The 258,713-nt window shown below is 43.3% G+C and overlaps 2 protein-coding genes, 1 non-coding gene and 2 pseudogenes across 3 annotated transcripts in view; 3 read left to right on the top strand and 2 right to left on the bottom strand.

Moving 5' to 3' along the window:
• The window catches only part of Bbs5 (Bardet-Biedl syndrome 5), a 23,860-nt gene extending 3,194 nt beyond the window's left edge, over positions 1–20,666 (bottom strand). The window contains exons 1-9 of the mRNA XM_036185563.1: positions 20,470–20,666; positions 18,700–18,782; positions 13,591–13,656; positions 12,024–12,073; positions 11,764–11,891; positions 10,086–10,221; positions 7,950–8,045; positions 4,485–4,547; positions 2,734–2,868 (exon numbers count right to left, since the gene is read on the bottom strand). Coding sequence (XP_036041456.1) covers positions 2,734–2,868; positions 4,485–4,547; positions 7,950–8,045; positions 10,086–10,221; positions 11,764–11,891; positions 12,024–12,073; positions 13,591–13,656; positions 18,700–18,782; positions 20,470–20,528 — 816 coding nt within the window. The 5' untranslated portion in view covers positions 20,529–20,666. The remainder of the gene's footprint in view (positions 1–2,733; positions 2,869–4,484; positions 4,548–7,949; positions 8,046–10,085; positions 10,222–11,763; positions 11,892–12,023; positions 12,074–13,590; positions 13,657–18,699; positions 18,783–20,469) is intronic.
• Positions 15,189–15,313, top strand: LOC118583290. Its single transcript, XR_004944876.1, has one exon.
• Positions 20,667–56,443: 35,777 nt separating the features above from the next.
• Positions 56,444–64,264, bottom strand: LOC118581757 (annotated as a pseudogene).
• Positions 64,265–70,249: 5,985 nt separating this feature from the next.
• On the top strand, positions 70,250–71,531 carry LOC118582649 (annotated as a pseudogene).
• A 14,059-nt stretch (positions 71,532–85,590) lies between these two features.
• On the top strand, positions 85,591–234,445 carry Lrp2 (LDL receptor related protein 2). The gene is made up of 79 exons (XM_036183041.1): positions 85,591–85,669; positions 116,188–116,295; positions 117,834–117,956; positions 119,983–120,099; positions 129,861–129,971; positions 130,309–130,422; positions 131,400–131,516; positions 132,775–132,924; positions 134,064–134,183; positions 138,938–139,066; positions 141,254–141,423; positions 142,403–142,626; positions 143,343–143,549; positions 144,456–144,658; positions 146,299–146,439; positions 148,639–148,842; positions 150,218–150,410; positions 152,048–152,173; positions 152,772–152,902; positions 156,177–156,314; positions 156,524–156,805; positions 157,982–158,224; positions 159,207–159,326; positions 159,412–159,528; positions 160,671–161,048; positions 162,080–162,328; positions 163,357–163,568; positions 164,261–164,445; positions 164,882–165,110; positions 165,742–165,919; positions 167,057–167,185; positions 169,154–169,320; positions 169,965–170,105; positions 172,829–172,938; positions 173,376–173,553; positions 175,608–175,821; positions 176,576–176,815; positions 178,366–178,554; positions 181,574–182,494; positions 182,627–182,792; positions 183,037–183,195; positions 184,008–184,297; positions 185,010–185,213; positions 185,844–186,086; positions 186,456–186,581; positions 187,699–187,821; positions 188,278–188,409; positions 189,975–190,176; positions 193,088–193,383; positions 194,595–195,111; positions 195,545–195,697; positions 196,137–196,307; positions 197,846–198,069; positions 199,397–199,574; positions 200,858–201,054; positions 201,918–202,163; positions 203,140–203,268; positions 204,311–204,427; positions 205,677–205,793; positions 206,518–206,634; positions 207,578–207,715; positions 209,519–209,641; positions 212,709–212,837; positions 215,803–215,934; positions 216,707–216,838; positions 218,562–218,705; positions 220,080–220,245; positions 221,560–221,688; positions 222,365–222,585; positions 223,199–223,375; positions 224,953–225,072; positions 226,858–226,948; positions 227,647–227,714; positions 227,827–227,944; positions 228,162–228,291; positions 228,931–229,032; positions 230,492–230,620; positions 232,839–232,910; positions 233,046–234,445. Exons 1-79 carry the CDS (start codon positions 85,591–85,593, stop codon positions 233,202–233,204), a joined length of 13,974 nt encoding a protein of 4,657 aa, XP_036038934.1. The 3' UTR covers positions 233,205–234,445.
• Positions 234,446–258,713: the final 24,268 nt, after the last annotated feature.

The following is a 258,713-nucleotide window of genomic DNA, read 5'->3' as shown; positions in this document are numbered from 1 at the left end:
AACAGCTGAGTCATCTCTCCAGCCCTGAGAAATTCTTTTTTTTTTCTTTTTTTCTTTCTTTCTTTCTTTCTCTCTCTCTCTCTCTCTCTCTCTCTCTCTCTCTCTCTCTCTCCCTCCCTCCCTCCCTCCCTCCCTTCTTTCTTTCTTTCAGAGAGTGGGTGACCATGGCTAGTTACAGGTGAGAGCTAGGATCAAAGGAGAGGAGAGAAGAAACGCAAGCTAGAGAGGACATGAAGTGGAGTGCTACCTACGTCTCCTGTGTGCCCTGCATTATGTACACGCAGCTGTGAGAAGGGCCTGTACACACAGCTGTGAGAAGGGCCTGTACACGCAGGTGTGAGAAGGGCCTGTACACGCAGGTGTGAGAAGGGCCTGTACACGCAGCTGTGAGAAGGGCCTGTACACGCAGCTGTGAGAAGGGCCTGTACACACAGCTGTGAGAAGGGCCTGTACACACAGCTGTGAGAAGGGCCTGTACACGCAGCTGTGAGAAGGGCCTGTACACACAGCTGTGAGAAGGGCCTGTACACGCAGCTGTGAGAAGGGCCTGTACACGCAGCTGTGAGAAGGGCCTGTACACGCAGCTGTGAGAAGGGCCTGTACACGCAGCTGTGAGAAGGGCCTGTACACGCAGCTGTGAGAAGGTGAAACTAGGTGCCTGGGATGGAAAGTCAGGCTGGCTGACTTCACACCACTCCTCACGCAGCAGCAGCAATCACAGTCTCAATGGAAAGGGAGCCATAGGTGTAGGGAAGACTGGGAGAATCAAATTAACAAGCATGATAATGGAGAAGATGGAGGAAAGCCCCAAGATTCTGAGCATGGCTACCTTTGGCAATACTAGAAAGGAGAAACACGCCAAGGCTTCTCTCATTTAGCAATGTCCTGTGGGAGGTCTGATCCATCTTACTGACTTGGATGATGGAATCATGACGATAACTCATGGACTAAGGAATTCAGTTCTGGGGGCTGGGGAGATGGCTCAGTGGTTGAGAACAATCGCTGCTCTTTTTGGGGCCCGAGTCTAGTCCTCACTTCATTTGGCTCACAACCACCTCTAACTCCAGCTCCAGGGGGTCCAACGCTCTCTTTTGGGCTCTGAAGGCACCCGCACACACAAGCATATACCCACACATGAATAACTCATCTGGATTGTCCTATGTAGGTCAGCTGCCCTGGAAGCTGCTAGGTGAACTGTGCCGGTCTCTGACAAACAGTTTCAGCCTCCTGAGTGCTGGGGTTAAAGGTATACACGCTACATATAATAAAATAATTTTTAAAAATTAAAAGAAATTCAATATCAGGCCAGCACTCACTCTCTATGGCTTGTAGCCAAGCCTGATGTCCTGAATTTGATCCCAGATTCCCCAGATCCTTTGTAGGAGAACCAACTCCCAAAAGTTGTTGTCTGACTTCTATACACATATATATACATGCACATACACAAATAATGCAAAATGTTCAAAGAATAAAAATTTATATTTCTGTTATTTGAGATGCTTATCTATGTGACAATATTCAAGAGTATTTGGAAATAAGATAAGTTGACAGTGTTAGGATCAGAAAAATAGATGTACAAGGCATCCAGAAACATCTAAGCTAAAGAATCTGGAGGGGCTGGAGCGATGGCCCAGCAGGTAGAGACATGTGTTGACAAGCATGACGAGCTGTCCCTCTACCCTCATGACAGGAGAGAACTGATGCCTGAAAGTTGTCCTCTGACCTCCACACATGTGCCATAGAACACATCCACGAAATAAATAAAAACCAAAGATGACGCCGCTGGAGTAGCCAACGGTGTTTCTGAGGAATATGCAGAGAAGGACGAGTAAAAGGCCAGAACGCCTCAGTGAAGTCAGAGGACATGAATCCCCACTACCCAGCCTGCTCCCTGGTTCTCTCTGGCTACATACCACAGTCCAAGCGCAGAAGGAGATGGAAGAGGTAGTGGTCGGGGTATGGTCCAGCAGTCTGAATACCAGAAGGGCACTAGACACCGACATTAGGGTATGCATTGGGGCCCCAGCAAGGGGGCAGAGAGCAAGGGAACCTGTGATGGAGTGGTCAGTGATGGGACTGAAATGGGGAGCCAGAGGTAGAGCTGGGGGCAAGGGGACCAGTGTAGACAGGATGCTAGCCACTGATCGGATGATGAGGGACAGACAGATCACCAGACCACAAGAAAACAGTATAGATGCTGAGTCTAAGGTAGGTAGGAGCTCGAAGACCAGTCTGGTCAAAAAACCCTAGCTCAAACCAAGTCAACGGCCAGACAGCAAACAAACAGAACCCATAACATTTCTCCAGCCTAGCATGTCAGAGGCACTGACCAGCAGCAATGGAGATGGGCCACACTGATGGGCAGATTCTGGATTTGCTGTGTGGAGGACAATGGGGACAGGATGGTGTCCATGAGGCTTTTGCTGTCCAAGCCAATGCGGCTGTGGGCGCTAGACCTAAAGCAGATAGCAGGACAAACTCAAATCTGTCTGCATCAGAGGAGCTGTGTACACGGATGCTTTCCTCAATAGGCCGCTCACCTAGGCCAAGAAAGCAATCAAACAGAAGACAGTAATAGTCACCAATTAGAGATGGCCAGTCTGAGGCCATGCTCATTGGACCCAGATCTACATGTATGTTTAAAGTTTGTACACAGTGAGTTTATGTTTGGATTTCATAGTTAGTATGAAAGCAATTCGGCAAACTCTAGACCCATGAGATCGAACAAATTACCTTTTCTTCCATTTCATAATTCACTCCAAATATCGGGCTGGCAGAATAGACTTTGTGAAGTGAGTTGATCTCCTTAACTGATTCCTGTAGTTTTTCCACAGGGTCTATTTTAAAGCCAAGAACATATCCTCCACTCTGTAAGAAAAAATAATGAAAACAAAAGCCAAGTCTGAGGAACAATTCCTACAGGATGGGGTGAATGCAGGCTAACTGTCCTTGTCCTGGAGGATCACAGCTAAGCTGCTCTAAAGAAATTAAACGCTTTGCTCTGAAAATTCCAAACACAAGAACGGAAGACTATATATAGTGAGCCTCCAGGGAGTCAGGGAAGAGTTGCCAGAGGCAGTAACACATGAGGTCTTCTGACTTCTCTCCCTGAACCACTGCCTCCCTCGTACTCCCTGGACATACTTCAGGTTGCACATAATTTCATCTTTAAACTCAATCTTATCTTCCTGGATGAAAAATATGCACAGTGGAGTGTGATGGTCAAAGGAACTAAGGTGTTTTTGTTTGTTTGGACTAGGTCTTGAGAAGGAATAGACGACTATCCATTAAAAAATGGTCCATTTGAAGTTATCGCCTTGAAGGATTTGCAAAGCATCTTGACTATGATTGACTGCAGGCTGGTAGAAAGAGTATGTTTTTACAGTAGCATACTATAAAAGATAAGAGCATATTTTGTGTTAAAAGCACATACTTTTGGGTTCAATTCTGGATCAACAACTAATATTGGACAATATTCTTTCCTTACTCTTTCTAAGCTCCATTTTTAAAAAAGCATGAAATGGTTATCCAGCGGTTGTATTGATCAGGATAAAGTACATCCCATTAGTACAGTTCCTGGGATGTAGTACTTAGTAAATGGCATAGGAAAGAGAGTGGGCATTAATTTTTAAATTTAGGAGTGATTTTCTAATTCCCTCCTTGTTTAGAAGGAAGAACAGTTGCTGAGTACACTGTGAGAGAACAGGGGGCTGGGGGGTACCTCTGATAATAACTCAACTAAAAAAACTGATTTGGAGGCATGGTTGCACACGCCTGTTATCTCAGCACTCAGGAGGCAGAGGCAAGCGGATCACAAGCTCAGGACCAGCCTAGTCTACATAGAGTTCAAGACCATAAGTAAAATACTTTGAAAGTCTCAAAGGGGCTTCTGTAAAAATACAACATAATGGGCACACATACTGCTCAGTCTGTGAGAATAGAAAGTCTCAGAGCATATGTGCTTCTCTACATATCCAAAGCAAGTATGAGTCAGATAAACCCGGGATGAAAATACAGTCCCATCCCTACCAGCTTCAAGATTCCGGGGAATGTGCCTAACCCCTCCAGGTCTCAGTATCCTGGACTGTAAGAGGGGAAAACAGCCATTTCATGGAGTTATTAGATTGAGATAAAGTATGAACTATGTTGACCTAGTACAGTGATTTCCCTCACAATTATATTAATATAATGATGATAATAATTTTATCTGTCTAATGAGCAAACTGACACAGGGTAATATGATGCCCACACCTACAATCCTAGCACTTGGGGAGGCTGAGGCAGGAGGCTCCTGAGTTTCTAGTCACAAACACATAGGAAGGATTTTTTCTATGGAGAAAGGTACTATAAGACTTCAAACACTTCATAGATCGTCATGTTATAGCCGATACTCTTGCAAGTCAACTGGTTACTATAAAATAACTAAAAACCTAGCCACGTAGTTAAAAAAAATATCAGGTTAATAAAAATATAAAATATCTTACCTGCTGAGAGCTTTCTATGACAAGAGCCAAACCAAATTTTGAATCTCTGATCTTTATTGAACGCTAAAGTGAAAAAGAAAAAACACAAAAGTTTATTATCCGATGGTAGAACTCTTCAATACACATTTTAATTATGTAATGTGCGGTAGGCCCGGCTTTTGAAGAAGACTTTCACACCTCAGGTGGACCTGGAACTAACCATGAAGCCCAGGCTGGCCTTGAACTCTGGGAAATCCTCCTGTCTTAGCCTCTTGAGTGTTAGGACTACAGGTGTGAGCCACCACCACATCCACTTTTGCCGAAGAACTACTCTTCATGGTCTAAAAGGGAGAAGTCCCTCTCTACCCTCTTCCTGCAGGAGTCAGTGAATGACAAGTCTCAGATGAAGACAGATGGCAGATGACAAAGCCGGACACAGAAGACAAATGTCGAGAGCCATCCCATTCAGCTATCCCTGACTCTTTTGTGATCAATGGCCTTCTGAAGATTTTATATAAAAGGTCGATGATTTTCAGTTTTGAGGAGCCAGTGTCTTTTGGGGCTCCTGAAACAAGATTATGTTATGTGCACCATTCTGTTTTCACATCTTGCCCTGGTTAGTTTTTTGTCAAATTGACAAAAGTTAGGGTCATCTGGGAGGAGATCACCTGAACTGAGAAAATGCCCCTACTAGATTGGCCTGCTGGCAAGCCTGTATGGCATTTCTGTAATTCATGATTGGTATGAGAGGGCCCTGTTCACCTGGGTGGTGCTACCTCAGGGCAGGTGGTCCCGGGTTCTACAAGAAATCAGGCTGAGCAAGCCATGAGGGTGCTAGCCAGTAAGCAGCATCCCCCATGGCCTTTGTATCAGCTCCAGGTTCCTGTCTTGAGTTCCTGTCCTTGCTTCCCCCAGTGATGGACTGTGCTGTAGAATCATAAGCGGAAACAAGCCCTTTCCTCCCAAAGCTGATTTTGGCCAGGGTGTTTATCACAGCAACAGAAACACTAACTCGGAATTTGTGTGAGCCCATGGGGTACTGTATGACAGATCTGACTATGTGTTTTGGGAGGATTGTGATGGTATTTGAACTTCGGGCTAGAAAAGCCAGTAAGTGCTCAAAGCCTAATGAGTCGTTTCCTGGGGATCAAGTGAAGTGTAGCCGAAATAAACCCTTTGCTCTCTACGTTGCTTTGGTCATAGTGTTTCATCACAGCAATAGAAAATTAAAACAAACATTGATCTCCACCTATCTAACTAGGTGACACAGGCTGGTCAGACAGGGCACTCATTCTCTCTCTCTCTCTCTCTCTCTCTCTCTCTCTCTCTCTCACACACACACACACACACACACACACACACACACTCACACACTCACACACTCACACACAGAGAGCTTAGACCTTTGGAGTAGAATAATGGCTGAAGCCAGAGCTGAAGTTGGAGTATGACTACCACAGTGACAAGCTGTGATGTATCATATTGCAAGCTGTTTGGGTCAGGCTGAATTCATTCCAGAGGCCACATTTGGCAACTCTATTCTTAAATAACAAAAAGTATTCTATTTGAAGAACAGAAAGCACAAGGTTGTTTACTACTCAGTAGGTATTTAGCATAACAGGGGTCAGGCTAGGTAAGCAATGGCCGCATAAATGAACACGGGGCATCAACAAATACTGTGCATGGTGGCATAATACTGTAACCCCAACACTTGGGTGGGGATAGCAGCAGGATTGCTGTGAATTTGAGGCGCAGCCTGGTCTACATGGTGAGTTCCATCATGGTGAGACCCTGCCTCAAAAAAATATCTCAAACTAAACAAAACCAAGCAATAAACAATATAAAACATCAATTTATCAAACACCCATGTAGACTATCATATCTTCCCAGCCTTGATGACAAATTATGTCTGCCTGGAGATGTAGCTCAGTGGTGGAGTCCTTGCCTGGTTTGTACAAAGCCCTGGTTTGATCTCCAGTACCACAAACAAAAGAAACTATCATATTTCTTTAGATTTCCTTCCTATCAAACTATGTATGATTATCCATTTAATGTGCTGCTTCCTCGGCCAGAATGAAGGCTCTGCAACAGCAGGGCTGTGCGCTGGTTCACCGTGTGGATTTGGTCATGGAGCACAAAGTGAACAAAGTGATACTCTTTTCGTTAGGGCTTCTACTGCTGTGATAAACACCACGACCAAAAGCAACCGTGGGAGGGAAGGGCTGATTTCAGCTTATGTGTCCTAACCACAGTCATCGTGAAGGGAAGTCGGGCAGGAGGTCAAGGCAGGACTGAAGCAAGGCCAAGGTGGCCTGCTGCTCACTGGCTTACTCCTTTTTTACTAATGTTCATTTACACGTATGATCATGTATCTGTGTGTAGGCCACGCAGGTGTCTCTAGAGGGTGGCAGATCCCCTGAAGCTGGAGTAACAGCAGGTTGTGAGCTATCTGGTATCGGGGCTAGGAATTGAACTGGGGTTCCCTGAAAGTGCAGCAATCACTAACTACTGAGCCACCTCTCCAGCCTCTTGGGGAGCTGTTTCTTTCTTTCAGTGTTGGGGACTGAACCCAGGGTTTTGAACATAGTAGCAAGATACTCTATCAGTGAGTTACATCCCTAGTCCTTCAGTCCTTTTTATCTGTTTTTGATACGTGGTCTTACTATGTCACCTTGGCTGGTCTGGAACTTGCTATGTAGGCTAGGCTGGCCTTGAACTTACAGAGATCCAAGAGCCTCTACCTCCCAGAGCTTGGAGATAAAAGAGAGAGAGAGAGACAGAGAGACAGAGGGGAGAGAAAGAGAGAGAGAGAAAGAACCCACCACACCTTGTGCATAGTTCTCTCTTAATAGCAAGTTGAGTGGCAGAATCCTTGCCTAGTATATGCAAGGATCTAGGTCAATTCCTAGTTCCACAAAAAAAAAAAAAAAAAAAAAAAAGACAAAAAAACAGCAAGTTGATAACTACTATTAATTTTTAAAAAATTATACAGTCTTGCTATGTAGCCAAGGCTGGCTGGACTAGAAATTGCTATGTATACTAGGCCTGAACTTGTGGAAATCCTCCTGTCTTTGTTGCTCTAGTATTTGATTTAAAAGTATCTACTATGCCTGATTTATAAATACACTGTCTTTTCTCTGTTAAAATAATAAAATCAACATTTTGAAGCTATGCTTTTATTTACTTATTTTTAAGTGTAATTTAAAAATTATATTTATTTACTTTATTTATTTATTTGTGAGGGACACATATGTAAGCCAAAGTGTGTATGTGCATGGAGGTCAGAGAACAACCTTTGGAGTTGGTTGACCTTCCACCATGTGGGTCATGGGGATTGAACTCAGGTTTGGTGGCCCCAAAAGTATGCTTTTAGTTAGTGGAATATAAAAAGGAAAAACCCCAGAACGCACATAAACCCAAACATCCAAATATGAACGATGTTACTGTTCTAAATTGAAAGGCGGTAACTAAAATGCATGAACTTACAATCTGCAGATATGGTATGCTGACATTAAAACTGTCATTCATGTTTGCATGCCACACAATTCTCACATTGGTAATAAAAAAAGTTCCTAAATTTCCCTGCAGGAGAAAGAGAGAGAGGTTAATCCATGATTGCTTGTTTTTATTCCCAATCTGTTTTATAAGACCCAGAATAATTCTGATTATCACAGCAATAGATTAATACAAAAATTTAGTATTATGGAGTACCAGTGACTCTGCTGTTTACAGGCTAGCACAATCAGTCTGCCCCCAGAGTCATTAAGCAACAGGACACTAATACAGTTAAAACATTAAAGTTAGCATATTTGTCTGAGGACAAAGTTCTTTTTAAATTTTTAAAAATTTAGTGTGTGTGTGTGTGTGTGTGTTTGTGTACATGCATACAGGTGCATATGAGTGGAATTCACAGGACAACTCTCTGGAGTGAGTTTCTCTGGCTACCTTATGGGATCTGGGAATCAAACTCAGGCTGTCAAGGCTACATACATGCAAGCATCTCTACCCACTGAGCCATTTCACTGACCCACAAATTCTACCTGGCATATTTTGTCAAACATAAAATGGGGGTTTGAATAAATAACCTTTTTGGAGGGGGCTGGGTTTTTTTTTTGTTTGTTCTTTTGTTTTGTTTTTTTATAAAAAACCTTAGCTGAGTGGTGGTGGCCCTTGCCTTTAATCCTAGCACTCAGAAGGCAGAGGCAGGTAGATCTCTGAGTTGGAGGCCAGCCTAGTCTACAAAGAGAGTTCCAGGGCAGCCAAGACTGTAACACAGAAAAACCCTGTCTCGAAAAACGAAACCAAAACAACCTATCTCAAAAAAAAAAAAAAAAAAAAACCCAAACCAACAAAAACAAAACAACAACCCCCCCCCCAAAAAAAAAACAAAAGCAAAACCAAAAAACCAAAAGCTACAGCCAGATATGGAAATTCACCCCATAATCTCAGGACTTGGGATGCTAAGGCAGGAAGACCAGGAGTTTAGGGCCAACCTGGGCTACACAGAGAGACCTTGTCTCAAGAGACAAAACTTGGGGCTGTAGAGATGGCTCAGTGGGTAAGAGCACAAGCTGCTCTTCCAGAGGACCTGGGTTCAATTCCAGTATCCACAAGGCAGCTCACAACCGTCTGTAACTCCAGTTCAGGCATCCAATAACCTCTACCTTCTGGCCTCAATGGGCAGCAGGCACACATGTGATATAAAGGTATAAACTTAGGCAAGATACCTATACACAGAAGATAAAATAAACAGCACCACCAACAAAAACAATGAAACATTTTTAGAAATTACATTTATTTATTTTGAGGCAGGCCCTTATTTTATAGCTCTGGCTGGCCTGGAACTCACTAGGTGGACAAGGTTGGTTTTAAACCCACAGAGAACTGCCGGCATCTGCCTCCTGAGTGCTGGAGGCAGGCTGTGGCCACCACGCCACACCCATTTTTAACTATGTCTGTGTGGATATGTACATGTGGGTGATAGCGTCCACGGAGACCAGAGGCATTAGATCTCCCTGGAGCTAGTGGCTGTGAGTTAGTGGGTTCTGAAGCCCAGTACTCAGCTGAAGAAGTTGAATTCTAGGGCAGACTGGATTCTATAATAAGGTCCTGTCTCAAGGCTAAGCCCACACACAGGATAAAAGGTCTCAGGGGAGCAGGGTACATGCTTGCTAACCCTGCACCCCAGAACGCAGAACTAGGAAGGTTCTCCACAAATTCTCGGCCAGCCTGCTCTACACAGTGAGTGCCAGGCCAGCCTGGGCTACATAAGCAAGACCCCGACTCGGGGGGTCAGGGGGGACTTCTGTCCTCTCCACAACATGGTTCGCCTCTACCAGTGTGGTATGAAGAACAGTGTGTCGTGATGCGTGGGCAAGTGTGGCTCTGTGTTTCTCACCTATGGAGAAAGTGGACTGAACTAGATGATCTCCGAGGCCCACTGCACTTGTTGGTTCTGTATAGAACAGAAGTTGATGTAAAGGGCACAAGGCCATGAAAATTAGAATATAACTTCATATCTAAAGCTGTAATTTATCCAGATCTCTAGTCTAGTTTTAACAATTACACAAACCCAATGATGAGTCGAAACAGTCCCAAAAGGCTCATTACTTTCCACGATACCTGGTCGCTGGATAAATTCCACACACCATTGATCTTATCATACACATGCTCTTGTGGTAATAACCTCAGTTGCTTGTTTTGAATGACTGCACTTCTCAGTTTAAAATCACGGTACATTTTAGAAGTTTCATATGCTCTATGGAAAAGAATAAAACAAAGACCAATCAATCCAAACAGAAACTGTGTGTCAGGCTATGTTTACTCACTCATCTACAAGCTACCTAACCGTTAATGCTCATGGACATCACTCAGTGGTGAACTCAAACACTCTTCAGCGTTGTGGTAGCACAAGCCTATAATCTCATCACCTGGGAGCCTGAGGCAGAACTGCTGACAGTTTGAGGCCATCCTGGACAACATAAGGAGTTATAGGCCAGCCTGGGCTATAGAGTGAGACCACTTCGAAAACCAAAACAAAACCCCAAAGAACAAAAGAAGCAGTTCTCAGTAAGGATGGGTAATCAATGCTAGCTTTCCGTCATGGCAGCAGAATGCTGACACATTTCCTGTGGTGTCCGTGCCTTCGTTTCCCACTGCTAGTCAACGTTAGCAGTGCTCTTTGACACAGGTCCAATTACTGTTTTCACTCCAGCCTGAAAACATTATGCTGGCATCGATCCACGCACAGAAAACTGTGTCAATGCTAAAGGGATCTAGGGCAGAGAAGGAGAGGGAGGAAAAAAAAACCCTGATTTTCCTTTCGCTAGGATTCAGTTATGTTGTTAAGCAGTAGGGTTTGCATTCTGTCTAAAATCTTAATTTCCTTTAGTTCGTTATCTTCAAGACATAACCGGAATGGAACTGCTTACACTATTCATTTAGGAAGGAAGATAGCTTTGTAGACCAGGCTGGCCTTGAACTCACAGAGATCCCGCTGCCTCTGCCTCCCGAGTGCTGGGATTAAAGGTGTGCGCCACCACTTCCCAGCAGAACACAGTATTTTTACATTATTAATAGAAAGCAGCTCCTATGCTCCCTTCATAAAGCATTTCAAGCTTTTCATTTTACTGTATTTAAAAAAATTAGATGTTGGCCTTGAACTTACTACATGTTCTGGTCTGTTCAAGCACTTCTTAAGTCAAATCAAGATCTATAGTTTAAGTGTCTGATCATGAAAACTGAAAGATATATATGTGCTGCTATAGTGCTGGGGATAGGACCCAAGACCTTGCGCATGTCAGGCAAGTGCTCAGCTATCAAGCTGTACCTCATATACCCTGAGACAAACACTTGTACACAGATGTTTGGAAAAGCACTATTAATATTCTGAATAATTATAAATGATTTAGGAAAAACATCTGAATGTCTATTTCTGCTATACAAATCTTTTAAACTCATTACTTGAAATTTTTTACCTTGGTAGCTAACTTAGAAGATTCTTTCCTGTAGTCTTCCATTTCTTTAGGGTGGTGATATGTAGCCCAGGGTGGCCCAGACTCCCTAATCTTCCTGCTTTACCCTCTAGAGTAGTGGGATTACAAAAGGGCACCACTACACTTGGCATCTTACATGCTTTACTAATTCTTTCAAGGTGCTTGGCTTATGATAAGGAAGTGTATTATTCTAAATGCCTGGGATATTTGCAGCGGAGATACTGTCATACATCTAACCTTTACCCTTTACACCATTACGCCACTACACCACTACTTGGCACATTCGACAGTCTGTGTTTCTGTACCTGTGCACTGCGATCACAGAAGTAAAAAGTCTGGGGCTCCCAGGAACCAGATTTGTGAAAATAAACTCAAACCGGGTGGTGTTACATTTTGTTAGTATATAAAGAGCTTCAGTTTGGCCTCGTAGTTTCTGTAAGGACAAATTGATTACAGAGTTCAGAGTTGCAGAGCAAGTTCCCGTTTAAGGTAGAAGCAAAGCCTTAACTTTAAATCTCCAATGTTTTCTCACTATACATCTCCTTCATTACTTTTTCAGACTTACGGAGTTAGCAGTTCTTGTTGTAATAGTCAATATGCAGTTGTAACCAATAGCTAAAATTTAAAAAAAGACAAAGAATGTAAGGAGTATGATATCGTAAAGTGAGAAACATAATATTGTAAAAAAAAATTAAAAACCTAGAACTTGAAAGTTTTGGAAACTAAACACGAGCATAAGTACAACTTTTAAAATGTTTATGAAGTAAGTACAGACTGAGGTTAGGGTGTAGCTCAGTGGGTAGAGTGCTCTCTCAGCACACAGGAAGCCTGGGCTTGATCCTCAGCACCGGATAAACAGAGTGAGGTGCTCCACACTTGTAAGTCCAGCACTCAGAAGGTGGAGGCAGCAAGATCAGAAGTTCAAGTCATTTTCAGTGACACAGCAGGTAAGAGGCCAACCTAGGATACATGGGACCCCATCTCAAAAAAATAAAGAAAGGATGAAGGAATAATAACAAGAACTTGAGGGTCAGCTGTGCTTTGAACAAGCAAAAACATTCCTAACATGGGAAAAGAAAATGTCTAAAAACCATACAACACCATTTACCAAACAACAAACACAAAAAAACTTACCACCATTACATCAAAAGAAAGTGAGGCTAAGCCGGGTGGTGGTGGCACACGCCTTTAATCCCAGCACTCGGGAGGCAGAGGCACGTGGATCTCTGTGAGTTCGAGGACAGCCTGGTCTCCAAAGTGAGTTCCAGGAAAGGTGCAAAGCTATACAGAGAAACCCTGTCTCGAAAAACCAAAAAAAAAAACAAAAAAAAAAAAAAAAAAAAAAAAAAAGAAAGTGAGGCTACATTTGCCACGAACAACAGCAACTGTGTGGCATGTTTTCAAAGACAAACAAAACCAGACAAGGAGCAGGGGTGTCCGAGCAGGAAAAGGCACCTGCTGCACCAGCCTAGAGACCTCAATTTGATCGCCAGAGGTCACAGAAATGGTGGAAGGCGAGAATTGGCACACAAAGCTGTCCCTTGGCACACGCAACCCCACCCCAGACACACATCATGCACATACACATTAAGAGCAAAAAATGTAAAGAGGTTGGATGGTGGTGGTGCACGCTTTAATCCCAGCACTCAGGATGCAGAGGCAAGTGGGTCTCTGTGAGTTAGAGGTAAGCCTGGTCTACAGAGTGAGTTCCAAGGACAGCCAGGGACTACACAGAGAAACCCTGTTCTGAAAAAAAAAAAAAAAATGTAAAGACAAAAACTATCCCCACGAAAGCACTAATCCCACATGGACAGACTGAAACACATGAACAGATCGTTTCTTTGGCACTAGGATAGAGTATGTATTTGTATTTGATTTTGGAATGTTTTCTTAAACAGTAATTTTATATTTCCACATACTTCATGGTATAAACTTAAAAGAAAATCGCTCCTGTGTTTTTACAGCACTGGGGATTGAACCTAGGGCCTTAAGCACGTTAAGTGCCTACCACTGAGCCTTGTCCACAGCACTTTAGACGTTTTGCTTGTTTTAAATTCAAAATCCACCATCCAACTTTCCTGAAAAAGGAATCCTCCCCACCCCTTAGCATCTTATCTAAGAGGAATACTTACAAAGATTGACTCTGGGTAACGCCAAGGAATGCCAGATGATTCTTAAGTTTGTTACTAAGAGTCTACCTGAAGGCAAAGCAAGTGAGAACAGATTAGCTGAAGGCCCTTTTCAAAGTGCAGGATGAGGTAGGAATGGAAGCTGTGGCTAATAGCTTGATGGTCCGATGGCCAGCACTTGTGGAAGCTGCATCCCCGTCATCCCTGTGCTCGGAATGAGCATGGTGCTGCATGCCTGTGATCCAAGTGCCTGGGGTGTGCAGTCACAGGAAGGACTAGATGATCCAAGTGCCTAGGGTGGGCAGTCACAAGGACTAGATGTTCAAACATGATACCAAGTTTGAGGCCAGTCTAGATGATTAAAAAAGAAAACAAACAAACAAACCAAAAAAAAAAAAAAAAAGAAGAAAGAAAAAAGAAAAAGAGTAGCCCCTTGGTCATGACCTGCCTACTATGTTCCTGTAATTTTTTTTTTTTTTTTTTGGGTCAGGTACATTGTCATAGAAATGAGAAAAGTCACTGAAACGTATGTGCCATGAGTGTCTTAGCAGTTCTTATTTGGTGTGCCTGTGCGCATGTGTTTGTGGATGCACAAAGTGCAGGAAACATGGGAGAGCATCAGCTGGCCTCCTCTACCGCTCTCCACCTTATTTCTTTTAGGCAGCAAGCCCCAGGGATCCTCCTGGCTCAGCCTGGCCCAGTGCTGGTGTTACAGGTGCACACAGAACCACTCTGGTCCTTTGAAGTGCACAGGTAGCACTCTCAAGTGCGGAGACATCTCTCCAGCCCAACACCTCTCACTTACAGGAACCATGTACTTATATGTCTAATCTGTTAGCGGCACAGGCAAGAAAGGTTGACTGCAGTCAAAGCAGAAGTTCCTCAGTGCTAGACCAAGAGGTTCAGAGTAAGAAAACTTAAAATTAGGGCAGATGAAACAATTTTAAGAAGAGTAGTGTGGTTGATGGTGAACGCCTTTAATTAATCCAGCACTGGAAAGGCAGAGGCTGAGGCCGAGGCAAGGCAGGTGGACCATTATGAGTTCCAGGCTACCAGCCATGGCTCCATAGTGAGACCCTGTCTCAAAAGGAGAGAGAAGGCCTGGCAAGGTGCTGCATGCCTTTAATCCCAGCACTTGGGAAGCAGGTAGATCTCTGAGTTTGAGGTTTGCCTGGTCTACAATAAGAGTTCCAGGGCAGCCAGGACTATTTAGAGAGACCTTTCTCAAAAATAAAAAAAAAACGAAAACAAAAGCAAAGAAAATAGAAGACATGGTGGTTTGAATAGGTATGGCCCCCACAGACTGTGTTTGAATGCTTGACCTATAGAGAGTGGCATTATTAGTAGGTATGGCTTTGTTGGAGGAGTGTGTCACTGTGGAGGTGGGCTTTGAGATCTCCTATGCTCAAGCTATGTTCAGTGTGGGACACAGTTCACTTCCTGTTGCCTGTGGATCAAGATGTAGAACTATCAGTTCCTTCTCCAGCACCATGTCTGCCTAGCATACTGCCATGTTTCCTGCCATGATGATAATGGACTAAACCTCTGAAACTGTGAGCCAGATGCATTTAAATGTTTTCCTTCTAGGAGTTGCCATGGTCACTGGAGGATCAAGACTGACTCTGATGAAGCAAGACTTTGCTGATACACTCCTCCTAGACAAAGGGGTGGAAAGAGCAGCCCTCATCGGAGAAACCCACAGGGCTGACTATACTACCAAAAATTTCCAGCACTCTCTTTGCTATTTTTTTTTAAATTAATTTAACATCTATTGAAGAGAAGTGGGTATGCTTACTCAACCCTGTAAAAAATAGAAAAGAAAAAAAAAAAAAAGAGGTTGTCATGGTCATGGCGACTCTTTATAGCAATAGAAACCCTCAGACAGAGGACATGATACAGTTTGGGTCATCATTTACTTATGTAATATTAGAAAAGCCAAGCAGCCTCAGTTACCGCCTATGAAAAAGGGGAAGGGTGTCCACTTTGAGTTAGTGCTACAAGTGAGATTACATATACAGATATAAAAAATAGCAGCTGGCAAATAATAAACATTAAAACAAACTGTTGAGAGAGTGAGGGAACTTGGGAGGGTTGGAGGGAGGACAGGGAATGGGAAATGATGAAATTATATGTTAATTAAAATATGTTAATAAGGGCTAGAGAGCCGGCTCAGTGGTTAAGAGCACTGACTGCTCTTCCAGAGGTCCTGAGTTCAATTCCCAGCAACCACATGGTGGCTCACAACCATCTGTAATGAGATCTGGTGCTCTCTTCTGGCCTGCAGTCATACATGCTGTATATATAATAATAAATAAATAAATAAATCTTTTAAAAAATACGTTAATAAAATGTTAATAGTGGTTGTATTTTTTCCTTTTTTCTTTGAAAGGGGGAACAATGATGATTGAATCCAGGACCTGAGACTTGACAAGTGCTCTACCAGAGAGCTGCAGCTCCAGCCTTCCTTCCCTCCTCCTCCTCTCCTCTCTGTCTACCCTGCTCCTTCAGATTCACGAGCTTTATTACACTAGGTTCCATAAGGCCACCCCTGTTTGGACAATGTCACTTTATCGCACAGGCTGTTCTCAAATTCACAGGTTCCACTGACGTTCCTGCCTCGGCCACCCAAGTGGCTGGGACTAGAGGTGTGTACTTCCATGCCTGGCTTAATATTTTAATGCTTTACAAATTAATTTTTATGACTTAAAATTATGGGGTGTTGATTTCCTTGAATCACTTCACTTAGGTAACAGTTTGTCTTTTATACTTTTCTATTAGCATATCCAGAAAAAAAGTTATGGAGTTCTAAGAGTTTGCCTTACAAAACTTCCAGCCAACGCTCTTCACCATTTTCCTGCTCATTGTTTATCTCCTACAAGTTACAAGAGTCTTGTGCTGCCTCTTTTCTCCTGAAGGACCCTCCCTGCAGCTCCATGTCCATTCTTCCTTGTTTCTTCTAAACTCCCAAATATGAAATCTCTGTGCCCCATTTCACTCTCCACGGCTTCAGTGCACAGCACTAATCTGATAATTTCATGACAGAGTACTTAGAAGTGGATTAAATGTGCTAATCTTCTGAGGTACCCACAGCTTTAAAACAGGGGTCCTGAATGGCATGGCCTTAAGTTGGTCATTTGGAAACTGCCCGAAAGGAGCAGATGTAGAGGGTTGGAAGGCATAACTCCCCATCCCCTCTCTACCTCCGTATAAACCACACACTCTGCTCATTCCTGTAAACCTTATTCAAACAAAGCTTCCTGAGTTCTACTAGGGTTCTGGTATCGTGAGGGGATTATTTGTAGCCAGGCTTCCCCACTCCCTTGTTTTGAGCCAAAGAAAAACCCTGGATGACTTCAAGCTTGTAATCTTCCTATGACCACTGCCTGAGTGATGGAGTTACAAGCATGTGCTGAGGATTAAACCCTGGGCTTCAGGCACACTAGGAAAGTATTCTACCAACGAGCTACATTCCCCAACCCCAGAAAACCTCTCTGCCCTCTGGCGAAGTTTGATTCCTGTTGGCTGTGATAAAACACTCTAACCAAAAGCAACCAGGAAGAGAAGGGATTATTTGGCTTATACTTCCAGGTCACAAGCCATCATTGAGGGAAGTGAGGGAAGGAACCTGGAGTGGAAACCATGAAGCACCACTGTCTGCTGGCTTCCTAATCCACAGGCTCACAGTTAGCTTAGCTTTCCTATATGGCCCAGGACCACTTGCCTAGGGATGGTGCTGTCCTCCTACATCAATTAATAGACAAACCCCCACAGACATGCCCACAGGCTAATCTGATCTAGGCACTTCCTCAGTTGAGGTTTCTCCCTTCAGACAACTCTAGGATGTGCCAAACTGACAAAGCTAACCAGATCACTCTCTATACACCAAAGTACCGATACAGGATTCTTCACTCAATGAATACTTGATGAATCAAAAAAAAAAAAAAAAGTTTCATTATCCACGGCCTCTATTTATTATGGAGGATGGACTGTCACAAAAGCCTTGTCAATCAGTATAGGAACAACCAAAGTTTTTCTTGACTTCCTCAAGGCAACTCACTTTTCACTAAGATTTAGCCTTACGACAGCAAAATTATTATTCTGTCCCACAAAGCACAAACCAAGACTCTTTGTTTGCTCTTAGGTGTTCCGACTTCACCCTCCCGTGGTCCAACTGACAGCAGGATCATTGAGAAATGTGAGCATGCCTTTAAGGACAGGCCCTAGAACTGGCAGGATGAGCTTGCAGCTAGTAGTAACAACAGCTTCCTCACAAAAAAAGTGGGGGGTGTTAGTAGGACAATTCAGAACCAAGTCCTGGAGAGCTCGTAGCCACCCAAAAGCTGCATTAAGCCTGTTCTGCAGTAAGGTTACCATCCCTTCCCCAGGACACACTGATCCCTTTATCTGAATGAGGTGGGTTCCTGGCCCCTGATTCTTCCTTAAGTTCTCCTCCAGAAACCCTGTTAGGATACACCAAGTTCCCTCCCCACCCGCCCTCTGAGGAATGCCGTTGAGCTTCGGGTCCTGTTGATTGTACAATGACTGCTGGCTCCAGGGACAGCTGCTCAAAGTTTTTAGCTTCAGGCAAATTGATTTGAGAAGGAAGTTAGAGTTCAGCTGTTTCTCAGTGACAGTAAAAAAACAAAAACAAAAACAATCCCACACGGTTTTCTGCTACTTGGCTGACTAATAGACTTCTCAATGTAGCACTAAATTTTCCCCTTGCACACGTCCACCTCTAGGGGTCATTCTGAGGGGACTGTGCAGTACTTCAGGATTAAGGTGAAGTGTGACGACAGATACCACAACCATAAATATTGAATGTTTACCATTCTGCATTCTTTTAGCAGGAGGAAGGTCCAAGGGTACGGATTATTCTATGGTGCTTACAAACAGAGCTCCTGGAGTTGTAACCATTACACTAGAAAATCTCAGGCCTTGAATCAAGACTCACTACCGATGGGCTAATGCCGAGAGAGAACCTGTGTTTCCTATCTGTAGGATTAATACCTACCGTTTTTCTATTACATTTACATGCGATGCTTTTTCTGTAGCTAGTGAGAATCAACATTTACAAATTAAACCACAGACACAAAACTCAAGTCTACTCACCTCTATCCCCATTATTTCCTTTTGTGTCTTCAATCGAATCTAAACAATCAATAAGGATTTCTCCTGGTCTTGTCTTCATCTGCCTAAAATACACATAAAACTGTGAGGGTTATAACTTTACCTCTATCTGCCGCCAATCTACTCAGGGAAGAGACAGGCACAGGGCACACAACAGTGTAAAGCACACAGCACTGTGCGCTCACGCAGTTGGAAATAACTTCCAGACCCTGGCGGTCAGTGAGCTCCGAGTTGACTAGGACCACTTGGGAGTCAGCTAGATCCAGAAGTAGAGTCTTGGATAATAAAAGGAAAAGAGCAGAGAGTGCATGATTGAGAAACAGGAACAAGAAAGGTAACAGAGGTGGCGGGGAAGAAAGGGGACCAGGAGTGAGAGAAATATAGTTGGGTGACTGAGGAGAAAAACTATCGAAGAATCTGGAACTCCACGATGACAGGCCTTATTCTGTGGGCAACAGACAACCACCAAGAGGCTTCAGAGTGGAGGAGGAAGGCCGGCAGGCCGTTATGGAAGGGATGGTTTGAAAAAGAGTTGTTGCCGGGCAGCAGTGGTGCACGCCTTTAATCCCAGCACTCCGGAGGCAGAGCCAGGCGGATCTTTGTGAGTTCGAGGCCAGCCTGGTCTCCAAAGCGAGTTCCAGGAAAGGTGCAAAGCTACACAGAGAAACCCTGTCTCGAAAAACCAAAAAAAAAAAAAAGAGTTGTCTGAGAAGTATCCTTAGGGGGCTAGTGACATGGCTCATCACGTGAAGGCAGCTGCCGCCAAGACTGATGACCTGAGTTTGAACCCTGGGACCCTAACAAAGAAGTCTGACTTCTGCATGTTAACTTCTGACCAAGCCTCCTGCATCGTGCACACAGAAAGCACTCTTACTGAGCTGTCTCCCCAGGCTCTTTTGCTCACTTGTGTTTACACAGCCGCTGGTGTGTGAATCTCCTGCACTAGAATGAGGGAGGGTCTATGATTCCCATTCCCTTGTTTTTCTTGTATCTATCAGCAAAGTAACCAGCATGTGTGTGATAACTGTCTGCTCAACTCAAAATGTTCATGAACACTGGAGTTTTGTTTGGGTTAAGATACCCCGCCCCCCAGAACTATAGAAAATCCATAAAAGGTGTGTAATGAGTTATTGTAGTTTGTAATTTTACAAATATCCCTTCCCTCGACTTCATAAAGGAACTAATACCCGGTTAGGCATCCAATTACCACAAAAACTGAGAAATGTGCCAATATTTCATTTTTCCATTTAAGGAGGTGCTGTTCACGATAAAGCACTATTAGAAAATTGCCGAGGAGCCACGTATTCATTGATCCAAGAACAACTTTGATGTTTTCCAACACTTACTATCGCAACGCCCCCGACCCTCGACGTCTGGGCAGGAAGGTTTTTAACCCTCTTCTCTTCAAAGCATACTCCCCACAAACAGGGCTTCTGCTTAACAAGCTCGGAAAGCTTCAGATGAAAGCTTAGTCCCGACACAGGGCTTGCGTGGACGGAAGTTTGGAGAATTCTCCCTCCCAGCACCCCCCTTTTACAGTCACGCTAAGCGTTCGGAGGCAATGTTATTCCGGATTTTGTTCTAGAGCCCTGCCTTCCGGAACCCCGGCCCTACGTCCCCTCCACCGCTGGAAGCGGAGGGTCGCAGCCTGGATGAGCTCACACTCCGGCTAGCGGCCGGCCAGGGCAAGGGCAAGGGCAAGGGCCGCAGCGGACCGCAATCGCGGGGACCCAGCGCGTCGCAGAGACTCACTGCGAGGACACGTCGAAGCGCACGTCGCGGTCTTCCCACAACACGTCCAGCACAGACATGGCGACCGAGGTAGCCCGCCGCCGCTGTCCCCTGGGGCGGTCCTGCGGCGTCTTGTGGGCTCCACGGCAACGCGCCGGCCTCGTCACGATCTCTACGGCGGGCGCCGAGGCCCAACCTTCCACCAGGTAGTGCACGCTCTTTCCCTTGCCCTTTTGCGTCACTGGATCGGTTTGAGGCGGGAGTCTGGGAGGGTCCTTGGCTTCTGAGCCGCCGCCTCTCTGGTCTCCGTGTACATTTTTGGCCATTTCAGCCCTCCCGATGTTTTTCTACACCATCCAGAAATCTTAACTTCACCGAATTACGTTCCTGGTTTGGTGAGGCTCTGGTCCTCCGGCCCACCTCGCAGACCCTGGAGGTTCTGACTCTCTCGGGCTGCATTCCAGCCCAAGGCTCAGAACCTGCTGAGGTCCTATTCTGGTCTGGACCGCTGCTTCCCCAGATGTGTGCACGCCAGCCCTTATTTCACAAGTCAGTTCTGGGGTCCCTCTATTGTGAGCCAACAAAAGACGAGCGCTTTAAACAATGTGCGTACAGAGTGAGCACGGGATAAACACTTATTCTTGTTTTTTGTTTTTGTTTTGGAGACAGGTTATCACTTTGTGGCCCAGGCTGGCCTGGAAATCGAACATCTTCAGCTTCCCTAATGCTGGGTTTACAAACATGCAACTTGCCCAGTTTATAAATACTTTAAAAAAAAAAGAATCAAAGGGGGCTGAAGAGATGACTCAGCGGTTAAGAGCACTCTTAACCTGCTCTTCCAGAGGACCTGGGTTCAATTCCCAGCGCCCACAAGGCAGCTCACAACTCCAGTTCCCAACACCAATACATATTAAAAAAAAAAAAAGAAATGAACCAAAGTGCTTTCTTTCAGCACGTGACAATTACAAATAAACAAACATTAAATAAATTGCTGATTCACAAAGAGTGGTCCGGGGTTTCCTTGGCATACTCAAGATCTTTTCATGGTTATAAATATATATATATATATAAAACAATGTGAAAACATCTGCCTTTTAAACACTAATTGTGTCATGGATGTGCACTCTAGCTGCTGCTTTGCTTTCTCCCAGTCAGTTTCACATTGTATGCCAGATTCATTGGCCTGAAACTTACTATGGAGACCAGAGTGGCTTTGAACTCACACCAGCCCTCCCACCTTAACTCCAGACTGCCGGGATTCGAGATGTGCGCCAGCTATTTGTTGCGTGTACTGTGGCATTTTGCTTTTAGAATATATTATGTCATTCAATTTTAGTCTATTCGGTGCTGAAGCAAGCACTATTATGTCGTTCAAACCATGTCAACATTGTTAATCCTTCTGCCTCAGCCTCCTAAGAGAGCGAGCAAGGATCCTGCGGTGTAGTGCAGGCAGTCCCTGGGGTCCTCCTGGAGTTACAGCCTTGCACTACCGAGCTGGCTGCAGCTGCCCATTACTAAGCTAGACAAGAAAACGTTTTGTTAGAGGGTCTGGTCACATGGCTCAGTGGTTAAGAGCATTAACTGCTTTCCCGGAGACACTAGGTTTGGTTCCCAGCACCCACATGGTGGCTCTCAACTGTCTGTAACTCCACTTCCAGGGGCCTTGACACTCACTCTCTGATGAATGCCACAGGCACCAGGCACACACGTGGTACACACACGTCAATGTAAGCAAAACACTCATATTCATAAAATAAAACAAACTTTTTTTTTTAAGTTTTGCAAGAACATAGATCAATGTTACTCTCGTGAATATTTTAGAAAATATAATTATTTAAAAAGTTATGTATGTTGTTGGGAGTCGTGGCACACACCTTTAATACCAGCATTTGGAAGGCAGAGACAGGCAGATCTTTGTGAGTTTGAAGCTAGTCTGGTCTACATAGTTCTAGGCCAGGCAGGGTTACTCAGTAAGATTCATTAAAAAAAAAAAAAAATTGTTTTTGCTCTGTTCAATAATGTGAGTCATTTTGATTGAAATATATTTTTTTTCTAGTTCTATTGAAGTATAAGTGGTATATAAAAAATTGAGCCGGGCCGTGGTGGCGCACGTCTTTAATCCCAGCACTCGGGAGGCAGAGGCAGGCGGATCTCTGTGAGTTCGAGGCCAGCCTGGTCTCCAAAGTGAGTTCCAGGAAAGGTCCAAAACTACACAGAGAAACCCTGTCTCAGAAAAAAAAAAAAATTGAAGATAATTAATGTATACAATTTGGTGAGTTGGAACATATGTATACACACATGTGTTATCATCACCACAATCAAGATAATAAACAAATCCATTATCTCCAAATGTTTCTTTGTTTCTCTGTGAGTTTTGTCCGTTTGATGGTAAGAATGCTGAGTATGAGCTATACCCTTAACAACAGCAAACTTTGGTCTTGCTGGCTTTGAGCTCAGGGCTTTATACATGCTAGGTCAGCATTCTACTCTTGGGCTCTACTCCTGATCCACGCCTTCAACAAAGTCTGAGGTGCACAATGCCCTATTGGTGGTGCATTGCACAGTGGCTCTCTGGAACACACTTAGACTGTAGAAGTCTTTGATGTGTGTCTTAGCTACAATGTATTCATTAACCTCTACGTGAAGATAACTAATAAACATCACAGACACCTGGATAATGCCTTAGTGCAAATTGTTTTAAAATATAGAAGGCTAGCGGATGCGGATTTAGCTCAGTGGTAGGGCGCTTGCCTAGCAAGCATAAGGCCCTGGGTTCGATTCTCAGCTCCAAATATATATATATATATTTCATATGTAAAAGTTCTGTGGGGTGTGTTCCTACATATCATGGGGGCAAGAATGAGGAATGGTGGTGTGTGTTTGTTTGTTTACTTGAAACTCACTGCCCTGCACTCCTGGGATGAAAAGTGAGTACCGCCACACTTAGCAAATGATGTCTTTTAATTTCACTAAAAAAGGAATGTACAGGCTGGAGAGATGGCTCAGGGATTAAGAGCACTGGCTGCTCTTCCAGAGGTCCTGAGTTCAATTCCCAGCAACCACCTGGTGGCTCCCAACCATCTGTAGTGAGATCTGGTGCCCTCTTCTGGCCTGCAGACATATGTGCATGTAGAACACTGTATACATAATAAATAAATAAATCTTAAAAAAAAAAAAAAAGAATGTGCTGGAGTTGGAGATGGCTCAGCAGTTAAGAGCACTGGCTGCTCTTCCAAAGGACCTGAATTCAATTCCCACACCCACATGGTGCCTCACAACCATCTGTAACTCCATTTCTAAGGAGATTTGACACCCTCTTCTGGTCTCCAGGAGCACCTGACACACATGTGGTAAACAGGCACACATCCAGGCAAAACACTCATACACAATAAATAATAATAATAATTTAAAAGTAAAAGGAATGGACTGCTGAACAAAACAAAAATTCTCAGCCTCTGACTAAAGTCATCAGCAACTGCTCCTGCAATACGTTGTTAAGAGGAGGGTGAGATTGAGTCCATGAACATGCTCCTGCCTGGGTGAACTGAACCAGTCTAGCCTACGGGTGGGTGATGGCTATAGGCAGGTCCCAGGTTTGTTGGGGACAATGAAGGATAAGGTAGAGAACTGAGGAAAGCTCTGGACTCCTCATCTCCCGCTGTCCTCTCTGGATGCCCACGTCCGGTGCTGCCCACTGATTGTGAGAGGATCCAAGCCTCTCCTCTACCTAACTGCAGAAGCTCCGTTGACTTCCAATTCGATCCAATTCGAAGCAAACCAATGAGTCTAATTCTATTTCTCCTACTTCATGTCTCTTCCCTAGCTTGCTTTTTATCTATTTATGAACCAAATTCTTGCTTTGTGAGGTTGTCATAGAATTCACTAGGTAGTCGATTCCGTATCTGCCCCAGGCTCCCAAACTTTGGGATTACCCGTGTGTGCATCACACCTAGCTTCTGTTTTAGCATTCATCCATTCTTTTTGAGATGGGTCTCTCCATGCAGCCTTGGCTGGCCTGGAGCTTAGTATGAGCCCAGGCTGTCCTGGAATTCAGAGAGATCTACCTGCCTCTGCCCTCCAAGCACTGCGAGTAAACCTCTTCCTTCGCCTACAAGAGGCAGACTTCCCTGTGTTTATCTCTTCCCTTGCCGCTGTCAAGCCAGATTACCCAGAATTCTAGCCTTCCACCTCCCTCTTCATCAGCAGCCATCTGATAAACCCACCACTCACAGTGCATGCCCCATGCTCTTCTTTTTCTGGATGCATCATCTCTCATCTAGACCCATCTAATTGTCAAGTTATATTCCTAAATGCATACTTATAATGGTATGCCAACCGCCCTTTAGAAAGTGGGCAGGCCGTTCTATGTTGACATTCACTGATAAAGTGATAGGCAGCAACCTGACTGAAACTTAGAACAGACATTTATTGTGGTTTCATTGTGATATGTAGGGAGTGGCCTTAGCCTAAACCAATCTTCCTTACTACTCCTGTGTATTTTCTGTCTCAAGAAAAAGGACAAGGAAAATGCCTGTAATTATTTGTGTTCCATTCTTAATCATTTTTATGGAACATTTTACATTCACATTTCAAGAAGAGATGCACTACTATGGTGCCCAGTTATTTTGATAGCTTTCGACTCAGTGCATAGCCACAGACTTCGAAGGATATTATTTTTGTCTTAGGATATGATTTGTGTACTCAGACTGAATCTTAGTGCTCAGTGGGCTGACAAAAGCACAGCACTCATGAACCATTGTGACTAGAATGAGTTTGATCGCAACTATGTTTCCATGCAAATCCAATACACAGAAACAAGCTGATGAAGCTAGAGCTATTTCCAGCACATTAACCATGCGAAATTTTATAACTGAGGAGGCTGCAGAAAGAAGAGAAAGTTGTTGTTTTCTCTAAAAATGGTCATCTACTGATGATAACTCAGCTGGTTAGGCTACAAAATCCATTTTTATAAACGGCGATAGCGTCTGTGCTGGTGAAAACCGAACACAGTGGGAAATTGCTGTCTAGAAGTATTTCAAGGATACTTACTTGTACTGTGCAGAGGGGGAGAGAAAACAAAGGTAAGGGTGAGCGGAACGGCCTTGAGAGATGTTGAAGTAGAAAGTCATGGGAATTCAACAGACCTCTGTTTTTTTGGTTGTTTGTATTTGAACTTGCTGTGTTGATTAATGGCATCGAGCTCTCTGGGACACAGACTGCGAGTCAGTGTTTTGTTTGTTTTTTTTGGCTTTTTGAGACAGGGTTTCTCTGTGTAACAGCCCTGGCTCTCCTGGAACTCACTCTGTAGACCAGGCTGGCCTCGAACTCACAGAGATCTGCCTGCCTCTGCCTCCCGAGGTGTGCTGCCATAGCCCAGCTGAGCCAGTGGTTTTTAAAGCTCCCCAGGCGATTCTAATGTGTAGCCAGAGTTGAGAACTTCTGGGATAAGAAGAGAGAGAGACGACGTCTGTGTATTTGGAGACGCAAGAGAGAGTCCAAGTGCTGGATCATAGCGGTAGGTGCTGCAAAGTGGGTATTGGGGTTGCAGACGAACTTCTGCTAGTGGGATCAACTCCACCCAGCACCCCCAAGGGCACAGGCAGCAGGGATCTGTTTATTCACTATCATTTCTTCAATTCCAGGGAGACAAGCAGGGAATTACACAAACAGAGAGGCAATATATTTTACTAAAAAAAAAACTTAAAAGTTGTTTGCCTTTTGTTTTGGAGAACAAATTTTCCTTTTCTCCCCTGGAGTGTTTCCTCCAAAAAACGTAGGCAGGCTTGTGGGACTGAACGGAAAGAATACTCTTAAAGGCATGGCTGACCCAAGCCTGGACGAAACAGTAAGAAGAATGGCAATCCTCAGACACTCATCAATCAGCCTGATTGCCTGGGAGCTTGGAAACACAGCAGGGAAACACCTGCCTGCTCGTTAGTTCTGCTCATCACTTCTTTGACCTAATTTCACTTCATTACTGTCTCTGCAGGGATGGACCAAAGCTTTGCAGGAAGGAATTGTTTCTAAGTCTCCTTCAAGGAAGCGGAGAGCTTGGTACGCTTGGCACAACCACACCCACACACCTCACACCCACACCCCTCCCCACACCTGCACTTTGCAGTGGACATGGCTCTGTCTGATCAGATAGCACCACCCATGTTCTTGCCATGCCAGACACTATTCTGTTTTCTTTTTTTTAAAGATTTAGTTATTTGTGTGTGTGTGTCCATCATATGTATGAACATGTGTGTGTGCACCCGTGCCCACATGGAGGCCAGAAGAAGGCACTGGACTCCTCAGACCTGGAATTACAGACATTTGTGTAATGTCCAACTTGTTATGTGTTATATGGGTGCTGAGATCCAAACACCAGTCCTCATGATTAGACAGAAAGCACTCTTGACCACTGAACCATCTCTCCAGCACCCCCTCAGGAACTAGTCTTCAAAGTATGTATTAACCGGACTTTGTGGTACATTCCTTGAATCCAGCAGAGGGAGGTGGGTCTCTGTGAGTTCAAGGCCAGCCTGGTCTGTAAAGTGAGTTCCAGGCCAGCCAGAGAAACAGTGATTCTTCCTCCCCCCAATATCCCCATAGATACGTATGTGAATTTATGTATACATGTGTGTATATCATTGTACAAATGATGGGTTTATTATGACAATGCCATACATGGACAGCATGAATTCTGCTCAGTCACCTTTGCATTCCCCTCTCTTATCCCTCTTCCCTCTGCTGTTGGTTCCCTTTCTTCCTCCAATAGCAGCTCCTCTACTTCTGTGGATCCCCACATACATATATATTATATTTGTGTGTTTGTATACCATATTATAAATGTGTGTGTAGTGGCTATGTGGGGGCATGCTTATGTGTGTGTAATTATAATAACTATATATGTATTTGTGGTCCACATTATAATATAAATGTGTATGTGTGTGTGTGTAGTGATTATAGTGGGCATGCTTATGTATGTGTAATTATAATAATTATATGTGTTTGTTTACCACATTATAGATGTGTGCTTGTGTGCGTGTGTGCGTGTGTGCGTGTGTGTGCGTGTGTGTGCGTGTGTGTGCGTGTGTGTGTGTGTGTGTGTGTGTGTGTGTGTGTGTGTGTAGTGACTATTTGTGGGCATGATTATGTGTAGAAGCCAGAGGTCAAACTTGGTGTTTTCCTTTACTGCTCTGCACCTTATTTTACACTTTATTTTATTTTGAGACAAGGACTCAGGTAACCAAACCTGGCCTCCAACTCACTATATAGACCAGGCTAACCTTGAACTCACAGAGATAGCCCCCTCCCACCTCTTTCTCTCAAGTGCTTGAATTAAAAGTATGTGTCTGCCCTCTACCTTATTTTTTGAGACTGGGTATCTCACTGAGTCAAAGCTCACCAATAGGCTACACTGTCTGCTCAGTGAGCTCTGGGCATCTTCCTGTGTCTGTTCTCTTTGTGTGCTAGATGTACACATCACCATGCTTGTAAAAGCCAAAGTTGGAACCACATCCAATGTTCACTAACTGAATAAATGCAGCTCACCTTCCCGCAACACTAAGCTTTGAACACAGACAATCTGGCTTCTCTGCTGTGCTTTCAGCCATTACCTGGCATTTCCACACTCATGGGAAACAACTGCTCTTGGCTGCGCGTTGAAAGCCACTGAGTCTCATCTTCTCATTCCAATTGCAAGGCTGCTGGGAAGCAAATGTCCAGCTCACTGGCTGGCACTGTTTCTCCTCTAGGCTGGCAATTAGCTTTACCTGTGCACCTGGAGAGCGAACACGTGTGTTTATTTAATGATTAATTAAGGTAGAGGCAGGAGCTTGTGGCTCATCTCTCTTGTCTCAAACAGACTCACTCCATAGTCTGGCAGAAGACACTTCAAAGGTAAAGATCATTGCTTTGGGTTGCTTTTGTCTTGAATGAGATGAACTTTAGGTTAGCTGTACCTTTACCAAGTTCAGACATTCCTGGTGAGGCGTTCGTGGTTGGCTGAGGTTGTGTTTATACCACTGTGGAAACTCTTTATGTGGAGCACAGACCTGTCCCCGAGCAGCGATGACAGCTATGCCGTTGGCCATGTGAAATAGCTCCTCTGATCAGATTTCCTTCCTAAGTCTCAGATAAGCAAATCTAGAGGCTGACAGGGTGGGGGTGGGTGGTAACCGAGACCCCCAAAGGGTGGGGGAGTGGGTTTCAGGATTGGTGTGAATGGAGTAATGAAAACTATGATGAAGTTAGATATGGTGATGAGTTATGACTCAGACCCTCCACACTACCCTGTACACTTTAAAGGGTGTGTTTTCAGGAAGACATAGAAATACTAATTAGTAGTAGATGCCCATGAAATAAATACAATCAAAACCTAATTTTTGAGTCATGGCTGCATCTCACCGCAGCTCTCTGTAAGCTATTGCTGATCTGGCTGAGTGATGGTGTCTAGAAAACCCACACCTGAAGCAGCTGGTCCAGCACTGACTGAGCCTCGTGGCCACAAGAAGGTGAAGCGCTCTGTGGTGGATGCTGTGAGATGCTGGTTGTGAATTTGACCTGCTTCACCTTGGTGCAAGAAAAGAAAAGAAAAGAAGAGAAAGGGAAATAAAATAAAATAAAATAAAATAAAATAAAAGAAAAGAAAAGAAAAGAAAAGAAGAAAAGCCAAATAACTGGATGCTCTGGATGTGTTGGATGCTATTGGGCATATGCGGCTGAGGTCGTGGGGCCTTGTGAGCTCAATAAAGAAACTACTACCCGGACTGGAGAGATGGCTCAGTGGTTAACAGCACCGACTGCTCTTCCAGAGGTTCTGAGTTCGATTCCCAGCAACCACATTGTGGCGCGCAACCACTTGCAATTAGATCTGGTGCCCTCTTCTGGCCTGCAAGGACACATGCAGGACCAGCCTGGTGAGATGCTCTTAGTGATGTCCTACCATTTGTGACGGAGCCCGCCCACCCCTTCTACAGCAGCATCAGTAAGTGGGGGAGGGAGGAAGCATTACAACTATAGCCCACAGCAACGGCCTTGCCCCCACGGCTGAACATCAGAAGGGGCTCCCAGAAGAGGTCATGAGGTCATGATGGAGCGGAACCAGCCAGCTGTTTCCCATTGTCTATGAAAGTGGACAAGAATTTCAAGCCATTGTCTATGGAAGTGGACAAGAATTTCAAGCCATCTGGGTGGTGGTGATGGTGGAGCATTTAATCTCAGCGCTCAGAAGGCAGAGGCAGGTGGCTGTGAGTTTGAGGCCAGCCTGGTCTACATAGTGACTTCCAAGCCATTCAGAGCTATACAGTGAGATCCTGTCTCAAAAATAGTAGCAGCAATAACAATCAGAATGTTGACCCATGCCGCTCCCAGAGGTGAGGGGGTGGTCCCTAAAACTACAGGAGCCGTGGCTGCGCAGGCCAAGGCCGAGAAAAGAGAACACGGAGGAGAGTGCCTCCTCCAGGACTCTTCCTGCTTGTTCTCGCTTCTGAACCTCTCTCTGACACTTGTCACATGGGCCGTCTGTGTAGGGTGTTAAATAGCAGGGTCTGCCGGACTCCCCCCGGAGCGAGGTCTGGATCTTGCAGCTTGTGTTCTAGTGGTTCTCATTTTTGTGCTAGCATTTCGTCTCTTTGGTCTACTATCATAGAATCCAGGAAGCCGGGTGGCGCACTCCTGTAACCCCAGCACTCAGGAGGCAGAGGCAGGTGGATCTCTGTGAGTTCCAGGCCAGCCTGGTCTGCAGAGCTAGTCCAGGACAGACTCCAAAGCTACAGGGAGAAACCCTGTCTCGAAAAAAAAAGAATCCAGTAAGAACAGCACCTCTGGGGTGCGGGTCCTTGATCCCCAGGAGTCCGGATGTAGCTCCTTCTAGTTTCCGCTCCCCCACCCCGACACAGTGTTTTGCTTACTAAGGACCTGCTTGGGAAGAGCCTGAGCTGAGGCAGTCAGTAAGCAGCCAGAGCCCCGCGCCTTTAAAATGTGTTCCTGGAGACTCTCGTATGTTCTTCTGCAATCAGGCCACCGAGGTAGTACTCATTCTAGATAGAGGAAGCTGAATGTAGCCTTCACTGTGAGTAAAAAATAAAAAATAAAAATAGGGGCTGGAGAGATGGCTCAGCGGTTAAGAGCACATGTTGGCTCACAACCATCTGTCATGAGATCTGGCGCCCTCTTCTGGCCTGCAAGGACACATGCAGGTAGAACACTGTATACATAATAAATAAATAAATCTTAAAAATAAATAAATAAATAAAAATAGAAACAAACAAAATTTCTTCCCTGACCAAAAAAGCAACAAACTCCAGAAGGTTGGGATCACTCTTGAATTAATATTATGTGTTAGATTTACTTAAAAAAAAAAGATGCACACACATACATGCATATACACACATGTATATATACATACATATACATATACACACATATATGCATATACACACATGTATATATACATACATATACACACATATATGCACATGCACACAATATATACATATACATATATACACAAATATGCATATACACACATGTATATATACATACATATACATATACACACATGCATATGCACATGTATATACATATGCACATGCATGTATGTATACTCACTTATATATGTATAATACTATATGAGACCCCGTCTAGGGTCTCTGGTGGCAGTTGGAAGAGTCCCATATGTGGTTGCCATAGAACAAGCTGTTCCTCACATCAATATGAGATAACTTGCTGTCTCCCACAGCCAGGGCCCTGCAGTGTGCTGCACACTGTATTTCTTCCACATTGGTTTGTTGAAGCAGAATGCCTCTCCATCAGGCCCAAGCATGTCTTCTACCATGTCTGCTTTCAGAATCATGTTCCAGTTTTTTGGGTTTTTTTGACTGTGCCATATGGGTCCAGCACCCATGTGGAGCATATGGATTTTTCTAGATCAGTATAAGAAAGGAAATGACATGAAAAAAGAAAAAGAAACTAGAGAGACAAATGACACAGTTTGCTTGCCAGGTCTAAATTTTTTGTTTCTATGTTTATGTCTTTATAAGTATATCCATGTGTGTGGGTGCCCTCAGAGGCCAGCTGGAGTTACAGGCAGTTATGAACTGCCCAGTATGGGGGCTGGGAATTGAACTCAGTCCTCCGGAAGAGCCGCAGAGCTCATAACTGCTGAGCCACCTCTCCACTCTGCTTGCCAGTTTTTTGGTTGTTGTTTTTGTTTTTTTGAGCTGGGGATCGAACCCAGGGCCTTGTGTTTGCTAGGCAAGCGCTCTACCACTGAGCTAAATCCCCAACCCGCCGGTTTTTAATCTACTAAACTGAGCAAGCTTGTTGCTTTTCCGCCTGCAGGTAGGAGGAAATGGCTGTTTCTGGAGACTCTGTTAGGGCCGGGGTGGGCCTGAGGGTTGGGTTCTTGCCCAGCACATAGAAGGGCCTGGGCTGGATTCACAGCACAAAAAGGAAAACCAGCAAAAAGTCAAAGCAAGATCTGATGATCTTGCTGTAGCCCCAGCACTTGGGAAGTGGAGGCAGGAGAACTGCTGTGAGTTTGAAGGTATCTTGAACTAGAGTGGGGCCAGCCTGAGCTACAGAGAGGCCAGCCTGAGCTACAGTGACATCCTATCTTTAAAAACAACAGCAGAATGAGGATGAGAAAAGTAGGGGGCTGGAGGGATGGCTCAGTGGTTAAGAGCACTGACTGCTTTTCCAGAGGACCTGTGCTTGAATCCCAGCACCCACATGGCGGCTTAACACCATCTGTAACTCCAGTTCCAGGGGACCTGATGCCTTCTTCTGGTCTTTGAGAGCACCACACAGTCACATGGTGCACATAGGTGTAGGCAAATCCTCATACACAGAAAATAAAGTTTAAAAAAAGAATGAGAATAATAATTCTTTCATGTTATGAGAGTCATACATAACCTCCCCCCAAAACAAAACAAAACAAAACAAAATGCCAAAACTATTTCCATGAATGTTTCTGGGTTTTTGCTTGCACCCAGGAGGAAGAATCACAGTCAGGTGGAGGATTCGAATGTGGCTGTGGGTACTCACCTTAGCAGTTAGATGGACATCACCCTCAGCAGCACTATAGACACAGGGTTATTGTGACATTTCCCACACGACACCAAGTTCTTGGGTCTGAGCAGGTTCTCTGTAGGATCCTCAATCAAGTGCCTCTTTTGTTTCCAGGCTTGGGTAGCACACACTCACATTTCCGAGCCACCGTTCCAGCCCCGTTTGCTGGTGTTTAGAGACAGGTGTCAGTGCACTGCCCAGGCTAGCCTTGAAGCCTCAGCTCAGTTGATCCTCTTTGCTCCAGCTTCCGAGTAGCACACGGGTTCCTGCGCCTTGGCTATGAATTCTGTCAATATTATGTTTATTTAAAAACCCACACAGCTCCTAGGATAAAATTGTAGTGTTCTTTGGCTGAGGAAAAGGCTTGTTGGGAAATGCACTTGCTGCCAAGGCTGGTGATCTAAGTTTGATATAGATACACACATGGTGGAAGGAGAGCCGACTGTTAAAAGTCATCCCCCGACCGCCACATGCCAGACAGAACAGCATGTACCTACTGTGTGGAAAAAAGGGGAGAGGGGCCTGCTGGGAAGATGGCTTGGTGGTGAAGAGCACTGGCTGCTCTTCCAGAGGACCAGGGTTTGGTACCAAGCACCCACATGCTGCCTAACAACTGTCTGTAACTTCAGTTTTAGAGAAACTGATTCCTTCTTCTGGCCTCTTCAAGTATTGCATGCACGCACATGGTACACAGTCATACATGCAGGCAAAATACCAATACATACAAAATAAAAATAAATTAAAAATAGATGAATTAATTAAAAAATTGAGGGAATACTCTTTCTGAGTATTCCGCCCGCCCGGCTGACTTGGTCTTTGTAAAGCGCTTTGAGTTGGTGAAATAGCTAAGTGGGTTAGAAGCACTTGCCTGAAAGCCTGACCATCTGAAGTTGGAAGGAACTTCCCAAAAGGTGCCAACTCCACAGAGCTGTGCTCTGACCTCATGCTGGGGCGCGTGCACACCACACACACACACACACACACACACACACACACACACTTATATTTGTATACATGAGATGTTTTCCAGCGTGTGTGTATGTGTAACACACGTGTGAAATTATGGATGACTGTGAACCATAGCGTGGGTGCTGGGAATCAAACCCAGCTCCTCTGCAATAGCAACAAGAGCTCTTAACCTCTGAGCCAGTGGCTCTCAACCTTCCTAATGCCGTGACCCTTTAATACAGTTCCTCATGCTGTGGTGACCTCCAACCATAAAATTATTTTTGTTGCTGCTTCACAACAGTAATTTTGTGGCTGTTAGGAATTAGATGTAAATAACGGATATTCAGGATGTCTGACATGTGACCCCCAAAGGGATCACGACCCGCAGGTTGAGAACCACCACTATAAACCGTCTCCCCCCCTCCCAAATACTAATTAAAAAAAATAGACACTGAAAGGGAAAGGGTGGGAGGGAGGTGTCCCGTTCAGTTTTCTCCAAAGGACAATAGTGACACTGTGTGGCCAGTTTTCAGAACAGCGGCTATGGGGCCGAGTGGGTGTTGATGATCTGCCTGAACGTAAAAATCACTGTTAACTACACCAACCACACATCTGATTGAATTCAGAGAGTTCATGGAGACCTGCCATGCCTGGGGACGATGCCATTTCTTCCATAGATTTTTTTTTACTGTATTGTTCTGTATTTTCCTCAGATGACTAGGGACTAAACCTGTTCTGCTGTGTTTATATTGTAAAACAACCCTGCAGTTGTATGCAAATGTATGTCAGTGTGTCATGGGGAAATTGGCCCTTCCATATTCATTCACCATTCATTCATTCATTCATTCATTCATTCATTCATTCATTCAGAGATGGGCTCTCACTCTAGCCCAGGCTGCCTTGGGATTCATTATGTAGGCCATTTTTAATTCTCCTGCCTCATCCTCCCAAGTACTAAGATTTCAGGCATGGGCCACCAGACCTACTGGACCTCAGCTTCCCATAGGTTCTGGGATCCCCTAGGTACTGCTTGTTGACAGCTCATTCTGACAATACCACAGGGGCAGACTTCGTACTAGCTTCAGTAAACCCCCCACCACCACACACACCTTGGTGGTTGCCGTTTCTTCTAGTAAAGCTTCTTCACCCATTAAAGTAATAACTTTAAAAGATGAAAGTAGCCTTGAAGCTAAGTGTGCTCACCTGTCATCCCAGCACTGAGAGGTGGAGACAGGAGGATCCCGAGTTCGAGTTCAAGGCTGTCTTTATAAAAGAGGAGAAAAGACAAAGAAAACAAGAGCAGGAAGAATGATGCCAGTGCACAGCAGGTGGAGGCAGGAGATTGGAATCAACATCATTCCCAGACACAATAGGTAGTCTGAAGCCAGCCTGGGCTATGTGAGACCGGTCTCTAAACAAACAAACAAACATAAAAGAAAAATAAGCACCTAGCCAGGGTGAAATATTCTATTCATGTGTTAGGAGTTTTAATAAATAAATAAATAAATTTTTAAAGATTTAGTTATTTATTATGTATACGCTGTTCTGCCTGTACGTATGCCTACAAGCCAGAAGAGGACACCAGATCTCATTACAAATGGTTGTGAGCCACCATGTGGTTGCTGGGAATTGAACTCAGGTCCTCTGGAAAGAACAGCTAGTGCTCTTAACCTCTGAACCATCTCTCCAGCCCATAAATTTATTGTTGTTGTGGATGTGCTCACGATGTATGTGTGATCAAGTGGTCACGGCATGTGGGTGGGAATCAGAGCACAGCTTTGTGGAGCTGGTTTTCTCCTCCTGCCTTTCTTCCGGGGATTGAACTAGGGTTGCTGGTTTGCTCAGCAATGGCCTTTACCCATGGAGCCATCTCACTGTACCTTCCACCCTTGTTGGACGGAAGTCATCGACCTGTCTCTGTATAATTGTAAACCTTTTCACTGCTCTGCATGTCTTCTCCCCGTGGCTGGGGAGAAATCATAAAGCAGCCCTGGGGGATTTGGGGAGTGCTCAGTATATAACATACATCACAAGGAGTTGCAGGGAGCTGAAGACACACATAGGGTAAGGGTCATTTGCAGCATTATTTATAACTCAGAATACAGGGGTCAAGTTGGAAGGGACCTTAGAGGTTAAGCAGACGGAAGTAATTCTGCCGACAATAATTCTGGCATGTGGTTATTTAACATCTACATACTACATTCTTAGTGATTCCCAGTGATGGGAAGATCCCTGGTTCTCTAGGCTTATCATTCCCAACTCAATGATTCCAAAGCTTTTCTTTGGTGAGTGGAGGTCTGTCTTCTTGCAGCGAGGGCTTTTCCTAGGTTGTTTCAGTAAATGACTGGGGAACTTTTCTTTCTTTCTTTCCTCTTTCTTTCTTTCTTTCTTTCTCTTCTCTCTCTCTCTCTCTCTCTCTCTCTCTCTTTTTGTTTTTCGAGACAGGCTTTCTCTGTGTAGTTTTGCGCCTTTCCTGGAACTCACTCTGTAGACCAGGCTGGCCTCGAACTCACAGAGATCTGCCTGCCTCTGCCACCCGAGTGCTGGGATTAAAGGCGTGCGCCACCACTGCCTGGCAAACTTTTCCAATGTAGTAGATGGATTACTGTGTGATTTCCTCTGCCCTGCGGGCTACGTCTGCCCTACTTTCTGGCACTCCCACCCCATTTCATCACCTTCTGGGACACTTCTCACTGCACCAGTGTCTGCAATGGAACAGATAGGATGGACAATGTCAAGGTTGTTTTTCTTGATCTAGAATCCCACAGCTGCAGATCACCTTGAAATTCAGATCATTCCTCCTCCACCAGCCGGATGCTGGGTCCAATGTCCTGCTGTGGTGGTGCTGTGGTGGAACCCAGGGCTTTATGCAAGCTGGGCAAACATTCTGCCAACTGAGTTATAGCCTTAGCCCTAGATACAGTCTCATTATTTCAGAGTGTGGAGGGTTAGAAACTGTGTGAATTTTAGATTCCTATTAATGCTCTTCAAGTCATTCCATAACTCTTTTTCCATGTATTCATCTTTTTTTTTTTTTTTTTTTTTTTTTTTTTGGTTTTTCGAGACAGGGTTTCTCTGTGTAGCTTTGCGCCTTTCCTAGAACTCGCTTTGAAGACCAGGCTGGCCTCGAACTCACAGAGACCCACCTGCTTCTGCCTCCCGAGTGCTGGAATTAAAGGCGTACACCACTACCGCCCGGCTCATGTATTCATCTTTTAAGAGATGACACACAGTAAATATGAATTTTTTTTTTTTAAATTGAGACAAGTCTCATGATGTAACTCAGGCTGAACTATATAGCTCATGTTAGCCTAGAACTTGCAATCCTTCAATCTTTTTTTCTCAGCTTCTAGAGCGCTGAACTACAGACATGTATCATCATAGCCAGTTAACTTTGACGTTTTTAGATGTACAATCATATGAATATTGAGACACATATGTAAGCTGGGTGGTGGTGGCACATGCCTTTGATCCCAGCACTCAAGAGGCAGAGGCAGGTGGGTCTCTGAGTTTGAGGCCAGCCTGGTCTACAGAGTGAGTTCCAGGACAGCCAGAGTGACAAGGGAAAATCCTGTCTTGAAAACCAGCCCCCCCTGCACCCCAAACATTGTTGTAAAAGACCTATTCCATTTACTCACTCATTAAGTTTTATTAAATGTCTAGTACATTTACATACAAGTGTGAGTAAAGCCGGGGACACTTCCGACACAGACCAGGGAAACAGGGTGGCTACCTGAGAAACCGGGGAAAGAAGACTCCTGTGAGCCCGGGGTCAGCCTGGGCTACACAACAAAACCATAATGTGCTTGGGCATTACCCTTCAACCACCAATCTGTTCCCTCCTAGCTTTAATATACCCACGATGTGCATCAACTGTATCACCGGACAAACGGGGTATGATCTGTCCTTGTGGCGCTGACTGTGCTCTTATAGTCCACATGTCTCTCTTTTGCCTACCAGGCTATCATGAAAGAGTTTGGCACGTAGTTTTCTAACCCTGAACACCAATGCCTTGTAATATACTAGTAGAGACAGGCTGGCAGAGAGCTGGTGAGGCTTGTTCTCAGTTAGCACCAGTTGCTCCCCCAAGGATTAACACTAATCAACTGTTGTGGCTGGAGAGATGGCTCAGTGGTTAAGAGTGCTGGCTGTTCTTTCAGAGGACCCAGGTTCAATTTCCAGCACCCTCACTGCAGCTCACAGCTGCCTGCCTATAACTCCAATTCCAGGATATCCAAAGCCCTCTTCTGGCCTCCAAGGCTACTAAATGCAAGCAGTGCCCAGACATAAACTCAGGCAAAACACTCGTATATGCAGAATGAAAATAAATAAACATTTAAAAAAAATTTTATTTTTATGTGCATTTGTGGTTTTGCCATAGGTGTCAGGGTCCCCTGAAACTGGAGTTACAGACAGGTGTGAGCTGCCACGTGGGTGCTGGGAATTGAACTCGGGTCCTCTGGAAGAAGAGTCAGCGTTCTTAACCCTGAGCCATCTCTCCAGCCCCACAAAATAAATAAATATTAAAGACAAATAAAACAAAACCCACAAAACTTATCAATTTTGTTTAAAACAGTTTATCGTTTTGAGATAGGATCTTTTTTATTTTTTGAGATTTATGTATACAGTGTTGTTCAGCCTGCTTGCCAGAAGAGGGCGCCAGATCTCATTATAGATGGCTGTGAGCCATCATGTGTTTGCTGGGAATTGAACTTAGGACTTCTGGAAGGGCAGGCTTCTTTACTGTTGTTGTAGTTGTTATTATTATTAAGAAAATTTTAAAATGCATTTTACATACCAATCAAGGATCCCTCTCTTCCCTCCTCCTGCCCCTCCAGCCCAGCCAGTGCTCTTAACTTCTGAGCCCCAGGATTTGTTGTTGTTGTTGTTATTTTTCTATTGCTGTGGCGAAATACCATGACCGAAGCAGCTTATAAAAGAAAGCATTTGATTGGGCTTACAGTTTCACAGCACTAGAGTCCATGGTGGTGGAGCAAAGGCATGGTGGCAGGGACAGCTGAGAACTCACATCTTGATTTGCGAGCAGACAGAGAGGACACTAAGGATGGCACAAGTCTTTTGAACCCTCAAATCCTGCCCGCCCCCATGACACACCTCCTCCAACAAGGCCACACCTCCTAATCCATCCCAAACAGTTCCACCAACTGAGGACTTAATAGTCAAAGGTTTGCGTCTGTCGGGGCTGTTCTTATTCAAACTGCCCTAGGGTCTTACAGTGTCCCCCCCTGGTGGCCTGAAACTCTCTATGTAGACCAGGCAGGCCTTCAACTTTTGAAAATCCTTCTGCCTCTGTTTCCCAAGCTCTGGGATCACAGGCATGACCCACCACGTCTGGCCTGGCCATACAGTGTTTTCAGAGCTTAATGTCCATTAGTTGGCAGAATCTAGAATCCAGTTTTTCCACTTTCAGAAACTCAAGCTATTTGTTTACCTTTTCATCTTTGCTCACTCCCGACTTAAACTCCCTCTAACCGGTTTCACCCGTTTGCAGATCCTCTGTCTTCTATTGTCCATGTCCTCTCGGATTTTAGACTCGAGCCGCCCCCCCCCCCAGCTGAGTTCTCCTTCACCCCTCTTAAGGAGCCTCTAGCACAGTGGTTCTCAACATTCCTAACCCTGCGGCGCTTTAATCCAGTTCCTCATGTGTGCTGACCTCCAACCATAAAATCATTTTGTTGCTACTTCATAACTAATTGTGCTGCTGTTATGAACCGTAATGCAAATATCTGATATTTGACCCCTGTGAAAGGGTTGTCCAACCCCCGAGGGGCTGTGACCCACAGGTTGAGAACCACTGCTCTAGAGGGGGGTGACAGCAATTGAGCTTAGGACACAGTGAGAAGTAGAGAAAGACAAGGTAAAGCTAAACAAAATAAAAGGAAGAGTAGAGGAAGAGGGTGAACCATTTGTGTGTGTGTGTGTGTGTGTGTGTGTGGCTGTGTGTATGTATATGGGGGAAGAGAGTGAGTCTGTGTATGTGTGTGTGTGTGTGTGTGTGTGTGTGTGTGTGTGTCAGTATATAGGGGGAAGACAGTGAATGTGTGTGTGTGTGTGTGTGTGTGTGTGTGTGTGTGTGAGAGAGAGAGAGAGAGAGAGAGAGAGAGAGAGAGAGAGAGAGAGAGAGAGAGAGAGGCTGCCCTTGAACTTCTGATCTCCCGCCTCTACCTCCCCAGGGCTGGATTACACATATAGGTCATTATGTCCAGCTGTGTAAGCAGCACATTCTTGGTTTGATCATCTTTATTCCTTTATTTCTTCCTTTTTTCCTTTCCTTCCTTCCTTCCTTCCTTTCTTTCTTTCTTCCTTCCTTTCTTTCTCTCTTTCCTTTTTGTTTTGTTTTATTTTGTTTTGTTTTTTTAGAGATGTATTTTAATCTTAATTTTATATGCGTGGGTGTTCTGTCTGCATGTAAGTGTTTACACCACATGTATACAGTGCTGACAGAGGCCAGGAGTCAGATCCTCTGTAACTGGAATTCCAGACAGCTGTTAGCCACTGTGTGGGTGATAGGAACTGCATCCAGGTTCTCTAGGAGCAGCCAGTGCTCTTGGCCTCGAAGCCATTGTTTTGTTCTATTGTGGATACTCTTGCTATGCAACCCTGGCTGGTCTGGATCTCACCATACCGACCAGGCTGACCTGAAGCTTGAATCCAATCCTGCTGCCCAGTCTCCTAAGTACTTCGATTGCAGCTGTCTCTGGGTTTCAAATCAATGAAAGTAGATGCATGTGCCGCTATCAGTAGAGATGATTTATTCTGGGATGGAAAAAAAAATCGAAGAGGAATTATATTTTTTTAAACTGTCCTTTCATGGACTCTTCTCAGCCCGGAACTCCTGCAAAGACTGAGTTTGCTGAGCGGGTAATCACAGTTATCGAAGCGCCTCCCTCTCTCTGAGTAACAGCATGATGATAATCTCTGTCTACACAATGAGAGCTGATTGATATCTTTTCCCTCAGGATTCCAGTGATAGCAACTTCAAAAGCTGCCAGTAAATCTTCTGGTCCAGCTACCCTCCCACGACAGATTTAACTATCACCTTACTCCAAAATAGTTTAAAACAACAAATAATAGCAATCGGAACAATACCCGCAGTAACCAAAGCCAGTCTCTTGCAAAATCCCGATTCCACGGCAAAGCTGTGCAAGCCGCGACTGTCCAAGTGACTGCCTTCGCCGGCCTCCCTTCTCCCATTTCACAATGCAGGACTTTCCCACTAAAATCAATCACTCCTTTGTCTCAGCTCGTGTTTTCCTAGGTACAGGAGTTAGAATAGTCCCGGACGGTTAATTAGCCATAAATCCATCTCTAAAACACAGAGCGCGTCAGCTGCTTTTGTGGAGCCCCGATGTCCGCTCTGCTTCAGCGCTTTTCTTATGAACTGACCGGTGGGAATGCACTGGCATGTTTACTGCTCACCTCTCACCCTGTATGCCGATCCCAAGCTGTCCACGGAGGGAGGGCTTTCAATGGATCAAAACCACAACCCGGGTATAAGAAAGGTCATGTTTACTGACAATGGAAACCCATGGTCATGTGTTGCCTCAGAACAGGCTGCTGAAGCTCACATCAAAGCCGAGGCCGGAACGCATGGCTCTGATCCTGTACTTTCCCACTGTCAGACACGGCACATGGATTTTGTTTTGTTTTGTTTTTAAATTCTCACCTCAGAATCATTATGAGTTTCTGGGAGGGAATGTAATGTAGAAATTCCTTATTAAAAAAGGGACGTCTTGAAGGTCTAGCTATAGTGGTGTGGTGCATGCCTTTAATACCAACACTTGGGAGGTGGAGGCAGGTGAAGGCAGGTGAGTTTGAGGCCAGCGTCATCTACATAGTGAGTTCCAGGACAATCAGAACAATAAAAAATATGTAGGAGTACCTGTCTTAAAAAAAAAAAAAAAAAGACATCTGAGGTGGTGTGTGAGTTCATGTGAATGCATGTGTGTATGGTGTGTGTGTGTGCATGTGCTCCATTGGTAGAGTGCTTGCCTAGCATGCAGGAAGCCTTGGAGTCCATTCCTAGCACTGCATTAGACCACATAAACTGGGTGCCATGGTTGATGTACGTCTGTAAGCTCAGGACTCCAGATATGAAGGCAGGAGGGTTAAGCAGAGTCATTTGCAGAGTGGATTTCAAGCCACTTTGAACTACTTCAGATTCTGTCAGTGAGTTAACAAATAGTGTTGGCTCTCATATGACAACTTCTGTCTTTCAGCAGGGGTATTTGCAGGTAAGTAACCTAAGAACGAACATGCTTCTCTTGCTTCCACACCCGTGGGCTTTCTGCTGTCTCCTCCAGCTTGCCATCTTGCTAGCCAGGGTGTTTGACTCCTCAGGAACCAAGTTGGGAGGAGAAAAGATTACTCACCCTTAGTGAAGTAGAATAGTAGTGAGCACTGGCCATGGGGTCCACTCCTATACATAGAATCAAAAGACAAGTCTGTTCTTAGTCAGGTGTGGTGGCACAACCCTTTAATCCAGCACTCAGGAGGCAGAGTCAGGTGGATTTCTGTGAGTTCAAGGCCAGCCTGGTCTACAGAGTGAGTTTCAGGATAGCCAGGATTGTATAGAGAAACCCTGCCTCAAAAAACAAAAACAAACAAATAAAATAAAATAAAATAAATAGGGTGGAGAGATGGCTCAGAGGTTAAGAGCACTGGCTGTTCTTCCAGGGATCCTGAGTTCAATTCTCAGCACCCACATAGAGACTCACAACCATCTGTAATGAGATCTGGTGCCCTCTTCTGGTGTGGAGGCATACATACAGACAGAACACTATACATAATAAATAAATCTTTGAAAAATAAAAAAATAAAATAAGCTGGGCGGTGGTGGCGCATGCCTTTAATCCCAGCACTTGGGAGGCAGAGCCAGGCAGATCTCTGTGAGTTTGAGGCCAGCCTGGTCTACAGAGCGAGATCTAGGACAGCCTCCAAAGCTACACAAAGAAACCCTGTCTCGAAAAACCAATAAATAAATAAATAAATAAAAGTAAAATAAAATAAAATGTCAACATCAGAAAATTTGTGTACCCGTGTCTCTGCCGTCTAAGACAGAGAGTAATTTGGTCACTTGATAACCACTACTGGGCTGCTTTTCGGTGAAAGGAAGAGGTAAACGTATTTGCAGCATTAAACAAAGCATAGTGAGGGCTGGAGAGATGACTCATCGGTTGAGAGCCCTCACTTCTCTTCTAGAGGGCCCAGGTTCAATTCCCAGCACCCACACAGATGCTCGCAATCACTGTAACTCGAGCTCCAAGGGATCGGATGCCCTCTCTGGCATCTAACAGCACTGCATGGATGTGGTACACGCCTATGCATGCAGGCAGACACTCATGCACACAAAATAAAAATAAAAACTTAAAAAAAAAAAAAAAGAAAGAAAAGAAGGAAGGAAGGAAGGAAGGAAGGAAGGAAGGAAGGAAGGAAGGAAGGAAGGAAGGAAGGAAGACGAAGGAAGGAAGGAAGGAAGCATGCTCAGGAGAAACAATGAACTGGGAAGAAAATCCTGATTTACAAGATGTGCTGCTTGCTGCCATCTCAGGAGACAACACTGAGCCAGATGTTCCTAGACAAGATAAGCAGGCGGCACAGCTTAGAAATACAAGTTCTGCATGAATCTGGGGCTGTGGGATATATCTCTGCTGGTTAATCTTTTTATCCCAAGTGCATGTTAGCTTTACAAACTCCCTGTGATGTCACCACGAGGGCGGGGAAGGAGCACCATGTCACCAGGAGTGCAGGGGAGGAGCACCATGTCACCAGGAGTGCAGGGGAGGAGCACCATGTCACCAGGAGTGCAGGGGAGGAGCACCATGTCACCAGGAGTGCAGGGGAGGAGCACCATGTCACCAGGAGTGCAGGGGAGGATTACCATGTCACCAGAAGTGCAGGGGAGGAGCACCATGTCACCAGATGTGCAGGGGAGGATCACCATGTCACCAGAAGTGCAGGGGAGGATCACCATGTCACCAGGAGAGCAGGGGAGGAGCACCATGTCACCAGGAGAGCAGGGGAGGAGCACTGTGTCACCAGGAGCACAGGAGAGGAGCACCATGTCACCAGGAGCTCAGGGGAGGAGTACTGTGTCACCAGCGATCATTTATAAAAACTAGAGGAACTCATGAACATCTGCAGAATATTCTGTGCTTCTTCTGGTGGTCTGTTAAAATAATACCCATGAAAGGAATTTTCAGGGGAGCCTCAGGGCACTTAAGGACAGTCACACAGAAGTTTGCTTCTGGTCTGCCTGAAGACTTGGAAACTTTACCTCTCAACATAGTTACTCTCCCAAGTTAACTTTCTCCCTGGGACCTGGATATATCTCCTCCCACAATCTCTTCTATTTTAGTTACTATTGACATGTAGCAAATCACTTCTGTTTTATTGTGTTTATGGATGTGTGAATTCCAGTATCCATAGTAAGACAGACTGGTCTCTGCTCCCTGCTCCTCACCCCCTACCCTCACCACCTCCAACATCTGGGGCCCCTGGTGGGAGACACAATAGCTGGATGTGATTTGGAGGCAGGAAGACTGCTGAATCCTCAGGAGGTGTCTTCCCTCTGAGCTCACAGGTGATGCTTGCTGCCAGTCAAGGCTTTAGCTGGGACCGGGGATCTAACCATGGCCTCTTCTGTGACTGAGGCTTCCTCTCAGCATAGGGACACACACGGTAGTTGCAGCCCCTTCCTGACTTGGCTTCAGAAGCCAACAGCATCACTCTGTCTCTTCCTATTGCTTACTGAACCAGAGGCCAGCTGAGATAAGAAGGGCAGTCCACCGTCCTCTCTCACTCTCTTCTCTCTCCTTTATGCCTTTCTTCTCTCTCTCTCTCCTTTCTCTGTTTTCTTTTCTCTTCCTCAGACAGGGTCTTCCCATGAAGTCTAGGCTAGCCTCAACTCACAACCCTACTGACACAGCCTCCCAGATTTTGTGACGGGCTTGTACCAGGACACTTCATAGACTCTCAGGGTCACATAACTCAGGTTAACATGGAATTTACTAAGTAATTCAGGCAGGCCTGGAACTCAGTCAGTCCTCCACCGCTAGAATACTGGAATTGCAGGTATGTGGTGAGTCTTATCTTGTAACGGAGGAAGGACATGGACACCCTGGAGGTAACTCTTATTTAGTAAACTCAACAAAGTATGCTGTGGTTGTTTTGAGCAGATCCTGCAAGGATAGACCAGGAATTTCAATCATGCTTCTAGTTAATAAGAACTTGTTGGGGGCACTGACAGTGGGGTGCAAGATAGGTAGAATGCTCCAGGGTTGTTAAGGTGGAGTGTGGAAGTTCAGGAGTTCAAGGCCATCCTGAGCTACATAAGAACTGTCTTAAAACAAAATACAAATACAAAATACAAAAAACAAATAGTGCCTGTGATAAGGGCACACACCTTTAATCTCAGAGCTTGAGAATCAGAGGCAGGCAGATCTCTGAATTTAAGGCCAGCTTGGTCTATATGGGGAGTTTGAGGCCAGCCAGGGTTACATAGTGAGATCCTGTATCAAAAATAATTAAGCAGCGGCTCATGAGATAGCTCAGCAGTTATCTTCCAGAGGTCCTGAGTTGCTGATTCCCAACAACCACATGGTGGCTCTCAACCATCTGTAATGCCCTCTTCTGGCATACAGGTGTACATGCAGACAGAACACTCACACTTTTTTCTTCATTTATTATCTTTTATTTTGTCGTTATCTCTTAGAGGCCTGTTCTTTTCTAATGAGACAGAAAGGAGGTGGGACCAAGGGGAGGGGTGGTGGGGAGGGCCTGAGATGATTAGAGGAGAAACTGTAACCAGGATATACTATAGGAGAAAACAACCTATTTTCAATAAAAATAAAAATAAAACAAAACAAAATTAAGTAGTTAAATTAAAGGCTACAGTACATAATTTAAAGACACTTTGAAAGATCTCCCAGTAGAGGCTACACAGACTTAAAAGCAATTGTTGAGGATTGTATCTTTAAATAGAAGTGAGCCTTGGGCTTTTTTATTGGGTGTGGGTGTGGGTATGTTTGTCATAGCACACGCATGGAGATCATAGGATATGTCTATGACATTGGTTTCTCCATCCACCCTTATAGGGCATCTGGGGCTTGAACTCGGGTCTCCAGATGTGTGCAGCAAGCACTGTTACCCACTGAGCCAACTCACTGGTCCCGGATCTCCTTTATCAGATTTATCAGAAATTTCCAGATACAAAATTGTGGAGAGGGCCGGGAGGTGGTGGTGCATGCCTTTAATCCCAGCACTTTGGAGGCAGAGGCAGGTGGATCTCTGTGAGTTCCAGGCCAGCCTGGTCTACAGAGCGAGTTTCAGGATAGGCTCCAAAGTTACACAGAGAAACCCTGTCTCGAAAAAACAAGCAAGCAAGCAAACAAACAAACAAAGCCCCACAAAAATGTGGTGAGATAGAGCCAAATCATCAAACATTAGGAGAAGAAATAAGGGAAAGAGGGATCTGGAGAAATGTTGAAGGAGGAGAAAGAGAAGGCCTAGATGGAAGGAACAGGTGCTGTGGAAACCAATATTCTATGAATGAGAAAATTAGAATCTCACTAGACATAAAACAAAGAACAATCAGACAGCAACCCACAGAGCCAGGGAGGCTACATAGCAGGGGGGACCCTAGAATGACTGTGGCTTATAGTAAGTTTTGGGTGGGTTGGGAATTTAGCTTAGTGGTAGAGCGCTTGCCTAGCAAGCACAAGGCCCTGGGTTTGATACTCAACTTAAAAAAAAAAATTGGGTTTACTCAATCACTGGGCAAGCCTCAGTATATATCAGTATACATTTCACTATTAGTATAAGAATGTGTACTGTATCAAGCTGATAATAGAAACATAAATAAATAAATAAAAATAAAAAAGAATGAAAAAAAAAAAAAGAAAGAAAATTAGAATCCCTGTCTCCAGCCAAGTGAAATGGCACAGGTACATACAACCTCACTCAGGAGGCTGAGGTAAGATGTGTGTGTCCTGAGCCTAGGAGCTGGACCCAGCCTTGGGCTACATACCAGACATACCAAGATTCAGATTCTCAAAACATAAACATGAAAACAATAAACAAAATCAGTGCATACGATCTAAACAAGTTAAATAGAAGGGTAAGGATTGCAGTCTTCCCAGAAAGGGGGGTGGAGAAGGAGTGGGGGAGGCTGGAATATAAGAAAATAGGGAGATTAATTCTGGTTATGGGACAAGGGATGGGTGAGTTCCAGGATGAGGAGAGAGAGTAAATGAAAGCAAAATTGATCATCTAAGAAAGAATTCAAGCTGGGGCTGTTGGCCCACGCCTGTGACCCTAGCTCCTTAGGAGGCTGAGGCAAGAGGTTCAAGATGGCCGTGACCCTGTCTGAGTTGATGGGAGGCAACCCTGTCCTCTTCAGTCTGAAGTTTTGAGTGGTTTCTAGCTAGCTGTTTCAGTACACCACTGCCCCTTAGTCTTGTCCTCTACCTTTGAAGATTCTCTTAGCAGTTTGGCTGTGGCCCCACAGTAGCCAGAGGCCTTTGCTCTCGTTCCTTGTGAATATAGTATAGTATAATCGGCTTCACAGCATCCTTTGCTTTCCAGGTGTGTTGAGCTACACTCCCAGCCTGCACAGTCTCATGATGATGGGAATCCCCATCTTACCTCCAAGACTATTCACAGTTGTTTTATAGGAAACACATTCACATTTAACTTTCAATCCAGTTGCTGAAGCCACTTTGCTAAGGCCTATGTTTCTCTCCTGGCATTGGTCTGTGTTTTGCTAGATTAACTTATTTTTTTAAAAGGTTGTGTTGGCCCTCCCAACCCCAGGTGCTGCAAGTTGAATCTAGGGCCTCACGGATGCTAGGTAATAGCTCTGCTACTGAACTATATTCTCAGCCCCCCCAAAAGACAAAAGAGACAAGCTCAAAATATCTCCTTTCCATTCCTTAGTGGTGAATCCCAGTTACCTATGCTAACAAAATACAGCAAGCATTCTCCAAGGCAGCTACCAATCTGCTAATTCATTAAGTTACTGTTCTGAGGGGTAATGGGATGCTGTGTAGGGCGACTGAGGCCAGCTCAAATAGGAAGTGTGCTGGAGCCTTGGGAGCAATGGCAATCCTGACACAGGAGAGACTGGGACTGGATGGAGAGAATTTGTGCAGCCAGGGAGGCCATGCCACAGCCACACAATGCCCAGATCTAAAGCATGCAACAGCAGAAGCTTGTTTCCAAGACTACCATGGGCTAGGAGGCTTAGTAGAAAAATGTGAAAACAGGAGATGGTGACAGATGCCAAGTCTACAGCCTGGTAGGCCCCTGCATGGGTAAAGGATCCACACCCTATGGAAGGTTAGGCAGGAACCAGGTGAAGAATCAGGAGGGCAGCTCGCTTTGGAAAGAGCCAGTGTTTTGGAGTCATTGACTTTCAGTTTCCATACCTGTAAAGCTGAACGACAGACTCTGGGGTAAGGAGTAGGAAAACATCCTAATAAGATGTCTAACACAGCAGTAGAGCCATTGTGAAGATTCTGTTCTTGGTGATGATGAGTTTGTACAAGGAACGGACCAGAGGCCCCAAACACCAAACAGCTGGGCCAGACTGGGTGCTTGTCCCCTCCCTCCATCCCTTCTATTTCTCTCCCCTCTCCGTGGTGTGTGTGTGTGTGTGTGTGTGTGTGTGTGTGTGTGTGTGTGTGTGGTGTGGTGTGGTGTGTGTGTGTGTATGTGTGTGTGTGTGTGTGTGTGTGTGTGGTATGTAGGCCAGGGGTTGACATAGGTCTTGTTCCTCAGTTGCTTCTCTACCTGATTTTGGGGACAGTCTCTCTTACTGAATCTGGATCTCACTGACTCAGCTAGCCTGGTTGGCTAGCAAGCCCCAGGGGGTCCTTCTTTCAGCTTCCCCAGCGCTGGGTCATTGGCATGTGTGGCCACACCTGACTTTTCATGTGGGTGCTGGGCATCTGACTCAGATCTTCATGCTTGCATGGCACATACTTTGCCAAGTAAGCCCCACTTCCTTTTGAGAAGGGTCCAGGGGCTGGGGATTTCGCTCAGTGGTAGAGAGCTTGCCTAACAAGCGCAAGGCCCTGGGTCCAGTCCTTCAGCTCCAGGGGGATAAAAAAAATGAGAAGGGTCCAGCTATGTAACCCAGGCTGGCCTGGAACATCCAGAGGTTCTGTCTAAGCTTCCAAAGTGTAAGGATACAGGAGTATGCCACCATACCCAGTTATCTATTTTTAAGACTATTCCTAACTCTGTTTCTGCTTTTGTTTTCTTTTTGTTTTTAGACTTATTTTTAGCTTGATCTGGGAGGGTTGGACAGGAGATGCTGTGACTGGCTACCTGGAATTCTTTTAAGCTGTCATTCCGCTCTGGTGCAGGCCAGGAGCCCTGGGGCTGCTGATAAGGAATAGTTCTGTGACCAGGCCTAGGGCCAGTCTCTGTAAGGGTCAGAGAAGATGGAAAATGTCAAGTTGTTGACACTACCTGGTGGCTAAGAAGAGAGGTCCTTTATCTCTTTTCTACAGGACTCACAGAACTTTTGGGGGCTGGGAGGATACTGACTTCTCAAGTGTGTATGCGCGCACGTGCGAGTGTATGCCCTGTTGTTGGGGGACATTGAGAATAATGATTGCTGAGTTCACTCCCAGCACCCACATGGAGACTCACAACTGTCTGTAGTTACAGTTCCAGGGGACCTGACACCCTCTTCTGGGAACCAGGCACACACATAAAATAAAAATAAAGAAAGCCCCCTGCCTCAGTCACTGTCTCACTAGGTAGCTCAGGCTGTCCTAGAACTCACTATGTAGACCAGGCTGGTCTCAAACTCACAGAGATCCATTTGCCTCTGCTTCCTGAATGCTGGAACTACACTTGGCTAAAAATAAATAAATCTTAAAACATTGAAAACAAAATCAAGAACAGATTTAGGTATATTCTAAAGAATGGGTAACTAACTGGGTGTGGTGGCTTGTGCCTGTAATTCCCCAAGTCCAGATGTAGTTAGAGTTAAGTGGATGGAGAATCTGAAGCTAGTCTTGGTTACACAGTGAGTTCTAGACCAGCCTGGGCTACTGAGTGAGATCCTGTCTCAAAAACTCAAAGGAAAAATAATCTAAAGACATATTACACAGAAAAGAAATTTCAATGAAAAAGACTAAACTTGGCCACTGGGTGTCAATCTTGATCCACAGTCTCGGTGCTTAGGGGCAACTTTCTGGCTTTCTTCTCCTTCTTCTTAAAAAAAAAAAACATATTTATTTATTTGTAGAAGATTGGGGGGGCTGTCTGTCAATCAGAAGGCAGTTTTGGGGAGTCAGTTCTTACCTTCTTTTTTTTTTCAATTTCATACACACATATAATATATGGTGATTATATTCCATCTTGTTTTTTAAAGATGAATATAATGAACATAATATTTGCAATAATAACTATTTTTAAGTTCGCAGTTCAGTGGCATGAATTATATTCAGGATATTAATTACACTCATGATATTGATTAATTACACTCATGATATTAATTACATTTGCAGTATTCATTCAATAACTATGTTTATGATATTCATTAATTACATCAATTGTATTAATTTATTACATTAATGATATTATGTCCTGAAACTACTGCCCATTTGTGGGGCTTTTCCATCACACAAAACAGCATTTTTTTACTTGGGAAACCATTGCTCTATATTCCTTTCTTCTCCATCTTGAGGTAACGTCTAATCTTTCTGTCTCTATGAATTTGTATATTCTATATATTTCATGTAATACAATTCTACAGTATTTGTAATTTGTTTTTGAATGTAAAAACATTTTATGTACAACTGCAGGAGAAATTATACACAGATAGCTTGAACATAAAAACAGGTTATAATTCAAGAGTCCAGGGTTATTTGAAACTGGAAAATATTTTCTCTGTAGAAAATAGTAAAAAATGATAACATTTCCCAATAAGCCCTTTTAAGCCAAATAAAAGCTGAATTGCACACATAAATAATGATTAGATTCTGGGATACAGAAGAAACCTATCTTCATCTGTTCATAGAGCTATGTTTTAAGTTGTGTATGTGAGATTCCTATTCATCTTCCCCTTCACTGTTTGATTTACGGCAGACATTTTTTGTAGCATGAATCTTTCTTTTTTTTTTCTCCCCCCTCCCCCCCTCCCCGCCCCTCCAGACAGGGTTTCCCTGTGTAGCTTTGGGCCTTTTCCTGGAACTCACTTGGTAGCCCAGGCTGGCCTCAAACTCACAGAGATCCACCTGCCTCTGCCTCCCGAGTGCATAGCATGAATCTTAAAAGATCTTATTCATAAAACAAACCTGGAGCTGGGTATTGGGGTGAATGCTGGAAGAGCAGAGAAACAGAACAAGCCACAGCTACCTCACTTCTCCAATTCCTCAGCTGATCCTGTTTCCTCAGACTGGAAGCCTCTGAGTCCTCATCCAAATGGCTGAACTGTTTCTCGAAAGCCTGAAAGCTTAACCAGACTAGTTCCTGGTCCTCACACCTTATATACCTTTCTGCCATGACTTCCTGGGATTAAAGGCATGAGTTGCCATGCCTGGCTGTTTCCAGTGTAGCTTTAAACTCACAGAGATCCGGATGGCTCTCTGCCTCCCAAGTGATAGGATTAAAGGCGTGTGTGCCATTTTCTGGCCTCTGTATCTAGCAGCTGTTCTCTGACCCCAGAGAAGATTATTAGGGTGCACAATATTTTGGGGAACACAATACCACCACATATTTTTCTATAGGCTAATCCATAACCTAAAAAATTTTAGCTCCCCTCCTGAAGTACAGCCAGTATATTGTTTCATCAGCTTGATACAGTACACATTTTTTTATTCTAATAGTGAAATATTTCACTAAACTTGCCCAGTGATTGGGCAACCTCAAAATTTATTATACTGGTTTTCTTCTTAATTGCTACGCTAGAGGGTTGGGGAGAGATTTTATTCATCATGAACAGGTCTTTCTTTCACCACTTTGAAAATTTTATTCATCAGGAATCTGAGGAGAAAGCCAGGTCTGGTGCTAGACTTCTGTAATCTTGGCACTAGGGAGTTAGAGACAAGAGATTATGAGTTCAAAGTCACCCCCAGCTGCATAATAAGTTTGAAGCAAGTGTGGATGATGTAAGATTGTAATAGAAAAATTAAAAAAGAAACCAAAGTATCAACAACAATAACAAAGCAGGGCTTGGAGTGTGTCTCAGTTGGTAGAGAATGAATGGAACCCTAGGTTCCATCCCCAGCACCAAATAATCAGGTAGAATACACCTGTAATCCTCTCATTTAGAAAGTGGAGACAGTAGGATCAGAATTCAAGGTCATTTCCCCCTACATCGTGAGTTCAAGGCTACCCTGCACTGCATGAAACTCTGTCTCAAAAATCAAATCAAGTAACTTCTCCCTAGGCAGAAGCCAGGCATAGTGGCTCAGGCCTGTAATCCCAGACTTCGGAGGCTGAGGCAAGAAGGTTGTTGTAAATTTGAGAGCAGCCTACAAGGTTTGTTTTGGGGTAGCCTATGTTAAAAAATGAGATCCTGTCTCAAAGAAAAAAAATCTCCCTGGCTGAAACTCTTTCAAGTGTGTAAGACACCACTGGGTCTCTTTCCATTTGTGTGGTCATCTAGCTATATAACATTTCAAAGTCCCATAGGCCAAATGTTAGCTTTGAGAGTTTAGCTCTTGGGGTACTATGGAGCCTTATAGTTTCTGATTACCCTTTCAACCTGGGAGAAAGACAAAACCATAACATGCTGTATGATGTAACACAGGGGACTTCATGGTCTCTTAGTTCCTCATCATTATTTCTTCTGAGCGTTCCCTTCTAGCTTGAGCAGAAACTCAGCATGCACCAGTGTTGATGTACAAATAGGCAGTCGCCAGCCTGACACTTTACCCATTATCCTCTCTTGTTTTGGCATGGAGTCTATGTTGCCAAGGCAGTTTTCAAAACTACTGGCTCAGGAAATTCTCCTGCCTCAGCTTCCACTGTAGTTGAGAATACAGGTTCGTTCCCACCGTCTCTCTTTTTTTTAGATACAAGGTCTTGCTATATAGCTTAGGTTAGTTTATAATCCACACAAGCTCTCAGGTCCTGAGTGATGGGATTACAGGGGTGTGCTACCTTGCCAGTGTCTGGTCCCCCTCTGTACACACACACACACACATACACACACACACACACACACACACACACACACACACACACACACACTGTAAACATGCCATTTTAAACTTTAAAATGTTTAGTAAAGTATTTTGCACATTAGGTATTTGCTGTCACACCATCATACTGTCTTGGACACTGCTTTTTGTCTGTTAACACAGATCTGCCTCCCTATGAATGGAGATCATTCCTTTCAAAAGAGAACAAGCAGTGCTTGGATATGGGATGTGCTCAGTTTTCAGGATTTTAGAAGTAGCATCAAAGGCAGGAGCTTGGTCAGACATGCCTGTGTAGTTGGAGACCTTCTCTCCAGCCCCTGCCAAGCCCTGTTAGACAGCCCACTTATAAAATAAATACACAGACATTTATATTATTTAAACTGCTTGGCCATTAGCTCAGGCCTACCATTGTCTAGCTCTTACTCTTATATTTAGCCCATTTCTATTAATCTATACTTTGCGACATGGCTCATGGTTTACCAGTACCTTGCATCTCGCTTCTCATGGTGGTGGCTTGCAATCTTTCTGCCTCCCCTTCCTGTTCCCAGAATTCTCTTCTCTGCTTCTCCTACCCATACTTCCTGCCTGGCTACTGGCCAATCAGCATTTTATTTACACAGAGTGATATCCACAGCATGCCCGTCCAGATTAGAGGATATGGAAGTCCATGGAGTTGGGTGCCCTCACCTTTGGCACTCTGTGAGTCTTAAATGCTCCTCTTCCTCCTCTTTCCACACCACCCCCATCCCAAATCTGGACATACTTCTGACTTCTATTTATCTAAAATGTGCTGATAATCTCCTTGGAAGCTGGTGGTCTACTCACGCCAAGCCACAGCTATATCGTGGCTCCTATGACACACTGTAGACTTGTTACAGGTCCAGAAGGAAACATCCCACAAAATTAGATAAGGCTGGATGTCCCAGGCAAATCTGAAAAATATTCTTCTCTGATTAAAATAATGCCATTTTGGTTTCATTCGTTTCTGAGTACTTAACCAGAAAGAACATATTTTCATTTCTTTTTTCAATTTAGTAAAGACTCAAAAACATCTCTCCTCCCCCAGAGAAAGCTTAAATGAGAGTCTGTATATTCATTATGGGTTACCATGATCCCTAATGCCCCCTTCTGTGATGTTGATGTTGACTGACACGGAAACTATTCTAGACAAAATGTCAGTAATCTTTCCAAGGCCAATGTAATCACCATGTGCTGAGATGCAGCTTCAACAGGTGGCTGAGAATTCCTGATTTGTGAGTGATTGAATTGTTTCATTGGGTTTCTTTCTTCTTCTCTCGGTCTACCTTCAGAGCTCTTGGGTTATAGGCAGATGTGTTTTGAGATAAGATCTGGCTGTATAGCATTGCCTGGCATGTCAATACACAGCTCAGACTGGCCTTCAGCCCCCAGCAATCCTCCTTCCTCAGCCTCTGGAGGGATGGAATTGCAGCTGTGTGTTACTGTGTCTGGTTTTCTGTAGCCTGCCTTCCTTCCTTCCTTCCTTCCTTCCTTCCTTCCTTCCTTTTTATAAAGTATTTTTTTCTTTTCTTTTTTTTTGAGATAGGATTTCTTTGTGTAGTCCTGGATGCCTGGGACTCACTCTGTAGCCCAGGCTGGCCTAGAACTCACAGAGATCCACCTGCCTCTCCCTCCTGAGTGCTGTGATTAAAGGTGAGCACCACCACCCAGTAAAAATGTACTTTATGTGTATGAGTACCCGTATGTGTGTGCCATGCATCACATGCATGTGGTGCCCTCAGAAGTCAGAAGAGGGCATTGGATCCCCTGGAACTGGAGTTAGACAGTTGCAAGTCACTCTGTGGGTTCTGAGAATCAAACCTGGGTCCTCTGCAAGAGCAGCAAGAGCTCTTAACCACCGAGCCATCTCTCCAGCCCCCATTGCTGTTGCCTTTCAGCATCCTCTCCTTACCAAGCACTGTAGGGGCTCTATCTAGGTTTGGAATTAGTTTGGTTTTTGAGTAGTTGTACAATATTGATCTAGATACATGTGCATGTGTATGCCTGTAATCCCAGCACTTGAGAGAAGAGGCACGAGGATCCCTGCAAATTTGCAGCCAGCCTGGCTGGACAATGATTTCCAAGTTGACCACAGGCATGCATGCACACACACACACACACACACACACACACACACACACACACACACACCCTGTAGTATCAAAATCTCTTTGGAGTAGTTGCTGCACTAATTTTGGAGCTTTAGGAGATGTGGCCAGCAGTGCCTGTGAGGACAGTATTATACCTTTTACCCACTGGCATGTTTTGAGGTTTTCCTTGGTTTGTAGATGAAATCCTCCTTGGCCTCAGAAATTTCAATAACATCATGGCCAGGAGTGACCATGAGTCTGCCTGGTACATGGCTCTGTAGAACTTTCAGAGCATGCTTTCATTGCATTTAGATCAGGTCACTGTTGAACTTCCCCAGGCCTTGAGAATACTAGTAAGACGTCTGACAGGGTCCAGTAGAGAAGAGGAGGGATGGAGGTGGGGTGGCCTTGTCTCTCAGCCCTCCCTCACTAGCAATGCAGAAGAATGGGTCCTCTTTTGGGGTTGCTCTGGGATGCCCTGGACTCTGGTTTTGGCTAGGAACTTCTATGATGGCCACGATCAGACTGACTATTCAGAAGGCCACAGAGGAGGCTGGATGCCACCTTTTCTTCTGCGAAATAAAGACGAGAAGATGTTTCTGCAGGGCTTGGCATGACATTGGCCTGTAGTAAGTGTTCAACAAGCGGAGCCACAGATATTGCGAGAGAGAGTTGCTGCAATGCTTTCCTGATGAGTTGAATTTTATCGCTCCTTGTCCAGAAGAGGATCTGCTCTCTTCACTCTCATACGTGACATCCTGTACCTGGAGATTGACCCCATAAAATCAAAATGTCCTGGCAAGTGCAGGCATTTCTACAAAACAGAACATTGGGCTTCATGGCCTTTTACATATTAATGAGAACAGACCTACTTAGTAACAGATTTTGATTTGGTCACAATAGGGACACTGAGCACTTTGGGAAGAGAAAGAGGTCCCCACTGAGTAAAGCAAAACTTGTGAAGGATTGGGACAAACTTTCTTTACTTTTGGCCTTTCTGTGTAAGCACGCTGCCGTGTAAGGCAGGAATCAGTGAATGCCAGTATTTCCTCGGAATTCTTTCCTTTGGGTACTGAGGCAAGGGTTCTCCGGGTAGCCCTGGCTTTCCTGGAACTCACTCTGTAGTCCAGCCTATCTTTGGACTCAGAGATCTGCCTGTCTCTGCCTCCAGAGTGCTGGGATAAAAGGTTTTGGAATTCTAGTGACTCATACCTATTTAGTTTCCCATACCACTGCTAGTTCATTTTTCCTTGTTAGCCTTAGTATGTCTGGAAGGTCCCTCACTGTCTTGTTTCCTTGAGTGGCTAAGACCAGGGGGAAAGATTACCAGTTGGTCCGGAGGGGCATTTCTATAACCTTCCATTTACATACAGAACTGGACAGACAAGCAAACAAGCAAGCAGGCAAGAAAGAAAGAAAGAAAGAAAGAAAGAAAGAAAGAAAGAAAGAAAGAAAGAAAGAAAGAAATACAAGCTATTCAAAATTAGGTGCCTGAGGGGAACTTGGCCTCTTTCAACTCAAGGGGATTCAGAAGATCAAATTTGGTTTATGAAAGTCAGAATGCCAGAATGCCAGGGATGGAGCAGGGGAGATGTTTGGCAATTGGGGTGAAGGCCTTGCCTTCTGCCTGCTGGGGTATCACAGGAAAAGGGCAGCCTTCAGCACCTAAGAGCAGGTCTGGGGCTGCTAGATTCTCTAGGGAGGGGTCTGGAGGGGGCTCACAGGCTTGCCCTCCAGCGAGGTGATGGCACAGCCTACACATAGTTTTTCTGCCAGGAGGCAGTGGTCCTTGACCTCCCCTAGCAGTTTGTTCTTAATTCATGCCTGATGCCTGATAGCTTCTTGATGGCATCTTTGGAGGTGGCACAGGTCATTCTGCTTTTAAGGGGTGCACTCTCAGAGGCCCAGAAGATAAACATCAGAGCCTCCTCGCTCTCTTAGGTTGCATCATAGAGAGCGTAGAGATAGTTCTTGCCTGGCAGCGTCTTGACAAAGGTGGTCTATGGTCATCCACAGTTTGCCCTGTATCACCTCTTGGCATCCCCATGCTTTCCTCCAGGATGATGAACCTCTTCTTGTCCTCAGGCTGAAGAACCCTGCCTTCTTGTGTTCCTTCACTTCCTCTGGGAAATGAAGGACTTGCACTCTTTCAAGTCCCTTTACACCTTGATGACACCATCGGAGAAAGCCACACCTGAGGCCCTGTTTCTGCAAGGAAAGGGCGTCAAGGAGAGCCACAGAAGACCTGACCTGGTGCAGCCAGCGGTTGGGACCTGATTGTCATTAATTTCTTCCCTTGAGTCAGCTAGAATAAGTTGGACACAGTAAGGGGTCAGGAACCGGATAGCACTCCTACTAACTGAGCAAGCAATGCTTTGATAAGTGTCTGCCTTAGGGGCTGGGGCTGTAACTTAGTTCATAGAGTGGTTGAAGTCCTGAATTCCATCCCCATCATCGCCTACACTGGGCACGGTGCCTTACACTTGCAATCCTAGTGTTCAGGAGGTAGGGATAGGAAGCTCAGAGGTTCAAGGTCATGTTCAGTTCCTTAGCCACTGGGCTCCGTAAGACTGTAAGCCAGTGTCCTAAAAGGAAGAAAGAAGGCCAGGTGTGGTGCCTTTAATCCCACAGAGGCAGGTGGATCTCTGTGAATCTGAAACCAGTCTGGTCTTGCCAGCAAATTCTAGGCCATTCAGGGCTGCCTGCCTAGTAAGATCCCCCCCCCCCCTTTTTTTTACTGTATAGTCCACACAATTACAGTAAGCATGTGGTACTTGGTAGTGATCATAAGTGACTATTACTGGTTTGTGTAGTTTCTATGCTATGATGGTCCTCATTTTTAGAGAGTTCTCCTTCTACTGAAAAGAAACCAGATATATGAGCACCTGTACTTGTTATGATTGACTGAGCTGATGACTCAGCAGTTAAGAGCACTGGCTGCTCTTGCAGAGGCCCTGAGTTTGGTTCCTGGTACCCACATATGGCGGCTCATAACCAGATGTAACTCCAACTTCCAGGGGCCTGACACACTCATTGGCCTCCAAGGGCACCAGGCACACACATGGTGCATGTACACACATGAAAGCAAAACACTCATACCCATAAAATAGGAGCAAATCTTTGAAATGTTTGCTTATGTCTCTTGTCTGGGGCAATGGCTCACTCACATTTGCAATCCCAGCCGCAGGGAAGCTGAGGCAAAAGGGTTACCCGCAAACTCAAGGTCAGCTGGCCTAGAGAGAGACCCTGTGTCAAAAATAAAATGAATCCCAGCACTCTGGAGGCGGAGGCAGGAAGATCTCCGAGTTCAAGGCTGGTCTGGTCTACAGAGCAAATCTCAGGATTACACAGAGAAACCCTGAGTTGAACCCGCAGCCCCCCCCCCCCCAAAAAAAGAGCACGTATATTGCAGGGCTGAGGATGGAACTCAGGGGTGCAATGCTTCTTGTCTAGCATGCATGAATCTCTGGGTTCTGGTCCCCGGGCTGATGAAAAAGGCTGTGTGTATTTAAAGTCTGTTTTAGCCCTACTGAAGGAAGGCTGAAGGAGCAGTGTGGAGCGGTGGGGGGTGAGGGGTGGAGGGTGGGGGTGGCTCACAGTTTAATCCTGCACCTCTGTCCTTGCTCTCTGCTCCTAAGTCCAGGTTCTCTGAATTAGTGAATTTACTTAAGATGCAAAACAGATAAAAATGTAACCTTCTGGACTCCTTCGCTCAGAGCGTGAGGAAAAACAGGGCTCAGGGTTTCTGTTTCTTGCCATGGTCCGTCCCGGAGTAGATGCTCGCGCTGCTGTTTGGTCACTGTGTAACCTTTTATGTGCCCTTATCTGATCTCTCTTCCACCCCAGGCGGGGAAGGGGCCTTGAGAGGACTGCATAGGTGGGTGGAGGAGGGGCCGAGGTGCCAGAGACATGCTGAGCTCAGCGGAGCCGGTCCAGTCCTTCAGCCTGTTTCGCAGTGTGAACGGCATGTAGGTGCGAGGCAGGTCCAAGCATATTTTTCTTGAAGTGAGTGTTAGCACAGGAGGGAGTTGGAATTAATGGGTTTTTATCAAGAAATAGGAGGAGGAGGAGGCGGCAGCTACATGCTATCCATGTGAAACTGACCGCAGCTTACCACCTATTTCTCCTTTCTTTGATCTTCTGCCATGATCTCCACCTTTTCAAGTTTTGATTAAGCCTATGTATGACGTGGACAATATGGCATCCTGAGAGGCAGGTTTATAGATTTTATAAAATCTAAATTAGCTGTAGAAAATCTGGCTTATTTTGCATTGCAAGTAGCTGTAGGGCCAGAGAGACGGCTCAGTGGGTAAAGGGGCTTGCTGCCAACCCTGGTGCCTGGAGTGGGCCCCCAGGAAACAGTGTGGAATAAGAGAACCGACTCCCTCAAATTGTCCTCTGACACCCCCCCCCACACACACACACGCAGAGGGTGGGAGAGAGAGAGGCTTGGATGTGGGCATGGGCAGGCTCAGGGAGGCACACCCAAAGCATGGCCAATGGTGTCTTAACAAGGCTTTCAGTCAAGAGCCTCTACAGTCATCTGACTTGACGGCTCAGCAGGTCAAAGCGCTGCTGTCAGGCCTGACGACCTGAGTACCATCTCCAGAACCCCATGGTGGAAGGAGAGAACTGACTCCTGAAAGTTGTCTTCTGACCTCGACAGGGTTGCAGATGAAGCTGAGATGTTTTCACTGTCAAATTTTTGTCTCATTTTTGGGACTCCCAGAAAATACTGAAACAGGGGGAAGTGAGGTCCTTGAGTACGATGGGGGCTTTCTAGCTTAGACTGGTTTAACTCCAGAGTTACGGGGCCAGAAGCTCACACCCGCAAGAAACTTCCACTGAGCTGGTGGCTTGCAGTTCTTACCTGGTGAACTGGAAGAATGGATTTCTCAGACCACAGACAGGATGAGTTCTTTTGAAAATAATTTAGAACAGGTTTATAGGTGTGAGCTCAAAAGAAAGTGAGCAGAGCTCACTCCTGTATGGTGTAGGTCCCAGGGAGGCGGCACCATTCAGCTTCTGGTGTGTGGGCTTTTTATAGGATGCATGGCAGAAACCTGGCTGAGGCATGGGAGCTGAGCTGTGAGTTCAGTTGACCCACTCATGAGGTATGCATATGCCTTTCCATCCCAGGCATATGACCGACATACCTGTCGCATCCTCATGTATGGCTTCCATGGTCCTGTAAAGGAAAAGAAAGTATCAAAAAACCAGAGTGAGAGCTGGAGTCTGCACTAAGTTTGGAATTTCTGGCCTTGGTGATTTGGTGCATACGATCAATTTCTGCGCTTTGCTCCCTTGTCTAAGGTGTGTAAAGACTCTGAGGTCTCAGCTCTGTGCATCTCAAGACAGCCCAGCCACTTAGGAGCAACAGACAGCTACTTAGAGAAGAGGCATTTGGACTTAACTCTGTTTAGAGTTCAGGTTTTGGAGTCTTTGCAATCCATGTAGTTCAGCCCCTTTCAGTGATGTCCTTTGGCAGATCTGGCTTCCATGTAGGCCTTCCCCAGAATAACGGCCCCTGAAGCTGCCTCGCAGGGGTATGGTTCTCCTTTCACTTGAGAAGAAGTTACTGTAGTCAATTCAGCGAGAAGCTGACATCTCAAACATTTTTGTTCTTCCTTCTTACTAGTTTGCTCTTTCAGGGTACATAGCTGAAAACTGCATCTTTACAGATATGATGAGGCACCTACTATGATTTAAGGTGCAACACTTCAAAAAGTTATATAGAGCTGGGAGAGGAAAACTGACAGTTATATGGGGGGATTCTGTGGGAATTAGATGCCTCTAAGCAAACCAAGACAGTAGGCTGTTGAGGACTGACTGAGGCACAGAGGTAAATGACCATTCTGTTGAGCGACTTTAGGGGCTTCTTTTACAAATTGTGAATTTAGCAGCCCATCCCCTGGGTAGATTGCCAGCCTGCAGCCACATTCCAGCCCTATCTCCACTGCAGACATCTGAAAGGCAGAGCTAAAGAGAGAAGCTTGGAAAATAGGAATTTATTTCTTTTTGCTATAATTCCACCAGAGGACTTTTCATTTAAATTGTCATTCCTGGGAGTAAACAGAAAGCTACCTTGAATCCCAATAATACTTCCTTGGTTTGGTACAGATAAGAGAAATTTGCCTTAAAGCGACGAGTTGATTTTTAAAAGTTATTTTATTTTTGTAAAATCTCTGGGCCAGGCATGCCTTCAATCCCGACATTTGGGAAACAGAGGCAGGTGGACCTCTGGGAGTTTAAGGCCAGCCAAGGCTACACAGTGAGACTTTTTCTAAAAAACAAAAGAAAAGCATTTATTAGATTAAAGGACAACTTGTGGGTCACCTCTCTTTCTACCTTGTGGGTTGGAGGACTCAAACCCAGGTACCCAGGCTGGGTGGCATGTGCCTTTGTCAGCTGAGCCATTCCGTTGGCAGCAATGAGTTGGTTTTAATGTAGGTTAACTTTTGATGTTTGCTTTTTGTTTATTGACAGGGTTTATCTGTGTAAGCCCTGGCTGTCCTGGATCTTGCTCTGTAGCCCAGGCTGGCCTAGAACTCACAGAGATCCACCTGGCTCTGCCTCCTGAGTGCTGGGATTAAAGGCGTTTGCCACCACTCAGGGATGGTTTGTTCTTGTTTTAATGTTTGCTTTTTGTTCTGAGACAGTCTGGGTTCGAGGGCCAGGCTGGTTTCAAACTCATGCTCTTTCTGCCTTATTCTGTCAAAAATGCTGGGATTGTCTATTTTTAGGACCTGGTTGATATGTGTTGTTAAAGGAGAGATGTATCAGTTTCTACAGTGTTTGTAATGTCTTGGGAGCATTGAAGTCTGTCTTTTGTGCTATTTGAAATGATACTGATTAATAAATAGCTGACTCTTTTTCTACTGGGGACTTGTGGCCATTGTCCCTCTCTGGGGTGTTATCGAGAAGCTCATTTATCCAGACCTAAGCCAAATGATGTCTACCAGAAAAACAATAAGAATATTAAAAAAAAAAAAAAAAGCTAGGTGGTGGTAGCATATACCTTTAATCCCAGCACTTGGGAGGCAGAGCCAGACGGATCTCTGTGAGTTCAAGACCAGCCTGGTCTACAGAGGGAGATCCAGGAAATGTGCAAAGCTACACAGAGAAACCCTGTCTCGAAAAAGAAAAAAACAAAACAAAACCTTTTCTTCCAAAGTATCTATTATATACTTTAACTGCTCAATGTTATTTCACATAATGGTCCTCAAGACAAGTAAACTTGACATCAACGTTTGAAAATGAGGTTGTTTCTGTCCAAGATACAGATTTCTATCTTTTAACACACAACTGGGGAACTGGGGCATCAAACAGCTGGTTAAGTGCTTGTCTAGCAGGGAAGCCCTGGTCAGAAGCTCAGAACAGCATAGACCTGGTGTGGAGTGCACACCTGTAACCCCAATGCTCAGCATGTAGAAGCAGGAGGCTCAGGAGTTCAGGGGCACAGTTACATACTTTTAAAAAAAATTATTTAAGTACATTGATGTTTTGCCTGCATGTATGTCTGTGTGAGGGTATTGGACCCTCTGAACTAGAGTTACAGACAGTTGTGAGCTGCTGTGTGGATGCTGGGCATTGAACCTAGATCCTCTGGAAGGGCAGCCAGTGTCTCTTCTGAGCCATCTCTCCAGCTCTCAGTTACATCGTTTTAGGCTAGCCTGGACTCCATGAGAGTTGTCTCAAAAATGGGCGAACATCTCCCAAAGGAGCAAAGACAAAAATTATTAGAGAAACTGGTAACTTGGGGGTTACTGTTTCCTGGACAATAATGGGCTGAGCAGTAGCCACATTTTCAGAAGAGTAATGTTCTTTCTTAAATATGACCCATGGTAACTAATTCATGTTGCCAGCTGAGGCCTTAGGGTTGGAGAGTCCTGTCTGAGGATGAGATTTGGTTGAGCAAGACTGTGAATGCAGTCAAGATGTTTGGAGCTGTTGTCAGAGAGAGAGACTGACCCTCGAACTTCGTGGGGAGGAACCTAGACTTTGGATCCCCCAGGTCTGGCTGCAATCCTTGTTTTGTCACTTACCCTGTCTCGGAATGTAGGGGGCATTGCGTAAATGGCCTTGAGCTCCCTCCTCTTGGGCAATGAAGCTACTACGGGGTCCCTTAGAGAGGTGACGGTGAGTAGCAGAGTGATTGGCTTCAGAATGAAGTTCCTCTAATTAAGAAATCCCCCAGCTACTTTCTATTTGCGCCCCAGCTACTTTTAGTGAATTGTCCACGGGGCATTTACTGAAATTCTAGTATGTTAGCTATTACTATCAACTTGCTATAATCAACTGAGTAGCTCAAGATTATTCTCTCAGCCCCTAGCTTTGTGCATGTGAGACAAGCGCTTTACCAGTAAACTACGCTCCTAGCTCTTCAGAACTTCAAATCATTTCTTCTTCCATAAAATTCTTCCAAAAAAGGCACAGTGATGGCTTTCCAGCTGAATGAGGCTTCTTCCGGTACTTGGCTAGATTTCTGTCTCCACTGTATCCATGCTTAAAACAATAAGAAAATACTTTCAAAGCAAAAATGAGCCCAACTCAATCACGTGGAAAGATGAAGAATACCTTTTTATTAATGTATGGGCAAGAACAGAGTTAGTCAGTTTGTCTGCAATGGGAAAACCTATTTGATCTAGAAAACCTTCTCGTAGGTTTGCATTTTACGAGTGAAACTGATATGAAAGCCAACAGGAAGCATAGGATAATTGGCTGCAAATGCACCTGCCTTCAAATCCTTCCTTACACTGTCCTGTCCATACGGGTCTGTCCATACGGGTCTGTGACCTGTGACATTAGTACTATGTCTTCTTCACTGTCAGTTTCTCCATCTGGCCGCACAGCAGAACTACCTGGAAGGTTGTAAACTTCACTGTCGTCCCCTCAGTCGTCCCCCGCCCCCTCCCGTCCCGCCGCCCCCCCCTTCCAGAGATCCTGACTGAACTGGTCAGATGAGTTTCTGCTCCGTGATCTTTAATTTGGTGCTGAGAGCTGAATCCAGGCCCTTGTGCATGCTCCCCCATTGAGATATATCCCTAGACACTTCTTAAAAAAAAAGATTTACTTTATGTATATCATGGATTTGCTTACATGTGTCTACGTGTACTACATGCATGCCCTGCCCATGGAGCCCCCTCTTCAATGCCCTGGTTTCTGCAATTCTAGGTCAATCCTTTCCTTGGAAGAATGGGAGCCTTCACAGAATTTTTTTTTTTGGCTGTGCTAAGCTGTTCTGAGGTGTGCATGTCAGGGTGGTGGGGGAGGGAGGGAGGAGAGGTGTTGTTGCCTGACAAGACTGTTTTTGGTTCTAGTAGTGGGAAGGTCTTGCAGCACTGGTTGGAGATTGTTGCCTTTCTTTCCAAGGCTCTCCTGTGCAGCACTGCCCAGTTTGACAGTGGAGCCCTGCAGCCATGATTGTCCACGGAGCCTTAGAGCCCCGCCAACTTGCAGTGTGTACAAAGGCAGCAGCAGCAGGAGCTGAGCATTTTCTCTGCTAACTTCCTCCATGGTTTATCATCGAGTAAAACAGTTACCTTAATCGTCTCAGGGTCCAAGGGTTGAGGCTTTACTCCTTTCTAACAGATGGTTTTCTGGAAAGATTTCTAAGAAAACATCTTGGCAAAGGGGTAAAAAATTGACTCTTCAGTGACCATCAGGCTGGGAGGCTCACAACCTTTGGACTGCAGACACAGGTCACCTACTTTGCCTGTCATTTAGGGTTTCTGGGAGCCAGCACATTCTTATGAACTGAAGATACTAAAATTCAGACACAAAGTAGGCTAGAGGTGGGTAGAGAGGCATATCTTAGTAAAATCATAGATTATTTCTATGCATTTTATTTAATCCACCAATAGTGTGGCTATTGATCTGTCTGACTCAGATGTATCTTCATGAAAAATGGTGTAGCTCAGGCTGGCTTCCAGCTTGGTAATTCTTCTCAGCCTTCCAAGAGTTCAGATTGTAGGTGTGTGCCACCATGCCTTGCTGAAGTTTTGGTCATTTAGTAGTTGGGGTCCTGAGTATCAAACCAAGACCTTGCATATAATATGTGCCCGAGGGTTGGGGATTTAGCTCAGTGGTAGAGCACTTGCCTGGCAAGCACAAGGCCCTGGGTTCGATCCTCAGCTCAATAATAATAATAATAATAATATGTGCTTTATCTCTGAGTCATGCCCCAGCCTGAAACAGGTCCTCAGCCATTTTCGTAGTTTTCATTTTGAGATAGTCTAGCTGAGTTGTCCAGGCTGGCTTTAAACTTACTCTGTTACTGTGACAGGTCTTGAATTTGTGACTCTCCCAAGTAGCTGAGATTACAGGCTTGTGTCACCAAGCCTGGCTAGACTGTATAACTTTTAACATACTTCAGTATACAAGTTCATAGGATTCACCAAACTGTAGAAGATAGTGTTGGATGAGAACATGTTACTATTAAATTCTGTGTCTTTGATTACTTGTGATTTGTAGCTTATACCAAAGAAGGGCAGGAAGTGGGACATGCACGTTCTTTGATCTCAGTGATTCCTTTTGTGGTGGCGGTGGTGGTGATGGGGATCGAGCCCAGGGTCTTGGGTATACCTAGCTACAACCCTAGCTCTTCAATAATTCATTTTGCCCCCCAGTCAAGGTCTTGCTAAATCGCCCTGATTCGCCTGCCATGAGCTGTGTACCTAGGTTGGTGCAATCATTCCCTTGAACTGTGGTGTAGTGTGGTCTGTGTCCAACACCCTCTCTGGCTTACACTTCCTCTGTGCCCTCGACTCTCCCCTTGGTTCAGCATCTCTGCTGAATCACGGAATCATCACACATTAAAACTTTTGCTGCCCTGTCAAGGAACAGTCTGATGGTCCCCTTCTTCATCACCCTGGTTTGTTGTTGTTGTTGTCTCCTAACATCCAGAACCACAAAGTCTCTGACCTTAAACTTTTAATCCTCCTGCTTCAGCCCCCAGGGTGGTGGAATTGTAGGAATGTAATACCACACCCAGCTATCTCTTAAGTAGTTTTATCAATGAAATATTTTTGAGGTAGTTTATGACACTAGTCTCCAAAAAAAAAACTTCAAGATAAGAACCTGGGTCTAAATAATACATGACTAGGAGATTCTGAGTAGATAAAAGTGCTGTTACAGCTGGGTGTGGTCATGCATGCCTGCAATACCAGCACTGGGGAGACTGAGGCAGAAGGGTAAGGAATTCAAAGTCATCCTCTGCTACACAGAGAGCTGGGGCCTAAGTTACATGAGACCCTGTCTCAAAAAACAACCAAACCATCTCCGCTTCCTCAAAATACTTTGCTACATAGGCTATTAAGAACTAAATATACTACATAAATGACTATTATACCTCTCTCACCAGCCATATGAATTACTTAATATTCGGCTGACAGTGTTCTCTCAGATTTATCCCCCTAAAGGAAATTATGTATCTCCTCTGTGCTTCAATCAGTGGTGTGAATACAGTGAGTATAATATTTATCAGCCTATATTGCTTTAGCAGGCTATAATGCCCCCCCCCCCCACACACAAAAGGATGGAGAGGGCACCTGATATTCAATAGGCCTAGACAGGCTAATGCAGAGCCTAATGCCGTCAACCATCTGAAAAGACCTTCAGGATTTTTGTATTCTGTGAATCATTGTTTGTATTTCCTTTGAGCTTTTTTGTTGTTTTGATTTGATTTGGTTGTGAAAGCGGTTCTCATTGAACCTATGCTAGCTTTGAACATGTGGCAATCCACCTGTCTCACCCTCCTGGGTGTTGGGCTTATACAAGTGAGCCACCTTGTCCAGCTTTTTAAAAAAATATTAAAAAAAAAAACAACCGAGATTAATATAATTACCTCATTTCCTCTTTCCCTTTCCTCTCTCCAAACTTTCTCACATGCCCTTGTTCTCTTTCAAATTCATGGCCTCTTTTCTCATTGATTGTTATTACATGGGTATATAGATACAGATACATACATATCTAGGGATATATATCCCTAGATATGAGCTGCTCAGGCTGTAGAATGTTACTTGTTTGTCCATTCCCAGGGCTGCCCACTGGTGTTGGATAAGCAATTGGTGTGCTCTTCCTGGGGAAGACAATTTCTTCTCTCAGCATTCTTTAGCTTCCTATATTTCTTTGTGTGGGGTTGGGTTCTCATAGGCTTCCCCTCAGAGTGAGTCTACTGTTGTCCTTGTTCAGCCCGTGTTTACACAGTCACGCTGGGGAGACCTGATGAGTGTAGCGTCTGACATTCCTAAGAGACCGGGTCTCACAGCAGACTCCCGTATCCTCTGGCTCTTGCAGTCCTTCCTCCAATGCCCTCTTCCATAGTGTTCTGAGCCTTAGGAGCTGTTTTGTGGCTGTCTCCATTGGGACTGGGCTTCACAGCTGTGTTTTGACTGGCCTTGGTTTTCTTTACTGTGTTTTTTTTTTTTTTTTTTGACGAGTGATGAGGACTACACTTTTCCGCAGGTATAAGGTTTTTTTTTTTAATGTTTACATTATTATTATTATTATTATTATTATTATTATTATTATTAGCATGATGCACTCTGGTAGAGGTCAGAGGACAATTCTGTAGAGTTGGTTCTCTCCTTCCTTCTTCATGTTGGTTTTGAAGACTGAACACAGAGTATCAGGTTCTTGTGTCATGTGCCCTTTTGCCTGCTGAGCATCTTGCCAGCCCTTTCTGGGTTTTGGCCTTTTTTTTTTTTTTTTTTTTTAATTAATGATAATGCTTCTGTTGCTGAAGCTAGTACCAATCTGTTGTTATTAGTCAATGTGAGAATATCTGCAGCTGCTGTTTCAGTACTGGGTATTGAACCCAGGACCTTGTGCACAAAGCCTTCTACCGTTAGTCTACACCCCTAGCCTCGCTTTATACTATCCCTTTGGATTTTTTTGTTTTTGTTTTTGTTTTTTGTTTTGTTTTGAGACAAAGTTTCTCTATGTAACAGATCTGGCTGTCTTGGAACTCACTCTGTAGACCAGACAGTCCTTGAACTCACAGAGCTCCCTTGCCTCTGCCTCCCTAGTGCTGGGGTTAAAGGTGTGTGCCACCACCACCAGGCTTACTATCTCATTTCTAGCTAAACCCTAACTGCTTCAGGGAGCATTCCTTGAGAGTGGAGCCTGGCCTGCCTTTGATTTCATGCACCTTTTTCTCTCCAACAGACACACACACACACACACACACACACACACACACACACACACATACATACACGAACAAACCAGATCGGTTCACATTACATGTTTCTTTGATGAACGACTTTCTTAGGTATTATTACCAACAGAAAACTACTTAGTATGACCTTGTTTCCAAAAGAGAGACACAAAGGAAGGACAAGGGGAAGAACAGAAAAGAGGAGGAGGAGGAGGAGGAAGGGGCTGGTGAAATGGCTTAGTGAGTAAGGCCACCAAGACCTGAGTTTGATCCCTAGGACCCACGTGGTGGGGGGAGAGAACCTACCCTCACAGGTTGTCTTCTGATCTCCACATGCATGTTATGGTCCATGTTCTCCCCACCCCCCCCACAAATGAATAAATGTAATAAAAACTTAAAAAGAAAAAGAATCGTGAGTAGTGCTGGTGGTGAAAATCAAAATTAAGATGTATGGAAGAGCTATAAGGACACCTGCTACTTTGTATGCTTAAACATGCAAATAAGTGCTTGTTTTAACATTGAATTTGTAATGTCTTTGTTTTAACACCCTTCCTTCTCTGGTATTGGGGGCAGTTGTCTGGTTACTAACTGACAGAGCTGTATGAACAAGAAGAGGCACCAGAAAGCAGGTTTTCATGCTGGGGATGGAAGACAGAAGCACAGATGAAAACCAGCCCGCTCTCAGGCAGAGAGGGAAAGGCATGTAGGTGGGAAGTAAGCTTGTCTCTATCTCCTTACTCAAAGGGCCCTGCTGGAAGAAAATAATTTGCAGAGCAGCGTGGTGGTGGGCAGGCCTTTAGCCAGGTGAATCTCTGGCAGTTCGAGGCCAGCCTGGTCTACAGAGTGAGATCCAGGACAGGCACCAAAACTACACAGAGAAACCCTGTCTCCAAAAAACAAACAAACAACAATAACAACAAAAGAATTTGCAGGGCTTATTTCCCAAGCCTGTGTCCAAAAGCTCCCTCAACTTTCCGATCCGAAAAACTGTAAAGATGTTAACTATGGTTACATAAGCTAAAAAGAAGCATTAATTAATTAATTAATTCATTTATTTACTGGTGATAATAGAGATCAAGCCTGGTGCCTCATGCTTAAACGGCAAGCACTCTGCTAACTAAGCCTTATCGTCTTATCCTGAGTATTGAGTATAGTTGTGTAAGTAGGAAATTAGTTTTAACAAGGCATTTCTAAAGCTACTTAGTTAAAGTTTTCTCTCACTTTGTATTTGCCATGGTCAGGTGAGGTCCAGTGGCAGGAAGTGCCAGGTTCCTGTCTCTCTGCTACCCAGCTTCCCAAATACTTGGTTTGAGAGAGGGTCTCACAATGCAGTTCTGGATCTCTGGGTGTACTTGCTATGTAGCCTAAAGTGACCTCAAACTCATGGCAATCCTCCTGTCTCAGCCAACTCATGTTGGGGTTACGGTGTGCACCAGCATGCCTGGCTCTTCTGTATGGGATATTCTATTTTTACTATAATTAAAAAAAAAAAACAAAACACCAACTTTCGGGGCGGGGGGTGCTGGAGAGATGGCTGAATGGTTAAGGCTGCTCTTCCAGAGAACCCGGGTTCAATTCCCAGCATCCACATGGCAGCTCACAACTGTCTGTAACTTCATTTCCAGAGGATCTAACACTCTTACAGACATACATACAGGCCAAACACCAATGCACATAAAATAAATAAACTAATTAAAAAAAACTTTCCAGTTTACACTGACTTACTTTTGAAGAAGAGTTTTTTTTTTTTTTTGTTTGTTTGTTTTTTTTTTGTTTTTTTTTTTTGTTTGTTTTTTTGAGACAGGGTTTCTCTGTAGTTTTGGAGGCTGTCCTGGAACTCGCTTTGTAGACCAGGCTGGCCTCTAACTCACAGAGATCCACCTGCCTCTGCCTCCCGAGTGCTAGGATTACAGGCGTGCACCACCACCGCCCGGCAGAAGAGGTATTTTTAAGGGTTAAATATTAACTTGTAATGCTAACTTCAGGTTGACAGGATGTATAATTTCTAAAGCACATAAGCAAAATTTTATACCATTTATGATCTGCCATACAGATGTTGTCTTACAATATATTCAGACACAGTAGGACATTTAAAGACGTACATGTTACTAAAGATTTTCTATAACAACAGGGTACATTATAATCAAGAGATGGAGATTTTATGTTTTCAATGGAAAAATTAAGATTTTTGAAAAACTTCTGTCACTTGGATTCTGATTACCATATAATACTTAAATGCAGGGAACAGGGTTGCACGCACATCTCTCCTAAACGCTCTCCAGGGTGTTTGCAGAAACATCTGTTTGTTTCCTGCACAGCAACCCAGCTGCAAAAAACATACCATGTCTGTTCTCAAGATCCATGTCCAAGAGGTCTTTGACTCTCCTGGGAACCCCACTATTGAGGGTGACCTCTGCACCTCAAAAGGTCTCTTCCAAGCCGCCGTGCCCAGTGGTGCCTCCACAAGCATCTATGAGGCCCTGGAACTCCGTGACAATGACAAGACTGGCAACATGGGGAAGGGTGTCTCAAAGGCTGTTGAGCACATCAACCAAACTATCGAACCTGCTCTGGTTAGCAAGACACTGAGTGTGTGGAACAAGACAGGATCGACAAATCGATGATTGAGATGGATGTCACTGAAAATAAATCGAAATTTGGGGCAAACGCCATCCTGGGAGTGTCCCTGGCTGTCTGCAAAGCTGGTGCCGCAGAAAAGGGAGTGCCCCTTTACCGTCACCTCGCTGACTTGACTGACAACCCTGAAGTCATCCTGCAGGTCCAGCTTTCAATGTGATCAACGCCGGTTCTCATGCTGGCAACAAGCTGGCCATGCAGGAGTTCATGATCCTCCCTGTGGGGGCGTCCGGTTTCCGGGAAGTCATGCTCATCGGGGCATCACAACCTGAAGAATGTCATCAAGGAGAAATACCGGAAGGATACCACCTACGTGGGTGATGTGGGTGGGTTCGTGCCTAACATCCTGGAGAACAAAGAAGCCCTGGAGCTGCTGAAGAACGCAATTGGGAAGGCTGGCTGCACCAACTAGGTTGTCGTCGGCATGGATGTGGCTGCCTCTGAGTGCTTCAGGCCTGGCAAGTATGACCTGGACTTCAAATCTGATGATGCCAGCAGATACATCACGTCCGACCAGCTGCCTGACCTGGTCCTTCATCCAGGACTATCCAGCGGTGCCCATCAAAGACCCCTTTGACCAGGACGACTGGAAGGCCTGGAAGAAGTTCACAGCTAGACATCCAGGTGGTTGGGGATGATCTCCCAGTAACCAACCCTAAGAGGATTGCCAAGGCTGTGAGTGAGAAGGCCTGCAACTGCCTCCTGCTCAAAGTGAACCAGATCAGCTCTGTGACTGAGTCTCTGCAGGCGTGTAAGCTGGCCCAGTCCAATGGTTGGGGTGTCATGGTGTCCCGTTGCTCTGGGGAGACTGAGGATACTTTCATCGCTGACCTGGTGGTGGGACTCTGCACTGGGCAGATCAAGACTGGTGCCCCATACGGATTTGAGCGCCTGGCCAAGTTCAATCAGTTCCTTAGAATCGAGGAAAAGCTGGGCTGCAAGGCCAAGTTTGCCGGCAGGTGCTTCAGGAACCCCCTGGCCAAGTAAAGTGTGTGTGGAGATCCCTGGAACCACCGGCTGCTTTGACCCTGTCCCTGATGTCAACGAGGCGGCTCAGAGCTGGCCCAGGGCTTGTCTCCCCCATGCCACTGCTTCCTTAGACGTCCTTAGACAGCCACAGCTGACCACCTTGGGCCTGTTGGAAACCCCAGCTTTGTAATCATGTGATTGGTCCTAACCATTGTTTCTGTCACCTCACTTCCAAGCTAAGTGTCTAAAGCCCAGTGTAATCTTTAGGGTAGCCGCAGGTAAGATCCCTGCCCCAGCAGTTCTACATGCAAAATAAAAGCCTCAGTGATCCATAACAAACAAAACAAAACAAAACCAACCAACCAACTAAACAAACAAACAAAACTTAAATGCTTATTTTGGTGGTAATATTAACAAGTGAGATTAAAAAAATGATCCTATTATAAAATATATATATTTTAAAAGATTTATTTATTTATTTATTATATATACAGAAGAGGGCACCAGATCTCATTACAGATGGTTGTGAGCCACCATGTGGTTGCTGGGAATTGAACTCAGGACCTCTGGAAGAGCAGTTGGTGCTCTTAACCTCTGAGCCATCTCTCCAGCCCCTATAAAATATATTAACATTTAAAAGAACTGAGGGTGCTGGAGAGATGGCTCAGTGGTTAAGAGCACTGACTGCTCTTCCAGAGGAACCAGGTTCAATTCCCAGCACCTACATGGCAGTTCACAACTGTAACTCCAAGATCTGACACCCTCACACAGACATATATGTAGGCAAAACACCAGCGCACATAAAATAAAAATAAATAAATTATTTTTTAAAAAAGAACCGAGTAACATTGGGGTAAGAGAGCTCGCCTGCTTACTTAGTTTCTCATGGGACCTTGCATTCCCCTTACTGGAAAGCATCGAGTCCATGGGACCTTCTACCCCAGAGTATCTCCATGTCTGTAGACAAGGTGAGCTCAGCAAGCATGGATCTAGACATCAGCTTACACCAAGCTAATATCCTGGGAATAGCTCTCAACTAATCCAGGATGGGAGCTGGTGGGTAAGTTCTTGTGGATGGGTAAATCCTAAGGCATTCTCCATCTCCCTTAGAACGAGCGGCTGCCTTCCCCTTCCTTATCTCATGGGATCTTATCTCTCATGCCTGGGGAATTATTTCTGATATTAATTACATACCCCTGTCTTTTGATCACAGATCTGTTTTCAGAGAAAGTATAGGTTTAGATACTATGTAGCTGTTCTTATTGGGCTTAAATTCCAGGTCTGCAACTATCTAAATGTATAATCTTGGAGAAAAATCACCTAAACTCCCTGAGCTTAGTTTCCTTATCTGCAAAACAGGAGTAATCATGATACCTACTTCATAGTTTGATCTACTACTGAGCCTAGCATGTAGTAGTAGGCACTCCATAAATGGGAGCTATTACTGTGTTTACAGGTTCTTTTCTTTTCTTTTCTCCCTCCCTCCCTTCCTTCATTCCTTTCAAATGTCACCACACCTCACTTCCCAACTGATTTTTATATAAACAAGTCCAGCAATCCTTTCCATTCTGGAAGAGAAACTCATACTTTCACTAGGCAGGTGCTCACTAGGCTTAAGATCATAAAGTGTTTCCTTGGACAATGCATTACCAACAAGATTTATTGATTGATCACTATCTATCTGGGATTTTGCATAATGTCTCATAAAAGTTTTAGCTAAGGGTAGTGAGATGCCTCATTTGGTAGCGTAAGCCTAGAGGCTTGAGTTAGCTCTATGGAACCCATGTAAAGATGAAAGGAGAGAATCAATTCCACAATACACATGCCATGGCTTGTGCTCCCTGAATGGATCTCTAGCCACCCAACATGATTCACACACATGATCATGATAAATAACATTTCAAAAGAAAATATTTTAGCATATACCTGGTGCCATAATGCATGTTCAGCAAATGTTCAGATTCAAAATGAAGAACAAGAAGCTGTGAAGTTGGGCCTGGTGGTGCAGGTCTGTAACTCTAGCCACCCAGAAAGCCCAGGAAAGGGCATCACCAGTTTCAAGGCTTGTTGGGACTACAGAGAGAGTTCAGAGCAAACCTGTGTGACTCACCTAGACCCTATCTTGAAATAAAAAATGTAGGGCTGGTAGGGTGGATCAGCCGACAGACAGACAGACAGACAGACACACACACACACACAGACAGAGAGATAGAGACAGAGAGAGAGACAGAGAGAGAGACAGAGACAGAGAGACAGAGAGAGACAGAGACAGAGAGAGACAGAGACAGAGAGACAGAAAGAGAGAGAGAGACACAGAGAGAGACAGAGAGAGACAGAGAGAGAGACAGAGAGACAGAGACAGAGAGACAGAGACAGAGAGAGAGACAGAGAGAGAGACAGAAAGAGAGAGAAGATATTGAGGGTATAGCTAGGTGGGAGGCTGGTGTTTGGAGCTTTGGGGTCTTAGCACTGCAAAAAGAAAGAGCAAGACCTTGACTGATGTTATGTTAACTGAGGTAATACAGAAGATGTCTTGAAACATCTTTTTGTCTCCAGCCCTCAGACCATCTTGTAGTAATGGCAAGTAAGGAAGGATTCAAAACAGACTAAGTAACAACACAAAACAAACACAACAACCCCCAAGTCCCACAATGATAGAGTGTGTCAAAGAGACAAGAGTCAACTCAGCAAGTTCTCAATGGCCAAGCTGGAGTGTGTGTGTGTGCCCGTGTGTGTGTGTGTGTGTGTGTGTGTGTGTGTGTGTGTGTGTGTGTGTATACATGTGCATTTGTGTGCACATAGCTGGGAGGCTAGAAGGTGACCTGAGGTACCATTCATCTGGTGCTGACCACCTTGTTCTTTTGAGGTAAGGTTTTCACTGGCCTAGATCTGATTGGCCAGTTTTATGCCCCAGAAATCACCATCCCTATTACTAGGATTATAAGTGTGTACTACCATGACTGGCTTTTTTTTTTTTTTTTTTTTTTTGAGCTGGAACCCAGGGCCTAGTGCTTGCTAGGCAAGCGCTCTACCACAGAGCTAAATTCCCAATCCCCCATCACTGGCTTTTAAATATGGGCTTTGGGGACTCAGATCCTATCAAATGAGTCCTAAACCTGGAATATTTGGAGTATTAAAAAATGTAGTATTGGATCATAAACCATAATACAAACTAAACAGCCAAGATTCTATTTTAAAATAAAGAAATGCATGAATAAATAAACAAATAGGAGCAAACTAACAAATCTATCTTTTAAGGGTAGGGAGCAGCTTGGTAACACAGTATGCATGCAGACTTCCTTCTAAAGCGTGTTGAATGTATTGGGCACGGTGTCACATCCCTGTAATTCTAGCACTTGGCAAGTAAACAAAAAAATGGAGGATTGGGAGGGAGTTCAAGCTTTGGCTAAGTAGCAGGTTTGAGGCCAGCCTAAGTTAAGTAAAACTCTTTTTCAAAAAACAAAAACAATCCCCGTGTGGCGGCACATGCCTTTAATCCCAGCACTCCAAGGCAGAGGCAGGTGGACCTCTGAGTTGGAGGCCAACCTGGTCTACTACAGAGCGAGTTCCAGGACAGCCAGGGCTACACATGGGAACTCTATCTCAGAAAAAAGAAAGAAAGGAAGAAACAAAACAGAAACAAACAAACAAACAGAAGGTGTGGAGAATGTAAAGGGAGAGAAAGGAATAACTTGAGCAGAGAAGCCAGACGAACCCCTGCTTTGGTCAAGTGATCAAGGTTAGCAGCAACTTGACTGGTCATAGGTCATGCTGATGCAGTAGGTTCCTGATTCGACCACGGAGGGAAAAGAAAGGCATTTTACCTGGGGGCCTTGCCCTCCACAGGACCCTGGTGGAGTCTTGAGAAAAACAACAGCCTAATCCTACTTCAGGGACATTATACAAAATACCTGACCTGTACACCTCAAAACTGCCTGGTCATCAAAAACCAAGGAATGTCTGAGAAACTGTCAAAACAAGAGGGCCTGAGCAAACATGGCTAGATGTGATGGCCTCTTGGTGGAGTTTTGGAAAGGAAAAAGGAAACTAAGCAAAATTGCTCAAAGTCTGGACTGTAGTTAACAATACTTCATATTAATTTTGAAGAACGAAGCATATTCATATAAGGTGTTAATAGTGGGCTAAACTGGGTGTAGGGTACCAGGATGTTGTCTATATTTTGTTTTCAATGCATTGATTCTGTAGTTTAAAAGTTTAGTGAGGGCTGGAGAAATGGCTCAGAGGTTAAGAGAACAGGCTCTCTTCCAGAGGTCCTGAGTTCAAGTCCCAGCACCCACATGGTGGCTCACAACCATGTGTAATGAGATCTGATGCCCTATTCTAGCCTTCAGGCAGAACACTGCATACATAATAAATAAAATATTAAAAAAAAAAAAAAAGTTTAGTGAACCCACATCATGGTGCACATCTGTGATTCCGGCACCTGGAATGTGGAGAAGGAAGATGGGAAGTTCAGTCACCTCTGGGCTTAGAAGGAGTTCAAGGCCACCCTGGACTGTACATGACCCTGTCTAAGTAAAATAAAGACCTCGAGGAGCATAAAGTTTATGAGGTAAAGCAGGGAATCTATCCGAAGGACTTCCATTGCAAAGGGGAATCCCAGTGGTAGTGTTTGCTGTGACAGGCATAGAAGAGACTTTTCTAGAACCGGTGGAGTTTCCATGGCAAAGGAGGAAACATTTGAACCGGGGTTTGGCGGTGGAGGTGGGAATAGCAGCTAGCTGCCTGGAGGGGAGAAGAGAAAGAAGTGCTTTTCTTGTTTAGTTTTAGTCTAAACAGCACTAATGTGTGAAGGCAGATTTGTTGTCTCCGTCCTGAAAGGCTTTTTGGCCCATCCACCGCTGTTGTTGTTTATGCCCTTGTGCTGAGATTTTACAGGCCCCTGTCACCTCACTATCTAGGGAAGGCTGGAAGTAGACAGCAGCAAATCGGATTGGCACGGAGGAAGTGGTTTCTTCCTAGTTGAAGCCGGGCAGGTGTAACAACCTCTTCTGTTTTCTCTGGTGCGTTTAGGATCTGGAAAAGCACTTCATTGAGGGAGGGGGTGTGTGCAATCGGCGCTCTTCAAGCAGGTCAACCTCTCAAATTAAGTGGATTGAAGGGAAAGAAAGTTCTCATTTCTGGGTAGGCGATGCCCTGTAGCTCTGTTGACAATCTCCAGAGCCTCCTGCCAGCTTTGGGTAAGGTTGGTGAGTCCTTGACCATTTTGCCAACTCACTGTGTTGAAATCTACGGTTCCCATTTCACAGTGGGACCCAGCTCCTATCCATCCATAAAAGCCACTTGGATACCTGTTCCTTCCCTGCCGTTATCAACAAAGTAGCCATCTTGCATTACTCCAAGATTCTGCCTGTCTTGCTGATCTGGAACTCATGAGTTCATGGGACCGTCAGACTCTTTAGCTGTGGGGACGAGAAGTGCGTGCCACTAAGTCTGGCTTATCTGTTTCTTTTGTGTGGACTTTGATTTTTTTTTTTTTTTTTTCAGGTTTGTGTTTGCTTTGTTTCTGGAACTCACTGTCTAGCCCAAACTGATCCGTTAGCTACAACCTTACTGCCTTAACCACAGTAAGTGCGGGGGTTCAGGCAATTGACAGCACGGCTGGCGTGTCTTTGGGCTGCAGAAGTGCAGTCCTCTGCCCAGGGCTTTTTCTAGTTATTAGAAAGAAGAAGGCTCGGATGACTCAGCAATAGAGTGCTTGTGGAGTAGGGGAGAGGCCCCAGGTTCAAAGTCAGCACTGTTAAAAAAATAGAACAACCTGTAAGGAAAGGGCGTAGCAGAAAGGGTCTTCGAATGCAGGCTATGATTTTGACACTTTTCTTTTGCTACATTTTTGTGCATGTTTGCATGCGAGAGAGAGAGAGAGAGAGAGAGAGAGAGAGAGAGAGAGAGAGAGAGAGAGAGAGTGCAATTCTCCAAATGCCCAAGTAGACCATAGAAGAACTTCAGGTGTCCTGCTCATTTCCTGAGACAGGGTCTCTCACTGAACCCTGAGCAGTTACTCTCCCCTCCAGCCCCTTCAATGGGGCCATGACTGACCATCTTATGTGGGTGCTGGGGGTTCAACTCAGGTTCTCATGATGTATACCAAGTTCTCTTACCCACTTAGCTCCCCACCCTCTTGTGGTTTTGTTTTGTTTTTTCAAACAATTATGTGTATGAGTATTTTGCCTGAATGTATGTCTGTGCATCACAAACAGGCCAGGTATCCACTGAAGCCAGAAAAGGGACTCAGATCATCTGGAGCTGGAGGTATAGAAGGTTGTGAGCCTCCCTGTGGGTGCTGAAGATCAAATCCTGGTCCTCTGGGACAGCAGCCAGTGTTTTGACTGCTAAGCCATCTCTCCAGCCCCTGTGATTTTATTCTTGATAAAAACGTCTGAAACGCAGCTCAGTTGTTTTGTTATCAAAGACTTTGTTTGATTGTTTTGGAGTCTCACTATGCAGCCCAAGCTCACCCAAAACTCACAGCAATTCTCCTACTTTAGCCCCTGAGGTGCTGGGATTACAGGAATGCAAAATCACTTCCAACCCGTGGTCAAGTTTTAAAGAGCTGATCTTCTACTTCAGAGTTTCTTGGTTTTGCACCATTTAGGGACAGATAATTATTTACTGTGATGCACTGTCCCGTCTATTGTAAAATGTTTATCAGAAGCCTTGGCCTTGACCAACTAGATGACAGTAAAATCCCCGAGTTGTGACAACTGAAACTGTCTCCACCATTTGTCCCCAAAGACGGTGCAGAAAAAACTGCTGAGCTGTTGTGAATACTGAGAAGTTAACTGTGGGCTCTAAAGAGGCTGCTAAGGAGAAATGAGCTCTCTGAAACACAGATGATGCTCCTCTTGGTACTTAAGATCTCAAGATCCCTTCAGCCTAAGGTGGAGCCTGTAAATTCAGTCCAGTGTTTAGGGGGAAATGCCAGAAGCCAAATATGAAGTGTATTCCCTGCTTGATTTCATTCCAAATAGTAATTGAAGGACTGCTATGTATCAAGACTTATACTAGGTTCTGGGGACCTGATGCTGAAGAAAAGAGACCTGGGTTTTTTTTGTTTGTTTGTTTGTTTGTTTGTTTTTGTTTTCATTTTTGAGGACCTTGGCTGAATTCTGTTGCATGTCCCCATGGAAGGCTGCATTTGCATGTGACTATGGCTTTGAGGTAATGGTCCCTATTAATTTTCCTTCAAGGATCATGTATGGACGTGACCCTATGTAGGCTTGTTTTCTGTGTCTAGACAGTTTTTTACAGAGCTTGGAATACCCACAGTTTCTGAGATAAAAGAAAGATTGGGATGGTTGGAATCTTGTTGGCCTTCTGTCCCTCAAAATGCATGATCTAGTCTGATTTTTTTCACTGACTCTTACCGGAAGGTTGCCCCCCAGAGAGGAATTTAAAAGCTAGGACGTCGACCATTTGACCCTTCACTGTATTTCTTTCCGTCACTCTGCATTGTGAAATCTTCCTGAACAGGTGCTTGTGGTACTGGCTGGATCAGAATGTGTGTTCTTGCCTTAGCTCTGGAAACTCCCTATCATTAAATACTAAATTGTACTTTTGGGGACATTCTAATTTTATTTAACTTTTTTTTTTCCCCTGTCACTGAGATTTTTTAGTGTGCTGATTTTCTTAATCTTTGCCAAGACTTTTTTTTTTTTGTTATTTTTGTTTTGTCTTTGTTTTTTGTTTTTTGTTTTGTTTTGTTTTGTTTTTTTGAGGCACGGTTTTTCTGTGTAACTCTGACTGTCCTAGAACTCACTCTGTAGACCAGGCTGGCCTCCAACTCATCCAACTCAGAGATCCGCCCTCCTTTGCCTCCTGAGTGTTGGGATTAAAGGTGTGCACCAGGCTGCAGAGATGGCTAAGCAGTTAAGAGCACTGACTGTCCTCGAAGAGGACCCGGGTTCAATCCCCAGCACCCACATGGTTTAACTCATCTTTAACTCACAACCTGCTTTAACTCCAGTCCCAGGGTATTTAACACCCCCTTTCTGGCTTCTGCAGCACCAGGCATGTACATAGTGCACAGACATATAATACAGGAAGATGAGACACCCATAAATGTTAAATTAAATAAAAATAAATAAATAAATAAATAAATAAATAAATAAATAAATAAATAAAGGTGTGCACCACCATGCCCGGCTTTCCATATGACTTTATTCACAAATCAAGAGGACCCTGAAGTTATATTATACCTGAAGTCTTTGTTTTTGGTGTAGGAAATATGGCTACTGCACAGATTGTCCTTAAGGTCTTGCTGAGGGTTCATTGGCCCTGGCTACCCACTGGGAACAGGCAGCTAACTTATAACTTAGATCTGGTCCTGAATGTGCCAAGTCTAAAATTATTAGGAAAACAAAACCAACCAACGATCTAACCAAACAAACAAAAAAAACCCCCAAAAAAGTTCTAATAACAAAGTGCCATAAAATTTCTGGGCCTTGCCGGGCGGTGGCAGTGCACGCCTTTAGTCCCAGCACTCAGGAGGCAGAGGCAGGTGGATCTCTGAGAGTTCAAAGCCAGCCTGGTCTACAGAGCTAGTCCAGGATAGGCTCCAAAACTACAGAGAAACCCTGTCTCGAAAAACAAAACAAAACAAACAAACAAACAAAAAAAATTCTGGGCCTCAGTTGTAAAATATCTCTGATTTCTCCTCCTCCTCCTCCTCCTCCTCCTCCTCCTCCTCCTCCTCTTCCTCCTCCTCCTATTTTTTAAGGCAGGAGGTTGACATGCCATGCTGGCCTGGCACTTTCTATGTAGACAAGGCTGGGCTCAAACTCCCAGTCAGCCTTTCTCATCTGTCTCCCAAGAGCTGGGATCACAGGGCTATTACATCATATTTCATATTTGATCTCCTCTGAAATCTGGACTTTTTTCTTCTTGTAGTTTTCTGGTGTTAGGGATGGCGCCCAGGGCTCCGAAGTGTTCTGTTTACCAATGAGCCACGCTTCCATCCCTATTACTCCTTTTGATGCGTTTTTGTCTGGCTTTGTTTTGCAGGAGGCATGTTTCTCCTTAAGCTTCCCAACTTCTCATCTGTTGAAAGGGGACACCAGGTTAGAACAGGAGACCTGCCAGGAAGTTAGTCAACTTGAAAACCTTTGGTTCTGGGCAAGGTCTCTTAATTTTGCCTACATGGTTGGGAAAGCAGGTACTTTCAAATACATACATACATACATATATATGTATATGAAAAAAATTAAAATGTAATAATTTCTCCCTTCCCTTTCCTTCCTCCAACCCTTTTCAAATATCCCTCCCTGGATCCCTTTCAAATTCATGGCTTCTCTTTCTTTGCTTGTTCTCATTATATATATGTATAAATGCAAAAATACATAAATACGCCGAGCGGTGGTGGCGCATGCCTTTAATCCCAGCACTCGGGAGGCAGAGCTAGGTGGATCTCTGGGCTACTGAGTGAGTTTCAGGAAAGGCTCAAAGCTACACAGAGAAACCCTGTCCTGAAAAACCAAAAAAAACCAAACCAAAACAAAACAACAAACCAAACCCCCAAACCATAAATACAACCCGCTGAGTGAGTTTCTTTTGTGTTGCTCTTATATGTGTGATTTCTGGGCTGACAGTTTGGAATTGGATAACCAGTTAGGGGACCTCATCCCCAGGGATGGCTAATTCTCCTTTTTTTTTTTTTTTTTTTTTTTTTGAGACAGGGTTTCTCTGTGTAGCTTTAGTGCCTTTCCTGGAACTCACTCTGTAGACCAGGCTGGCCTGGAACTCACAGAGGTCCCCTTGCCTCTGCCTCCGGAGTGCTGGGATTACAGGCGTGCGCCACCACCACCCGGCTAATTCTCCCTCCTCCAGAAGTCTTTAGTTGCCCGTAGTCTATGGAGAAGGGCCTGTGCCATCGCCCCCTTCCATGACAGCGTATCTATTGGTGTCGTCACCCTTCAGTTCCTGCTTAGGCATGCATATTGTTGAGGTGTCATGGGTGTCCCCTCCCTGTCATTTCTAGAAGACAGGACTTCCCAGCAAGCTTCCTGGTCCTCTGAGGCTTACAGTCTTTCCACCTTCTCTCTCAGAGTCTGAATGGCTGGGCTGTTATGGGAGCTACATGGAGAGGACGGCATGGGCACACGAGGCTCTGTCTCAAAACCAAAATGAAGTAATTTAAAAAAAAAAAAGGGCTAGGTTGATGCATCAATAGAGAAAGGTTCCTACCACAAGCCTTGACAACCCAAATGTGGTCCCCAGAACCCACATGGTGGAAGGAGAGAACCCACTCCACAGATTGTCCTCTGACTTATACATGTGGCCTGTGACATGTGCGAGCATCCCTCCCCCGACAAATAAATGAACATATGTATGATATATGTTGTTAAAAAAAAAAAAAAAAAAGTGGTTCTTTCCTGGATGGAAAGCAGGTGAGGAGAGTAGAGCTGAGATCAAGGAACTAATTTTGAAGTTCTTGCTCTCTGATGCAGATGAGGTAGGTTGATGATGATTATGACAACATGAGGAAATGGGCTCTGCTGAGGAAGTGAGTGGAACTGGATTTTGCAGAATTCGTGATCTGTTGCATTTGGGTGTGAGAAGCAGGAGGATTCAAGAACGTCTTGGATTTCTGGCTTGACCTCGATGCTCCTTACTGAAGTCCTGGAGCTTACCACTCAGGCTAAATCCTGTGGCATTTTAACTGGAGCTGTCCAGTGGACAATCAGGAGGCATTTGGGGGTTGGATTATTATTTATTATTTATTTTTATTTTTTATTTTTATTTTTTTTCGAGACAGGGTTTCTTTGTGTAGCTTTGCACCTTTCCTGGATCTCGCTCTGTAGACCAGGCTGGCCTTGAACTCACAGAGATCCACCTGGCTCTGCCTCCCGAGTGCTGGGATTACAGGCGTGCACCACCATCGCCCAGTGGGGGTTGGATTATCATCGATGGAAGTTGGATTTTATCCAAGGGGACTGTACAATCTCATGACCATGGCAGGAAGCGTGAAACTGGTTCATGGTAGAAACATATTTGGAGATATTTCTAATAATTTCATATTGAGATAAGTAGGATAATACACATAACAATAAATGTATATAAAGGAAGCCAGTTGTCACAAATGTACCCGGTAAAGTTCACTTTTGAGAGCTTTCCCCCTAGGCTGGGCGGTGGTGGCGCACACCTGTAATCCCAGCACTCGGGAGGCAGAGGCAGGTGGATCTCTGTGAGTTCGAGGCCAGCCTGAGCTACAGAGTGAGATCGAGGAAACGCGCAAAGCTACACAGGGAAACCCTGTCTCGAAAAACCAAAAAAGAGAAAGGGGGGGGGGAGAGCTTCCGTGTGTCCCTTTCCAATGAATGCTCTGTAGAGCCCACATACATATATGGAGAGAGGAATGTGAAACAAATTATACTTTTGCATCAGATAGAAGTGATGCTGATGCTGGCTTAAATCACAACCAAATTACCCTGGGCCTTCCCTAAAAAACTGGTCCATAGGCTCAATTCTCCAAATCTAGCCACAAGCATCCTTAGGTTTAAATACCATAGATAAAACATGTGTGGTACAGACCTCTTTCCAGGGTCACAGATCTGGCATTGCATTGAGACCGTGTTTTTTCTTTTCCACTGGATGGGTCATGTAATCTTAGTCATTCCCCATCTCCACCGTTTTTTTATGCCCCCCCTCCCCGTTCTGCGTTATTCTGGGATTAACGCTGCGTGGTCCCCTACACAAACGCGGCTGCCCGGGCTGGTATGGTCAGCCGGAGCCCTGCTGTGCAGCCGCGTCTGGAATTCCGGTGAATTGGCATCACTAGAGCACAAAGGCGGCTACAATGAGGAAAACCCTTCAGTGCAGAAAGGAATGTTTGGATCCCTGGACCGCCACAGTGAAAGGACACACACACACACACACACACACACACACACACACACACACACACACACACACCACACCACACCACACCACGCGCCTCCCAGGCCGGGGCTGAGGTTCTCCGCAACCAGTTGAGGTGCAAAGTTGCGGGATGATCGGGATGCTCATGCAGCCTGGTCCTGGAAGGCTTCGAACCTGCATAAGTCCAGCGTGGTCCTTGTACCATCATTCTGAAACAGGCATAAATCATTCCTTGAGATCGGAGTGCAGCACCGTGTCCCCTCATCAAACCCCACCTTTTACGGGTCAATCCCGCACCCCCCCCCCCCCCCCTTGGAGTCCTCAACTCTTCCCTCCTCTCGTCCGCCGCGCAGCAGGAGACTTTGGTCAAAGTATCCAACTTTTTACATTTTTCCAATCCGGACATCACTATTTTCACAAGCCTGTTGGTTTTAAGTATTAGGTGTTTATTTCTTTTATTTATTTATTTATTTATTTATTTATTTATTTATTTATTTATTTATTTATGCATGCCTGAATTTGTCCTCCAAAAGTAACACTTAATGTGTCACCCATCCCCAGGCTTCGCCACTTTAAGCCACGCTGCCTGGATCATTGTGGTCAGCAGAGGTCCTGACTATGCATTGCAGAGAGAAGCAGGCGGTGACTGGCAGGCTGTCACTCCAGGGAGAGGAGGCGGAGGGAGGGACCCCACTTGGGCACCACGTGGATAGCCCCCCCCCCCCAATACGTCACAGCGCTTTGCCTGAAGGAAATGACTCCTTGGACCAGGGCTCTATGGACCAGTTGTAGCTGCCAGGACAGAAGATTCTGGGATGGCCTGAGGCTGGGGAACAGCTCATCCTCCTGTGGGGCTCCCAGCGGCTTCAATCTACTGCACCAGCTGGCTAGTCTCAGCGCCTCAGAGTCTCACACAGCTGGGGACCGTGGCCTGAAGGGCTCCTGCAAGGTCCACCCTCTTAAGAGTGTTGTGCCTCAGTTAACAGGATCAGTGTGGCCTCCAACTCCTGATGTTTTAATACTGGCATCACGCGAAGACAGCCCCTCCTCCTAAGTTTTGTTGAAGATGAACAGAACTGTAAGAGACCCTGTCTGTCTATAACACCTGTAGATGTGGAGCTCAGGAAGCTAGATAGATATCGCCTCCACAGCAATGACAGAATCTCCTCCAAACACAAGCAAACCCATGTGAGCAGCCTGCACCATGTCAGGGGAAGCAGAGCCCCAGGGGAGCTTACTAAATTCAGACTCTACACCCCATTCTGTGCCTTTGTCCAGCCTTTCTCTGGGGTCATATCTCTCTCTCTCTCTCTCTCTCTCTTTCTCTCTCTCTCTCTCTCTCTCTCACTCTCTCTCACTCTCTCTCTCTTCCTCCCTTGGAACTCGCTTTGTAGACCAGGCTGGCCTCGAACTCACAGAGATCAACCTGCCTCTGCCTCCGAGTGCTGGGATTAACGGCGTGTGCGGCCACACTCACAGCTTTCTTTTCTTCTCTCTTCCTTTTCCAATGGTTTTCTTCTGCTCTCCATCTTTTATTTATTTATTTACTTTTTTTTTAAAAAGTCGCTTCTCTTGACTTTCCCCCTTTTCCATTTCCTTTCTATCTCCATTCAAACTCTAGATAACATTTCTTCGTTGGCGGTCTAGCCTGCCTTCGTCCTCTGTGAGTGTGGCGAGGGCAGCGCTTGCCCGTATTTGAGTGAGTAGCAGTGATTGTCAGTGATTGAGTATGGCCGTGGAATGTGCGTGCGTGTGCGAGAGAGGGGTGTGCGCTCCCTAGCGTGTGAAGCAGTCACTGTATGTGCCCGGTGCGTGTGCTCCTGGAGGACAGCATGCTCAAGCGTGCGCGCGTGTGGAGTGTGCATGTGCTATCGCCCAAGTGTTCGAGTGCCCACTCCTCCCAGAGTCGCAAAGTGCAGGGGGCGGGCCGGGCGGCAGGGGGCCTGGCCCACTGGATTCCCGCATGCTAGTTCCGGGGCGGTCTGGTCTAAAGGGCTTTATGCACCGTCTGGAGGGTGGGGACTGGCGCGGGTAGAAAAGTGGATGCCTCTGGAATCCCGGCCGGCTTTCTGCCTCGAGCAGCCAGCAGAGTTGCTGAGCGAGACCTGCGAGCCTGAGCGGAGTTGCTGCTTGTGCGCGCTGCTGCGACGCGCGCCCACCTCCCGGGGAAGGAACGGCGAGGCCCGGGGCGGTCTGGAGGATGGAGCGCCCGGCCGCCGCGGCAGCTTGGATGCTGCTGCTGGCCATCGCTGCCTACCTGGCTCCAGTCAGTAGGCAAGGTAAGCGGCCACCTGCGGGAGCCACGCGCGCGCAGCGCCGTCCACGCTAGGCGCTGCAGAGGGGAGCGGGGCGAGGGTGGGCGGCGGCGGAGCTGCTCGGGCTGGGAGCGCTCGGGTGACCCCAGGAGTGAGGAGCGCAGCGCCGCTGCTCCGCTAGCTAGGGGACGGGGTCGCACCGGCTTCTGTGACAGCTCACCCCGCGGCGATTGCGCCTTTGTTCCCACGGGAATTAGTCCTGGCCCCTCAACGCTTTTCAGGCTGGAACCTGGAGAGAGAGGGAGAGAGAGGGTCTCCCGCGTGGGTCTGCGCTTTCTTCCAGCCGGGGCCGAGCGGTCCTCCCGGCAGCTGCCAGCGCAGTTTTCCACCTGCAGCGTCCGGCGGGCGCGGGAGATCCGATCCCATCGCGCACCCGGGGCGGCCGGCCAGAGTCTCCTTCTTTCCATCAGTGACGAAACGCCGTCCCGCGGTGACCCCCCATGAGACCGCATCTCATGATACCGATCATTTACGAACCCAGATAAGGCCGGGAGGAGGGATTGGCGGAGAAAGAGCGGACTGATACACTAGAGTACTTTCCTGAAGGCTTTCCCTTTCTACCCGGAGCGGGTGCTTTTGTGTTGATGAATGGAGCTGGTTTGCAGCGCCTGAGTTTTGGGGATGGAATGCGGAAAGTTTCTAATGCGGCTACAGACTTTTTCAAGTTGTCCCGAGAGTTAGATTTTTTTTTTTCCCTCTCCTGCGAAACAGAGCAGAGGGTAAGAGAGGGAAAGGGGGAAAGTATTTGGAGTTCAGAAAATAGAAAACTTTTAAGAGAAAATGAAAGACAAGCTAAAAGAAATGGAGAGGACTGGAGCTAAATGAGAAGGAAGGGGAGGGAGGGAGGGAGGGAGGGAGGGAGAGAGAGAGAGAGAGAGAGAGAGAGAGAGAGAGAGAGAGAGAGAGAGAACCCTCGAGTTCTCTCCCTGGCTTTCGTTGCTAGGTAGCAGCCTGGAGCTGCGTGTGACCGACCACCAGACAGACAGAGCGGACGCTGCTGCCACCGCAGGGACTAATCTGTCTGTGGGGATGGGCCAGTCCCCCTTTCCCCTCCCGCTTTTTCCCCGTCCGACAACTTAATTGCCCTACAATAAAAATGAAACCCCTATTGTTGCAGGATTAGTCAAAGCAATAAATTGATTTCCCTAGATCACATATTGGGGGTTGATGGGTGCGGACTGGGGAAGCCCCTGTTTACAGAGGAGAGCGGGGAGGGCTTGTGGATGGGCCGCGGCATGTATTCAAATGGTTAATCTGCTTTCTTTCCTCAATTCTTAGCATAAGCTCCTTAGAGGGAATCAAGTAATTATACAGCAACTCCGAGCAGCACCCATCTCAGACTTCCTGGGAAGTTTGGAAGCGCCAGCAAATGCACCAGGCTTGCAAAAATCTTTCTCAAAGGAGGGGTGGTGGCAGGAGAAGATGGCTAACAATTCTTTCTTTGAACATCTTTCTAGAGTATTGGAAACACAGAAGAGGGATTTACTGTTGTTGTGTGTGTGAGGTAGGGAGAGTTCACAGAGCCTACTTAGGGTTATATATCATGTGCTAAATACAGTTTAGTGCACTTTTTTGTCCCTGTCTGGAAAATTACTGTCCATGTATAAAATTATAAAAAAAGCTGGGAAGCATTCTGTAAGGTTTTTAAAAAGCAGATTTGGTAATGTAATGTTCACTAACTAATATGAGGTGTGTGTGTGTGTGTGTGTTTCTTGCCTCCCCCCCCCCCCCCAACTCAGCAAATAGACTAAGTTGGCTTGGAATCAGCTGCTTGCCTCTGCCTTCTGAGTGCTGGGATTAGGCAGGTAATGCCGGGAGTTCTTCAGGATTCTAAACCTGGAACCCAAGTCTCACCATTCTTAGTCTTGATATTTTGCTATTGTAATTCATTTCTTATGAGCCAGTGTCTCGGTGTGTAGCCCAGACTGGCGTGCAATCACTGCCAGCTGCCTGTGATCCTCCTGTCTCAGCTCCTTGAGTCAGGGCTAAAGAGTGCAGCTGCCATACCTGGCCGAGCACTCAGGTTTGTAAACTGTAAAGCTGATACAGTAAGAGAACTTCTCAGGATATTTATGACCATATGGAGGTAAATTATGTAAAATACTTAGCCCAGTGAATATAGACAATGAATATAAACTAGCAACTAACCTTATGTTTAGCAACACTTTCTCAAAGACACACACACAATTTTTTTTTACAGTCATTCATGTACATGTACAAGTGTACATGTCATAACACACATGTGAAGGGTGACGTGGATCTCGGGATCCAGCTCCAGTGGTCAGGCTTGGTGACAAGCACCTTTACCTGCTGATCAGTCTTACTAAACCGTTTCCACTCAGTTCTTTGAGGATTTCCTAGATCTTAGGATATATTTTTGGTTATGGATTAAACTTTTGTGATTCCACCTTGAGTGGGACCTGTAATAAGTAGGAGACATTGTTGGTCCGTCACCTGTCTCTGGAACTTTAACTCCTGTTGCTTTTATTTCAGGGTGGACTTTCACTTCCCTGCTTGAAATCTTTGTGGTTATAATAGGCTTCTGCCTCAACTCTCCAATCACCTTGATCTGATGGAAACATTTGTAGGTGGAGGGAACCTTAGGTATCTAAGTCTGTGTATTGTTTTATACTGATGGGTGGTTAACCCAGCAGCGGGAGGGAGGTCCTGAAAAGAATGGGTTTAAGTTCCTGGCCTAAGGGCATGCAATCTGTGATAGAGCCCAGATGGAGTCAGTTTCTCTTTGCTTATCTCCTTTTTTAGATGCCCCACCCTCTTTGGTTGAGACTTTAAGATTCCTTTCTGGGGATCCACACTGATCACATGAAGCAGAGAATGACAAGTAGATGACCTTGGCAGTCTTTAACACAACTGGATGTTCCCAAGAGGCCACAGCAGAATGTCAGGCCAAAGAGGAATCTATTATAGGTTAAGGTAGACTCAGGACTTCAGCCTCCGGCTTGGTCTAGAACTTCACATCGGTGCCCAGCATCTTCAGACCCATCTTGTAAACTCTTGTGCCATCAAGGCAGATTCCTGAGGATCTTTGTGTTTTGTTGTGTAGACAGCTACAAAACTTAGACCTAGACAAGGTAATTATTAGGTCCTGGGTTAATCACTGTCTCTAGACAAACATCTTTTTTCCCCGAGACAAGGTTAGAGTCTCTGTGTAGCTTTGGAGCCTGTCTTGGAACTCACTCTGTAGCCCAGGCTGGCCTCAAACTCAGAGATCCACCTGCCTCTGCCTCCTGAGTCCTGGGATTAAAGGGGTGCACCACCACTGCCCGTTGGACAAGCACTTTCAGAACACTGAAGTTTAAAAGTTTTAATACATTTTTTATTATTTTTAAAAATATTGATATCAAGAACCTAATAATTATCTTCCAGTACCATTGTTATATATTGGTTTTGGCTATTAATTCTTACCGGCTAGAACAGGGTAACAAGCAATCGCAGGTTCCTTAGGAAGTGTTCATTTCTTCATTCATTCTGGTTCTAGGGATCAAAGGTTGGGGCTTGGGCATGCTAGATATTGCTCTGCCTCTATGTACCCCCAACCCACAAATAATGGAATTCAAAACAAAGGGAGTCAGCTCTGGTGGGGTATCTTTTGTTACTTTTTGAGACAGGGTCTCACAACATAGCCTTAGCTGGCCTGGAGTACACACCTACCTCTGTGCTGGGATTAAAGGCAGGTGTTGGAGTATGTGTTTTAATTCTAGAATTAGGGAGGGAGAGGCCATAGGACCAGATGTTCATGTCTAGCTTCAGCTAAATAGGGAATTTCAAGTCAGCCTGGGCTACAAGACCTGTTCTCCAACTGTATGTACATTCTTACTCTCAAACAACCAACCAAACAAAACACACACACACACACACACACACACACACTCACTCACTCAGGGATTCTGAGTATTACTGTAGAACAATTAGAGATACACCAGTTGTGAAGCTCTACTCTAGAACGGAGAAAATGAGATTGAAGAAGCACTCGGTATAACTGGAATGATTTTTCCTCCCTCCCTCCCACCCTCCCTCCCTCCCTCCCTCCCTCCCTTCCTTCCTTCCTTCCTTCCGATTTATTTATTATGTATACAGTGTTCTGCCTGCATGTATGTCTGCAGGCCAGAAGAGGGCACCAGATCTCATTTTAGATGGTTGTGAGCCACCATGTGGTTGCTGGAAATTGAACTCAGGTCCTCTGGAAGAACAGCCAGTACTCTTAACCTCTGAGCCATCTCTCCAGCTCCCCTGGAATGGTTTTCATATTTATTAACTTTGTGATCTTGAAGAAATGAAAGGAATCACTACTACTTACTGTGATATGCTTTACAAGTCCAGAGTATGCTGGGTGGTGGTGGCGCACGCCTTTAGTCCCAGCACTTGGGAGGCAGAGGCAGGTGGATCTCTGTGAGTTCGAGGCCAGCCTGGTCTACAGAGATCCAGTAAAGGCACCAAAAACTACACAGAGAAACCCTGTCTCAAAAAAACAAAAACAAACAAATGAACAAACAAAAACTAAACAAAAAAAGACAAGTCCAGAGTATGTAGGTGAGCTGGTCAGGATTTCATAATTAAAATGGACTCCACTATGAGACTCTGAGATCGTCATTCTCTGGTTTCAGGTTATCCCTCCCATGACCTCTCTGGCTTAAAGAAGATTTGACATGCTTCAGTGTCAGTTTTGGGTCTCTATTTGAAAATGATTAGTAGTGGTTTGTTTTGAAATGCCAAGTTTGCTTTTGTGGCTCATGTTCTGTAGAGGTCAAGAAGAGAAGTGGGCAGTGCTTGGGATTTTGGATTAAGACTCTTGGTTTGAAACCTACTTCCTTTTTCTTATTACCCAAGAAATCCAGTGTAACTGCTTGAGGAGCCCGGGGTTGCTCTTTTTTTTTAAAAATTTTTATCTATCTATCTATCTATCTATCTATCTATCTATCTATCTATCTATCTATCCTATCTATCTATCTATCTATCTATCTATCTATCTATCTATCTATCTATTTTGTATACAGTGTTCTGTCTGCATGTATGCCTGCAGGCCAGAAGAAGGTACCAGATCTCATTATAGATGGTTGTGAGCCACCATGCGGTTGCTGGGAATTGAACTCAGGTCCTCTGGAAGAACAGCCAGTGCTCTTAACTGCTGAACCATTTCTCCAGCTCCCCTGCTCTTTTTGTCTGTAAAATGGGCTTCATATTTACTTCATAGAATGGTTGAACAGAGTAAATCAAGCAATATGTGGAAAATAGCTAGTAGACAGTACCTTCTGCCATTAATTTCCTCTGGATTTTGACTTTTGCAGCTAACTGGTAGGGCATTAGTGCAGTATGCCCAAATACTTGGATTTGATCCAGTATCAAAATACATTTTAACATTGTCAGGCAATAATGACTTTTACATATTAATCAGGATATTATTGATAATAGAAACCTATGATAAACTGACTTAAACCAAATAAATTTGTTGAAATCCCTAAGTGAAGAAGATACAGATACTTGTTTAATTTATAAGAGATTGCCTTTTATCTTGACAGACATTTGCAAACATTGACAATTCCATTTGGTTCAACCTGCTATAAAATACTCTGTCTTATCGGTTTTTTTGTTCTCTTCTGATCCTGGGATGACTCCATTTTCAGACATCCTCTTGGTGTAAAATGACTCACGGGCTTTGGAGCTCCGTCCTATCATGCCATATCCAGAGGGAAATTGTGGATAGCTTCATCGGCTGCATTTCAATGGCTTTTTTTTCAGAGCTGAGGACCGCACCCAGGGCCTTGCGCTTGCTAAGCAAGCGCTCTAGCACTGAGCTAAATCCCCAACCCTCAAAGGCTTTTCTGTTCTTCCTTCCTTCCTTCCTTCCTTCCTTCCTTTCTTTCTTTCTTTCTTTCTTTCTTTCTTTCTTTCTTTCTTTCTTTCTTTCTTTCTTTCTTTCTTTCTTTCTTTCTTTCTTTCTTTCTTTCTTTCTTTCTTCCTTTCTTTTTCTTAAAGATTTAATTTATTTATTAGTACACAGTGTTCTGTCTGCATGTATTCCTGCAGACCAGAAGAGGGCGCCAGATCTCATTACAGATGGCTATGAGCCACCATGTGGCTGCTGGGAATTGAACTCAGGACCTCTGGGAGAGCAGCCAGTGCTCTTAAACTGCTGAGCCATCTCTCCATCCCTCAAAGGCTTTTCTTAATTAATTGTAAGGTTATTGGACAAATAGATCACCTTACTCAGGGGAAGAAGTGTTGCCATCGGCTGTGTGTGCTCTTCTGTGGTCCCATACTTTGCAGACAAAGTGTGGATCTCAGAAGAAAATTGGGGTAACACTGTGAAGAGAATGGTGGGCACAGGCCGAACAGCAAATCTGATATAATACCTTAGTAGACAAATATGTATTTATCTTGTGTGCATTGGTGTTTTGCCTGCATGTATGTCTGTGTGAGGGTGTTGGATCCTGGAGTTACAGACAGTTGTGAGCTGCCATGTAGGTGCTGGGAATTGAACCAAGTCCTCTGGAAGAACAGTCAGTGCTCTTAACCACGGAGCCATCTCTCTAGCCCCAAGGCGTTATTTATTTATTTATTTATTTATTTATTTATTTAAAGTTTTTTCAAGACAGTTTCTCTGTGTAACAGCCCTGGCTGTCCTGGAACTCACTTTGTAGACCAGGCTGGCCTTGCTCACAGAGATCCATATGTCTCTGCTTCACAAGTGCTGGGATTAAAGGTGTATGCCACCACTGTCTAGCTAGCTGACAATATGCAGTTTTACCTCTGAAATCTCAATGTGTTCAGTCATTAGCCCTGAGATCATCATGCTGGACACCAGGGTTATAAGAAACAGTGAGAAGCCGGGCGGTGGTGGCACACGCCTTTAATCCCAGCACTTGGGAGGCAGAGGCAGGTGGACCTCTGTAAATTTGATGTCAGCCTGGGCATCTACAGATCTTGGGACCTCAGTCTATAAGCTTTCAAGCAGATGTACTGTCAGCCAGTAATTCCTCCTAAGTTTGAAAACAAGCCTTCATCACTTACTGCTGATGCACACTAAGTGTCAATGCACATACTTCTGAGGGTCTAAAGGATGCTGAAATCTGAAAAAGATAGAGAGCAACTTCAATTATGTTAGGCTAGAACTTCCTGAATCCTCATATAAAAATGATTGTCTTATAAGTATCAACCATTTGCTTGTGTATTGAGAGCAATTCCATGATTTTTTTTTTTTTTTTTTTTTTTTGAGACAAGGTTTCTCTCTGTTAGCTTTGGAGCCAGTCCTGGAGACTAGCTTTGTAGACCAGGCTGGCCTTGAACTCACAGAGATCCACCTGCCTCTGCCTCCTGAGTGCTGGGATTACAGGTGTGTACCATCACCGCCTGGCTATTCCATGATTTTTAACAAGGAGTAAAAGCTGAAATTTTACTGTCCTTCAATAGAGTTGACTTAAAAATTTTGAGACATGATCTTTCTATGTGGTGCTGGCCATCCTGAAACTGACCCTGTAGATTAGGCTAGCTTGCCTCTACCTCCTGGGTGCTGAGGTCAAGGGCATGCACCACCATGATCGACAGCTTAATTTTGTAAGGGTCTCATTTTAGCCCAGGCTATCCTTGAACTCCTGACTCTCCTGCATTTATCTGCCAACTGCTGGAATTGTAGATGTGTAGTACCATACTCAACTACTTTTTTGGTCTTTTTGAGACATGGCTTTATCCTGTAGTTCAGGCTGGCCTAGAACCGATTATGTAGCACACTCAGGGTGGCCTTGATCTCTTGGTACTCCTGTCTCGGTCTCCTGGGTACAGAAATCACAGGAGGGAACTACTAGGCCTGATACATTGAATTTAAGAGTGGGTATATTTTATCAAGAAGATGTCAATATTTGCTATATTTTAACCTTACTAAAGGGGAGAAGGAAAGTAGTGGCTGGCATGGACTTTCACATTCTTTTAATTCTCATGTGGGGAAGGGTGCAGAAACAAGAAATAGAAAACCCAACCCACACTGGATAAAACAGAGTACTTCCTGGCTCCTGCATGGGAAGAGTCCTGAGCTGGAGTGGAGATTGGGTGAGGTTCGGCATGGCTTCTGTGCCTTCCCTTGGTGTTTTCCTTCACTCCGTTCCTCTGCTGTCAGGCTTGTTTTCAGCCAGCTCAAATGGGGTTACATGTATTCTTGACCTGGGGGGTTTCTTCGCTCCCCCACTCTGTCCTTGCCCTTCTCTTTCTTCCTTCTTTCATGTTGGCTTTTGCTGTGTATCCCAGGATCATCTCGGAACGCGTGACCCTCGGTGCCGGCCTTCCAGATGTGAACCACCAAAGCTTGCCTTCAGTTATGCCCTTATTTTCCTTCTCACTTATGGAGACACCGTCTCATGTAGCCCAGGATGGCCTAGAACTCCTGATACCTACAAGTCTGGAGTAATAGGCCTGAGCAGCCACACTATGTTCTTAAAAGTATAACCACTTCACTTACTCCAATGACTTAGAATGCTAAATTTTCTTTTTTAATTTTTTTAATTATTTTTTTAGAATGCTATCTTTTCTAAGGACCCTGAGTAAATATCAGCCAGCTCTCCAAACCTGGCATATCAAATCACCTGAGGAGCTTTATAAAGCCTATATAGGCCAGAGCCTACAGCCACTGAACCAGGAACATGGGGATCTGTATTTTGAAGAGTTTCCAGGTAGTTCTGGACTCAGACAACCTAAGAACAGCTCTTATGGGGACTCTTCTCATTTCTCAGTTTTGTGAATGAGCTTGCCGGCAGTGCCAATCCCTTCCTATGGCAGTTTGCTATGCTCTGTGCAGCCAGGGGCTTACCTCCCACCCCAACAAGCCCACTGGCTTCTAGAGTAGCCTTCTGTTCTGTGGCTGCAATGGGAGCCTGTTTCCTTCCTGTCCTTAGAATGTGTTGATCCCTCCGCCTCTTCCCATCCTTGAGACCTCTCACTCATTCGCCCCTCAGCTCCTATTTCAGAATCCTCGCTAGAGTCACTTCCTCTTGACACACACTCTCAGCAGCCTGGCCTCCTTTATCCTGCTCTGTAGAGCCCCAATCCTGGTTCAAGCAAGTCCTCCACACCTGCTTCCCTGTGTCTAAACATGGCAGGAGAGTACCATAGCACAACATGAAACTAAAGCCATGAAATGAATCTCAACTTTCGAGAGTGTGTGTGTCAAATGAATGCATGAATGGATGTCTCATGAATCTAAGAGTGGGCATCCTCAAAAGCGATGTGTGGCGGCATGTGTCAGGAATCTTAGCTTCACTGGAGGTTCAGGCAGGAGGACTGCAAATTTGAAGTCAGCCTGGGCAATTTAAAAAGACCCTTTCTCACCGGGCAGTAGTGGCGCACGCCTTTAATCCCAGCACTCGGGAGGCAGAGGTAGGTGGATCTCTGTGAGTTCGAGGCCAACCTGGTCTATAAAGTGAGTTCCCAGGAAAAAGGTGCAAAGCTACACAGAGAAACCTTGTCTCGGGGGAAAAAATAAATAAATAAAAAGACCCTTTCTCAATCACTTTAATCAGATATGACTCATGCCTGTAATCCTAGCATTTGGGAGTCTGAGGCAGGAGGATTGCCTTGTGTTCCAGGCCGTTCTACACTATGATGAGATTCTGTTTTTAAAAAAGTCTCAAAGTAGGGCTTTGGATGTAGCGTAGTTGTTAGGGTATTTGTCTAGCATGCACCCATCTTTGTTCTCTCCCCAGCAGCACGTTAGCTGGATGTGGCAGTCACCATACCTGTATTCTAAGAACCTGTTAGGTAGCTGCGGAAAAGTCACACATTCAAGGTCATTCTTGATATCTTCTCTCTCTCTCTCTCTCTCTCTCTCTCTCTCTCTCTCTCTCCTCCTTGGGATTCTGTTTCAAAACAAGGAAATAAGTGAACAAACAAACCTCACAAAAACAGGACTTTTGAAAAAGTGCTCAGTGGCAGAGCACTCGCCTGCCTAACATGCACAAAAGACTTTGGATTCAACCTCCAGTACTGAAAAGAGGCGGTGGCATCCTACCCTGGTTTTGCCAGCTCTTAATATCTTAGGGTCTCTTGAGGCCCCTTTTAGATCCTGAGGGAGGAAAAGAAAAATTGTTGTCTTAATCAAAGCAAGTGGCTTAGCAACACTGTTTCTCTCCATCTGAACCCCCACATTCCCCACTCCACCCCACTGGTGACCCCCAGCGCATTTGAGTAGCGGCTTCTTCGTTCCTTTTTAAGCTTCCCTCCAGATCCATGGTTATCCTGTGAGAATTCCCCTGTACATACACAATGGGTCATTCTGCCATTTTTACTACACATTCGATACAGTAGCTTTTACAAAAAGATAAGCCAAAGTTTTTCCATGTTCTGTTAGTGGACTGTCATTCCGTATTTAAATAGAGCACAAAAGAAGGCTGCCTGGGACCGTGGTGCAGTGAAAACAGCAGCCAGGACAAAAGGCCCTCTCTGAGGAGGAGAGCGGTTTCCCAACTCTGGGAGGCAGCTGGCTGAGGTGGGAAGAACCTTGAGTGCCCGGTCAGAGCCTTGTTTCTGATGGATGATGGAAAAATAGGCCTGATGAAAAGGGCCCAGGCTGCTGATAAAGGCCAAGGCTACTTGTTCTGTGGTCACAGACTTTCTCGGCAGCATTGGAAATGATTCAGTTGGTAAAAGTGTTTGTCTTGTGAGCATGAGTTCAATGGCCTGCATCCACGGAAAAAGCTGGACTTGTTATTTCAGCGCAGGAGAAGCAGACAGAGCCACTTAGACCAGTGGGCAGCGAGTCCCAGGTCTTCTTTTCTTTCTTTCTTTCTTTTTTTTTTTTTAAAGGGTGAATGGGTCCCCAGGCTGACCTCTGGTCTCCACATACATAAAAGGTTGGAGGGCCAGAGAGATGGCTCAGCCACTAAAGGCAAGGCTCACAACTAAAGGGGAAAAAAAAGTTGGAGACAGGGAATGACTGAATCAAGTGCATATATAGGTAAAGAAGCTGGGAAAATGAGCTTCGCATTAATGACTGATTCTTTTTCTGAGACAGGCTTTTCTCAAATGACCAAATTTTTAGTTATTATTTTTTTATTTTTTGTTTTTTTCGAGACAGGGTTTCTCTGTGTAGTTTTGGTGCCTGTCCTGGATCTTGATCTGTAGATCAGGCTGGCCTCGAACTCACAGAGATCCACCTGGCTCTCCACCTGGCTTAATTAATTTTTTTTTTCAGAGCTGAGGACCGAACCCAGGGCTTTGCGCTTGCTAGGCTAGCCCTCTACCACTGAGCTAAATCCCCAACCCTGGCTTAATTAATTTTTAAGTGAAAGCTAAATTTTTTTTCAGATATAATTTTACCTGCTTTATTAATGGCACAATTTCTTCATTTGGTTTCCTAAGACAGGGTTTCTCTGTGTAGCCCTGAGATCCACGAACTCACAGAGATCCACCTGCCTCTGCCTCCCAAGTGCTGGGATTAAATGTGTGAGCCACCACCGCCCAGTTATAGCAGTTAACAGCATAGGATTTTATGTGTTAAGTACTAAGGCATGACAGGTGGGCTTGTCCAGTAGTTAAGTAGTGGAACTAAAATTTGAGCCCAGAAGGTTGATTTTCACGTGTTGTCACTGTGGGTAAGTGAGAGAATAGAAGTGGAAGGCAGTGCCTTTGTGCCTGGTCGTCGTGATCAGGTGACCTTATTTCAGAGACCGGCGTCTGAGCAGCTCAACCTTTGGTCCTGTTTGTTCTTGCTTCGGCCGTTCTCATGCCTGTTCCATGTGTTGATGGTGACTTTGCCATATTCAAGGGTGATGATGGGACCAGGAGCCATAAGACAGTCAGCTTTCCTTGACATATCTCCTTTATGTCAGACGTTTCTCCTCTGACCTGCCTCCTCCCATGCTGTGCAGTTTTTCTGTCTGAAGAGTTTCTTCTGGGTGCGTTTGTGTTACCCAGGAGAGCTGTTTTCTCCACCACTGTGTGCTTTTCAATTCTAATTGCTTTAACTGAGAGTTCTGTTTCCACTTCACGGTCAGGATGAAGTGGTGACCAAATATTGACGGGGAATCTTCAAGTTCTGTTATTTAAAGTTGTAGAAGAGGGGAATGAGCAAGTGAGGGAATGAGGCTGCTCTCTGGGGCAAGGGAGGTATGTCCTCTGGGGATGCGTGGAGGGTTTGGGACCCAAAGTGCTTCTTGCTGTCTGAAATCTGTTTTGTCATGTCTAGAGCCAGTTCTTCTGAGTGGGACTGTTTCCCTGGGGACTCAGAAGCAAACTCCCAAACTGGCGTGTTTTTAGAGAGATAAAGGATAAAAGAGAGGAGAAAGTGAGAGGGAGTTTTAAAAGGAAGCCAACTTGTGTTTGTGTGTGTGCGTGTGTGTTTCTGTGATTACTTGTTCTTAAGATGCCTGTTTGAATAGTGAAGCAGACTCTAAAATAGAACATTTTACTTTGTAGCATGGCCCACACTTAGCTCAACTGACTAAGATTGCTAGAAAAGGTTATAGCTAGATGTGGTGGTTGACCTCTGCTGTGAGTTTGAGGACAGTCAGGGCTACGTAGTGAGTTTCAGGTCTCCCTGGGTTTCAGTAAGATGTTTTCTTAAAAAGAAAGAAAGAAAGAGAGAGAGAGAGAGAGAGAGAGAGAGAGAGAGAGAGAAAGAAAGAAAAGGAAAGAAAGAAAGAAAAACAAACCTTTCATCTGTGAAACAACCATAATAATGACAAAGAAAAGCAATTGTTAAGATCCATCAACAGCGGTAAGTTTGAGAAGAGACTCTTGGGTTGGGATGTAGATGCAGTTATTTTTCTAGACCATAATGATGACTGTGAATAGAAAACTATTCGCCTGGCCAGGCAAGACTACTCACAGGGTAAAGGCAATTTGCAAGCTTGAGTACTTGAGTTTGATTTCTAGGGACCTACACACACAGTAGAAGGATTGTCCATGACTTCTACTATGTCATACTAGCACCACAGGCCTACCCCTACCCATACCCCACCCCCCCTCCCCACCACTCAATAAGTAAGTACAATAAAATGAAAAGAAACCTTTTTCTCTGCCTCCTGAGTGCTGGGATTACAGGCGTGTACCGCCGCCACCACCACTCGGCACCTTTTTCTTTTTATGTTACCATATAATAAAAAAAAATCTGCAAGTTAGTACACACTCTTCCCAAGTTGGTTGCTGTTTTTATTTTTGTTTTTTGGCCAGGCCTTTCTATGTATATGCAAGCTGGCCTTGAATTCTTCCTGTCTCAACCTCCTGAATATTGTATACTACTACTAAGCCAGGCTCCAAGTCAGTTGCTAAAAAGTTACCAGAATTCTGACTTTTTCTGGTATACTTTGACATGAAAATGTACTTCTCTCCTAATATTTGGTGCAGTGAAGTGTAGAAGGAATTTGCTAAGCAATCAGTAGAAGCCAAGGTCCTGGTGAAAAGCAAAATGGATGGCTTAAAAATTGAAGGTTTGATGCCTCGGACTGTGAATGATTAAACCCAGCAGTGCACACAGGAGAACACTGCACTGTGAGCTAGTAAGAAGAGCACACTGTGCTCCCCATTTCCCGGCACGGGGAAGCAATGAAGGGATGTAACAGTTGCAGAGGGGAACGTGGATAGCACATTCCTCTTGTAATCTACAATTAGTTCTCAGACATTTTGATGTGATTGAAGGAATAAGAACGAGAAGAGAGATGGCCCTTTATTAAAGCCCCAGTACTCTTTAGGGGGTTCCCTGAGTCACATGCGCATGGGTAGATCAAAGACAGTTGGCTTTCATTTAGAAGAAAAATGATAGACCTGCTAATGGAGAACTGGAGATAGATGGGGGACTACATGGGCTAATCTGATTGCTGCTGTAACATTGCTGGTTTTCTTCACCCACACCCACCATTTCTTGTGGCAGGGGTGAGAGATTGTTGTTCATTTGAGACAGGGTCTCACTAGGTAGCCATGGCTGGAACTCACTATGTTGACCAGGCTGGTCTTAGACTCACAGAGACCCCCCTGCCTCTGTGGTAGTTGTGTGTACCACCACACCCCACTAACCTTAGTTTTTATATATGCAAAAGTTAATACATTTTTATAGGTTTCAAAGCAATAGGCTTTGAATGCTTGTATTTATGAGTTGCTCTATCTTAAGCTAACATAGACCAAGTTGTTTGTGTGTACATTACTGTAATCTTTTGGGAATATGCTAGACAGACCCCTGCATGCTAAATATGTGCTCTGCCATTGAGCTACACTCCAACTCCAGTTCCTATAAATATTAATATATGTATATATATTAGTATAACAACCACCACAGTCAGGATTAGGACAGCTCCACCCGCCCCCATTCTTTGTGTTACCCCTTTATAGCCAGCCCCAGCAAATGAAGTATTTTTTAAGTCTTTTTTCTGGAAATTCACTTTCCTAGATGAAAGTCTCAACTGCCTTTCATTTGTTCATTTTTATTCAAGAAGTGTTCTCTGCTGGTTCTTGAAGTAATTCAAAATGACATGGTCGGTAAAGTCGCACGGCTGGATTTCCTTTATTATAATGGAAGGGTGCGGGGAGGGAAGCCATGGAAAGATAGAAGCCCTTTCAATGCAGCCCCATAAGAAAAAGATCTTGCTTGTTGTTTGATTGGAATCTGAAAAGAAAACATTCAAAATTCTCCCTTGAAGAGGAGAGAGGGGTAATTTTTATTTAAGGAATTACTCCATGACACCTGGGAAATGATTAGTTGGCGTTTGCAAAGAAAGAAGATTAAGTTAGTGTGGTTAATTAACTGTGGCAATCAGGTGACTTAAATCAATTAACTCCCTGTTAACAATTTCCATCAGTTTTGTAAATAAGTCACCAAGTCAGTAGATTGTACACTTACGATGAAAGACTCTTCTCTGAGTTATTATTGATAACGGATTAGAGATGGCCTCTTTCTTGGCTCATCCACTCTCCGCTTGCCTTACTTCAATAATGAGGATGCTCAAGCTGGTTTTAGTTTGAGCAGGACACACCAGGGTAACTTTTACTTTGTGGGTTCAAGGAAGAGTCAGGCTTGAGGGACCTTGCTCCTTCATCTTAGCACATTTCAACAGACTGATGGAAGAGGGACATAGGTCAGCTCCTCCAGGGTGGCACTTAGGAGACCCAGGCAGCAGATCAGGTTGTAAGACGCCTGTTGCCAGGGCGTTTAAAGTTCTTCCATTTCCTTTGTCAACTGCACGAGTGCTGTGACCTAATGAACAGGGTTGATACTTACTCACACTTACTTACCCCTTTCTCTCTCTCCTCCTGTCTGTCTCTGTGTGCTTGCCATAGCTTGGCATGAGTATGGAGGGCAGAGGACAGTCTGTGGGAGTTGGGTTCTCCTTTCACCATGTGAATTCCAAGGACTGAACTCAGGTCTTTCGGCTGAGTGCCAAGTGCCTTCACTCACTGAATCATCTTCATCTTACCAGCCCTAAGAGTTAAACTTTAGAGGGATGCCTTCAGTGATCTATTTAAAGGAAACACACACACACACACACACACACACACACACACACACACCCCACATGTGTATACATATGTACACACACCCCCCCCCCCCCCCCACACCACATGTGTATACATATGTACACACACACACACACATTTTAGACAGGGTCTTATGTAGCCCAAGTTAACCTCAAACTCACTACTATATAGCAAGAGAATGACCTTGAATTCCTGGTTCTGCTTCTAGCTCACAGGTGCTGGGATTGTGGGATTACAGGCATGGGCCACTATTCCTACCAGTGGCAATATATATAAGGTTTTGTTTGATTTTGTGAATACAGAGCCAAGAACATGCTAGACAAGTCGCCTGCCATTGAAGGGACACCCCCTGCCTGTTGGGCCACATTCATTTGTAAAATTTGATTGTGTTTTTAAAATATCATAGAAATAACACAACTAAATTCTTGTTTCAGCCTCCATAGTGATGTAACTATGGGGATATGCCACTGAGCCAGACATAAATGACAAACGTCCTACTCATCAATTAACTGTGAGCCAGAATATGACAAAAGTGTAACCTATGTCCTTGAGAACATTATTGCCTTTTCTGAAAGGCTTGAGCACGTGGGCAATTCACTCTTTAGGACAGATGATATGAATCGTTTAGGGCTCTGTCAGGAAGAAATATTTGAGTTGTAAATATACATTTGCAACAATTCTATGCTAAAATCACTTCCATTAAAAAAAAGAGAATTCCCATGGTTTCCTCATATCTACTGGTGGTAGATGCCTCAGGTTTGGGGACACAGCTCAGGCATTGGCAAGACAAGAGACAGGAGGATCCCTGAGGTGGGTTTCTGACCACTGTAAGTATGTCCTTACACAGACTGGCATCTGTACACATGTGTATGAACACACGTGGCCTGCCTTGTGGGAATGGGCAGAAGCCAGTGATTTAAGTTTAAAGCTCTTGTTACCAAGCCAGCCCCTCCCAGCCTGCTCAAAGATCCCTAATTTCAGGGTCTACTATGGACTGAGTTAACCTGGGGCCAAACTTTTTTTCATGTTGGGACATAGGCTGTGACTTGGATATTTAGCTCAGTTGCTTTCCAGAGGTGTTCCTGTGAGTCACATGACCTCTGAACCCCAGCTTCCTCAACTGTACAATGTGGAGTCTAATTCCTGCCTCTTGGGGGACATTTATAGGTCATTGTGAACATGCAAGGTACTAGCACTTGGAGAGTGTTCAGTGAACATTTGGTCCCCAGGGAACCTGGTGCCAAATTATTCACATTTGACCAGTTCCTGGTTGGGTCAATGCTGCCGAGGAGACTCCTCGCTGTGTGGGCTTTTGAAATGCAGAAACCACCTGTCAGATTCTCTATCCGTAGAAACTGCTGAAGGGGAAAAATGCAGCTTTCTAAGGGAAGGGAAACTACCAGACGAAGCAATGGCGGAAGACAAGGCCTTGTCACCTGCCTGTCTGCTCCCAAGAACAGTTTGGGCCTTCATATTCCAGATTTTTAAAGGGGAAAATTCAAGGCCAAATTATGAAAAGGTTCAAATTTCTCAGGAGACTGAGCATTTCCATCTCGTGTAGCCTGGACATGCACCCTGTCCATTTGGCTTCCTGTAGTTTATTGTGTCTCTCTAACCCTGAGACTGGTTGGAACAGGTCGAATCAGAGGGTGCCATGCCCCCCTGGTCAAGGATTTGCTGAGAGAGCACATGAGGATCATACTTGACTTTGTGCATCCAGGCAGCACACAGCCATCAACCAGCATTTGTTCCTTTATATAGAATTCACTCATTCAACCACCTATGCTGGCCCAAGCCTGTAGTCTCAGGATTTGGGAGGCTGAGGCAGGAGGATTGTGACTTTGTGACCAGCATGGGTTATATATTGAGAATCTGTCTCATAAGCAGAACAAAATCCAGTCCTTCCTTATTTAATGAAATTATGGGGAAGATCACTGAGAAGTTGTATAGGTGAGTGGTGGGTAGGTCTGGTTAATCATTCCCATTAGAATGATCACTGGTGTATTTATTACACAAACATTTACATGCTGTGTCAGGGACCGGTTGTCTATAGATGATGAGATGATGAGATGTGGAAATATATAAGCTATACTAGGGTTTGGGAGCACAGCAAAGGGGATCATGTAATCCAGTCTGCGAGGCAGCGAGGATGTCCCCCACATGTGAACTATTTGAACTGAGTCTAGAGGAGGGTGTCACAGGAGCTTGGAAAGCTGCACTGGAGGAGGTTTCCTCTGAGTAGAGGGGTGGGTTAGAAGAAATGTAAGTTGGGAAGTATAGTGGTCAGATTTTTTTTTTTTTTTGTATATATGTGTGCTGCTATGTGCACACACACATGTATATGTGCAAGTGGAGACCAATGTGGTTTCAGTGTCTTCCTCAACCTTATCTTTTAAAGCAGGGTCTCTTGTTGAACCATGAGTTTACTGATTGGACTGGACTGGCTGATCAGCAAGCTCCCAAGATCCTCTGTTTTCCCTTTCCCCTGCTCTGGAGTTTCAGGCTCCTGCCTCTGTGCTTGGCTGTGGGTTTTTTTTTTTTTTTTTTTTTTTTTTTTTAATGTACTTGCAGGGGATTCAGTGGCAAGTACTTTACCAACTTGGCCATCTCTCCATTCTATAAAGACTATATGAGACATTGTTTTTAAAAAAGTGTTCATTCTCTGGTTTTGAACTATCAAGACCTCCAGGTCAGCAGCAGCTATGGGGGTGATCCCATTAGCCGCTTGGATTTTTGTTGTGGTTGTTTGGAATTTTGAGACAGGGTCTCACTGGATAGCCCTGGCTGTCCTAGGACTTACTATGCAGACCAGGCTGGCCTCAAATTCATAGAGATCTACCTCCCTCTGCCTTCCGAGAGCTATAAAGGAGTGTGCCACCACTGCTCGGCTCTGGACAAGAGTTTTTATTCATCACTATCCTTTGAGGAAAACCAGACACTGATAATAACATCATTTTCAGAGAGATGTGGGGCTGGGGTCTGAGTCTGGGGTCTGTGATGTCAGGGATTTAACCCTGGGAAGTTCCCTGGCTTCTAAGTCTTCTCTCTGCCCCTTCCTTCCCTGCTGTAATTGTACAGGGCTTTCTCAGTACTGTTCAGCCATCTGGAGAGTCACACTCAGCCTCTTAGTTCTGTGTAAGCCAAGAGCTGGTGGCTTTTAGATATGAAAGAACTGAGTGGAAGGAGAATGGAAACTCACCCGTGAAGAAGTAATGATTCCGTATGTAGCAATAGTTGAACCAATAGGGAGGGAAACTCACTTACACATCCTGAATTAGTCCAGAGATGAGAACAAACATGGTTTGTTGTACAGACAGGTCCCTCCCTTATTCTGGAAGCCTGTGTTGTGTGCCTGCTGCCTGTGGATGTGTGCATGCATACTTAACTTCCATTTGGGTGGAATTGGTGAATCCTGTGTTTCCAGTGAATGGGACTGCTGGACTCCTAACCAGTGCAGCCAGGTTTTCAAATCAGGCTTTCAACAGGTGCTATTTGCCTTGGAAGTCATTGCTCGTGCACTATTCCCCATGACCTTTTCATTTAGTTAAGTTTAGTCTCAGATGTATCACACTCCTCTAGAGAAGTCCCTGGGTCCTACTGAAAAGCCTTTTGACTGTGTTTTAACTGCTCTGTGCTTTTACGGAAAAAGACACTTACCCTGATGAGATTTGGCTTCAATTCAGCAAAAGCTTTGATACAATATATGACATCATAAGATACCCTGTTTCTCTCCAGGCTGCTTCATTGAGAGGCAGAGAACATACTATTTATTTGGTCTTTGGAAAATGACCACAAGGGCACAATTACAGAGTGAGTTCCCCCATGAGTGAGCTTCCTATTTAAGCAAGTGCACATGCCCACAGAAAACATTCCTTTAAAATATTCTGTGAACAACAAGCTCATTTGTGGGGATATTTTGGAGGCTGAGAAGTCCTGGCAAGCTAAGGGAGAGAGAAGGGATTTTCAGATAGGGAGGTGGAGGTAGGATCCCTTAACTAGATAAGGCTCTAATTCTTGGACTATTAGATGCTTTTTTCCCCTTTCTAACTTACCCAGGAGACTTAGGAAGTGCTGAGTGAAAGGAGGCTTGGAGTATTAGCTTTTTCAGCAAGGACTGCCTTGCCCTAATTTCTTAGATTCTAGATGGATCTTGGCTCGTTGACTTGGGTCACTGGAGGAGAATGAATTGTTATAAAGATAGTGCATTTGCTGACAACTGTCCTTCCATCTCACAGAAACTATTATTAATTTAGGTTTGCTTGAACTGAGTTTAACATGTTTACATAAGAATAGTTGGGACTTTTAGTTTAACTTACTATAGAAATATATATATATATATATATATATATATATATATATATATATATATATATATATATATATATATATATTTGAGACAGGGTATCACTCTAGTTTGTGCTGCCCTGGCACTTAGTTCTTAGTAGAGAGCCCAGACAATTCTGCTGCCTCAGCTTTCCAAATTCTGGAATTACAGGCGTGAGTTATTATCACACCTTAAGGTCTCTGATTCTTTAGCAGTGATGGGATCACAGCGGTGGGTTCACGTCCGAGGAGGAGTTGGATGGCCATGCTTATTCTTGGTCAACTAGAAATAAAATAATGACTTGAATGATTAATTTTCTTTTCAATGTATTAAAGGCAGTGGTGAATATTTCTGTGGAAGAATATTTTTGCAATTGTTTTTCTATCACATAAGGTTGAGGACTCTGATAACGTAGCTGATACAGACCTTCAATGCTTTTTAGAAACTTTACGTTGTGTGTGTGTGTGTGTGTGCGCGCGCGCTGTTGCTAACACGACACCTGGGTTTGAATACCCACATAGTGGAAGGAGAGAACTGACTCCCACAAGCACGCTGTGCTGTAGGTGTGCCTCCCCCTCATAAAGAAACAAATGTACTAACAAAATTTAAAAGTTGTATTTATAATACCGGCAGTACATTCTTTAATTACTAGTGATACGTAAAACACATTATGTAAATATTATGAAATGTAATTCTATGTTTTTTTCCTCCTCTTCCTGTTTCTGACAGTCATCACAGGTAAGCTTAAGTTATTGAAGCAGCTATTAGTTTTGAGACAGCATAAATCCCCCTGTATAGGCAGGAACTGGAGTAGCGTTTTTAGCATGCATGAGTATCAGCTGGTGAAATACAATGCTGTGATTTTTGTGTCAACAAGCCTTTGAATTATGTGTGTCATCATGATCACATAACATGACTGTGGTGATATTTATAGTGCCTGGGAGTGATTTGGAGACCTATAAATGCTATTTGAGCCCAGCCATACCAAGCCAGGGCCAAATGACTCTGGGTTGCAGCAAATAAGCTGAAGTTTTTTTCCTCTTTAATTAAAATTGTATTTATTAACTTTGTGTGTATCTTAATAAACTGGTAGTAACATACTAAGTATAAAGAACACATACATAGAAATGTGTATATGAATACCTGATATGTATTTTCTGAAAATACATTCTGAATGAGAAGTAACTTAATCCCTGCCATGTAATTTGTGACTTGTATAAGGGCCCATAGCAATGACATGCTGGTGAAATATGGATTGAAGCCATAGCAAGGCTTGAATTGCTATTTTGTACCCACTTGAAGTCAAGGTACAAGATACCAGATGTAATTTAATCAAAGGCTAGCACTTGGGATGCCCAGTGTCATTGAATTCAGTGTCTAGGAATGATAGTCCTTCTTTCTGAACTCTTCCATTCTTTTAAAGTTTATTAACTATTGTGATAGCTAATAATTAAATAAGGTGAAGGCAGGAAGAAGAAATACAACAGTTGTGTGTGTGTGTGTGTGTGTGTGTGTTTGTGTGTCTGTGTGTAGGCACATGTGCCATGGTAGTCTGTCTCCTTTCTGCTGGCCACCAGCTTCCATCCAGTTCTCCTGTCTCCACTTTCCATCATGCCTTATCAATGCTGGCATTACAGATGTGTGCTGCTGCATCGGCTTTTTATGTGGGCTCTGGAGCCTGGCCTCATTATCTGGTGGGACACACTTTTCTATCCACTGAGCCAGCGTTCCAGTTCCAACAAGATACAAGCCTTTCTGCTTCTATTATTATTGCTATTGTCAGTAACATCAAGCCATTTTTTCTAATGTGGAGGTTTGCTAATTCTACCTGCCTGTTAGGATGATCAAAGTCCCACCTGCAGCTCTTAATACACCCGCCCATGTCACTTTCATTGAATCAGTACTTGGCACCCTGAACCAGACAGACTCTGGCTTGACGCTCTAAATGCTGTGGCTTCTCTGTTGCACCATTTAAAACTCTTCAGCAGGAAAGTGCCTGCCTGGAGATGTGTGGTTTTGCTTCTCATGAATAACTAATTTCTATTTTAATGTTTAGTTCATTCAACAGTTTTCTAATATTATTGATAAAGGAAGCTGATAGAAATCCTTTGACTGATATAGGTTAGAAAACAGCTTGAGTGTGTGTGTGTGTGTGTGTGTGTGTGTGTGTGTGTGTGTGTGTGTGTGTTTGTGTACGGGAGATTTATACTTCTTTTTCAGAGTATTTTAAATCATTAAGTGTTGAAGGGCATTTTACCCTTTTCGGAAGTAGCTTAATTCATTGGGTCCTTATTTATGAGGCTAGCAGACCATCTTAAATTTTCCTCTTTTAGATAGTACTCTTCTCAACATCCTATATGAGGGTTCTCCTCCTCTAGGGGAGAAGCCTACTGTTCCATGTATGGGGGAGTCCCTCTACAGACCCTTGCTACAACTTAGCAGTTTGGGAAAGCACTGTAGGAATTTCAGACTAGCAGAAAAATCACAGGACCCAGTTCCACTTCTTTGGTTCAGGCTGGGAGTGATGTTTTGGACCCATAATGGATTTCCAGCTTAGATATATTTTTACGAGTGTATCTGGTTGAGAGTAAGATGATAATGAGGAAATTATCTGGTTCTGATGCCTTCACCCTAAGGAGGTTATATGCTTATTATGGCTTTGGCTTTTACAGCAATGAATAAGTCTTTAGGGTTTTTGATGTCTGGCCTTTGCTTTCCTGTCCTGACCTCTCCCTCCCCTAGAATGGAGAAGCCCGTGGATGCTCTGGAACATTCCAGGGTGAAACAGGCCTCCCTGCAACTTAAGATTCTTTATCGCACACCCAGGGGAGTTCATTTCACGTTACTGGTACCAGCAGCTGCGGGGTGATATTTCCCAATCTCAGATCTTATTGATGGGTGAGAAGGAGTGCAATTGCTGTTTAAGAGATTTGATTATCTTTTGGAAGGGAAGAATTTATTCTAGGGGCTTTCTTAGATGATCTTTCACGTTAAGACATTTTGAACTTTGTGTCCAATCTGCTTAGAGATTCTGGGAGTTGGTGGCCACCGGAGGGTGGTACTGCCAGCTAGTGGTTTTATTGCTGAGACAGTGGGGTGGGTACTCTTGACATTGCCCAGGTCAGAGCTGGGGTGCCTTGACTTCTGCGTTGCTCATGACTGTTCTGAAAGATGAATAACTGTCCCATCTCAAATGTCAATAGCGTCCTTTCCAGAAGCCATGAGAAGCAGTGGCTTAATTCATAATACTCTGTGCTGATAGACATACTGATTGCAGGGCTGGAGTTGCTTAATGAAAAACCAGTGTACAAGAGACCCCCAAAGGGAGAGCAAGGCTGGTGACTGACTAGTGGTTAGATGGAAAAGGAAGAAAGTAGTTAAGTTATAAAAGATGGTTGTTTCGTTTCCTCATTTCCTCATTGCTCAGCATAAAAAGGCTATACCCCATTCTGGTGGCTTTTGGTCATGGAAAAGCCTGGGTATATTTATTACTAAGGCAAATATTAAAGTTGGAGTTGAACTGACCTTACGGCTGAATTCTGTAGGCTGGATGATCTCACACATTCACCTCAGAAAGGATAATGGGCAAACATCCATCTATGTCCTATATGCAGTAGGACCTGTTAACAACTGTCATGAAAACAGTTGTTTTAGATCTGGGCTAGGGCTTTTGGAGGGCTACAAGGTGAGACCTGTCTCTGCTAGCAGCCTCTTGGGGACTACCCAGCATCCTACTGTCTGGCCCCTGCTTTGCATGAGTGTCTGGGCAGTGAAGTCCTCGTGGCCATGTGTGGACACTCCTGGACCAGGTTACCATTCATTTGCTGTCATTATGTTTGCTGAGACAGCATCTCACTATGTAGCCAGGTTGGCCTCTTAATTGTTATGAGTATGCATCATTATTACATCCAACGTTTCTTTTTTTTTTTTTTTCCTGTTATACCATTCTGTTGCTGTAAGACTAAGTGAGCACTTACCCTTGTATTTCGGCCAGGCAAGGCAATCCAGTATGAGGAATAGGTTCCCAAGAAGCAGCCAAAGTGTTAGGGTCCACCCCTGCTCTCACTGCTGGGAGTACCACAAATAGACCAAGCTATGGAACTATAGAGGAACTGTAGAGGGCCTAGGGCAGTCCCATGCAAGCTCCCAGGTTGTCAGTTCAGATTTTGTGAGCCCCTATGAACCTAGGTTAGTTGATTCTGTGAGTTTTCTTGTGCTGTCCTTGACCCCTCTGGCTCATACAATCCTTCCTCCCTCTCTTCAGTGGGATTCCCCAAGCTCAGGCTGATGTTTGGCTGTGGGTCTCTGTATTAGTTTCTACCAGTTACTGAATGAAGGCTCTCTGACAATTGGGATAGTCCCCAATCTGATCACAGGGGATGGCAAGTTCAGGCTACGTATCCACTATTGCTGCTAGGAGTCTCTTAACTAGGGTCATCCTTGGAGATTCGTGGGAGCTGCCCTCACACCAGGTTTCTACCTGACCCCAAGACGCCCCCTTTCTAGTCCCCATCTCTTTCAGGACTCCCCGATTCACTCTCCTGGCTTTTTTCTTTATCTACCAACCACCCATAATGACCAGAATCTCTTGCTCTGCTTTACAAAGGGCGTCTGGTCACTCCAGCACCCAGTGACTTGTGCTGCTCTCCACGCCCATCCCACAGGTCACTTTTATTTTTGTGGGGAGGGGGGCACGATCTTATTAGCTCAGAGTGGGCTGAACTCTTGACCTTTCCACCTTTGCCTCTGATGTCGCCATCCCATCCAGCCGTTAGTTGTCATTTTTATTGTCTTTACGCATTGAGACCTAACTTATCTACTATTACAGTCTAATCCTGGAGTCAGCCTGCTTAGGTGTGAACCCACAAGCTGAGGAACAAAGCTATGCAATGGGACTGTTGACACTCACTCACAGGGTTGCTTTGCAATCAGCAAGCTCTCTCTGGAAACTATCTACAATAAATACTGCTGGCAAGTTCCAGTGAATGAACACAAATTCTCATTTGTGCTGTGGGGAAGGGGGTGATGAACACAGGTCTGGAATCACAGGTCGAGAGTCTGAATTGGACAAGCGTTTCTCTTTGTGGCTCTGGGGAACTTGGTTAGTGTCCTGGAGGCTTCTATTAAGTAAGACTATATCATTCATACAGTGGGTCCAATGGATACGTTTTATGTACCTAATGAATAGTAGTTGCTGTATAAGTACTGAATAGCATGTTCCCAATGATTTTGTGAGCTCTATGAAGAAGAATCTTGCCCTTATTTCTTCCATAAGCACTAAAATAATGTTTGCACATAGGAGTCAGGGATTTTATTTTTATGGCTTTTGTGATTTTGATATCACACTCTTTGGTTCTATTTTTAAATTTTGTAAAAAAGATTTATTTATTTTTATTTTATATGTATGAGCTTTTCCTGCATGGAAGTATGTGTATAATGTGCATATCGGGAGCCTGTGGAGGTCAGAGGAGGGCACTGGATCCTTGGAAATGGAGTTTAAGTTGTAAGTCACTGTGTGAGTTGTGGTTCTTTGTAGCAGCAGTCGGTGCCCTTAACTGCTGAGCCCCTTAACTCCAGCCCCTTAACATTTTTTATGTGTATATATGTTTTGCCTGTCTGTATGACTGTGCACCATGTATGTGCAGTGCCCACAGAGGAGGATTCCTGATTACCTAGAATTGGAGTTACATATGGCTGTGAGTCACCATGTGGGTGCTAGAAATTGAACCCAGGTCCTTTGGAAGGGCAGTCAGTGCTCTTAACTGCTGAACCATATCTCCAGCCCCCATTTCATTTTTTAAAAGCAGCATTATAATAATCTCATCTTTTTTCTAATTCTATGGTGTGTGTGTGTATGTGTGTGTGTGTGTGTGTGTGTGTGGTGTACAAGGACCATGGCACAAGTGGAGAAGTCAGAAGACAGCTTCTAGGAATCTGTTCTCTACCGTGAGTTCTGGGGATCGAACTTTGGTCAGACTCTATCAGCCATCTCATCACAGCTCCCCCTCCTTCTCCCTAGTTCTTTTAATCTTAACCCTTTCACGAATTCTCTTCTTAGAAAAGAGGCAAATGGTCGTCAATGGGACTTTGTCTGAAGTCAACACTGTGGAGTAATTTCTGTCCCAATCCTCTCCCCATCCCTTAGAGGGATGCTTAACCCGTGCTTTTCCTTCTGAACACTTGGTCCCCCAGGGAAGGGAGTTCCTGTGTCTGATTCCAAAATGTGTGCAACTAAATAAATCACAGTGACTATTCCTCCTTCACTAAACTCAAAAGAATTCCTTAATTCATCCATAGTTTTTTCTTCACATTTTCTGTACTTCATTTCAAGTTCCTTGACACTGATGGATGTGACTCTAATGTTTATAAAGGTTCGGTATAATTTCCACCTCTGACCTACATAAAAGGTCAGTTTCCTTTGGAGATTTAGGGTTATCTGTTTATAACTTAATGCTGTTTCAATGACAGCCAAGGTAACAAATCATACGGATGATCCTGCCCAGCCTAATGGTGACTGGTTGGTAATGCTCACTAATGAAAATGAAGCAAGATCACGCTCTCACTTTCTGGGAAGCATTTTAACTGCTTAGTTTTCATAACAGCCCACTGAATGGGACCTGGAATTCTCTTGTACCCTTAATCTAGTCTATAAACTATTAGGCTCAATATGTTAAGAGGACATTTGCAGACATCAAATATTTATGAATGAAGTCCACAAAACCAATGAATGCATTATCATGTGCAAGAGTAATTTTAATGTAGTCTAAAATATTAGAATCAGGACCTGGGCAGGTGGCTCAGCTTGTGTATTGCTTCTTGGCACCCGTGATGAGCAGCATACAACCAACCACGTAGCTTCCAGGGAGCCAGTGCCTCTGGCTTCCAGGCATCTGCGTGCATGTGAGCGCATGTGAGTGCATGCACACACACACACACACACACACACACACACACACACACACACACGCACTCACACATATACGCACACATACCCCATAGGATTAGAAAAAAGAATGAAGAGGTTATTATAATGATGCATTGCTTTCTCTTAAAAAAAAACCTTATTCCTAGGGAGAGATGGCCTAGCAGTTAAGAATACACATGAGGACTTTGGTTCATAAGGTGGGGCACAATTGCCTGTTACTCTAGCTCTGGAGAGCTGCATATTTGCAGATTCCTACATGCACATACTGTACATACACTCATATAAGCAAACACATACACAAATTATCTTAAAAAAATCTCAACCTCTACATAGCCTTTACTTCAAATTAGTCCATTTATTTTCTTTTCACTTTCTTTGGACTTTTACTAAGTGGCCCAGGCTAGCCTGACACTCACTGTATGATGCAGATTTCATGAGACATGGTTTTGCTTTTTCACCCAAGAGCGCCTCCTGCCTCAGCCTCCTGAGTGCTGGGATTGCTGGCATGTGCCCCCATAGCTGGATCTAAAAATTTAAGATGATATATTCCCATTCATTGTTTGCTCTGTTACTGATTTCCTGACGAGTGTGCCTTTGTTAGCCCATAGTGCTCAGAGTCCTGCTAGAGACTGTGAATGATATGACCTTATGATATGATGAATGACCTTCTCAATATAGTGGCTGTCACCTGCCCTGGAAAACAATTACTTACCTCCTCTGGACACTATCTGCTACTCCAGTTCTTCTTATCTGAAACATTTTCTTAGTTCAACACTTAGGCCTGGAAGCTTTGGATTCAACTACTTATGAAGAACACTTGTCTTTTCTTACACCAATACCTTTGGGCTCTAAAGTGGTGAAACCCATCTCTGTATTTGATTTAAATTTCCAGATTTCTTTTGAATTTACCCTTGTTTCTGAATGCTGCAATATTCCCAAACTCAATATTAGTTTCAAAGTAGAGCACACTTCCTTTCCTAACAATGTGTGAGTTCTGTGGAGTCTATACCACTTTGATTTATGAACTCAAAGATAGATAGCAAGTTTAGAAAATAAATGAAAAGTCCACATTCATTTTTTGAGTTTGGAATAATTCGATGTGTATAAAAGGGAACACAGAACAGTGATTAGCGGGGCAGTGATTAGCGGGGCTTGTTTACTAGTGTGGAAGCACCAGGTTCAAGGAGTTCCTTTACGTTATTTGCTGCTGAATGCTAAGCAAGCTACTGAAGCACTCTGGACTTCAATTTGCAACATGGTCTGTCTCAAGGTTGCTATAAGGATCAATAGGCACCTTTGCAGGACTTGTGAGTTAAGTCTGCTTCTTAGTACAATACTCGTAAAAAAAAACAACAAACATATGAACCAATTGAAATTGGTGGTACCTGCAATTGTAATCAAGACCTTTCCATGAACAATCTGTTTTTAAACAACACTGGCTTCTGAGAGACCACACAGCAATGATAAAGTGTCTGTTTGTTTTTTCTGGGGGAGATATTTTCAAACAATGGTCATTTGAGAGTTATAGCAGACATGAAGTTCCCACTGAAAAGATGAATTTGACAAATGAATTATCTTGGAAATGCTGATAAATGGAATAAATTGGTTTTTACTTTAGATAATGTAGCAATTGGAAGATAAACTGGAAATCATGGCCTATAGTTTAAAATGCAACATTTCCCATTGGTTTCAATTTTAAATTAAAAATTTTAAATAATTGGCTTTGAAGTTTCAAAAATAATTTTTGTGTCTATTTTGTAATATTTTATGGTATTGTACATTGGCATTTTAGCAAAATTAAACAAAAACAAACTTCAATTGACTTGACATTAAAAACTGACTTAAGTAATATCAATTGTGAAAATTATCAATTTTCAAAACAGGTAATATGCTACCCTAAGAATTGTCTTTCTGCAACAATAGAAAACTCTGACTAGATTGTCCTTTACGGTGGCTATGATTTTTCAATCAGGAGTGATTAGCTATTAAGAGACACAAACAAACGTATTAAGCTCATAAATGTATTGTGTTGGATTACTAACAATAGACCTGATTGATAAAAATGATTTAATATATGTTGTGTTAACAGCTGAACCTCCAAAGCCCCTAATCTCTCAGGGAAATATTGCTTTGTAGAACAAAATCCAATGAGAAGTTCTGGGATTCCAGAGTGAATTTGTACATTCCTTAGGGGCATTTTTGCAAGGGAGGTTGTTGTGTTTTAAAGGTAGTTGATAAGAGACCTCACCACCAACCCCAGGCCCGCACCACCAACCACCACCATGCATTAGTCTATAGAAGGTATTTGGGTGTACGTCCTCCTGTACCACTCGGTACCACCATCTAGCCTAGGGAAGTTTCTGACCATTTGCAGCATACATTATAAATCAGGGTGTCACTACCAGACAATCAGATTTGAACATTCCATGAACAAAGTAGCCTATATTCCCTAGGAATAGATCACTTAGCTCTGTTTATGTCTTGCTGTTGATACGCCTGCATTTACACAAGTCAGGATAACATCTTGTTTATTTATTCTAGGAGTAGTAATTGATCTGTATATTTAGCTAAGGTGGGGTTAATTATAGCCAGAAATCTGAATTTTCTGATTTAGCATGATTACTTAAATACAGAAGGAAAATACAATTATTTTTTTCCAACTTTGAAAAATACTCCTGTTCTTTGAGTTTGAAATAAATTTGAATTTTTTTCAAGTTGGGCTTGTGTTGGCTGCCCTCTTTGAAGAATATTTTCTATTTGGCATAAAATTCTTGGGGAGATCACTGGCCTGATGTTTGGGATAGCTTGCAGATTTCCAATGGTCAGATTAGTCCCTAAGGGCCATTGCAGGATATATTTGCTAAACAAAATGAGCTTAAGTCACACTGCCTTTCCAACGTCACTGCCACTTGGGGTGTGCTAATCTTTGGGGCTAACTTCAGTTGCAGAAAATTTGTTTTGTAGACTTGACACGGCACACATTAGTTTTTGAACAGAGCAGCCAAAGTTGGTCTGAATTTAAACTCCCTACATATAGTTTAATAGTTAAGAGGTATAAGGCAGGGGATTAAAACATTGCAGCGAAGCAAATAGTGGTAGAGCCATGCTAACCTTCTGGTTAGAGTTTGCTTCTGAGTCTTTGTTTCTTCCTAACCATTTCCACAGATTCCTAATATACCAAGACATAGATATAAGAAAGTACTACCTTGTTATTGGATAGGAGTGTTGTAGTTTATTATAAATAATGCCATGAAAATATTTCAAATCTCGATCAATATTTTGTCCTTTGATCAATTCCTTAGGAAAAGGAGATGTAGATGTGAAAGTCCCAAATTCCTCTCCCGAGTGCCGGGATTAAAGGCATGTGCTACCATGCCTGGCAGAGTAAATGCTTTTAAAGAGCAAGGTGCATGCTGTCGCTTCCTGGACAGGTCATGCCAAGGTGTACGCTAATCAACTGTGTATGAAAACATCCTTCTTGCAGATGTCCAAATGGATGTTATCAGTGTGAAATTGCTTTCCTAATTTTGCACATAGTTTGCATTCTTTTGCTACTAAATAGTTGAACATTTTTTCATTTCATCCCTAACTTGTATTTCTTTCATGAAGTACCTTATTTTTCTTTTATTGAAAAACATTTTTCTCCTGTTCTGATTAGTTTCTCTTTCCTCTACTCCTCCCAGTTCCTCCCCACCTCCCCTCATAGCACGAAGCATGTTAAGAGTTTCTGTTGTTATTAAAATGCCTCTTCCTTGCTTATTACAGAATGTGGCAGTGGGAATTTTCGCTGTGGCAATGGATACTGCATCCCTGCAGCCTGGAGGTGTGATGGGACCAGAGACTGTTTGGATGACACAGACGAAATTGGCTGTCGTAAGTGAGGAAGAAGAGCCAGACCTGGCTCGCTCTGTGTTGAGTGACATAAATAAGTGCTGTATGATGTCAGCTGTGACAGAGAGAAGGGTCATGCTTTGGTAGACCTAGGGCTGGGCTAAGGCTTGTGAACTGGTTGGTATTAGTGTTAGTAAATCTTGCTCCCTTTGGAGGGAGGGGCTCAGTTTACATCAGTTCCTTGCTGTGAGCCTGTGACCTTTACTGAGAAGGGGTTTGTACTTGGTTTTCTGATGCTTGAAAATTAAGGTTTGCTGGTTAGTCTCCTGGGAAATTTTGTAAATCAAAAGATGTATGTGAACTACTGTGGTTTATAATTCAGGGGGAGCTTTTTTTTTTTTTAAAGATTTATTTATTTATTATGTATACAGAAGAGGGTGCCAGATCTCATTACAAACGGTTGTGAGCCACCATCACACATTTCTTTATGTATGTATTCCTCAGCATTATTCTGAGTAGATTTCAGATCAAGAAATAACCTCAGAGTAGTTGAGTCACTTATCACAATCACAGCTCTCAAATCACTGCCCCCAAGTCCTTTGCTCTCCCAGACGATGAGTCACTGGCTGCAAAGTCTTCCTTTTTGACAGGCAGGAAAACAGGCGGCAACATGAGTGTTGTTCTGAATGGGCCACTCCACGGGCACAGCCGGGCAGTGATGCTTCAGTGATGCCTCTGAAAATGGGAGGAAGGAAGAGCAAGGGTTTGGGGCCTCTCACCCTTTCTTGCACAAACTGCCCATCTGGGAGCTTGTAAAACTGCAAATTTTCATTCCGTGTTGAGATAGAGCCTGCTCGTTTTGCATTCCCACTAGTCCCTGGGTGGTGCCGATGCTCTTATTTTCTGAGTCATCCCTTGAAGGGGCAGAATATGATTTTGTGAATCTTGATCATATATATGATCCTGTAATCCTACATCCTGATTCCTGGGCTCTTACTCTTTTTAATTAATGGGCAGAACGCGCAGTGAGTGGAGGATGTAAGCAAACATGGACAGTGGCACCCTATGACAACAGCAACAGTGCCTGTGACACTGACAGCTAGCATTACATGGCTCTTAGACACGTGTTATTGACTTTGTTTTTAGGATGCATACATTAAGACTCAGAACTCACAAATTCCTAAAACAAGTAAATGTGGAAATAATTACTTCACTCTGGGTTCCCTCTTCACATCTCACGCATCACATTTCACGTATTTTCCAATTATCATGTCACTTTACTATTGGATGTTAGAAATGTAACAAAAACACTAGTTAATTTTTTTTAAACATACATAGGATTTTGATGCTTTTGCCTTAGATCTGTGTGTATGTATGTTTGGTTTTATCCTCTGTATACATTGTTTGGGATCACCTGTTTGGATGCCATTGATGATGTGATGGTGAACTCGGGCAGGCTTCTCTAATGGTTACTGACTAATTACTCTCAACTGTGAGAGTTGACATAGGTTCTCTTCAAGCGCTGGTGCTCTATTATGGGGCAGAGGTCTGCCAGCATCTGCCCTCTTGTTTTGTTTCAGCTCCCCATTCCTGCAGATCCGGGTTATTCCTGTGTCCTACTGAGCAGACCTGCATCCCCCACTCCTGGGTGTGTGACCAGGACCAGGACTGTTCAGATGGCGCAGACGAACAACAGAATTGCCGTAAGTGTTGATACCGGGATTTTCCTCTGGTCCTTTGACACCTGAAGTCTAGCCTCTTAGAGACAGGTGGCTGGGTCTTAAACTATCTGGAAATACACTGGCAACCTCCTTCAGAGGCCTGGTCATACACAATGTAGCTTGTAGTTAGAGTTTTCCTGCCTGGCCCAGTCAGGACAAATCTCTCTTACCCGCCAGTCCCACAGTCGCTCAGACCCAACCAAGAAAGCACACAGAAACTTACATTGTTTAGAAACTGTATGGTCATGGCAGGCTGCTTGTTATCTACTTCTTTTATCTTAAATTAACCCATTTCTGTTAGTCTATATTTTGTCACATGGCTTGTGGCTTACCAGTGTCTTTACATGTTGCTTTTCATGGCGGCGGCTGGCAGTGTCTCCTCCAGCCTTCTACTTCCCAGAATTCTCTTCTCTCTTGTCCCGCCTATACTTCCTGCTTGGCCACTGGCCAATCAGAACTTTATTTACACAGAGCAATATCCACAGCAGTAGCTAACTACAGAATTAGACCACCCCCCCCCACTCCCCACCCCACCCCCCCCCCCCCCACCCCCCCCGCCCAAGGCTTGGGACTGGTTAGCTTCCCAGGCTTTAATTTGAAGTATAGACAAAATTAAAATAGTAACAGCGAGTGAGCCCCATCTCAGGATGGTCCTGCCACTCTTAGCTCTGTGGGCTGATAACTCAAGTCTATGCTTAGGTGCCAGATCTTTTGCCTGCCCTTTATGGAAATCGATGGCTGTGAGTAGCAGGAGAGCCGTGGTTGACAGGTGTAAAAAGAGATGGAGTCCCTCTGGATCCTGTGCTGGGGACATAGAAGAAGCTACTGGTTCTCCTTCACTGCTCATGCTCGGTCACCAGCCCCTGGCTGATTTGCCTCAGGACCTTTCTAAGGCTTAGTGCTACTTCCCCATTCACAGAATGCTTTTTATCTGAGTGCTGAGTATGTGAGGTGTAGCCTGACCTTGCTGCAAAGGCCCGCTTAGACTGGGGACCTGGATTTGAGGCCATTTGGGCTAAGTAATGAGTTCCAGACCAACCAGGGTGACAGAGTGAGATCCTGTCTACAAAATAACAAAACCTAAATATCCAATAAACTGTTTGCCAGCCATGATATAATTTTCAGTGGCCTCCCGGAAGAGACTGATGCTTTCGCTTCCATGTCCTTCCCATTCTGGTCCCTTGTCCCAGCCTTCTCAGGATGTGGCCTGGATGCTCATTGTTGGTCTTTTGTTCATCTGGGTCAGTTATTTATTTGCCCCCAGCGGTGTGTGTAAAGTGTCTCAATTTATTCTTCTATATGAGAGGAAGGTGTTATTGGCATCCCCCAGCCCCCTACTCCAACTTTCTCCCTCTCCCTGTAAAGTAGCCGAGGCTGGCCTGGAACTCTGACCCTCTTGCCTCTCTACCTTGCCTTCTCAAGTTCTGGAGGTGTAGGTACATGCCATCACTCCTTCCTGTGACACTAATGCCACAATTCCTGTGTGTCCATGAGCCACACCTGTCATTTTCTTTTTTTAAAAGATTTATTTATTTATTCATTAATTTAATGTGTGTGTGTTTGCCTGAATTTATGTGCACCATGTGCATGCAGGAGCCTGAGGAGGCCAGAAGAGGGTGATGGATCTTGTGGAACAGGAATCATCATCGGTGGTTGTGAGCTACCATGTGGATGCTGGGAACTGATCCCTGGGTCCTCCCCAAGAGCAACAAGTGCTCTTAACCACTGAATTATCATTCTGCCCCTGTATTTACCCGTCTTTGCTAATGCCCATATCTTATTTGCCCTCTGTCATATACCTTTTTTTTTGCACTCAACACGTGTTAACCAGCAGGATTGTCTGCACTTCATAGTGGAAGGCCTTTGCTTTTACATGTTGTCACCGTGAAGTGTGCATCCAATATATGTTCTCTGCTTGCTTTTCTCCTTAACTATTCTAATTCATGTTTGGCGATCATCAGTGGGCTAGCCTGTGTTTGGTAATAATGTTCTCTTTTCTTCTTCCCAGCTGGGTCCACATGCTCAAGTCAGCAGATGACATGCTCCAATGGTCAGTGTATTCCGAGCGAATACAGGTGTGACCACGTCAGCGACTGCTCGGACGGGTCTGATGAAAGAAACTGCCGTGAGTCCACCCCGGTCTCTGCACAGTGTTTAGTTTCGCCTTGGGCATTTTAATCAACTGGCTAGATTTGTTGATGGACAGAAATGCCTACAATACGCCTCTTGTTGCTGAAATCTCTTGGCAGATTCTTTTGTGGATTAGGGGTGATGGTCTGATAGCAAGTCTATTTTTAAGACATTCTGTTTGTCCTGCCTTACTCAGCATGTCAAGTTTTTGAAGTAAGAAACTTTAAAGATGAACAGAATTCCCAAAGCTCATTGGACTAATAGAGTACAAAATCCATTTTGGTAAAAAAAAAAAATCTATAGTTTTATTACATTGCTTTGGTTACGTTTCTAGGTAAAATTTCTTAATTTTTCTCCTTTTGGTTGACTATATTTTCCAGAGTAATCTGGAAAATAGTTATGTTTTAAAAACATATTTCTGTATAATGTTAGCTAGATTGGTTTGTAACTGTTTGCCACAAAGTAAGGCATATAAATCATAGTATTCTCTGTATAATGTATAAATAATAAGTCAAAATAGAAACTGCTGTATTGTATACTATAAAATAAGCAAAGGGGATCTGTTTCCCTTGAAATTTATATAAAACTGTCAGGTGCTGAGTGTGATCAGGAGTAGAGGCAAGCAGGCGGGCCACCAAGTCTACATAGCAAGTTCTAGGTTGGCCAGGGTTACACAGTGAGACCCTATATAAGGACACAGACATTTGGGCTGCGGATGTAACTTGGTTGGTTGAGTGTTTGCCTGGCATGCATCATGACTTGGAGTGGATCCCCAGTCTTGCAAACACCAGGTGCGGTGGTGCACCTCTGTAACCCTATCCTGGAGGCTTGAGGACCAGGAATGCCATTTCTGTTTCCTTTCACTTTGGACATTATGCAGATGATTGACTGGACACTGGTTATTTTAGAATTGGTAGGATGTGGGAGTGTGTGTTCACGAATCAAGGAGTTGCTGCTTTGTGAAGCAAACACTAGGTCCCTTACCACCACACAACGGTGGTAATGGTATATTATGGCACTCTGTGATTTCAGAGCATTATGAATTCCAGTATTAGTACAGTAGGTCAGGCATCATACTTTCTTGCAAATATAGGAACTAAAGCATCAAAGGGTAGACTGCCATGTTCAGAGTCTGGCCACTACCAGAAGGAGAATGGGCTATCTTTCACAAAGAGAACATCAGAAGCTTGTGCCACCAGACCACAGGCTGTGTCTTTCTTTACCCCTTATTTACAAATGTGTAAAAATGAAGCTTTATTCCAAATGCACTGCGGCTGAAGGAATGCTACTTTGAGAGAGTGAAAGGCAGACGAGGCAGTCTTTGGAGGGTGTCCATGTGAGTAAACTCCAGCCAAGGCCAATGTTGCTAGTACAACTTGCTTTGGATCTTTTGGGGAAAAACTGGGTGGGATACGAGCATGCAAGTAGCCACAGTGAGAAAGAGAAGAGGAAGGAACTGAGCTTTTAGATTAATTAATTAATTGTGTGTGTGTGTGTGTGTGTGTGTGTGTGTGTGTGTGTGTGTGTGTGTGTATACATCCACATGCACATGGGGAGGTTCTCCCCATGTGGGTTCTGGGGATTAAACTCAAGTCTTTGACCTGGTGGCCAGTGACTTTATTTACTGAGCCATCCCACCAGACCCAAAACACTCTTTGAAACACAGATGTTCTTTCAGTGCAAGGGCTTGGTGAGGTGAGGAGAGAGATTCATAGTCTAGATCCCTGCCTCTGGAATGAGACATGTCAGGCTCTCTTCAGTGCACATTGGCCTTAAGGAAATCTCCTTTACTTAAGGAGTTTTGCAATGACAAGGTCTCATTGCCTCTGCCTCCTGAGTACTGACCACTCTCTTGCTGCTCCAGCTGAAAATGACTCATAGGCAGAACAGATGCATGGACCTTCTAGAAGAGGATGTTGTATCAAAGCAACAATCCTCTGTATAGCGTGCTGTGTCAAGCTGTCTATGTTAATGGCTTAGTGATAATCATTGCTGAGATCCAGTTCATCAGTGATGCTTAGCTGTTTTAAACATCAACCTGGACATGCTTCCTGTGTGGTCAAGGTTTAAGCGAGGCTTAACCAGAAGCCAGGCACATTTTCTCTTGCTTCTGTAATTATTCTACCCAGAAGTCATTGCTCATGGACAAATGCAAAACAAGATTATGATTATGACTTATGTTTCCCTTTTCTCAGAAGATAAGGTTGTATCAGAAATGGGTCATGATCTATCAGATACTTAGAGATAACTCAGACAATAATGGATGTAGAAAAACTCCAGATAATTTATTTCCCTAATAGTTGAAGACCAAGAAGCTTGGCTCTATTATTTGTAGCTCTGCCAGTGAGACCAGACCTCTATGTTATGATCCCTACTCTTTCAAGTTTCTAAAGCCAAGACATTGCCCTCCAAGATAGAACACCTTGTGTCCATTCCAGGAATTCCTTTCCAGAACAAAGAATGATGTGCTGGAGTCTCCTTAGGGAGGTGGAGATGGGGGGAGGTAGAGAATGGGATGGGAGAAAGGCAGAAGGATTAAGGGCCCAATAAATGGCTCATCTATGACCTCAAAGTATGAGATAGGCATTAGTGATGCGTGTTTGTAATCCCAGAACTTGGGAGGCTGAGTGAGGCAGGTGGACTCCTGAATTTGAGGCCAGGCCTCCTGCGCCACCCCCTCACATAAATTGTCTACGACATAAGAGATGCTTAATGAATGCATCTGGCCTTTTTGCCTGCTGTATTTTCATGTACTGTTGGTTATTCTAAACCTTGAGGAATATTTCTACCTGTGTTAAAAGCTTTGAAATAGGTACAGTGCAGGCTCTCCTCCCTCCCCTCCAGTTATTTTATTACTCAATCTGGTCATCTGTGAAACGGTACCTGATATTAAACAGCTTGCCCATTTCTTCTTTTAAAGGAACAGAAAGATTGAAAACTGCAGTCCATTTACTTGTAATGGGATTAGCATCAAGCAAAACCACTCATGCAGAGTCTTAGATAAACATCAGAACAATGCCCCAATTATGGGTTATTCATTTAATATACCACAGTGACTTTCAGTCGCTCAAAAATAGTAGCCATTTTTCAGGGGAGTGAAAAAGATTATTTCATTTTATTGAGCACCAGATAGGAATGATTCTGGTACGAGTCAAACTATCGCTAATTATTGTGGGTTTGCAGCCCTCTCTTTGTGACTTAGGAATGTTGAAGAAAGGGTAAAATCCCCGTCACAATGGAGGCTTTCTTGCTGGTCAGCGGAGGTATTTGGTCGGCGGACAACCGCGACTGCTTTGTCCCTGATGGTTCATTTCTATTGACTTTCTTTTCAGAATTTAAATCCTTTTTCTTTATATGCCTAACTGCGGAAACTCCAACTGAGGCCGCAGTTGGTGGGGTCATGAAGACAGCTGAAGTTTCGCTGGACTGTGAGGGCTCTCAGGAAGAACACATTGCTCTGCAGCCTCTGTTCACAATCCGATGCCTGATGAGCCTTGTTCAAGTGACCCTGGCACACACATCCCAGTACAGCTGTACCTGCTTAGCAGTCTCACACCGAGCCAGGATTTTGGGTCTTGCAATTTGAGGAAAAAGAGGGGAAAAAATCTTTTAAATTTAGTTTCCATCAAACAAGAACTTTATAAATATCTCCTATCTTTATAACAATGTTAAGGTCACAGTTAGTTGTTGCCCAAATCCTCTATCTCTGTCACAACAAAGCCACACACACTTGTCCTTAAGGACTCCTGCCTTCCTTTTCTCTTTTTTTGAGATATGCTATCACTATATAGCCCTGCTGGCCTGCAAACGATCCAACTTCGGGAGGATTTTTGTCAATGTCTGCAGTCACCAACGTTTTGTTTATACACATAATGGTTCTTGAGTTATTATTTTGTAATATTCTGGATAGCATTTATGTTGTCTGTTATTCCAACCCTTTAAACAGAACGAGAATTCCACATGATCAGGAGTTTTATTACATAGCTCCATCTAAAGTGCCTTGATATTTGTGGTATAAAGTAACAGTGATTTTTTTTCTTATATTAATTTGGGTTTTTGAGACATGAGTTTTCTATGTAGCCCAACCTAGCCTGGAATGCGTTGTATAGATCTCTTTCAGAGTAATGGAGTTACAAGCATGTGCCACCATGGCCAGCTGTATTAGTACATTATAAATATATTCATTATACATGATAGTCTGACACCATTTAAAGGCTGTAAGAGTTTTGATTTAACTTGCCATTCTCTCTCTCTCTTCTCCCTCACCGCTCCCCCCCCCCCCACGCCTCAATAGGGTCTGCTATGTAGTCTAAGCTGTCCTCAAACTTGAGCTCAAGGCCCCTGCCCAAGTCTCCTGAGTGCAGGGTTACAGATGCATGTCACTGTATTTGTTTTTGTTTAAACTCAGACCTAAGAAGGTGGATTTCAGTATTTCAAGTGTGAAATAGGATGGTACAGGGTAGATGGAAGGGAAAAGAATAGAATACTGAGATGAAGGCAGTGCTCTGTGGACGCCTGGTCCGCGCACTGACTTGGCCTCCTGGCAGCTGGGCTAAACCACACTCTTGGATTAGGGCCACTTTTACGATTTGGCGGTGCAGCTGGCTACTGGGAATAATCATGAGGACGAGATAGGAATAGGACCAAGGCTCTGACAACACGTAGCTCCACTAGTCCTTCTATATTGGAACAGTGCCACCAAATGTGCTGTATGTTATAAATGTGTGCACAGGAATGTGTGTAACACAAGGATAGTTTTTGTACTCTGGCAGACTTTGCACTATTTGTTCTTATTAGAGTTTATGTGGCAAGTTTGTGTGTATGTTTGCATGTGGGAGGAGGGCTGAATGAAGCAGCTCTCTGGGCTGTTCTCAGGCACATTCTGAGTCTAATCTCAGGCCAGTGCACACAGATGCTAGGTTGGAATTGGGGACTTTACATATCAAATTGGCATCTTTGTAGAATACGCCAGGAGGTTAGACTGCGGAGTTGGCCTCAACTTTCCAGGCTTCCTAAAGCAGATGGGAAGTTAAGAGAAAGAATCTCACTGCCTTGAGTTACTTAGTTTTCTTTCTATCTTGTCCTTTCTCCCAGTCTCCCCTCTTCCTCCCCCATTTATCCTCCCTCCCTCCCTCATTCCCTCCCTCCCTCCCTCCCTTCCTTTTCCACAGGGTCTTTGTGTCTTGGCTGGCCTGGAATTCACTATGTGGATCAAGCTGGCCTCAACTCCCCCACCTGCCTCGCTTCCCAGATCCTGAGACTGAAAGTCTGTGCCTTCTTGTCTGTGTTCTTACAGTATTTGTAGGATAATGAAGACTATTATCTTAGAGCTGTGTCTTCTGGGGTGAATGATCCCAATCTTGGAGGTTCAGACACTCTACTGTATTCAGATGGCTTCTCTCTTGATTCTGGTTTGGTTTCGAGACAGTCTCTGTATAGTCCTAGCAGTCCCATACTTCACTAAGTAGATGGGCTGGCCCTCTAGATCTGGTGCCATCATGCATGGACCTTCTTGCTTATGTAACTATAACATGAAAGCTTCTTGCACAAAATCAAGCCATTTAAGGGGAGAACAATGTTGTATGCATGTTTTGTGGTACATGTCAGTCTGTGGGGAATGAGTCACTCCATTGGGACAGGAGAAAAGGAAGGAGCAGGGTGACATTTTTGTCTTCATTAACTGTCCCTCGTCAGTCTTTCCTGTCAACAAGGTCCAGAAAGAAGCCAGTGTTCTCAGGAGTTGTTTCCTGGCATTGTACTTTCTTGGCTTGACAATTTTGCAAGACACCATGGTCATTGGATGACTTAGCTCCATGGTGTATAAGATTAGGTGTAGGTTTGCCAAATATATAAGCTCTCAAATTATGGCTTCATGTTTATGGCTTAGCTTGAAACTCCTTATCATTTTTAACATTTGGACCTGGAAATTTGGACCTGTTTCCTACAGGTGGATATCCATAGGGGGGATTACACCTCAAGTTACCTACACACAGACCAGAAGGTGTACAGGCTTTGTGGTTGGGCGTTGTCCTCCTTTGTTTGATTCATTATCATCTTAGATGGAGACAAAATAGCTGTTTGTTCTTCATTCGGAGTGCTGAGTGCTGACCTCGGCCATCCTGATACCACCCTGATGACATCAAGCTGGCCCTGTTAGCTTCGGGGAAAGGGCCTTGTCAGTGGATACTGATTAAAATCTCCTTTAAGTTTTATGGTTGGAGAAAACAAGAGCCCTGCCCAGCACATTGATTCCAGATCCTTCCTAGCCATAACAATCACCTTAAATGTGGTAGCCACAGTCCAAACCCAAATAAATTTTCCCTCTGACAGGAGGCTTATCTGTCTTGAGGGCTGGCAGAGAGCTGGCTTTCGGCTTGATGCTGCACTCAGAAGGCTAGATAACATGTTGACTCCTGGAACTCTCTAGCACGTGGTGGTGGGGGGTTAAGGGGTGAGGGATTTCAGTGAGGCCCTCACCTGGTCATTGGCATCTCTGGGAGGCAGAATTAATAAACAGTGTGGTCAATTAAAGGCACTTTTGCAAAGCACAGCATCCCCATAATGAAAGGAAAACAGCACTTTAAGTATGAACTCAGTTTTGGGCTATAGTAAAATAAAGTTCTGGACAAATTGAAAGTTGTAGTTAGCCTGTTTTGTTTTTCATGTTTGATCTTATGAATTTAGTTTTCAGAAGTAGAAGGTTGCAGAGAGCAAGCAGATGGTGACATTTGACAACCTACTCCATTGCTTCCTTTGCATTCTCTTAGATAAGGGTCTAGCATGTTCTTCATCTTCTTTTTCCTTTTTTTTTTTTTTTTTTTTAAAGAACACTGTTTTTCAGAGCAATATGCTCAGTTACTGTGTACCAGACATGATCACATGCTGAGTTGTGGGCACTTTGACCTTTGGTCCACCAATGTATTTTTTTTTTTTTTTTTGTAACAACACTGAACCACCCTTCATTAGAGTTTATGGGTCCTTCAAACACTTGGGCCCTAGGGATGTCCCTTCCATAGCTGCAGAGTACTCATGGCTGCCACCAAGATACCTGTTGTGTGGGGAAACCTTTTTTTCCTCCAAAGGTTTCAGATTACATACCCTTTCTTTCCCAGAGTATCAAAAGCATCCCTGTGGCCGTCCATTCCCTGTGGCTGTCCATTTCCCTTATAAAGTGAGAAGGGCAAGTGAGCTCTTGACACCTAGGACACTTTCATGTTGCAGCAACTAAGGGCCGCTCTGGTAAAGACCCTTCTGTTGAAGTTATGTGATTAGTGACTTCGTGCAACTTGGAAAACTCAGATATGGAAGAACAGTTACTGGCCTAGCTCTGGAATCTGAAAGGATTTAGGATAATTCTCTTACTATAGAAAACTGGGAAAAGATTGTTTGAGGTTATTTTTAACATCAGGACAGGATGAATTTAGCTTAGCAAGGATTCTGTACACAGCTTTTGCTTGAAAAGACTTTGGGACCATGTTTGTAAAATCTCAAGTTGGCTTCTTCAGCATACATAGTTTTAGCTTCAAGGTAAGGATGTGCTATCTATCTCACTTTGAAACTTGCCTTTTCCTTGGTTAAAAATAAGTCTGAAAACAACTTGAGAATCACAAGGAAAATAATCCTCAATGAGAAAGATAATCAGACCCAGGAGGAGAACACACTTGTGTGAAGGACATACAGAACATTATATAAGATGTGGTGCCACACACCTGTAATCCCAACACTAGGGTAGCTGAAACGGGGATCCTGAGTTGAGGCCAGCCTGACCTACACATTGAATTCCAGGCTAGCTTGGGCTACATAGCAAGACCTTGTCACAAAATGAAAAAAAAGTAACAAAGCAAAGCAGACATTAAAAAATAAGTCATTTAACTAAGATGCCTACCTAGGATAGGAAACTCAGTGGCAATAGTGACCAGTTCTTTCTCTTTCCTCCTTATCTTCCCTGTCTTCCTCACTTTCCTCTTCTTCCTTCCTTCCTTCCTTCCTTCCTTCCTTCCTTTCTTCCTTTCTTTCTTTCTTTCTTTCTTTCTTTCTTTCTTTCTTTCTTTCTTTCCTTCTTTTTGTTTTTTGAGGCAGGGTCTCTCTGTGTAGCTTTGCACCTTTCCTGGAACTCACTTGGTAGCCTAGGCTGGCCTCTAACTCACAGAGATCCGCCTGGCTCTGCCTCCCGAGTGCTGAGATTAAAGGCATGTGCCATCACTGCCTGGCTCGCTCTTTCTTTCTTTCTTTCTTTCTTTCTTTCTTTCTTTCTTTCTTTCTTTCTTTCTTTCTTTCTTTCCTTCCTTCCTTCCTTCCTTCCTTCCTTCTTTCTTTCTTTCTTTCTTTCTTTCTTTCTTTCTTTCTCTCTCTCTCTTTCTTTCTTTCTTTCTTTCTTTCTTTCTTTCTTTCTTTCTTTCTTTCTTCCTTTTTTTAAAAGCAGAGTTTCACTCTGTTTCTAGCTGGCCTGGAACTTACTATGTAGTCCAGGCTTTCTTTCATTAAACTTAAAAAATTAATCCTCTTGCCTCGGTTTCCTGGAGTCACAGTTCTGAGCTACCATCCCAGGTAGTAGTGAATTTTTTTTTCTTTTTTAATACACTGAGGGTGTTTCAGTTCTTGACTCTAAAATAAGTAAGACAGGATCCATGAGCTCAAGAGTGTCATTATGTAAAGGACACACAGGACAGACAGACAGCCTGCCACTCCTGCAATGGACATTGATTTTCTGCTATGACTCAGAAATCTAGGTTAAGCATCTAGTTAATATTGATGTGACCGTGTAGATAGATTTATATGTATGCATATATATGTGTATATATGCCTGTGTTTATGTACGTATGTATGTATGTATGTGTTTGTCATGCATGCATGTGTGTGTATGTATATATGTATGTATTGTAGCAACTCTTCAGTCACATTTGTTTATTCTGCCAACTTCAAGGTTGAAGACATCTGTACTAAGGTAGTGACTTTCCCTTTGTTGTTACTGTCTGAATAACATAGTATGACAAGTATCCGCAGGCATTTTCACTATATGAAGAGTTACAAGCCACCTAAGATACATGAGATGTGCGGGGAGGATTGATGTAGATTGTGCACAAATCTGCACTATTTTATATGAGGGACTCAGGACTCTTTGGGTTTTGATACTCACAGTATGATCCTGGTGCCAGTCTCCATGGAGACCAAGGTATGACAATGACACATGCTTGAGGAGCAACCGTGCTTTTTAAAGCTGTTTGCTGGACGTTGTTTTCTTAGGACTGTCTACCCTGTGTGGCATTAGTCATATATATAGACAGAAAATGAGCAGGTTGAGTAAATAACCCCTGGCTATTTTCTCTGCTCTTGGCCAAGGTCTCCTGGTCTCTAGACTTGCTCTCTTTTTCCCCCTCCAGTGAGAGAAATGGCCCTTCATTTTCCAGAGCGTGTGTAGCATTACGTGGGTTTTCCTAGGATGTAATTTGTGTTATATAGGAAGGAGTTCCATTTTGAATCATTTTACAATTCTTCAGCTTTCATCTTAAAAGTACACACACATCTTTAGGGAGCTACCTCTTGGTTCCCACATGTTCCTGTGGTGAAGTTTGGGTGATTTCTTCATTTGTATGTCATTTGCTGTGTGTGGCTTTGTTTGGTTAGTGCACTTGTCCCTCCCCCGACTGTTCCCAGGAGGTCAGGGACCATCTCACATTCAGTACCTAGCATATTGCAGCCAACTGAAGGAAATGTTCATTAAAAGGATTCGTTATTTTTTTTTTTTTCTCACAACAGATTATCCAATATGTGATCAACTCACTTGTGCCAATGGAGCCTGTTATAACACGAGTCAGAAGTGTGATCAGAAAATTGATTGCAGAGACTCCTCAGACGAAGCTAACTGCAGTAAGTCACGTGCCTTAGAGGTGTGTGCGGTGGTCAGTTGACACTGGCTTATACTGACTTGAGAGGAACAAATACATATAATTCTTCCCAAGCCTGTGTTCACTGGATCCATATTAATTCATTGTTTGAAATCATCCACCAGTGGGAGTTTTTTCACCATGAATTTTGGCAGAAGCTACAAATCAGTCCCTTGATTTTCCCCATGGACTGGTTGTATCAGTGGCTGCTGCCTAATACGTTACTTTTAAAATATGAGGTAGAATCTTCCAATGAAATTAGAAGGTGACAGTTCAATTGAAATGATCTCTTTCTTTCTCTTTTTAACCTTGTGTCTCAGCTGCACTGTGTTCACACAAGGAATTTGAATGTGGCAGTGGAGAGTGCATCCTTCGTGCCTATGTCTGTGACCATGACAATGACTGTGAAGACAACAGCGATGAACACAATTGCAGTAAGGGCATTTCCTCAGGCTGGGTCATGTGATGAGGGGTACTTACTTCTTCCTCTCCCAGATACTAACAGACTGCATTTTTTCCCTCAAAGAAGTCTCTGATGGCAGATGAAGCCAAAAGATAATGGAAGTACTATTGCTGCAACCTCGTTAGTATTGCTTGACCTGGGTTCCTCCAGGGATCTCAGTAGAGGCAAAAGTTGCTGATAGCTTGCATTCTTTCTTACATTCTTTGAGACAGAGTGGCAAGTCACAACATGTCACAGGACTCTGACATTGATAGTAGACCTTGAGAGAAAAGGGAGCTTCCTCCTAACAATGGTTCTAGCTCCAATTTTGAAATTTCCACTGCATTAAAGTTAGAAGTCCAGGAAAGTTTCTATGTTGTGAATGACTTTCATTATCTCTGTATCTTTCTGACCCAGCAAATGTCTCTGGGTCTTAGATGTACTCTGAACTTCCTTTCTTGGAATATTGTAAGAAGACATGATGATAACCATTTTACCAGCTCCTACGAGTCACCAGCTTCCTGGGGTTGTCTACTTACTACAATAATCTCTCACCTGCTTTGATTGGCTGGTGCCCCATCTCCCTGTTTTTCTGGGAGTTAGGCATGATTTTCTTCTTGGAATCTGGGCATTCAAGAGAGTTAGGCACTGTGGGATGGGTGACTCCATCAGTGTAGATGACAGTTAATGCTTTTGGTAAAGGCAGTAAATGCTGAGTGTGGGCATGGCTAGCATCTTGGTCACTGCACAGCTCTGTTCTCTAGCACCTGAGTTCATTTCCTTGAGGCAAAGCTGCTATTATTTTTGCCTCTTTTTCTTTTTCCTCCCCCCCACCATGTTTGTCAAGCTAGTAAGGCTCAAACTGATGTAGAAACATCAGTTTCTGGGAGCTGAAGGTAGGGAGTGGATGAGCACTTTGATTTTTCCCCAGGGACTGTGCCTCTGTATTGCTCTGTTGCTCTCTTCCAGCCTATAACACCTGTGGAGGCCACCAGTTCACTTGCTCCAACGGCCAGTGCATCAATCAGAACTGGGTCTGTGATGGAGATGATGACTGCCAAGATTCTGGTGATGAAGACGGATGTGGTAAGGACTAGACATGAATCCCATCAAGAATCATAATCCTCTCCTTCCCATCTCTAAGGAAAAGTAGGCAGGACAGTTTCTTGTCCTTCTTTATGCCTTTTTTTTTCTTTAAGATTTATTTTATGTATATAAAGATTTATCTTATGTATGTGAAGCACCAGATCTCATTATAGATGGATCTGAGCCACCACGTGGTTGCTGGGAATTGAACTCAAGACCTCTAGAAGAGCAACCAGTGCTCTTAACCACTGAGCCATCTCTCCAGACCACTTTTGTTTTCCTTTCTTTTTTTTTTCTTTTTCTTTTATTGGTTTTTCGAGACAGGGTTTCTCTGTATAGCTTTGCGCCTTTCCTGGAACTCGCTTGGTACCCCAGGCTGGCCTCGAACTCACAGAGATCTGCCTGGCTCTGCCTCCCGAGTGCTGGGATTAAAGGCTTTGTTTTCCTTTCAAGACTTCTTGTCTTACTGATGCAAAAGTAATAAGCCAGGGAAGGAGGGAAAATGTAATTTGTTTTAGACTTTAGAGCCTTTGAAAATGCCTTAGGCCTGTGATAACATGTGAGCTTCTATTTTTGAGTCACTGAAAGATGGGCCGTGCTGGGAACATTGGAATGGAATTCAGGATGGGCAGGTGTAGGCAGCTTCCCATAAATTGTCATTTGAGAAGGAAATTGCCCCGGTGTTCAGTGTGCTGCTGTTACCAGCGGTTCCTCCCACAGTTCTCAGTTATCTATGTTTGTCCACACAGCAGGTTTCACTGCTTGCTATTCTGGAAGCATCTACTCATTCTATGTTTCTGTGTTCCAGAGGGTGGCCTTCCCATTTTTTTAGTATATGTGCTACCAAAGTGAGCACACCTTCCCATTTTTTATTTTTGTTTTTGTTTGTTTGAGACAGGGTTTCTCTGTGTAGCTTTGGTGCCTTTCCTGGAACTCACTCTGTAGACCAGGCTGGTCTTGAACTCACAGAGATCCACCTGCTCTGCCTCCCAAGTGCTGGGATTAAAGGTGTGCGACATCACCGCCTGGCACCTTCCCATGTTTGAGCTGTCATTTTCCTTTGGTGATCAATGTTTGTTGGCTGCCTCATTCAAAAGAAGTTATATGATCCTAGAGGATACCAGGACTCTACTGCAACAGAGAGCTTGTCTGGATTTTTGTGTTTCACCCAGCCCATGTCTTCTTTTTACCATGGGTCATCAGAAGTGGCACAATCCCTACCTAGGGTGGTCTATAACTCTCCTTTCTTCCTTTTCAGAAAGTGATCACCGTTATCATACCTGTTACCCAAGAGAGTGGGCATGCCTAGGGTCTGGGCGATGCATCTCAATGGATAAAATTTGTGATGGAGTTCCAGACTGCCCAGATGGAGAAGATGAAAATAACTCCACGATTGGAAGATACTGTAGTGAGTGTGGGAACTGTATACGGGATGTTTTCAGAGCAGATTCTCAAATGCCAACGATATCAGTTAACACCGGCACAACAAAATGGCTGCTCCAGGGACAAACATTTATTGTTTCTCATGGTGGTTCTTGCCTATACAAAGCCAGGCTTGGTTTGACAATGGTGCGAAGAGTAAGGCCTAGCATTCGAGCATGTTTAAATTTCTGCAAGTGTCATGCTTGGCTGAGTCCAGAATGGAATGAAAGTACACGACAACAGGGAAAATTGTTTCAATAACAACTATGATGATTCTAACGCATGGGAGATTTTTATTTCGTGGGATACTAGGGCTTAGTGTGATGCAAATGCCCTACCCACTGAACTCTGTCCTCTGTCCTGTTTCATATATTTGATATTTTTGCTTTATACCAATCTTATTGGATGTCCTAGAAAAAAGGAACTTCTGGTTCCTAGAGTGTGTGTGTTTGGTTCCCTTCCCTTGCTTCTTAGGATAGGTAATATTTTCCAGTGATAAAACCACACCCTTTTTATCTCCTTCCTCCAATTAGCCCATTTATTCTGAGAACATCTCACATCTCAGAGGGGAATACAATTTTGAACTTGATCTTATCATTTGGACACTAACTCAATTGATTTCACAGATGAGTACATGTAATTTTAATTCCAAGGACCCCACCATCCACTGCCCGCCAACAAACAACACTTCTTATATCTAAATGCCCCTTCATTTAATTTGCAAGATTTATTATGAAAGTTCAGAATAAACAAATGGTATGTGATCATCATTCAAAGTTTAGAAAACAGACAATAACAAAGAAAAAAATTAACCTCCTGAAACCCAACTATTTGAAGCCAGCCAAGTTATGACTACCAAAGCTTAGTAACCAATTTTTCATCAATGGGTACCATTAATCACTAGGAACCACTTAGGCCCACACATAACAGTTGTTATAACATTAAAAAAAAGGGGGTTTAAGGAACCCTAAGGAAGCATTTGCTAAATAATATTGCAGGAAGGTGGCTGGTTTTCTCGATCTACTGCAAACTGCTCATTTGGTGTTTCCATCTGGGAGTTATTAGGCCAACTTGGTCTTGTCATAGTCTGTCCACTTAAGAGCTTCTTTCCTTTTCTCTGTTTAGGTATGGGTAACTGCCCTTTTCTAAACTGTGAGTACCAATGCCACCAGACACCATTCGGGGGAGAATGTTTTTGTCCCCCAAGTCACATCATCAACGTCAATGACAGCCGTACCTGCACTGGTAAGTGGCAGCTAGGAGCTGCAAGTAGTTCATCAGAGTGTGCCAGAGGGACTACACACTCTGACACCAGGACAGTTTCAGCCCCAGGCTGTGGTGAAGTGACAAGCTGGAGAGGGGAGTTGACCAGTGACATGCCCCTGTTCACCCGCTGATTTGCTTGCTCCCTTGGGAAATATTTAGAGGCCCTGGCAGTGCTGGTGTCCTTCTTTGTTTTTAAGTTAGCATGAGTACCGTGGGGTTGTGATACAGCGTTGTCAGACAAAATTTCTTCCTGCTGACTCTCCTTCTACCCATCTCCCTGAGTGCTTACTGTACTCTTGCCCACCGTCTTAACATGTTTCCTACTTTGTCACGCTGTCTTGTGCCTACCCCTCCACAATACCTCTTTCTCTCCATCATGGTCTCCATTTTATAACCCTTCAACTCCGTTCCTATTCATGGATATAAACGTAAATGAGGGCGTAGAGCCATGTTGGTTTTGAAACACTGAAAATCAGCATAAGCAAACCTCTTGAGGGAAGGGACCAGGGCCAGGTGGTGGTGGGGCTTGCTGCTGAATTGAGTTAGTTCCTAGACCACATGGTGGAAGGAGAGACTCAGCCTCTGACCTCCGTACACTCATTGTGGCATGTACACATGTGGGTGAACACACACACACACACACACACACACACACACACACACACACACACACTTTGTTTTAGGAAAGTATTTCTTCTGAAAATCCTAAAATTTTATTCCAATTTCTTAAAAAACGCTGAATTTGGATAAATCTAATGAAGTTACAAGCAGTTTTTACTATCAACATTGGGCTAGAATCTAACTATTGAATATAATTGATCTTAGTAACTATCCGTAGTCAGATGGTCACTTGGCTACATTTGCAAATTCAACTTGGAAATGTTTTTTTTTTAATTAAATAATATGAGGACAGTCAGTGTGAAGGCAAAATTGTCTTGCTGGTCACTAACTTGGAGTTCTTGAAACGTTCTTAGTGTTAGTGAGAACTATGAGAGTTGGGTTTACATGCTGTCAAATGCTGAATTTTTGTATTCAGTAAAATAATCCGGGCTGGAGAGATGATGGCTCAGAGGTTAAGAGCACTGGCTGCTCTTCCAGAGGTCCTGAGTTCAATTCCCAGCAACCACATGGTGGCTCACAACCATCTGTAATGAGATCCGGCACCCTCTTCTGTATACATAATAAATAAATAAATCTTAAAAAATATTAAAAAAAATGAGGAAATTGTCTCTGTGGTATCTGAAGTAATGTAGCTGTTTATTATTTATTTATTTATCCTTTTGCTTCTGCCCACTGAGTTCTGAGATTATAGGCATGTGCTCCCATACACAGTCAATTTTAGGTTTTTAAATATCAGCACCGTGTCCCAAGGTATGCCTGTGGCCTAACTGTCCTTCTTTTTTTTTTTTTTTTTTGGTTTTTCGAGACAGGGTTTCTCTGTGTAGCTTTGCACCTTTCCTGGAACTCGCTTTGGAGCCCAGGCTGGCGTCGAACTCACAGATCTGCCTGCTTCCTCCTCCTGAGTGCTGGGATTAAAGGCGTGCGCCACCACCGCCCAGCCTAACTGTCCCTCTTAAGTGACTATATTTAGTCTTAAGTATTAAAATAAACTGAGTCTGACACCTCTTATCTTAGCACTTGGGAAACTGAGGCAGGATGATCATGAGTTAAAGGTCATCCTTGACCTTTATATAGTGAGTTTGAGGCCAGCCTGGGCTACATGAAACCCTGAGGTTCATGCCTGTCGCCCTGAGACTGAGGAAAAAACTAAATTATTAGAAACATCTATCCATGTTTCTAAGAATTTCAAGACATTTTGCAGATAAAATACTCTCTGAAACTGACATGTTTTCTTATGTTTATTCTTGTTGCACTGGGATGCAGTCAAGGATTAAACTGCACACAGGGTCACCCTCATCTGGCAGGTAGACGGCTCCATCAGCCCCGCCCCCTGCCACCCCACCCCCACCCCTGCATCCGTCTGAGTGGCACTCCATTTTCGTGGGGGCGGTGCTCATTTGTGGGGCGAGACTGCCCCTTTGGCAAGTGTCCCTTGGCAGCTCTGCTCCCTTGGCTGCCAGTATGCTGCTAATCCCATTTCCAGGCTTTTCCTTCTCCAGGCATTTCCCTTTTCTCTCAGTAGAAAAGGAATTCCAAGAGAAATACCAGAAGCCACATTCTCAGTATTACATCAGCTATCCTTTTTTCCCTTTCACAACTCCCAAAACAAGTGGCCGAGTTGGGGGTGGGGGAATGGAAGGGTGGGTGGGGAGTAGGGTGTGAGGGGGTGGGATGGGGGGTTGGGTGTCAGCTGTCTTGCTGTGGAAACTTGATAAGCCATGAAGTCTTTTCAGCAAGAGTGATTTGCTTTTACAGTGTGCCCCGTCCTGTGCTGCCCACAACCTGTTCTTGGGCTTTTTTTCTTCTCTCCCTTTTCCACAGAGCACATTTCCTATTTTTCCAACATGTAACTCTGAACTGAGGCTTGTATGCTAGAGCTCCTTAAATGTCAGAGGCTCAGGTCTCTTCTTTTTTTTTTTATTATGTTGAGAAGTGGAAAGCTGACATGGCAGGTTTTTTTTTTTTGAGTTGTTCAGTTTTACACATAGCCTGCTGATTGACGTGATGCAGAAGAACTTCCGTTGTTTTTAGGGTTTACCAAACACAATCAGTCTGAGGCACAATAGAAGCAGCATGGTCGAACAGTGAGGGACCAGTTTCAAATTCCAGTGGACATCCTTCAGTTCCCCCTGCCCCCACTCTTTTTCAGGGACAGTCTTACAGACAACCTCATTTAGAGATGAGCTCTAAAAGTCTACATTTGAGAGCCTTTGTGACTGGAAGGCCCCCTGCCACCTGCAGGGGCCTTTTCTGTGACCTTCCTGTCAAGGATTCAAGAATGCATGATTTACCCTTGTTCTAAGGCTGGCTAAACTCTTTCATATTCGTTTTAAAGATGACTGTTTTTCTCTTTGAACTATAGTTCACAAAATACAGGATGTTAAGAAACCAGATATACACTTGCTTAAGCCGGGGAGTTGAGATTTCAGGGGAATTGTTTTAGTTTGCTCTCTCAAGCATTTCAACTCAGTAAATCCTCTGCCTGGTTTTCGCTCTCTGCACGGCTGACTCATTACAGAGATTTCAGGTGTTGGGTGCCTTCTTCGACATTGAATGTGGTGATCAAGAATAAAATAGAGCAATCTCGACACGGAATCTGGTGTCTTTCCATCATTCATTGGCCTCTGGTAGTCTTGACCTGGCAGTGGAGTTTCTGTGGCATGCAGGAACAATTTACTGGCCTCATTGTTTCTGATTGACAGGACATGCTGTTTGTTGACAGAATGACATTGTGCTGCAGGGTCAGGGCATGGAGGTCATTCTGCATGCAGGGTTTCACACAGTCAGATGGAGGTATCTTTAGGCCTTCTAAGCCAAAAAGGTTTTTGAATTTTGTCAAAGCAGTGTTTGTTGGAAGGAGTGTGGGGTAAAGCCGAAGAAAGGAAGAGAAATGGATACATGTGAGGGGACGGGGCATAGCCTGGGGTTCAGGTCGTGTCCACATCTTTCCTAGTTTCATGAAAGTCCTCCATTCTGCTTTCATTTTCTTATCTGACTCAACTGATGACAGATGTTTAATTAGCCTTCATTTCCACAATAGGGATCTAAATAGTACAATCCTTTTTGTTGTGGTGGTTTCTTTTGAGTCATGGGCTTATCATGTATGCACTCTGGTCTTGACTGGCACTGGTGCATGGCAAAGGATAGACTATCCAGTTATTGGGAATGGTCGTAATCTTACACAACTATCCAAAGCAAGGGTGCTAGGAAGGGCATTTGTGCCTACATGTTCAGTTACAGTTCCCGTCTGTCTGGTTGGTACCCATACTCTTGCTGCCATCTGACTCCACATTCTCAGTTTTGCAATTAGATGGAGGGCCTGTGTGACTGCCTTGAAGACTGATGACCTGAGATTAAGCCTAATGTCCTCTGAAGATAATCTTAGTGTTGCTTATGACGTTGAGGTCAAAGCAAAGACATTTGGGTAAACAGAAATTCCCAAATACTTTATTTGCAGCCACAGACCAATTTTAATGAGGGGTCACCCTACACATTCAACAACAGTGCTGTGTCTTCACTCTTCTTGTCATTAGTAATCATATATAGCTATTGAGGACTTTAAATGTGGCAGACAAGACTGGGAAACTTATGTTCAGGTAACTAGGGGACAAATGGTTACTGTTTGAAAAGCGTAGGCTTTCAAGGGGAAGCATTTTTGCCAAAATGCATGAATCCTCTGAGCCAATATTAATTAATATTAACAGTGAAATATAGTAACATGAGTCTGTGGATACACCATCTGTAAGTAAGCCTTCCCATAGATAATGTTTTTGGTTTTTCTCTTGATAAAAATGTTGCCAGGTGGTGGCGGCGCACACCTTTAATCACAGCACTTGAGGGGCAGAGGCAGGCGGATCTCTGTGAGTTCCAGGAAAGGCACAAAGATACACAGAGAAACCCTATCTCGAAAAACAAAAAACAAAAAACAAAAACCCAAACCAAAAAACAAACAAACAAACAAAAAGAAAATGTCACTTTCCTGTTTTTTGTGTACTTCTCTGGACAAGGATGTAACGATATTCCTGGAGAAAGTATCCAATATTTCTTTCTGGGGACCCCCCAAAAAATACTGATGAACATAATTATGTACGTTTTTTTCCCCCCCATGGCAGATTTTGATGACTGCCAGATATGGGGAATTTGTGACCAGAAGTGTGAGAACCGACAAGGCCGACACCAGTGTCTCTGTGAAGAAGGGTACGTCTTGGAACGTGATCAGTACTGCAAAGCCAATGGTACCTGTGAGTATTTGACTCTCACATCTCTGACCAGTGATCTTCCTTAGCTGTTGACAGAAGAAATAACAGCATTTCTGTCCACAGAGTGGTGGTGGCCTTGTGGCCTGGAAGAAAAGATAAGCCTTAATTGTATATTATTATTATTATTATTATTATTATTATTATTATTTTACCTTTTTAGAGCTTTATTGGGAGAGAGGGGGAGAGAAGGGGAGAGAGAGGGGAGAGAGAGAAAAAGAGAGAGAGAGACAGAGAGAGAGGCAGAGAGAGGAGAAGGACCAGAGAAAGAGACCTGTATATTATTATTAAGGTCCATTTGTGTGACTATTCCTAATATTATTCTTTTTCTCCCCCTACCTCTTTTCAGTGTTAAGCATTGAATTTAAGGCCTCAACCATGCTCTCTATCTTTGAGTTTTAGCTTTTTTTTAGTTTGGTTTTGCTTTTTTTTTGAGACAAGGTGTCTCTGTAGCCCTGGCTGTTCTGGAACTCACATTGTAGACCAGACTGCTCTCTAACTACCTACTTCTGTCTCCAAGTGTTAGGATTAAGGTGTGTTCCCAGCTAAATTTCAGCCATTTAATGGCTTCTTTATTGGCCAAGGCCATTGTACCACCCAATTAATTTTATGTAGAATAAGAGTTATGGCTGCATTGACACCGGGTTTAATCTTTAACTTACCTATTACAAATTATCTGTAGAATTAACTTAGAAAGTTTCAAAACATACTAAATTTGGTTTATATTTTTTCTGAATGTTGAATTTTAATTATTGTGGAAATCAGTCTGTCATCAGGGATTTCTGGGTGTTGATTTTAATTCCTCACCCCTTCCTTCTTGACTTCCACTAAGGCACACCCCCAGCTCTCAGCCCCCTTTTTTGTCCCAGTTATCACTCACACTTGGCTTTTAAATGCCTCTGGTGCCTTCTGAAACTGTACTGCTCATGGATTCTGACAACTGCCTTTGTTCATTTTTGAATAGGTAGTGTGCACATGATCAGTCTGGAGTGAACTTAACAGTTGGGAGGAGGTGGGAGTTCAAGGTCATCCCCAGCTTTTTAGTGAGTCTACGACAGTTTGGACTACCTGGGATTCTGTCTCCAGACAGCAAAATAAAAATATGTTCATGTTAAAAATTTTTAAAATATATTTATATTTAATACATATATAAATATATCCTTCCATCCTTGATTCTTTCTTCCAATACATTTCTTTTCCCACGAATAATTCCTTTGCTTCATTGCAATTTTAGAAAATTTTAAAATGCAAAAACGAAAAGTACAATTATTGATATTTAATCCCATTTTGTTATTTACTAGTAAACTGTGCATACAGTTCTGCATTTTTGGTGATGTCACTATGTTCTGCATTAACTCTTTCTTGATTATTATTATTATTTTTGGTTGAAATTTATGAGCTAGTGTTGCACAGTGTAGCACACGCTGGCTTCTAACTCTGGGCAGTCTCCTGCCTCAGCAGCCTCCTGAGTACAATGATGGGAATAAACCCTCACTTCTTGCATTAACTACTTTTTATTAATGGTATATAATGCCATCTTGAATGACAGAAAGTTCTAGAAACATTATTTATTTTTTATGTTTGTGGGTGTTTTGCCTATGTGTGTCTGTGCAATAACAATTGCACATCTGGTACCCTAAGAATCTAGGAGAGGGAGACAGAAAACCTGGAACTGGAGTTACAGAAGGTTATGAGGTGCCATGTGGGTGTGGAAATCAGACCCAGGTCCTCTGGAACAGCAGTCTGTGCTTTTAACCACTGAGCCACCCCTCCAGCCTTGCATGTACCTTTTTAAACCAGCCAACCTTATGTTAAGCTACTACAAATAGGAGTCAGTGAATGATTTCTTTGTGTAATTTTGCATACTTGGGAGTATGTGGTGTAGACTTGGATCCACCAGAGCCATACATTCCCAAAGTCTTTCAAATGCATTCAGCATTAACCAGAGCATGAAAGTGCATATGACTATAAGGTGTCCAAATCATTAGGGGACTTGTATTCTTAGCTGCACTGGACCAGCAGCAAGGGCACTGCTCTAACTCACTTTGCCAAGCATCTTTGTGACCCAGGTCACTTCCTGCAACACTGGGAGGGTGATTACTGTCTACTTGTCTCAAGGGGAACATCAAAGCTGGTGTCAGTCGGTCCTTCACTGGTTTCACTCTCTTGTAGTCAGTGAGGCCTCCATTATCTTCTCCAATGGTCGGGATTTGCTCATTGGAGATCTTCATGGAAGAAACTTCCGGATTCTAGCAGAGTCTAAAAACCGTGGCGAGGCTATGGGTGTGGATTTTCACTATCAAAAGCACATGGTCTTTTGGACAGACCCCAAACAGGATAAGGTAAATAGAAAATTCAAGGGTGGAGCTGATTGGAGCCTGAAAGACAAAGTGCTGATAACTTTTTATTTTGGGGGTGTAGAGGTGTAAGGGGAGTGTAGGGGGAAAGAAAGGCCCTTGAGATATTTGTGTTAATCAGCACCTTTCCATGCTATACTATTACATGTGACCTGTGAGACAAAGACAGCTATTATTTGGATTAGAGTTGAGCAACTTTTAATTTTATTCATAAAGGAGTCCAAAAGCATAATTAAAAGAAATCATAGACCTTCCAATACTAGATAGATATTCTAGTAGTCATTTTTGAAACCTGATCATTTAAAATATAAACAGTGCTCTCACTTACTTGCACGATAAAAATCGGATTTTTCCCCTAACCTTCAACTTGTACATGGAACTGTACAGTTAAGTGTTGGGCAAAAAATATTGGCAGCTTTTTATATTTTGTTACATCATTTTATGTAGTAAGATTGATTTTTATTAGAATATTGAATGTAATACAGATTCAGATTCTTAAAACTTATATTTTAGAAACTCCTAAAGAGTCATGGAATTTTATTTGTTTATTCTTGTTATATTTCTTTTTAATATGAAACCAAGTATGCCTTTATAAGGTTCTAATTAAGAGATAACACACAACATTGAAAAATTTGACTATTAGCAATTCTAATTTGAATAAAAATAAAAAATCAAAACAGACTACTATCCCCCCTCCCCTCCCCCAAATCTACACCAAGGATGAAAAAAATGCAGGCTTTAAAAAACAAAACAAAATAAAAACCTCTATAGAATCCAAACATGTGTTGACCTTATGTATTTTGAACAAAATCCATTTTCTCCTGGTAACTGTAAAATATAACAGCCAGCTCTTTGTAAGGTTGAGGTAACTGATTTGTACAAAATACATATACTAAGTAAAATGTAGGAAAACAGGGTCCGTGCTCAAGCTTAGGAAGTATATTGATTATGGCTTTTCTTTCAGGTTTTTTCCATGGACATAAATGGCTTAAATACCCAAGAAATTCTTAATGTTTCTGTTGAGGCACCAGAGAATCTGGCTGTGGACTGGATTAATAATAAACTTTATCTGGTAGAGACAAAAGTCAACCGCATTGATGTGGTCAACTTGGATGGAAGTCAGCGTCTCACTCTCATAACTGAAAACTTGGGGCATCCTAGAGGAATTGCCCTAGACCCAACTGTGGGGTAAGTGATTTCAGATTCCTCATCCTAAACATCTAAGCTGAGTTCTTTTAGGTTTTGTATCCAGAACCCATGTTTAGGAGGTTCCTAGGCACAGAAGCTTTAGCAGAGTTATAAGTCCACATGAGGTTTTGTAATCCAAGCACACCTTCTAGTGTGCTGGAAACACCTGCTATGTAGTGTGAACTGTCTTCTTCCTGTTTAACCACATTTGTCTAGCTGTGGGCTCTGGTTCAATTTAATTATTACACTACAGCATTAGTATGCTCCTCCCATATTAAGGGGATGCCTCAATGTGAACCAGCTGACAGGGATTTTAAATGGGGAAGGCCGTTTTGGTTCACCCTTGATCAACTCCTCTATAGGTCTCATGCTGATCAGCAGTGTGAACCAACACAGCATACCAACTCGTGCCTACTTCCCTTCAGGTTTAAATGCAAAATGTTCTAGACCTCCATAGGCAAGGTTTTTTTTTTTTTTTTTAATTTTATGTACGTTGGTGTATTTTCTGCATGTATGTCTGTGTGCGGGTGTCAGATCTTGGAGTTATATATAGACAGTTAGTTGTCAGCTGCCATGTGGGTGCTGAGACTTGAACCTGGGTCCTCAGGAAGAGCAGTCAGTGTCATCTCTCCAGCTCCCCCAATAGGCGAGTTTTAGCCAGCTACAATAAACTTACAAGACGGACTCTTTCATCATCTTCTACTCTTCCTTTGTAGCTACTTATTTTTCTCAGATTGGGCAAGCCTTTCGGGGCAACCCAAGGTGGAAAGAGCCTTCATGGATGGCAGCAACCGGAAAGATCTGGTAAAAACAAAACTGGGGTGGCCTGCTGGGATCACTCTGGATCTGGTGTCCAAGCGAGTTTACTGGGTGGACTCTCGGTATGATTACATCGAAACTGTTACCTACGATGGAGTTCAAAGGTGAGGGTTTTTTGGCTTTATAAAATCTATCTAAAGGAGCAGAATTAAAATACCAGTTTGTGAGTTTGATTGATGTGTGTGTGTGTGTGTGTGTGTGTGTGTGTGTGTGTGTTTGTGCCTGCAGTGACCTGCTCTTTAAAAACAATTACATTGTTATCATCATAATTTCATTGTGTATTTTTTTCAAGAGCCTCATTGTATTGTTTTCAGGGCCTGGTAACATTTTTCTTTCAGACAGATAAGTTTTTCCTTCAGAACCACCCTCACGGACCTCACTTCTCTCCTATGTTTAATTGAATGATTTATGCCAATTGCATGCCTGCTGCAGTTAAGATCTGTGGACAGTTCCCCCAGCAGCTGAGAGAGGTTGCCAGGCCTCCGCCTCTGCGTTGCACAGTTTTGTCTCCTAGTTTCTGAGGAGTGGTCCGTGGTGCAGTGGGGAATTACTGTTGCGAGAGTGTGCACAAGATTCCTGATCCTGACTGCATCCATCCATGTATGGGTCTTAAAACACCGTTGCACATATTAGCTTTTCCATGTGAGGCAACCTTAAAAGTGTGAAGTGCAAGTGAGAAAGCAGAAGAACAAGCTTGAGGATTGGTTTCTGTCTTCTGCTTCCTCCTCATCCTCCTCTTTCTTCTTCCTCCTCCTCCTCTTCTTCCTCCTTTCCTTTGCTTTGGTGGTACTGGGACCTTGACCTGGTGGGAAGCCTCTACTCAGAGCTACAACCCCAGCCTGATATTTGTCTCAGTTGTTTTTGCTATGTGATGAGGAGGGATTTCAAAAGCATATGTCTTTCAACATGTTCTATATTATAACAAGAAGCAATTTAGGTTTTTAGGCAGTCAACTGAACAAATTACCCCTTGACAATGGTATGAAACAGGCATGTGTCCTTTGTAAACAGAAAGACGATAGCTCATGGAGGCTCCCTGGTCCCTCATCCCTTTGGAATAAGCTTGTTTGAGGAACATGTGTTCTTTACTGATTGGACAAAGCTGGCTGTGATGAAAGCAAACAAGTTCACGGAGACCAACCCCCAAGTGTACCACCAGTCTAACCTGAGGCCTTACGGAGTGGCAGTTTACCATGCCCTCAGGCAGCCCCATGGTAAGTCTCTGGACCATGGTCACCTTACTTGGTACAGGAAAGGGTTTCTTGTAGTCATGGAAACTAATGATGAGGCTTCTCATGAGATCCGGGTGCTGTTCATGTATGAAGATTGTCTAGAGTGCACATTTGAAGAAATCGATTAGTTCAGAGTTACAGTCACAGATGTAGAGGCTCCTGTAGTGTATTTCAGAGCCTGCCCAGATGCTAAGTGCTAGTGCAAATGAACTATGCCAACCACCTCTTTATCCTTTACTGAGAGAAACCTCTTGCCACTAAGAGGTCACGTGACTTAGTGTCAGCTTCATTTTCTTTCTTTCTTTTCTTTTTTTTTTTTTTTTTTTGAGACAGGGTTTCTCTAGCTTTGGAGCCCGTCCTGGACAAGCTCTGTAGACCAGGCTGGCCTTGAACTCACAGAAATCCACCTGCCTCTGCCTCCCTAGTGCTGGGATTACAGGTGTGCGCCACTGCCGCCACCGCCACCACCGCCACCACCACCTGGCCAGCTTCATTTTCTACTTTGCATTTTTTCTTTGGTTTGCATTAAGGCTGTCATGGACCAGATATGTTTGTCTGGTCAATAATTAAATATTCTGATTCAAAGCCTGGTGTGATTGCAAATGTCTTTAATCCTAGCAGAGGCAGGTAGCCATCTGAATTTGAATTATACTATAGAGCCATAGTAACAGAAACAGAATGGCACTGGTTTTGAAAATTTGTGAAGAAAAACTAAAAAGTAAGTTGGTCTTTAAAAAAGACAGAAAAACACTTACTAGAACAAATTACACACTAGATAAATGCATACTTGGTCTGAAAATGTTCTAGAAATCTCTGAGTGCAAAGCTTCTATAATCTGTTCAGCCATTCATATTGTTTTCATTATTTGGCTCTGAAAGATGTCTGGCTGTTATTTCCTCAAATCAACACAGTTGAAAGGAAAGGAGTTTGATAAGAATAAGTCAAAGGTTCAGAGGACAATTAAAAAGTTGATGAGGGTCTTGTCAGTGAAGAGAAATAAGCTAATACCCACATGATTGCTCACAAACAGGCTGCAATTCTAGTTCTAGGGGCCCTGATGCCCTCTTCTGGCATCCTTGGGCACTGCACACACATGGTGTACAGACACAAATGCAGGCAAACACTCATACATGAAATGTAAAATTTATAAAGCCTACAAAGTAGCTTAGTGTTGGGACCAGATCTGTTTTAGTCAAGTGCTCAATCATGGGCAACTTAACTTATCAGAACCTGTTAGGATAATATTTCTGTCTTAGGGTTACTGGTGGCACACTAGTTTACTTGTAAAATATGTACTCACTAAGTAACAGAGGAAGTTATATAGTAAGAATAAATTATTTGGATAGCGTTTACATTGGAGCTGTGGCACTTCATATACTGGAGGCTAGCACACTAACGTAATTACCTGAGAAAAAGAATCCATAGTTGATACACTGCAGGAGCCCTGTTTTTACCACTGCTAGTCTAAGAGTGGAGGGTTAGGGAGACCAGCCTGGAGGCACAGTAGCAAGTAGGAATAATGGCTCCAAAGCTGTAGCCAATGGAGGTTCCCCAAATGGTTGTGTAGGTCTTTGAGTTACTTTCTTTTTCTCAAAGTGTCTCAATCTGTGTGCTTCCCCCAGCCAGCAATCCATGTGGAAGTAACAATGGGGGCTGTGAGCAGGTCTGTGTTCTCAGTCACAGAACAGATAACGACGGCCTGGGCTACCGCTGCAAGTGTGAATTTGGCTTTGAACTGGACACTGATGAGCGCCACTGTGTTGGTAAGAAATCTGCCTTTACTGTCTTTCTATCTGGCAGCACATGGTTTGTGTGTGTACACCCTTCTGCCCAGCTAGCTCCTCCTGCAGACTCCTCTCTAAGAGGGGCACAGTGTTGTTCTCTGTGTATAGAACCATTCAAATCGAAGATTTGGTTTCTTCTTCAGGGATTTCTCCCTGAAACCCGCTGTCCCCCTTTATTACTACGAATTATTAGCTAAGGCCTTTAGATCCCATATAGCTGGGTTTGACTTATTTTCTAGTTCTACTTCTTTTCCTTTTTAGGCAATTTTCCTGTGTAGTTCAGGCTGGCCTGGCACTCATGGGCTTCCTGCCTTAGTTTCCCATGTGCTAGGATCTCTGGTTTGTAACACCATTTTGGGTTCTCTGTATTTATCCGCCCCCCCCCCCTCAGTGCTGGGGCTTGGAACCCCACAGTCTTGTGCCCCACCTATCACCTTGCCATTGCCACTTAGCCTTAATTTTGATTGGGTGGGAAGCTGCCCATTCCTGGGAATGACTTCTTGCTCATCTGGCCTTATTGCTTTATTCCAAAATGGCTCCTGTGTTTTTCATTCCCCTCTTTCTCCTGGCTCTCTTGGAGGGGCCTGCTCTTCTTGGGTTGTCTGCACATCAGTTCACGATGGTCATGGACCTCATTAATACTGTTGCACATTTCCCTTTTATGACTCTCTTTGATCTTCTTGATCTAGTCTCTAGATATTCCTGTTCCTAGTGTAGTCTGTTGTTATGGTGTAGGATATTTGTTAAATTTTTGTCTTTTTATTTTGGCTGTATCTCTATTATCTTTGAATTTTCTAGCGTACTTTCATGGTTTTCTTTGCTTTTAGTCATTATTCTCTGTTTTTTCATTTCTCTTGTTCCTTTATTTCTTAATAATCTACTTTACCTTATTGTTGTTACTCTCTCTCTTTCTCTCTCTCTTTCTCTCTCTCTTTCTTTCTTTCTTTCTTTCTTTCTTTCTTTCTTTCTTTCTTTCTTTCTTCTTTTTGGGTTTTTGAGACAGGGTCTTTGTATGTAGCCCTGGTTTCCTCTAACTTGCTATACAGAATGGGCTGACCCAAATGCAGAGATTTATTTGCCTCTACCTTTCTAGTGTAGTAGGATTCTTGATGTAGAATTGTGTTAAAAAAATTCCCACTTGTAATTTTTATATTAGAACTCAGGAAATTCCATTTTTTTTTAAAAAAAAATGAGACAGGGTTTCTCTGTACAGTTTTGGTGCCTGTCCTGGATCTTACTTTGTAGACCAGGCTGACCTCGAACTTACAGAGATCCGCCTGGCTCTGCCTCCCGAGTGCTGGGATTAAAGGCGTGTGTCACCACAGCTGGCAGTAAATTCCATTTTAAAAACTTCACTCTATGGACACTTTCTTTCAGTGCTTATACACATTATGTAACACTTCTATCACTGAGTTGTGTACATGCTCAGTCCTGGACACCATTCTTTACATCAACAGGCCCTAAGAATACATTGAAATGTCTTGGGAAGAAATAAATTTATGATGAGGAGCCTGGGGAGACAGCTCAGTGGGTGACAGCACTTGCTGTGGTAGAATGAGTGTCTGAGGTTGGGTCTGCAGCAGCAGCCATGTCAAAAGCCAGATATCATCACCTTGAGTGCCTGTAATCCCAGTACTAGGACAGTGCGAGAGGGTCAGGGACAGGGGAATCCTCGGGGTTTGCTGGCTGCCAGCCTACCTAAAAATGGTGAGCTCCAGGTTCAGTGAGAGACATGGTCTCTGGGAATAAAGATTAGAGCATCCTCCTCTGGCCTTTGATCTCTCAGGAGTGCACCCATCCCACCTCAAACACAAGAAAGGGTGACTGGGGTGTGAATATATATGATATTTGTGCATAAAAATGCAATAACAAAAAGCAAAGACTTTAATACTTGTGAGCATCACATTTGCTTATCTGTTTTCTTTCTTTCTTTTTGGTTTTTTGAGACAGAGTTTCTTTGTGTAGCTTTGGTGCCTGTCCTGGATTTCACTCTGTAGACTAGGCTGGCCTCAAACTCACAGAGATCCGCCTGCCTCTGCCTCCCAAGCACTGGGATTAAAGGCATATATCACCACCGCACAGCTGTTTATCTGTTTTCTTACAGGAACATAGTCACCGTCTCTGGAGCAGGACTGGGCTGCACAGCTGCTGACTTTGCTCTCTTTTCTCTTCCTCCAGCTGTTAGGAACTTCCTGCTCTTCTCATCAAAAATGGCAGTGCGAGGGATCCCATTCACCCTCTCCTCCCAGGAAGATGTCATGGTTCCGATCACTGGGAGTCTTTCCTCCTTTATTGGAATTGATTTTGATGCCCAGTCCAGCACCATCTTCTTCTCAGATACAGCAAAAGACATAATTTATAAACAAAAAATTGATGGCACAGGTGAGGAAGTGTGTGTGTGTGTGTGTGTGTGTGTGTGTGTGTGTGTGTGTGTGTTGACATATTTGATTTGTTTTTTTCCTAATACTACCAATTACTCATTTTTTTAATTGTGGTTTTTGCCCTTCTCTTTCCTACTCCTCTCCTTTGCTGTAGCCCATACTGGTTTGGAACTTGCAGGAATCCCCCTGCTTCAGCCTCCTGAGTTCTGGGTTAATAGGTATGAACTACCCTGACATTCTCCTATTTTCAAAGCAAGTTATAAATGCAGTTAGATTTATCTGTAAGTTTATTGGAGACAGGGTCTTACTCTGAAGCCCCAGATGGCCTTGATCCATGCTGTCTAACATAGGCTGACCTCGAATCACAGCCATCCTCTTCCCTCAACTTTGCAAGAGCTGGGATTATGGGCTCATGCCACCACCCAGGCTCAGACTGAGCTTGAAAGTCCTGGGAGTTCCAACCTGGTGGTCCTTTGACTTTGCATCTTTCGGTCTCTGTCACTAACTCACTAGCCCCTCACTAAGTTGCAGGAGTAAGTAGAATTCTCTCTCTCTCTGCTCCCATTGGGAACCACTAGTTTTCCGTGTACCATCAAGCTGTGTGCATAGGAGACTCCCATTTCTTTCTCCTTTCTCTTCATGTTCATTTCTCACCTCCCAATGAATACATCATCTATAGAACAGGCACAATAGTAATCCCCACTCCATACTGTACCCACAAGGATGAATGGGTCCGTGTGAAGGACCTGGCTCCTAGTGAGTACTCAAGTAACATACCACTCCTAGTTAGTGTTCTGATATATGGGCAAGAAACCAGGGCCTTTCATTTTTATCATCTGCAAAATGGAGAAATGCGATTGCTGATTCTCTATGAGTTGGAGAGAAGAAAGCCACACGGTTTTCACAGGGAAAGAAGTACAGAGAAAGAGAGGTCTTCTTTACATGTAAGCTGCTCCCCTGGTTCCTCTGCAGTCCTGGCCATCTGTGGCTGTGCAAAGCCTGCTGAGAGTCTTGGGAGGGTTGGGCAGCAGTGTCTGTGGGCTACCCCGACTGTACCTGGCAGTGTCAGCTCAGAGCCGTCTCTGAGTGGTAGTAGGTGAGTTCAGGTATCTCTTTCTCATGTGTTCTGGAAGGTTGAACAAGGGAGTAAATCCAGACTCAGTTCTGTTTATCACTACTGTATCTCCTCTTTGAGAGCCAACTGTGGGCAAGGGATAGATTCTAGGTTTATCTCAGTGTTGCTCAGCACTTGCAAATTTTTTTTCCTTTAAAGAATTCCACACATGCTTTTTAAAATATGCCCTTTCATCCAACATCTAAATGTGCAGCAGTTGGGAAGTTTGTTTTAAATAATATGATTGTATTTTTACTTCTAGGAAAAGAAGTTCTCGTAGCAAACAGGTTGGGAAATGTGGAATCTTTAAGTTTTGACTGGATTTCAAGGAATCTCTACTGGACAGATGGAGGGATAAAGAGTGTCAGTGTCATGAGGCTGGCTGATAAGTCCCGACGACAGATAATCAGCAATTTAAACAACCCGAGGTCCATTGTGGTGCATCCTACTGCTGGGTACGTGAGAGCTTGGAACTGCTGTATGCCTTTGACAGTGTGCTGCCCCTGGGATCATCCTGCACACTCACTTTCAACCTCATCCCTTTGGCAGAAGCTTAAGTGAACCCCCCTTCTATGTTTTACCTTTCTCGGAAGTATGGTTTCTCTAAAGTTACTGTAGGAAGGAAAATGCATGGAAAGATTATCAAGGAAAGATCCAAATCTTGCCCTGCTCTAATGTATTGATATGGTGGGGGTGCTAATCAATCATCTTATAGTTTTTGGTATAGGAACTTAAATATCCCTGTTTCATGTGCTGCCATTGGCACTGGGTCAGCCAGAAGGGAACAGAACAGTCTAGAGTGTTCTTTCTCCACTCTTTTCTTACTTGAGCATGTTCAATAGCTTATCCAGAGCAAGCATGAGATACTCAGTTACATTTGAATGGAGTGAATCACCAAAGCCAGCTTCCCTCACCTGGGGGACCATAAATATCTCATTTGATCACAGACCAACTTATGGAGGAGGCATGCCTAATTGGTTTCTGAGATGCTGACTCTGTGGCTCAGTGAGGTACAGTGGCCCGTGAAGGGCTCACACTGTTAAGCCAAATCCCTTGTCAAACTCTAGATCTGCTCAGACACAACAGCGAAGTCTGTGTCCACTTTATACAATGTCCATCCACAGAGCTGATTTTTCTAATGTATATAATCTAAATCTTTGGTTTTGAAAAACTGTTACGTTCTTTCCTTTTACTTTAAAATGATAAGAAGCCATCACATTGGCTTTGATTTCTAGGGATTGTATGAAAGAGATAAAGAAGCTGGATATATTGCCACATACCTTCAATTCCAGCACTAGGGAGGCAGAGACAGTCAGATCTCTTAGTTCGAGGCCAGCCTGGTCTACAGAGTGAGTTCTAGGACAGTCAGGACTACACAGAGAAACATTGTCTTGAAAAAAAAAAAAGGATGTTGTTTTGAGATTAACCTTGGAATTTTTTTTAAAATTTTTTAAAATTTATTTATTTATTTATTTATTTTTGTGAATTTATAATTCTCTATAGAAGAATGAACAGAGAATGATCTGGTGGGTTCTGGGTGTTAAATCCCAGAGAAAGAGAATATACGATCCGATTTCTTATTCATGCAGTCTTTACTATATAGCTTGAGGCAGGGTTACATATGAGGGATGGCGTGACTTTTGGTGGAATGGTGGTAGCAGAGGCAAGAGGATCGCAAATTGAATGCCAGGAAGGTTATATAGATAGTTTAAAAATTAAAAACAAAAACCTAACAAACTCTGTTTACTTCGTATTTTTGAGACAGGGTCTCACTATGTACCTTTCTTGAAACTATGTCGACCAGTCTGCCTTTCAAGTGTTGAGACTAAAGGTGTGTGCCACCATGCCTGGTACAAATCAACAAACTCTTGGGTGACAGAAGTTTTAGGCCCTAAAGTCTAGTCATTCTGTCGTAGATGCCCATTTTAATGTCATTTATAATTGTGATTGTGATTACATATTTACAACTTAAATGTAAACTTAGAATTAAATATGCCAAATCTGAGAGCATGTATGGAGAGTAAATCAGTTGTAACTCAGAGTCATCAGTTTGTTCCAATGTTGACCTCCTGGATTTCTTCCTACTTTTTAGGTTTCTATTCTTTAGTGAATGGCAACGTCCTGCTAAAATTGTGCGAGCATGGAGTGATGGATCTCACCTAATGCCTATAGTCAACACTAGTCTGGGGTGGCCCAATGGTTTGGCCATTGATTGGAGGTGAGTAGATACCACCTGAATTTCTATCACTGTGGAGCATGGAGGAGGCCTACTGGCTACATGGTGGCACCATAATAGGAAATGAGTACTGAATGCCTTCTGAGATTTTTTTCATCACTAACAGGTGATACGTAAGTGATGGATATTGAATAATACAAAATCCAAACACAATTGGCAAGATGCTGGTGGGATGAAAATCAAGAAACAGCAGAATGAGAGGGTCAAGATGGATGAAGTTCCAAACTGTATTAGAGAGAGCCGATGAAATGTAGCTAGTGTGTGTTTATTTCTTATAGAAACATCTTAAGGATAGGAACAAGTCAATGAATGAATATGCATGCTTTGGGGGTTCTCAAGAGTTGACCTATCTTGGAATAAGACAAATGAACTTATGAATAGAGATTATTAAAGTAGTTTATGGGAGTAAAAGGGCAGAAGTTTATTCAGATTTCAACTTTCAGATTTACTGTATTTGTGGGAAGCATACAACTTAGTTTTTTAATAGACATATTTGACTTTTGTATGAAACTGTCAATGTCCTCAGTGTTCAGGACACTGCTCATTTCTCGGTGTTAGATAACTTGTGTTTTTCCTTTAGTGCTTCAAGATTGTACTGGGTAGATGCCTTTTTCGATAAAATTGAGCACAGCACCTTTGATGGTTTAGATAGAAAACAACTGGGCCATATAGATCAGATGACGCACCCATTTGGACTCACCATTTTTAACGGTATGTTTTGAAGCCATAAAAGGCATGTGATGTTTTGTAGTTGGAACTTAAAGTTAGTCTATTAAATGTAGAAAAATGTTTGGTTTGTTTATGGAAATTTCCATTTTTAGAGTGTTCTGGACAAATCTTGATAATATCGACAATTTGTAGTTTATACTTGTATGATTCCTGAGTATGTACTTAGATAGTAGCACATGAGGAATCAGTAAATTATACCTATATCATTTTTGAGAATAAAATAGTAGCCACTGTAGAATTTCACAGTGCTCTGTCAAGAACCTCATCAGAATCCTTATGGAAGGATGATGATAGGTATTCATGACTGTACATTCATTCCTGTGTTGGCAGTATTTTGTCAGAAAGTTAGGTAATGCCCTCTTCATTTCACACACACAAAAATGAGAAGACACAACACTATTTCTCCCCAGTGCTATGGATTGAACCCAGGTCTCACACATGCCAGGAATATATTTTGCCACAAAACTATATCCCCATGCCAAAATATGACCCATGAAGAATATTTTCATTCATATTTCCATACGATTTTCACATTACTAGTAAAGATTTTTGAGAGACATGGAATTGTGGGAAACAATAGCCACCATGATTGTAGCCAAACACTGATCTCCTTCTCTCTACTACCTTCTTCAGTGGAGACATGCTTCTGTGACTTAGTTGCTGAGAATAAGATATCTGGTGAGCCAGGCTTGGTGGCACACACTTGCTTGGGAGGCTGAAGCAGGAGAATCACTTTGAGAGTGGTTTGGGCCACATGTTCAAAGCCATTGCTAGCCTACATAGCAAGACCATGAAAAATAAAACAGGTGGCTTGTTTATTCCTGCAACAGGGTTCTGTGTAGCTTGTGCATTGCACACACATGCTAGCCCAGACCTTATGGTGCTGTATTTCTGTTATCCCGAAGCTTGGAAGGCAAGTTCAAAACCAACATCAACTAAATAGTGAGAATGAGAAAAGACTTAAATCTATCCTGGCTATACATAACCAACCATAACTTGTCTAGTTTGAGGGGTGACATTTTGTATAGAGCTATCAAAAGCCCTGTGTAGAAATTAGTCGTGTTCCTGTTGAAACTTTCTTCTTAAACAACTAGAATGGGTAGTCATACTGGATACTCATTCCATCTTGCTGTCTATCTATGGGGTGTTTGGCATTTTAAATGTGCCCTGAGATTTTGGATGAGACAAATCAATTATAAACAGTCCCCTCCTTGTGTATTTACCCCACCTTTTAAATATCAGAAACATGCTATTTGCTAGTACATAGGAACATTTTAAAAAATGTTAATTTTTCTTGGCCATATGCTGGGATATTTGGATATCTTTTGGTATTACCAGTATGAAAAATTTAGTGCACACCCATGAGATCAATACTACATTCCCAAAATAATATTGGTTTCTAGCAATTTTGACTTGTGTTGTGAATTTCTTCTTTTTCCTTGAAGATAGGGTATTCCCATATAGCCTAGGCTCACTCAAACCCATGATCTTTCTTTCTCAGTCTCAGAAATATATGAATGTCACCATGTCTAGCCTCATTATGAACTTGGCATAGAATGTTCCTTTATTTCACAACACTATGGAAATCATTAATTTTTCAGTGAAAGACTAGCTAGACTTTTGTTTGTTTGTTTTTACTGTATACTGTACAGGACGTATCTATTTAAATACAATGAGATCCTTTTCTGAAAGTGGAACTGAAATTTGCAATAAATGTAGATAAGATTTACTGGCTTCCATGATATACTAGTATGGATCACAGATGGGGGAACTTGATTTCATAACATGGGTGACATTGTAAGCGTGTTATGTTTATTTGTATTTTCTAGTTAGTTATGGTCTTGCATTAAACAGAATTTACTGCTGATATTTAAATTTTTAGGATTGTATAGGGGTTTGCATAATTGCTGGTATTCTCAAACACACCGTTTTTTGGATGAAATCTGTACTTTTTAAAAACTACAGGAGATGATGTGCTCTGTTTCCTTTTCACAGTTAAATATTTTTACTCTGGATAAGAACTTAAGGCTTTAAGATTATTTTTCCTCTTTAAGGGATTTTTTTTTTTAACTTCTTTTAAGGGCTTCTCATCTTCTTAAAGTCATTTTTAGGGTTGATTTCTTCTGTGTCTTCTGCCTTGGTATGTTCAGGTCTTGTAGGTGTAGAATCACTAGGTTGTGATGTTGTCATATAGGTTTTCATGTTGTTGCCTGTGTTCTTGCACTGGCATCTACTCATCTCTTCCTCTGCTCGGTGCAGGCAGTGTCTGTGTCTGAAGGTGCCTCTCTTGTTCTAATTGTTAGTCTTGGTCCACTAGGATTTCTTTGTTAAATTGGTGCTGTTGGGCTCTGTTTCTCCAGGAGCAGCTTAGTCAAATCAGTGTTAGTGGGTTCTGTCTCAGGGAGCAGTTGTTCCCAGTTGGTGTAGGGTGTGCTTATGGTTTCAGTGGTTGTTAGGTTGTAGCGGTTAGTTTTTTGTTTTTTTGTTTTGGTGGGGGAGCAGGGAACGGTAGCTGTCTGGTCACTGGGAGCTTACTTACTCTCAGTTGGTGAGGTTTATATTTATGATTCTGATGATCTGGTTCGGTGGCTGGGCGGTACCTTCTGTGTTCTCAGGTCACGTTTTGCTCATTTGTCAACTAGTTCCTCAGCTGATCTTATTTCCTCAGACTTCAAACTGTAGGATTTCTGAATCCTCTCTCGGATGGATTTCACCTGAGCAGGGTAGTCTCAGCAACACCTCCAAGTTGTTGGGTTTCGCAGGATCAGCTGCTGGGCCCTGGGTTGGCCTCAGACAGAGTGTTCAGATCTGTTCTGGTCTCGTCCCATGGAGATGGCTCCTTCCCTGGGTGTTGGGATTAAAGGCGTCCCTGTTCCAACCTCTTGATTAAGAGCTTGTTTTCATTAACTCCTCAGCGGGTTAAATAGCTCAGTTTCTGGTCTTTATTATAGCTGCATCTCAGCTGCCTGCCTCTGCGGCCGCTGCTCTGCCTGCCTGCCTGCCTGCCTCTGCGGCCATTGCTCAACCTCAAGATTCTTTTTTATATTCTTTTTATCTATGGAAGTTTGAGCCTAATTACTACTAAATGCCAATATGTATTTGCCTCAACCTGACCCATGATATCAATAAAATACAGACTTTCAAAGAACAAATGGTTACAGATGGATGACATGTTCTGGGACCATTGCATTCTTGTAAGCCTATCACATTTCCGCAAACTGTGACTGAAAAGCTAATGGATGTTTTTCCTGCTCAGATCATGTGTTTATAACAGACTGGAGACTGGGTGCTATTATTCGAGTAAGGAAATCAGATGGTAGTGATATGACAGTTATTCGAAATGGGATCAACAGCGTAATGAACGTGAAAGCCTACGATGCTGACCTCCAGACTGGTGAGGGACTGCCAAGCGTTCTCTATACGAACTAGCTATCTTTTCCTTTCTCTTTAACTATTCCCCTCTGCCAAGAGTTTGGTTTCTTGGAAATCTACATCTTAAGCATTTTCTGTATTTAAATGGAATGCTGATTTCCAACTTATCTGTCTCCACCCCCTGATCTCCCTGCTCCCTGCCCAATGAATCTATTTGTTTTTCATTTTCAGGGTCTAACTACTGCAACCAGCCCACTCATCCCAACGGGGATTGCAGCCACTTGTGCTACCCAGCACCCAACTTCCAGAGGTTGTGTGGGTGCCCCTATGGAATGAAGCTTCGGAATGATCACATGACGTGTGAGGGCGATCCAGTCCACGAGCCGCCCACACAGCAGTGCGGCTCCTACTCTTTTGCCTGTGACAATGGAAAGTGTGTGCCCAGTGTCTTCCGATGTGATGGAGTGGATGACTGTCATGATAACAGTGACGAACATCAGTGTGGTGCATTTAGTAAGTATCTGCCTGCCAGAATTTCGGGAGAGGTGAATAGACCATTGGAGTGGTCATATAAGCAATAATAAAAGCATGGGCTATGTGCATGGGAAAATATGACCGGGGAATTTTTAGAATATAAGATTCATAACATGCACTGCAAAGACTATAGGAAGTTAAGCGTGATTCATAGGTAATGTTACAGGTGGATTAGATGATTGTGAACAGAATCCTTTTGGTATTAGTTCTGTGGACCAATGTAGTTAGTTCATTTTGATAAGTCAAATATGGAAGTCAAATCAGGGCTGAGGATAGGGCTCAGTCACAGTGACATTTCTTAGCATGAACAGGGCCCTGGGTTTGATCTCCCGCAATGGAGAGAATAGTATCACAGTATCATAGGTACTTGCAACTGTAGCCTCAGAAAACCTCATGTCCCGTGTGAAATGAATTGGCGAAGAATGGCTCTCCATCTCTACACTAGTCCATGATGTTTCAGTTCTAATTAGCATGGCACAAGTGTTGGGAGTCTTCACCCTGCCAGCCAGCTCCCAGACATGGAGATGCATTATTAATTATGAATTAATTAATAACGATTAATTATTATTAATTGGTTGATAGCTTAGGCTTGTTTTTAGCTAGCTCTTACAACTTAAATGAACCCAATTCTATTAATCTATGCCTTTACCCGAGGCTCATGGCATTGACCTCATATTCGTATCCTGTTTTCTGCTTCCTCTGCTTCTTCTCTTTGACTCCCTGCCATCCTTCCTAGTATCCTCTGTGCCTGGAAATCCTGCCTAGCTATACAAAAAGATTATTCTACAACACCCAAGTATACCATTGAAAAATGGGAAACATCTATTAAAATGAGGCCAGTAGTAGTAATGACCCTGGGCTTTCAGAGAGAAAGAAGAGTTCTTTGAAACGTTGTACATTTTCCTGAAATAGAAGGAAAGTAAATATGAGACTAGGATTGTACCAACTAGAGAAAGTCTAATTTAAGATAATTGTAACTACACCATAAATTTCTTTTAATGATTAAGAGAGGATATGCGTGCATATACATGATGTATGCATATATTATGCTTGGCACTTCACAAGCCTAAACCGCCCTCACATTTCTCCTTACTTTGTGTAACACCGTGTTGAAAGGTGAGAACGCTGTCATGACCCCTTTGCGGCTGTTTGTAGATAACTCATGCTCGTCTTGGGCTTTCACCTGTGTCCATGGTGGACAGTGCATCCCCATCCAGTGGCGCTGTGACAAACACAATGACTGCATAGACGGCAGTGATGAGCAAAATTGCCCCACAAGTACAATTTCTACATGCCCACCCACCTCCTTCACCTGTGACAATCACCTGTGTATCCCAAGAGATTGGGTCTGCGACACAGACAATGATTGTTCAGATGGATCCGATGAAAAGAACTGTGGTGAGTTTTGAGCTGCTCTCTCCAGGTTGGTCGGCCCTGAATGATTTGAATTCTTTCCTCTGAGACTCTTTTCTTGTCATCCTCTGTATTGGTAGTCTGAAAAATGTGGGATGCTTCTCCCGAAGGTACTGAGCCTTTCAAGGCATAGCATATATGTCCGACATCCAGATAGAAACTATAAGACAAAACAAAACAAACAAACATCCTTAGCTGGATGTGGTGGTGCACATCTGCAGTCTCTGCTGTGAGACTGCTTCCGTAAATAAAAGGAGAGAAAGAAGGATGACTCTCAGTGGATATCACATGCATGAGTGCACACAGATATGCACATGCACGCATACGTGTGTGCTCTTTAACACACACATATATGATCATGCATATATACATACCCACATCACACATACATATTTTTTAAAGTCTTTAGTGAAAAAATTCACACAATTTATACAGTACCTTATAAGCATCCAGACATCTGGCCAATTTTTTTTCCTTCATCTAATACAGAATAAAGACATAGGTCCCCCCCCCCCCCCAACCCCCTTTTTTTAAAATCTCACTGGAGTAGAGTTCTCTAGCTAAATTCTTAAATGATTTGCAGGACTAGGCAATTCATTTTCCTCTTGGAGGAGCTGGGCCTTTTTAAGTTTTGCATTCTAGGAAGCTGTGTCTTTCACTTTGTGGAGTGGATGGGGCAGCCTGCATGGCTGTTGCTGCTTGGCATGTGGTGGGCTGACCATGTTGCTCAGCCTTGGTAGAGTCATAGACTCAGGAGATACAGCACCAGGCTAGACACCCGGTGTGTCCATGATCAATGTCTTCTGTTTTCCAAGATTGCCTCTCTCTGTCCTTGAGTCTCCTCATTCCAAATCCTCATTTTGGTTCTCTTACTCTTACTGTGCTGACTTTGACATTGTGGCTGATCTGAGCACATAGAGCTGAGGTAAATTCTTGAGTGGAACTTGGCCTTGTGTTTGTACATTAGACGCTTCAGGGACGTGCCAACCCACACAGTTTCGGTGCCCTGATCACCGATGTATCAGCCCGTTGTACGTCTGTGATGGGGATAAGGACTGTGCTGATGGATCAGATGAGGCAGGTTGTGGTAAGTGGATGGCTTCACGTTTTCCTTACTGTGTGCTCCATTTATCTTGGCTCTGCTTTCAAACACTTTTCTCGTTCCTTTTTAGCTTTGAACTGTACAAGTTCTCAATTCAAATGCGCTGATGGGAGTGCTTGCATTAACAGCAGATATCGCTGTGATGGGGTTTATGATTGCAAGGACAACTCTGATGAGGCAGCCTGTCGTAAGTACCACATACACAGTGTATTTCAGACAAGCTGGATATTACGGTATAGTTGTTTTTTTTTCCAGACAAGTTGGGGGAAGACATAAAACACATGAGTGTTCATGAGATATTGACATGCAATACTATTACATGGGTAATATTACATGTAATGATTTGTAGTTATGTAGCCAATGTTATATAAATGAATACTTCAAATAGTTAATTCCTTAGGTATTTTTCATATCTTTCACATTCCAAGGACATCCACCAATGTGGTTTTTAAAAATTACATTTTGTATGTGTGTGTGCGTGCATATTTGCACTCACACATGAGGGTGCACAAGTATGCATATACATGCCACAATACATACATTTATATATATATGTGGAAGTCAGAGGATAACATGTTCTCGTTTTCCACTATATAAATCAGCCTTATCTGATAGAAGTTTCACTCAAATCTCAGTTGGGAAGCCAAATTATGGAATAGAAATGGTATGGGCCTATATGGGATTGATTCACTCATTTGGGAAAAGATTGTAATGGGTCCAATGTAATTAAAGCCAGGCAGATAGCCTTAGAAATGACATGTCAAACTTCTATGGAGGATTAGAAAGCAAATAAAGTCTTTCTAATCCCCATATATGAAGAAGAGTGTAGGCAAGTCTGATTAGGGACTTATTGATAACATGATTGTTTTTCTGCCCACTGTATGTGCGAAATGGATTTTATTTTTAAAAAAACTTCAAACCTTCTAGGACAGACAAGGCTACACAGAAAAACCCTGTCTCAAACAAAACAAAACAAAACAAAACAAAACTTCAAACATTTGCTCGGACAGTGGCATGTTAGACAATCCCAGGGAATCAGAAGGAAGGATGTAAACTTGTTGGTAGAAGGAAAAGAAGTCCAGGAAGTAGGTCTGACTTGTACTTTCATGCAAGAGTGTATCCTGTGCATAGTTTTATGCACTAATCTCCCTCACATAAATAGTTCTATACACCACAATGTACGGAAACATTTGATATCATTTTAGCCTTTAGTTTGGTTCTGTCTAAATCTACAGTTTGTCCAGAATAAGTTCCTCTGAATCTATATGACAAAAGGGATCACAAATTGCTATCCCAACTGCATCATGCATGTGCCTTTGTTCCTCGTAGCAACCAGGCCTCCTGGTATGTGCCACCCAGATGAGTTTCAGTGCCAAGGAGATGGTACCTGCATCCCCAACACCTGGGAGTGTGATAGACATTCAGATTGCATCGACGGATCTGATGAGCACAATGGCTGTGTTCCTAAGACCTGCTCGCCGTCTCAGTTCCTTTGTGACAATGGAAACTGCATCTACAAATCGTGGATCTGTGATGGGGACAATGACTGCAGGGACATGAGTGACGAGAAGGACTGCCCCACCCCGCCTTTTCACTGTCCCTTTTGGCAGTGGCAGTGCCCGGGCTCCAGCACTTGTGTTAGCCTGAGCGTCCTGTGTGATGGCAACTTTGATTGCCCGAATGGGACTGATGAGTCCCCGCTTTGCAGTAAGTTTCCTGACCACATTTTACTGTCATAAATTCATTCTGAGCAGAAGTCTGCTGTCACCCAGTACTGTCACAGTCCCCACGGGGATTTTAGTTCCTCACTGACTTCATATTCCTGTAGGAGTAAAGATAATTAAATTCCAATAAATCATGACTGCATAATACTTCTCCTTTGCACTTACGTCTGTGTTTTCCCTTCTTTTTATGTAATTGTTTAGAAAAATGAGACTAAATGAGGACAATAACATCGTCAGATTAACTGTAGCTCTCTTAGCAATGTGTTCATGAACTTTTCTAACTTGAAGATTTTCTCATATAACAACCAAAATCTGGGGAGTTGTGTTTGCTGTGATTAAAATGCTCTGATTGGCATGCGATCCTAATTACTGCCCCCTTCTAATTCCTCTGTAATTAACGCTCACTGTCAGATGACCTACAGCCAAGGTATGACTGTGAAATAGTTTAGACGCTCATGGTTCCACATGTTCATGTGTATGTTGAAGTTGTACTAATTACTGTGCCTTCCCCTTCTAGTGCATGTCTTGTGTTATGACTCTACCTATACGTTGTGGTGCTCATGGAAATAGAGGGTATTTTCATACTGAGGCATACGACCTGGCTTTGGGCAGGTTCAGCCATTGCTGCGTTGGCCCCAAGAGTAAGGAATGATGGTGTGTTAGCAAATCTGTGTCCTCTCCATTTGATCACTTCCAGCTTTTTCTGTGCAACATTTGAGACCTGTTGTTCCATTTCTAGCCAGGTCAGGGAATTCTGGAGGAAGCAAGTTAGATTTCTCTGTATCGATGCTCATTTCAGTCAGCTGTATTTAACCAAGGTTCTCTCGCAGCACGAAATACTGGAGGGTGGTTGTAGAGACCAGTTCCAATGGATAATGTATGCTCAGGCAACTCAGAGAAGAAACTAAGCAGATCATCTAAGAGAATGTGACTCTGAATTAACTCTCACTATAGTTGGCACGGGACAACATCACAGTGTGTCTGACTTTCCCCCTGTGACTCTCTTTATAATAGATCAAGACAGCTGCTCACATTTTAATGGTGGTTGCACTCACCAGTGCATCCAAGGGCCCTTTGGAGCCACGTGCATATGTCCATCAGGCTACCAGCTTGCCAATGACACGAAGACTTGTGAAGACATAAATGAATGCAATAGTCCAGGTTTTTGCAGCCAGCACTGTTTCAACATGAGAGGTTCCTTCCGGTGCACTTGTGATGCAGAATATACACTGGAAAGCGATGGACGGAGTTGCAAAGTCACAGGTAATCATTAAGCTTAAAAGTAAATTTAATAGCCTCTCTCAGAGTGTAAGCATTTGGAAAGGTTGATCTCCCGGTCTCCTGACGGCTTATTTAATGCCTTTTGACCTATATGAAAGTGAATGCACTAGATATTGGAATATTGATCCAGCTGCCTTCAAGTTGATTCAACACAGGAGGACTTAAAAATTCTTTTATTGTAGGCATATGTCTGCTATCCCAGCACTTGGGAGGTAGAATCACGTCAGTCTGGGCTTCATAGTGAATTCAAGGTGAACCTGAGCTACATGAGGCTCCTTCAAAAATTCCAATGCAAAAATGGGAACCTTTTCTTTCAAGAAGCCTGGATAAGAGTGGTGCAAGGAACAGATTCTTAGTATCATGAAGTTTCCATCCAAGATCCAATAAGTCTTTTCCTTTGAAAGCAGGCTAGGAAAACAGTCTTCCTCTTAAGGATATAGATACATCATTGTCATAGATCAGAACTCAGTCATTTGGTTACTGTGGCTTCAGTGGAGGCAGAGACCTATTGCTATTTGAGTAGCCTTAGGACAACCTAAATGTGGTGTGATGCATTACTAAAAAGACAAGGGGTGAAGAAATATTAGTCTACATACAGGTAGAACTCCCTGTTACAACTACATGAATCAAGCCTATGATCTGCTAAGGTAGATAGCCAAGTACAACAACAAACACAGCCCAAGAATGACTGTGAGTACAACTCACTCTAGACTGATACTCAGACGCCCACTGCAAAGCAAAGCAATTTCAGAAGACAACTGTTTTACATACTATTGAATATCAATGAACAATTAAGGTCCCCTGACCCAGCTTGGCTTCTGATGAGGTATCAGGGGTGTGTAGGATGGTGTGGCTGCAGGCAACTAAGAGGTTAAGAATGAAGTGATTAATTCTTGTGTCTTACTCCCCATTTCTCTAGTTTGGTATCAACCACTGGAATTCGAAGAGATTGTATTTAATTGTATTTTCCTTTCAGTTACTTGACAGTTGTTTTTCTTTTTCCTCCACAGCATCTGAAAATCTGGTGTTAGTTGTAGCAAGTCATGACAAAATCATTGTGGACAATATCACTGCCCACACGCACAACATGTATTCACTGGTCCAGGATGTCTCTTTCGTGGTCGCTCTTGATTTTGATTCAGTCACTGGTCGCATCTTTTGGTCTGACTTACAGCAAGGCAAAACCTGGAGTGTCTTTCAAAATGGAACGGACCAGAGAGCAGTAAGTGCCCTTCTGTAGCCCTTCTATGATACCTACTGTCGTTCCCCACCACGAGAAGGTCCTAGCCTCCCTCATCTTGGGCAGCACACCACGTTCAAGAGGTGTGGATATCCCTAACTTCAATGCTGTGGGTGTGCTCTCTGGTCTTTCTCTGATTCTGAATTCTGTGCCGCGTATGCAGATTTTTGTGAAAGAGTAAAAAGCAAGAGTAAAGAAGTCGCTTCACTGAGCTGTAATTGAGTTAAAACGTTTCAACCCTTCTCCCTCAGTTTGTTTAATTTTTTGGTTTGTGTCTGAATTTACATCATATGTGTGGTTGCTAGTAGAGTCTTCTGCAAGAGCAGCGTGTGCTCTCCATTACTGAACCATCTGAGTTTGTTTCTTGATTCCTGACAGTCACAATTTCTTTAGTGAACACCATGTGTGCACACATTGGTAGAGGTCTTAGCAAGGGCAGAAGCTTTTAAAATCAAGATGAAACCACCCACTAATACAAGTATCTTGCATTATTTAAGGCTATGAATGCCTTGTAATTAACCCTGAAAACACTACAGTTGGCTTACTGGTTAGCTACATTGGGAGACAAATTGTTTTAATCCCAACATGCTAGATTCCTTATTCTAGACTTTCATATAGTTTCTGTGTTTGTCTCCATTTATGCTAATATTTATCCTTTACTCTTTCGTCTGTAGGTACATGAAAGTGGTCTCTCTGTGACGGAAACAGTTGCAGTAGACTGGATAGGTCGCAATCTTTACTGGACAGACTATGCTCTCGAAACAATTGAAGTTTCTAAAATTGATGGAAGCCACAGGACAGTACTGATTAGCAAAAATGTCTCCAACCCTAGGGGACTTGCATTAGATCCCAGAATGGGGTAAGAAAGACAACTTAGTAGCCATGCAAGTAAGGCTTGCCGTAATGTCCCATAGATGGGCCACTTAGCTGTGATTTTGATACCACAAACTGGCTTTTCTGCTTGAAGTTCATGTTATTTTCTAGAGTTGTATGAGAAAGAGAGAGACATTGCCTTGATGGAAGAAAGAGGCAGGAAGAAATTCTATATTTTATGTAGATTCTGTGTTAGGGTGTTTTCTATAGGATGATGAGTTATTACATATCAGTGAAGTTTATAATGAATCTCTGAAGATAGAGAAAGCCATTCACTACTTAAAACTGTAGTGGGATAAACAGAAAAGGACTGTTTGTGAATTGGTGGCATCATGGCATTTCCATGTCATTATGTTTTGTTTTATGCACATTATAAAAATACCTAGAGGGCATGTGGTTGTAACCTTTTCTTTCTTTCACAGTAACCATCTAATGTTCTGGTCTGACTGGGGCCATCACCCTCGAATTGAGCGAGCCAGCATGGATGGCACCATGCGTACAGTCATTGTCCAGGAAAAGATCTACTGGCCCACTGGTTTAAGTATTGACTACCCCAACCGACTCATCTACTTCATGGATGCCTATCTTGACTACATTGAATTTTGTGATTATGATGGGCACAATCGAAGGCAGGTCATTGCTAGTGATTTGGTAAGTTTGCAATAACATTCAAATTTATACCACAGTAGAAATCATTATCAAGAGAATTGAGAACAAATATACACAATGAGAATAAACAAAGGAAAACCAGACCAGGGAGCAACGATAATGAGGTATAATCCACCTTCTGTTCCTAACAAGAAAATATTTTTATCTTATTCAGTTAGATTGTACCATGTACAGGAAAAGATTAATAGACAGTGTAACTTAAGTAAGTGTTCTGTGGATGCTACTCTTTTGCTTATATATCTTTAAAAATCAGGGTTTAGGAAGAATGAATTAACTGGATTTATATTTCTCTATGAAACCAGAGCGTGTTATGTGTTTAAACACTTTTTTTTTTAATTGAATGAATACTGTTTAAGTTTTACAAGTTGGCCAATGCAGAAAAAAAATATAGTTTACCAAAGAGCTGTCACCATGAGGGGCCTTCCAGCCATTGGGTAATAGATGCTGGGTAATATGTTCCTACAATGCAACAGAAATAGGCCTGAGACAATTTTAAAAATGAGCATATAGTGACATTGCTAGAGTAGACATTTGTATTCACTACTTCCTGGTATCTTGTTAAAATCTCCTGTCCATTTCTGAGTGAGGTCTCACAGTCTCGTTCTGCTTCTAGATTCTCCTCCACCCTCATGCTCTGACTCTGTTTGAAGACACTATGTACTGGACTGACCGTAGTACCCAGCGTGTTATGCAGGCCAGCAAGTGGCATGGGGGGAACCAGTCGGTTGTCATGTATAGTGTTCATCAGCCTCTTGGGATCATTGCCATCCATCCTTCAAGGCAACCGTCTTGTAAGTGAAGACTCCTAAACAGCCTGCCTGGTAATAGCATGGTTGTATCTTCTTCTGGACATGTTAAGTGCACGGGCAATACATTTTTTTCTTGGACTGCTGTAGTACTGCATGCTTTTCCTTGCCCTTGCACGGTTCTGGCTTTTAGTTAGCGTGGAAAAGTAGGTGACTATAACATATCCTCACCATGTCATTTTATTTAGCTATTAGCTACTACCTCTGTGGCCTTGTTAAGCTGCTAATTGTTGGGACTCATTATGATACCATCTCCTTAAAGGTGTTCTGCTATGGCCACCCCATGTCACCTTCATGCATGGGGTGTGGGTGGACAAGTGATATAAGATTTGGCCTTGGTGGTGATCTTTCTGTTGGTAGGGAGAACACTTAACCTTCCCATAATCCCTTTCTCCTCACATCTCTCCAGTGGTGTGTCACACTGAGTCTGACCCTGTTTCTTCTGTGGCTTACATTCCCCACGCTGGACTACATGATGGTCCAGCGGCACACCAGGCATGTTCTCAGCTTTGAATGAACTTTTGTGCTTCTTTGCTCTGTCTTGAACATCTGTCTTCTGTCTCTGTCAGAATCACTGCCTTGTGTCATTTAGGGTTTTCTGCTCCAATGCCACTTTCTAGGAGAAGTTGTTCTTAACTGCCCTACCTGAGATAACCCATCCCCAGTGTTCTCACATTCTGAAAATACCACCCACAGCGTGAATTAATATAGGTCTATTTCCTTTCTAGATTGTATACTTCAGTGCATTTGGGACCTTCCTGGCAGATGCTTAAGATGTTTTGTGAGGAAAAGACTAGATTCATTATGTAGCATGCCATATGTAGAAGAAGCAGGGTATAGAAGCATCCTGTGAGAACTAGTACTTGCAAAGATGTGGGAAAACTGATCTTGGACATTGCTGGGTAAACATTGAGGTCACAAGGTTTTTAGGTCTGGCAAGGAGACTTATATGTATATTATGGGTTCTCAGTGACTGGTTATACCTGGTTATGTAGACTGAGTTAACCTAGGACCTTGTGAAAGCCATCTTGTGCCTCTTAACAAAGGTAACTACAAGCACCCTGTGTACTGTAGCACAGGCAATTTTCCATTCGTGCATGCATTCTTTCCTTTCTCCCACAGCCCCAAATCCATGTGCCTTTGCTTCCTGCAGTCACCTGTGCCTGCTGTCTGCACAGGAGCCTAGACATTATTCTTGTGTTTGTCCGTCAGGATGGAGCCTCTCTGATGATTCTGTCAGCTGTGTGAGAGGTAAGTAAGTGTGCTCTGATGATCAAGCCTGTCAGAGTTGGTGCTAGGTTGTGGAAAACCACAACCCAGTTCTAGCTGTCCAGTAGGTATCCTGTGGGGTGACTCAGGTGAGCATCTTAGTTGTTATACAGGATGTGTCTATGGTGCTACTGTTACCTGTGCATGTGGCTGAACAACCTCATATATTCTTACGCCTGACTGTTCTGATAATGGAGTCCTCAAATTCTGTATTTAAAATAGAAATTTTTGATTTGTGTGTATAGCTTACATATTTTCAGGTCCACTGCTTCATTTCTTTATTCTCATGACAAATAGTTAATGGTGAGTCATCTGTTCTGGGTCTTATGACTGTAGTATTGTTACTATTATTATCTGATACCTCAGAAGTAAGTGCTGTCTCTGTGAGAAGTATTACAAGTGGCTATTTGAGCAATTTAATCTTAGTTATGTTAGTGGGTTGATTGAAGGGTATGTGGAGTATTATGTCAAGTGCTCTGAAGAATGCAAAGAGAAATGATTTCTTCAAGAATGTGTACATGCATATAATTCTCAAATCATCTTCAGAAATTTAAAAAGTTACTTTGAGTCTGTTCATTTCTCACTGTAAAGGAGTGAATATATTTTCAAACTGATGAAAATTGCTAGAGATATGCTGAAACTAGATGGTTAGTTATAATGGATTTCTTAATTAAAAGTCCAAATCTATAGGGGAACTAGGTTTTCAAATGGAAAATACATGACAGATTCAGGACATTTTTTTTTTTTTTTTTTTTTTAGTGTTTACAGGTTACAGTGTTTGCAGATGAGGTCCTCAGATTGAAGCCCCACCCAGTTATGTGATATTGTGCAGTGATACTTTCATGATGAAAGGTTTTAATTATTGGCAATACTTACAAAGGGATTGGTATTTTGCTACTTTTCCTCAAAGATTTAATTACATTACTAATCCTTGTTGACACTGTTTAATTTAGTGTGTCCTTGAGGCTTTCAGAGAAGATTAATCCAGGCATAGATATTTTAGATACAAGGCATTCCTTCACCAGACAAAGACTGTCTTCTGCTCATTGGGGTCTATCTGATGGTGACTCCATATAGTACCACGTGTCATTTCACAAATAATTCCACTTGTGTTTTTCCCCATGGGATGGCTTTGGAAGTGGTCTCTAGTATCCCCTATTGGTTTATGAAGTGTAGCCTGACTGCCACTAGATGCCCATTAAGAAAGTCACACATTCCCCTCCCCCCCACTATAATGACTTGGTAACATTTGCCTTCCATAGTGTTTGCAAAGCCTGAGTTGCGATGGCAGGTACCTCCCTCATACTGTACATGATACACAGATTGTTCAACACAAGCCTAGAAAACATGTTTAATGTGTGTGGAAGATGGGCTGGCGTTGGAACTCAGGTGGGGTGGTAGGGGTGATACTTGCCTGTGTGGGGTCCTGGGGTTCATCTGAATACTGCACAAATGAAAACCAAGTCAAGTGAACATCAGTAAATCAACTATAGCTATTGATTTGGGCAATTCTTTTATTCCAGGCTTTCAATCAAACTCTAGATACACAATAGTGAGAAAATCAAATACAATAGTAATTGTGCTACTTTGTGAATTAGAATCTAATAAGGAAGGCACATCTTAACTACATGATATCTGGTAGGCATGAGACAAGTTAATATACACCAAGTTGTCTTTGAACTCTCCACCTTCCCTGCGTATTGACCCACAGTCAGTTATTGTTAAGGTTGTCTATGGGTAGAGAGATAAGAACTTTCTGAGACAAATCCTGATAGTTTGTCAGTGTGAGTAAGGAGATGATGAGGACCATGTCCTGGGGTGTATCTAGGCGGTGTCATGTGTGGAGTTGGAGGGCCCTGTGGGTGGCCTACAGTTACTCAGGACACATCTGTTCTGTGTTGTAGTTGATGCTGCAATGCTTGTGTTTCCACCAAACTGCTGTTTTCACAGGTGATCATCCTTTCTTGATGTCTGTAAGAAACAACATAATTTTTGGAATCTCCCTTGACCCTGAGGTGAAGAGCAATGATGCTATGGTTCCCATAGCAGGGATACAGAATGGTTTTGATGTTGAATTTGATGACTCAGAGCAATTTATCTATTGGGTTGAGAACCCGGTAAGTTTTGGATACATCCAATGTATATGGTCATTATTTAAATAAAGTTCCCTCAGGGAATTCCAGAAAGGTGTTTGATGGAGTTCCTGGGGTCCTTGGGTCAGAATCCTTGCTTCTGGGGCAAATGTTTCTCCAGAATCTTTTGTTTGAGACTCTTTTCTTCCTTCCTTTCTTCCTTTCTTCCTTTCTTCCTTTCTTCCTTTCTTCCTTCCTTCCTTCCTTCCTTCCTTCCTTCCTTCCTTTCTTTCTTTCTTTCTTTCTTTCTTTCTTTCTTTCTTTCTTTCTTTCTTTTCTTCCTTTCTTCCTTTCCCCTCCTCGTCCTCCTCGTCCTCCTCCTCCTTCTTTTTTGTTCATGAAAGCATTCTGCCAGAATGGGGAAAGAGCCAGAGAAAGAAAGAAGGCCGAAGGGATCTCTGTGATTGTTGTCTGTTTCATTGACTTCTGAGCCAATTTTATGTGCTTTTAATTTTTTGTTTCTAAGACTGTATGGTGAGATTTTCTTTGCCTGAAAGGTCAGGTACTCAACAGTTGAGAGACATAGAGAAAACTGGCAGCTGGCAGCAGCTGTAGTCAGGAGAAGAGGACTTCTGTATAGGGCTGTGCCCTGCCTCAGCTCAGCTCACCTCCCTTGTCTTTCTTCCCAGGGTCAAATGCACAGAGTGAAGACTGATGGTAGCAACAGGACCGTGTTTGCTCCTTTATCTGGGCTGGGCTTCTCTTTTGGCCTGGCCTTTGACTGGATATCAAGAAACATTTATTATACTTCCACAAGTCGGTCCATTGAGGTAATGCTTCCATTGTACTGTAGCTACAAACATTGTTTTCAGGTTCATGTGGAATATATTCTCAGGCATGGTGGCTTAGTCCTTTAATTCTAGTACAGGGGAGGCTTGGGCAGGAGGATTTCCATGATTTCAAGGCCAGTTTGGGCTATGGAGTGAGATCTTGTTTCAAGACCCGGCTAAAAGAACAAAAACACCTACAAAATAAAACAGCAAATACTGCTACAAAATATACCAGCAAATCCAAGGGAAATAAAAACCACCTTATAAAAATAAATTAATAGAACATTCTATTACTCTATTCTGTTTCCTACAAATTATCAATTCCACTGTGTCCCCATAAAGGATATCAGTTAATTTGCAACATACTAAGAAAGCTAATTAAAATCATAGAAGAAATACTTTATCAGTTATCAGCCAAGTTTATTGCTACCTCTGTTCTCAGGTAAGAATCACACTCTGGCTCCAATTTTTCTAACAGTGAAAGACACAATAGAAACTTGATTCTAATTTCTCTCCTCTTTGAGATAAGTACTCTTTATATCTCAGTTCCCAGAAGACATTCAAGATGCAGGGTAGGCTTGAAATTACATGAAGTCTATGGCACCCATATCAGTTTCCTCCACTCTGGGAAAAGGACGAGGTGTATTAATTCATGCTAATTTTGAATGCCTTAGGGGAGAGAGAGAGGTAGTCAATAGATCTTATAGTTGACACATAGCTGGCTACTTGATTGCTCTTTGGTGCGAGTCATGTTGGGAGCTTGGCAGAGTTCACAGAGGAACAGTAGTTTGCTAGTGCACAATGATCTGAGGGCTAGTGATTCACAATGAGTGAGAAATTTGCAATATGCACAAATGCCAATCAAAGCAAATAGATGTGAGGGGATCCTGAAGGCCCAATGGTAGTCCAGAAATGGCTGGCTTTAATGTTAGGAATAATAATGTAGACCTTTCTAAAGCCCCTTTGACAGTGGTAGAAGGTACTTTTAATAATCCAAAGCTCATCAAAATGTGATGTGCTGCTGAGCATCCCAAGCCTAATCCCGAGGCCCTCAGAAGAAAGTGGTGACGAATGCCTTGGCTGACTGCTTTAACTAGTCCAAAGGTATTGAGGCGCTCTCCAGCAGCAACAGGTAAAACTAACAGCCTGTTGGGGAGCCCCTGAGTGTGCACATTTGTGTAACAATCAACATAGTCACTTGAGCTGCAGAAATTCTAGTTTGTAATTGAGCCTAAAGGTCAGTATGATATACAGTGGGGAGAATCCAATTTAGCATCCAATTCATCCTGGCCCGTTTCTACCTTACTTTAGTATTCATTCAACAGATATTGGTTAATGTTTTCTATGGATCCTTTTTGATCCTGGATATTCAAAGATGATGGAAGATTATTTTTTCCTTCTAAGTAGCTTACACAGAAACCAATAATTTCACTCTCGTGTGGTAAGAACAGCAAATATAAAGTGCTATGTGTATTAATGGGAGAGACAGTAGACAACTTGTTAGTGGTTATTTGAACTGAGCCTTGAAAGATGACCAATGCCTATTTCTAGAAAAATAATGAAGTATAAAAAGGCAGAAGGATTAAAAACCCTATAATAAAAAACCAAACAAAAATCAAAACTAAATACATATTATGAATTTTACCCTCCAATAATGAACTGCTTGTCCTTGGACAAACGACTTGGCCTTGCTAAACCTCATACTCATTAAGTAAAAATGTCTCATGGTGCTGAGTTACAAATTGTCACTGTATTCAAAATGGGAGATGAGTCATCCACTGGTTTGTATTGGTTAATCTTTTAGGAGATAGAAATGTAAAGTTCTTCCTGATGAATACAAAGAACGTAGGTATAGCGCTGGCTTAGCTGTAGTGTTCCTGAGTGCGTGATTCACACTTCATTCTATCTTGAAAATAGGAGGTGGTGTTGAAGAACTTGCTTTCCACTAGGGGTAGCTGTGTGCCTATTCCTTGAAAAGATGTGTAGCTTAAAAATGAAGCCTCTAGGTGGCTGTGTGAGAGAGTTTGAGGTAGACTAGAAGTCATGAAGGAACTTAATGTAACCCAAGGAGGCCCTAGGAGATTGTAATAGAAAAAGGTGACTTGAAATGAGAAAAATTATTGTAGTTCAAGTAGGAATTAGAAATTCCAGACTAGGCACAGAATGAGGAGAAAAGGTAGTGTGTGTGTGTGTGTGTGTGTGTGTGTGTGTGTGTGTGTGTGTAAACACAGACATAAATAATCTATTTGCATATAGTAGCAATTTATTTTATAGACAAACCTTCCATGTATAGCAACAGGTAGTGATTTATTCATCACCTGGGAAGTGTTTCATCTGTATATGTGTTAGTGCAGTGCACTGAATCAATGTCCTTGGGGGTCTTAAGATGTCAGATCTTTTGGAACTAGAATTACAGGCACTTGTGAGCCAAAATGTAGGTGCTGGGTACTTAGACCAGGGTTCTTTGGAAGAGCAGCCACTGATCTATCTCTCTAGCCCTGATTGTACTTTGTAAATTCTCATTTCTTCTGAGATTATTCCTCCCAGCCCCAGAGAGGGAAGAGGAAGTTGAAATGGAGGGAAACACAATTAAAGATTATGGGTGTCAAAGAAAAATAAAAGATTATAGGTGTCTCACACCGTCTTTGGCCATGCTTTAGTTTTGCATCAGTCTTTGTTTCCGGGAAAGAAGGTCAGTTCTGATACATGCTCTTGGACTGTAGGTGATAACACTCCAGGGAGAGACAAGGTATGGGAAAACACTGATCACCAACGATGGTACCTCTCTTGGCGTTGGTCTTCCAGTCAGCATAACTGTTGATCCTGTTCGTGGGTAAGTGATAGATACCAAGTGATACATATGTTTCTGTCCGCACTGTCCTTATTAATGCCCTGGTCTGATGAAGTGCCCTGTTGGCATTTCAAACTGTAGAATATGTGACCTTTGATCAACAAAGATCCCAGGGAGAATGGGCTTTTGAATTGTGTTGACTGTGAAGAATATACTTAATGCTCCATAGGCAGGAATTTTAGGTATTAAACATCATGCAAGCCTGCGCAATACATTCTGACTTAACAGACCTTGGAGGCTGAGTAGATGGAAAATTCTACCATCCTGTTTCTAGTACTATTTTAAGTCTTCAGTGCCATTCAAAATAGCGTGTAGAGCTCTAGAGACACTGGCGGAACACTGGTTAAATGCTCCTCAATGTTGTATTGCCCTTATCTAGTTTCTGTTTCATGAAACCCTCATGCTTTTCATGGCTGTAGAAAACTGTATTGGTCAGACCAGGGGACAAACAGTGGGGTGCCTGCCAAGATCGCAAGTGCTGACATGGATGGATCGTCTTTAAAGATTCTCTTCACTGGGAACCTGGAACACCTGGAGGTTGTCACCCTGGACATCCAGGAGCAGAAGCTCTACTGGGCGGTCACCAGCAGAGGCGTGGTATGAGCGGCTTTAAGTTTGTACTATCCGTTCACACTACTGTGTGATTTTGAATGTGCTGGCTTACTTGGCAACTTGGTCTAATATGGCCCTTTCTCTTGACAATGCTCTCCTTACTTTAGTTTTGTAGCCCACTTTTATTTTTATTTTTCACAGTATATGCAGCATTCTCTCCAGAATGATGGTTTTTACTTTTTTCCTATAAACCCTTGGTTTCATTAAGGATAAATAGTCAGCACTTGTTGTTCTTACTTGTCCTTCCAGACACATGGATTTAGTGTTGTCATGCTTTTCTTTGAAAAGACTCTAGGTTCTCCCATTGCAGAGTGGACACACACACACACACACACACACACACACACACACACACACATAGTAGAGAATAAGCAAGTATCTCAGTTCAGCAGCTAAAGACATGGTCAGTACATACATGAAATTTCCTGTACTCATAACTTAAAAGTGCACCATAACATTCCATTGACATTTGACCATTGCTGCTAGGCTTCTATAGCTGAGCTCGGCAAAGGAAGCACTCAGAAATAATAGTTGATAACTTAGATTGTGTGTAACAATTTTAGATAACAGATGTTGGCTACAATGCCATGCAGTAGGCCTTGCTCTTGATTCTTTTTCTGTTCATCAGATACTCCTAGCTTCATGTCCAGGATGACATTGTTGTTCACTATTATTACTATTAGATACTGCAGTTTTGAGTATCAAACCTAGGACACTTGCTTGCACATTCTTTGTCTACCACCAATATACAGCCTCTGCTTGCTCAATACTTACTCGAAATGATGATAAACTTAGAGTATTTAAAAGAAGTGGAGGGGCCAGTGAGACAGTTCAGTGAATAAAGGCACTTGCTGCCAAACCTGATGGCCTGAGTTTGATCCCTGAGACTCACATGGTAGAAAGGCAGCATCAGTTCCTGGAAGCCGTGCTCTGACTTACTACAGATGCTACACATACCCAACCCCCCCCCCCCCCAACACAATAAAAACATAAAAACGTAGCAACATGTGTGTAAACACCTTGCATGCTTGGGTGCACCTATGTTATGATTAGGATGTTCCTGTCACGTGGTGGGGCCTCTCCATACAAGTTAGTGCCGTCTACACAGGACTCACCAACTCCGTTCTGCACCAATTCTGTCCTTCCCTCTTAAAAAAAAAAATAGTGCTCTCTCCTTATTTAATCATCAAAGGTTCTCCCCATCCTTATTTTGCCTTATGTCTAGACTTCAATTTTTCTTTTGCCTTCACAATGAGTGAGCTGGCTATCATCCCATTAGTTAATTCTTTTTCATGTTGAAGGCACCCTGTCTTTAAAACTATAGTTACCAAATTTGATGCTTGCCTAGTTGAGAGTGCTGGCCTGGAGAGGAAGCTTCAGAGCTTGAGCTGAGCTTGGTCAGCTGCTCTGATCTAGTCACTGGCAGTCCAGAGGGTCATGATTTCTTTCTTCTAGGCTTTGGGAGTTTCTGTCATTTCTGGCATATAACCTTCTGGATTCCCTTGTCTGTGAGGTAGTGGGTAACCCAGACCTCATGGGCTCTATTAGCAGCTCCCAGCTGGGCTGATGGTACAAAAGAAAGCACAAAGACACAGGCTTTTGAACCCAGGTTAAACCAGTTATACCCCCATGCTTCCCAGAAGTGATCTACTTGATTCTTTCTCTATGGACAAAAGCCGTTTATCCACACCATAGCTCCATGCTTGGCTCCCATCCAATAGGGCTGGCCTGTAGTTCTGGGGGAGATGTCTCCTTATCCCGGTAGATGTTGCAGCCAATATCTGTCAAATACTGCATGGTGGTGCATGCTCAGACATTACTATGCATTCTTAAGCATGCTATGAGTGCTCTAACTATCCCTTAAAGATAAGGATGTTTGCCTGATTAGCATACTTGTGATGGACCAATTCCGTAACAGTTTTGAGAAATCTATAGAAAGGATCGAGTGCCACACAAAGACAAGAGACTATGAATGTGAACATGCTCTCTTATTTCATTCAGTATGAATCAGTGAAATAATGAGAATTCTAATCCTTTAGATCGAAAGAGGAAATGTGGATGGTACAGAGCGGATGATCCTAGTGCACCACCTGGCCCACCCGTGGGGTCTTGCAGTCCATGGCCCCTTCCTTTATTACTCTGATGAACAGTATGAGGTCATTGAAAGAGTCGACAAGTCCTCTGGGAACAACAAAGTAGTCTTGAGAGACAATGTTCAGAACTTGAGGGGTCTTCGGGTTTATCACCGACGCAGTGAGTACTTGTCATTCTTGGATGTGTGATGCACATGTACATGTTTGTACACTCACACCCTGTCCACATGTATGCTTGCTACATCACTCATACCCAGAAGCCCCTGGTGCACCCATGTATGTGAAACTACTTGGCATTTCAGTGTCAGTGGCTAATCTGTCATAGGCAAGCATCAGCCTCAGAGTAAATTTATTCCCCTTCTTTCCTCCAAAGTTTTAAGTCTGACTTGTATTTTGTAGCATTCATCAGCACATTACCTGCTTTTTATTGCCCATGTTTCTTTTGTCATAGAACCTCTATGAAGGGCACTTTTTTTTCTTTCTGTTTTTACTGCTTTATGCTTAAGATGAATTTTGGAACAGAATTTCTAGTCTTAACAGGAATACCCCAACCTACCAACAAATTAACTTTAACCTATATGTTATTTGTTTTTATTTCATGTGATTTAAAAATATCCTTGCCTCAGGTTGAAAGGGAAGGAGGGAAAAGCTAGTCTATTGGTTTGTGCCATCTTTAAATTAATCCTTGAAGGAAGTAAAGCAAGACACACTCTCCATTTTCTAACTGCTATGTATTGCTTCCTTCCAGTACTTTTGTATCTTTGAACAAATTCCTGTCTTTCAGTATTGATTTTAATCTGCTGATCTAGTTATTATTATGCATTTATTATTTTTATAATATTTGGTTGACTCATTAAAAAATGTGCTGGACTGCCAAGTACATAAGGTTACAGACTGATTTTGAATTCTTTTAGATGCTGCTGACTCTTCCAATGGCTGTAGCAACAACCCAAATGTTTGCCAGCAGATCTGCCTGCCCAAACCTGGTGGAATGTCCTCCTGTGCCTGCGCTAGTGGGTTTAAGCTCAATCCTGACCGTCACTCCTGTTCTCCATATAACTCTTTCATTGTTTTCTCCAAGTTGTCGGCAATTAGAGGCCTTAGCTTGGAGTTATCTGACCACTCAGAGGCCATGGTGCCAGTGGTTGGCCAAGGTATGGACACCCCTAATCAAGTTTGCTTCCAGCTGTTGCCAGCCCCAGTGTGGAGTATAAAGTTCAGTTCATCAGAATCTGCAGGAGGGCTGTCAAACTCAGAGTTGAGCCAAGTCCTATTCCAGGAGTTTGCTCACTTAGAATCCTGGGTTGTGGCTGGAGAATCTGTATATCTAATAGAACCTGATTTTGCCGGTTCATGAGAGCCTCAGGCTTAGAGAGGGCTATAAAGTACAGTATGGATTTTCATGAAGTATTGCAGAATGGGTGAAAGCAAAACTCCTCTATGTTCCTCCTAATGAGGTATAGGCTAATGGTACCCCATTATTTAACATAATGGTAAAGGAATCCACAAATTTATTAGGACATATTTGATGAAGTGGTGTCAAGGAACTCAGCACTAGTCCCCAATAATCATATTTTTGTGTATTTTTCTTTTATTCTTTTTTTGGAGGCTAAGTCTTACTATGTAGCCCTGGTTGACCTGAAACCCACTATATAGACCAGGCTAGCCTTAGACTCACAGAGATCCACCTGCTTCTACCTCCTGAATGCTGGGATTAAAGGCTTGTAAGCACCATGCCTGACTTATTTGTGAATATGTACACAAAAACTTGTCTCTTGGATAAGCCAAAAGTGTGGCAGTTTGTGAAAACATGAGTTTTCTAGAACCCTGTCTTCACACTCTCTGAGGGCTGGAATTACAGACTGTCCTTTATACCCACTTTGGCATTTCCATGGGACCTGGGGGTCCTTATACAAACATAGTTATTTTCCTGGCCCTAGTTTGCCAGGAAAAAAGTGTTAAATTTGGTAGTATATACATATATAATCAGTTATTTGACCCAGTTGACATGTTTAGAGCTCTTTCCAATGCTCTGTATATTTATTTGCATGATTCCATAGTGTTTGAGAGCTTCATGATATAAAAGATTTTCCAGCCATTTGTTCCTAGGAGGCAGAACTCCTATTTCGGGAAATGTTACTTAGGAAGTAAGATCCGGGTTCTACATATGAAGCTGGTAAATAGTCCGATCTCATATTGGTTGTTCGATTTCAGAGGAAGAGCAGACAGGTGTGGGTGGAGCTCTAGGAACAGTACAATCTGGGGGACTGTGCGTTCTAAGTAGGATAGGGAAGGTGCACCCATGGAATCTCAACAATTCGGCAGCCTTGGCAAGACAATGACAGCGGCAGCAGGCATGTCGGTGTGGACAGCGGAGAATCAATCTTGAGCAGGGATGACCACCTCCCACCCCGTAATTGATTATCCAATCGGTTGTCAGTGCCTAGGAGGAACACTCAGCAGGCTCAGCAGCTTGTAGTTTGCATGTATGCATACAAGGAATAACAAAGAAAAAGAGAAATACATGATAGTAGAATGAGATCTAGAAAGGGGTGCAGTAATGGGGAACAGGGTGTGATAGTAGGGGGTGAAATGTTATAATGAAACACATCAGTTTGTATAACTAACAAATGCTTATCAAAGGGTGGAGAGGGGATTTTAAAAGTGCCAGTTCAGTTGGCTGATAACACCTTAAATGTTCTAGGACGAAATGTTCTGCACGTGGATGTGGATGTTGCCTCCGGCTTTATCTACTGGTGTGATTTTAGCATCTCGGTGAGATCCTCTAACGGAATCCGTAGAATCAAACCCAATGGCTCTACTTTTAGTAACATCGTTACCTACGGCATAGGAGCAAATGGAATCCGGGGTATTGCTGTGGATTGGGTAGCAGGTATGTGGTCTGTAGTTTTCATCAATGTGTCTGAAATGTTTTTTTCAGATGCTGTATGAGATCATTGTGCACTCACTAAATGAAAGAGGAGGTGTTCTAGTTGGCAGATTAATTATGGGTGAATAATTTCATTTTCTTTTATTTTTATGCAATTAAGCAGGCAAATATTAAATTATGGGACAGTAGTTTTTGTCCTAAGGTTGACAGCAAATTTCTAGATTAGAATTATCTAAAATCAAGCAATTTTAGTTGCAGTTTCTTTTTTAATTTTTGTATTCTGTTTATTTTTGATATTATAATATGATTATATAATTTTCCCCTTCCCCTGCTACCTCCAAACTCTCTCATAAACCTCTCCTTCAAATTCATGGCCTCTTCTATCATTAATTGTAATTGTGTGCACGTTCTTGCTCCCATATTCTGTATTCTTTTAAAAATATTTTATTGGTTCTTTGTGGATTCTATGTCCCTGGTCCCATTCATATCCCTGGCTCTTTGTATCTGCCCTCTGCCCTTACAACCTTCCCCCAAATAAAATAAAATAAAATAAAATTTAAAAGAAAAATAAAAAACAAGCAAGCAAGGAAGCAAACAAACAAAAATCTTAATATGGAGCCGGGAGGTGGTGGTGCATGCCTTTAATCCCAGAACTTGGGATGCAGAGGCAGGTGGATCTCTGAGTTCGAGGCCAGCCTGGTGTACAAAGCAAGTTCCAGATCAGCCAAAGTTACATAGAGAAATCCTGTCTCGAAAAACCAAACCAACAAACAAAAAATCTGGTTGTGGAAGCTGTAGTGTGAGTCACACAGTACACCATTTAGTCCACACATCTTTACTTGCAAGTGTTAAATGGTCTGGTTCGAGGCCTCTGTCTTCTGCTGCACTGTTGATACTGGACCCTCACTGGAACTCCTCTTGGGTATCCTGCTGTTGCCCTGTGTCTTGGATATCCTACAGCTTGGGATCTGCAGGTCCGGCCCCTTCACATGCTGCAGTAGTTCATAGATGAGGTGGATGTTGGGGTGGACCAACTTACAGCTCTGAGTGGTACCTGGGTTGGTCAGTCTGCAAGCTCTTCCTCATCTTCACCACCAGGGTGAGCTCTCTAGCACTGCCCCAGTTAGCTCACCCAATACAACTCGCAACAATGAGCAGGACCAAGTCTCCTGCTCACCTGCATCCCCACCACCAGTGCCAACTCTACTGTTTTACCCAGGTGAGGTGCAGGGTCCATGCTTGAGTGCTGCATTGGTGAGGGGTGGGGTCAGCTTTCTTGTTTCACACCCTGAGGGCTGGATCACCTGTGTCTCCCCAGCCCCCATCCCTACCCCTGAAACATGATCAGTTCTACAGTGCTGCCCATTGAGGTGCAGGGTGGGATTTACTGAGTCCTGTAGCTGGTGAAGGGAGTTGCATATTTTTAATTGCTTCTTTGTTAGTGTGTTTCTCTTAGTAATTTATGTGCCCAACTCAGTATTACATTAACCTAGGATTATTACAAATTTGGGGAACTCATTTTTTAATAAAAATGGATACCATTATATATTATTGATCTGGATAAGTAGATATGGCTTAAATACAAACTTGCATTGTAATATAGTAGCTTAGTTAGGTATGCTTTTCTTTTTTTTTTTTTTTTTTTTTTTTTTACTGGATTCCTACTTTCTATCCCTGTAAAGTATATTGTTTCTTTTTTCTTTTTTTTAAGATTTATTTATTTATTATGTACATAGAAGAGAGCACCAGATCTCATTACAGATGATTGTGAGCCATCATGTGGGTGCTGGGAATTGAACTTAGGACCTCTGGAAGAGCAGTTGGTGCTCTTAACCACTGATCCATCTCTCCAGCCCCAGTATATTGTTTCTTATGGTAGGGCTGAATAGGGTCAGCACAGTATGGTCAGTGGGACAAATGTAGCCATTTTCTGCTTTTGTACAGTTTTACTCTGACAAGCTTATGTCCATTCATTTGGTGTTGTTAAATGCTGCTGTCATCGCACAGTGGCAGAGTTAAATGCTTGTGAGAGAAACCATATATTTTGGCTGGATGTGTTGGCATATCCCTGTAATCTTAGTACTTGGGAGAAAAGGCAGGAATATCAAGAGTTGAAGGCATCCCCAGTTACATCGTTACATAGAGCTCAATGCAAGGCTGAGATACAGGAAGCCCCATTTCAACAAACAACCAAACAACCAAACTGTATACCCTACAAAGTCTAAAATACTATCTGACACTATTTGACAACCCTGTATTTAAAGGAGATGAGTACCCAGCATCACCACCAGCATCCCATCTCAAGTAGAGATATAACTCAATAAAAAATATTATCAGTTACATATTTAACTTTGCACTAATTTCTCTTTATATATTTTGAGGCAGATTGGGAAACAATGTGTTCATAGTAAAAAATAGTCCAATAACCGATTTTACATGGAACCAGTAATTTAGGATCTAGAATGCTCTACTCATTATACTCCATTTTATAGTACTTCACGTGGAGTGGATTTTGGATTCGATGGCTTTTAGAAAGCCACTGGATAAAAATGTCTACACTGGTTAGGAAGACTTATTAAAGACTACACATTAATCTTGCCTGAAAAGAGATTGGAGAATATGGGTAGCCATCTGAGGTGCTTGTGGCTGTCCTCTGCTTCTTTTATTCCATGATAAAGTATATTTAGAGTCTTTGATATGAATGTTAAAGATTTATACTTTAAGTAGAAGAAGAAAAATTTTAGTAGGAAGTGAACTGTGGTGCTGTGATGCTGACTGTGAATAAGAAAGAAGGTGAAGGTTTTTGAGGAAATGGAAATGTTCTCTAAATTTTCAAGACTACTCTCTTTAATTCCCAAACATGAATGTTTATTTTTATAAGCTTACAACTGAGATTCATTGTCTTGGAAAAGATCACATATACTGTTCATGCCTCAACCTTACATTATTTTATTTGGAAACGATGTACCCCCTTTTTCTTCTTCTTGGTTTTCCATTCATCATCATACTCTATTTTCTGTAGGAAATCTTTATTTCACCAATGCCTTTGTCTATGAAACACTGATTGAAGTGCTACGGATCAATACTACCTATCGCCGTGTTCTCCTCAAAGTCTCAGTGGATATGCCGAGGCATATTGTTGTTGACCCCAAGAATAGATATCTCTTCTGGGCTGACTATGGGCAGAAACCCAAGATTGAACGCTCTTTTCTGGATTGTACCAATAGAACTGTACTTGTTTCTGAAGGCATTGTCACACCTCGGGGCTTGGCAATGGACCACAGCACTGGCTATATTTATTGGGTTGATGATTCCTTAGATATAATTGCCAGGATCCATCTTCATGGAGGAGAATCTCAAGTGGTTCGTTATGGCAGTCGCTACCCAACTCCTTATGGCATCACTGTTTTTGGAGAGTCTATCATATGGGTTGATAGAAATTTGAAAAAAATCTTCCAAGCTAGCAAGGAACCAGGGAATACAGATCCACCAGTAGTGATAAGAGACAATATCAACCTGCTACGAGATGTGACCATCTTTGATGAGCATGCCCAGCCCCTCTCACCAGCTGAGCTTAACAACAACCCTTGTTTGCAAAGTAATGGTGGTTGTTCCCACTTCTGCTTCGCTCTACCTGAACTGTCGACCCCCAAATGTGGATGTGCCTTTGGGACTTTGGAAAATGATGGCAAGACCTGTGCTACCTCAAGAACAGATTTCCTCATCTATGCCTTGAACAATTCCTTGAGAAGCTTACACTTTGACCCAGAAGATCATAGCCCACCTTTCCAAGAAATAAATGTGGGAAGAACTGCCATTGCTCTGGATTATGACCACAAATTTAATAGAATCTTCTACACAGAAAAGCTAAGCTCTGTCCGTGGCCAGATTTCCTATGTCAGCCTGTATACAGGGATCAGCACCCCAATTATCCTACTTTCAAGTAAGTGCACACCAGGTGTAATTTATCTTGGCAGATAGAAGGGGGTCAGCATACTGAATGTTCTCAATGTACTGTGAGATTCTAATATCTTCATGTGAGTATATATGTGTGTCTCTACTTATCTATATCCAGATATAGGGATAGCTGATGGGATTGCCTTTGACTGGATAAATAGAAGAATTTATTACAGTGACTATTCAAACCAGACGATCAATTCCATGGCCGAAGATGGATCTAAGCGTGCTGTGATAGCCCGTGTTTCCAAACCAAGAGCAATTGTAGTAGATCCTTGCCGAGGGTATGCCACCATCTTCTTGATTTATCTGTTTAATTGAGGGTGGAATGGGAACCAGACATCATTTTATGTGCATAGAGAATAATAATAATAATAATAATAATAATAATAATAATAATCTATGAACTTGCACTGAAAGGCGTGGAGTGCTTCTTTACTCACTTACCAATTGATGGTTATTGGCAATTAAAGAATGTCAAGTGGACTTCCTTGTTGTGAATTAATTTTGTCTCTGTTTGTTGACTAGGTACATGTATTGGACTGATTGGGGTATTAATGCCAAAATTGAAAGAGCCACATTGGCAGGAAACTTCCGGGTCCCCATTGTGAACACCAGCCTGGTTTGGCCCAATGGACTCACTTTGGACCTTGAGAGTGACCTTCTTTACTGGGCAGATGCTAGCTTGTAGGTGTCTCTGGATCATGTGGACATTGAAACATAGAGGGAATTACTTAATGTGATGAAAATCTGACAAACCAGAGAGATATTGCCTATTTTATGTTCTAGCTTTGTGACTGTGTCTACGAAAAATTTGTCTGTGTACTAAGTATACTAAGACATCACTAAATGTAACTACAATTATAATGGAATCATTCAATTTCTGACTATTGGCCTCAGATTTGAATAATGTGTCTGTTGGTTTGGGCCCTCTTTTCAAATCAGTCCTTTTTCTCTGGCATGCTTGTATTGTAATTTCACTTGTAATGTAGTTATAGGATGTCTCCAAGTAACCACATTGCAGCCATCCCGATGGAATTTAAGAGATGAAATGATTTTGCTCATTACAGTTGTTTATCTACATGTTATTCCCTTGCAGATTTTGGTCTTGTGATGAAATGTTCTGGTTCTTTTCCTTCATTATCTCATTTGAACCATAGCAGTGATATTTTGTGTCATTCTAAGTAAATTCCTCAAAGCCATCAAGATCAGTAAGGGAAAATAAGCCCTTTTATTTTATTGCTGCATTTCACAGCAGGCCCCAAGCATTATGGAAATCTTTTTGTGGACTGCTCCTGCTTCTAACGTTAGCCTGGCTCTTCCTAAATGATACATGTAGGCCAGAGGGTGAGAAGCAAATAGGACTTCCTATCACCAAGAATATGCATCATCTATGTCTGCCCTCCCTTGAGTAGTCATTGGAGACAGCATAAGTAAGTGCCAGGCCATTATGATTCTTTCTTCATTTTAGTAATTGCTTTTCTTTCTCTTTATTTCAGGCAGAAAATAGAGCGTAGTACTCTCACTGGCACTAACCGCGAAGCCATCGTGAGCACGACCTTTCATGCCTTTGGCTTGACTGTCTATGGCCAGTACATTTACTGGACAGACATGTACACCAATAAAATCTACCGTGCTAACAAATATGACGGGTCGGATCTGATTGCAATGACCACTCGTTTGCCTGTCCAGCCTAGGGGTATTTCCACAGTTACCAAAACCCAGCACCAGCAGTGCAGCAATCCTTGCGATCAGTTTAATGGAGGATGCAGCCATATCTGTGCACCAGGTAAAGGGTTGAGCAGGAACATGAGAACTAGCATAGAGTGACAATAATATCAACAACAATGACATGGGCATGTGGAAGCCTGCAAGGGTATGATTTCCTAGAAGAAAACAAATTGAAATTCTTAATTGAGTGTTATTTATCAGATGGACTGAGGGTTATATTGAGAAGGCTGTGTTGTGGGTTTCAGTTCTCTTGTTTTTTTTTTTTTTTTTTGAGACAAGGTTTCTCTGTGTAGCTTTGATGCCTCTCCTGGAACTCACTCTGTAGCCCAGGCTTGCCTTGAACTCACAGAGATCTGCCTGGCTCTGGCTGTTGAGTGCTGGAATTCAAGGTGTGTGTCACCACCGCCCAGCTGGATTGGTTTTGTAAGGCAGTTTAAGTGGAATCTTGTTGGAGGGAAAGAAGAGTATTCCTGACTTGAATGGGAATTCCATTAATGTATTTTTTTTCTGTTTAGGAGATATTGTTTATAATTTGATGTTTTAGGGTTAAATATGAGGACAGGTTCATGGGACAATGTACTTTCTGGTGTTGTGTCTTTGCAAACTATTCCCTGAGAATCATTGTGTTTAGATGGGTGGTAATTGTTTTTAATGGAAGAACAGCCCAGAAACGTTGACTAGTTGAAAGGTGTTTCATTTCTGAGATGTTGTAAATGCCATTCTGGAAAAGACTAAGAATGGTTCCTATGCTTTGCCTCCCTCTGCTCCAGGACCGAATGGAGCTGAGTGTCAGTGTCCACACGAAGGCAGCTGGTACCTAGCCAATGATAACAAGCACTGCATTGTGGACACAGGCAACCGGTGTGGCCAATCCCAGTTCACCTGCCTCAATGGGCACTGTATCACTGAGGAATGGAAATGTGATAATGACAATGACTGTGGAGATGGCAGCGATGAGCTGGAGTCTGTCTGTGGTAAGCTGCACTCAGTGTTTTCGTTAGGAGCTAAGATGTCATTGTGCAACTGTCTGGCACAAAACCCATTTGTGTGTGGGCGGGTTTTCTGTGAGAGGCAAAAAACGTTCACTCTGATAATACAGGCTGCCTTTCTGTTCAGTTACCTCTGTGTGTATATGAGTAAAAGTCATTAAAATCCTGGCATTAACATTTATGGCCTCTGTATGCACTGGAAATATTTCTTAGACTCAAAGTCTTTCTCTATATAAAACGGAGTGGTCACCAGGGATCTTGTAAGAGAGGAAGCTGTGGGGGCATGACAACATGGCACCATGGGCACCATCATTTCGTTACATTGTTCCTGACTGTCCACCCTTAGTTTTGATGCCAATGGAATAAGACACAGTGGACTTCCAAAGGGTTTGAAGTTACATAGCAGCATGCTTTTGCATGCCTTTCTGTGTTTGAGATGATAAACTCTATAAAAACGAGGTGCCTTTCATTTCTCACTTATTCATTGAAAATAGGTTGCATACAATATTTTGCATCCAGTCTGCCTTGTAGACATTCTGTCCCAGAAGGTAGACAATTTGCAACTCTAGAGGATATGGAAGGACAGCTTCTTTCCATGTCTTTTCTTCCTCCTAGCCTTTCACACGTGCCAATCAACCGCCTTCACGTGTGCCAATGGGCGATGTGTCCCATATCGCTATCGCTGTGATTACTACGATGATTGTGGAGACAACAGCGATGAGGCAGGGTGCCTGTTCAGGAGCTGCAACAGCACCACAGAGTTCGCATGCAGCAACGGGAGGTGCATACCTCTCTCCTCTGTCTGCAACGGCATCAACAACTGCCATGATAACGACACCTCAGATGAGAAAAACTGCCGTAAGTCTATCTTACTCGAGGAGATGAAAATTTTCCATATTGTTTTCTGCAAAAAAAAAAAAAAAAGCTAAGTATTTGCTATACTTAACTAAATGATTTAAGAACTACATCTACCTAATATTTTAATTGTTTACTTAAATGGATGGATCTGTATATATCTGCTAGACTCACCTCATGAACATGTCTGCCACCCCAGAGCCTAGCTGGGAGTCTATTTCCACCGCTCACATGAGCTGTGCCTTTCCGCTCACTTTGAACATGCCTTCCTGGGGTTTGAGCCCTTCCCTGCAGGGGTCTGGTAACATCGACATTGTTTATGATACATTTAGTAGGTCTGTTCCAAGTGTCTATCTGGTTGTCTTTTTAAAGCTCCCCGCACTTGCCCGTCTACACACACAAAATGCCAGACTACAAATATTTGTGTTCCCCGAGCTTTCCTGTGTGATGGAGACAATGACTGTGGAGATATGAGTGATGAAAACCCCATTTACTGTGGTGAGTATGGTAAAAACTGTCTCTCTGTGATTTCAGAGGAGTCACCAGACCTCTTAGAAATGTACTAGCTTTAATAGTAAAAATTGGTCTGCAAGTAGGCCGTTGCTTTAAGATATAAGTGGGAGGCTATGAGAAGTCTCATGCTTCAAGTATGTTTTTCTGGAAACCTGTTATAGTGTCCAAGGACTTTTATCTGTAAAACCCGTGGGCAGAATTGTATACTAAGTTATTTTCTGAACATTATGGTATGATCTTGAGTAACCTAATTTTATTAAAACAATTTCCTCTAAGCAGTGAAAGTCTTTGAGACTATTAGTATAAATATTAGTATAAATTAGCATATTTTAAGTATTTACCAATTCCTCTGATCCCATCCTGAGGAAACCACAGGCCAACATAAAACTCTGCCAGAGCAGTAATCAAGTACAAGAGCAGGAGCAGCAGCCCAAATAACCCAGAATTCAGCCTATAGCATCCCATAGGGATGGGCAGGTTGAAGTCACTGCTTTCCCAATAAGTGTTCACTGGCAAATCCATCAGCTATTATGGACCAGGCAGGGGGAACCTTGTATAGAAGAAGGAAAAGACTTCATTTGGGACAAATATTCATTCTTATGTTTGTATTCACATATTAGAAACTAACATGACCAATAGCTGTGTAAAGTTCAAAGGTAACAGCCTCTCTCTCACCCACCCTAATTTTTAAGTTACAATAAATAGGTAAGAATATTGTGTATTATGATTTAAGAGTTGTGGTGAGGGACAGAATTGGTATTAAAATTATTTTAATAGTTTTAATATAATTCACTTAATTAAAAAGTCAAGCAGGACACGGTGACACACAAACTTTAACTTGGGAGGTAGAGGTAAAAGGATCTCTGAGTTCGAGGCCAGCCTGGTCTACATAATGAGTTCCAGGACTAGAAGGCTGCACAAAGAAACCCTTTCTTGAAAAAGCCAAAATCAAACAAATAAATAATAAACTAAAAAGAAAAGACCCTTCCCCAAGCCCCAGCCTTCCTTTTCTGACAGCAATTAACCAGTTTAAAGATACAGGCAGATGGTCAGCAGATCGGAGCCTGCTTGTGTTCTAATCTTGTGCCTATCCATCCTCCAGCCTTGCAGACATGCCGCAGCACTGAGTTCCAGTGTGTATCATCTCAGCGCTGTATCCCGAGCTTTTGGTACTGCGATGGTGAAGCCGACTGTTCCGATAGCTCGGATGAACCTGACAGTTGTGGTAAGAGTCAGCAACCATTCGAAATATAGGATGTAGTTAGCAACCATGCGAAGTATAGGATGTCGTTAGAGCAACTGGGGCTCCTCTCACTCACCCTTCAAATCCTGGAGCCATTTGGCCAGGTGCTCACCCTCCCTGCTCCTACTCCCAGAAGGGATGCCAAAACCATTGAGTAGGTGTTCATCCAAGAGTGGCTGGTGCAGCGATTGTGATGTGCACCTCACTGGCAGCCTTACTCCACCTTATATTGCTGCACTATAAACCACGCTTGTGTTTTCCCACTACATTTGTAAAGCCATTCGTAAAATCAGTTCAAAGATCAGCTGTGACACTTCATGTATTCCTGATGTATATGTGAGTCAGCTTCTCATTGACATGTACCAGATCTGAACGCCCTTGATAGAGGCTACAAAGCAGACATCCCAGTCTTTCTATTGAGCATTTCTCTCTTTTCAGTTCGGATGGTGAACTCCTGCACAGCTAACCAGTTCCAGTGTGATAATGGCAGGTGCATCTCAAACACTTGGGTCTGTGATGATGATAATGACTGCGGGGACATGAGTGATGAGGACCAAAGGCATCACTGTGGTACGTGAAGGCAGGTTAATTCGCTTGTGGTTGGAGTGTCTGACATCATCACCTTTACAATGATGCAAAATGACTTGGTGCTCATTTTCACTCACATTTGGCTAATGGAAATTCTGACTACATCATCTCTAGAGTAGGTGAAGGGAACTCAGCTGATCACCCTAGAAGCTACAGGGTTGGAAGCTGTAGTATTCATCAGTTCCATTGTTGTTTTTAAGCAATATATTTTGGTCATATTCTTTCTCCTCTAGCCCCACCCCCCCACATTCTCCCAGTTCCAACCCACCCTTAACTGAGATACTATCTGCAATCAATACTCTGATGGAGTGTAAGTAGGCATATCAACACTCCATGGCGGGCTCCATGCCCATGAGTAGTTGGCCAACACAACAAACTCAATGGAATTTTTTGCTTTGTTGGCATTTTTTGTCTTGGTCTTCTGTCTCTTTTGGGTGTTTTGATTTTTTTAAAAAAATTTGTTTATTTCTTTTTTTTTTCTGTTTGAAAGAGAACACAAAGTTGTGGGTACGGACATGGGTAGGATCCAAGAGTGGCTTGGGGAGGGGAAAATGTGATCAAAATATATTATATGAAAAAATTATTTTTTGGTTTATTTTTATGACAGAGTTTCTCTGTGTAGCCTTGGCTGTCCTGGAACTCATTCTGTAGACCAGGCTAGCCTTGGACTCACAGTGATCCTCCTGCCCTTGCCTCTCATATGCTGAGATTAAAGGCATGTGCCACCACCACCCAGCCAAAAATTTATAAAAAACTAATTTAAATTTAAGGAAAGAATGGATATTATACCCATACTGTTGGTGCCACATTTCTTATTGCCAGCAAAACATCTAATTGCTGCCTGAGGAATTTCAGCATCGTGTCTTTCCTTTTGAGAAGAACAAGGACAGAGCTTCCTGAAGCTTGGCATTTGATAGTGAACTTGTAACCACAGCTCTACATTTCCCTCTGCCACTGATGACTTACTGGAATGATTTTCTCTTTTTCTTTTATGTCTTGTTTGTGGTGGGATTGGATAAGGCATTAATGATTCTGAATCAGTATGTCACCTCCTTGTGCCATACCATCTGACATCTCTGATCTTCCTTAACCCTGCTCTTCATTTGGGAGGTTTTGCTATATGTATTGAAAAGCTACAGCTTCAGAGGAGAAAGATCTGTCTTTGTGTATCCTTCTGGCTGTCTGACTTTGAGATATGCAGTTAGCCAGTTTCTCACCATCAAATTGGTACTCATATATTAATCTCGTTTTGTTCATGTATGATTACACAGTAGAATATGAATCATGTTGTCAAAATAAAAGATATTTGTTCAAATTTTTGAAATGGGTGTGAGTTTTTGAAGAAATATTATGGGAAAATATGTTTTTGTGTAAATCTTATTGAAAACTAAGTGGAGTTTTTCATGTTGATGCTTCTCTGGAAATGCAGACTCACATGACTTGTCTGTCCTCTTTATTCTTGTTTCTCTTCACCCATCAGTGTGTTAAAGATTAGAAGACAAGAGAATTTCTGATCTTTGAGAGAGTCTCATCTGCTTTGATTTCAGAGCTTAGAAATTGCTCCACTTCCCAGTTTGCCTGTAGAAACAACAGACCTCCACATAGGAGGTGCATTCCCCAATCCTGGGTTTGTGATGGTGATGCAGACTGTGTTGACGCCCTTGATGAGCTGCAGAACTGCACCAGAAGAACCTGCTCTGGAGGAGAATTCACTTGTGCAAATGGACGGTGTATCATGCAATCATTCAGGTGACCTGTGGTTCATACATTTCCCTATTAGGCAGAGTGTTCACAGGGCCTAGTGCCCATGACACTATCCTAGAAAATGTTTGAAATATTTTGAAATTCAGGCTTAAAAAATATTTTAATATGCAACATTAATATACCATATTGATATGGTTGTTTATGTATTTTATGGGTGATGTGACCCAAGAAGACCCTAGGGTTCATGAAAGCCATCTTATGGCCTTCCACCCACAGAGTGGCGGGAAAACGAATGGGTCAGGTTGACATGTGCCTCCTCTTGTGGCTTGGTTATAACAACATTCCCTCTCTTTGCTTTCTGTTGTGAGAAAAATAACAGCTCCAACAAGTGCAGCTTGGCTCAGGGCCAAGGTCAAGGCATCTATAATTGTAGAACATCAGGTGGGAAGGGCCAAAGCTTCTGAAAGTCTTTTTCCTTTTTAAGTTGGAAATACAGATTTTCATGCAGAACATTTAAAATTCTTAACACTGTGTATCTTAAACAGATTCAGCTCAGAGCTTACTGTTTTTTGGGGGAAATTCTGTCATTTCCTGTGGTGTGGTTTCTTACCACTTTATCCTAATGGGTCTCTTCACATGAATTTTGTTTTTATAGTGTGCAGCCTCTTCCTACCCTATGTAGTAGTAAATCTTTGACTATAGAGAGAAGTCCAGAAGGGACTAATAGAAGCCTCAATCAAAATAAAACAGCCTTGCAAGGAGTTTGCTAAAGGGAGAAAGTATGCAATGCTATATAACTTTCCGAGATGAATGTAGATAGTAGGCATCTGTGAGGTCGAGGCCAGCCTGGTCTACAGAGTGAGTTCCAGGATAGCTAGGGCTACACAGAGAAACTCTGTCTCAAAAAACCAAGGGCGGGGGGAACCCACATGAAAAATAAAAGAAATAAAAACCAATTTGGATATGTTGAGCTGAAAGAAGAGATATTGTGTCCACTAGGTAGTTTAAAAGCACAGGGGTTATTGAGAGCACTAGGAACCATCAGACTAGGGAAAAAGATGGAAAGCTCAGAGTTGCAGACGCAGGAGTAATTTGTGTCAGTGGCAGATGCTGAGTGAGGTATGTCCGGTATAAAGTGTGGCAAAGATTTACATAGTACGGCATCTTGAAGAGGAAAAATGGTTAAGTCACGTGCTATGAAGGTTGAAAATTACCAGCAGGGTCTTAGCATACTGAGCAGTGAATGACAGCAAGTAGGGACAGACAGAAAGTGTATTTGTGGCCCGAAGCCCAGACAGCATCACTCTACTGGGACAGTTTGGGTCCAGGTGCTTCTTTGGTAGTGAAGCTGCATTTATTTCATAAGCTTTGTTTACACTGAATTGGTAGGGCTGTGATATGTAAATTGTTAATTGGGTAGTGACCATGAGTCATCTTCCTATCTGGTTAAGGGTTAACTCTCCGGCCATTTCTATTCTAGTAAGTAGTCAGTACGATTGCTCTTAGATGTGACTATGTTCCGAAAACCCGGGGCTTTGTTTTGATCAGACTCTGGGTTGTCTCTTGCCTCCCTTCCTGAGCTCTGCCTTTGTCATCACTGTCATCCCCCTGCCTCCTTACCCTGGGTTACTCCTCTTCCCTTCTTTCTTTTCTGTTTTCTTTGCATTTCCTTATTTCTCTCCTTCTGAATCGCTTTTGCCATTGCTATAGCAGAATAAGAAAGAAACAAAGCAAACCAAGATAAAGTTCCCTGGAAACCCAAGATATTAGGCCCCCAGTTCTGTCTATCTGAGTGACTTCAGCAGGGAATGTACATCCTCCTGCTTGGCAGAGTGTGTCCCTCCATTTGGCACTGTGGGGCAGGGATAGTTTTCTTCTCGCCACACTGCAATGGTGTTTGGCCATACTGAGTTACAGCAGGAATCCTTACTGGAACAATGGAATGCAATTATGTCTGAAAATCTGGTGATTTGCTTCGATTCCACATCCCTCCTGAGTCAGAAGTAAACTAGATAAAGGAAAACATTGTTGTCTCAGATCATTTGGGAATTATTTTTGAATTTCTGGAATGTCAAGTGGGCTAAGCCGGTTTGCTTTGACCAAGGCTTTCTTCACAGATCTGTGCATACATTTTCAGTCTAATTGTATTGGCAGCACTCCAGGCTTGTGCATGGCAGTTCTAGTTAGCAGACATGGTCAGTACACAGTGGTAAAATTGAGTAGGTTCACCTTCGGTGCCTTCGTATCTCATGATACTCTGCCCCTAGCTCCTTACCCTCTTTCTATTGTTTAATGAATTATCAAATATTATCATTGTCCATATTTATCCTAAATTCTTTTATACATTTGACCAAGTGTTACCATGACCCCATTCAGTAAGCATGGCTTTTTATGGGTTCTTAGGATAATCTAAAAAATATAGACCAGTGTGGCTCATGCTATCTCAGGAAACTGAGTCATCCTTAGGAACATGGGAATGTTAGGTATCAGAATTAGGACTACAACATACACTCTTGCTTTTCCAACACTTTTTGCTAATTAATCTGCTGGCTTTCATCTCCTTCCCATTACCATAACTAACTCACATATCTTCACAGGTGCCAGTAGAATTATATGAAGGGTTCTGCCATTGCAAACATTACCCCTGTGGGAAGATAGATGTTCTTTAAAGACACATTATCCAACTACAATTTTATAGGACACAGACTTCATGCTAAGGACTTCTATACAACATGTCTATCTGGGATAGTCCCAGTGTCCACAAACTCCCCCATGAGCTACTAATGTATGAATCATGTTGATTTGCCCTATTTGTTATGAAGTCATTGGCATGAAAGGAAGTGGTATAGGGAGCTGGAGATTGGTGGGCTAGATGACTATTTTGTAGGTAGAGGGCTAAGGCATTGTGATCTTGTTAAAATGGTCAACATGGTCCTGCGTCTCATCCATAACACAGGTGTGACCGGCGTAATGACTGTGGGGACTACAGTGACGAGCACGGCTGTTCATACCCACCCTGCCGTGCAGATCAGTTCACCTGTCAGAATGGGCGATGCATCTCTAGGATGTTTGTCTGTGATGAAGACAATGACTGCGGAGATGGGTCGGATGAGCAGGAGCACCTATGCCACACCCCAGAACCCACATGCCCCCCTCATCAGTTCCACTGTGACAACGGACACTGCATCGAGATGGGGAAAGTCTGTAACCATGTGGATGACTGTTTGGACAACAGCGATGAAAAAGGCTGTGGTGAGTCCAGGATGGAGAGGGACTATGTAGATCCTCACGATCCTTTACAGTCTCTCAGGACTTTCCAATCTGTCTTCTATGCAGAACTTACAAAAAAGTTACTGTTGCTTCCATTCTAATAGGCAAAGGGTTTTCGGTATACCAATATCCAGGGTGTCCTTTGAGAAGGTTGCACACTAAGGCATCCAGACTCATAGCCAGCAGGATTCCTAGCAATCTAGTATACATTCTTCCTTTGACAAACAATAACCCAGCACATGGCTGGCAACTGAATTATGTAGGGTTATGTGCAAACCAGCAGTAGAAGCCGACTTGATTGGATCATGGGTTTTGCACCTGTCATTCATTAATAAGTATGTCTTCTTCTGGTGTAGAACAGGTAGGCTTGGCCAGCTGTATACCTATCTTTGAGCTTATCCCACCCCATAAGGCAAAGGTGTACACTGCACCGGTAGCTTGTGATTCATCAGGGTGTGAGCAGCACACCTGAAATGGAAGATGTTACAAGTGAGCACGCTGGGCCCTCTCTTGTTTTCAGTTCCTTCTCTTGCCCTTTTTTAAAGCTTACTCTGAGAACTGGGTACAGTGGCTTGGGACTAATGTCCCAGCTGCTTGCGAGACTGATACAAGATGATAACTTTAGCTTAGGAGCCCAAGAATATGTCAGTTTAAAAGTACTAGTTGTAGTAATTGTCAATCTGTGGTGAAGGGCTAAGCTGGGTAAAGTGTGCTGAATATCCTATAACTTTGTTTAGATGACAGACTAGAAAAATCTATGGCTTCTATTAATGCATACCATACTGTTAATACACATATAGACATGCATGTATGTGTATGATTTGAATATTTAGAAGTTTCAATTGTGTTGTAAACTTTGAAAAGAAAGTTTACTGTGTTGCACAGAAATTAACAGCCTTATTAGACTTGAAACATTTAACTTATTTTTTTCCTCAGCGTTATCCAAGTGAGTTTGATTATAGAAACCTAATCAGACATTCTGTAAATGATGGGCAAGAAAAGATTAAGCTAGGGAGGAAGTAGAAAAATTACTGACTTCTGAGTATGTGGTCTCTTTGAAAATCCCAGCATCCTTTCTTCTTTCATTATGATTTGCTAAGAATTGGCACTATCTAGTAGGAATACTGATTTTGAGTGTAACTGTGGGCCCAAGGCTGATAGTTTAGATTCTAGGAAGTGTCTTTTGTCTGCAGGCATTAATGAGTGCCTGGATTCTTCAATCAGTCGCTGTGACCACAACTGTACCGACACCATAACCAGTTTCTACTGCTCCTGTCTCCCTGGGTACAAGCTCATGTCTGACAAACGTACTTGTGTGGATATCGATGAATGTGAGGAGTCGCCCCAACTCTGTAGCCAGAAGTGTGAGAACGTAGTAGGCTCCTACATTTGTAAGTGCACTCCTGGCTACATCCGCGAGCCGGATGGGAAGACCTGTCGCCAGAATAGTAACATCGAGCCCTATCTCATCTTTAGCAACCGTTACTATCTGAGAAACTTAACTACAGATGGCACATCTTACTCTCTGATTTTGCAAGGACTGGGCAATGTTGTGGCCCTGGACTTTGATAGAGTAGAAAAGAGGCTGTACTGGATTGACGCAGAGAAACAAATCATTGAGCGGATGTTTTTGAATAAGACAAACAGGGAGACGATCATAAGCCACAGATTACAGCGTGCTGAAAGTCTGGCTGTGGATTGGGTCAGCAGGTAAGAAAAGAACTTTTGGTATGGGTTCCTACCTTCTTCTGAGGACAAGGTTTCTTTGCTCACCACTGCATATACCAGGCTCACTGTCTACATCAGGACACTGGGATTGTAGAAGTGTACTGCTCTGTCTATCTATGCTGTATGTGGCTTCTGAGGACTCAGATCCTACTTATCCAACAAGCCATCTCTCCAAACCATGCAATTTGTAAAAACGTTAAAAATCCTAATGTTTTTCAGGCCAATTGGTCTTTTCAACTGGAGTATGTAGAAACATTTAATAGCTTTTCCTGCTTCCCTGCAACCTCTTTTGTTTGGGAAAAGTGCCTGTAACAGCTGTATGTGTGAATGAATCTCAAGAGGCTTGGATAGGAAAATGGGCTGTATGCGTAAAAATAAAGTAGGTCTAATGGTAAGCCCTGTCTCTCCATTGCAGAAAACTGTATTGGTTGGATGCCATCCTGGATTGCCTGTTTGTCTCCGACCTTGAAGGTCGACACCGCAAAATGCTAGCCCAGCACTGTGTGGATGCCAACAATACCTTCTGCTTTGAAAATCCCAGGGGACTTGTCCTTCATCCTCAAAATGGGTATTGCCCCTCCGTCATTTTGTTCCTCCTCTCTATGTATTCATCCACCTGTTCCTGTAGCTACTTAACGACCAATGTCTCTCTGGGATCTGTTCTCTTTTTTTCCTGCTTGGTGAACGGGTCAGTGCAATGAGTAGTGTGGCTCATTCAGATGACATTCATCAGCTGCACTCTTTGTAATGACAGCATTTTTCATATTTTGAGTTGCATGCATGGAACATTGCGATAGATGTTTCTTCAGTGGACTCCCTATATCAAAGCCATGGAAATCCACAATTGTCCATTTTTGATGACCACCATCCTTATTGCTGTGGATACTTTTTGCCAGTTCTATTTCCTTTCAAAGAGACTCTGTGGGATGGAAACTTCATTTCTCTAAATAGAGTACAGCTATATCTTTTGGCTTCAGGGCCTGAGCCTTCTGTGTTTGCTTCCACAGGCATGTCTACTGGGCAGACTGGGGTTCTCGAGCATACATTGCGAGAACTGGCATGGATGGAGCTAATAAGTCTGTGATTATCTCTACCAAGATAGAATGGCCCAATGCCATCACCATTGATTACACCAACGATCTCTTGTATTGGGCAGATGCTCACCTGGGTTACATCGAGTATGTACCTTGAAAAATAATCAAACTGAGTAACTAATTATGAGCTCTCTTCTTTCTTGTAAGACATGGTCTCATGTATACCAGATTGGCCTCAAGCTTTCTTTGTAGCTAGGGATGACTTTGAACTTCTACTGATTGAGCTATATCCTTAGTCTGAGCTCACACTACCTACAGGCAAATGCACAGAGCTCTATAGAAATGAGCAGAAAGAGGATGATTAGTGTTTGTAGCTATTGCCTGTCTAGAAAGTGAGGATAGGATGACAAGAGGCTAGTGAGCTGCCTCAGCAATTCAGAGAGTGTCTTCGTACAGGACTGGGTTTACTTCTTCCTAGTGCCCATATGGAATGGCTCACCGTCCCCTGTAACTCCATCTCCAGGGGATTTGATGCCTCTGCCTCTGAAGGCATCTGCATACTGCATATACCTAAACTTCACACACACACACACACACACACACACACACACACACACACACACACACATCTAGGTAACAATAAGAGAATGATGCTCATCTTAGGAAATCAGGTAGGACCAGCACAAAAGATTATTAACCCATAATAACCACATCACAGCTAGGAACTGGTGATTTGTCAATAATTATGGTTATTCCAATTTTTGAGTCTAGCTTTTAAGTGTTTGTCATTTAAGTTTAGTTGTGGCTTTCATTAGAGATTCAGAGGGATAGAATTTTCTTTTTTATATCCAGGGCCTTGGGCTTGCTAGGCAAGCGCTCTACCACTGAGCTAAATCCCCAACCCCAAGAATTTAAAAAAAAATATATATATATATATTTTGGAGACAGTGTTTCTCTGTAGCTTTGGAGCCTGTTCTGGACTAGCTTTGTAGACCAGGTTGGCCTCAAACTCACAGAGATCCGCCTGCCTCTGCCTCCCGAGTGCTGGGATTACAGGTGTGCGCCACCACCGCCCGGCTAATATATAATTTTTTATTAAACAAAGATATTCTTTTCTTTTACATTCTAACTCCTGTTCCCCCTCCCTTCTCTTCTGCTCCCCCCACCTACCCTCATTCCACCTCTATCCCTCCTTATATAGAGAGTAAGGCCTCCCTTGGGTAGTCAACACAGGCTGCTATATCATGTTGGGGATAGACTTGGTCCCTCCCTCCTTCATCAAGGCTGAGAAAGGCATCACACCACAGGCGATGGTTTGTGTACCTGGGGTAAGCCCTGGTCCTATTGCCAGGGGATCCAGAAACATATCAAGCCACACAACTTTTGCCCCCATTTGGAGGGCCACATTTGGTCCCATGCAGGCTCCCCAGCTGTCAATCCAGAGTCCATGAGCTCCCATTAGCTTGGGTCAGCTATTTCTGTGATTTTTCCCATCATGATTCTCAATCCCCTTACTCTTATAATCCTTCCTCCCTCTCTTCAACTGAACTCCTGGATCTTGGCCAAATGCTTGGCTGTTTAGAGGGATAGAGTTTTCTTAATTGATGGGTTCACTCACTGATCTTGGAGGCCATTCAGAAGAGAGGGGTTACTTACTTACACCTTGTTCTTCTTGCCACCAGGTTCTCTGACTTGGAGGGCCACCATCGCCAAACAGTGTATGATGGAACCTTGCCTCACCCCTTTGCTATCACCATTTTTGAAGACACTGTTTATTGGACAGATTGGAATACAAGGACAGTTGAAAAGGGAAACAAATATGATGGGTCAGATAGAGCAGTGCTGGTGAACACAACACACAGACCCTTTGACATCCACGTTTACCATCCATACAGGCAGCCGATTGGTGAGTAGGTGATGGTAGACTTGGGTGCAGTTGCTTTATAAAACATGATTTGTAGGAAGCTCATTGATATTTGGTTGTTTTTTTGAGACAGGGTTTCTCTGTAGCTTTGGATCCTGTCCTGGAATTGACTCTGTAGAGATCTGCCTGTCTCTTCCTCCCAAGTGCTGGGATTAAAGATGTGCACACCACCATCCAGCTCATCGTTACTTGTTAATGTTTTCTTTGAAACACATTTTGAGAATTAAGAGAAGTTCATTCCCTACTCACAAATCAAATTTATAGTTTGTAGTGTTGGGATAGAACCTAGGGCCTTGTGCATCCTAGATAAGTATGCTACCATTGAGCTGTGCATCAAGCTCTTAGCTTTTTAGATTAGGTATGTAGCTCATGCTGGCCTTGAACTGACAGTTCACTTGACTATGCATCCTAAGTGAACTATAGGCATTCCCATAGTTAGTATTTTGGTGGGAGGACTGTTGTATTTTAAGGTGAGTTAAATAATTAACCAAGTTCATCCCTAAATACTTTGAAAAATGGGGACATTCAGTATGCAATTGTAATCCCTTTAATAGCTATCCTTAATAATGAAGGCAAGTTTAAAAGGAAATTGTAGTCATTATGAAATAGTGTCTGCATATGACAGCATGTTTTGTATCACACAAAATAACGGTGACTGGAAGGGCATGTGTTTTCCTTTGTGAACTTTTATTCTACTTCATGCAGTTAAAATTAATTAATACTTTAGAAATAATCCAGAAAAGATTTGGAGTATACTTTCAAGGGGACAGGTTGGCCTTTCTGGGTTCACTTTGTAGTGAGGTCTTGTTAAAAACATCTGACAAATTTAGGAGGGAAAATGAGAATCATCAGTATTCTTTGTCAGTATTCAGTATTTCTTTCTGAATGCTAATATTCTTCAGATGGTCTTAGTGGAAGTAAGTTAATCTTTGTTTACAAGCGATGACCAAGAAAGTTAAGATACTGCAAAGCCTATCCATGAGTGCTTCTGGTGTCCCAACTTCTGCTGTCTAAGTCGTTAGGATGAAGGGGGAATTGACAGTGTCTGCTGAGTGAGATTTCAACTCAGGGTTGAAACCTGGCACATGAAGGCAAGCTGTGCTCTTCTTTCCCTGTTACTCATTTCCCAGGACTTGGAGAAACATCAGAACTGCTATTGGTCTTAGTTAAACATTGGGAAAACGATAAAACTAATAGCTTTCTTTGAGTTAGGAAGTAATCAATTCCATGTGCAGCTTTGTGTGCAGCGAACTGGTATTTGACACTCAAAGCAAATGATCATGAGTGCATGCTCTCTTCCCTCTCACAGTGAACAATCCTTGTGGGACCAACAACGGTGGCTGTTCTCATCTGTGCCTCATCAAAGCAGGAGGGAAAGGCTTCACCTGCGAGTGTCCAGATGACTTCCAGATTGTGCAGCTGAGAGACCGAACACTTTGTATGCCCATGTGCTCCAGCACACAGTTCCTGTGTGGTAACAATGAAAAGTGAGGCGCCTTTCCCCCCTTGCACATTGCTTACCTCCCCTTGGACAAACATTGACCTTTGAGGTTATGGAGAGTTGGGTAGGGAGTTTTCTGATTTTTGAGATGAATTTTTGTTGTGTAGCTCATATTGGCTTAGATAGGGCTCGTTATGTAGCTCAGGCTGGCCTGAGACTCAAAGCAATCTATGTTAGGATATGGGACCCTTTGGATATATAAGTGGTCTAGCTGAATTCTATTTTTAATTTCAGAAACTTCCATCCTGGCCATATTAGATTACAGCCCCACCAGCAGTAAATTAAGGCTCTGAAAGTTTTCTCAGGTCCCGAGTTCCTCGGGTCCTACCCAGCTCCACAGTCCCTCAGCTGCTCATAAAATAATCAATCAGAGGCTTAATATTATTTACAAACTGTGTGGCCATGGCAGGCTTCTATCTAGCTCTTATATCTTAAATTAACCCCTTTCTATTAATCTGTGTTTTGCCACATGTTCTGTGGCTTTACCAGTCTGCTGGCATGTTGCTCCTTGGGCAGCAGGCTGACTCTGCCTTTCTCTTTCCTGTCTCTCTCCTTGGATTTCCCGTCTGCTTCTAAGCCGCCCTGCCATAGACCAAAGCAGTTTACTTATTAACCAATGGGAACAACATATGTTCACAGCATACAGAAAGACATCCCCAGCAGGGCTCTTCTCTCCCCAGTACTTACCAGTATTTTTTGTCTGGTTTCTTGATGATAGCCATGCATTTCCATTTCCCCCATGCAAATCCCAGGGATTTTGCTTATTAGCTATGTATTGTTTTCTCTTTTGGGAACTGTCTGTTCATTTCTTTAGTCCATTTGTTGATTGCCATTTTTGCTTTTTGGGTGTTGGCAGTTCATTGTAAATTTTGGGTATTCTGAATTAGAGCTGATAAAGAGTTTTTCCCATTCTGTGGACTATCTAAAGAGAAATTATCTCCATTTTTTCCCCTATTTGTTTAAGCTCAATTTGTGGTCCATGATGTGATCAATTTTGGAGAAGCCTCCATGTGACTTTAGCAAATATCTGTCACGACATAAGTACTCAACTATCCTCAGAGCCTCCCAGCTTTCCAAAATCTACTGAAATGTCTTCTTTCATATGGGTAGACAATCTCAATCACTTACTTCTAAAAGGATAGCTCAAAACTCCATCCCTTCCCCTCCCCCACTGCTTGGACCTCAGGGTCTAATTCATTTCTGCATGTGGATATTGCTCATGCCGATGGCCCCCGGTGCGTTTTGACAGGATTTGCTTTCTTTGTGCAGGTGCATCCCCATATGGTGGAAATGTGATGGACAGAAAGACTGCTTAGATGGTTCCGACGAACCAGATCTGTGCCCACACCGCTTCTGCCGTCTGGGACAGTTCCAGTGCCGAGATGGTAACTGCACAAGCCCCCAGGCCTTGTGCAATGCTCGCCAGGACTGTGCTGACGGCTCTGATGAAGACCACGCCCTCTGCGGTATGCAGGCTTCCTTTCGGCCCTCTTTGCCCATCTGTAGTTGATTCTGTAGAATCAACCCAAAATCTGGTTCAAAAATTTTGGAGAAAAGTTAGGGCCCATCCTGTGTGTGTATATATATATATATATTTTGGTTTTTCAAGACAGGGTTTCTCTGTAGCTTTGGAGCTTGTCCTGGACTCCTGTATCTATTTAAATAGAGGTTTTATTGTGAACTTTTAGGGTCAATAGTAGGCTGTCTGGATGGGTGGTTTTCCAGGATGTGCTAGCACAGAATTCTCCTTGAGCTGACATTGAGAAAGAAGTCAGGGGCACCTGTTCATCTTAAATGAGGGCTATATTTTATTTTTTATTAAAAAGGCACCTCAGCACATCAAGAATAGCAATATCCTGGGTAGTGGTGGTGGTGGCACACACTTTTAATCCCAGCAGAGGCAGGAGGATCTCTGTGAGTTTGAGACCAGCCTGGTCTACAGAGTGAGTTCAAGGTCAGCCAGGGCTACATAGAGAAACCCTGTCTCAAACAACAACAACAACAACAACAATAATAAATAAAAATAATAAACTTAGAAGACCATTAAAGGATAAAACAGAGTTGGGAGAATGTGTTTAGCACCTGGCTGGCCCCCTATTCTGTGTGAAGGAGAAAAAAAAAAGAAGATGTGTAAGAGCTAAGAATCTAACACGAGTCTATTAGTTATTCTAATGAGGACAGCTGTCCATATAGTGGTCCTTGTTAGCAATAAAGACACTGAATGTAAACTCAGTGAAAGGAAGTGAAGATAGAATTCTCTAGATTCCACCCAGTGTGAACTGGGCGTGCCCTTTCTTGACAGCTTCTCAACCAAATGCCTTGTTTGCAGAGCATCACCGGTGTGAAATCCATGAGTGGCAGTGTGCCAACAAGCGTTGCATCCCAGAGGCTTGGCAGTGTGACTCAGTGAATGACTGCCAGGACAACTCAGATGAAGACAGTTCGCACTGTGCCAGCAGGACCTGCAAACCCGGCCAGTTCAGGTGTAACAATGGCCGCTGTATCCCGCAGAGCTGGAAGTGTGATGTAGACAATGATTGTGGAGACTATTCAGACGAGCCTATCCATGAATGCAGTGAGTTCGCTGGGGTGGGCCATGCAAAACCAGAGCTAGGAGGCAAGCGGGTGGCCCCTCCGCCTCAGCCCAAGGGTACCGTACCTTTCTTGTCTTCCCTTGCAAACTCCATCACTGCTAGATAAAGCGTAGTTGAGTGGCTTTTATTTGTAACCAGACCCCGGCTATACCTCCCCAGCATGGCACTAAGTGTCATGTGGAACACGATAATAACAAGGTATATGGAGCCCTTTCTCCACACTGAGATCAGGAACCTGAGGCTTAGCCATTTTATAGGTAAATAAAGTGAGGCTTACAATGGTCACAAATACCACAGAACTAGCATTTCAGTTCAGGGATTTCACTTCAAACTAGATCCATGCTCTGTCTTAGTTATGGTTTCATTGCTGTGAAGAGACACCATAACCACTTATAAAGGAACTCTTATAAAGGAAAACATTGAATTGGGGCTGGCTTATAGTTCAGAATTTTAGTTCATTATCATCACTGAGGAAAGCCTGGCAGCACACAGGCAGACACGGTGTTGGGAAAGTAGCATAGAGTTCTATGTCTGGATCTGTAAGCAGCAGGAAGAGAGATCGATATTGGTCCTGGCTTGACTTCTGAACGGTCAAAGCCCACCCTCATGACATACTTCCCCCAACAAGTCCACACCTCCCCAGTTAATTGTGCCTCTTTTTATGGACCTGGATGCCATTTTCATTCACACCACCATATCCCCCTTCCACTCCAAACTACACCGCCAACACTAATGAATGGTACTGAGATAGCAGGAAAAGTCAGGGCTCCGTTGTTCCCCTCGGGTTGAACAGAGAACACCTAACCCAGACGCCGGTTGCCAGCGTCTGCTTTGTGGTCACATGGTAACTGTTGACGGACCCGGTCCTCTGTGTGACCGCAGTGAGGAGCCTTCTGGTGCTGTTTCCAGCAGGGCTGGTACTCCCATCCATCCTCATTCCTTGCTGTCTTCCTTCAGTGAGTGCTGCTTATAACTGTGACAACCACACGGAATTCAGCTGCAAAACCAACTACCGCTGCATCCCGCAGTGGGCAGTGTGCAACGGCGCGGATGACTGCCGGGACAACAGTGATGAGCAAGGCTGTGGTAGGAGGGGCTCCGGGGGTGGGAGGGGCGGTGGGCTGCCAGTGCCAAGTGCCGCTGGCTCTCAGACGGAGGGATTTCCCATGTTTAGAGTGATTGGGGGAACTGCACTCATGTCATCTTAAATGACATCTGGTCCCAAAGCATGCAATAAGTTAAAGAAGATATCATTAAGATGTTAGGAGCCCTTTTAATTTTCCCAGATGTAGAATTAGTATTCATACATGACAGGCTTAAATAGCTTGTCTGATCTCACAGACGGCAGAAGGTACAATATACCTCCAAAGAGAGGTTTCCAAATCTGGATGTATTATTTCATGACCATCATATTCTGAGTGTCTTTGTGATTTGTTTGTTTGTTTGTTTGTTTTTTGTTTTTTCGAGACAGGGTTTCTCTGTGTAGCTTTGCGGCTTTCCTGGAACTCACTTGGTAGCCCAGGCTGGCCTCAAACTCACAGAGATCCGCCTGCCTCTGCCTCCCCAGTGCTGGGATTAAAGGTGTGTGCCACTACTGCCCGGCTTTTTGTGATTTTTATAATCATCTATTGGGCAGCTGTAGTCACTCTGGCAGCATGGAAATAATTCATGGACAAAAGACCAAATAAATGAATAGAAATTGTCAAAATTATGAACATACTGTCTCACCAAAGTGTCTGAGTGTACATTGTTTGGAAGAGAAAAAATAATAATGTGTTATTTTAATACTACCAGATCTAAACCCACTGAAGGCAATGTAATAGAATGTTCCATTGACTCCATTTAAGCCCCTGACAATGTTTTAGCTTTTTGTTGCCAGTTATAAACTTGATACCATAAGGGCCAGTCACAGTGCCCCATGTCTCTCTTCTACATAGTGATACCCTGGCTTAACCACCCCCACTCCCCACCAAAGGTAATGAATTTATTTTCCAGATAAGGAACGGGTTAGGGTTAGCTCCCAGAGGCCATCCCTGTGTCTGGGAGCTTCACGAATATGGAGACAGACTGTATCATAAGGAAGCTGTGGCCTTGGCGGTACAGTCTTGAAAATGATTGTGCTTTGCAGAGGCGGTACCATGTAGTCCTGGGAATTTCCGATGTAGAAATCACCACTGCATCCCTCTCCGCTGGAAGTGTGATACCCATGACGACTGTGGAGATAATTCAGATGAGGAAAGCTGTGGTGAGTGCTCAGGATTCTGTGACTCTGTGAGCCACCAGGGCTGGCATGTCCGTTTGTAAGAATCACTACTTTGCATCCTCAGAGGGTGGGGTATCAAGTTCTTTGGGCAATGGAAGTACGTACCTTCCTTCTGAAATGCTTTGGGAGAAGGTATTTGTGAAGGGGTTAGTTTTGATCAAGTCGACTTTTGGTCTGTGGCACTTATTTTCTCAACACAAATGAGGTGATTTCTGACAAAAGATAAATAAGAAAACCAAAAGAAGTAAAGTAAGAAGAGGTGCTTGCCCGAAGGACCTGCGTTGAAAGCCTTTCCCCCAATGTGGTCCTATTATCAGGGGAAAGAGTATTTCTCCTCTTTGCATGGTCATTCCTGGAATAGGTAATTCTTTTAGTAGAAGATGTAATAACTACTAGAAACGAGACCCAGGGGAGGAATCCACAGGTCTAGATCACACTACACCCGGTATCCAGTTTTGAATAATAAGGTGTGTTTGGAATAAGCCCTACCTGAGTACTTAACACTGGCTCCTGATACGTTTTCAATTTCAAGTTTCTGTTTTTAATTATATACTTTTCAGCTTTAAAATAAGTCTTCAGCTTGACTAGAGGCAATTGAGAGAATTAGGGTATTGATTATAGTTGCAAGTATCAACCAGCTAATACTTGTTACACAAAAGAGTAGCCCAGGTGGTACTTCCCAGTCATGTGGGAATCTGAAGGAAGGTCACAAGCTCACTATGCTTGGGTCAAAGTGTTAATGAGACCCTATAGGTATATAAAAAATACGTGCATGAGTTAGAGAATATAGTTCAGTGGTAAAAACACTTGGCTTCATGGACGATGCCCTAGGTTAAATTCCCACTATTACATGAACAAAAAGGTAATAAAGAAAGTTCATACTGAATACTGTAATTGGTTAGCTGGAGTTTTGCATTAAAGCGCATTTAGATGAAAGCCTTAAAGGCTGTTCTTTTTGGACTTGGATTTGAGGCAGAGGATCGTTTTTAGAGTCTCACTATGTTGTTCTGGCTGTCCTGGAACTCAGTATATAGATCAAGTTGGCCTCTTGTCTCCCAAGTGCTGGGATTAAAGGCTATGCTACCATGACTATCGAGGCAGAAGATTCTGTCTTAGAATGGGACTGGATCACAGGACAGAATTGTGTACCTGTGGATGTAGGCCAGCTCCCACACCTGTCTCTTTGTGAGATTCCCAGTGCACGCTGATGGCCAGGTGCTTTCCTTTTCAGTTCCACGGGAGTGCACAGAGAGTGAGTTTCGATGTGCTGATCAGCAATGCATTCCCTCTCGATGGGTCTGTGACCAAGAAAATGACTGTGGAGACAACTCGGATGAACGGGATTGTGGTAACTATCGGTTATACAGAATCTTCCACTGTGGCAGTTTAGGGACTAGTGTTGATATGGCTTGTTATTGTACAATGACATAGGTAATTTATGTGGTATCCTCTGCACTTTCTGTACTTTATGTTTAAATTACAGTATTCTGGTCTTAATGATGGGAAAAATAAGAAGGAATATCTTTTTTTTTTTTTTTTTGATAAAGGGTTTTTCTGTGTAACAGTCCTGGCTATCCTGGAACTCAATATGTAGACCAGGCTAGCCTTGAACTCAGAGATCCTCCTGCCTCTGCCTCCCAAGTGCTGGGATTAAAGGTGTACACACCACTGCTGGGCAAGAAAAGGCATCTCTAAGTCTCATTTTAATTTAAATTAAACCTAAAAGCAGACCTTCATTCTCATTGTGCTTCCAAACAAACAGATTAGTTTTCCATAGGTGACCTCGGTGTAGAGGACAGAGCACTGGGACAGAATATCTAAATACTGATTAAATGCTGGGTTTGGAGGAAATTTTATAACCTTAAACTAGGGAATTAGCTAACAGGGTGATAGTGCTCATGCCCATATGCTGAATGGAGAAGTTGAATTTTGAGTTGATCTGTTTTACAGACATCCGTGTGAGTGTGCTGTGAGTAAGCCATGGGGTGTGGGTAGGGGCTGATGATGGCCTCCTCGCACTCATGCATCTAATATCATGAGATCTTCTGGGAATGATGATATTTTCTCTTCAGATATGAAGACCTGCCATCCTGATCATTTCCAGTGTACGAGTGGACATTGTGTGCCCAATTCATTGACATGTGATGGGAGAGCAGATTGTCTGGATGCTTCTGATGAATCCAGTTGTCGTAAGTGCCTGCTTATTTGAGGTTCTGTACGTTCGAGTGCATGGGAATTTAGACACAATCCACTCCTTAGTTTAAAAGCATCAATATGTTCTATTCAGCCTTCTGATAATTTTCAGTTTGCCTGAGTCATTATTTTCCCAGTGGACTTAGGATCCCCAGTTGTTTGCAGTGGCCATTCAAATGCAAATTTTTATCAATATTTTAAATAGAATGTGCTAATAAACTGTATTATTAGTTATCATACAAAACACTAATTGGACAAAAACATTTCAGATGAAGAAAGCTGTAGCTATGAATGAAGAATTTGGGTTCAAAGTATACAGCATTAAAGTGTTCTGATGTATGCATGATGATGTGTAAAAATCATTAAAAATTGTATAACAATTAAAATCCCTCACATTTAAGTATTTTGAATCACTGAATAAATATTTAACTATTGATAGTTACAGTGGACTGTTGATGCAGTTGCTACCACCCAAAGCTCAGAGACATTAAAAAATGGGGAAAAGATAGTTCCGATACAGGTGACCAGTGCCTATGGAATGATTTGTGCCACTGACAAGTGTTCTTAAGTACACCCCCCTTTTGTTTGTTTGGTTTTTGTTTTGTTTTTTTCTTTTGAGATAGGGTTTCTCTGTGTAACAGCCCTGGCTGCCCTGGAACTCACTTTGTAGTCCAGGCTGGCCTTGAACTCACAGAGATCCACCTGCTTCTGCCTCCCAAGTGCTGGGATTAAAGGCGTGCACCACCATGCCTGGACAAGACACATCCCTTTTTAATTTAAATAATAATCACAGCAACAGGTAGTGAATAATAGGAGGCCACAATAGCAATAATGAATAATAATGATGAATAATAGGGAGCCATAATAGCAAGAGTTGAGAGAGATCTAATAGGGTGTGTTCATCTCATAAATTATGTATATGTCGCTTCTTACCATCAGCTACTCGCTTTCCCAATGGTACCTACTGCCCAGCCGCCATGTTCGAGTGTAAAAATCATGTGTGTATCCAGTCATTTTGGATATGTGATGGAGAAAATGACTGTGTCGATGGTTCTGATGAGGAGCTTCACCTGTGCTGTAAGCGGGAGAGGGATAGGGTGAAGAATGGATCTCAGCGTTCCTTAAATGTAGTGCGTGAGCTCGGAGGGCAGCTGTACCATTTTGAGGCCTGATGGATGCACAATTCATACTGTTCATTTCGCTTAGTCTTCTTGCTTCAAAGCTCCATCTGAAGCTTGAGGAAAAGATTTTAAGCATTAACGCTGTAGCAAACATGGACACCAGAAGTGCACACATACGTAGGGGCACAGGTCCTTTGAGTGTGGGACCCCCCCCCCCCTTGCTCCAACCTTGACATACTCTTCCCTTGTCCTCTGCAGCATTTATAGAAAACCCGAAGACCTCATCCACTTCCATTTACATGATAATTCAAGGCCATCTTCTATGTATTTATTTGTTTGTTTGTTTTAATGAGTGGACTCTACTGTTTGTTGGCAGGCCAGAATCACACCACATATTCTGGCTTCATTTTACTGAGGCAGGATTTGTAAGGATGGATGTTTTATCAGATTTAAAAAAATATGTGTATGGGTATTTTGTCTACATGTGTGTCTGCACAACACATTGAACAGAGCTACCTGAGGCCAGAAGAGGGCATCAGAGCCCCTGGAACCAGAGTTGCAGATGGCTCTAAGCTTCCATGTAGGTGCTGGGAAGGGAACCTTAGTGTTCTGAAAGAGCGTTTAGTGCTCTTAACCGCTGCGCCATCTTTGCAGCCCCCCATAACTTTTTTTAAAAGCCCCATAGCTTGTTGGGTGGTCCACTGGTTGAGAGCTATTAATTTTAATAAAGTGAGTGACTGAGTCACTGGTTAAAAGCTAGTGTAATTATTCTCACAGTGTCTTCCTCAGGCTGGAAATGGGGGTATTGCTCAGGAAAATGTGAGAAATGGGTAGGTTCAGGAGGCCTGGCCATCTAGTCAGGAAGAAACTTTTCACGTGATTCACAAGCGAGGTAAAGTTGCAGAAGGGAGGGACCCAGACTCATCTCTGCCGGGGATCTTCTGATGGCTTGTGTGATCCATTGCTCTTAGAATTCACTTCTCGAGGCATATCACCTTTCATTCTCTTCCCAGAACCTTCATACTCAGTTTCAGGGCGGAGATTTGATTACCGGGAGTGATGGTAAACTATCTCCTTCCTTTCTAGGGACTGTTGTGTTTTACAATGGTCTTCCAGCACTGCCTGACATTGCCTTAGCTGTTAGTAATTAGCTCTGGTTCTTTTTTTTTTTTTTAACTTTATGACTTGAAATTTCAGAGAAGCCCTTTGTAAGGCAAAATAGCCATAGCAATAAAATCACATGCATGCCAGTCATTTATAGAAAATAATTAAATAGTAGTTCCACTAACAGCACCTAGCTCCATGATCCACACATGTCCTTGTTCTGTGCCCTAGCCACAGAGTTCTTTATAAAGGTTCCAAGCCTACCATATTCTTTCCTGATTCATCTTTCTCTTGTGGGTTCTTTTCTGACTTGCTTCCCTGTGTTGTATTTCATATATATGTTCCCAAGGAGGGGGCTCCTTGTGTAATTGATTCATCTGCATGTAAAGTCTGTTCCTGCTATGACGAAGTTCCATGAGAATAAAGACTAGGTCTTCCTTGCTCCTCTAGGATATATCTAACACTTGCAACAGTGCTGTGGTGTATATGTGAGACTCAAGACACATTTGTTGATTAATCAAATAAGTAAGGTGATGGATGAATGAATGAATGAATGAATGATGAATGAATGAATGAAGTGGGCCTGGCATTGGGATAGCCTGGAGCATATTGTCACTTCTACTTTCAACTTGCAGTTTTGCTTTTCATTTGTCAGTCAATGTTCCGTGTGAATCACCACATCGTTTCCGGTGTGACAACGGTCGCTGTATTTATGGTCACCAGCTGTGCAATGGTGTGGATGACTGTGGAGATGGAACTGACGAGAAAGAAGAACACTGTAAGCAAAATGGGAAAAGGAGAAGGCAGAAATCACTCTTTTAAGATGTTCCTCTGGGGTTTCCATCTGTCCTGCTGAGGAGGCCTGCTTTGTATCTGTCGTGTGTGTATGGGGACCCACCCCCACTTTTCCTCCAGGGTACTCTTAAGTAGGGAGAAGTGAAAAAATATTTAGATAGAAATATAGAGGGGAGAGTAACTCAGGATAGCCTTGGGAGGGTCTGAATCAAAACCCACCAGCCCCTTCTGTCTCTTCTAAAGGGCTACTTATAGAAATACCAAGGGGTGGAGTGAAAGAACTCCCCCAGTACAGCCAAGTGCAGACCCTTCCAAAGGCCTGGTAAATGCACACGTGGTCAATCCATCCCCTTATGCAGCCCCGCGGTGTAAAGAAAGCTCAGATCTCACTAGGAAATCCTTGGGGGCTCCCACAGTGGTGGTGTATCACAGACAATACGAACACATGGCTCAGATGCCAACCTCCACCCCCGTCATATCTCATTGAGCAAGATGTTGACAGGCCCTTAATATGTCAGTCTTTACTTAAGCATTTAATAAGCTGCTCTCACATATCTTGTAAGAAAACCAGAGAAAAGACTAAATACTGGTTGAGTCACCCTCCGCAGGTTAAAGGATTATTTATTGTCAAAGATGAGGCTTGGCTACTCCACAACCAATAGTTACTAATTGGTAATCTGATATGTGAGTGTGTGTTCCTTCTCATGCTCAGTTGAAAAGATCATTGCAAGTAAGGCACCACCGGTGGTAACATACCTAACTTAGAATCCTTTCTAAATATGCAAATCCATTTCTCAGATGAATAAGTACATCATAATTTATGTGTTTGGGTGTCTTGCCTGCATGTATGTCTGCACCTTATGCATGCCTGGCACCCAGGAAGGCCAGAGGAGGGTGTCAGATTGCTTAGAATCAACAGACAGTTGTGAGCTGCATTGTGGGTACTGAGACGTGAATCCAGATCCTCAAGGAGAGCAACCAGTACTATTAACCGTTGAGACATCCCTTCAACCCCAGTAGATAAGTTTAAGATTAAGAAAAAAACTGACTGAATTTCATGTCTAAGTACTGAAAATAGTTGTACTTTGGTTTAAAATTCTGTCTATTGAGAGAGAGTTGAGGAGTGTTTTTGGAAATTTGTTTAGAAAAAAGCCATTGAGAAAATTGAAATGGATACAAGTAGCTAGTTTTATTTGTGTTTCCTGTCCCCAGTAAAGGCATGACAAAATGAATATTATATTTCATTCTACTTGGAATGAAAGAATCAGACTCGTTGCTCACCAACAGCAGTTCTGAAATACATAGACAACCCTGGTTTTTCTGTAGTCAATACTTAACCACACCTTGCACACTATTGCATGGAGGTGCTAGACTGTAAATAGTATGTTCAGTCCATGCAGATGCTGTGAAGGGACCACTTAGGTCAGAAGGGATTTAGTTAGGTTGGGATACCTCTCTGAGAGGAGCCTCTATGCCTCTTGTACTTCCTAGTCTCTGGCTCGTTTTCCTCTTCAATTGAAGGGGCTATGTAGACTGTGTTCTCCTCAGGGGATGTATGCTATCTAACATCATTCACTTGTACGTCCAAGACTTTTTTTCAAGGAAAGCTTTTTGACGAATGATGTATAGGAAGACACAATGTACTGCGTCTTAACTGCAGCAAGCTGTAAATGCATCTAGATCGTCACTTTAAAAAGACTTGTATTTGACATAATGAGTCCAGTTCTTTATTTAGTAGTGTGCTGATCTTGGGCCAAACGAGTTCTATTGGTAGAATACATCCACTCTTTGAGTGTGTGTGCTCTTGAACAAGAAACAGGAAACAACACAGAGTTTGGAGAAAACCTTTGTATTCCTAGCCATATGTTGATGAACTGATAAATGTATCTTCTCTTTGAAGCACTGTAAATTAACTTCTTTCATTCACCAGTCTGATGACTGATTATCTTTAAAATCATTATTGCTTCAGAAATGCCAACTGTAGAATTATTTTCTGGTCTGTTTGTCATTGCTCTGGATCCATTCTTCTCACTGTAAAAATACTGCATATAGACAATCATCATAGGTTATAATCCTCCTGAATCATTTCAATTCACACTTAAAAACAATGGTGTAGCAGTTACCACATTTTGGTGTATTCAGCCGCATATTTCTCTCAGGAAGCTGTCCTCAAATCTAAAGTTAATAACCTCACTGAATGCTCCTTTTGAGACAGCACTTCATTCTGCCTCATTTCCTGTTCTTCACCACCTTTGTTGTGGCTCACTGGCACACCGTTAGGAAAAGAGAAGGGTCTTTTGTCCAGCTATGGTGTCACTGGGTCTGTGCATCTTAGAGCCTTTTTAACCTACAAATTCTTCCTGCTTGGGGCTTAGATACAGTTAGCTTTTTCCCATACTGCAAGGGTTTTTTTGTTTGTTTGTTTTTGCCATTAGTTTCTTGCATTCTGTTTATACACCAACCAGTTCTTCACTGACCTTCTCTCTCTTTTTTATCTTTGCCAAGTAAGGACAGGCTGGGCACATTGCTAACATATTCTTTTCTAACCTCTTTCCCATAAGCACACGATCTGCCTTCCCTCTTCACCAACTGCTTGGCTATTGTATAACCTGGATCTCCTGACTGTTGATCTGATGCCAAATGTTTTCAGGCTTTGATTTGGAAAGATTCTACTTCTCTCATCACTACATATCACTCAGAGTAATTGGTGTTGCTGCAACCAACAGATCTCCAACAAAGGTTTCTTTCTCCTTTGTGTAAATGATAGCATGGCTTGCACAGCCTTCCCCAGCTTGGAGCTAGCCACCTGACATACTTGACTGCTAAGCTCCAGCTCCAGCATATGAGACAATGTGAAGGCACATGGGCTTTTAAAACTGCTTTAGTTCAGGGATGACATATATTACTTCTAATTCACAGACTATTGCCTTGAACTAGTCATTTAGTTTTAATCTAGCTGCAAGAGAAACATACATTTATTTGTGAGTGGAGGAAGTGAAGCATTTTGTTTCAATGAAGAAGTTTGACTTTAACTTGTTCTTACATTGTAGGTAAAAATCCGACCCATAAACCTTGCACAGAAACCGAATATAAGTGTACCAATGGACACTGCGTTTCAGAGCACTATGTGTGTGACAATGTTGATGATTGTGGTGACCTCTCTGATGAAATTGGTTGCAGTAAGTAAACATTTAGTTTTATATTTCATTATAGTAAAATAACTAGATACACTCTCAAGTGGCTTAGATGGGCCTTAAACACACTTTGTAGTTAAGAGTCACCTGCAACTTCTGATTCTCCTGCCTTTACCTCTGAGTGCTGGGATTATAGCATGGTTCTTTTTATTTTAAAGCAGACTTTGGTCTGGAAGAGATAACATAATCAAGGGATGGATTTGGTTCATTTTGAACTGTTGAGAACATATTAGTAGTCCATATCTTTGTTTTCCCATCATATCTTTGTGTGTGTGTGTGTGTGTGTGTATGTGTGTGTGTGTGTGTGTGTGTGTGTGTGTGTGTGTCACACACATACATAAAATAAATAATCTAATTGTTACTGCCCCATTGGCAGCTGCTATTGTCTACCTCCATACTGATGCTCAAGAAGTTTGTCATTTGCTGGTGAACCAAAAGAGTAACAAAGCAGAAAGAAGCATCTATGGAACTCTAGGGAAGGAGTGAGGTCTCTGATGCCCTGTGGCACCTGCTGTGCCCAGCACAGTCTGACCTCTTTAAGCCTTGGTGTCCTTAACTGATCAATCAGTTAATTAGCTATTGTGTGTGTGTGCCCGTGCATGCCAGTGTGTCTCCCCTATGTGTGTAGGCCTCTATGTATAGGCTAGAGTACAATTTTGTGGTGGTTGGTTCTCTCCTTTCATCTTCCATAGGTTCCAGGGATGGAACTCAGGCTACCAGGCTTACATGGCAAGATTTTACCCTCTGGGACATCCCAGTGGTCTCTGAAGGAGCTCTTTAAATCCTGAAAATCTGAGATTGTCCATGTTAGTTAGCTCCATGTAAACAGCTTCAGGAGACTAGCAAATTTCCAAGTTTGACTTGGGCTAACTGTGGCTTGGAATTTCATTGAAAGTAGGTTTGCTTAGAGGAAATAAGTGGCATGGCACTAACTTTGCAGATAATAAGTGGATGTGATATAGAATTCAGATATCTGCTATTCATTTAACACAGGTATAACATTCTTTTTTTCTTTCTTTCTTTTTTTATTGTATTTCAAGATAGGGTCTCACTATGTAGCTCTGGCTATCCTGGAACTCTCACTATGTAGACCACGCTGACCTTGAACTCAGAGATCCGACTGCCTCTGCCTCCCAAGTGCTGGGATTAAAGGTGTGCGTCACCACCACCCAACTCAAGAATCTTATCTAAATGAAACTGCTACTTCCACTGTCTTTCTATGTTTTGAGCTGCCTGCCTCTGCCTTCACTGTCCTGGGATTAAAGAAAAGCATGTACCACTATGCCTGGCTAGGTGTAGAATTATTTATAATGGAAGTTCTTAGGCCCTACATCCCCGATCAAGATAGGATTTTAAACATTTAAGATGTGCATTACTATGTTTTGAAATGCAGAGTGAAATCATGGCTTGACACATGCCTCACTTGAGTGTGCGTGTGCTTGAAGCACCCAAAACCTACTCAGTCACCACATTTCCAGGCATGGAAAGACCTGAACCTAGCACCATTTAGTTATAAAGGAGATGTCAGGTCGCAGATACAATTTCTGTGATCATAAAGGTAGAGTGACTTGTTATTTCTGTGTTTTTATTCCTTTTTCATAAACTGGAGACTGGAGAGACTGTCTTGTAAACAGATAGCCATATGCTTCTGCTTGTAGAAACTGGTTGCTAGGCAACTGTTCTGGTACTGAGCTGCATACCCAGCCCTAATGACACTGGTCCATGGATTAAGGTGATGACTAGATGTTCCTTTTGATGTTTAAACAACATTACTATCTTTTCTCCACTTATTTTTAGATACTTCCCATGGCAAAGTATCAGTTGAAGCTTTCACTCTTACTAACAACCCATCATAAAAATAATCAAAACTCATGAGATGTATGCTTCTTTTTATATTTTGATGTTTCTCAAAATGAAGTATATCTTACAAATTACAACATGTCATACTACAAGTTATCATTTTCCATAACATTAATGATGCATCAGTGGTAACTTAGACAATACAGTATGTCTTATTTCTTCCTTATTGTTGAAAAGATAATTATATTCAATATTTTTTACACATCAGTGTTATAATCCATAAACACAAATCTTAGTGTATATATTTCCCCTTATTTTATTCATTAATAGAATAACTGAGTAAAAAGGTATGACTATGTCATTTTTATTGATTATTTTATGTGTTGCTGGTGACAAAGCCCACCCACGGCCTAGATAAATTCTTTATCACTAAGCTACAATGACAGCCAAGCAGGAGTATTGTTAAAGTAGTTTAAGGTCTGTGTATATTATACAACTTCCCTTATATATACTAATTTAAGGCTCTAAATATGAACTAAACAAATTCCTAACACAAACGCTAAACTGTCTAAAAAAAAATAGAATAGGAATCCTGAATGAACTTATTTAGAAATGTATGGTTCTTGAAAGCTCAGATTCAGTCTTTATTATAAGCATTTTGTATATGAAAAGTGTATAATATGGCTATGCATTTTACTATACCCTGATAAACATCCTTGCAATTAACAGGTCAATAATTATAAAAATTATACTCATATTTATAATTTTCTACTAGCCTGTATCTGTGTGTGTGTGTGTGTGTGTGTGCATGCATGCTTATGTGCGTGTATTTGTGCACATGTGTGAATCTACCATCTATCTACCTACTTACATAAGATGAATGAACAAGAGCATTTGATGGTAGCTGTGGAATCCCTGGATACTCCAAGGTTGAGCCTCGTAGTGCTGTATATGATGGAAAACGGCCTTCAGAACCACCTACACATGTGTGTAGATAGCATCCAGACCATTTACAGAACAAAGATCCAGTCTAATTTCAGGGCTTCTGGAAAGGGGTCATCTGAAGATGCTGTATGGTTGGTTATATGTCTGTGTTTGTGGTTGATCTGGTTTGTACCCTTCACTTGTAATGCTGAGATTTTGTTTTCAGATCTAGGAGAAAACAGAACTTGTGCTGAAAACATATGTGAACAGAACTGTACCCAGTTAAGCAACGGAGGATTTGTCTGCTCCTGTAGTCCTGGGTTTAAATCTAGTACTTTGGACAAAAATTCATGCCAAGGTAGAATGTTTTTCCTTCCATTGTTACCTAGAGAAATTTACATTTTTTATATTCTCCATCTATTATATTTTTATTAAACTACTATATAATTTCCTTAATGAGGTTTCCTCACTCAGGTACTCACAGTGTCAAATAATGAAGGTCTTGGTGGTGATGACTGCTCATTATACCAGTCCGTTAAGTAAAGCTTTGTCCTAAGTCACAACCCACATATCTGTCATATAACCACTTAGGCAAGTCATAAATGAGTTCTGTGACATGGGCTCAGAAGGTTGTCAGTGAAGAGTATGATTAGAGGTGTCTTTTATCACTTACTACTGTGTCTCATTCAGTTTTAGGCAGTACTAGAAGTTGAACCTAGGACATCATGTATACTAGAGAAGCCACCTGCCACAAAGCTATACCTATAGCCCTTCAGAGATGATTTAAGGAATTCTATTGGTTACTAAAGCAACTCAGTGACTCTTCCTGAGCTGTTTAGTTATCAGAAGGGAAGCAATGCCAAATGTTAGATGTTGTTTGCAAGAAAACAGATGCCTACCATTGTATGAAGTTATGCTGCTTTAGTTAAAATAACCCTCTGTCCATTTTTGACCAGCTTAGGGGCTTTAGGGTCAATAGCAGTCCACTGAAGTTTGATTTTTATTGTGGAATGTGTCATCAACATATTCTGGTTTCATTGCTTGTTTTTATGTGTACTCTTCTTAGTCTGCTTTGCTTGTGAGTTCCAATGCTGAATGGGTTGCATACTTGGTTTTTATTTTGCCTGCAGACATCAATGAATGTGAGCAGTTTGGCATCTGCCCCCAGAGCTGTCGAAATAGCAAGGGAAGTTATGAGTGTTTCTGTGTGGATGGCTTCAAGTCTATGAGTAGCCATTACGGAGAACGGTGTGCAGCTAACGGTACGATGGGTTCGCGTTTGGAACAAGTCACTTCCGGGGGACATAAATATTGAAGAGTATGATGTACTAGGCAATGAACTTCTACTTCTTATAGTCTCCACAACTTCTTTCTTACTACCTACCTCTTCTCTCTTTCCTACTAGCTTAAAAAAATCTAACAAATGTGCAAAATTAAAAGACAGATTAGTTATCATTCTGAATTTAACCTCTTCTATACCTGGATAAAAGCTTCTAATATGGAACAGATGTTAGTCTGTAAGAGACACAAACAACAGAAGATTGTAGCAGGATACAACAAATTGATGAAACCTTGGCTCCTGGTCCAGTGATTTGAATCCACAAAATCCAAGGCGAGCCAAAACACACACAAGTGGGGTGCATCTGGGGCACTGTACTGACATATTTCTTTGTTATTGTTCATGAACTGCTGGTCACAGAGAGAAAGGATAGTGCATTCAGAACATCAATCATTGGTTTTACATTTTAGGTTAATGCCTATATCTAAGAACCCAGTTAAAGAAAGAACTGTATAAATACTAGCTGAAATGACCAATATGAGTCAGAAGCATTATGTTCCAAATTTCAGAGATCTGATCTAAATCGACCTTTCCCAGTTAAGGAGTATATGGCCTTATTTAGGATTTGAAATTGGTGCTAGAGTTTAAGAAACTCATTGAGAAGATAGTTTCTGGCCAGAAACTTTATCCAATGCATAGTATAAGTTGAGGGCTTAAGGTGCACATTTGACTGTCCTCCAGTTAGAGTGAATAGAAACCAGGGGTAAGGCGTTTGAACAGCTAGTCCTGCAATTAAGCAGCACATTTGAAAATGTTTAAATCTTTTCACTAAGGGGGTAGCCGAAATAAATTAGAATATTCATATAAAACATAATGTCAAGTCTGAGGAGATATATAAAACGAACTTTTGAAAGTCACTTAAAATCACATTTGATTGACATTTTGCAATTTTAAAATTCTAGAGAAGTATTTTGGGATGAGTCACCGTTGAAAGAGCTACTTTAGGCTTTAGGAAAAAACCCTGAAAATTCAAGAACAAGCTGGCTTGTTTCTCATTAGCTGGCAGTTAAATTGGGCTATGGGGATGATTACCTGTTAAGAGAATCACAAAACCTGTCAGTCAAGAGTGAGGGCTGATAGCTCCCCAGGAAGCTCTAGGCTGTGAATACTGTATGTTTTCTGTGAGGCTGGATGTCTGCACTCTTGTCAGTGGGTGAGGAATAGATGTGCAGTAAAAATGAGAACTCTTTGTAGTGGTCTTAGTCTTGTGTAAACTGCCCTTGGTGGCGAAAGAAAGAAAGAAAGAGAGAGAGAGAGAGAGAGAGAGAGAGAGAGAGAGAGAGAGAGAAGAAGAAGAAGAAGAAGAAGAAGAAGAAGAAGAAGAAGAAGGAGGAGGAGGGAGGGAGGGAGGGAGGGAGGGAGGGAGGGAGGGAGGGAGGAAGGAAGGAAGGAAGGAAGGAAGGAAGGAAGGAAGGAAGGAAGAAACTGATGCTCACAGCTGGAGATTTAGACTTGTAGACTTGTAGACTTGCAGGGTAGTCAGCTTTATTTGGTCAAATTTCTCTAAAACTATCTTCTCCCTCTCCCTCTTCTTCTCCTCCGTTTCCTCCCTGCCTCCAACGGAAATACCCATAGTGCATTTCATACCTGCTTCTTAAAAGTGTAAGTGGAATGGGAGAGAAAAGCAGCCCTTTGTTTGTTTACAGAAAACCCTCCTCTGTTGCTCCTGCCTGAGAATGTTCGCATCCGGAAGTACAACATCTCATCTGAGAAGTTCTCTGAGTATCTGGAAGAAGAAGAACATATCCAGACGCTTGACTATGACTGGGACCCCGAAGGCATGGACCTCAGTGAGTAGAAAAGCTACACACTGGTCATTGCGAAGACTTTTCCTGGTGTTTACATGGTGAATTTGTGGAAACTGTGTATTTCCTTTTGAACCAGGTGGAGTTTTCTCGCCTAGAAGGAAGTGGGAGCACCCATTCAGCACATCCCTAGGTTTTCACTGGGGACTTGGGTCCCTGTCAGCTTTCCCTTATTTCCCACTGAAACTTCTCCTCATATCTCCTTGTATTTTAATATCCCCTTGTCTTTTGCTCACAAAGCTACCCTTCTTTTTTGTTTTATTTTTTGTTTTTTTGAGACAGGGTTTCTCTGTGTAGCTTTGGTAACTGTCCTGTAGCTCGCTCTACATCCCAGGCTGGCCTCGAACTCACAGAGATCTGCCTGGCTCTGCCTCCCGAGTTTTGGGATTAAAGATGTGTACCACTGCCGCCCTGCTCTACCCTTCTTTTCTACCATAGCATAGTGGCAAACTTCTGAGCACCAATGTCACCAGTGTGACATTCTGGCAGAGTCCCACAAGTGCCCACCATGAGGTGATAGCATTTTATAGATGCTTTCTAGACACATGCTACATTGCCTTTGGTACCTAGCTGTCCATCTGATGTTCTCTAACCTTCTAGTTGTGTGCCCTTTGGAGATTGAACCTAACTCCTCCTCTCTGTGTTCCCAGCTTCTAGCCTGATGTCTACTACAGAACTATATGTAGTGGGCACTACAAGAGATTAGTTTAATATAAGAAAAAGTGAACGATGCCTGTCGATGAGCACGGTCTTCTATGATCACAAATTCATTTTCTATCCTTATGCTCCATTTCCTAGAGTTATGACATCAAACAACTGTCACAATTATTAAAATCAATTTTTTAACTGTAAAGTAGAAGTAGTAATCTTACTGTTATTTACTTGAGAGACTTTTTTGAAGGGTGAATTTGACAATACATGTGAAATGTTTATGATCTACTAATGATCCCAATGTAAATGTATTACTGTATTTTCACATTTATGTATGTAATGAATTGTTTTTCTTTCCAACTATGTTTTTTTCAAGAATGATACTTGTTTGGGGAAGAAGCGTATGCCAATATACTCTAAAATTCAGTTTTAATCTGTGTGTAATCAGATTAACCTCAGTGCTTAGGGGAGGGGCCAGGAGAATTACAAGCCAAAGGTTCTCTGAACCACTACATAGCAGGACCATGTCTTGTAGAGGGGAAAAGGCCACACCAAGTTATAAGTTGAGCCTTTCTTGTCAGTAGTGCATGGATAATGTGTATTGAGGTTTGATGTAAGGGAATTCGTTATGTTATGGAAATGAGGCAGAGAGATCAGTAAATGACTCACTAGACCCAAGATACACTCTTACTGTGCACTCCTCTTCAGGTGTTGTGTATTACACTGTGCTGGGACAGGGCTCTGAATTTGGTGCTATCAAACGTGCCTACATTCCTGACTTTGAATCTGGTAGCAATAATCCCGTGCGTGCAGTTGACCTGGGCCTGAAATATGTAATGCAGCCGGATGGATTAGCCGTGGACTGGATTGGAAGGTAAACATGACATCTCTCTTGCTCGTTTCATTTTTGTGAGGTGGTTCTGGTTTCAGTTCACCATGGTTATACTGGTGAAGTCAGCAGCTAGCACAGCTCCACTATGCCTGGGTCTGCCCTAGCCACAGCAATCACCTCTGCTTGCCTCTTCGTGCAGTACAAACATTGTCCTTTTCTATATTCAGTGTGTGCCACAGAAGGGTTTGGGAAAGCACCCAGGTCCAGATTCTGTGTTACATGTCAGAGTTCTGTGTTTCGAGACTAACTTTGAGTATGGTGGTGTTGTTCACTGGGGAAATTCTCCAAGAGTATCACTGGAGATTAAACATTTCCCTCTGGTAATTATTTGGGAAAAGGAACAAGGCTCAGTTTTTAGTATCCAAGCTAGCTGGTACCAACTGGCATCAAAGTTATAGAGTTTTATCCTTGTTCTATTCTGTTGGACCATCTAGAACCTTCTGGCTCAGGTTGGATGATCTCTAACTCAGAAACTTGTGCAGAATCTTGCTCATGGATACCTGATATCCAGCCTGGTGTGGAAGTGTTGCCAATAACCCTTTCCTCCAGCGGAGGCTTGCACTGGCAGAACACTGGTGGGAGAGAGAATCTTAACCTTGAAGATGAAGTGGGAAGTCTCAGTGGCTCCCCACCCTCCTGGAGAATGGAGTCATTGGAAGTACAAATTCATTTTCCCTCTCAACCATCTTGTCACTGGAGACTCGAGCTTCTCCAGAGAAGTTAACTGGGTCCCTAACGTGCCTGCAGGCTAACAGGAGACTCAACCTCAGCGTTCTCCTTCAGGAAGCAGGGCCTCTGAGAACCATTACAGAAACCTAGATGTTAACTCACCTCCGTAAAGGAGTGGGAGCAGTGCACTTCTCTCATCTCAAGTTTGACCTCTCTCTGAGCCTCAGTGGATGAGGGAATTAAGAGGCCGCAGCACTTCTCTCGTGCTTTAGACGTGGAAATAGGGCCAGGCTAGCTTTGCTGAGTTTGTTACTTTGAAATGGTGGTGCTCAGTTCTTCTTGATTACAGTTGGGCTTTTTGCCAAAGGGGAAGAGACTCATGGGCAGTAAGAATTAAAAGGCACATGCCTTAATCTGCCTGTAACTCAAAAAATCGATGTGAGGCCAATCCATCTGATACATCCACTACAGGCACAACAGATACAGTATCTGAGTAATTTGCAGGCGTCCGAGTATTTGTCACACTGGCCAGAACTCGCAGACTTAATTTTCTCATATTCATGTTTCTTTTCAAATGCGTGGCCAGGGTTTTCTATTGTTTAACTAACTCTGTCCCTCTACATTCAGGCATATTTATTGGTCAGATGCCAAGAGCCAACGGATTGAGGTGGCTACCCTTGATGGAAGGTACCGGAAGTGGCTGATCACCACCCAGTTGGATCAGCCAGCTGCCATTGCTGTGAACCCTAAGCTAGGGTAAGTATTTGAAGGGATGATTTAGTCAATATATCGTTTCTAATGGTGAAATTCCACATGGGAATCTGTCTGCTTACACGAATCCCTTTCTTGGCTTTTATTTGGATACATTAAAAAGTATTGAAATTCAGATGGTAATTTGGTTGTATTACATTAGCCATAAAAGACGTGTTTATACATATATATATTGATTATTTGTAGAAATACTCCATTTGGTAGTTGACCTCACCACAAGAACCTAATTTAGTCTTTTCCTCTTGATTTTTGACATTTAAGTGGATGCTTAACATTCATGTACTGGCATCTAAATTCTTCCTTATTTTGAGTAGACCAAAGTCCTTTTCCTGTTTAGACAGGACCAGTGTCCTGTCTTTGTATACGAAACACTATGAGTTAATACTTTGATTCTGGTGTCTTCTACATGTGAAATCATGGTCCCTAGACATTCAGTTTAAAATGTACTTCCCTGAGAAGATCTAACTCCCAATGTGGACTTGATCTCAGCATCATATTTTGTGTCTTATGGGTAACATACGTTGGAAGTGAAGAGACATCTTTGTAGAAGCAGTCACACTCCGGAAAAGTGTTGATTGCATGTTGGTAACATCTCCTATGCCACAGTATGAAGGAAGTGCCACTAGATGAGATGCTTCAACCAGGAAATATTCTGTTACAGGCTGATGTTCTGGACTGACCAGGGGAAACAGCCTAAAATTGAGTCTGCCTGGATGAACGGGGAGCATCGCAGCGTTCTGGTTTCTCAGGACCTTGGCTGGCCAAATGGCCTTTCCATAGATTATCTGAATGATGACCGGATCTATTGGAGTGACTCCAAAGAAGATGTTATTGAAACCATAAAATATGATGGGACCGACAGGAGACTCATCATAAATGAAGGTTAGGAATGAGCCAGAATTCATGTATTTATAATTGTCTAACATTTTCTGTGTGCCTGTGTGTAATTCCTCAGATTTGTTCCCATCAATTCCCAGCTGCTATATTAAATTCAAATGAATTCATAACAATAATAATCCTTATTGTAATTTTAAGTACCAGGATCAGATGATGAAAGAACTAAGGTTTCTCTTAGGTCCCGCTGACATTTTTGCCTTCCACTTGTTAAGTCACATGTGACCTTAGCAGTCTACATCCAATTGCTTCTAGACCTATGTATTTCCACGTGCTAGCCTGTTCTTGTATTCAACTAGAAACATGTAGAAGGAAAGGAGTGTTTTGTTTTATCATCCAAAATCTAGACAGAACTATATCAACCCAGCGCATTTCCCCTAGCTGGCCAGGTTTGTCTCATATTCAAAGTGGGAGGCAAGGAGGGTCACATTCTTTTGAAAAATGGAATAAAACCAGCAACTCTAAAGTCAGACCATTTATAATAACCCAATTTATCTGCCCAAACATGCTAGCTATCGCTTCAGTCCAAATGACAGCAGTCACAGTCGTGCTGGGGATTGTCTCACGAACTCTGATTTCTTTTTCCACTGTTGGTAAACAGCAATGAAGCCGTTCAGCCTGGACATCTTTGAAGACCAGCTATACTGGGTAGCTAAGGAAAAGGGAGAAGTGTGGAGAACAAATAAATTTGGGAAAGGAAATAGAGAGAAAGTGCTGGTGGTGAACCCTTGGCTCACTCAAGTTCGAATCTTTCATCAACTGAGATACAATCAGTCAGGTAATAAGCAAGGTTGGAATGAGATGATGAGCTGGACGCCTTGTTTTGGAAGGGTGGCTATAGTGTTAGTGGATGATGACGGCCATGATGGGGTATGCATAGGTGCTTTAAACATTTTGAATCCAGAAAGAAAGCATCATAGGCTGAATGAACAGAGAAAAACTATTAGAAATGTTTCAGTCAGTCCTTGTTTGGCATTAGGGAGATAGACTTTTAGGTCACAGAGTCTAGCAGACAACAGACCCGTGCTTTGAGAAATCACCCAGTGGCTCTGTCTCATGAATGCCAGAAATCATTTCCATTCTTAAAATGGCAAAACCAGATACTTAATCTTGTAGATACCCCCTTCTTATTTTTGTACCATTCAGTTCCACTTTCTAGGGTTATCTGTGATAATATCTCAACATTGTGTGGAGAAAATGAAAGGATATTTTTTTGATGAGGAAAGAAATTAGCCTTTACCAAGTTATCTGGCGCTTGGTTCTTTTTTTCGATAACCTGGTATCTGCTACTTAATTTAGCTTAATTCTACCTAATCCAAAGCTCAGGTTTTTTTTCCTCATTTGGTTTAGTGGTCTGTATCTTGGCTCTGGCTGAATTCTGTTATAGGTTTGGATAAGTCATTTTTATCTAATCTGCATTTCTGAACCAAGGACAGTTCTGAGATCCTGTGTTAGCCTCAGGGAATTACAGCTCAGAGCTGAGATTCCCAGGAACTTACACTGGTGGTGAATGTGTGTTCTAGGAAGTAGTATCCTTGAATGGCTTTTATGTGTTTTTCCTAGCTTGTCACTTGAATACTCAATGTAATAGACTGTGTCTTAAGTGACCTGGTGACCTGGCTCAAAGAAAAACAGAGTCTGGGGACTGTCTTTCAGTCAGCTGAAGCTCTGGGTCCCATTTGGGGAAATGCTGACTTGAGATGAAGGCTTGGGATTTCTGCTTCATCCCAAATGTGCTAGATTGGCATTCACTCTGGACCAACAGTCTTCAAATTTCAGCATGTATCAGACTGGCAGACCTTAATAAATATGGCTTGCGGCACCCGACTTGTGGGTATTTGAAGTTTTCACTTAGTATGGGTTCTGGTGGTTCAGGGAAATGTGAAACCTGTTCCCCAGTCAGTCCTTACTTCTCAGTGCAGACTGAGGACTGATGACATCAGATGGGATTGGTCAGCAATGGGATGCCTACTTAGACTCCCCACACCCCGAACTCCTGAAGCAGAATCTGAATTTACACAGATTTACAAACATCACATGAGCCATTCAAAATTACTTAGCACTAGTAGATGTTAAGTTTAGGCATGAACCAAGAAGATTCTCACCTTCCAACAGCAGAGATGAGTAGCAATGACAGAGACTGTGAATAGCAAAGAAATCAGACGGGAATATTGAGCCACTTTGGGGTGGCACAGGTGGCAGTGTGGGGATCCAGGTAACATGTGACCTAGAAGTGTTGGGGTGCTGTTTGTGCTCTGCCAATGCCACACAGAGCCCCACCAGTTCCTAGGCACACTTTGGTTGGGGTACTCAGCCTCCTGTCAGGGCCTAACTCTGTTCTCATCTACTTTCCAGTATCCAACCCGTGCAAGCAAGTCTGTAGCCACCTCTGCTTGCTGAGACCAGGCGGGTACAGCTGTGCCTGTCCCCAAGGTTCCAGCTTCCTAAGTGGCAGCACTGTTGCATGTGATGCAGGTGAGGATAGTCACTGCCTGGGAAGCCTTGGGTCCCTGAGCAGCCCAGGGGATCCTATATTTGTGACCTTGGCAGATTCAAGTCAGTAGCTGGGAAAGAGGCTAAGGGAAACAGGAGAAGAGCTGCGTGAGGCTCTGAGGGCCGTCATGTTGCCATTTATGTTATAAAGATGTTCTTCCTCCTTTCACCCTTCTTTCTCCCTGCAGTAGACTCCCTTTGTTCTAGAATTTGCTCAAGGAAGAAAACCATTTCCTGAGGAGTAGGGGAGCCAGCATAGGGGGCAGGTGGCTGGAGGATCCTCCTGCTTTTCTTACATGCCCCTTTCACAATTTGAGCTACCAAAGGACTGAGTTTTGAAAGCTGAGAAATGATGTCCAGAACAAGGCAGAGGTGGTTTGATTCTCCTGCAGTGCTGGGGGTGAGCCATTTATCAGTGGCTAGTCTAAATAGTCAATAAGTCACTGGGATAACTACTGTCTCTAACCAATGTCCTCTGCTTAATAAGCAATCAGAAAGTCATCCTGCAGTTCACCCTGCAGCCTACCTTACAGCCTGGGGGAGCTTCCTGGGGGGGGGGGGGATAAACTGATCCTACCACTGGGGGAGCAGGCAGTTCAACAGGATTCATTATCTCATTTGGAGAAAGTACTGAGGGTGGAAATACCTCTTTTGTTCGCCTCTCTTCTCCTGCCTTGTGTACTCACCCCAGTGATAAGATTCTGCTATTTTGAGGCTGGAGAGACGGGTTAGTGGTTTAGAGCACTGGCTGCTTTTTCAGAGGCCCCAAGTTCAATCCCCAGTTCCCACATAGCGACTCACAACCGTCTGTGACTCCAGTTCCAGGGGATCTGACAATTTGTTCTGGCCTCTGAGGGAGCTCTCACAGACAATACATGCAAGCCAACAACACAAACACTCTGTAAGATTCTCATTTAAGAGCTTTATCCAAAGTAAGCCCATTAATAACAGTCATTGTATACAAGTCCTTGATGTGGTATATTGTTAATTAACATATTGGAATGTGTTTATGGAATGTGTGCGCTGTACTAAGTGTGATTGAAAGTACCAGAGATAACAGAAGTGAGTGAGACAGACAAGTCCCTTCTCTCCCTGAGCTAATTTGCTAGTAGGACAATAAACAAGAAACGTATGAATATGTAACAGGACAGATGGTTAAAGGATAATGGAGAAAAGTGGACCAGGACAGGAAGAGGCACAAGGGTGGCCCACAGAGCTCAGAGAGGAGACAAACTCCTCAAATAAAACATGTGTATGATAAATACTCATCCAGGGAGTATGCTGGGGGCGAACCAGGAGCAATAATCCTGAGGTGGGTTCCTTATCAAGTCAAGAGATCCCTTGCTAGCTGTCCCCTAGGTGCTTATGCATCTCTCTGTATCTGTGTGTCTGCCTCTTGCCTGATTCTCTGCTGATGCTCTGGAGTCTTGGGTTGCAGTTTCAAGCTGTGTCTAAATTAAACTCTTGGCTTTAATGGTTCCCAGAAGAGAATCTGGGGAATTTCAGGTGACACAATTTATGTTCTGGGTTTAGCATCTCCTCACTGTTTAGAGGAGGAAAGGATTCTGCAGTTTCTATGTACGGGTGTATATCACTCCCCCAGGAACCTGGCACTTTCATTTGCCTTAGGGAGCAGGTGGCAGCTTTGCAGGGAGACTTGTCAACTAGCCTGACCCCTCCCCCCCCAAGTCCTGGATAGGTTTTGCATGGTGCAGTGCTCTGCTGTGAGTGGCTGACTAACCCATGCATGGCTTTTCCTTTCTGCAGCCAGCGAACTTCCCATCACCATGCCTCCCCCATGCAGGTGCATGCACGGAGGAAGTTGCTATTTTGAGGAGAATGACCTCCCCAAATGCAAGTAAGTCTGACTCTTGAGGTCCCAGCTGTAGGCTTTGGCTCTCCTAGGGAAACTGAGCTCTTAATCTGACCAGTTTGTCCTCCCTCTTTGGGGGAGTCTGTAGAAGGTGAGGCAATACCTCCCAAACCATGCCTGGCATAAGTAAGCCTCAGCTGAGGATCTGGCTCAAATGCATTTCTCAGAGACACCGCAGTTCTAACACTTCTTGGGAATGGCCCAGTCGTATGGAAGAGTCAGGAGACAGAAAGTGGCGTGTCTCCACATGCCACCTCCCACCTCACCTGGGATGACGGCTTAGGAGTATGGCAGAGCAGCTGTCAGGAAAGATAGATGTCTCAATACAAGGATTATGACAGGCAGACTCTGGAGTCAAAGTCTGGAGTGAAGAAGCGTGTTGGAAACCTTCATCACAGAACAAGAGGAACAGTCGCTTTCTCGAAAGCTGTTGGAGGACAGAATGCTGTTTCTCTCTAAGGAAGAAATGCATGGAGCAGAGAAACAGCCAGTGGGCTTGCTTCATGAGGCTGACCCTTACAGGCGCCTCTCCACCATAAGTGAATTTCCAGAGTCAGACCGGTGCTCTTAGGGGTGCAGGCTGCATTGCCGGTTCCTCAGGCACTTCACTGGAGCAGAGCTCTCTCTGCCTCTGTGCTCGCAAAATCTCAGTCAAGGATAAGGAGGAGGTCTTTTGCTTCCAGGTGTTCCAGTGGATACAATGGAGAATACTGTGAGGTTGGGCTCTCGCGAGGCATCCCTCCAGGAACAAGTAAGCCGTCCACGCCCCTTTTGACCCAGTCTTTGAAAGCTCTGAGGCTCTATTCCCTTTAGCCTTCCTTGTCATGGTAGTGATATTGACTCTCTGTTTCTCCTCTGTGCAGCAATGGCTGTGCTGTTGACATTCCTGATAATCACCATTGTTGGAGCTCTGGTCCTGGTTAGCTTTTTCCACTACAGAAAAACTGGCTCCCTTTTACCTGCTCTGCCCAAGCTGCCAAGGTCAGTTTCTGTGTGTTGGCTTGACTTTCTACATGTGACCCCAATTTCTTGTTCTGATTTTGTATATGGGAATGTGCTTTCATGGGTTCAAGTAGACATACATGTTCAGGTGCTGTGTCTGACACAGTTAAGATTCGGTAATATGGAAGGAAAGTAATCATTACAAAGATTAAAAAACAGGAATAATGACATAACACATTGTTTTGGTTCATTCTAGCTTAAGCAGCCTTGCCAAACCCTCTGAAAATGGAAACGGGGTGACTTTCAGATCAGGGGTTGATGTTAACATGGACATCAGTGTGTCACCTTTTGGTCCAGAGACAATTATTGATAGATCCATGGCAATGGTGAGTGAGGCTTCCATGGCATTATCTGAGGTTTTTCCTCTATACTAACTTGTGGAAGAAACCCTTTTTAGGAATCAAACTAATCTTGGGGTATTAAAATGAAGAACAAAGTCTGTCCTCTGTAGACCACAGAGTTGGTGGAAACTATGGCTCTCTCATCTTCTAAATATGCATTTATAGGCATGGGCTGACCTTTTCTGATTCTTTCTGGCCTTGTGTGTAGAATAGGGATGTGCTTACCTCTTAGAAGGAACAGATGGCACACTCGGTGATGATCCTAACATAGCCTTGACCCAGCAGGGGCTTTCTGTAATCTGGAAACTAACTTCTGACACATCGTCTCCATCCCCAACCTTGCCTGAAAGAACAATATTCCTCAGGCCACCCTATTTTCCTCTATCTTCTCCCACCCACCCTTTGCTTCACTGCTTACTACAGTGAGTTACGTACATTAAAGGGCCACAGAGAATTCAGCCATAGGAAGAGTATTTGTGATGTAGCCCTGGGTCCCTGCTGCCACTTTCTCTAAAAGCTCTCATGTTTTGGGTGACTTGGTGTGGTGGGCATCCAGTCTGAGGGAGACACCTTTCTGTCTGAAGCAGGTCAGTGGGTGTGACCTCTCTCTCTCCTCTCCACCAGAACGAACACTTCGTCATGGAGGTGGGGAAGCAGCCGGTGGTATTTGAAAACCCGACCTACGCAGCCAAGGACAGCACTTCCAAGGTCACCCTGGCAGCTCAGGTGAGATGTCACACATCCTGTTTTCAGCCATTGTTGCTGTTGAATCTTGCTGTGTTGCAGAATGTTCCACAAGGCCTCTAACCTGCCCTCCTAATGGGAGGAAGCCCTGTGGCCTGTACCTCAGTTTCCCTCTCCACAGTCATGAAGCTACCCATTTGCAGGGTTTACAGCCCTGCACATAGTCAGAGCCCCGTGTCATGGCAGAGACATGAGGCTTCACAGCCATGTGGGAAGGGGGATTCACTGTTCGCAGTCATCCAGTCTGAGCAAGGGGTATGAATCTATTAGAGATCCAGGAGACACAGGGCCCCATGATGGATGCAGGGACATATGGCAGAAATGAATGAATGAGAGAGTTCGCGAGCACACTCTTGGAGGGGCTGTAGTGAGAAGACCTGTTCTGAAGAGTACAGAGGTCTGAGATCAAGTGCTTGGTGAAGGCTTGTTACTCTGTACTTTTAAGAGGAGCTGGGAGAAGACATAGATGTTTAGACACACTGCTTTTCATTAGTCTGGACTACCAGCCTGGTGCCACTTTTAGACCCACCAGTTTTTGGCCTGAGCCTCCTGTCTAAGTAGCCACAGTAAATAGCCTTCCATGTTGGCTAGTGACCAGCTTTCTTTCAGACTCAGCATATGGTATATTTTAATGTGAGGGGATAGAAACATTCCCTTCAAAAACAGCTTTTTTCTTTTGGGGAGGGGGTGTTTCAAGACAGGGTTTCTCCGTGGCTGTCCTGGAACGAGGCTGGCTTCACTAGGATCCACCTGCCTCTGCTCCCCCAGTTCTGGGATTAAAGGCGTGTGCCACCATGCCTGGCAAAAATATTTGAATTTTTGCCTGCTCCTCGATAGTGCATCTTGGAATAGATAAGACATTTTCACATGAAATAAAATGAGTATATACAAATACACATACGTTTAAAAAGAAACAGAATGGTGGGTGTAAAATGTAAGAAAATGGAGTATATTATATTGCCAACTGTCTTTTTTAAAAATTCATCCTCTTAGGCAGTCCTCAGATTACTCATTTTATTATTTTATTTATCCACTGATCTTTCGAGACACAGTCTCACCATGTAGCCCTGGCTGGCCTCAAACCCACAGACATTTGTCTGCCTCTGCTGGAATTGATAGTGTTTGCCACCACGGCCAGCCATACTTACTCTGTCCACTGACTTTGTGTAACTGCTCCCACTCAGCACTTGGTTGCCAGTATGCGACGGGAATATCTTGGGAATCAAGAGTCTTCTTGCAGCAGGAATTATGAGAAAGCATGATAGTGTACTTGACTGCCAGGGTTGACATATTCGGTGACTTCGTGGTTATTGTTTTTATTTGGGGGAAGTGGGTAGTATTTATAGCTGCCAGGGTCACTCACCTGGCTGTGCCTATGGAGAACAAGGCAGAAAAAGTATTCAAGAGTCATTTAATCATTTATTCTTTCAAAACTGCATAGGGGCCATCAATATCCTCACAGGTGGCTGTATCAGAAAATGTGGAAAACCAGAATTACGGAAGTCCCATAGATCCTTCTGAGATCGTTCCAGAGCCAGAGCCAGCCTCCCCGGGTGCTGATGAAGTTCAGGTAACGGAATTGACTCATGAAAAGAGCTTTGAAGTTTCCAGGTTGATGTGTACAAAGAATGGAAAACAGAATCCTAGATCTAATATATCTTCAGAAGAAGGACATCAAATTTTGAGACATTCACACAGCTTGCATAGTGAGCGTACATATGAAAGACCCTTCCCTGGAGGGTCTGTTTCCAGCTGGCATTTGTGGCTTTACTATTACCAATGTCTACCATTAGGTGGCACTACTTATTCCTCCTTCCTCTAAGTCTAGATACACCTAATTGTACAGCCTTTGCATTTCATAGAATATTTGGACTGTAATTCAACAAGTACCTTTCATATAAATTGTATTAGTGAATAATGTACTACTAACTTTACTGAGCACACTCATAGCTATTCCAGGTCTACATGCTTGATTCAGGACACTTCTTTTAGCTCTGAGAACTATAGTCCTTAACAATGTCCCTCACAAGGGGAACTATGGGCAAATTGGAAATGACATTGCTTCTTGATATAAACAAAACACTGTGGAGGACATTTAAATGTTCCTGATCCTTGTTCAGAAAAGTTCAGTAGCATCTTCTCTAATTCAGTGTGACTCAGAAAAAATTACCTCTTGCACACAGACACACAGACACAGACACACACAGACACACACACACACACACCATAGAAAGGCAGTTTTAGTTCACTGTTTTCCCAGGGACTTCTTTGTCCTTGAGCTACGTTTAAAAGCAGACATTGAGGTTTGTTTTCCACGGACTCCAGATTACTTGAATGTCAAATGTTCAGTCCCCAGGTCTCACTCTACTCCGAGGCAGTGCTAGACTTTTCGTTCTTATCATTTTCTTTCCAGTCCATCCCAAATCCTAGTCATCTTCTAATCAGAGGTCGTGCTGCCTGTAAGGAGGGGTAACGTGGCAAGAAGCTGTTCCATCTCCCCTCAACCCAGGTTCCAGAAATAGGATGGACATGGAGGGATTGTTGAGGATGAGAACCAGGCTTCCCCAATTGCAGCCCAGCTCTTCATCTCCATTTTTGCAGCCCACTGGTGCTTCCACTTGCCTCAGCACGGGCTGAGACTCTCCAAGTTCTGTTCTCTCCCATCTGTCCAGGGATCCTGTATCTGTGACCCCGGGGACACTAACTAGGCACTTGGTTAGTTCACCAAGGATATTCATGTCCAAAGGAGTCTCCCAAGTCTAGCTTTCTTAGTTAATATGCAGAAGATACCTATTACTCAGTCTTGTCATTTTCCACAGGTCACATTGACCTGCGTGGGATCTCCTAAGGAGGTTTGGAAATGAGGACTACCACATTCCTCATGTTAGCAATTGCTTAGTCTCCAAGGAGCTCTTGCAGACTGGGACAAAGCCTGTGAAGAGTGTTGGCCTTGTCCTCTCGGCTTCACATTTCCAAACATAGCACTTTGACTTCCACCTCCCCTTGTTTTATGGCATACGGAATAGTTGTGTGGGTTGGGTGAATGGTTGTGCCTTTCTTCCAGAGTCATGTGCTACTGGTACCAAATTTCACCGCCATCTTGTAAAACATATGGGCTTCCTGAGATGCCAGTCGGGGGAGCCTGTCAAAGAGGTGGCCAGTACTCTAACCACGTTTTCAGTAGTGTGGGGCCAACCCACTGTGTGTGTGTGTGTGTGTGTGTGTGTGTGTGTGTGTGTGTGTGTGCGTGCGCGCCATAGTTTGGCTATTTGTCTTGCTGTGACTCAGCCTGTGTCATACAAGGGATTGTTGAGATGAAATCAGAACCATAAAGATTTCTGACACCCAGCAAACACTCAGTTTTTGTTGTGTCAGTTGTTTGTGATGATGATAACGACAAGGATGATGATGGTGGATGTGATGAAGTAAGGGGATATTCTGGCCAAGATGGTTTTGGAAATAAGAGACACAATTTGACTTCTCAGCTGCTCTAGGAACCTCTGTGTGTCCTAGTGTTTTGTATACCCTGTGCCTGACTAGCTGCATGGCAAATCCTCTAGATGGCATAGGTCCATACTGAGAAGCTGCACATTCACACTGAGGAAGGGTTTTGAAATTGTTCTATGAAAACAGCTGAGAGGGTCTTAGTCCAGGGACCAGAAGAGGAACGGAACAATATATTGCTTAAGTCACAATAAGAATTGAAAAACCTGGGAAAAGACATCCACAAAGAAAACAAAACAGAAAAGTCCATTACTGAATGCCTTTCATCTCCTCTGTGCATTTAGGGTACGAAATGGAACATCTTTAAACGAAAACCCAAACAGACCACGAACTTCGAAAATCCAATCTACGCAGAGGTAATTTTGACTCTCACTGCTTTGGCTCACATTGGGATTATTCCGGGAAACTGGCAAAGGTTGGTCCTTTCACAGCACTGTGTCTGGCCGTGCTGTGGAAGTAAATGACTGACTCATGTCTTCTTGTGGTTGTAGATGGACAGCGAGCAAAAGGAAGATGTGGCTGTGGCTCCCCCTCCATCTCCTTCTCTCCCTACTAAAACTTCAAAAAGAAATCCAACTCCAGGCTACTCTGCAACAGAAGACACATTTAAAGACACTGCAAATCTTGTTAAAGAAGATTCTGATGTATAGCCATACCAGTTCTCTAGGGAATGATTAGATACTCACTTTTGCACATATATTTTTTACGGACAAATGAAAAAAGTTAACATTCAGTACTTTATTAAAAAATATATTTTTCTCTGTTTGCCAATAGTTGGAAGTGTGTGTCTTTTTTACTCATGCCATTTCATATTTTTACAATTGTCACAAGGTACTGTGTATATCTTGCACTGATGCTGTCTGAGGGTGATGCTGTGAAGATATTGTACTTCTGTAAATTTTGGAAGGATTATCACATCTTTGCATCTGCTAATGAAAGTACCTGTTGAGTGGGTTGCTGAGCTGAAGACTAGATGATCTGATGGGAAAAGGAGTTGGCTTAGGGCTTTGGATATGCCTAAAGAAGAGGTACCACTCATGATTCCTTTAGAGCAATCTAGGAAAGGCATCCAAGCTTCATTTATGGGTCCATTTTTACACATCAGCACTTAAAACAATAATCAATGTTCAACATTACCTGTCAGCTTGGTTAGTAAGTGTACTAATAGAGGCTAGTGGTGGCTACATAGACTGTAGATGCTTCAGACAACACAGAAGGTACAGATCCTTCTCTGTGCCTCTGTCTTCTAACCCCACCTGTGTTTTGAATGTGCTGTGTTCCTTGTAGCCAAGTCAACCTTTGTATCTGTCACCTCATGTCCCACACTGAGTTTGTATTTCATTGAATGAGCTCTCTTGCTTGATGGACCTTAAATCAACTTCCTCCCTTGCCTGGCATCTCAGGTGTCATGTACCTTAGTCACTGGAATTCTGTAGCTGACGTATTAAAACCAAACCTGTCTCTCCATAAAGTGGGGTGCCAAACAGATGCCAGTTAAGCTGGGTGTTTGCCTCTGTGTGCAAAATATTATTATATTGACTATTTATTTCCTCCGTTGACAATGAATAGAAAGGGAAAACATTCTTATTGAGCCTTTTTTGGGTCTTTGCCTTAATCTGTACATTTGTGTCAGGATGTACTGTACATCCCAGCTCTTCTTTTGAGTAGTTGGTGTATTCTCTACTACAGGAACCATGGCATGAATATACATCTTCCATAGCAAGTAGCATTCCTGGTTCTCTGTGCTAATATTGCACATGTGTTAAACAATGAATGAATGAATGGAAGGGTGGGAGAATGAATGAATGAAATATACTACTGATTATTTTATTCTCCAGTTCTCAAAATATTTCGTTGCTCATATTTTGAGTACTGATTGTAATTACTTTGATTAGAGAAAAATGCAACTGGAAATGATGCTGCTGAAAATTTCTAATAAATGTGTATTTTATCAGATGCCTTTTGTATCTCTGTGTCCTTTCTTCTTGAGCCTTGGCCATAAATTATTCGGATTGTGCTTGCTTGCTCTCTGGCAGACCAATGCCTTGCGCCACTCCGTGCACTTCTTAGTGGACACTATTCTGGAGAGGATCCAGATTTCAGATTTTAGCTGGACCCTTGAAGCTGAAATAGAGATGAGAAAAGGGTTTGGTGGTGTTTTACTGCCTTGGTGTCCTTTGACTACAGCATGGAGAACAGAGCCACAGATGAGTTGCATCTTTTCTGGATGATTCTAAGAATATTCTTGTTTTAGAAAAAGGTGGAAAGCCCCACCCCACCCCCTTTTGCCCAATTCCCATCGTCTAGTACTGTTGGAGGCCATTTAGGCTTTCCTCAGCAGGTCTGCACAAAGAGGAGGACTGGACCACAGGCCCAGGTACCAGGTGTCTGAGATGGTCTGCACTTGGCTGTGCTGGGGGAAAGTGTTTTGCTTCACCCCTTGGCATTCCTTTAAAAACCTACGGAAGAGACAGTCAGGGCCCACTGGATTAGGATCCGGGCCCTCCCAAGGTTATCCTGTATTTTCTATCTGTTTCTCTTCCTTCTACCTTTCTAATATTTCCTGATGCTTCTACTCAAGAGTACTCTGGGGAAATGTGGGGATGAGGGATATTCCCCCACATAGTACCAGAAGTTGATATATGAAATTAATCTTCTATTTCCAGTTTCTAGACCCAGCTACACAGGGCTTCTTCTTCTTCTTCTTCTTTTTTTGTTAGTCTCTCAGGAGCCCATTAAAAGTATATCATTTTTTTTTTTTTTTTCTGGAAGAACTTACAGAGGATCATTCCCTGACAATGTGGAGAGTTTTACTACCAAAAAAAAAAAAAAAAAAAGTATTTGTCTCTAAGAGTGCAATTGTGGGTTTATCACTTCTAAAATTTTTGCTCGTTTCTTTGGCAACTTGTGAAAATTGTATTGGGAGGGACGCCAGTTTTGGAAGACAAGGAGCCTTGAGCTGCTCTTGGCACAGTGTCTTATCACTTTCATTGCATTTTAAGGGAACTGAGTTCAGACCGTGAAGGGCAGTGAGACTTTATTTACACACACACACACACACACACACACACACACACACACACACACATACGCGCAAGCGCACGCGCACACGCACACGCACACGCACGCACGCGCACACACACACACGCACGCACACACACACGCACACGCACACACGCACACGCACACGCACACACGCCCACGCCCACGCCTGCATGCTTACACAGTTGTGTCCATCACTTGATAGTTGTGACTCCTTTGTTTAACGTAGAGGCAGGCTCCAGTCCTAGCCAAAGCAGTATTTGTCCTACAGCCAATGAACTCTGACCTTCATCTCATTCCAAGCTTCATTTGGAGTTTAGTTCACTCAGAATCACTGAGGCTGTTTCAGTCAGCACCAAGCTTGCTACAAGAACTTCAGAGAAAGTAAGATTCACATCCTGACTTGATCTTCAAATGGTGCCTCTCTCTGGGTGAGCTGTCAAAATGCTGTACTTCAGGATTTTTTTTTTTTTTAAAGTATTTGGCACTCTTTGCAAAGAAACTCTGCAAATGTCTTTAGAGAGCCGAGGCTCCAGGAGGTGATGTGGGTCTATAGTCCCACCCTGAGGTTTCTAGGGCACCAAGTGGGCCCTGAACGGGGAGCAGGTTTGGAAGAACCAGTGGCAATCTAATGACTTCTGATAGGATGAAAAGTTGTGATATGGCTCCAGAGTTAACAAGCAAGGAAGGGAAATAGGTTTCATTCTTTAGAAGTTAAACTTAATTCTTGTTCTTTACTTTACAAATTAATGGTAAAATTTATGACGTGAAATATCACCCTTAAAAATTTCATGGCATCACTCTCTGTGTGTGTGTGTCTGTGTGTGTGTGTGTGTGTGTGTGTGTGAAGTTCATGTGCCATAATGTGCATATGGGGGCCAGAGAACAATGTTGTTCTCTCCTTCCACTATAGAACCCAACGAGAGTTTTTATTTGTTTTTGAGTCTTTGCCACATAGCTCAGGCTAGCCTCAAACTCTAATTAAGATTGCCCAGCTAAAATTAAATATTTATCCATATCATTTTTTATTGTTTTTCAAGATGACTTTGGAAGGTTGCCTATAAAGACTTTGGAAATCACTGAGGCATGGTATTCTAAAGTTCAGGTTGTGTTAGAGCTAATAAAAGGATATCAGGAAGTAAGCTCAGCCTAGCCTAGTATAGCAGAAATTCATTAGTCAGCTATGATATACTGTGAGTTACATGTCAGGATGGGCCATGGTTGAGTGTTCAGAGTGTAATCCACCTATGTCAGTGACTAAAGCAATGGCCGCCAACCCAGGACTGGCCAGGCGAGAGGTGGGCAGGACCATGACACTCTTGCTGACTGACTTTGGTTAAGCTACTGAATTTTTCTGAATTTCAGTTAATCATCAAAAAAGAAAAACAAAAAGAATCTTGAAAAACAGAATAAAAAAGAAGATATATATATATATAAACAAACAAACAAATAAATATAAAGATAGGTTGGGGATGTTTCTGAATGGTAGACCTCATGTAAGAGCCTGGGTTCTGTCTCTAGCAGTAACGGCACATCACTACCCAAAACAAACACACATAAAACAGACAAACACACCACACTTCACGGCTCTCAGGAGGATAGCATTTACTAATATTGAATAAATACCTATCACACAGAGACAGGTAGAGTTCCCCGAACTTCATGTAAAGCTTCTCATTTAATCCTCTGGAAACTTAACAAAGGAAGTATTATTTTAATGATGTTGCAGACCAGGGATCTCGGAGAACACACAGAATGATGCTTTGTGGACCTTAGATTACAACATGCCATGCCTGGTACAATGTTATATCCTAGGGAGAAATCTGCTTTTAGTTCCTACTCCACATCGATTCTCATTGTGAACGAGACCCTTGTGTGGAGGTGAGTAGCATTTGGTAAGTTTTAGAGCGTTTCCAGCAGCTATACCCTTAGGTTCCTACCTAGCCTGGTCTCAAATGCTAGAAACCCAGTGTGGTTCCCTGTGTGGTTCTAGCCAGCTCTGTTCTGGACAGCAGCACTGGTCAGATTCAGGTACTAAATGGTGCAGCTTCCTCCTTTACACCAGTAAACTGTTCGGCCCATCCCTCATCACCTCTCAGGAATCTCTTTTCACTCCTCATGTGGCTTCTTCTCTATAATGTTTTATCCATTTTACCCAATTAGAAGCTCTCGAGATCCTAAAAGAAAAAATGTCAAGAAATAAGTTTATCATGAATAGAGTAACATTATGTGATGAAATCCTTGATATGAGTAGTGGTCATGGCTCACCACCCTGTGGGGTCTTCAGGGCACACATGTGCTTGTAAATTACTAATATGTTGCTGGAGGCCCAGGATTTCTATCTTGCTGTGGTCTTTACCCCTTTGTCCACTTACTGACTTAGCTAACATTGACTTCTCGCCTAGTAAGTACCAGGTTCAAACATCAGGGGTTGTGCAGTCTTATCCCTTTGAGACACTACCCTGGAGGTGAGTTTAGAAGGTCTGTTGGGAATACCAAGAGGCAGGCATCCCACTTCATGAAAGTATAAAGACCCATGGAGGAAATTACAAAAGAAGATGTTGCATAGGGCTGTCTGGGCTCTTTGATATTACTGTCAATTTTGAGATGAAGCTTAGAAAAAAAGCTATTAATTTTTTACTTTTTAAATCAGGGTCTCAGGTAGCCTAGATTGGACTTGAACCTGCTATGTATCAGATCAGAGGATGATCTTAAACTTCTGCTCTTTCTGCCTCTACTTGGAAATCCAGGTGTGTCACTATGCCCAATTACGTGCACCACTGGAGATCAAACTCATGGTTTCATGCATGCTAGGCACACAATCACTCTACCAACTGAGCTACAACTTAGCCCTAGAAATTTCTTTCACATTTTTCTGGGTACATGCCTGGTCCCTGTGGAAAGCCAGAAGAGGATGTTAGATCCCCGGAGTTGGCTGTAAGCCACCATGTGGGTTCTGGGACTTGAACTTGAGTCCTCTGCAAGAGCAGCCAGTGGCCCTAACTGCTGAGCCATCTCTCCAGGCCCCGTTTTGCATTTTTTTGACTAAAGAAGTCTAGTTAGAGTGATCAGTTTTATGGATGTCCTCGCCTATTCATCTAAAGTGATTTTCCCATGCTTTCTGTGGGTTGACTTTCCTCTTATCTCAGTCACTGCAGTGGGTGGGTGTGGCTTGAGAATTCAAGCACCTGTGAATGAGGCTTGGTCTACAGGGCAGCAGTACTGAGAAGTGGAACCTTTCAGAGGCGGCACCAAGTCAAAGGTCCTTACTTTACTCAAAAAGGGTTATGGGATACCAGTCTCTCTTCTTCCTGTTTAGAGATACATGGGGTTCTTTTGATCTGACACAGTCTCCTGCCAGTGCCATCTGCCATTTTCCAAGAGTCCTTATTAGAACAAAGTCAATATAGGGACTGTACTCTTGACCCTCCCAAACTGTTACCTAACTAATCCTTTTCTCTCATGAAATTAGTTGCTTTGGGTGTTATATTATTATGATACAGAATTGAATAATACAATCACCACCTCTATTTCATAAGCCCATTTCTTTGCTCAATTTTTGCCTACCTTTCAGTTAATAAGTTTGGCATGGGCTTGTAATCTCATAATCTAGTCATTTCCTTTATGACTCTGACTGGAAAAAGTCATAAAAGACTGAGTACTGTACAGTGTCCTCTGATGAAGCAATTCGTTAGGAGACAGGGATGTCCTTATTTCACCCACTCGTACCTCCTGACTCTAGGCAGAGATATCTGTAGGCCAGATGACATGGAACAACTGTGTTTATTGCAGAAAGGCTCCATGGAGGCAGAGTTCTGTCAAAATCCTAGCTGATGGCAAAGAATCAATTTAGTGCTAACCTATACCCTGTCTACTTAGAAATGTGTACATGGAAAAAATGGAAGAAAATAATTCATGGCCAAGTGCATATGAAAGACACTCAGATTATAATTTTATGATGGTAAATATTAACTCTGGAGGGCCTCAGGAGAGTTCTAGAGACAGCTAGGCTATACTCTAGGACAGGGTAGAGGGAAGACTGAATTGTTGCCATGGAAGCCCCAGTGCTGGAGATGGGAATGTCCTGCTGAGTTGTTTCAAATAGCAAAGCCTTTGGCTCTCCATACCAGCAAGGCATTGACCACTAATAATACCCATAACCTTGGGTGGGGCAGCATCTTGATTAAGGCAAGCTCATTGAGAGGCACCCTCTGCAGCTGGAGGGCACTTAGGCACTGCAAAGGAATCCAGAGGGGATACTAGAGAGTCTTTGACTTCCATCTAATGATGCCCCGGAAAACTTTGTTTTCTAGACTGGAACACACAGAACAATTGCCTAGCTAGGAGTATATTGTATTTAACAATGGATGAATCTACTATAAGAATTGGCGTCACCTTTGTCAGGTTTCCTGATGCAAAGACTAACACCAGTGGAAGATTTCTTCCCTCTCCTATCCTTTGTTGTGGGATACCCTTTTTGTACACTGTTAAGATGTGTCTCTGCCTAAGGCATCTTCTGATTGGTTTAATAAAAAGCTGAATGGCCAATAGCTAGGCAGAAAAGAATAGGTGGGATTTCTGGGGAGAAAGAGGAACTCTGGGAAGAAGAGAAGCGGAGGAAACTCCAGCGAGATGCAGAACAAGTCGGACATAAGGAATGGGAGAGAGGTAAAAGCCACGTGACAGAACATAGATTAATAAATACAGGTTAGTTTAATTTATAAGAGCTAGTTGGAAGCAAGCCTAAGCTAAAGGCCACGCTTTCCTATTTAATAACAAGTCTCTGTGTCATTATTTGTGGGCTGGTGGTACAAAGAAAGTCCAACAAGAAAGTCAAATTCAATCCTCTTTCTTTTTTCTCTTCTGTGTTAGAGTGATTCCAGAGCTAAGTTGTCAGAGACTTCCTTGGAGGAAGGAAGGTCAGACTTTACTGCTTTGCCCTGAAGCAGGAAAAAGAGATGAAGAGGGATGTACTCTGGCCACTGGGGAAAGGAGAGGGAAGAGAAAGGGGAGGAAGGGAGGGTGTGGTCCTCTTTCTGGATCAGAATCCTCTTGCTGACCAGCACAAATAGCTGTGTGCCAAGTAGGAGATGATGAATACTCTTCCGAGAGTGCAGAATTTTCCATGGAACTACACAGCACTAGAATTTTTCAGATGCGCCAGGCATTTCTTTGGCATCAGACGTTGGGAGAGGAAGGGGACCTGGTCATTTTTGTCTGACCACAGAACAGTGCTCTGGGAGAACAAAACAGAGCCTAATCACAGAAAGGTCCGCTTGAGTTGAGACTATGCTGGCTTTAACTTACTGCGCTTGTTTTTCAGATCTTGTGGGAAACTTGGAAGGGTATCCCTAGCTTCTTTAGCTCATTGACCAGTGAGCATTGCCTTCTGTGGATGTAAAACAAGCCCATCATTTAGAGACCAAGTGAAAACCAACAAAAGAAATGTATTGTTCTGAATGTTTTATTTTACCATGGAGTTGTCTACATAGTGACTTCTTGCCGTGATGAAACCCTTTCTTTTTTTGTTTTTGTTTTTTCAAGACAGGGTTTCTTTGTATAACAGCTTTGGCTGTCCTGGAACTCTCTTTGTAGACCAAGCTGGCCTCGAACTGACTGAGATTCGCCTGCCTCTTCTTCCCATGTTCTGGGATTAAAGGCCTGCACTGCCAGCACTGCCCGGCTATGAAAACCCTTTCTTAAGGCTTTGAGATAGATCAAGAAAGTCTTAGATGCATGGAGCTGGTCCCAGAGGCAGGCCCGCCCTTTTCCAGTTCATATGTGGCCTGTGGCTCCTTGCTTCCCATCCTGTGCAGCAGCTTGGAGGAATGAGGGGTCCCTGGAGTATCCTTAGATCCAGCAAACGAGAGGAGGAGGAAGTTGAGAAAATCAAGAACAGTTTGGCCCCTGGAGCCCATGAGTTTGACCCCATCTGTGGTGGGACCTGGAAGGTAGGAAGCACTGGTTCCCAGGTGAGGCCGTTTGCCCAAGCTACTGGGACCTCAGGTGTTTACAGAGAGAAGCAGGGGAAGGACAGTAGCAGCGGCTGTTACACCCAGTCCCTTATGCACCATGAAGAAGGAGAGGCAACGCGCATGGGTTCCAAAGATTTTAATAATTCACCACATAAGCGGGTCACTGATCGATCAGGGTTGCAGGACAAGGGCTCGGGAGGTTTGTTTCTCCTGACAGCCCAAGCAGGGGCAGAAATGGGGTTTATAAGCACAAACATCACAGACATGTGTTGCCAAGTTACAGTTACAAATCTCACCACTCAGGATTTAGAGATTCCGGGCTTCCTTGAGTGTTCATGTCAACCAGTATGCAATGCAAGCCTTTCTGTCCAACCAATTTGATTCATTTGTTGTTAGGAACAGCCATAATGTTTCGAGAGACTTAAAGATGCATAGCGACTGTTTCTATGGTTTAGGGAGGAGGTGGGTCAGCCATTGGAAAGTTGTCAGCTCCCCTAGGGCTTGGGAACCTGAACTTGACTTCACCCTACAGGTAAAATGGAGTCTGAAGTTAAAATGGCAGTTCTCAGGCCAATGTGCTTTGAAAGTCTGCTCCCTTCACTGCCTGGGTTATTATGAGTTGGTGGATCAGAATTGAGCTCCGAGAAGGTAGGGACATTGTTTGATTTGTGCTATAACCCTGGTGACTCCATCATTGTTTTTGATACTCAGATATCTATTGAATAAATGACTTCACTAGTCACTTAGCATGGGAGGAAGTGCAGTGAGGCTCAGGGGCTCAAGCTTGTGTGATTAGTCCTTACACCCTGCCTGTGCTGATGTCCCGTCTGGGGGCTCGCTTGTGAATGTGGCCCCTTTGCACACTGTTGCCCAGCTCCGGAAGCAGAGACTTAGTGATTCCTGAGGACTGCTGTGGGGGTGGGCCAGGCTTGATTAGAGTACAGGCTGTGGGATTTCACACAGCAAGGGCCCTAGAGGCTGCTGGGTGCTTGGGGGAGCTGGCAGGGAGTCAAACATGCAATGGGTTTGTTTCAGGAACTTTCCCAGGACAAGCTTCAGACAGGAAAGACACCCATCTCCTTTTTCCTTTTATTTACTGTTTTCTCTTGATCGTGGGACTGTTGTTTAGTGCCAAATCAAAACTACACCACACACAGTTCCATTTCCAGATGAGCTGCTGTTTGGAGTCAGTGGGTTCTTGCTGGCTCGAGCTGGACCCGAACCACCAGTAAACGCATTGTTAGAAATCCATTCTCAATTCCAAACAGTGATTAATGGTGTAGGTCTCAGAATAAACCTGTTCTGTGATCCGTTGACAAATCAGGCCTGACTTCAATATCAGAGAGGGTTTCGGGAGCTCTATTTGCATAACAAGAGCCCCCTGTTCCCTGAGAGAGCGAGAAAGAGAGAGAGAGAGAGAGAGAGAGAGAGAGAGAGAGAGAGAGAGAGAGAGAAGGTAACCTCTGGGCCTGGTGGGCAGGCTCAATGCTGGGCATTCTTTAACAGCTCTGAGAGAGAGAAAACGGAGGAAAGAGCTTCTTTTTGTAACATTCGAGGTGTCCCAGCACCGCAGGATATTGAGGAGAGTGTGTACAAATCCCGAAGTTAGCTGAATTCAGGGTCAGATGTCATGAAAGTAGCCCCCTAAGTGCTGTCCCTGTTCAGTCCCCAGTCTGAAGAAAAGAGCACACAGTTATCAGGGAGGGAAGTCCTCTTAAAATCGCTTCCCTTGTTAGCTAGGTGTGGCAGCACAGGCCTTTAATTCTAGCACTCGGTGGGCAAAGGTGGGAGGGTCTCTGAGTTAAAAGGCTAACCTGGTCTACAGAGTGAGTTCCAGGACAGCCAGAGCTACACAGGGGAAATCCCGTCTTGAAAATTTTTTGCCTTTATCATATTAACATATATCAATTGTATAAGATAATGGGTTTCATTCTGACATGCTCATAGGCCCTATGATGTGCTTTGATCATATGAACTCTTATATTTATGTTTTTTTTAAAAACCTACATTATAAGTATGAGAGAAAACATGCCATGTTTTTCAGGGTTTAGCTTGTTACATTTTATATAACCATTTCCAGTTCACTCAGTTTCCCTCTAAGCAATTCATTCTTCTTTATGGCTGAATAATACTCTACTTAATTGGTTTTCTGCCCCCCCGCCCCTCAGGTTTCTCTGCTAACTCAGTAAGCTAGATCAAGCCAAACTGAAAACGTGCAACAGGCATTTTGATTAAACCAACTCGGGGCGAGTTCTCTGGTCCCAGAGATCGAGGCCAGGGAAGTCGCACATCTGATCCAGGGTAGGAAAGTTTGATAGGTCGTAGGTGAGGGGTGATGATGTATGTGTCTGCCACAAGCTGAGTTTGTGCCCAAGTGTGGTCAAAAGCTGAGCACTTAGGTGGGGGCTCAGGCTGCTGGCTACTTCTGTGGTCTTGTCGTGATCGGGACATGTTCCTCGCGGGTAAGAGCGCCATAATAACTAACAACCAAGAGTTTCATTTTTAATTGAGGGACCCAAGGGATTCCTTTTTAGGCACCTGTACCAGTGAACCTTTTGTCTCTATAATAAAACCCTTGATACAGGCTACTTATGAAGAAAAAGGTTTATTTAGCCCACAGCTTCAGAAGTTTGAGCTGAACCAGCAAAAAAGCAGCCTCTTTAGCAGGGGTAAGGGTGAGACCTAGCCACTTCCTTCAACAACTCTTAACACCTTCCGGTAGAGCCTAATTTTCAAACTTCCATGGCCTTCCAACAGAGTTGCTATGGAGACCAAGCTTCTGTGGCCTTTGGGAAGGCATAATTAAACCATACCCGGACCATAGCAAGATCACATTAGAGGTTTAGCATGCCGGTAGGGGGGCTCTTCTGACCTCTTAGGGAACAGTGACCAGCTAAGCCAGGGCTAGAGAGCCATAAGAATTCTCAGATTATCCCTTAGCAGCTGAGAATGCTGACCTGGTCACATTCTCACACCAGGAGAGGAGCTGAGGGACTGAGGTGGACAACTGGTGTTCACAGCCCTGTCATTGCCAAGAGGACAGTGGTCTGCCCACTCTTCCAAAATGTAACCCTCCTGGCTGGTCCAACGGCTGACATAAAATATAACTATTTCTAGTGAGCTGCTTGCTTCCTGTTGTTTTCTACAGGCAACTGATTTGAAAGCTTCACTCTAAGGACAGCTACTGTGTCCCATTGCCTCCTTCCCCTCCCTTCAGACAGCTACTGTGTCCCATTGCCTCCTTCCCCTCCCTTCAAAGGACTAGAGGAAAAAGAAAGACATATATATATATATGGAAAGAGAGAGAGAGAGAGAGAGAGAGAGAGAGAGAGAGAGAGAGAGAGGGGAAGGTGGCTGGTGACTGGGTGGGTGGTGGTAGTTATCCAACAGTCAGAACTTCTGACTCCCTTGGAATATTGTCTCTCTAGGACATCACAGTCCCTTTTACAATCCATAAAATATCGGGTTCTCTCTCTCAGGAAGTAATCTTGAAACTGACTCCTTTGCCCAGTTCAGGAGAATTGCCAGAAAATGGTAGTTTTGTGTCCCCTGCTCAGAGGGGGCATCAGTGTGACTTAACTGACCTGCCAAAGGAGGCAAGAGAAGACAGGCCAAGGGTAGAAAGCATGCACACATCCTTTCAACCAAGAAGTAACTGCAGCCCGTAGGCTGGGAGAGGGAAGTCTGAGGCTCCTATGTTATTGTGGATTTCTGTACCTGTAAAGGTAATTTTCTTTATTTAAATTTTTTCCCGAAATTGCCCCCATCTCAATAGGAGAGGATAAAATCTAAGCTCTCACTGGAAGGTACTGTCACCTCAAGGGTTTATTCTTCACCCATTGCTAGGGTTGTGGTTGATACTCTGTATAGCAGAAGACAGGCTACCAAGAGAAAACATACGAAATTATTGAAGTTTTATACAACAAGGACTCTGCAGACATGAAGAGGGAGGAAGCTCGTTAGACTCTAGGTTAAGGGATGATGAAAGTGGTCCATGGTGCACAAACAGAGAACAAATGCACACGGCCAAAGGGCGGTGCATGGGGACTGCAGGACCTTCTTGTAAAAGGATTTTTCTTTGGACCACCAGCTCACCAAAAAATGACACAAAGGCTTATTATTAATTATGAAAGCTCGGCCTTAGCTTAGGCTTGTTTCTAACTCACTTTTATAACTTAAATCAACCCATTTCTAGTCATCTACAATGTTGCCACAGGACTTGTGGCTGTTACTCTCCTCCTGCATCTGGCTGGAGACTCCACTTTTCTTCCCAAAGACCTCTCTGTCCCCAGAAGCCCCACTTATATCTCCTGCCTAATTACTGGCCATTCAGCTCTTTATTATACCAATCACAGTGACATATCTTCACACAGTGTAATGAAATAGTCCACAACACTCTGTGTTCTGTGTCCTAAGCCCTTTGGCTGTTCTCATCTTAGGTTCTGCTGAGAGCAGGGTTAGGAAATCCTTCTTGGGTTTTGTGACTGCTTCAGGAGAGAAGAGTTGGGGACAGCTTCTGGTGGTTTTTATATGTCAACATTGGAGTGGAGGCCCTAAGCCCAGTCAATGGGTGGATCCGTTAGAGCAAGTATGTAACTGTGTTTTATCCCCAGGGCAAGGCTAGCTTTAAAACAGGAAAAATCTGTTGGGAGAGTGATTATGGGTTGGGAACATGATATCTAGTCACTTCCTACCAGCCAGAGGTGAAAGCTGGCAGGGTTCTTTTTTATCCATGTTAATGAGGTAGTCATATTCTGTTTGACAGGCAGACAGAATCTCTTCCTGGTTCTGCACTCTCAAACTACAGTGGTTTTTTTGTTTGTTTGTTTGTTTGTTTGTTTTTTGTTTTGTTCATTTGTTTGTTTTTATACAGTATGTCAGGTTGCACTTGGCATTGGGTTGGCCGATCAATACTGCTCTGTGCTTACCCTTGTCCTCACAGTCACAGGGACGGGAATGCCTTGCCACTCACGATCCAGTCTCAGAAACATGCAGCTAATGATGCAAACTTTGTTTTCATACTTAGGTTCAGCTTGTCTCTGAGGGGCTTCCCCACAGGCCCATCTCCAGGGAGCAGGCAAACAAAGCCAGACAGATGGAAGCCAAAGCGATTGTTCAGGTCAGAGTGACAGGATGGAGAGACTGTGAGGAAAAGATACGCAATTAGCAGCCTGGTAAGTTTATAGACATGGCTGGGTTACGCCTACCTATGATTTCCCTGAATACATGGAGGGGGGCTTTGTAGCAAACTTCGGCTTTTTATACTCAGTGGCTACAAGGAACATAGAGTTAAAGTTACTGCTGTTGATTGACACAGTGGAGCAGAGACTATTTATGCAAGGCAAAGCTTTTGTGTGAGAGAGGGGAGAAAGGTCTTTAGCTTTAGCGGTCTCTGGTTCCTGGGTGAACCCAACCTTCCTTCTCTGGTCTCAAAAGCGCCTTGGCTCCAGCACAGGGGGATCAATCGGAGAAATCAAGCCAAGGTCCCACATTTTTTTTTCTTTCTCTTTTATAGCCATGGTTAGTGACAGGATTTTTTTTTTTTTTTTGAACTGAGGATCGAACCCCAGGCCTTGCCCTTGCTTAGGCAAGCGCTCTACCACTGAGCTAAATCCCCAACCCCCTAGTGACAGGATTTTAATAGAAGATCCCAAAGCATAAGTGGGGCACTTGGGCGTTCTTATTTGCATGTTAATACCAGACCTATATGACTAACACCCACCCAGTTATTGCGAAAGTTGTTGTCAAGACCTCAGCTTTGCAAAAGGGGAAGACCCCAATGCTCCCGCATTTCATGGAGCACACGGAGCAATAGCTTCTCCAAGTGGCCGGCTGGTTCCGCTGCACTTCCTCTCTATAAAGTGGGGCAGATTTGGCAGTTAGAAACAATTTTCTTTTGTACCTTAGACTATTTTTGATCACCTAAAAATGACATTTATCACTGATTGTTTCCCTTCTGGACTACTCTGGCTTATCACAGGAGCTCACTCACACAGCTGGTTTGGTCCTTCAGACTGTGGGGAACTGTTCACTGGCTGTGTTCTTACAATACTCCACAGGGGACATGCTAGGTAGGCTTTGCTCCATTTATGCATGATTCCTCTGAGGGGAAGAGGAAGGAGCTGCTACTTCCCAGGGTTTAAGCTCCAGCAGAAGCTCAAGGGCTCCTGTGGGGATTTTTTTTTTTTTTTTAATGAGCATCAGGCATCTCCTAGTGTTCACTTGATAGTGCCATCTAAAAGCCTTGGATCAAGATGTGAGGGGAGAGAAGCCCTTTGGAGAAGCTGTCGGATGAAAGAGGGTCTGGCTTAAGAGTGGCCAGACCAGCCAGGCTCAACAGCAAAATGAAGTTAGATTTGAGAATCAGAAACCAGAGTTCAGCACTCACCGTGTCTCCTAGGCAGAAGAGAGACTTTTAAACATTTCGTCTTTCTGAGGGCAGTGTTCAAAATGGTGACTGGAACAAGTGTATCTGAGAAGGAAAGGCACGTGAAACACCCTTCTAGGTTCCAATCACCTAGCTCTCTTGCCTTTCCTCATCTAGGTTTGAGATGCCTTCTGCGGACTGTGTTTATGAATAGGCTATTTCTATCCATTAAATACAGTAAAAGAGTTTTTTTCAGTTGTTTTTGTTCTAGTTGACTCTTGACTTTGTTTTCTGGAACAGCACCCAGACTGGTCTTGAACTTACGACCCTCCTGCCTCTCAGTCTTCCAATTGCTAGGATTATAGAAATGTGCCACCATACTTTGAAGCTTAAATGATTTTTATCAATTAATTATGTGTGTCCTTGAGCACAGCACCCAGTCTTCTCCAAAGCTCGTTTTCTTGCCTATAAAATGAGGCCTCAAGGTGTCACTTACTTCACACAATTGTTGAGAAGATATGAGGTCATTCATACAGCACATATCCACAGAAAACATATCTAATAACGGTCTCTTTTCTCTCCTGTCTGCTCACACTTTCTGACTTATTTTGGGTTTATATGGCAGCTTGTGCAAGTGTCCTTGACATGTTTCAGAAGTACAGATGCTCTTACTTCACTTCCTGCTGAAATGGAAATGCAGCTGTGTCTTTAGCTATCTGGGGACAAGCTGCAGAGATCTTACATGGTTCTGCAAGGAGCCATCTCTGCTTGCTGCTCCTCATCTGCGTTTCTGTGAAGATGGCTGCAACCCAAAGTCAGCTTCTGCAGCCATTTTTCCTTTCCTTCCCTCCCCCTAGTCTTCCCTTCCTTTCTCCCCCTGTTTTAAAGATTTATTGTATTTTAAATTACGTATGTGTAGGGGGTCATTGGCACACGTGTGCCAGTGTCTGTGGCGGCCAGTGGTATCGCCTCCCCCTGGAGCTGGAGTTACAGGCAGCAGCGAGCTGCCGCATGTGGGTGCTGGGAATTGATCTTGTGTTCTCTGTGAAAGGAGCAAGCACTCTTGTCTACTGAGCCTTCTCTCGTTCCTCCCTATTTCGGAGGACAGGGCTTCACTCTGTAGCCCAAGCTGCGCTGGAACTCACTAAAGCTTTGATCTTACAGCTATCCTCCTGCCTCAGCCTCGCAAATCTTGAGATTACTTGTGCGGGCTCAAGTAATTTTCATGAAGTTTCTCTTGCTGTCGCTCGGCTGCTTTGTGACCTAAAGAAGTCATGGGGTCTCCCCAGTTTGTTCCCTCTTAAAAAAATCATGGTACCTCTGTCACAATGTTCAGTTTGAGGGCAAAAATTCAGGTTCAAGACCATAAACTGGAGATGGTGGTGCATACTTAGTCTAAAGAAAGAAAAGAAAAAAGTAAACAAAGCAGAACCTCAAACCACCACTCTGTCCACAGTGTTTCCTGTGGTGTCTGCTTTCATTACAGGTCGTTAGCAAAGTACAAGGGGACAATTTTGCTGTATCATTACCTGGGAAAGCAGGCAGTGTCGTCCATGGGACTACAGTGGTAATCAGCATCAGACTGAAAGCCAACAAAGACTGTAGGAGAACCTGTTCCTTCAACAAGACGGTTGTGGCCTTGAGAGTGTAGTATTGAGAATTCAAACCCTACATGAGTTGACTTTGACAGTAGAAGATGAAAAGTCTCATCTTGTAAGAAAGACCAGAGCTGCTTCTCGGAGAACACTGACACTACGTAGAGGCCAGCAGTTCCAACTGCCACCATGGTTCTAAGATGTAGGGCAAATTGCGAAGCCCACCCAGGCTCTGCTTTTCTTCATAGGACTTTTGCAAGGTTGCTATATAAAGATTAAATGAGAAAACCATGCATGCAATTAGCACAATGTAATTAATAAATCAGCAATTATACTACACAGAACCTTGTTACGTGGCAGTTAGTTGTTCAACACTGGGTATCAGCCATCATCACTATCATCTCACTACCATCATTATTGCCTTCATATTGTCTCTGCAAGTGTTCAGGGAGGAGGCGCTGGGCTTACTTCTCCGTGCCTGTCACTTTCTGAGCTCAGTTTTCTCACTATACAATAAAACCCTCCAATCATTCCCCAAACACAAGAAACCTGTCTCTTTCTGTCCAAGTCCGACTCTGTCCTGAATCTGGCAAAGGACATCTTCCCAGTTCCCCCACTTTTCTGTCACACTCTTCCCTTTTCTTTGAAATTACCTGGTACAAATTTCTTTGAAATTACAAGGTGAGTGAGCGATTCAAAGGCCTTGCAGTTCTGCAACTCTTGACACTGGCATCCTTTGAGGCCAGTTCTCAAGCCTCCAGCTCTACTTCCCCATCTTCACAGTCTCACAGGTAGGACCCTGGAGAAGAGTGTGGGGGCCCACAGAGACCCCAGCTTGTGGCCTGTTTTCATCTTGACTAAAGGCCAGAGAGTCTGAGCTTGTCTTCCCCTGCAAGGTTGCATAATAGGATGTTTTGGCCAAAGGTGTGGTTACCAGATAGCTTATACCTCCAGGTCTATTTACAGGACGCTTTGCCATAAGCCATGGTCACCAGATGTCTTGAGTACTAAGGAGGTATTTACACTTGACTCTACTTTGTGCCTTGAACAGTGATGTCCTTGAAAAGGGGAGGTTTTTTTGCCCCCTTACTTTGGGTATATAAAGGCTGTGAGTAATAAACTCAGAGTCTTTGGTATTGACCCAGAGCTCTCCTGTGCCTCTGTCTTTTTCTTCAACGACATCTCTATTTCATAGCTATCATTTCCCAAGCCCACATTCCTGCCTTCGGTACCATTCAACATGTGGAGTGGGACTCGACAGAAGAGACACTGAGAAAATGACAACTGAGGACGTTTTATACTACACACCCTGATCCTTCTTTTCACCATTCTGTGGGCCCTTTGTGTCATACTCACAAAACTGAGGACAAAAGTTACAACACATCTCTCTCTCTCTTTTTTTTTCTCAGAGCTGAGGACTGAACCCAGGACCTTGCTCTACCACTGAGCTAAATCCCTAAACCTGCAGTACATCTCTTGTTCTTGTCCTTGGCCAGCCAATTCAAGTGACAGATTGAGATGAGTTCTGCCATGAACCTAAGTTTATCTTACTGTGTGCCTACAGCATGAAGAATGTCTGGCATTCTGTAGCAGTATGCTAAGGTTTGATAAACATCGCTATTGACTTATTAAGATGGAGCTAGCTGCTCTCCTTGTCTCCACTCTCCAGCTAGTATTCAAGCCAATGTGAATGGCAGCACTGGTTTCTCACAAAGGGTGTTTCATCTACGAATCTTTCTTCATGACCCCATGAGAAGTGCTCCCACATAGATTCCTCTGCACATGTGTGTAGGGATCCATGGAGGCCAGAAAGGGCATTGGATTTCCTGGAATGGGAGTGATAGGTGGTTGTGAGTGACCCAATGCATGCTGGAACTGAACTCAGGTCCTTTGCAAGAGCAGTGTGCACTTCTGACCACTGTGCCATCTCTCCAGGCCCTCACACGGATTTTAAAAGAAAGTTTTGAGAAAGATGCTTGGAGGCAAAAAGATAGAGAGACTTTTAATCCAGTAGTGGCTTAAACAACAGAAATTTATTGTCATACTTCTGGAGATTAAAAGTCAGAAGTCAAGCTGGTGGCAGGGTTGGCTCCTTAAAGGCTGTGTGGAAAGGTGTAGCATGAATCTTAAAAAGTTCTTATTAATAAGAACAAACCCAGTGCCAATTATTGAGGTAAATGCTGGAAGATCAGAGAAGCAGAACAAGCCACAGCTTCCTCACCTCACCAGTTCCTCAACTGATCTTGTTTCCTCAGAGTGGAAGCCTCTGAGTCCTCATCCAAATAGATCTCAGCTGAACTGCTGCTGCTCAAAAGCCTAAAAGCTTAACTAGCCTAGTTCCTGGTTTTCACGCCTTTTATACCTTTCTGCTTCCTGCCATCACTTCCTGGAATTAAAGGCTCTTGTTACCATGCCTGGCTCTTTCCAGTGTGGCCTTGAACTCACAGAGATCCAGAAGGATCTCTGCCTCTGGAATGCTAGGATTAAAGGCATGTGCTACCACTGCCTAACCTCTATGTTTAATAGTACAGCTGTTCTGTTCTCTGACCCCCAGATAAATTTATTGGGGTGTACAATATATTAACCAGAAAGGTCTGCTCAGGCCTCTGTCCGTGTGTCCTCTTGCCCTGTGTCTATTAGTGTATTGTTATCCTCCTCCCTCTAAGCATATCCGTCTTTATGCTTTGTATCTAAATGTCTCTTTCTTATGAGTACACCAATCCTGTTGGATTAAAGTCCACTCTAAGACTTGATTTCTGTTCTTTTTGTTTCTTCTTGACAAAGTCTCTCTCCATAACCCTGACTGTCCTGGGACTCACTCCATAGACCAGTCTGGCCAGGAACTCACAGAGATCTGCCTGCCTCTGCCCCCCATTGCTGGGATTAAAGCTGTGCACTACCAAGATCAGCTCTAAGACTCATTTTAACTTGATTATCTCTGCAAAGACTCTGCCTTTGGGTAAGGCCAGGTTCTGAGATCCTAGGATTTAGAATTCCAGCATATTGTTTTGTGGGGAGGACACATTTCTTTTCTTTTTCCTTTTCCTTTTTCTTTTTCTTTCTTTCTTTCTTTCTTTTTTATGTTTTATTTTTTCCCCCGAGACAGGGTTTCTCTGTGTAGCTTTGGAGCCTGTCCTGGAACTCACTCTGTAGACCAGGCTGGCCTTGAATTCACAGAGATCCGCCTGCCTCTGCCTCCCAAGTGCTGGGATTAAAGGCATGCTTCCACCAACACCCGGTTGGGAGGACACATTTTAACCCAAACAGCTCCCACCTGTCATTTCCAAGCAATAATCATCATGATGGCTTCATTTCATCACAGCAGGGAAGTGGTTTGTTAACAGAGAACTGCTAAGAAAAAAAAAAGTTGAGCTTCCCCCCCAACCCCAACCCCTCTGTGTAGCCCTGGCTGTCCTGGAACTTACTCTGTAGACCAGGCTGCCCTCCAACTCAGAGATTCACCTGCCCCTGGCCCCTGAGTTCTGGGACTAAAGGTTTGTGCCACGACATCCGGCTAAAAAGTTGAATCTTTTAGAATCACATGGAACAACTTTGTTGTTAGTGCTTTAAGCTAACAGCAGGTGAGTTGATCTCTGTATATCGGCATACAAAACAGGGAGGTTGGGCTTCAGGAAAAAAAATACAAGGAGAGTTTCAGTAAACGTCCAACATCTAGACTTTTTGGAGTGAGGCACATGCCTGGAGGTCAGAGGACAACTTTCAGAAATCAGTTCTGGTGATCAAACTCAGGCCGTCAGGCTTGGTGACAAGCAGGTAGAGATCCACTGACACATCTCACTAGCTCCAGTGTCTAACATTTGGAAGCCATGGCTGTTTATGTCATGGACCTGTCTCTCAGCGAATCATTCTAGGAACCAGATGGCCCAGCAGGGTAATGTGGCATTTTCTAAATGGCTACCTAAAATAATGAATTGGATTCCTACAGAGGTACAACTCACCTTGAAAACCATTTATTCATGGATGGATGATTCTACTAGAAATAACAAGAAAGAGTCTGTACAAATGCCATACAGGTGCATTTTCCAAAAGTGGTCCTCAACCTACGTGTGGTTGAACCCATACTTGCAGAACCCGTGGATGTAAGAGGGAGCTACCTTTGAGAAGCACACACATAACTGAACTGCTATGGCCCTCAGGCTGTGAGCTGTTCCAAGACCACTTTCGGCTTCCTTCTCTTGTACTAACTTTGGGGCTTCCGCTAAACAAGGTCAGAAGTTAGCTTAGCGCTGTCTAGATTTCTCTTCCCTCCTCTCTGGATGCTACCTGCTTTTCTCCAACTGGGGCTAAGGCAAGCTTTCAAGACTTAGAGGAATACAATTTCACATTTTGTCACAGCTGGGATAGAAGACATCTGGATTGTTGATTCCTCAAGATTTAGAATCTAGAAATTCTGGCTGTTTATGTACAGGCATGTACCACATCTGAGGAAAGCCCCTTCCGTAGTGGCAGAATCAGAGGGGTTAAGGATCTGTAAATTTCAACTGAGACAGCAAGCTCTACCCCACATTTCCTGAGTTCCTTCTTCAGCATCCTTGAGTCATGGAGCTGTCTTCAGGGCAACCTTCTTTTGCACACCCACAGTAGCTGACCTCTGTCAAACTACTGGTACAAAAGTCCTCTTTCTACAAGAGGATTTGAACCTGAACTCTGTGGAACTTCCACCCATGGCCTCTGCTCTATCATCTGTCCTCCTTCAAGTGGGCTAGTCTGTCTCCCCTATTTTTTCCTTCCACGGTAGTCACTCCAGCCTCTTCATCTCCTCTGCTGCTAACCTAGACTTTGGCTACCCTTGATCTCCTGCATAGAATATATACTGTTACTTATGAGCAGAGCTCCCAATAGTGCCCTGAACAGGCAAGAGTAGATACAGCCATCACCAACCTCATGTATGTTTAAATTCTAAGCCAGGCAGACATTAAGAAAACAATAAATGCTTTTGAGAATATGGACCAAAGCAAATCTGTACCATATATACTGCTGGTGGGGATGTAAACTAGTCTGCTTTATTAAAAAATTGAAAGTAGATTTGCCATGTGACCCTACTGTGCCACTCCTGGGTGTTTTCCCAAAGAACTTCAAGCCAATGTGTCACAGAGACACATGCATGTTGCTGTTTCTTATGTCACTAGACACAGTAGCTAAGTTACAGAACCAACCTAGATTCCAGCAACAGATGAATGGAGCAAGAAAATGCTGTAGACTAAACAAAAGGATTGCTTTCAGCCAAGAAGAAGAACATTGTGATCAAAAAAGTAAATGCAACCAAAGATAATTATACTTAATGCAGTTTCAAAAAGTTAATGCAGTTTCAAAAGACAAGTATCTTTTTTTTCATTAGAATCCTGGATTTTGTACAACTACATAAAATCTCATCTCTGTAAATGACATGAAAGTGGGCTTGAAACTGTCTAGGGAAACAACTGGGACCAACGGGAGGCGGGAGAATGAGAAAGAGAGAGCAGAAGGTGTGGGTGTGTGTTCAATGTACAATGCCTGCTTGCATGAAAATGGCTTTATGTAAATAGTACCACATACAATGACTACACAAGATGACAGTTTAAACAAAGTTAGGCCAAGATCAGGGCATCTTTTATGTTCTTTTCTTAGGGTGGTAAAGGGATGGTTACAACACAATTACATCACTCTGTTGACTCATTTTGAGCTACTTCTTGCACAAAATACCTTAGTGTGTCTGCAATGAGGCTCCAGATCCTATAACTGAGTTTTGGAAGCGCAGACAAACCTGTGCCTTTACCATGCTCCTCCATGGTTTGAACTTGCAGACGTGTTTTTACCCAGGTTCTGTCTCCTTATATCCCCTGCTGTGTGTGTGTGTGTGTGTGTGTGTGTGTGTGTGTGTGTGTGTGTGTGTGTCTTGTGGGGCCATGGATGGAATGCTTCCCTCAGACCTACTCTCTTCCTGGTGTGGAGGTGAAAGGGAGGCTTGAAGGGAGGAGAGACAAGGTCTAAAGAGGAGATGAGGCCTTGGAGACTAAGCATCCGAACAGAAAACTTTTACTTACTTTGTTGTGAAAGCAATTTGTGAAACATGAAAATGCCAGTTTGCACTGATGCTCACTCACAAAGAGAAGCTGGGTTTCTTACACGGAGGTTTGCAATAGGGGCTGGAGAGCAGGAAATAAGAGCAGCACTTGCTTACCCTTCTCTACCATCCTCTTAGAATCCCAGGGCCTGCCAAATGGCTCAGTGGGTAATGGCAGTTGCTGCTAAGCCTCACTACTTGAGTTCCACTCAGAGAACTCTGGGACTCACAGTGGAAGGAGAAAACTGACTTCCACAAGTTGACTTCTGATCTCCTCATGTGTGCTGTGGTACACTCAACCCTCTTGTCACACAAACACACACACAAAATAAACAAATACATATAAAAAAATGAGGGGTTCCCAGGAATGGAGAAAGAATTTGGAGTCACTAGCCAAGAGTCTTGTTTTATATTATTTTCAGTACTTGGAGTATGCAAATTGCTAATCTACGGAGGCTCTAGTGTGCCAGAAAGAATTCAAAGGAAGCACTGTGGGTTTAAAATTCATTGTGTGGTATGCAGCTCTTCTTCCCCCCTCCCCACCTTCCTTCCTTTTTCTTAGACAGCACTTCAAGGATGGGGATTTCAGAATTTCAGATTATTATACACGGAAGACTTTGGATATTAGGTTTCTTATTTGTAAAAGGGAACACTAAATGTATCTTCTGGGTAAAAGCCATAAAGACTTCATAGAAACTACATTGGTGGCACTCTGGAGCTTGGCTTGGTCTGGAAAGTTCCGTGAATGAGAGAACCCTTTTAATGATGATAGAAGCAGGAATGGGTGCCTTTCTTTCCTCTCCCCCACAAGACTTGACTCAAAAATAATAGAAAGTGTTGTCATAACTGGAGCTAGTTGGCAAGACAATTCGAAAATGGTGACTTTTCATTCTTCAGTAGTGTTGGGGCTGAAGTGTGTGACACTGTGAATGCTCTCCAGGAAATATTCCTGAGACAGACACTGGGTTGCTTGATCTCTTCCTGTCAAATGATAAGGTTCTGCCACAGGCTGATGTTTTCTTAGATTACAGTGTGGTAATGCTAGAGGCTCTGAACTCCTTCTGGATACGTCTGTGCTTGGAGTTCCTAGGTTAGCCCTATCCATCCTTAGAGTTCCTAGGTTAGCCCTATCCATCCTTAGAGTTCCTAGGTTAGCCCTATTCATCCTTAGAGTTCCTAGGTTAGCCCTATCCTTAGAGTTCCTAGGTTAGCTCTATCCTTAGAGTTCTTAGGTTAGCCCTAGCCACAGGGACTAGGACAGTCTGCCAAAGTTTTTATTCAAAGCAAAAGCAAAAACAAAACAAAGCAGCAATAATTGGTATTTGTGTTGTTCATTTTTTTTTGCTAATATGTTAATCTTCGATGTTTTCTTTTTGTCTGATTTTAAAGCTAAAAGACTTTTTAGGTGGGTGAGGAGGAGTGACCTAAGATCATTATTGAGATTAACAGAAAGTGATCACAAATAGATTTCTCAAGCAGGTAATAAGTAAACAAAATCAACAACAACAAAGAAGAAAAGAGGGGTCAAAAAAAAAAAAAAGGTAAAAGAAATTCAGAAATATAGTTCAAAAACTCCTAAGATCTGAGACATTGTGTGTAAATGCTCATGATATTTAATCATAAGTGAGAAGAAATACAAGTAGAATTTATAAAAACAAAAATGAGTGTATCTTTGTTTCTCAAAATTATGTTCCTCTTGTACTTATGATCATTATTGAGTAGGCAAGATTGCTGTTAGACTGTTTAATGAAGGTTTTGCTTTTGTACAATCAGAATCTTTGCTGAGGAAGACTCTGAAAGCCTAGGATTCTTTATCATATACCATATCACATGGTCTTTGGATTGAGGCTGCTTAGATGAGTCCCAGCCTCAGATGACTAGCACTCTAAAGTACAGAAAATACCCACCTGGTTGTGACTTCATTTTTGCATGTCTAAAACACACAGCTGACTGAGATGTGGTGAGGTTTAGGTGAAGCTGTTCCTGTGACACATAGCGACTGGACTAAGACTCTGACATACACAGAGCACCCACCAAATCACCAGCTGGATTATTTTTCCTGTTACTCTAGTGGGAAGGCTCTTTTTTGCATTGTCTGCTTCATAACCCAGGTCCCGCCATGTTGGTTCACATACCCTCAAGTCATAGCTGCCGTGGAGGAGGAAAACCAGACCAAAGACTGAGAGTAAGCTTTTCCCTATGTATGATGATATGGCTGTTGTCTAGAATTCAGGCCACAGATCCATAGTGGAAACATTTCTGTCTCCACTTTCTCTAACGGAAGTGAAGGGGGTCACTTTAGGGCAGTTACTGACCACAGACAATGATAGAAGGTTGTGTGGTCCTTGCAGGTTCTATTTCAGGTTATATCCTATCTCTAGGTACCAAGTAGGACTGTGGATCTGGATCTTTCTCTGGCAGGTGTCCCAGCAAGAGAGCTTGGAAACTGTCAGATAACAGACGTCACCAGTGCTCTGGCTAGTACAACGCTTCATAAACTATGATGGAAACTATAAACATTTTATTTTTTAAAAATAAACCCAAAGCTGGGGTGTGGCATGGCTCAGTGTGTGAAATCCTGGATATTTGAGTCCTGGTAACAAAAAGAATGGCAAAAAGAATCACAGAATTAAGGAAAAATGTAACTAGAGATGGCTCAGTGGTTAAGAGCATTGACTGCTCTCCCAGAGGACCTGGGTTCAATTCTCAGCACCCACATAGCAGCTCACAACTGTCTGTAACTCCAGTTCTGGGGGACCCAACACCCATGGCAAAACCACCAATGCACTTAAAATAAAATGAATAAGTTTAAAAAAATGGACAACAACTATAATAAAAAGCAAAGCAGAATTGTCTTGTTTGTCATGCAAGAATTCAGGAGGCAGTCACCTAGATTAAAATTGATACAAATCACTTGTAGCTACCAGAGTTTTTTCATTTTGAGAATATTTGGCTATTTCCTCCACATCAGTAAATGAGTCTGTGATGTATACTGTGGAGAAGGGTAAAACTGGAGCATTTTTCTCAGAAGCTTGCTGGGGATTTTTCTCATTATATACTAGGCTGAGCTTCCCACAGATGTTTTGGGGTTTTTGAAGATATTTTAAATCGAAGAG

Source organism: Onychomys torridus, chromosome 4 (assembly GCF_903995425.1).
Source record: "Onychomys torridus chromosome 4, mOncTor1.1, whole genome shotgun sequence".
Classification (NCBI taxonomy): domain Eukaryota; kingdom Metazoa; phylum Chordata; class Mammalia; order Rodentia; family Cricetidae; genus Onychomys; species Onychomys torridus.
Note: the sequence above shows the minus strand (reverse complement) of the source record. Positions and strands in the feature narration are given on the sequence as shown.

Bases quoted from the DNA above. Each gene is read 5' to 3' on its own strand.
- Lrp2 (XM_036183041.1), top strand. From the start codon at position 85,591: ATGGAGCGCCCGGCCGCCGCGGCAGCTTGGATGCTGCTGCTGGCCATC. The intron at 148,843-150,217 runs GTGAGGAAGTGT...TTTTACTTCTAG, and splicing joins ACAAAAAATTGATGGCACAG to GAAAAGAAGTTCTCGTAGCA. The intron at 159,529-160,670 runs GTAAGTACCACA...TGTTCCTCGTAG, and splicing joins CTCTGATGAGGCAGCCTGTC to CAACCAGGCCTCCTGGTATG.